A 243,793-nucleotide genomic window follows, 5' to 3' on the forward strand; every position below is an offset into this window, starting at 1 on the left:
ATTTGGTGTGAATTTTAGAAAGAGCTACTGCTTATTAAGAACTATGTCAATCTTCCCCAATAAAACACAAGATCCCCCAATTTGAGACCTGGAACTTCAGGAAAATCATGAAGATATGGACTTCCCCTAATGCTGGAGTCTGGGCTATAAAAGGAAATAAATAGCTGCGTAAGACTGTTAACACCTACCCTGGTATTATTTGCATGAACTGTCCTGAACATTGGAGAACATTCGGTACTTAACTGTCCTCTTCTGGAATGATTATCTTTGGAGCTCCCGCAGTGAGACATGGGCAGTTTCTGTTAGGATGAGCGTATATTCCCAGCATCCATATCCCTGGGAAGAGGTGGATACAGGAACACAGAATGATTTCAGAGATGACATTTAGAATGGGGTGAAGGGGAACATCTTCTCTTTGACCCTGTAGTGGATGGACTTTGAGTGTGTAGATATAATGATGGGTGTGGGGGTGTGACTCACTCTGAAAACCACATCTCATAACCATCGTAAATTATCGGTGTTGTATTTCTCTTCTCTAATTCATAGACATTCAGTAGAACTTTACCAGTGCGGCCTGATTTCAACAGCACTATGGGCTCTAAGTGGAAGGGCTTGACTTATGTTGGAGACACAGAGGCAAAGGGGGTCAGGAATGCCCCTTTTTCAGGCCAGAGTAATGGCCCTTTAGCCTTCACCAAAAGATGGGGGGCTGCATCCACCAGAAGGCTCTCTCATTGAGGGCCAGCAGCAGCAGAGATGGTGGGGTAGTCCAAGAAGATGAGACTGGAGGAATGAAGGTCACAAGAGAGAAGATCCCCAAACACCCAGGAGAGTAGGTAAGGACAGCAGGCACCTGCAGGGGACGTCTGAAGTCATGTCACTCTAAAAGAAAATGTGACTTCAATTTGAACCTGTGAGCCAATAAGGGCTAGACACCTGGTTACCATTTCAAAGTAGATCGTTTTTATGAAGATGCTTCCCTGTACTTTTCCATTCATTAAGGCAAACTCCAGCTACCAGGCTGTAGAAGAGCATAATCATCATTTCTCAGTTCTAAGTTCTCCTGGTTGTGAAAAAGATGCATTCCAATTCTCAGGACGGGAATCCAGGCAGCGTGTTGTACACTGAACAAGTGCCAGCTACAGAGACTACGACTCCTCTGCTGGCTCTCCCTCATCTTGCCCACTTATGAATTAAAAGGCAGAACTGTGTGTGTTTGTGTGCACACATGCACATGGACTGTGCATATGTGTGTGCAGATGTGTACACAGGCGTGTGAACATTAAGGTCTATACTGAGAGGTATGGGAGGAAAATATGTTAGAGAATTGTTACAATTGTTACAATGTTAGAGAATTGTAACCTTTTGGGGAAGTTTCATGTAACCAATGAATTGTTGCTTCTTTCAAATTTATAAACCCTTAAGTTTAATTGACAAAAACTAATGAACAATGGAAGAGCGGCATAAACACTAAGAATTATTACCCAGAACATCTCGTACTTATCAATTTCTGCAGATGACCGGCTCTCTTGGAACAACTCGTTAAAGTGAAGAACTGGACTTTCAGCCTGTAATTCTTTCTGGAAGAAACCGTCCTAGATGTCACTGACTAATTGGGCTAATTGGAAGAGAAAAAGTGCACAAAATGTTCCTTCAACATATACATTAATTTGCTTTTGTTTTCAGCTGAGTCCTCCGTATCTATTGTGTTGACTTGTAGTTCTGAACGAACACAAAATTCTAAGGGAAAAACATTTATAAAGAGTAATTCTAAAGGAAAATAAAGATAAAGAAGAAGTAGGTCAAAAGGGCTATAAAATCTAACATTATTCTTTTGACAACCTGTTTGAAGATACTATAATCACTTAAAACTCACTAAAAATCTTGAACTCTCTTGGGAACCGAGAACTCCATGTCCCAAATAATTGTCAACATGACATAGCGCTTTCGCTCTGCTGTAAGGCAGCTCCCAGCTGACAAATGAGTTGTGCTCAGAAAGTTCTTTTGAAGTTAATTGTTCAGAACTCAGGCCAACTCTCAGAAGAAAATTAACCCTAAATGCTTCTTGTTTTAATTCCTTGGGCTACCATACTGGGTACCGCTACACCAGGTGGGGGGGCAGGGGACTTCAATGCAGAAATGTATGGTCTCCCAGGTCTGGAGACTAGAAGTCCAAGTTCAAGGTGTTGCCAAAGGGGTTCCCACTGAGGGTGGTGAGGAAGAGTCTGCTGTGGGCCTCTCTCCCCATGTCTGGGGGTTTGCTGGCTATCTCTGCCATTATCTCTGGGCCTTCATCTTCACCTGGTGCTCTCCTTGGGTGTATATCTGTCTGATTTTTTTTTAAAGATTGTATTTATTTATTTGACAAACAGAGATCACAAGTAGGCAGAGAGCCAGGCGGCGGGGGTGGGGGGGAAAGCAGGCTTCCCGCTGAGCAGAGAGCCTGATGTGGGGCTGGATCCCAGGACCCTGGGATCATGACCTGAGCCGAAGGCAGAGGCTTTTTTTTTCTTTTTAAGATTTTATTTATTTATTTGACAGACAGAGATCACAAGTAGGCAGAGAGGCAGGCAGAGAGAAAGGAAAAAGCAGGCTTCCCGCCGAGCAGAGAGCCCGACAAGGGGCTCGATCCCAGGACATTGGGATCACGACCTGAGCCGAAGGCAGAGGCCTTAACCCACTGAGCCACCCAGGCACCCCGAAGGCAGGGGCCTTAACCCACTGAGCCACCCAGGCACCCCGAAGGCAGAGGCTTTAACCCAATGAGCCACCCAGGTGCCCCTTTCTGTCTGATCTCAAAACAAAACAAATGCATCTCCTTGGGAGAAACTATCACAGGAAGAAGGGCTACAGTGGGTGGAGTGGTGGTCTCCCCAAAGACAAGTCTGCCAGGAACCCAGGGCTGTGACTGGAGTTGGAAAGAGGGGGTTTTGCAAAGTTATTAAGGACCGGAGATCAGAGCATCCGGACATCAGATCATCCCGTTGGCTCTAAGTCAGAGTCTAACTTACAAGAGACAAAGTCTAACTCTTGTAAGTCTAACTTACAAGAGACAGAAGAAGACACAGATACAGAGGGCGTGTGAAGATAGAGGCAGGCCAAGAAATGGGAGGGGCCCCCAGAAGCTGTCGGAGGAAAGGAAGAGCCCCCCAACCCGACTTCCTTGGAGGCTTCAAAGGGGGCGTGGCCCTGCCATCAATTTGCTTTCAGCCTTCCAGCTTCTCGAACTGTAACAGGCTAGACTTCTCTCTAAGCTCCTGAGTTTGTGGTAATGTGTCACGGCAGCCCCAGGAAACTAACACAGGGAGGTTCTTTAACTAAAGATTAAATAAGCCTAAACAAATCTAAAGACAAGGCCACTCTCCTAATTTCTTTCTAGAGATGGATAAAGCACAAATTAACCTCCGCCGTCCTTCTGCAGTCTCGTACTCTAAAATTAACAGACTTCCAATGAAATAATATCACATTACGTAGAGAATTTGTGGAACATTTTTTCAAATGCTAATAAAAATGTGCTCCATAGAGGAGTGATTTTACCTATCGAATCAATTACATCCCTAACGTTTTATGTACAGGCAAAACACCATAAAACCATACAAGGACATAGACGGAGATGCTCCAGCTGGCGGACCCCCTGCCGAGGCCCCAACACTCCCAGAGCACAAGCAGCCTCTGGCAAACAGCGCACCTCTCTGAGGGTAAAACAGGGTCCAGTGGGGCTGAGAAGCCAAATACCAGCCTCGGACAGAACTGACACAGAGTGAGCGGTGTGATCGCCACAGCGAGGAGACAGCCCAGGGAGCCCTCAGAGTGCTCACAGGCGGCCCTACCCAGAGAACCAACAGGCTCCTGTTTCATGCTGACATCTCTATGGAACACCCCTTGTCCCAAACCCTGAGCCTCGCAAAGGCTTGCTGCTCTTCATGGGTTTAATTGACTCCAAACATGAGTAATGTAAGTATTGAACCTCAACTACATCAAGAAAAATGTCTCCTGAGTATAAATGTGTAAAAAAGAGTCACTTAGATGTTGATGATGGGAACCCTCTTACCACATTTTTCATCACAGAAAATACTGGAAGGCATAAAACCAGTGAGTCTAGTGTCTTGAGTAAAGAAACTCAATGATGGGGATACTTGAGGTCCCTCCTGCTTCATTCTGGAAGGTTTCTGGGATGGACTGCTGTAATTCTAGCTTTTATCTCCTCCCCCGACTTTCCCTTCCTCCCAGTTTCTTCCAGTAACAGAACCCCCTGTGGGTAACTCTTTCCAACCAATGTATTTAAGACTCGGGACTCAGGCTTGGTCCATCTAAGAAACACAAGCTCCTGACCACAGTGATTGATTACTTCGGGGACAGAAAGCCACTTAGGTCAGGGAAGGCAGTCCACCTCCCCCAACAGGGACTTTGCCAGAATCATCAGAAAGGAGACTCTCTCCATGCATTGCTAGCTTCATTACTGGGAAGATGTGAGCCCAGGAGTTCTGACAGGGACCTCTGACAACATGTGAACCTACCAGAGAAGGACAAAATTTGAGGAAGCAGATTCAAAAGCTAGAGAGATGGCATCCTGATATCACTGCGTATGCCCCTCAAACCTAGGCACCCCGAATACAGGAAACAAACGTTAAGTTAATTTGAGTTGCGTTTCTGTCACTTGTAGCACAAAGCATGCTCACAAGGACCTGAGTTAAAAATCATAACCTGTAACTAGGCTAAAACAAAACTCCTCTTTCTGCTACATGCAACTCTTGTGACTGCAATATGTAGGTTTCACATACCAAGAAAGGCTGATGCTGGCTACCTGACATTAGCACAGATCCCACAGATTAAGGGCTGAGTCCCGCAAGACCGCCCTCACTTTGGACACCAATGGAGAGTCTTGGCCTCTGGTATTTATGACCAACTGACAGACTATGAATGAAGGGTTTCCATGACCCCCTTCTCAAGTTTGATAATTTGCTTGGAGCAGCTGACAGAACTCAGAGGGTTTTACTTACTATCTGGGAGTTTATCATAAAAGATACAAATTGAAGAAGACACAAAAAGATGGAAGACCATTCCATGCTCTTGGATCGGAAGAATAAACATTGTTAAAATGTCTATACTGCCTAGAGCAATCTATACTTTTAATGCCATTCTGATCAAAATTCCACTGTTATTCTTCAAAGAGCTGGAGCAAATAATGCAAAATTTTGTATGGAATCAGAAGAGACCCCAAATCACTAAGGAAATGTTGAAAAACAAAAATAAAAATGGGGGCATCACGCTACCTGATTTCAAGCTTTACTACAAAGCTGTGATCACCAAGACAGCATGGTACTGGCATAAAAACAGACATATAGACCAGTGGAACAGAGTAGAGAGCCCAGATATGGACCCTCAACTCTATGGGCAAATAATCTTCGACAAAACAGGAAAAAATATACAGTGGAAAAAAGACAGTCTCTTCAATAAATGGTGCTGGGAAAACTGGGCAGCTATATGTAGAAGAATGAAACTTGACCATTCTCTTATACCGTACACAAAGATAAACTCAAAATGGATAAAAGACCTCAACGTGAGACAGGAATCCATCAGAATCCTAGAGGAGAACATAGGCAGTAATCTCTTCAATATCAGCCATAGCAACTTCTTTCAAGATATGTCTCCAAAGGCAAAGGAAACAAAAGCAAAAATAAACTTTTGGGACTTCATCAAAATCAAAAGCTTCTGCACAGCAAAGGAAAGAGTCAAGAAAACAAAGAGGCAACCCACGGAATGGGAGAAGATATTTGCAAATGACAGTACAGACAAAAGGTTGATATCCAGGATCTATAAAGAACTCCTCAAACTCAACACACACAAAACAGATAATCATATCAAAAAATGGGCAGAAAATATGAACAGACACTTCTCCAATGAAGACATACAAATGGCTATCAGACACATGAAAAAATGTTCATCACCACTAGCACTCAGGGAGATTCAAAAACCACATTGAGATATCACCTTACACCAGTTAGAATGGCCAAAATTAGCAAGACAGGAAACAACATGTGTTGGAGGGGATGTGGAGAAAGGGGAACCCTCTTCCACTGTTGGTGGGAATGCAAGTTGGTGCAGCCTCTTTGGAGAACAGTGTGGAGATTCCTCAAGAAATTAAAAAGAGAGCTTCCCTATGACCCTGCCATTGCACTCCTGAGTATTTACCCCAAAGATACAGAAGTCGTGAAAAGAAGGGCCATCTGTACCCCAATGTTTATAGCAGCAATGGCCATGGTCGCCAAACTGTGGAAAGAACCAAGATGCCCTTCAACGGACAAATGGATAAGGAAGATGTGGTCCATATACACTATGGAGTATGATGCCTCCATCAGAAAGGACAAATACCCAACTTTTGTAGCAACATGGATGGGACTGGAGGAGATGATGCTGAGTGAAATAAGTCAAGCAGAGAGAGTCAATTATCAGATGGTTTCACTTACTTGTGGAACATAACAAATAGCATGGAGGACATGGGGAGTTAGAGAGGAGAAGGGAGTTGGGGGAAAATGGAAGGGGAGGTGAATCATGAGAGACTATGGACTCTGAAAAACAATCTGAGGGGTTTGAAGTGGTGGGGGGGTGGGAGGTTGGGGTACCAGGTGGTGGGTATTATAGAGGGCATGGATTGCATGGAGCACTAGGTGTGGTGCAAAAACAATGAATACTGTTATGCTGAAAATAAATATAAATAAATAAATAAATAAATAAATAAATAAAAAATAAAACAGAAGAGAAGCACAGGGTGATGTATAAGGGGGGAGCTGGGAGAGAGAGTTCCATGCCCTCTCTGGGGCATGCCCTCCTCCCCGTAATTCGATGTGTTCACCAATCCAGAAGCTTTCTGAACCCTGGCAGTTAGGATTTTTATGGAGGTTCCACTATGTAGAAATGGTTGATCACATCATTAGCCATTGGTAATTAACTTAATCTCCAGACCCTCTTCCCATCCTGGGGGTCAGGGGCGGGGCTGAAAATCTGACCCTCTAATCACAGGGTTGGTTTCTCTGGCAAGCAGCCCCCTCCTTCCATAGTCACCTAATTATCATAAACTCAAATATGATTGAAAGGGCTTTATGAAGAATAACAGAAGATGTTCATCTCAGTTCTACAGGGAAGTTCCAGGGGCATTAGGAAGTCTGCGCCAAGAACTAGGAACAAGTATATATTTCTTGGTATGTCACAATATCACATAGGCAAATTTTTTGTTGTTGTTTTTAAAGATGACACCATTTAGACCTTGGGTTGTTGGCTAACCTTTCATGTGTGTAGTAAGTAAAAACAAACATCTTACTTTTCTCATTTTTTGTTTTTTATTTTCATTTTATCCTGTTTTGTTGGTGTCTAGGAATGTTACAATAGACTAGGACAAGTGCCAGTTGGGCATAAATTGTCTCAAAAGGCATTTCTTTAACCAAGTTCTAAGGAGGTGAGAGTTCCCAGTGAGGGTGTTGGTGAATAGAATATGTGCTCTGTGTTTGGACATCTGCATTCTTGGCCACACAATGGCCCTCTCTGCCACTGTTGCCCAAGGACCTGAAACCTTTGGAGAATCAAGAAGAGGTGGGCTCATCATCAGAATCTGACCCACTCAGATAAGGAAAGTTGGCCACCCGCTGTGGCAGAATTGCAGTTCCTGGCATATGAACCATGGCTCGGGGGCTATCTGGAGGCTGGTTTCTCACAACACTGCTATTAATAAGATAATTGCTACATTTCCCTCTCTGATTGAATAATTTATTTGTGGCCACTCTCCCTGAAATCTCCTAACAAGCACAACCACTCTTTCCTTTTTGTTTTAAGAAAGTTAGTTGGGGGGTGTTGGGGTGTCTTAGAGGACAGGGGTTTCAGCAAAAAATAAACTAAGAGAAATCAAGTGTAGAGGCCCATGTCCATTCAACAAATAGAGATTTGATGTCTCTTTCAAGAAAAACACTATGCAGGGGGGGAGGGTATGAGGGAGGAAGAGACACAGGAAAGTGAGCCACAACCCTGTCCCCAGCAAGGATGCAGTCCAGTGGGACATACAGGAAAGAGGGTAACACGAGAGACAAAACAAAGCCACATCTAAAATGTAACTCAGCAGAAATGTTCCAGAAGACAAACAGAAGACAGCTAAAGTACGGGTAAGGGAATATTTAAAAGGGGGAAGATGAGGATTTTTTTAGATGCATTTAGATAAGTGTTTTCCCAAAGTTTGTCCTATAATACCCTAGTCCAATGGGCTGCACCTTGAAGAAAGGGTTCCATGGTCAGATGTATTTGGGGGGAATGATCATTTCCATTCTGCCACTACTATCCCACATTAGAAATCCGGAATATACCCTAGTTCACTAAAGGCTCTGACTAGTCCCATTGCAAAGAGACCCATTTCACTTTAACACAATATGTCCCAAAGTTATCTGACTACAGAAAACTTGTGTTTCCCATGGAAAATACTCTGAAACATGCCAAGGTATACCACCTAAGGAAAGATTCATGATTACCTCTTGCAAACCCCGACATTCCAAGACTGGATTTCTTTGAAATCCTGCAGACTGTTACCTCAATTGTTGGCTTCAAATTATTTAGTGAACCTGCTTTGTTTCAGCAGAAAATAAATGAATGAAAAATATCATGAACTCTCCAGGGATGATACATACTCTTCTAAAATTTCAGACATGTTTAAAATTTGACAGGGGCCACAAATAGCAAAGAGTGGATACCTTTGAGCTTTAGTTTTAAAAAAGGATTGGGGCACCTGGGTGGCTCAGTGGGTTGAGCCTCTGCCTTCGATTCAGGTCATGATCTCGGGGCCCTGGGATCGAGCCCCACATCGGACTCTCTGCTCAGCAGGGAGCCTGCTTCCCCCCCCCCCTCTCTACCTGCCTCTCTGCCTGCTTGTGATCTCTCTCTGTCAAATAAATAAAATCTTTTAAAAAATAAAAAAATAAAAAATAAAGATTAAAAATTAAAAAGGATTAACATACATATATATGTAGGGGGTGTACATATATACGTTTCATATGCAAAATAACCATGTATATTTCCTGTCATGTGTAATAGATGTGCACACACATACATATGCGTATTTACGTATCTCTATGTGCTCACTGTGTTCAAGAAGCAGTTTCAAATTTATGTGGTTTTTAAAAAATTATCAAGATATGCCTTAGCCCACTGTTCTTAATGTGAATGACCAAGCCCTCATTTCAAAGAGGAGAAACGTAGGTGGAAAGGGAGAGAGGGAAGCATCAAATGGAAGATTGGGGGTCATCAGGATCCTGGTCTGGGTTGGCTTTCAGAACCAAAGGGAGGCCCAACAGTAACACGATCCAGAAGCATGTGAGTGTTTATCATTGGGCAATTGCTGTACATCTGTCTGGTGATGCCGTTTTCAGCTCCAAGCCAGCTCTGATTCCACGACCCTGTTGGAAACCCTCTGAGTGCTGGCAGTCATTTAGGCCCTCCCAGAAGTACTGCTTCAGTGAAGACCTCTTGCTCACCCTACCACCCGGAGGCGGGGTAACTCAGAAGAGCCAAGAACAGAGGCTGACCTTCCTGGGATCTGCAGACAATAAACTGACACTTTGGAGCCTGGGATGGGGATCCTAACGCTTGTTCCTTCTTACCGGTAGATTAAAAGCAGAGGGGAAATGCCACCATGGGGATCGAGGAATCAGGGCCTCGCCTAGAACAGGACTGGAGAACAGTTGGACCTGAGGCTCCCGCGAGGCTTCTCCCTCCCATGCTAGACCTTGACGCTTACTCGGGAGGTGCAGGACCATAGACCTACCCCAGACACTCATCACTGCATAGAGAAAGTGTGAGAATGAGAGAGAAGCCACTTTCTCCTAGGGAAACCCTGAGCAGTAGGAAACAGGAAGTAGGAGAGGTGGTAGCAGCCACGGCACCAGAGCCAGAGAACCTTCCAGATACAAGCAGAGCCCTTGAACTTTGCCCTCCCCCACTCAAATGGCACAGTCACGGACAGTGGCTATCCAGCTCCCATCCTCAGCGATGCCCCTTCCCCCAGGAGCCCATCAGCAGGAAGAGGAGCTCCAGACTACTTCCTCACACTCCCACCCTTTGTGGAAAGCTCCCTGGAAACCCAAACCGGGAGAACAGGTTCTCATCAGCGGCCTACATATTTACATGAGCAGCACATGCATTAAACCTGTACCTACAGAATTTCATATTCAAGAGGAGCTCTACCTACTTGGAAAGGAACTGATTCAATATCTTTCATGTGGAGCTGATCATCTCCAGATGGATGGATTAGGTTACTTCTTAAGAATTCTGTTTTCCTGAACCTTGCACTGAATTTCAGCTACAGTAAGTATTAGGAGATGGGTTTTTACCATAAGCACCCATAGGGTAGGGTCTCAGCTTTGTAGAACACACAACATTTGCATGCTACCTCTGGCAAAGTGCTGTTGTAAAGTCAAGACGTTTTGTGGAGTCTCTCTATGATGCAATCTAGCGTTTGACATACCTGTGAGCCCTAACATTTCATCCCTTTTCAAGTTAGCAAGTGTTCTTTGCTCTCTGGGTAGCTTCAGGTCCCATGTTTGAGATCCATTCTTCTCCCTGAAAATAATCAAGCTTCATTTCTGGGTTTCATGGGATTCAGACAGAGTATGGGAAATACAAGGCAGATAGGAGTTAACTTTCTCTGGATGATTCTAAAGGAAGACTTAATGAAAAACAATCAACTGGAACTAATACTTGATCGATCAATGGAGGTGATAAGCAGGAACAAAGCGAGGGCACAGCCCAGAAGCCCAGGCCAGGAAAAAACCTAACACTATTGATGAGATAGATAGGAAATGTAAAACACTTTCAATCGATACCAAATTTGGCAGATGAATAAACGTTTGACTGATGCATCTTATCAGTTGTAAATCGGCTTGAATTGCCATAAGATGTCATAAGACCATCTGAGAGGAGATTGGTGGGGGGAGGAGCCTAACTCCCCCCCAAAAAATCATCCTATTTTATGGCATTTGTACTGGAATTATTTCTAGAATAATGCAATTTCACGGCTATAATTCAAACTTGGTTTTAGTCTATTGGTTTAACTGCAGCACAGCTAAAATTTAGAAGTTTTTATAGTGCTCCATCCCACATAATGGTGGTTAGAAAACTTAGAGAAACTTCAATTATAGTTCAGGAGACTTTTGTTCCATTTTTTTTTTTTTCCCTTCACAATGGACTTCATTTGGAGACCAACTGAGTAAATGACAGTTTCCAAATTTCAAACTCAATGTATATAAAAGTGGAGTGGTTTACTAATCCAAGAAACACTGTTGAGGGAGGTAGAGATGATCCAAGGCAGCAGAAGAACTTCACAAAAGAATTTAATTCTCTAAGAGAGGAACTCTGGCTCAGGTTCAAATATATCTTGATCCTGGCATAGTTTTAAGGACATCACATGATGAAACAATTATACACATCCCTAAAAATACATGGAGCATCACAAAGAATCCGGGAAAAGCCCAGTCATGTCGAGGGCTACAGGTCTCACATTTTCTCTTGAAGAAACTACTTGAGAGACAGAGCACTGGGCCCCCAGAATGCTGGCCCACCTGGGCCCCAGGGACAGCCTATGTTAAAGGACACCTGTCACCCTATAGATAGGTAGCCGGCTGCTTGCTGTTTTGCTTTCTCAGAATGAGAGAAAGGGATTACAGGATTATTGAAAGTTCAGTTTTGGAGATCTAATCCAAATGTCTCAGTCTGGTCCGAGAAAATGAGATCCAAGGAAGTTAAATGGCTTGCGCAAGATCAGAGAGCTAATTCTTGGTGACCTACCTAGAGCCCAGTCTGCGGATTCCTGGGCTCCCATGGCTCACCCTACACCGGGGCCAAGCATGGCCTTCTCTCCCGGGATGGGCATCCCCTTACCACAGCCTTCTCTCCTGCAGGCTCTCTGAATTAGCTCCCGGCCACCATATCTGGAACGGAACGATGGGCTCTCAGGGCGGATCTGCAGGCGGTTGTGGAACAGCTCTGTATCTGTAGGATTCCACTGAGAAGTCGGTTCCAGGGGGTCACGCTTATTCATGTCGGTCTCAGGGCTTCTGCGTACAGTGCTTTACCAATATCCAAGCATCACGCATCACCCCTGGTGTGTGAGCTGCTGCGCAAAGATGGGTTACAGCCGCACCAGGGATGGCTTTAGTCACTGCGAGGCCCCCAGGCAATGACCTAGGACCAAGACCTTCAACGACGGTCTTGTCGTGCCTACCGTGAGGCCATATAAAATGGATTATTTAGAAATCAAATAATGAAGAAGGGACATATCCGGCAAATATGAAATATGCAACAGATTTGTTTAGCCCATTCAGAAAGCCAGACGTCCTTCTCAGAGTTAGCCTTGCAAGGGGAGGGGGGTGATGCGTGTTCATGCAAATTAGCATTGTACCAAAAGCCTTGATTTATTTCAAAACCAAGAAGATTCCATTGCTCTTGGTGAACTTTAGTCATTTTCTTCAAGCGAATCATTTGTTCACTACCATATCGAATGACGCTTTGTCTTCTGTGCGTGCACGCGCGCACACACACGCACACACTTGAACTTAGTCTGACAACATCTCATCCTCGCCAGTGATTTTTATTAGTTTAGTTTCATACATATTCAAGGAGATTTGTAAGTCAGATCCATTTTTTGTTCTTAAGGATGCTTTATGTTTTAGAAATTAAATAATTTATTTTTCTTTTTAAAAATTTTTTTTTGGTTATGCTCTGCTCCCCACAAGTGTGGCGGCCACCCGTCACCACACAACACTATTACAATACGGCTGACTACACTCTCCGTCGTGCTTCCATCCCGTGACTCATTCATCCCATGACTGGAGCCTAGATCTCCCACTGCCCTTCACTCATTTTGCCCATTCCCCCATTATTAAAATACTGTACTGTTAAATGAATTTTTAAAACAGACACTAGATACTGTATTAATCATCTACAGAGGACGAGAAGGGGCGCCTGGGTGGCTCCGGCATTAAGCATCAGCCTTCAGCTCGGGTCATGATCCCACAGTCCTGGGACTGAGCCCCACATCTGGCTCCTTGCACAGCGGGAAGTCTGCTTCTCCCTCACCCTGCCTCTGCTTGTGTTCCCTCTCTCGCTGTGTCTCTCTCGGTCAAATAAATAAATAAAATCTTTTTTTAAAAAAAATAATAAAAATTTTAAATTTTTTAAAATAAAAATAAAGGGGATGAGTAATTATAACAATTTTTTTTGCATTCTGTTAAAATCAAGATATATGAAGTCAACTATATCCCAGCAACTGTCCCTAGCAGAGTGCTCTGTGATGGATCGGTAGAGAGATGCTCCCTGGGGGCGCCTGGGTGGCTCAGCTGGTTAAGCCACTGCCTTTGGCTCAGGTCATGATCCCGGAGTCCCGGGATTGAGTCCCGCTGGGAGTCTGCTTCTCCCTCTGACCTTCTCCCCTCTCATGTTCTCTCTCTCCCTAATAAATAAATAAAATCTTAAAAAAATTTAAAAAAAGAAGAAAAAAAAAAAGAAAGAAAGAAGTGCTCCCTGAGGTAAAGTGAGATGTCTGTCCACGGTCTTTCTCAGAACCCCCAAACAGTGTCATTTTCCTTTCAGATTCCTGGGAACTGACTGGTGGACCAGGCATGACGCCGGCCGTCACGGGAGGCAGATCCGGCTGACGCTCCGGCTGCGCTCACTTGCGGCTGAGCCTGGGCCGCGCTTCCTTCAATTCCAGCTGGCTCTCCTTCTCCTTGGTCAGGAAATTTTGTCCACGATGGGTCCGTTTCTCAGATACAAGGATCTGACATGGATAAACAAGCTTTTCATTTCTTTCATTCTGCATATCAAACCCTCCTTTCTTTTTCTATACCCTTGGTTAGCCCTGATTCCTAGATACTGTGGCCAGAGAACAGAGTGATGAACTTGACTCAATTGCTGATGACGTGGAAATCCGGAAATGGTGGGAACCTGACGACCAGCCCATCAGGCAAGTCATCTAGAAGAACATAACCTCATCAAGACGAGATTAGGCATCAGACTTTGTTTCCTGTTTTTTATACTTTGAATCAAATGAAAGAGTGGTCCAGTGCTCTTTGTTGAAGTCAACCAGCAGACCAACATGAAAGAAATGAAAACACCAAAGGTGCTTCGTGGTGAAGGCCCTGGTGCATTCTCATAAGCTGCCGTCTGCCCCGATCACGACTTAGGATCCCGCGGCTGCTGGCGGGGTTGATGTTGGCCGGAGGCCCCATGAAGTCCTGCCTCTGCACTTGTCCTAGAGCCGCCGGGGAGCACACCTGTGCAACAGCCCGTGGCGGTCCTGCTGCAGGCAGGACTCTGCCCCACAGGCCGTCACTCGAATGCACTCCTCCCATCTCCTTCAGGGGGCTTCCGCCGGATCCCGAAGAGCTCACCGCAGACTGGAGAGGGAAGGAAAACGTCCTCTAGAAGCCTCCACGTGAGCTGGGCCTCGAAATGTGGCGACTAGAATGACCTCCGGTAACATCGACCCGTGTTCCTGTTTTCCATCATCATCCCTCCCCCAAAGGAGCCTTTTTAGGCTTCTCCTAAATGTCCCTCCGTAAGACATTTTAGTATATAGATGTCCATTTATGCACTATGACCCTTTAAAGGTCCACAAACCATCGCAATAGCTAAGATTTTTTTCACTCCCCACCCTGAGAATCAATTTTTGCCTCCTTGGGGGAAAAATTACCGCTGGGAACGCATGTCACATGCATTTCTCTCGTAGAAATGATGTACTTCCAACAGCTTATCCTGCCGTGGGTAGACAAACTCCCCTTTCAGAAAGATCGTTTTCCGTGTGCGTTACTGAAGAGAACGTTTGACTTCTCTCAGGGGGAGAGATGGGAGCCCCGCCCCCGAATAAACGAGCCTTGAGTTGGCCAAGGAGACGCTTCGTCTCTGCTGTGCTTTGGTTTTTTAGATCCAGATGTCAAGGAGTCCAGATGTCTTAGCAGGTTGGGAGGCCGCCCCTGAATCACGGGCTGAGGCTGGGCGGTGGGAAGAATGAGATTCTCTGGCAGACATTCCCTAGAGCCTGGGAGCACTGTGTGGTGAGCTAGATGATTACTTCCTGTCACCTCTGCTTACCCACATTCGCCAGCCCTGAACTCGTGAGTCAGCAAGGGTAGGAAAGGCAGCTGCGGAAGAAAGACGGGAGAGCGGGCCTGGGCTGACACGTTCAGTGGGACAGTGAGGACCACCACTCCTTTCCCACAGTAGTGCAGACAGCTTCAGGAAGGATGCTGCCTGTGTCTCACTTCCGCATGGAACCAGCAAGGGCTTCAATCCCTGACCTTAACTGACCCCAAACTAGCCTGTCTCCTTCCTTCTTTTACTTATTCCCTCAACAAAGATTTGTGTGTCAAGGATCTGTGAATACTATAAAAATGCAAAGGTCAAGATTGACCCACTTTCCCCGCCAGAGAGCCCACAGCCCCCTGGGAAGATTCAGATGATTTGGTTAGTAGAACTGGTGAGTAGAATAAACATAAGGGTGCCCAGAGGACTTGCCCCAGCGCCCCACTCTGTGACTCACTGAGAGACGTTCACGGTATGTTGTTCTTCAAGGAGGAACCCCCGCTTTGGGGAATTCAATCTCGCTTGTACTTCCAAATTCATTGCTTTTAAGGAGCCTAATCAGGTGGCTTAAAGTCGAGCTCCCACCTAAATTAAGGCCTCTCCCCTCATTCTGCTCTCCGCACCAGATCAGTGATTACAATCAAAGAAACAATTACCTTTTACAAGATCTGCTTTTAATTAACCTGTTTGTTCCTCCTCGGCAATGCCACTCCCAGGAGGGCATCTGAGAAGTCCGATGGCTCTGTTACCTGTGAGAACAGAGGCACTAAGCAGATGGCCTGATGGTTCCTTCCTTCCGGACCCCTTAAAGCTCACGAAAGTCAAGTCTGCCCACAGGATCCTGGGAAGGGGGACCTGCTCACCGCGGCTTTTGAGGACACCGGGTTGTCCAGAGAACAGGAGGGTGGAGATTAGTCCTGAAAGATGGGAAAAGCTGAAACTTTTCTTTCTGGCTAATTCTTAAAGGTATAACGTCATCTTCCGAAGACATTCTCCCAATCTGCTGACCTTTTCACATCATTAGAACAAACCTGAGTCCCCCTTGAAATAACACAGAGGACACTAGGAGATGGAGAGGAGAAGGAAGTTGGGGGAAATCGGAGGGGGAGACAAACCATGAGAGACTGTGGACTCTGAGAAACAAAATGAGGGTTTTGGAGGGGGGTGGGGGTTGGGTGAGCCCAGTGGTAGGTCTTATGGAGGATTGTACAGATTGCATGGAAGCACTGGGTGTGGTCCATAAACAATTTTGGATCACTAAAAAAAATAAATTAAATTTAAAAAAAAATAGATCCCTTGAGCCAGCCTCGAGAGCCAACCTCAGCCACACCACCACTGGGCAGGAGCCTGCTACGTCTGCTTGCTGTGTTCCAAAGTGACAGAGGCGGACACGTAGCTAGCCCACAGAACAGCTTCCCCTAGAGCTCGCGCAACATATCCTCCTCCCAGTGGCCATCGCCAAGTCACAATCCTCCCCTGCAGGATCTCGAACATCCTGACCTTCTCAGCAGAAGAGCAGAAGTGCGTAGAGCCGGAAGACTCTGGGCGACGAGCACATTTCAACGGTCCGGCCCTCAGATCTGACATTTCTCGACTCCCATAGTCTAGGCAACTCAGTTAGGAAAACTACCTGGAAGATTAAATCATTAATTTTATCCTTTATCCTTAACTGAGCTCACACCGTGGATCAAGCTGGCCTCCAATGCTGGAGATCAAATTGGTCTCTGGCCTGGACGAGAAAATTCCTTTTGGATATGGTGAATTCTTGAGTCCTCCCAGAGCAGCTGCCGTGTTGCAGAAGAACTTGACTTGGAGACTGCTCCATGTTTCAAAGCCCTTCTGGCATCTGGCCACGTCATGCTTTTCTCCATTACTTAGTTACAAGGAAGTCACTCCCATGGTAGGAAAAAATATCAACTAATTACAAGTATATCTCTTATTTGTCCTTTAGGAAAGTTCCAGAATTTCATCAGACCCCCAAATTCCATCAGTTCAAATAAGGAAAAAAAAAAATGGATTATCACTCAAATGAATCACCTCACAAAAACTGATTACAGACTACAGTTCTTTGATCAATTTCTCCCACCATCTTACATTTCCCAACGATGAGCAAAGAGCCTCCACTCAATCCCGTTTTATTTAATTTCAGCTCAAATTTAAATGCAGTGGTTTCCCTTAGAAACTACTGCAACCTGAAACTTTCATGGCCAGTTTCTACCTACAAACTCAAGGCTTATAAAGTTCTCTGTGAACATCAGCTTTAAAATAATATTGAAATAGAACTTAAAAACCGAGCTCCTAGTGTTTTTATAAAAAGGACTTACTAGTAACAAAATGAAAAGGATAAGGAAATAAAGTTTTGTATATGAAACAGCATGCTGCTTCATAAAAGCCATCCCTCTGAAATGTGGTATCTATGTAACTGAGCACACTGATGTCTCTTGAAATTTGCTGAGAATAAATTTGAAATTGCATTTCCGTGGAAGTAATTGCCTATCCTCTAGAGCACTGGTTCCTAACTTTTTCGAAGATCCCTTTTGAATACCAAGAACTCCCACAGGATCAGGAAAAAAAAAAAAAAATGTAGCGCATGTGGGGACTCACAGGTCTTTGTCTGAATTCCACAGTCTCCGGGTCTGGGTCCCACTGTCTGGCTTCCACGACCCTGTGCAGTGACGGCCATAAAATTACCCAGAAAGGACTACCCCAGCACAGACATTCTAGAACAAGCTCATGGCTTGCATTAGAACTTCAGAGATCACTCTGTCTACGCCAGGCTTGCCTACACCACAAAACAAATGTCCTCCATTTTTCTTTTAGTTTCAATACGTAGTCTACTCTTGACATGTTACACCCCGTAAATTTACCTTTCTAGTACTCTCTAATTAAATCTCAAAACCGTTTACCTTCTTCTCAAGCATAGGCTTGAACTGTGAGAACGCAGAGGATTCGAGAAGGACCTTTCTATATGCAAATAATAAATGTGATAACTTATCATCGCCTCCATTGAGATGATTATCCACATAAATCTTAACGGTGCCATTGAGAGCTGCATTAAATCATCCCACGGGTCCACTGCCCTGTGGGGGATAAGCTGGCATTTTTATCTATTTAACCCTCCTGCTCTCTGACAGGAAATCACATCCCCGTTTGCACCCAGGAATCTCTGCAAGAAACCAGGGCCCAGACTGAACTCAGCCTCACCTAGCTCGTGGGCACCCGGACACAAAGTCATGCTGCTTCTCAAACGCTTGGGCCCCAAAGTTGCTTCTACAATGAACGTGTTGCCCTTTTGAGAGGGACTTGCTAATTTCCCTGCTCTCTGGGAGATCTTCCTACTGACAAATGGGAATATTGTGGGCTCTTTAGGAACTGGTTTTCCCCCAGCCTCTCGCATGCCTCCCAACCTGTGTATCGTTCTGCCTTTGGGTCACAGAATCACAGACATCATCTGGGTGGGATGACTTCAGAGGATCCCCACACTAGGATGGGAGGGGCGAGGGGGAGGGAAGGTACATCTTTACTGTCCCTAAGTTCTAACTGGAGTTTAGCATTTCCTTCAAATGGCACCGCAGGCAACAACCACAGTCATTCATCCCAGAGACTTTATCACCAAGAGAAATCACAGATATCTTCATTCACGTTAAGGTTGCACAGATATCTCAAACTATTTACTGACTTCACTATTTCAAAATTCAGGCAGCTGTGAGACCTGCGGTGGGAGCCTGTGCTTGCTTTTACTATGGTAACAGGGAAGCTGGTGGATCACTAAATCACCAGTGGGATCCATATATTTGCTAATTATATTTTAACAAAATCGGTTGTCTTTGTAATCCTGTGTATTATATTTTATGCATTTAAAAAACATTTTTCTGGAGAAAGGGTCCCTGGGCCTCATTAGATGGTCCAGGGCATAAAAAAGGGTGAGAATCCTTGCCTTGAAGTAAGAGTCTTTGAATGGTCGCTGCTTCTGCCACATCCTTGAAGACCCTGTGTTTGGCTCCACTCGGAACCCCACTGCAGGAGACTGCCCTACAGCCTGGGAGCCCCTTGCTGGTGTATATGGTGCCAGTCCTGTTTGACCTCCACAAGCAAGAGCCATTCTGGGCAGAAAGCTCTGCCCAGCAGGGCCCATCCCGAGAGTCAACCTTTATGGATCCTTCCCCAGCATCTCACTTTTAGGGGACATGGCATGAAGGTCAGACAGCACCCAGAAACATGCTTTTGCCCCTTCATTCATTGTGGCCCATGGAAAGGGGCCCTTGGAGAACATTTCCTCTGTCTCCTAATGCCACGGTCAAGACAATGGAATCCCAGTTGGCAAAATGACCTGCCTCAAAACCCATTGCAAGCAAATTGCCCTGATGCCCAGGAAAGGTCTCTTCTATACAACTACACACAGACAGATAACAAACACCACTGGCACCTATGTCATGTTTATCCCATACCAGGCAGTGTTTTAAGTGCTTGTACATATATCAATTCCTTTAATCATCATAATGAATCAATTGCGCAAATTCTGGGATTATCCTCACTTTATGGATGGGGAAACTGAGGCCCAGAGTGGTGAAGGGACTAACTAGGTGCCACGAGCAGTTAGTGATGGGGCCAAGATGCAGATCAGGCAGCAAGGCTGCTCTCGGCCCAGAACATCTGCCTCTCCAGCCGGTCTCCATCAGGCAGTCTGAAATTGAAAGGAAACTTATAAACAATGCTCAGTGTATTCAATGCGTAAGTTCCTACAATGGCTGCCATAATCCTTTGCAGCAAGGTAGACACAAATACTGTGGACAAATATGAAGTAGATGGTAAAGACCAGAACTTCAGGAGGGAGGGAATGAGCAAAAAACTGTAGCTTAAGGGGAAGAGAAGCTGAGCAACCCAACCCACATTTGCAACGACCTACTGGCCATCCCCAAACCCATAAGGTTGAAAACTCTACTTATTGTCTCTTCCCTGCCACCCCCCCCCAGCAAATTCACCCCTGCTCCTTTAGTCCTTTATTCCATGAAAGTTGCGACCTTCAACTTCTCTCACCTTCTTTGTCGTTCCACTCATCCCCTCTCCCCCACAAACCCTGCCAACCCACCCAGAATATCCCCTACAACTCAAAATATGCCTCAAACACAGAATTTAATTCCTTTTCAAAAGGAGCACCAGCTGAACAAAGAAAATCTGTATCAAGGCTGGAAAATTGGAAAGGTTGAAAATGACATTCAAATGAGATTCGAGGATTTTCCAAGCAATAGAGGGAAGTGAGACCAGCCACAGAATAGGATACTCCGGACCCACTAGCGTCCAATGCAGGGAAACCTATTTGGGAACAAAGGGGAACAAATGTAGGAAGCTACTGGCAAGTTCTAGCTTGGAGAGCATGAGGGATGAGTTTTTGTTTTGTCTACCTCCCTTCCTTCTTTGGGGAAAGTGTACCTCTCCCTTTGCCCCCCAAAATAGGCCATGCCACACCCTGCCCACGGAGTTGAGTGTGTGACCAGTCACACAGACTCCCTCCAGGGAATTAAACCTTGAAGGATACGCCCAGGAGAGAAGGGAGCTGGTGTTGAATCCACAAATTGGCAGCCACACCCTGGAGGGGTGGTTCAGAAGCTCTTGTTTCCAAGAGCCCTAGAACTGCACCATGCCCTGTCTTCCTGAGGGCCGGTGGATCCATCTTTCCTTGACTACATGAGACACTCCACTGAGACACTCCACTCCACAGCTGGATTCCCATGCTTCCTAATAGACACGTACACTATTTACGTCCCTCTACATGCATCAATATTTCCTAACCACTGTTAAAGAAGAAAACAGCAAAAATAAAAGAGAATTCCTAAAAGAAATTTGCTTTCCAGGCAGTGGGTGAGACTCACCCCAGACTCACATGAGAGGAAAAACTCATGTGTTTGTCCTGCTAAAGACAACAGAAACCCCGGAAATGGCTTAGAGCTAATGAAACAAAGTCTAGTCAAGTAGGGAGGGAAGCTAGTACAGCTCAGGGAGGTTGTGGGCTTTTCTCAACTCACAGTTAACCCAGTAATTGGTGAGAATTCATTTGAACCCTTAGGACATGGGCTTCAAGACCATCCCAGTTGAAGGGAATGGCCTAGGAGTTCCTATAGCCCACCTACAGATGACTACAAAAGGCTCCACATGTCCATCTGAGGCACAGAAAGGTCTGGCCACCCAAGGCATGGGTCCCAGACAAAATCCTCTTAAAGAGAAGCAACGTCCTTCTGTTAGGATGAGAACCCAATACACCCAGAACAGTGTATTACTCGGCTCAGGCTGCCATAATAAAATCCCATAGACTGGGGGCTTGCTCACAGTTCTGGAGGCTCAAAGTCCAAGATCAAGGTGCCAACATGGTTGGATTCCGGTAGAAGCCCTTCTTCTGGCTTGCAGAGAACCCTGCCTTCTCACGGTGTCCACACACGTTGGGAAGGAAGAGAGGAAGGGGGCGGGAGGCAGAGAAAGGAAAGGAAGCTCGAATCCCATCAGGAGGAATCTCCCTTCAGGACCTCACCTAAACCTAATAATCTCCCCAAGGCCCCACCTCCTCATATACTTCCTTGGTGGTAGGGCTTCAACACGTGGATTTGGGGGTGGAGGGGACATAGTTCAGCCCACAGAAAATAGTAAAATGACTTTTTCACTGAGTATCATTTAACTCTTGGAAGATGTTAAGATGTGTATCATCCATCTTAAAATACTCTCACATACACAATGCAATGCTGTGATGTATTGGTTTAAGTTACACCCTGGGCATGTTTAAGGGGTGTTCAAGCTATATAAATGAGTAAAATATGTCAGTAACCACCCCCACGCTCCATGAACTGGACAGACGTTGAACCCCGTAAATGACACCATTGACATTTGATGCCGTAAGGCTATCCAGCCCCTGCGCTGGGAGGAGACTGGCCTGCGGGTAATGTCGGATCTTCCACAGCGACCTTCGGTACAGTGTGATCAGACCACCCACGAGATGACAAATGGGAATTCACAGAACTCACAGACTTGATAATAAGAGTCCGTTCTGATAAACACCCATAAGGAGGTTTTGGCTTCAGACCTTCTTCCCTGTAACCTGGTTGAGTCGCAATCACCTGCCTACCAGCACCAGTTCTCAGCAGGTTAGAACATCAATGCCCGTGTGGTACGCTGGGGAACCTGCGTACGTCTCGGATATAAAATGTTTGGGGATAATTTGGTCTATAAGGACCAGTGAATGGGCTGTGTGATTCTATGAAAATAAGCAATTTATTTTAGACCTGAGATTTTAAGCTAAGAGAAGTTGACTAGGTTTGTAAATAGCATCCCAGGATGCTTAGGCGAACTTGAGATTTACTATATCCATAAGTTTGATTGATCACATCAACTACGGAGGAGAAATCAAATATATTTATAAATGCAGTAAAAATGTTTAAAGGAATTTAATTAACCAAGTTGTAAAGGGAGCTGATTATTTAAGGTAGTTTTGTCTGTTCAGCTGAACACTAATAAAAGCACCCTTGAAGAGGGCTGTTAACATTCAATGGATTTATAAAAAGAGCAATCAGATTTATATGCAGGACTTAGGAGTTTAAGGAATACAAGACTTCTGCATTTTTTTATTTGAATAAATTGAAAATTAACCTAAAAAATCCAAATAGATGTAAGCCATCCCTTTTAGGGAGATAAAAAAGCCATTTTAAAGACCCCGACAGTCATATCAAGAAATCAGAACTTACGAATCACTGCTAACTTGGGCATTATTTTCCCACAGAAGGAATTAGTCCTGGGATAGTTTTGACTATGCACCCGAAACAGTAAAACAATCTTGAGAATGTATCCTTAATATCCATCTCGCTAGTGACAGGCCACGGTGCATGCCACGAGGCACCGCCCAGAGTCCCCTCTGACAAAGGACGAGGTGCCCGGCTGCTCCAGGTGCTGTGGGTGGACAGCCTCAGCGGTCAGACCTTCGGGGACACCACAGCTACACGGAGCTGGCGGAGGGCACGTCCTCCCGCACCGGCCTTCCCCAGAGACTGTTCCAGAAAGGCCTCGCTGGCTGGGGCCAGCTCCGGACGACTCTGAAGGTCATGTCCAGGGTTGACCTAAGCTGTCATGGGGGACAAGGGGGAGTTCCTCAGAGCTGACCTCCCCCACTTTCTCCGGTTCCCCCCCGCAGACGTGAGTGCTCAGGATGGTCCCCCAAAAAACACCACGCGGGACCAAGTACTTCCAAGAGGCTGCTGTGAGGAAAGCCAACCTACAGCCCAAACTGGGCGCTCCAGCCTCTCAGCCACTCGGTGAAACATCAGCCACGTTCAAAGTCCTTACGGTTTTAGTATCTGCAGAGTAAGAAACAGAGGAGTGAGGAGACCAGGACTCGGTGAACCCTCAAGGACGGCCAGTCCGGGAGGTGACCTGCTCCGTGGTCTATACTCCCAGGGCAAGACGCCGCCCCAGGCCACACAACACGCTCTCTTTCCTTCTGAGACACATCTTTGCACATGGGACTGCCTCCGACTTGGCTCCTGGCGAGGCAACTGTCCTATGTCATTGCTGTCACTTGCACGGCAGCAAACATCAAAACCACCAGCATCAACCCCTTCAGGGTGAATGTCTGCTTCCAAGAAGGAAGTAGATACACGTTTCCTGACTCCTTCCCCTAAGTACGACGACGACGACGAGGACAAACCCAGACATGACATACAAAACAAACCAAAGACGGCTCTGAACAATGGAGAGGAGTCTGACAAGTTGAATGAAACTCTAGAATTATGCTGAGTGGGGGGGAAAGGAACCCACCTTAAAATGTAACATACTGTAGGACCCATTTATACAATATTCTCAAAATGACAACATTTCAGAAATGGAGAACAGACGAGGGCTTGTCGGGGACTAAGGTACGGCAGCATGAGAGGGAAGCGTGTGCGTGTGTTAGAAGCAACGTGAGACGTCCCGATGGGGACGGAAATTGCCCACGTCTTGCCTGTGTCCGTGTCCACACCCTGGTTGTGACACCCCTACTGTAGTTTTACAAGATGACACCACTGGGAAAAACTGAGTAAAGGCGGCACGGGGACATTCAATATTATTCCCCATAATGGCATGTGAATCCACAGTTATCTCAAAGTACAAAGTTTAATTTGGAGGAAAAAAAAAAAAAAGCATTCAGGTTGGACGTTAGCAATCGGGAAGAAATGCCTGCAGACGAAGCAGATTATGCTTTAACCCGTAGGAGCCAAATGGTTGTAGGGGAGTGTGGGGTATGGCGAATCAGAGGCACGCCGCCACTTTCCGTCGTTGACATCAATGTACACGAGTGCTCAGAGAGGGACTTAGCAGGACACAAATGAAACGGAAGCTGCGGGACCCTCCCTTGAGCAGACCCTACTGAGAACGGGCACGGCCACAGCAAACACCTGCCTGAGTTTGCAGAGGTAAGATCTGGACCAGTGGGGGTGGGGACTGCGATCTCCCCGACTCTGCTTTGTCTCCACTTCGCTTTTCCTCCTTTGGGTGGGGGTGGACTGGCCACTGTGTCTTGAGGACCTTGTTAAGGGGAAACTGAACAGAAACAGGTTGTTTGGTCTCACAGTCATGTCCAAGTCTAACCACATCATCATGGTAGAGAAATGTAGCAGGATTTCCCTGCCATCTCTGTGTCATCTCACCCAGCACTGAAGTATAGGTCCAGAGGTCGCCCTCCAGCCCTAACATTATCTACGGTCCCTGTTACGGACTGAATTATTTATCAGCCTTCCCAAATTCATAGGTTGAAACCCCAAATCCCAACGTGACTATATAAAGAAAGGGCCTTTAAGGAGGTAATTAAGGCTAAATGAGGTCATGGGGTGGGCCCCTAATCCATTAAGACCTGTGTCTTTGTAAGAAGAGAAACAGAAAGCAGGGATGCTTGTACACAGGAGCCCACGAGAGATCACCGCGAGAAGGCAGCGGTCTGCACACCAAGGAGAGAAGCCACAGGGAAAAGCCCAAACCTGTTGACCCCTTGAGCTCAGACTCCAGGACTATGGAAACACAAGTTCCTGCTTCAGCTGTCCTGCCTGCAGTATTTCATGATGTCCCCCAGAACAGACAACTGCAGCTCCAATAACTCAGACATGAGCGTGGCGGCAAAGAACAAGATTGGAAAGGTACAGAGTCTGAAGCTGGTCTGAGCAAATTTCTCCCGGTCCAACTGTAAGCAGGGATGGGGCACCTCGGTGGCACAGTCGGTTAGGTGTTTGACTCTTGTTTTGGCTCAGGTCGTGATATCAAGGTCATGAGATCAAGCCCTGCATCGGGCTCCGAGCTCAGCATGGGGTCTGCTTCCGACTCTCTCTCCCTCTCCCTCTGCCCCTCCTGCTTGTGTGCTCTCTCTCGCTCGCTCGCTCTCTCTAATGAATAAATAAATAAATCTTAAAAAAAAAAAAAAAAGCAAACCCGTGAGCAGAAGCTCAGTTACCATCAGTCCAGATCCAAATGGAGGTGTTCTTCTACAGAGAAACTCAAGAATGAAATGTGGGGCACCTAGCTGGCTAGGTCAGTACAGTGTGTGGCTCCTGATCTCAGGGATATAAGTTCGAGCTCCACATGGGGCACAGAGCTCACTTTAAAAAAAAAAATCATTGAAAAAATGAAATGTCTGCCACTAGAAACACACCAGACCCTTTTATGAAAATCCCCCAATGAGAATCTGTCTGTCTTAAGAGGACAAACCTATAACAGAACCTCAGACTGCAGGTGGTACAAAGCTCTGGGTGGGGGTGGGGGGGTCTCGCACATTCCCACACACGTGATGGCTTTCTCGCGGCCCCACGGCACCTGGTCCTGGCAGCCACACGGTGGCCAGGTAAGAACCAGCCCACGTCTTTTTGTTATTTTAAATAAAAGGCACACCATCAAGTAAAGGCATACCATCAAGTAAAGGCACACCGTCAGTGTCGTTTGGGACACAAAGAACAGCACTGGGTTAAAAAAAAAAAAATGAAAAAACACCAGTTTGGTCAAAAACAGTGATTGAGAAAAGTCAAATTTGGGATCAAAGTTTTTTTAGAAAACTTGGAAGCTATCTTCACCTATGTTTTCCCTTCTTAATGGTCAAACCTGCTCAAGGTTTGGTAAAAACTCAACTCTAACCTCAAAGTCCCTTTCAGTGAGTATAAAATAACATTTCTAAGAGATAAGAAGCATGGTATCGTTTTATGGGCAGGACTTTTTTTTTCCTTTCTTAGTAAGACATAAAATCCCAGTGTGTCTAACATACGATGGCAGTTTAGGTTTGGTAAAATACACAAACTGCCACCAGTTTTCATCTGCAGCCTGGGAGTAGTTCACTGGCCCTCTAAAGACCCCAAACAGAAATTGACCCTCCGGGGCCCTAGGTGGCTCAGTGAGTTAAAGCCTCTGCCTTCAGCTCGGGTCATGATCCCAGGGTCCTGGGATCGAGCCCCACATCGGGCTCTCTGCTCTGCGAGGAGACTGCTTCCTCCTCTCTCTCTGCCTACTTGGGGTCTCTGTCTGTCAAATAAATAAATAAAATATTAAAAAAAATAATAATTTTTTAAAAAAGAAATCAACCCTCCAGCATGATGTGCTGAGCACTGGGTGTCATACACAACTAAGGCATCACTGAACTCTACATCCGAAAGTGATGATGCACTTCATGTTGGCTAACTGAATTTAAATAAACAAACAAAGAAATCTACACCCCAGGGGCAGTCCCTTACTATCTGAAAGACCATGTTCAGAAGCCCACATTGCAAAGCTTTCAACTCCCACGCTCAGACTCTATCCGAGGGTTTGCTAGAAATAATTTTTTGTTGGTGAAATGAGCATTGTTGTTCAGATCTGTGAATTGGCTGGAATATTTCCGAGCACCACTGCTGAGGCCTGAGCAGGGCACGAGGGTCTGGTCAGCTACCCAAGAGCATGCCTGCATTCCGATTAAGTCTTGAATGACACAAAATTGCTAAGGAATCTGGTGGGAGGTCTGACCCTCAGAGAGCCTAAGGACAGACGGCGGAGCCTTCTCTGAGCTTCCAAGGACAGGCTTCGTGCTCCTTGCTAAGCAAAGCTTGTTTGGTGGCTGAATTCGTTATGAGACTTGCTTTCACTGTGGACACTGGGCAATGAGGTTGCAGAGGGCAGGAACTAGAGCCTTCGTGCACCTCTGCTCTTGGGAGGCAACCAATATCCACAAAAACACCAGACGACTGTGAAGACGCAACCCACCCCCTGCATCCGGGACCCCACCCAGGGCCTGAGCTGGGTCACCATCGCCCCCCTCCCAAACCAAAGCCACTTCTCCTGGACACCCAGGATGTAACTGATTCAAGAGCCATTAACCAAGGCATGAACCTCCGTAACCATGAGACTCTCTCCTTGGTACAAATATATGAATGAAATGATACTGGAATAAGGTTTAGCTTTGGGAAACTCTTTTAGTTTTGCCCCAGGTAATTAGTTTATTTGTTTCTGAAAGTGCCCCCAAACTTCCCCATCCGGATTCTGTTACTAACAGGCAAATAGCGGTTGCTAGGCAACATCACGCATTGTTATTTCTTCATCTAATTTAAAATTCTCAGTTCGCAGTAAAGGTCTTCAGAGGGATGTCATTGTTCAGGGTGGGCCAGATACTATTTTTCACTGTAGCCCATTCAATTTTGAAAAGAAATTACAGTGTACTGTTTAATCAACATAAAATGATTTGTACAGAACATTTAACATCTCCTTGAAATGCAGCTGTCTTCTTTTACTGATCAGATCTACTTAATGTATTTTAAACTTTTCCAAGGAGATTTCCTTTCTCTTTCTACCCCTGCTCCTTCTTCCATTCCCTCAACTCTCGAGCCAATTCGCAGACACCCTTTAGCATGGGAACTGGGAGATCTGGGGGGAGGATCTGGAAACTTACGAGACACTCAGTTTACCCTGTAATTTGTCATGGGAAAGAAACCTCAAGCAATCCGGTCATCATTCCAATGAGTCACTTGCGCAGCCCTCCAACTTCATTAGAAAGAAGACGCATTTAACATATAAGCTTTCTGTTACAAATGCTGCAAAATTAATCAGTTGTTTGTTCTAGTAACAGTCTGGCTCGGCGTCAAGTATTTGGGAAGAGTGTTGCTGAAGGTGCCCTCCCAGAGGACAGGACGTCACATCTTTTCATTCACCCAACAGTATGTCTTGACATGAAGATTAACTTCTTGGCAAAACTTGTTGGAAAGGAAGAACATTTTCACAAAACAAGGGAAGGCATTCCTGGAGAGTGACCCTCTCGTGTGTGTTCAGTGTTTTGAAACGTCAGCTAAATCAAAGTCGATTAAAATAGACTTTTCCTTATCTCTTGATTACTTGGAATCTGGGAAAATCCAGAAAAAAAAAAAACTCACAGATTTAGGCTAATGGATGAAAAGGACTATAAAAGAGAATAAGTGCGCAAAAATAAGTGGAATGTTTTAAGGGGAATGTAATTTTGTTACTATAACAATATGGAGAAAATCTGATTTTCATGGCACTCAGATCTCTCCCAGGACAGACAAGATTGATTTTTGTTGGCTTAAAACTTTATTAAGCTTCTTGGTTTGTGTGTGTGTATGGGGTAGGAGGAGACTCTCCCGAGACCGTGTTTAAGTTACGACAGAATAAATGGTCAGTAAGTGATCAGGGTGGGGGAGTCGGTTTAGTCATGGCTTTCGGGATTTATTTTCCTAACGGAGGTGTAAATTTTTTTTTTTTAGGGGCAGTTGGCAACACCAAATGAGAAAGCTTGGAGGAAGGGCCCTGCCATCTCACAGAGAGGTTGTAGGAAGGTCTGCTGTAGGTGTGGGGCCCCTGTCTTCCCCAGGGAGGCAGTGAGATCCATACACAACCAAGTACACCTGCGTTGCAATCTCAGCAGTGCTGTTTTAACCTTGAGAACTTACACTGATCACACTTATCCCCATCTATAAAATGGGAACGGACGTGGTAACGAGTTAACATGCAGCCTAAGTGACCACACAGGACCCCCACCCTCTCCCCGCTTAAAAGCTCCCCCCCCACCATTTTGGTTTAATGCTCGTTGTCATTGTCTTGAAATTCCTAATCATTTTTGAACCCAGAGCCCAGTACTTTCACTTGATCTGCAACTCACAAAATCTGTAGCAGGTCCCCAAATAGATGAAGTATCTAGAACAAGTCCTGGCTCGTTGTCAACGTCAGATGTTACCTTTATCTCCCTTTGCCTCTCACAGAATTTTAGGAAAATTCCCAGGAAGCAGACGTGGTGGTGAAGAACGGGGGAGCGGGAGCTGGTGCAACCGAGGCTCATTCCCACCACACCCTGCCCGGGAAGCAGGGGACAGAGCCTGCGCGGGGGAAGCTGCATCTGGGCTGTGCCGCTTCGAAGGCTGGGTAGAAACCCTACAGGCTGCCGGGCAGGTCTTCAAGAATCCGGTGACTGGCTAACAGCACGTGTGATGAACACATCAATTATTCACACACAAACAGGTGTTTAAAATGTGAAAGAGACCAAGGTCCTTTATCCTTTTAAAGATTTGGAGAATCAGCCCTCCCCACCCCTCCAGCCCTGCAGCACTCACAGGGCCCGAGACAAGTGCGCAGTGGAGGCCCGGGAGCTCTGCGTCTCAACGTGGGCACGTCATTCATCGAGCCAACAAACTTGCACGCTATTGACTCTTGTCAAACACACCTTCAAATGACCTAGAAGGCCAAGTTCAAGTCTAAAATTTCTTCAGTTTCTCAAGTTGCTTATGTGTCCGAGTGTGCACATTCCTCTCCTCACACGCAAGCTCTAGTGACCGTTTATTCCAGTCACCAGTCAAAGCCCGGCCACCTTTGGGGCCTGTGGCCCTACATACGGTGGGATGAGCCGTTCGTTCTCTGTAGGACAAACCCAAGGAAGGGCTTCAGACGGGGAAGTCCAGGACCTCAGATATCCAGGATGAAGTCAGAGAGGAGGGTTGGGGCTAATGAGGGCCACCGCCGTTTTGTCCCGACTCTCCACCTGGTGAGAGGGACATGGCCGGAAGGGAGTCTGGACAGGTTGAACATTGACTCTGGAATCTTGGTTACACTTTGAGTCTATGTTCTGACGTCTACCTAAAATAAAATTGAACTCATGCTCCTCCATCACATAGTCCCACATCCCAAATTATCAGTAGCCTTCTGGGTAGAGAAATCTGACTTTTCTGGACTCAAGTTCATATCTCCAGTTGTGTCCCCAGTTACCACCCTACAAACATACACACACACACACACATACACACACAGCTCCTGCCTGGCCGGCAACCCCAATCTCCCCCCAGCCCCACCTGCCGGCTGTGTTTCCCTCAGGTGCCCCCAAACATTTCGGGTGAGCTGTACGCTGACTTAATCTCCAGTGATGAAATCTTGGCACCTCATTCAGGAACAAATGGGTTAATTTAGATTGTTCTGCTACTAAAATTAAAATATTGAAAACATATCTATTATAAACATGAAGGTCACTATGAAAGAGAGAGAGAGAGATGTCATCACGGCAAATGGAGCCCATGAGTATTCTAAATATAGCCTTCGTCCAGGGACCTTTTAGAAAATCATTTTTCTCGTGTTGCCCTTTGTATCTGACAAATATCGATTTGAGCTGTGTTTTGAATAACAATGAAAATAATGCCTTAGATAGGAGTTTACTCTCCCACTTAGACTATTTAACACTCTAGAATGTTGAAAGAACATTGCACTTAGAACTCTGAGCTTGGGGTCCTGCCTGTTAGTAGCCGTACAAGTCAAGGGCAAGTTCCTCAATGCCTCTCCCACTCTGTAAAAATTCGTAAAAACTTGCTACCCAAAGACAACAAAAACACTAATTCAAAAAGATAAGTTCACCCCTGGAAGCAAACCCAAGTGTCTATCAATAGATGATTGGTAAAGAAGATGCAGTTTACACACACACACACACACACACTGGAATATTACCCAGCCATAAAAAAGGATGCAACCTTGCCATTTGCAACACCATGGATGGCCCTAGAGGGTATTACACTAAGTGAAATAAGTCAGTCAGAGAAAGACAAATACCATAGGATTTCATTCATATGTGGAATCTAAGAAACAAAACAAATGAAAAACAAACAAACAAACAAACAAAAAGCACAATCAGACCTATAAATACGGAGAGTAAACCGATAGATGCCAAAGGGGAGGGAGATTAGGGGAGTGGGAGATACAGGGTGCCAGTGATGGAATGAATGAGTCATGGGAGAAAGGGTACCACGCAGGGACTATTGTGAACGCTACTGTGTAGTGTGGCGTGGCGACGGATGGCAGCTCCACCTCCAATGAGCACAGGAGAACGCCGAGAGATGCTGAATCGCTATGATATATCCCTGAAGCCAATGCAACACAGTACCTCAACTGTACTCAAGTTTTTAAAAAAGAAGAAGTTTGGAAATGAGAGGTTTTGAAATCTCTTAGGTAATCAAATCCAAGCCCTAAATTTCACACTTAAGAAAACTGAAAACTTGGGTGTGTTACCCACGGGCCAGCACCACCCAGCTCCCCGATGAAAGGTTCCCTGTGAGCCACTGTCCATGGGTGGGTGTGGTCACCTTGAGGTGCCCTTCGAGTTCCGAAAGTCAATGCTTTTTAAGAAGAGCAAAACATTTCAGTAAGCCATCTTCTCAATTAGCATGTTTGACTTCTCATAACAGATTCTTCCTGTTTTAAAATAAAACGGTTTGTAAAAAAAAAAAAAAAAAAAAAATCAGGTCTTTTCCATTAATCAGGAAATCAGAATAATATGAAAAAGCTTAGAGATGACCAAAGATAGAGTATGGAGAATTGGATTCTGGGCCCTACTCCAGAACGTTCCATGGTGGGCCTTGGCCAGGTACTAACCTCAGCAATTCTGTGGTCCATAATTGCCACTGCATCTGAATGGGACCAGCAGCGACAAAAGTCCTTGACTGGCTGGGATGAACACGAGGAAAACCTTCCCTCAGAAGGATCCTGGCTTTTTTTTTCAGGAGCAGCAGAACAGTATTTGGGGGGAAATATATATATATTTTAATGAAGAAAAGCTGGTCATTCGTACACTAGTGGACCATAAGCATGTGACTATATTTAGCACACATTTCCAACAGACACGGGCCAAAGAAACAAGCCCGTAGTCGGCGGACCGACCTTGTAACATGGGAAAACAGCTTTAGTTCGTGTTCTTTACTGTGTCCTTCCAAAACCCAGCCTTTCAGAAAGAAATCTCTAGTGATTCACTGCGAATGTTTTTCTTAAGTTCCTAATTAGTATGGCCATCAGGTATCATCTGAAGAACCTATTTAATTAAGAGTGTTCATAATATTAAGGACACTGGAGCTGTCCACAGTGCCAGGCATCGGGGTAAACACTGACCCTTGTTATTATATTAGCATGAGTTGTAGGTAATTGAGCCGGACATTTCTGTAACAGGGACTGTTAAGCAGAGCCGCCGTGGGACTTGGGTCCTTCGCCTGCTGCCCGCAGCGCTCACCCTCCTGTCCTTTACTGCCTCCTGCTCAGCACACCCCTACCCATCCGCAGCACCCTAACCTTCTCTGACGAGCCTGTGGAGATGGCACCCCTCCTATGTACCCCATCTCCCTGTCCTGTTGGCTTATGTGCTTTCCCACTGGACCAGAGTAGGTCCCCCTACTTTATTCCCATTCTATCCGCAGGGCGCAGCAGAAGACCCCACGTGGTGAGAGGTCTGGTTTGCCGGATGAGTGAATGGTATAGCAACGACTCTGGTTGCAAGAATGGAGATACTCACCACGCCGCTCTCTTTCTGTTAAGGAAGAGACATTCACCTAAACAATCTCATTCGAGCATGTTTACAGGTAGAAGGTTCAGTAAGGTTTCTCAGGGACCACAGCCTGGAACCGGAAATGACCTACAGGCGCGGCCTTGTCCTTCCTCTCTTCCTTCTCCTCGCCATGCCCGTTCCTCCTGCTCCTGGGCACACGAGCGTTCCGCCCTTCTTCAAGACCGTGCCCCCGGCTGCCTCAAGCCGAGCCCCACGTGTCCTTCAGTTCTGGTACTTGAAAGCTCTCCTGTACAGCAGGAAGATGCCCCAAGGCCACCAACTTTAAAAGCCAGCCTGCTCCCCCTTCAGATTTCCCTCTCCTGCCCTGTGGTCCTCTGCACTATTCCTTATGTTCCACATAGGAGTGAAACCAAATGATCATGGTCTTTCTCTGCTGGACTTCACTTAGCATCATTCCTTCTAGTTACATCTACATTGATGCAAATGGTGGGTGTTCATCCTTTCTGATGGCTGAGTAATGTTCCATTGTACATATGGACCACATCTTCTTTATTCAGGGCACGTGCTACAATGAGCACTGGGTGTTATACGCAACTACTGAATCACTGAACACTATATCCAAAGCTAATGATGAACCTACAGTTGCTAACAGAACATCAAAAAAAAAAAAAGAAAGAAAGAAAGAAAAGAAAAGAATATCCATCCTGCTCAGCTGCAGAAACTAGGTACGACCCCAGGCAAAACATTCCTCTGAGTCACCCAGCAATGCAGAAATCAATTAAAAGGCTTTGCACGGTGTATGCACTGAAGTTTTGTGTCCCCTCCCCTCCCCCAAATTTATGTTGAAGCTCTAGCCCCCCAGTGGGTGGTTTTTGAGAGTGGGACGTTGGGAGGGCCACCCTTCCCAGGCTGATCAGGTTTAGATGAGATTAGGAAAATAGAACCCCAGACAGGATTAGTGCCCTTTTATGTGGAGAAGAAGGGACTTGACTCCTTATCTTTCTAGGTGAAAACACAGTCAGAGAGCCGCCATCTGTGAGCCAGGCCAAGGGTTCTCAGCAAAACCCCACGATGCTGGCACCCTGACCTCAAACCTTCCAGGCTCCCAGAACTGCCAGAAATAAATGTCGTTGTTTGAGCCGCCCAGGCTGCAGGATTTTGTTACAGCTGCGTGAGCAGACTAAGACACAGAGCAGCTGCCTCCAGTTGGCTTCCAGATGACAGATGGCAGAACCCAGTACCTGGCTCCCTCCCTCCTCCCCCTGCACCCCCCTAGCCCTGACCCAACCTGCAAAAAGCCCCCTCTGGCTCCATGCCTCTGCTCCATGCCCCTCCCCACCCCAACTCGCATCATTTGGGTGTTGCTTCATATAGCAAGAGTAAGCCATCAAAGACCAACATTTTGGAGGTCAGACCCCCAGGCTTTCCTGCCAGGACATGTGTCCCAGGACGGGGACTGACAGGGAACTCGAACTTGCAGAAGCCCTGTGACTTTCTGGCATGTGGCATAGAGAATCAACGGCTTGGATCCACCCAGCAGGCTCCCTAGACTCACAGCCCAATCACATCCTCTGTGTCGTCTTGTTACAATTAGGAGAAACAGAATCTGATTGGTCACACATCAACCAATGAGGTCATCTCTCCTAGGCCAAATCAGAGATATCCAGTGGTAAAGGGTCGCTAGATGGCGGGGGGGGGGGGGCTACCTAAGCACGTTTTCTGCATCTTCTGGGGCAGGAAGTTTCCCCAGAAGGTAGCATGGGCTCCTTGGTACCCCAGACATATCTGGCAAACATATACTCACATATTCACAGCTAGGTAGTTCTCCAGGAAGGATTTCAGGAAGTGACATTGTAGAAGGCCAGTTGGTATTCCAGTCATGAGGGTGTTTGGTCCTGAGACCAAACACTAGTGCCGAAAGGTGCATGTCACTGATGCTTTCTACATCCGTTCCTGGTGGACATCAGCAGCAACCACCAGTATCCCACTCTCCTCCCACTCTGGCCAATGGAAGATCACACATCTCGGGCCCTTGCATCTGGAAGCTGAGAGACCATGAGACAAGCTTCTGGCGGATGCATGGATCTGAGGTAGCAAAGAGCCACAGTCTCTTCCCTTGCTGTAGCCATGTGTTCTAGATGACAGAGCCAAAAAATGGTAGAGCTCCAACATCCTGGACCGCCGAGAACTGCAAGGGCACAGCTATCCACCCGCCATGTTGGATATGAAGTGTGAGTAAGAACACACTCTTGGGTTAAGCCGTTGAGATGTTAGGGTTGTTTCCTACTGCAGCAAAACACAGCCTGCCCCAACTAATACACTCAGTCGGCTCAGTTAAGTTCCAGGTGAGTCAAACCCAGACCTAAAGCCAACAAAAAAGGCTTACAGAAAGCCTTTGATACGTAGAGCCGCCTTTCAAAATTAATAGGGATTTCTGGTTCTTTAGAAGTGGAAAAGAGAAAGTACCATGAACTTACTTAATTCAGAGAGTTGGATGTACGAAAGCACTGGAAACTCTAGCAATTATTTTGGGGGCTGCATGAACAAACTGGCACTAATCAACCCAGAGCCCAGCAGCCCACTGCCTTCATGAGAACCATCATCACAGTCAGATCAGCAGCCCGTGCAGCCCAATCCTGACTCTGACAGTAACACAAAATTGTGCCCCACTGTTCTGCCTTCATCTGCACATCGTTTTAACCTAATTTCCTACAAGTTTGTTTCCCATCCCTTTTTACCCTCAAACAACCTTATAATTGTGATCATTAGGAGCATGAAAGCAGACGGAAGTTTAAGGGAAATGAGATGCATTCAACATATTGCCCTACCCAGGGAAGGTAATTATCCGCAAATTCAAATGCTACATCCAGAATTCAGAGCACCCTACTCACAGCCAAGTCATGCCTAGTCACGGCTGTTGTGTTGTCCATTGTATATTATTACAACTGTCATTACAGAAACAAACATGCTGGCTCATCAGGCAAGGCAGGAGCAATGGCAGGCGTCTCCCTAATTCAAGTCCATGTAAACACAACGACCCAGGTACCTTAGAACACAGCCATTGCCTTGATATCACTGCTACACTTGTCCTTGGGAAGTGTCCTTGAGACTCTCAATTTCTCTTTGCCAGTAACAGGACTGCTCATGGTTCTTCTCGTCTTGGTCTCCTTGGTGACCTTGACTCTTCCACCTCCCCTTAATTGTTGGCATTCCTGAATAATGCAGTCTCGTCCCACTGCTTTTTCTGGTACACATTCTCCTTGAATAATCTTACCTCCTCTCACCTACCAAACATAGACGATCATACCCAAATCACTCTCCTGAGTTCCCAACTCACACCTCCCACACATCTCCACCAAGGGATTCTGTAGACACCTCAGACTTTTCAAGCTCCAGACCCAACTCACTGCTCTATCCCAAACTCCTTCTTCATTGGCATTCTCTCTTTTGTTCAGATGACGTAGTAGGGTAAATGGTGTTCCTGCCAACAGATATATCCTCCTGCAACCTCCGAATGCAGACTTATTTGGAGAAACGTCTGGAAGACTTTAAAAAGTGGGGAAAGGCACTGCATCTGAAATGGGCCCACTGAAACAGACTAGGTGATCCCCTGATCCTCCCCAACTCCTATGTTGTCCATGCACAGGGAACGACATTTAGCCACAATTACAGGACTTAGAAAACTTCATTTTCATGTGGTTGGGTAATATTTACAACCACCTCCCCAATGAGATGTACTGGGTGCCTGAGAATGGAAGCCTGGAGCTCAGGAACCAACAGAAAGAACAGGGCACACCTTGAACGGGTGTTGGCCTAGAGATTGGGCTATCAGTGAAAGGGAAGAGAGGGGCCCCAGGCACAGGTTAGCTGGCCGCGCAGGACGTCAGGAGGGACATGGTCCCGTGAAGTCTCCAGAACACTTTAGCTGTGCATGTGATCATGTCCACACATTTATAGTCTTGGTGCTTAATTAAATGCATACACCAGTGTCCTTATCAAAAACCAAAGAGTTCGATAATTAGAATAAGAAGCTGTTAAGAAATGTTTTAGGGATGTCTGCATGGCTCAATGGGTTAAGCATCTGCCTTCCGCTCAGGTCATGGTCCCAGGGTCCTGGGATCGGGCCCCGCATCCGGCTCCCTGCTCACCCGGGAGGCTGCTTCTCCCTCTGCCCCTTCCTCTCCCCCAGCCCATTCTCTCTCTCTCTCTCCTTCTCTCTCTGTCAAATAAATAAATGAAATCTTTTAAAAAAAAATCTTTCTTTAAAAAAAGAAATGTTTTAGTGTGGTAGAATATATGCAACATAAAATTTACCATTTCTACCATTTTCTGGTGTATAGTTCACTAGCTACATTCAGACCCTGGTCCAGCCGTCGCCTCCATCCAGAATCTTCATCTTGTAAAACTGAAACTCTGTACCCAGCAGCCACTAGCTCCTGCTCCTCCTGCCCGCCCCCAGGCCCTGGCAACCACCATTCTACTTTCTGCTCCTACGGATTTGACTACTCTGCGAATCTCATCTAAATGGAGTCCGACAGCATTTGTCTTTGTGACGGGCTGATTGCACTCAGCACACCGTCTGCACCGTCAGCCGTGGGGCGCCACATGACAGGAGTGTCCTCCTTCACAGGGCCGAACGGTATTTCCCCGTAAGCAGAGACCACATTTTGCTTATCCTTTCATCCTTTAAGAACAAGTGGGTTGTTTCTACCTTTCGGCAGTTGTGAATAACGCCGCTGTGAACATGGGTGTACAAATACATGTGCAAACCCCTGCTTTAAGTTATTTTCAGGTGCGTGTGTATGTGTGCGTGGGGGTGGGGGGGTGAGAAATCAACGGCATTGAAGACTGGCAGCTGCTAGGCACACACAGCAAAGAGGCAAAGGAACCGGGCATGCCAGCCGTGTTGCCCAAGAGCAGGTGGCTGGTCCAGAGTCCCGGGCCCTGAGCCGCCACAGAGAGCAGGTCAGGCCACTCGTGGCCCCGCTGAGAGCTTTACCGGCAAGGCAAGGCCTGCCGTCTGCAGAAAAGGGGGCAACCCCTGTCTGCCTCGCTGGTTACCTACCAAAAACCACCTGCACTTAGCCATGTTTCGGCAGCTCGGCTCAGGCCTGCTCACAGCCCACAGGGCTCTGGTCTCGGCACCAGAAGGGTTACACACAGCGTAAAGCGAATCCATACGCAGCACCCAGAATGTTCGGGACCCTGAGCTGAGTGCTCACCAAAGGCGGGCTAGGGGGAAGGGGCAGGTGAGGTTCGGGCAGATGGGCAGACTGGGGAGGGGTCGGAGATGCTGGGCGCTGGAACTGGTGGGCCGTGAGAACTTGTAATGGGTTTTCTGAGGTTGCGGTAACGAGTTACCACACACTCCGTGGCTTAGGACAACACAAGGGTACCATCAGACGCTTCTGAAGGTCATAAGTCTGGAATGGTTTCCCTGAGCTAAAATCAGAGAGCGGGGCTGTGTTCCTTTCTGGAGACTCTAAGGGGACAGCCCATTCCTCATCTTTTCCAGCTTCGCTGGGCCGCCTGAGTTCCTCGGCTCATGTTCCATTCCCGTATCTTCTAAGCCAGTAACCAGCGGCGAGGCCAGCCCTTTTCACACCACATCTGACCTCCTTTTCTGTCCCCCTCTGCCACTTCTAGGGACCCTTGTGATGACACTGGGCCCACGTGCCCCTGAGCATCTCCCTGTCTGCTTACGGGCAACCATAACTCCGTCGGCCACCACCATTCCCCTTTTCCATGCAATCTGACATCCTTACAGGTTCCGGGGATCAGGACAAGGGCCTCTCGTGCAGTGAGAGGGGGATCCTCCCCACCACATGTAATCTAGAGAAGGTGATACTGGCTGGTTCCCCAGGGGAATCAGCATCAGAGGGGCAGGGGCCAGACTCGCAGTGCCAGAGAGAAGTTTAAGCATCTAGACGAGCCTTCCAAGAGGAAAGCAGGATGCCAGGTTTAGGAAACCCGGGTTAAAGGGTGCATTGTTATAGCAGAAATGGAAGCTGAGGAACAAAACAGGGGTCTGGCTGATGAGAGCGGGGGACAAGTGCAAAGTTAGCCTCCAGGACAAGGTAAAAGGACACACAGGCTCACTGGGGCAGGATCAGAGCAGCACTGCCAGCAAGGCTGATGTGCCCCTGAGAACCGGTTCCCAGGAGGTCCTCGAACCCCCTTGACTTGGTACAAAGTAGATCACAGCCTCCAGTTAGGAGGCAAGCGTTTGCAGCAAACAGCCCAGACGGCCAGTGATAAGCTCCGAGATCTAGAAGCCTGAAGGCTGTTGGAGTGTGAAACCCAACCAACAGGACGGTGGGAGAAGGAGTGCGCTGGGGACGCAAACTCAGCCAAATGAGGACACAGAGCAGCACACCAGGGGCGTGCTGAGGAGCACTGGAGAGAGAGCAGCCCCTCGTCCCCTCATTTCCTAGCTCCTGCTCTGCTGAGGGAGCCTGCGGGCCACCAGCCAAAGCCAAAGTCAATCCAGAAACTGGAGGGGGAACTTCAGACGGGGTGTTGGGGGTTGAAGGCAGAGAAGAATGTCGGCGGAGGCCGTAGCGGGGCCGTAGCTGTCCAGCCGAAACCTGACTCCATTGTTGCTGTGCAGACAGTGATGCAGAGCTTCTCCAGACAGACAGAGAGCTTCTCCAACTCCCCCGGACACCCAGAGCCAACCATCCCTTTCTCATGAACACGTGGTCAAATCAGATCTGTTCGAGGGATGCTCGGAGATGCCACGTCCTGCTTCGAGTGGGTTCGGGCATGAGCACCGTGACCCCCACTCCCCAGTCCTATATCACTCAAGGAAGACAATGAGAAGGACCACATCTGTTCTCGGAACAGAACTCCCACTTCTTCCAGAAGTCCAATGAGCAGAGGGCGTGAATGGAGCTGCCCCACGCTGTTTCCCCCTTTGCTCTTAGCTTCTATTTGATTTCCTAGGAGACTGCAGGACACTGCTTTGTTTAAGATGCTGAAAGCCCAGCAGTCCTGGGTTGTAATTAGTTTTAGCCATCAGCAGAAAGCACCTTTGTCTTACTTCTCAAAAGTCAAAGACAATCGATACCCCCTCACTTTATATGTCCCTGGCTGATCAGAAGGTCAGCTGGCAAGAAACTCCCCCCCCCACCCCGGGGCTGGTGGAGATCCTTAGGACCATAGAAAGAGCAAAACCTATGCTGTCTTCCCCTTCCTTTCTCTGCAAAGCTCTCAAAGGTGAGCCCAAGGGCACTGGCCAAGTGTGGCAATGATGTTCCAGTTCAACTTCAAGACACAGGAGTTAGGACCCAGATGGGACTCACACACACATTTCTAAGGGAGTGCCTTTTCCTAGCCTGGGGCCCCACTGTTAACAATGAATATATTAATTGGATCACAGCCAGCTCTTTTAACTAAGAGTTTCCGGTTTGCGATTTAATAAACTCTTGCTACAGTGACTAGTTAATGAAAACTAGGGCATTAAGACCCCTCTCAAACACCCCCTTGCCAGGCTTATGGGGCTGGTTATCGATAGCATCCAAATTTAAACGTCAAGCTTTTCATTTCAGAAAGCCTCGAGATCACACACAGTTTGCCATGCAAGAATTATTACTACAAGATGATTTTGAGTCTGCTGAGAAGGTAGAGCCCTGGTTAAGCCCAAAATGGAATACTATTTTCTTAGAACAGCTTCCAAAGGCAAGTTTACAGCATCCAGGCATCTCCCGTCAAGTAAGAGAGCAGACAAGCACAGAGAGGTCGGAAGGAAGGGCGGGCCATCAAGTGGCTGTTGGAAGCTTGGAAAGAAACCCCCGCTTTCTGCCCTCTCCGGGCAATCACGAGGAATGGAAAAGAAGTATAGATACGGAAGGCAGAAGTAGGTCACACCTCAGCACTGATTTCAGGAAATCGCACACAGACATCGGTCTGAAATCAGTCGGCCCCTGTTCCTAGGTGGAGGAGAAAACATGGAGGCCCGGAGTAAAGAGAAGCTATCCCAGGAATGCCCCAAAGGCTCGGAGCTCTTGGGTGGAAAACCCATCCCCCATGACGACACTCTCCTTTTCACCTACGACTGTCCCCAAATCGGGGACACGCCAAGTCGGAGATACTCTTCCTGAAGTGTGTGCTCGGAACTCAAGTTAATCCAGGCCCACAGACTGGGCCACAGGAAGTCCTGTTGATGCTTTCCAAGGGACAGACTCCGGTAAGGCTGCGAGCGCTTCAGAGTGCTGATGACGGGCCGCCTTCCACCTTTCCAAGTCCCCCACCGGACTCCCGAGGCCCAGGCCTCCCTCGCCGGCCTCGTATCTAATAAGCACCGGTCTTCCAGCTGCCCTCCTCCGCCGTTCCTCCCTCCGTCTCTCCGCCCTCCCCAGGGGCGCGATCCTCACCATCCACACAATCGACATCACACATGCTCTGAACCCACGCTTCCTGGGACGACCACGACTCCGAATCCAGAACCCTCCTCGTCCAAGCAGCGCCTGCATTGTCTGCACCCACGCACACCCAAGCTGTTGGGTGTGACCCTAGCACAGAGGTGGTTGAAATCAGTTCTGGGAGCTAAAGTGAGCTGAGCATTTTTAATGAATTAGCACAGCACTGGAATTGTCAGAAACCATCGCAGCATCCTTAGTAAACTATTAATGATTTATTATTAATAATTTAATATAATAATATTGTGATATAATAATAAATTATCATTATTACTAATAAGAGTAGTAATAAAAATAAAAATAATAAATAAAATAAATAATAAAAACTAATAATAAATTATAATATAATATAATAATAAATTATTATTATTACTACTAATAAACTAGTAAACACCACTTCCTCCAACTTTTCTTCCAGTTGACACACACACCCACCCACACACTTGCAGAATCACATGTGAAACGGAGTCCTTGTGGTGGGCTGTTGTTCCCAAGTAATGGGAAAACAATGATCTCAACCACTAGTCTCCAACTGTTCTTGATCTCATACTCCACCTTTTAAAGTTTCCTGAAAACTGCACTTACAATACATGTACATTTATAAACATATCAGTTATATTCACGTATTTATTACTACCTATGACATGCTTCATAAACATACCCAGAAATAGTAATAAAAGATTCTATGGAAAAATAAATAGAAACGTTACTTCTAATACCTTCTGCCTGTGTCCACTGTGGTCCCTGGGCATGCAGGACCTGCCCGTTGGACGGTAGATGACACATCCCTCCACTCCGTCAGCTCTCAGAATCCCTTCTGTTCTCCACTATCCCAAAACCCAGTGCTTAGAAGACAGGATTCCTGCCACAAGTCCCCCAAAATCTGCTGAGGCAACTGATGCCCAAAATGTAAATATGGGCTCCCACATGGCTTGGCCAGTTAGGCCTCCGACTCTTGATTTCAGCTCAGGTCACGACCTCAGGGTCGGGAGAGGGAGCCTGCTTAAGGCTGTCTCTCTCCCTCTGCCCTGCCCCCACTTATGCAAGCATGTGCGTATTCCCTCTCTCTAAAACAAAACAAACAAACAAAAAAAAATGTAAACCTAACAAGCTGAAGGTGCTGGAACACAAGGTGAGCAAACTGTGGTGGCATTATAGAGACGAGCACCCAGTCTCCCTGGGAGAGGCAAGATGGTGCTGTGTGAGCTGGTGGGTGAGGCCCGGCTCAGAGGAGGGACACCCCTCTAGACAAAAGGAGCCAACATACACGGCTCTACCTGCCCTTCACAATCACCTGGGAACTGGTTTGCAATTCCCTGAACTCCTCTTCCCAGAGACCAGGTTGGTAGACCTGGGGCAGGGAGGGCCCAGCTTGGGTAATGAGAGGGAGCAAGGCAGGGAAGGGCTTTCTGTGGGGTCACAGCCTCAGGTTAAAGGGGATTTTAAAAACCCAAGATTCTCAGGGCATGGAAATAGTGTGAGTATAAGAAGCAGCAAATCACTCTTGCAGAGCTTTTTTTTTTTTTTTAAACATTCATAAATTCAGCACCACTGATACTCAAGTGTAAAAAGGCTTCCCAGCCTAAAATGCTGTTCAGCTAGATACCATTCATGGAAAATGCTTGTTGTTTTTCCCTCTACCAACCATGCCTCCTCCTTCATCCTTTTGGGAACCCTCTTCACATCTTCTGAGGATCTCACCCTGGTTCCAGGAGGGTGGCTATAGCCCAAGCCTAAGTTAATCCTCTGACATTGCAATCTTCAAGCTACAGTGATTGATTTTTGGAGGTAAAAATCCACAGAAAATCAAAACTAAGAGGAACAAGGAGACTTTGCTGCAACTGCTGATGGAAAGACACATGCTCCTTTCCTCCCCGTTTCCACCCAGAACAAAGGGCGACTCAGGCTGCAGCAGCTGTCTTAGCACTGTGGGATGGAGGAGAGTCCTTTCTGAGAAAGAACTCACACAGAAGAAGTAAAGCTAATAACTGGAAAGACAAGCTCGGATGTAGTAACAATGAGAGCCTTGGAACCCAGTCCACGTTTTCCATTATATAAGCAAAGACCTTCTCACTTTTGTTTAGGACAGTTAGAATAGTACTTTTTATTATTAGAAGCTGCAAGGATCCAGATGATACATCTCCCATTTCCTAGACACGCGGTAAGATGATTGAAGGCTCTTAACTCCTCAAACTTCTATTCACAGGAGAGCCACTCGGTCAATTTGTATTGACTAAGTGAACAGAAAGCTCTTTTCCAAACCATAAAAACACAAGTTATGACAGAACATTTTATTTTTCCAAAGAGAAATTTTGGACACCACTGCTAGACATTCTACATGATCATGTGTCAAAATAAAGCCACATTCTCAAACATCTAAGAGAGGAATTATAAAACATAAATGGGCAAAATTTATTTGATCTGTATAACATTATATGCATGATAAACTATAGTTATAAGATTTTCCCCTTATCCTTAAGAATCTGACTCTATAATTCTCTAAGAAGATTCTCTGCCAAACTCCAAATATAAAACTAAAATGAAGGGATCACTATAATTGAGTTAAGCTCAATTAAACATGCTTCCACTCAACAGAAAGTCAGTTAACAGGAGCAGCATACCACTGTGTACCAAGCCCTAGATTCATGGATCAGATGTGAAATGCCTTATATGCTATGATAAAACCGGGCTTGATAACAAGAGAAGAAAGTGATTTATACCAAATTATTCCAAGCATTATGTAGAAAGGAATTCTGCCTATCTGCAGGATCAGCCTTCAAAGCCTCCAAGATCCTTTCCAACCTCAATTCTAATTACTATTTAAAATGTTTCTACCTTTTTTTGTTAAGTTTTACAAAACTGGGAAAAATTATAAAAAGATTAAAAGTCAGAAACTCCTGAGCTTGTCTGGGGCGAACATACTGCATTTGGATTCTTTGGTTGCAATTGACAGAGCCCAATTTAGAAAAGTTTGGGCAAAGGGTGCGGTCCATCAGCTCATAGTAGGCACATTTTCCTTGCAAAGGTGAATGGGTGGAACCAGGGACTCAAATGGCTTGGGGACTCTGTATCCATCTCATTCTCTGAAAGTGGACTTTACTGTCACAGATGAGCTTAGTCCCAAGGTTGGAAACACAGCTACCAGATACTCTGGACTTAAATCCTCATAGTTTTGTGGCCAGAAAGAGAAAGACTCCATTTCCAAAAAAACTCTTAGTTAAACTATTCCAGTTTAGTTAAGTGTTGGATGATCAACTGGCCAGTATTCCTGAGACTGAGGAGGTTTCCAGGATATTTGGGACTTCAAATTTTGAAATGGGAGAAATCCAAGTAAACCAAAACTGCCTGTAACCCTAGTTAAATGCTACCCCCAGACCAATTATTATAGCTAGAAGGTAAGTTACAAAAACTTCGATTCAAATCAAGCGCTTACCCTTTAATCAATCACTATTGGAGTTGACATCCATATGGACCTCATGGTGGGATGAGGGGAACACAAGGGTTCCATCAGTCAGGGGTGACTTGAGGCTCCTGGGTGGCTCAGTGAGTTAAGTGTCTGCCTGTGGCTCAGGTCATGATCTGAGGGTTCTGGGATCAAGCCTCACATCAGACTCCCTGCTCAGCAAGGAGTCTGCTACTCTCTTTCCTTCTGCACCCCATCTCCCCCCGACTCATTCTTGCTCACATGCACACTCTCTCTCTCAAATAAATAAATAAAATCTTAAAGAGAGAGAGAGAGAGAGAAAGGGGTGGGTTGTTTTCTGACCACAATGCTATGAAACCAGAAGTCAACCACTAGAAAGAATCTGCAAAGACCACAAACACATGTTGGTTAAATAACATTATGCTAAACAATTAATGGGTCAACCAGGAAATAAAAGAAGAAATTTGAAAAATACATGGAAACAAATTAAATGAAAATACAACAGTCCAAGACCTTTGGGATGTGTCATAAGTGGCCCTAAGATGGAAGTATACAACGAAACAGACCTACCTCAAGAAGAAAGAAAAATCTCCTGTTTTGTTAATATGGCCAAAATTAACAAAACAGGAAACAACGTATGTTGGAGAGGATGTGGAGAAAGGGGAACCCTCTTACACTGTTGGTGGGAATGCAAGTTGGTGCAGCCACTTTGGAGAACAGTGTGGAGATTCCTCAAGAAATTAAAGATAGAGCTTCCCTATGACCCTGCAATTGCACTACCGGGTATTTACCCCAAAGATACAGATGTCATGAAAAGAAGGGCCATATGTATCCCAATGTTTATAGCAGCAATGGCCACGGTTGCCAAACTGTGGAAAGAACCAAGATGCCCTTCAACGGACAAATGGATAAGGAAGATGTGGTCCATATACACTATGGAGTATGATGCCTCCATCAGAAAGGATGAATACCCAAGTTTTTTAGCAACATGGACAGGACTGGAAGAGATTATGCTGAGTGAAATAAGTCAAGCAGAGAGAGTCAATTATCATATGGTTTCACTTATTTGTGGAGCATAACAAATAGCATGGAGGACATGGGGAGTTAGAGAGGAGAAGGGAGTTGGGGAAAATTGGAAGGGGAGGTGAATCATGAGAGACTATGGACTCTGAAAAACAATCTGAGGGGTTTGAAGTGGCAGGGGGTGGGAGGTTGGGGTACCAGGTGGTGGATATTATAGAGGGCACGGATTGCATGGAGCACTGGGTGTGGTGAAAAAATAATGAATACTGTTTTTCTGAAAATAAATTAATTAATTTAATTTTTAAAAAAAGAAGAAGAAAAATCTCAAGTAAACAACCTAACCTTACACCTAAAAGAACTAGAAAAAGAGCAACCAATGAATCCAAAGGCCAGCAGAAGGAAGGCAATAAAAATATTAGCGCATAAATAAGTAATACAAAAACTAAACAAACAAACAAACAAAAACAATAGACTGGATCAGTGAAACCAGGAGCTGGTTCGCTAAAAAAAAAAAAAAATTAATAAAATAGGTAAGTATCTAGCCAGACCTTTCAAAAAGAGAAGAGAAAGGACCCAAATAAATAAAATCACAAATGAGAAGAGAAATAGCAACTGAAACCACAGAAATACAAACAATTACAAGAGAATACTGTGGAAAATTACATGGCAACTAACTGGACAACCTAGAAAAAATGGGTAAATTCCTAGAAACATATAAATTACCAAAAGTGAAAAAGGAAGAAATAGAAAATTCGAACAGACCAATAACTGGCAAAGAAATTGAATTAGTCATCAAAAAGCTCCCAACAAACAAAAGTCCAGGACCTAATGGCTTCACAGGCAATTCTACCAAACATTTAAAGAAGAACTAATACCTATTCTTCTCAAACTGTTCTAAAAAGATTGAAAAGGAAGGAAACTTCTAAATTTATTCTATAAGGCGAGCATTACCCTGATTCTCCAAACAGAGAAAGACACCACCAAAAAAGAGAGAGAGAGAACTACAGGCCAGTAACCCTAATGAACAGAGATGCAAAAATACTCAACTAAACATTAGCAAACTGAATCTAACAATACATAAAATCACTCACCCACCCCAATCAAGTGGGATTTACTCCTGCATTGCAAAAGTGGTTCAATATTCACAAGTCAATCAGCATGATATGTCACATTAATAAAAGTTTAAGAAACATATGATCATTTCAGTAGATGCAGAAAAAGCATTTGACAAAGTACAACATCCATTCATTAAAAAAAAAAAAAAAACCCTCAAAGGAGTAGGTAGGTCTAGAGGGAACATACCTCAACATAATTAATGCCATATATGAAAAAAAAACCAGCTAATATCATCCTAAACAAGGAGAATCTGAGAGCTTTTCCTCCATGGTCAAGAACAAGGCAGGGATATCCACTCTCGCCACTTTCATTCTACATAGTACTGGAAGTCCTAGCCTCAGCAATCAGACAACAAAAAGAAAACAAATGGCATCCGAATCATCAGGGAAGAAGTAAAACATTTACTACTTGCAGACAACATGATGCTCTATATAGAAAACCCAAAGAATCCACCAAAAAACTCCTAGAACTGATACACAAATTCAGTAAAGTCATAGGATATAAAATCAAGGTACAGAAATCTGTTGCATTTTTACACACCAATAATGAAGCAGCAGAAAAAGAAATTAAGGAATCAATCCCACTTACAATTGCACCAAAAGTAATAAGATACCCAGGAATCAACCTAACCAAAGAGGTGAAAGACCTGCACTCTGAAAACTGGAAAACGCTGCTGAAAGAAATTGAAAATGACACAAAGAAATAGAAAGACATTCCATGCCAATGGATTGCAAGGACAAATATTGTTAAAATGTCTATGCTACCCAATCTACACATTTACTGCAATTCCTATGAAAACACTGACAGCATTTTTCACAGAGCTGGAACAAACAATCCTAAAATCTGTATGGAACCACAAAAGACCCCAAATAGCCAAAGAAAACTTGAAAAAGCAAAGCAAAGCTGGAGGCATCAAAATTCCAGACTTCAAGTTATATCCCAAAGCAGTAGTCATCCAAACAGTAAGTGCTGGCACAAAACAAATACATAGATCCACAGAACATAACACAACATCCAGAAATGAACCAGAACTCTATAGCCAATGAATGTTTGACAACGGAGGAGAGAATACACAACAGGAAAAAGACGGTCTCTTCAACAAATGGTGCTGGGAAAACTGGACACAACATGCAGGAGAATGAAAGTGGACCATTTCCTTACACCACACACAAAAATACACTTGAAATGGATTAAAGACCTAAATGTGAGACCTAAAAGTCCTTGAAGAAAGCACAGGAAGTAATTTCTCTGACATCAGCCATAGCAACTTCTTTCTAGATAGGTCTCCTGAGGCAAAGGAAACAAAAGCAAAAATAAAACTAATGGCATTATGACAAAATGAAAAGCTTCTGCACAGGAAAGGAAACAATCAACAAAACTAAAAGGCAGCCTACAGAATAAGAGAATATATTTGCAAATGACATATCTGATAAAGGGTTAGTATCCGAAATCTATAAAGAGCTTATCAAGGGCACCTGGGTGGCTCAGTCATTAAGCTCTGCCTTCAGCTCAGGTCATGATCCTGGAGTCCTCGGATGGAGCCCACATCAGGCTCTCTGCTCTGAGGGAAACCTGCTTCTCCCTCTCCCACTCTCTGAGCTTATGTTCCCTCTCTCACAGTCTCTCTCTCTGTCTCTGTCAAATAAATAAAATTCTTTAAAAAAAAAAAAAAGAACTTATCAAACACAACACCTAAAAAATGAATAAGCAAATTTAAAAATGGGCAAAAGACATGAATAGACATTTTTCCAAAGAAGACATCCAGCTAGGCAACAGACACATGAAAAGATGCTCATTGTCAGGGATCATCACGGAAATGCAAATCAAAACCAGAATGAGCTATCACCTCATGCCTGTAAAAATGGCTAAAATCGACAACACAAGAAACGACAGGTGCTGGCGAGGATGCAGAGAAAGGGGAACCCTCTCACATCGTTGATGGAAATGCAAACTGGTTCAGCCACTGTGGAAAACAGTATGGAGCTTCCTCCAAAAGTCAAAAAGACATCTGCCTTATGATCCAGCAACTGCCCTATTTACCCAAAGACTATGAGAACACTAATTCAAAGAGATAGATGCACGCCGGCATTTATAGCAGCATTACCTACAATAGCCAAATTACAGAAAGAGCCCAAACATCCATCAACTGATTAATGGATAAAGAATACCATTCCAGTGTGTGTGTGTGTGTGTATACATTCTACTGTATGCATGTGTCACACACACACACACACACACACACACACACACACAAAATGGGATATTACTCAGCCATAAAAACAGAATGAAATCTTGCCAGTTGCAACAACATGGAGGGAGCTGGAGTGTATTATGCTGAGCAAAATAAGTCAGAGAAAAACAAACACCACATGATTTCACTCATATGCAGAAGTCAACAAACAAAACAAACTAGCAAAGGGGGAAAAGGAGAGAGAGACAGACCAAGAAACAGACTCTTAACTCTAGAGAACACACTGATGGGTACCGGGGGGCGGGGTGGGGAGGGTGAGACAGGTGACGGGGTGCACTTGTCCTGACGAGCACCGGGTGTTGTACGGAAGTGCTGAATCACGATATTGTACACCTGAAACTAACATGACACTGTACGTTAACTAGGTGAAGTTTAAATAAAAACGTAAAAAAAGGAGTGGCTTAGAAATGACTCTAAAAGATTACTGTCACCCAGGCAGCTGCCCCGGTCTGTTTAGATCACGCATTCCCAGTAATTTGGTGATCCCTGAAACCATTCCAATCAAACTTATCTTGGAATTTTAATTCTGTAAACTCATTAAAATGAATCTTACCCCATCATTGCTCCCAAGTGATAAATTCCACCTTGGGGAACAGAAATAGTTAATATACACCTTCAACCACCTCCCCATCCAAGAAATCTAATTCATTTCTTATAAACTATCACACTAAGTACTACATTAATCACTTGTCACATCTTCAAAACTACCACGCTCTGTCAAAACACATCCTAGGGTTTGATGCAAAACAGTGTGAAGCATTTATAACAATGTAATGTATGCATGCTGTCAAATTGCGTATTTCACCTTGTAGCAATTTCTTTTCTTGGGAACTTAGTTTCTCCTCCATGTGCTTTAGAATTGCTTGAATTCTTTTGCTCATTCTTTCAGGAAACGGAATTAATATTTAAAAGCAGCAACAGTGTAATTTCAAGAATGTCTCTGTAATAACCAGAGTTCCCATAACATAAATTATCCTATCCTTTTAGTAGTCTTATTTCCTTTACCAAGTCATACAATCAAGACAAGCTGGAGGAAAAGGGTTTGAATTATATTCCATCTCCCAGGAAGACTTAGGTTTGTTGAACCAAGATGCAAAGTCAACAAATTCAGATGCACAGACGTTTCTAGGTTGCCTTGAGTAGCCTGAGCTTTTAGGAAAAGATTCAGTTACCATGTGTACAAAATAGCAGTGTAAAGAAACACTCTGGGTTATGAAGACCGAAATTAAAGATTCTCACTCCTGTCCAAACGGTCTCACTCTCAAAATTTCTGCTCGCTTCCAGCTAGACAGACTACCTGAGATTTGCAGCTAGAAGATTGTCATTCAAGGACCATGCATGGACTCCAGGGACATCCTGACCTCTCTAGAACAAAGGATCTCTCTTTTCCTTTTTTTTTTTTTTTAATTAGTTTCAGAGATGGAGTTTAGTGATTTCTTAGTTGTATAGAACCCCCAGTGCTCCTCACATCAGGTGCCCTCCTTAATGCCCGTCACCGTGTTTTCCCATCCCCTACCCCCTTCCCCTCCAGCAACCCTCAGGTTGTTTCCTATAGACACGGTCTGTCTCCCTCTCTGATTCTATCTTACTTTATTTTTCTCTCCCTTCCCCCACGATCCTCCATTTTATTTCTTAAATTCCATATACAAGTATTACTCAGCCATCAAAAAAATTTAAATCTTACCATTTGCAACAACATGGACAGAACTAGAGGGTATTATGCTAAGTGAAATAAGTCGATCGAAGACAAACTATCGTATGGGTTTCACACTTTTCTCCTTCATTCAGCTGATTCAAGTTTGATATTTCTCCAACGGATATTTCACGGAAACATAAGGACAAATAGAGCAGTAGAAAACACAAAAGCACAGACCCACATACATTTACAGAGCAAAGGTGCTTTCTTCTGAGGTTACTGATACAATACAGGTCTCACTCCTTCAGGTCCTGAGCACTAGATGACTTGGAGGGTGAACAAAGCATGGGCACCCTAGTAGAAGACCCCAGGTCCACGGGGTCTCTCGCCCCCTCTCACCTCACTCCCGGCACCTTGGCAGAGTCCTACAAATTAGGTAGAGAGATTAGAAAATTATTAGATTAGAAGAGAGATTGGGGGGAAGTACATGCTGGGGAACAGACAGAAAGGCTTGGAAGGAAGTAGGAAGTAGTCCTGGAAAGAAAAGAAAGGGGAGAAAACAGGTGACACTTGGCATAAAGGAGGGTGAGCACCCTGCAGGGGACAAGGAAGGAGCCCCCATGGCTGTGCAGACCCATCGCGTCCAAAGAGGGAAGATCCTGTCTCCTCTAGCAGGCTCAGCTGCCTTACACATGACCTTGGCCCCCAGTTCACAACCTGCTGAAGGACACCCAGAGACATGAAATACAGTATCTAATTTTTTTTCCTTTTTTTGTTGGGTTTTTTTCATTATTTTTATTTAAATTCAGTTAGCCAACATATAATACATCATTAGTTTTTCATGTAACGTTCAATGATTCATTAGTTGCATAGAACCACCAGTGCTCATCACATCACATGCCTTTTTTTTTAATTTTTTATTTTTTATAAACATATATTTTTATCCCCAGGGGTACAGGTCTGTGAATCGCCCGGTTTACACACTTCACAGCACTCACCACGACAACATGGATGGAACTAGAGCGTATCATGCTTAGTGAAATAAGTCAAGCGGAGAAAGACAACTATCATATGATCTCCCTGATATGAGGAAGTGGTCACATGCCCTTTTTTAAAGATTTTATTTGTTTATTTGACAGAGAGAGAGACAGTGAGAGAGGGAACACATGCAGGGGGAGTGGGAGAGGGAGAAGCAGGCTTCCTGCCAAGCAGGGAGTCCTATGCGGGGCTCGATCCCAGGACCCTGGGATCATGACCTGAGCTGAAGGCAGACGCTTAATAACTGAGCCACCCAGGTGCCCCTCACGTGCCCTTCTTAATGGCCATCCCCCCAGCTACGCCACCCCCCCACCTCCCTTTCCACAACCCTCGGTTTCTTTTTTTTTTTTTTTTTTCTTGAGGGGACTAATTTTTTTGGACCCTTGCAACTGAAAGCAACCTGAGACAAACAAACCTAAACACAGAGAAAGGATTGATCTCCAGTGAGTCTTCGACATAGCCCTTTGAAGCCCCTTCCTTAATGGTTTAATTTTAAGGGCAAAAAAGTGACATATTCAAGGTAAGCTTCACTTAGTATCTTTGTACTGTGTGAACACAGATTTTCCGTTATCTGAAAGCTGCTCACTTTGTACCCGACGAGCAAGTAACAAGAAGCTGGACGGCTGCAGGCTGACGAACCGCCATCCAAAAGCCAACCACAGCTCACCCCCCTGATACCTGTATGTGTTAGCTTAAATGGGAAAAAAACAATTCCTTTGCAGGGGTGATCGAGTTAAGGACGTTGAGATGGGGAAATGGGCCTGGTTGGTCCAGGCGGGCCCTCCATGCAATCACCGTGTCCTTACAAAGGTAGCAGAATGGTGCTTTTGTTTCAACGAAATGTAAAATATACTTTCCGGTTTCGAGGCTTGACATGGCCTCGAAGCCCCCACTGTGCAAAGCGATGACAGCTGCAGCAACAGCAACAAAAAACGCGAGAGCCCACGGAAACACAGAGCGGCAGTGAAAATAGGTAAGTCCGCAGTAATAAAAAAGAGAGAGCTCAAGCAAAATTTCTTTGTCATGATCTGCTGTGACTTACTTTGAAAACCGGCAATTAAAATGGAAGAATTAAGTCTTTATCCAGCCTTTCCAGGAAAAAATGGGTTTTTTCAAGAAATCAATGATCTGGTTGATGGAGGAAAGTTCTGCTTTACAGAAGAATGCCGGAGAACACTGAGAGGGAATTGGGAAACCAGCGTTCTGCAAAAATTGAGGAAGCCATTGGCCCAGGCGAGGAAGTTCAGATGATGTTAAAATTGGTGTAAACCGGATATTTCTAGCACACCAAGATAGCACCACACCGATCATTTGTGAACATCAAGGAGAAAAGTCAATGATTTGACTGGGCAAATCAAGCTGTGACCATTGGTGGCCAAGCTCACTAATGGTGTCGTCAGACAGACACCGGTCACTGCGAAGTGCATGATGTCACCTACGATGGTTTCTAGTAACGAGTGAGGACTCCTAGACACCTAGTTCTGGTTCATAAACAAGAGTGGGAGAGAGGATCGGCTTCCATGACACCATGAGAGACACATGCAACAAACCCAGAAGGTGGGCATCTTGCAGGAAAGCCGGCCAGATCCGCGCCACGGTCACGGGCATGAGAACAAAGAGGAAGCTGTCCCTGAGAGAAGGAGCTGCAGGGATCTCGGAGCACAGTCCTGGGCTGGGACACACCAGCCGAAATGGACATTTAAGGGCGCTCAGAGGAACCCCGAGAGGAGGCGGAGGAGAGAGTCAATGGAGGGACATGAGAAGGCGGCAGCTCCCAACCGCACACAACCAGCTTCCTTCTCAGCACGGCGGGGCGGCCCGTGACTTGGCTTCAGGATTCAAGAGCACGCACAGATGTCCACGGTCTACGCACGGAACGAGATACCCCAAGGTACTGACAGTGTTCATCTCTGAATGATAGGAGTGACGTGTTTTTACCTTCATATTTATCTGTATTGTCTAACTTCCTAGCATGTTCGTTTACTGTATTTGCAATAATAAAAACTGTATTTTAAAGAACAAGTAGAATCCATTTAGGACTTACTTCAGCCGGTATAAGAAACCCTGGGTGGGGTGTCTGGGTGGCTCAGTGGGTTGAGCCTCTGCTTTCGGCTCAGGTCATGATCCCAGGGTCCTGGGATCGAGCCCCACATCAGGCTCTCTGCTCTGTGGGAAGCCTGCTTCCTCTTCTCTCTCCCTGCCTGACTCTCTTGCCTACTTGTGATCTGTCAAATAAATAAATAAAATCGTTTAAAAAAAAAAAAAAAGAGAGAGAGAGAGACCCTGGCTGACTCCCACCAACACAATTAAAACTGCTGAATAAGCACAAACACATCTCCCCCCCCCCCGATTTTATTTATTTATTTATTTATTTGACAGACAGAGCTCACAAGTAGACAGAGAGGCAGGCAAAGAGAGAGGGGGAAGCAGGCTCCCTGCGGAGCAGACAGCCCAATGCTGGACTCAATTCCAGAACCCTGAAATCATGACCTGAGCCAAAGGCAGAGGCTTTAACCCACTGAGCCACCCAGGCACCCCACAAACACATCTTTTAAGTGTACTCAGAAATAGCATAAAAGTTAAACTTTCCTGGGGATGGGGGGGGGGGGGGCGCGTGGAGGAAAAGAGGGAGCCAGAGAAGCCAGAGAATTAATCTCAACGTGCATGTTAAAATGTCAAAGGTCAATGCTAAAAGAACTGGAAGAGTATGGAACTTGCAAACTAGTGGCAAGGAATGGGATGAAGGGGAGAGACTGAAACAAGTTAGAAACAAATAATAAGAACCAAAGCATATGGTAGATATGAGCCCAGATACATAGTACGACAATAATGTCAATGGATGAAGTGCTTCAGTTTAAAGGCAAAGATGGTCAAATATTTATTTTTTTAATTTTTTACTTTTTATTTTTATATAAAATAGCCTAATCAAGTCTGTAATATAATTAAGCTATAACAGACTTGAAAACTGTATTCAATAAGATTAAACTACCTATAAAGAATATTGCACCCAGAAAATAGGAGACACAAATTCTTCTCAAGCATACATGAAAAGATTTACAAAAATCAACAATATATTGGGTTGTAAACTTGTGAAAGCTTGAGGACACCTTAAAGGAGTTGGAATATGCAGACCTCTATGCCATCATTAGAATCAAAAGCAGAGATCAGAAAAAGTATATTTTGCATAACTATCAAGATCAGACTACCGTGGATTTGGTTACAGCAAAAAACGTGGGGCTGGCAGGAAGAGACCTGTTCTCTTTCGCGTTCTCACAGAGGACCGGGAGGGAACGACCACCACTTGTCCAAGGACAAAATTAGCGTTTGAATCTGTACATAAGGGGTTCACTTGGACCTCATGTGATCTTTTCTTCTTTGGAATGTGGGAAATCATTTGTTCCTAAGCAATTCACAGTGTTTTCTGATTCAGCCCTTGTGCTTTTCCAAGCCAAAACGTTCCTTCCCACGGTCCGGCACGATAAAGTACTCAGGACAGCTGGATTTTAAAAACACCCTTGTGAGTTGGGTCTTTGTTAGAAGCAGCAGATAAAGTCACTAAATTTAGGTCTTCTTTCATATTTTACATACTCAGAATTGAGCTCCAAGTACTAGCAGCAGAAAATGCGCATTAAGGACATGGACATATCAGGTCAGGTAGCCTGTAACCCACTCTCAAAAGAGCTAAACCACAGTCGTTACTTACTGACAAAGGCTACAGAGCTGCTGTGAGGTAACATTGTGTTTGGTGTGATCTGTAGTTCCCTCTGCGTTTATTTGGAAGATATGCCAAAGTTTAGAGAACACGGATGTGAATTTCATGAACACCAGGGGGAAAGTTCCAAAATGTGTCTTTGAATGCAAAAGCGCTCTTGGGAGCCCTTGACCAACCCAGTGGTCAGCACTGCTCTCGGGCTGTAACTTGAACCCGGAGTCATCACCCTAGACACAGTCAGGGTTTTAGGTCTGTTTTTATTGATTTGTACCAACACAACAGCTCTCGCGAACTGGGAGAGCTCATCCACCTTGTTCTGTCTGCCAGTGAAAACAGATCCAAATTCCGAGCAACTGCTCAGTGACCTATGGTAGAATATTGCAGAAAAGGAAGATTCGCACCAAAGAAGTGGCAACAGGATTATAGTGAAGGAATGGAAGGAGACGGCGGGTTCTAAAGCGATTTCGGGAGTATCTGTGTACACGCGGCCCACCACGGGATAATGAAGACTCTGAAAGACCTTCCGTTTCTGGTCTTCTCTGAGCTGCTTAGCTCACACGTGAGAGCAGCTACGGCATGGGCTCAGGGAACTCCCTTCCAGGCTGTTCCACACCGTGGTACACGGACAATGGCTGTGCTTTTTTGGCACAGCTGCCCACCTAGACCCGCCTGCACGTGCCTCCAGCCCCAGCCCTGCCCTGCATGTGCCCCAGGCCACAGGAGAGCCATATGGAAGCCAGGCACTGAAGAGCTTGACCCGAGGGCCCCAAATGAGCACCGGTTCGTGGGCTCCTCAAACTCAATGTCCAAGGCCCAGTTCCTCATCCTCCTTCCCAAGATCTGCTGCTCCCACAGATTTTCCACCGCAAAGTGCAACTGCATTCTTCCCATTGATCAAACCGGAAGCCTTGGACTGAAACGTGACTCATCTCACTTGCTCCCATCCTGCTATAGACTGAATTGTCCCCACCCAAAAGAAAGATATGTTCAAGTCCCAACCCCCAGCCCCTCAGAGTGCGATCTCATTTACAAAATGGATTGTCGCAGATGAGATTAGTGAAGTTTGATGCTGTAGGACTGGAGGAAGGTAGGTAGGCTCCTAATCCCACACGGCTGGTGTCCTCATTAAAGGGGGAATTTGGACACAGAGAGAGACGGGTGAAGACGAAGTCAGAGTTCGGGATGATGCCTGGCCAAGGATCACCGAACAGTGACAACAAAACCCATGAAGCTAGGAATGAGGCAGGGAACACATTCTTCTTCACAGCCCTCATTAGGAACCAACCCTGCTGACACTTTGATCTTGGACTTCTAGACTCCAGAATGGTGAGAAGATACATTTATGTTGTTTAAGCAATTCTGTTTGAGGTCCTTTGTTACGTCCGTCCTAGCAAGCTAATCCACACACCTCATTCCACCCAGCAGCAAATCCTCTGAGCCCTACCAGGCCATCTGACCGTGCCCCCCCCCCCACACACACACTGTCCCATCCTGCTCCCAGTCTCCACCATCCTTTGCTTGGATCAGTGCAGTAGCCTCCTACCCGGTCTTCCTGTTTCCACCCTAAACCCTTGCCTCCCAACAAGCTATTCCCAGCACAGGAATCCAAGGCTTCTCTTTAAAAATCAAGTGAAGTCACATCACTCTTTTGCTCACCCTCCACTGATGTCCCATCTCACACAGAGCAAAGGCCAGAGGCCATCCAATGGCCAAAAAGGCCTCGCGTGGTCTGGTTCCCTGGTAGCACTCTGACCTCACAGCCTTCTACTCTCGCTGCTCACTCGCTATTCTTCTTTGGCTGTCTCTTGCATGTGCCGCACTCAGAGGCTGGACAACTGTCCGTCCATCTACCTGGAACATTCTTCCCCCAGTATCCACCCGGCCACTCCCTCGTCTCCCTCAGGTCCCGTCTGCTCATGGAGGCCTTCCCTGACCACCTCACACAGAGCCGGGACTCTGTCCTCCTCACTCCGGCACCCAGCCCCAGCCTTCTCCATAGCACGCACCCCTCTCCCCCACGTCTACACATTCCGGGGGGGGGGTGATGGAAACGGAGGGGGTTATCCCCTCCATTCGCTGCTGCACCCACGGCACTTAGAACAGGGCTTGGAACCCGGCAATCCCTCACCTGCATTTACTGGATGGTTAAAGGAGTAAATGCTTCTCCACCATGACCTCCGGTCAGACCCAAGGAAACCACTCTCCATCCGCGCCGTGACACCAGCACTGAGTCTGACCCTAGTGCGCGGGGGCCGCCTGGGAAACGGAGCGCCCAGGTCTGGCCGGGGAAGAGAACGATCCGGACCACCCTAGTCTGCGAAAGGCCAGGGAAGGGCGGTTCAACAGGAAGCAGTGAAGAGCTGCGTGAGATGACGGATAAGACCATAAGGGGAAAGGGATCATCTGTGAAACTCTGCGGCACGGGAAGAGAGCACTCGAATCCGAGAACGGCTGCTCGCACACAAGGGTGGGTCTGCACAGTGTGGGGTTCAGAGACGCCAGGTCCATACCACGTATTTGAAACCAGCATATTAAAAAAAAAGAAAAAAAAAAAAAGATCTACGGTTGTGACGCCTGGGTGGCTCAGTCAGTTAAGCATCTGCCTTCAGCTCAGGTCATGATCCCCGGGTCCTGGGATCAAGTCCCACAGTGGGCTCCGTGTTCCACAGGGAGCCTCCTTCTCAATCTGCCTGCTGCTCCCCCTGCTCTCGCTCTCACTCTCTCTCTCTCTGACAAATAAATAAATAAAATCCTTAAAAGTTTTTTTAAAAAGAGCTACGGCAATATTGGTATAACTTCCGAAAGAAGTACAGTGTCTTTATCAACCGTATTATCGTTTCATTGTATTAAGGGGAGAGCTCGAACAAAAGCAACACATTCATGGGCAATTCAAAAAAGAAACCGCAAAAAGCAATAAACATGAAAAAAAAATGTGTCTCACCTCACAAGTCATCAAAGAAACACACATTAGAACAATAACAAAACAATTTTCCTATACACTGGGTAGGATTACTTAAATGATAATATCCAATGAATTTCAGAACAAGCATGGTGGGAGTATAAAATTCGCATAAGCTTTCAAAGGAAAATTTGGCACTATGTATCCAAAGGTTTTTAAAATTCATATTCTATTATTCAATGACAATGTTTATACTTTACTCCAGCTCACCCCGGAAGGCTTTTTGTACATAAAAGATCGTTGCTCCCGGTGGGTGCCGGAGCTGGGCTGGGAACTCAGGCCTGTCTGCTCCAGAGCTCAGGGACCTACCCGGGTCTCCACCGGCCACACACGCAGGGAAGTGGACGTGCAGGACTAGAAACAGACTTGCCGTGCAGAACTCTCCGTCTAGCAGCAGATGGGGGTGCAAAAACGCTTTCCCTGTAAGTGGTGAAATCTGTGCCTTGACCCACAGAACACCTGACCCCAGATAATTCCCAGCCACGTGAGTTCGCTGAGCATTTAAAACCCAACCCCAGAAGGACTTCCAACTGCAGGAGCACATTACCAATTCACATCACAATGATGTACTTAGGAAGGTTATCTTAACAAGAAATTTCCTGACACTCACATGAATAAATGCATGTACACATCTGAATAGATTTCAGGATGCCTGCACTAGAACTCTTTGCTAAAAAGGGCTTGCATGGGAGATACAAAACCCCAATTACTTTGCAGTCTCAAGCTTAAGCAATTTAGCATTATTTTGAAAGCCCTTGTCATCAAAGCAAACAAAAAACAAGCCAGGCTTTGCGAGGCTCAGCTCCCCGCCCTGCCCCTCAGCCCAGTGCCATGGGATTTTACAAGGTTAGTCGCAAACGTGGACAAGACAGCTCTGATTCGAGCTGTTCTCTCGGAATTAATACGTTTCGAAGTCGAGAGCCCGGCAAGTGGCGGTGCTAATCAAGCAAGTGACAGTATTAATCTCCTTTGGCTTGGCTCAAAATAGGATATGCCACAGGTGACCCCGAGTCCTTCCCTCCCCTTCTCAAGCCATTAGCTGAACATCATATTTCTTTCTGCCGCCAACGCCGGCGCCACCAGCAGCATAATTCCAACAGGGGGAGGGAGCACATGTGACGAACACAGCTTATTAACACCATCTGGGAATTTCCATGCTCACCTGTGGCTGGTTTCAAGGGATTCTCCCAATTTCCCAAAAGTCACGAGAAGACAGCCCACAGCCAATTAGCCTGCACGCGTTTGAGGAGGATGACTGGCTAAGAACATTAGGATTTAAATTTAAATCGTGTGTTACAGTGATGGAGAGAGGCTTATGCCCAGGTAAGTTTCAGGAAGTGATTTAAATATGATCAAGCCGTCGGGAAAACACAGGTGTCGTTTTCTGTTGCATAGTTCAGCTACGACAAAGAGCTAGGAATGAACGGGAACCGACGTATCTGATCTCTTGAGACCTGGCCAAGCTCTGCCAGGAAGGAAGGGTTGAAAGAAAAAAACCGCTATGATCATGGGAGTCGTTCTCCATAAACAAGGGTGCCCTAGGGATTACCTAGCCATCACAGACCTAAGGTCTATCTACAATCACTTATCAAAATGGAGAGATGTCTCTCAACTCTAATGTCCACCCCTAAAAGCTCTAAGCACCCCTAGATTTAAAGGCCAACAGCCTGGCAATTTCCCTTTTAAAGGCCCTCCGTTATTCTATCCACAGGCCCCTGTGCCCTCCCATCCAGGTTTTAAGAATCTTTAGGATTCTTCTCTGCACGTTTGCAGGAATCCAGAGTCATCTCTGAGTAGCTTACAGGAACAGGAACGGAGGTGCAGGATTCCAGCTCTTGTCAAGCACAGAGCCGGAATCTTCTCTGCTTAGTTTCCAGACCCGAAATGCATCCTGGTTTCTCTTCTTTCTGGATCAGCCCACGTGCTTCGGGAGGACGCCGAGGCCTCTCGTTCTGAGCTGCAGATTCTGGCGCAAATCTCGGGATCTCTATTCCTTTTGGACAAGGAAGTTAGGGAAGAAATTACCTTGGAAGCCCTTTCCCACACTGCTCCACTGGGCATAACTCCATCAAGCCAGTGACCACCTGGCCCAGGGACAGCCGACCAGCAGGCTGACCGGCGACCTAAGACAGCCTCGGAAGCGGGGGCCTTGGGAGGATGGTGAGTTCCAAGGACAGTTAAGACGCAACCTGGAGACGGAACGCAACCTGGAGAGGGAACGCAACCTGGAGACGGAACTTGATGGCTGGGAGAAGTGACACCTGCTGTTTTCATGACACACACAGGACAGCGTAATGTCTGCCAGGACTTCTGGGCCTGGGGGAGGCACGGGAGCTAGTGACATGAAATCACAGGGGTTGAATATCGAATAGCCCCCCAAAGAGAGTGAGAAGGTCCCATTGAGTAGAAGAAAGAGGGTAGGACTGCCTCCTGTCAGGGTGGAGGCGGCCTTTCTCAGACTCCCGTGTACATGTATCCGACAAGAAAACCCTAAATACCTAAAGAAACATGAGTGAGTCACTCCTCTTCAAGCCAAAGTGCCTGAGGAGGACATTAATTAAATGATATTTAAATTAACAGTGAAGAGTAAAAAGGGTGTCAAAATTAATTTACAACTGAATTATCATTATACAATTATTTGTGTATTAGTAACTTAAATACTTTCCCTTTAAAAATTCCATTTCAGGAGCGCCTGCGTAGCTCAGTGGGTTAAAGTCTCTGCCTTCAGCTCAGGTCATGATCCCAGGGTCCAGGGATCAAGTCCCGAATCAGACTCTCTGCTCAGCAGGGAGCCTGCTTCCCCCTCTCTCTCTGCCTGCCTCTCTGCCTACTTGTGATCTGTCTCTCTGCCAAATAAATAAATAAAATCTTTTAAAAAACTATTTAAAAAATAAAAATAAAAATTCCATTTTTTTAAGTTAAATCCAATTAATTAACATATAGTGAATTATTTCAGAGGGAACGTTGAGTGATCCATCAGCTGCGCGTCACACGCAGTGCTCGTCCCATCACGTGCCTCCTTCATGCCCATCCCCAGGGACCCCCTCCCCCCACTTCCCTCCAGAAACCCTCAGCTGGTTTCTTATGATTGAGGGTCTCTAGGTTCTGCTCCCTCTCTAATTTTGTCTTATTTTATTTTTCCCTCCCTTCCCCTGTGATTCTCTGTCTTCTTTCTTAAATTTCACATATGAGTGAAATCGTACAATTATCTCTCTCTGATTGACTTATTTCACTTTCTATGAATGATAATTATACTTTATATATATTGAGATATATTCCTTTAACATAATGCAATCTAGACACAGAACTAATCTCACTGTTGAGGAGTAACCTTATGTAACGTATATGAATTTCTATGGATTGTCTTTCACTGCAGATATATCTAAAATGGTCTGGTGGAAAAATGGGAGATTATTATCTCCAGATGTGTTTTAATAAAGGTAACTGACGTGCAACGAGTGTTGACTGCTTGTGACAACTGCTTTTGAGAGACTGAGTATATAAACAGACCATGGCCTGAGCCTATGTATAAAAATAGGACTCTGACCCCTAACTCAGTAACCAGCCCAAGAAAGGAGCCCATTCCCTGCGTAACCAGCCCAGGAAGCTAGCCTGCTCTTTGTAAGTCAGACTTGTAGGGAGTCAACCACTATCTCTAATAACCAGCAGGAAGCCAAACCATGACTTCGGTAACAACCGGTCCAAAATGGCCAGGACTTGATTAATAACTGGCAGCTTCCTGTATTTTTTTCCCACTTTCAACTTAGGACCAACCAGAACAGCTAAATGCTCACCCCTACCCAACAACACAGAATGCCTTGCTTCCAGCTAGCTCACCTCCTGCTTCCCCGGGCCAAGGACCCAGGGTGCCCCGAGCCATCCCTGTTCTCCTGGTAAACCTTTCCCACTCCTCAGTGGGTTGCCTTGAAGTCTCTGCCAGACAAAAGTAGTGGCGGCTGACTACAGCAAATCAGAGGTCAAGAGCCGGGTTTTATCCTCATTGAGTTGATCTTGTCTACCTCCATGCTTTTATGGACACCTCCAAAAAGAATTCTTATAAAAACAAGCAAAACAGGGGCGCCTGGGTGGCCCAGTGGGTTAAGCCTCTGCCTTCCGCTCAGATCATGATCTCAGTGTCCTGAGTTTGAGCCCCGCATCGGGTCCTCTGCTCGGTGAGGAGCCGGCTTCCCCCTCTCTCTCTGCCTGCCTCTCCGTCTACTTGTGATCTCTGTCTGTCAAATAAATGAATAAAATCTTTAAAAAAAAAAAAAAAAGCAAAACAGTAAAGCAAAGAAGGTAAAGGTGTGGTGACCATCATTAGCACACGTGGACATCAGAGCCTCCAGCACTGACCTCTGTGCCATCTTGTCTGAAAGGATGACTCGTGTCCAAGTCTGTCCTCCGTGTGCATACGTTTAAGAGTCATTTCTGAAAAGTGGTGTTTCCACAGTGTACCCTCTCCTCATCAAAATTTCCAACATGCTTCCAAACAATACGATGAAAAGATTATTTAAAAAAAAAGTTGAGCCAACCTAGAATCCCCCCCCACAAGTCATCACAAAACTTAGAAATAGAAAAATGCAGAAGACATCCTTACTCTATCTTCCGAATTTCTTTTTTTTTTTTAAGATTTTATTTATTTACTTGACAGAGAGAGAGATCACAAGTAGGCAGAGAGGCAGGCAGAGAGAGAGAGAGAGAAAGGAGGAAGCAGGCTCCCTGCCAAGCAGAGAGCCCGATGCGGGACTCGATCCCAAGATCCTGAGATCAGGACCTGAGCCGAAGGCAGAGGCTTAACCCACTGAGCCACCCAGGAACCCCCAAATTTCTTTTAAAGAGTCTATTAAGAAACATGAAACTAATATTCCAATGAAAGAGGGAAAAGACCAGAGCCAGATGTCAACAACTCCCCATTTCTCACCGAACCGCAAGCATGTCCCTTACGGCCCCGGCTGTGGGGCTTCTTCACGCACTGGCGGCCCCGGGGTGACGACACCCCAGGAAGGGGGAGAAGGACCATGGCAACAGAGAAAAAGCACTAAAATAATGAAAGCAACACAATTTTCCTTTTCCTCCCCAGAATCATCACTCACGGAAGGAATGAGTACATAGAAATCCAGATGCGGAAATTAAGCGAAAAGCCTCGCAAACAGGAAACTGCGAAGGAGGAAGCCCTGCACGAAAATTAGTTACCCAAGGATCGCGGGTCATTAAAACCCAAGCACACACCCCGCCAACGGTCTGTGGGTCTGGTCCGAGAAACATGCTTTTCACCACATGCCTCGAACCTGTCTGCAGGAATTAGCTGAGAAGCAGAAAGGGGGCATTTTAGATTTTCATGACACATTAACGAACAAGGTAATGCTCTTGACAGAGAAAGAAACATTCCTCGGATCAAAATACAAGCCACGTAACCGGCCTCGGCATGCCCACCGCGCAGCACGGTGGCTCATCGGAGGCCACGCCGACACGGACATGGTTACTGCTTGCGCTGTCCTTGGCGGATGCCTGGTAGACCTCCCGTCTCAGAAGAGTCAAGCCTTTGTCTGGGAGTCGAGAGTTACTAGGATCTCATAATTGCGGGACCAGCTACAATAAGATCCTGCCTTTTGAAAAGCTTAGTAACTCATTGTCCAGTTCGCAACGATTCCATGTACAAAGCAAGAACACGAGGGGGTGTAGGTTTCCCATGCAGTAGGATATGTAATGGTCAGGAACGTGTTCCCAGACCTGTTCTGTGGCATCTTTTGGCCAATCACCAGGGCCAGTGCGGGGGGTGGTGGGTGCAGCACAGACACCCCGCCCCGCCCCCACCCCGCCACTTGCAAGCGTCTTCTCAATGTGGCCAGGCCTCCTGAAGACAGCTTGAGCAGTAACTAGCTCGGGGTCACCGTTAGGGGTTGAACAGTGACCCCCAAAAATTCCTATGTTGAGGTCCTAGCCCCCAGCACCTCTGAAATGCAGACCTTATTTGGAAATAGAGTCATTACAGATGTCAACAGTTAAAACGAAGCCATTACGGTGGGCCCTAATCCAATCTGACGTGTGTCCTTATGAAAGCGGGAAACGTGGACACGCAGAAGACAAAGGGACAGAGACAGGCAGCTACTGCACGCAATCGCTTATATGTGGAACCTAAATATAGATATGTCTGTAGTCAACCTCACAGAAAAGGAGCACAGACACGATCACTGGGGGTAGGAGGCTGGGGAAACGGGGAGAGGTTGGTCAAAGGTACACACTCGCAGCTGGAAGAAGCAGGTCTGAGGATGTGTGAGGATGTGACAGCTCATGTGGCACAGGGTGATGACAACTGACAACAGTGCGGACTAGCGGTCCTGAAAGTGTGCTCCCCACCCAGCGACATTAGCAGCAGATTCTCTGGCCCCACCTCAGACTTAATAAATCAGAGGGGGTGGGGTCCAGTTCCTGTGATGGAACAAGTCTTCCCTGTGCTTCTGATGCCTGCTAAGGCATGAGAACCTCTCCTACACTCGAAGCCAGGAGGCAACTTGGTTCCACCTGACTGCAAGTTCAATTGAGACTGCCCCAAAATGTGGTGGTAAGAAGGATTCTGAAGCAGACTCTGAGCTCTAACTTTAAAAGGAGGAATCTTGGGGCACTTGGGTGGCTCAGTGGGTTAAGCCTCTGCCTTCGGCTCAGGTCATGATCTCAGGGTCCTGGGATCAAGCCCCGCATCAGGCTCTCCGCTCAGCAGGGAGCCTGCTCCTTCCCCTCTCTCTGTCTTTCTGCCTAATTGTGATCTCTGGCTATCAAATAAATAAATAAATAAAATTTTAAAAAAATAAAAAATAAAAGGAGGAATCTCATGGGCAAGAGAGAGATGGGGACTGAAGCCGGCAAGCCACCCGTCAGCCATCCCACAAGTCTCACCATGAGTCCCAAGCAATCACCACTGCATCTGCCGTCACATCAATGATTCCAAATAAAACAAGTCCCAAATTTCTGAAATGACTTGGTCCCTCTATATACTGACATAAAAATTAAAAGAAATAAATTAAGAGCTTGCTTTCAGTTCTGAGACAAAATTCAAAATGAAATGAGTACAAGACAGCAGTGCTCTTTCTTCTACTGAATATTTATTTCCCCCTTTTCTCTCCATACTTTGCTTCTCTCTCCGGATGGCATCATTTTGGTGATGGGATAAGAGAAATGGAGTTGTACTTCACCTAATTCAGGAAAACAATGTACAAAATGTGAACTCACAGGATCACTGCGGTCAAAAGTTACTATTTTCATTGCATTTATATGATAAAGGAGAGTCTTTGGTTTTTAAAAGGATTTACAAAAGGGTCCTTTAGAAGATTGTATTCCTCTGAGGTAGTTCGTATCTGATTAAATTTTTTTAACTTTTTAAAATTTATTTATTCTTTTTAAGTAGGCTCCAGGTCCCACGTGGGGCTCAAACTCACAACCTTGAGATCAAGAGTCACATGCTCTACCAATGGAGCCAGCCAGGCGCCCCTGATTTGGTTTATTTTAAAAATCACCTACTGCTTCCTGTTACTTTCAAACCTGAATTTCTGGGATCAAGGACTACAGCCGGAGGGGAGCCCACCAGCGAAGCTTCTCTCCACCCCCCCCCCGCCCCGCCTACAACCAGCACCCCCTCCGGGTCAGGCAGAGTCGCTGTTGTCTCTCAAAGTGCTTTCCTTTACCCTACCCAATGCCCTGCCCTCTCCCACACCCAGGTAACATCTTCCCTTCCTTTGGACCCCCTGCTCTGGCCCCTTTGCCTCCTCACCTGCTTTCCTGTCCAACCCAAACTCGGGTGGGGTGCCTCGTCTCTACCTCCGTGGGTTCCAACCTCTGCCTTTACTTCCCCTAAAGTTGCATACGTGGTCCAAAGGGTCTTGCATATTTCCATCCTGCCCCACCCTCCGCCCCCAGGGAGGCGTCTTCCATCGAATCCCCCACAGCAGCAAAGCAATGAGCCAACAAATTCGGCGCGAGAACAGGTTCCTTGCTGGGAGAGCGCGTCCAGTTTGCTCCTCTTCCATTCCTTCCTGGGAGCCTTGCACGCAAAGCACAGGCTCCAACTGGAATGACTAAATTTCTTACCTGTGAAGGGTCATTCCCAGCCTCAGGGAAGCACTCAGAATGATCTGGGAACCGCAGAGAATCTGCACAATGTGCACAGAGTGAGAAAGCAGGAAATCTGGATTCTGTCACTCAGCAGCCCCTAATGAAGTATGTGGCCTAGGGCACTGTGTCTCTGGTCTGCACTTGGGCCACAGGAGCTCTCCATCACCATTCTTAGCAGTAATTCACACGAGGATCCCCTAAACCGGCTTACAGCATCAGCAAACCTCGGCACAATCTGAATGGTATTATTAATCTTTTGCCCTGTCCTCCTAAGATATTCCTCTGATCCTTACATTTTCTAGTACAAATGACAGGAGGCATCTTTATCTTATTTATAGCTCTAAATAAATTGGTATGAGCATCAACCAAACATATTTATTTTATTTCCCAAGAAATATACCCCCAGAAAATGTCAAGGAAATGATCTTTGAAAAATGCACATCCGAATGCAATATAAAATATTTAAGGGAATGACTGTGCTCTTGGTTTCCATTTTCTGTTAGATTATTCTACAGGCTCTTGTAAAAGTCAAGTCAGGGCTTTTAAAGGCGGAAAATGGCCACGAGTTAAGAAAAGGCTTCAAAGCCCCGGGGTTCTCCTTGATTTCCCTTTTACTTTCAGCATTTTGCCTTGAATGAGTAACCTCAAATAATGGAGATATTAAAAAATGGATGGGCAGTACTTAGCAAAGTAAAACTCAGACAAAGACAGTAAGAACCCAGCCAGTCACCAATGGCTTGAAAATTCATGGCTGCGCTCAGCACTCCTTGATAAGATGTCTCTCGCTGCCACTTCAGGCATGTTCTTCCCATCCATCCCCTTCCCGAAACCCTCTACAGCGAATTACGTGGTCAACAAAAGGAATTCCTGAAAAGATTACTATTGGAATCTCACCACAAATCCGTTCAACTTGGGTGGCCAGGGAGTGAACACTCATGTAGGTTAATTCATGCAACCCTCCAACATGTTACCACCAGGCTTACCACCCATCTTACCACCATCTTACCCGCCTCCTGGGGTCAAGTAATGGAAGCACAGGCAAGTCAAATATGTGGCTCAGCACAGCAGGGGAGTGGCCAAGCCAGAGTCGGACCTGCCTGGCCCCAGAGCCCGAGTGCTCGGCCACCCCGATACAACACCCCGACCAACACCGTCAACCCACAGGCGCTGATATTGGTCTCATAAATGATGCGTTAGGTGAAAATTTTCAAGGAACTGAAGTTCGTCAAACTCATCTGTAAATTGCATTGGTACAAGTGGCTATCGTGCAGAGCAGAAAGGTGGGGCTCATAAAATAATGAGGACTTCCTCCGGATCTATCTGTAAGAATGACCCAGGGAGGATGAGAGCTCCCATGGGGACACTCCAAGACCAAGTCCTGCTGCCCAGGCAGCGAAAGCAGACCCATGCAGGCAGCCCTGAAGAAGCTCCCGGGGATCAAGGTAGCACCCTGCTCGGAGCTCCTGGATGGCCAGCATGGAGTAAGGCTCATCTAGGGGCACAGCTAGAGGACAAGACCATAGTTTGGGGCAGCTGTGAGATGACCTAACTCCAACCCTCATCTACCTGGCTGGACAGACCTTCTTTAGGTACCTGGGAAACTGAGGCTCCTATGTCCAGACATTCCACACTGGCCTCTTATCACTGGGACCAGGAGTGTCTAATGAGGTCCAGCCATCACCAGTTCAACAGCAGCCCCAGGCAGCTCCATGCTGGCCTCAGTTCTTGCCAGCCGGATCATTATTTGCTGTGGGTCCAACCCAGTGGGGAGCAGAGATGTTCTGTAGCTCTGGCCCTGGGGTCAAGGGAGCAGATCTCCAGGTGGACTGCTGGTGTTCTATGGGAGAAGCCCAGACACAGGGGCGGTGACTGCAGGCATTTCTATTGTCATCAAACAAGGCTTATGGATTATCAAAAAGGGCTCCCATAAGTGCAAATAGTGACCTATTAATCATCACGATGGCTATTAGACATAAGCTCTCAATGGTGACATTAAAGGTATCCAAGCAACATGGATAGGTTGGCCAAGATATTTTTTAAAACATTCTGCGGGAAAAGGGTACAAGAATCCATTGAAGGCTGAACCCTTTCCCTGTGGGAAGATGTGTGACAACAGCCCGAATCTGTCCTCCCCTGCCATGGTAGGGCCTCGGACCGGGAGGATTTTGTTTGTTTAATGCTGGCAGGTCAGGGCGACAGCATTTGCTTCCACAGTCCTGGCATTGGCCTCAAGCTTCCTTCTGCACAGTGGGGACTCAGAATACTTAATGGGCAGGAGCTGGGACTTCATTAAGCTTCATTAAGCTCAGAGCTTAATGAACACTTTGGGACCTGGTGGCAAGTAAAGGCTTGTGTGGGGCCGAAACTGGTTTGAAAACGGCTGTCACAAAAACCAAGGAGCAAAATGTCAAGAACCTGAGCTGCCTCAAACTTCTCTTGCTACTACCCAAATCAACCAAGAAGAACCCAAGACATGCACATGACCAAAAGGGCCTACGACCATTTGGGCCATGCCTGTGCCTGTACTATTCATGCGAGAAGATCTAGGGCAAGTTTCCTCAGTTCTGGAGCCGCCACCCAGGCTAAGGACAGCTACCACTACCCCCCATGGAGTCACCAGAAGAAACCCCCCAAAGCCAGGAGGTCACATTCAAGGTTGCACCACAGGGAGAAGGCCTAGACAGAAAAACAAAAAACAATTTCGACACAGAATTGCTTCTCCCTGGCTGACCCTACATAAGGAGAAGCCAACCTGAAACAAGTGACGAGGCGTGGACAGTGGTCTCTGCTCCATGGGATGTGGTTTGTTAATGTTGTCAAGAGTAAGGCTCACTTCAAGAGATACCAGGTGAAGTCTAGAAAAGGAGAGAGTAAAACAATAACTATGTTTGGAAGCACTCGGTAATTCAGGATCGAGAGAAGCCCCGTGCACCTAAACACAGGACGACAGTTCGTGTGACCAACAGGAACATCGTCTGTCACATTGCTGATGCCCATAGAGAAGGGGACATGACGGTCTGCCGGTCACGCTCACACCCTCGCAGTCTGGGGTGAAGGCTGGCCGGCCCAGCTATGCCGCCGCCCGGTACAGCAGCCCGCGGGGGACCCGCACGCTCCCGGCAGCGACGAGATTCACGAAGGCCAAGCGGAGGCGACGGGGGAGGAACACAAGGTGGGCGGCACTGGTGGTCAGCCTGGAGCTTTGCCTGCTACTTTTTTGGGAAGCTTTTTAAATTATTTATTTGAGAGAAAGAGAAAGCATGGGTGGCGGGGAGGGAGAGAGAATCCTCAGGCGGACTCCCCGCTGCCTGCGGAGCCCAGTGCGGGGCTCGATCCCGGGGCCCTGAGACCACGAGCTGCGCGGACGTCCAACGCTGAGCCGACCGAGCCCCGCAGGCGCCCCTTCAGCGGCTCGCTGGGCGCAGAGCTTGCAGGAACAACGACCGGGAATAACGTCTCGGAGCTGCGGGCGGGGGTCGTCTACCCCTCGCGGGACCTACCGAAGGGTGCCCGGGACGGCGCGGGAGGCCGGCGCGCCAGGCGGGAGGCCGCGGGCAGCACGTCGCGGGCCGGAAGGTCGCAGACCAGGGTGGCCGTCGCGGAAGAGGACGAAGGTCGGACAGGAGCAGCTCGCTCGGTGTGCAGAGAGCCAGGGGGTCCACACCCGCGGGAGGAGACGCGGGTCGGTGGGAAGAGCCGGAGCGGAGCCGTCCCGCGTGGCCGCGACCCAGAAGCGCCATCTGGTCGCTCAGGAGAAGGCGCGCTGCCGCAGCGCTCAGGAGCCGGCTGCCGAGAGCTGCTAAACCGGACCACGACTTCCTACGGAGACTTTCCCGATAGGGACAGGAATTACTCCCCAAGCCAGACAAGGGCAGAGGAAGCGAGGAAGGAAGGAGAGAAGCTCTTTCCGTCTGCCCCGAGAGGAGTGCAGTCCTCAGTTCCCACGACAAACAAGACGACTCTCCGAATTGCAGCTCCCTAGGTGGCGAAGGAGCGTCGGTGGTCCTCAAAACCCAGCTTCAGGATTTGGGGCTCTTTGCTTAAGCCAAGCTCCCTGGGCGGCCCCTTTATACCCAAGACCCCGCCGCAGGCCCCACCCTGCCGGCTCTCATCATCCCCCGACGTCTGCAGAAAAAGCGCCGCATCTCAGGAGGAAGGCGAATGGCTCAGGCGACAAAGGAGGGTCCCAGCGACCCAGCCAGGGTGTGTCCACCGAAGGACGTTGGCCTGGAACACGGCGCGCTGTGGAACAGAACCTTCAGGTCAGGAGCTCATGGGAGACACAGACCGGTTTTCTGTCGAACTTCCACAACCTTCCAGCAGTGCCCCAGGGTCTGACCATTCAACAGGCTCCAAAGCCCAGACCACAGAGGACACAAGCCAAGGGGTCACGGTCACGCATGCAGCTTTCCAAATCCCAAATCCTGACCCAGAAGATAGAGAGGAATCTGTGTGTCGGTAAATCCCAGGGAAATGCCCTTCCCCTGTTCAGACCACTTCAGAAAAGACCCTAAAGAGAAGAGGTTGTTTGGAGCTAGGCGACACCGGACAAGAAAACCCAGACTCGGGGATGACCAAACCTCACAGAGATTTTCTTGCTGGGGTGGGTTAGAGCTGCTGCGCCATCAGATCTATATGCCATCTAGGATGTGTCCAGTAAGGTGGCCACAGCCAGGGAAGAGAGGACAAGAGGGTCACACAGGTTGGTGTAATGGCTTCTCCCCACACCACCGTCCCCAGTGCCACCGTCCAGCCTACCTGCTGGGAAGCCTGGGTAAGTGGGGAGAGTCTGCTCCAGGACGGAAGGCCTCTGCATTATGGTCTGTGTACGGGACTGATCATGAAGCCGTGCTCCCCAAGCCCTCTCTTCTGTCCCCTGAGTTTGCACGCCTGAGTTCCCCCAGAGGTTCCTTCTGTGTAGGATCACAGTCCTTCCGGATTGTACATGCCACCTGTAAGGGATGGAACGCATGGTTTTTATCAACGCCACTTTAAGGTACTGACCTATGGGAAGCAATTCTAAAAATCCAGAAACCATTCCTGACCAGTCAGGGTTCAAGTCAGGAGACAGAGAAAGGTAAGGAAATCCACGAAGAGCTAGAAAGAGAACAGAAGATGAACGGGAAAAAAGAAGAGAATAAATGTGACTAGGAGCCTAACAAGGAAATGAACTGCAAACCCGGCAGGGGGGACCAAAGCCAGAGGCTGGTGAGTGGGGGGTAAGGAGAGGGGGAGGTGGTGAAGAAGCAACCAAAGGAGCTGGAGAAACAGGGCTGACCCAGATGCCTGCTTTTCTGAGCTGAAGAGCCTCGGGCATCACTGAGAACCCAAAGCGTAGAGAAGGGGGCATCCCCACGCGTGCCTTGAACTGGAAGTCCAAAGACCTCAATTACCAGTTCAGTTCTAACTTCGACCTCCTGCACGCCAAACCCTCCACGCACTCCCGTGCCTGCCCACCCCTCCCTGCCTGAACTGGCCTCCACTGTTTACCCCAAAGGAAAGAAAGAATCTATCAGAACCCTTCCTCTGAGCTGGTTCCTGGGTTCCTATCTGGTCCCCTGTTCTGGGGTCAGCCACACCTGGCGTGAGGGCGAGGTCTGTCTTTCCCTTTCTTAATTGCCTACAGTACAGGCCTTCGACTTGACCTTTTGTTGGAGCTCTTTCTCTCTGTCTGCAATCTTGGATTTTTCTTAAACCACTTCAAGAAAGTGCTCTGCATCTTGTTCTGCCTGCCTTACTTTAGATATCGGATAAAACCTTGATTCTCAGCATGAGAACATTTATCCCAACAGGTCACTTTTTGAAAAAGGTTAAAGCAATTGAAAGAAGCCTTTTCCCTGATATCAAAGCCATAGACTTGGATGATTTTTTTAGGCCAAAAGAAACCCACTGTTTAAAAAAAAAAAAAAAAAAAGGAAAGGGGAAAAAAAGGCATTTCCTGAAAAGAAAACCGCCTGCTGCTTTTTCTTAGCCCTGAAAATTACTAGTTCACAAGGTGAATCTCCCTATAAATAAACTCAGCACGGATGGGGAAATAAATCATTTGACTGTCTACATTCTACATTTTTTTCTTTGTGACAGTCATCTTGTTGAAAAGGGCCATTATTTTTTGTGTTAATGGAAGTGATCATATGCTATCTAAAATATATGGGAAGGTTCATCTTTTCCGTGCACTTTATTCTCTTTAGCTAATAATTTTCCGCAGAAGTGCCCCAAATTAGGTTAGAGGTATAAATGTCTACATTTCAGAGGTATGAGTAATGAAAAACCTTACTGAAGTCACCTTCAAATGACCTTGACATTGTCTTGTCCTCTCACTGTTTCAGACACTCTACTACCTAAATCAACGAACCACCAGCCTTCCAGGGATGGGTCACCCCTTAGCAACCACATGTCCCAGACTGTCCTTTCTTTTCCCCCCAGACTAAATGTCCAAACAAGCTGCTCTCCACTTTATCTGGAAAATATTCCCACCAGAGCTCCAGCCAGAGCCAGATCTGATATCCATCAGAACGCTCCACCAGCTGGCGGCCCTTCCGTTGGGTCAGCCCCTGTGCCGGACCCCCAGCTATAGCCATTTCTGCCGATTGTCTCTGCTCCCTCTTCTTGATCCACTCCAGCCTGGCTTCCACCTGCCGTGCTCCGTCTGGACTGCTCTCCCACGATCGCCAGGGACCACCGTGTTCCAGAAGGCACAGTGAGTTCGAGGCTTTGTCTCAAGCAACAGTCAGCAGCCCCTTTTGATCTCCAAATTGCTCTGCTCTATTTCCACCAACACCGCACTCCTGTGGCTTTGCTCCTGCTCTTCTGATCCTCCTTCAGGGGCCTTTGCAAGCCCCTCACCTTTCCGTGTCCTTAAACGTTGTCATCTCTGAGAGCTCTCTTCCCCTGTCCTCATGCTATAGTCTCACCCACCAAACGATGCTCAGATGACCGCATCGGGCCCCAGCTCTTGGGGCTGATCGGCCCTTCTAGCACAAGACCTCTCCGGAAGCGCAAACTGTCCATATCCAGAGCTCAACCCAGCACCATTCCATGTTGTGATGCCCGTGATTCCAACGGCTCCCGGAGCAGCGTGCCCCCTTCCCGGTGTACCCTAGAGACGGCACTCCGAAACACGCACGCGTCCGATCAGAAACGGGGATGTCCCCTTCAGTCCCTTCCCTCACTTCCACCTTTCCTCCCTCCTCCGCCACATTGGCCACGTCTGCCTGCTTGGGCCAGGCCCACCCGACCAGCGACCAGCGCAGCGGCGGTCCTGCCTGGCCCCACCCAGCCCACCTGCCTTGCGGGCGCCCTCCCTCTCCTCCTTTCTCATCACCCCTGCGGCAGGAGTGAACCTGCCCCAACCTAAATCCCTTCCTGGCGCTCCATTGCTTTCAAACTTTGAAAGTCTTAAATATGTCTTATTGTCTTTAAGAGGCAACCTGAACTCTTGGCATAACTCAAGCTGCTCCCAGATGCGGGCTCTGCCTCCTCTCCAGCCTCGGCTCTCCGCCCTCCTCTTCGTACCTGCTCCCCTCTCCCTCTCCCTCTCCTCCCGGTCCTGTACAGAAGCTGCTCCGCAGGCTTCAAACAGTGCCCCCTCCCCCACGCACTCCAACTCCTACACACTCCCGCTCACAGCTCAGGCCTGTGGCCAGTTCCCACATACACTTTGAGCTGTATTTTTTTTTTAAGATTTTTTAAATTTATTTGACAGACAGATACACAGCGAGAGAGGGAACACAAGCAGGGGGAGCAGCAGAGGGAGAGGGAGAAGCAGGCTTCCTGCAGAGCAGACAGCCCGATGTGGGGCTCCATCCCAGGACCCTGGGATCATGACCTGAGCCAAAGGCAAGCGCTTAACGACTGAGCCACCCAGGTGCCCTGAGCTATAGTTTCAAGGATACTTCCCTTTGGCAGGATTTTCCTGAGCATCTAAGATGGGTCCCGTTGTGATGTGTTCCCTTGGCACCCATCCTAATAATCATTACACTTGATTTTGAGTCTTTTCCTAAATGTTCTTTTTTCCCGTGAAACACTACAACACATACCCCCAGAACTACTTTGTTCCGTACCACAGCCTCGGGACAAAACAGACCCTGGAGAATGGTAGGCACTAGACAAATATTCTACAAGTATGGGGATGAATGCATCAAAAAGTAAATTAAATCTCACCACCTCCATAAAGCCTGATCTCATTGATCCAGGAGAAATCAGGGTTTCTCCAACTTAGTGCTTTAATATTTTAAACCAGACAATTCCTTGTTATGGAGGGCTATTCTGTGCATCACAGAGTGTCTAATAGCATCCTTAAACACCAGAAACACCCCTACCCATTTATGAAGATCACAAATGTCTCGAGACATTGCAGCATGAGACTTGAGAACCACTCACCCATGCTGGCCTCTCTCCCTTCTCAAAACACCTTCACTGCCACTTGTAATCAATTCATCGTTCTTTGTCTGGTCATGTGTATAGTAGTCTGGCCACCCCAAAGGACTGAAAAGTCCTTGGAAGCGTGGCCTGTCCTCTGCCATCTCCCCCAGGACTGAATGTAACAAAAGGAATTGGCGTATGTGTCCAATAGTGGAAAGGAGTAGAAAGCCGAGATCACCATTCTTCTTGGCCGGTAGCATTCGGACACTCCGTTCTAACATTATCCTCCCTACCCAAACACGTGGACATTGGAAAATTCAGTCTCAGAAAGCCTTTCCTGAACTCCCAATTGCATATGGTGCTTACGATGGGTAATTTTATGTGTCCGCTTGAACTGGCTGTAGGTAGGGCAAGCATACCTTTGGTCAAACATGGGTCTGGATGTGAGAATGTTGCTGAATGAAATTAACATGGGAATTAGTAGACTCGCTACAGCAGAATGCCCTCCCTACTGGGAGTGGGTCTCATCCAATCAATTAAGGCCTGCATAGAGCAAAAAAGCTGACCCTCCCTCAAGTAAGGGAAACTTTTCCCATTTGACTGCCTTCAATCAAGAACATCAGTCTTTTCCTGCCATTGGACTCGAACTGAAACATACTCCCTCTTCAGGTCTCAAGTGTGCCGACCTTCAGACCAGAACTACCCCAGAGGTTCTCCTGGGTCTCCAGCTTGCTAATTACAGATTCTGGAACTGGTCTGTAATCTCTCGGGCCAATTCCTGATAACAAATCTCCTTCTATACGTACACACATCTTCTTGGTTCTGTTTCTCCGAAGAACCCTGACAGTGTGGTTCTACAGGCTTCGTAAAGAAGATTTAAAACATTGCGGAACTAATCATCTCCCCATCTGGAATTCATTAAATTCTCATTTTCTAAAAATTCAACAAAGTCAACTGAAGCATGGGCGGCTTGCTATGGGTTCAGCGGTCACTCCCTTGGAATGATACTTTCTCTGGATAACAGAGCTTCCCATACCTTCTGGAACATTCAGAATGTAATCAGAGGAAATGGAGCCAACTTGTCCTTGACCTTTTATAATGACGTCTGATTTCTCTTAAACTATCCTAGATGTCTCTAAGGCTCTTTAAATAAATAATGATGATAATTAATATCAGCCCCCAAAAAACAGATGGTTAAAAATTAACCATTTGTATTAAATATTTAGCAAATGTTTATGTACTAAATGTGTTTAGCATTGTAGTGTCCAGCATAAAAAGAACCCCAACATGCCACTTCCTATGATTACAAAAACATGATTCTATTTAGAAAATCATCTCCATGCAGCAAAAACAGATAGTTAAAAAAAAAAAAAATGCCTCTTTCCCTTATTATGTGCTCATGCTCAAAGACATAATAAACAGGTTAAACCAAAGCCTTTTTGTGAGTTCAGCCACGCGACGGGGCAGGAAGAACATTCCCCACAGCTGTAACCCATGACCTGAGCCCAGTTCTGCCACCAGTCACCCTGGTAGCTTGGGAGCATTTCTCTGACCTTCAGGTGACTCATCTAAAAGTGAGGAGAAAGATTCTACATGATGACCAAGGTCCCTTCGAGAGATAAAATTTCAGTTTTGAGTCTAACCTATGACATCATTCTTTAACCCTCAAATGATTTTTCTACTCTCCCCTCGAATGAAATGGCACAAGACGAAGACACATGATTTGGGCATTGGGATAATTTTCTGTATCCAGAAGTAAGCAATGGTGGGGGGCGGGGAGGGCTTATGTAGAAATATTCATGTAGTTAATCTGATTAACTAGCTTAAAAGAAAATAGGTTGACATTCAGAGACTAAAAGGGGCAGTAGAGGGGAAAGAAGATTTCAAGACAGAAGGACTCACCAGCAGAAAGAGAAAATGCCCCCAGAAAGCATGGCATACAGTTTCGTCTCTGATGAGGCCAGCTCTGAAGCAGGTCACTTGGGTACAAGTTCTCTTCATGGGCTCCCTTCCTTTATCCATTCTCTCCAGTGAACGTGGCCGATCGCCACAGTCAGACTCTAGCTGTACATTGAAGCTCAAAGTAGAAAACCCACTAATGAGCCAATAAATGGATCTACTAGACCCTTCCACGCTTGCCAAGTCTGCCGCATGGGGCAGCACTCCTCTAGGAGCAAGAGAAACCACTCTAGCTATTTTAAGCAGAAGGCGACTTAATACAGCGAACTCGATTTCTACAAATCATCAGCAGGGTTGGACAATGGAGCAGGGCCTCCAGCAGGAATTCCTACAATGAGATGCCAAACTGGCCCCCGCGGGAGCCACTACCTGGGCGGCAGATAGAGACGGGGCTGAAAGTCAGCCCCAGGACACCTCACCTCGCTACAGGGAGCTGTGTCTGCACCTGCTCCAAGCAAGGGGCACAGGCTACAACACTGAGATCCCCCACCTTCAAAACAAGTGAGGCCGGAAGGGTGAGCTGGCTGCCCATACTGCTGGGAGGTTCACACCACCCCACCCTAGCCCCGAGAGGCCAGTAAAGCACCTGAAACAGTCCTGCGGCCAAGCCCACCATCCCAGGACCCTCAGAATGCAGGGCTCTCTGCACTGGCGCCCTCTGAGCTGCAGCGAGCCAGCTCCAAGAGTGAGAATCCAACTCATGGTCACAGCCAGGGCTGCAAGGGAGGCTGGGAATGTGACCTAGAGCCCCCCAGCCTGCAGTTCTGGATGGTGCATTCCAGAAAGAAGCTGGAATCAACCCTGGGGGCCAGTCCACTGCAGCCACCACAGGTGGGATGGAAAGCACCAGTAAAATCCTCGCCAGGGTCCAAAAGACAGTCACAGAGCATGCTGACCAGCAAGTCACAGCTGAATTATAACACACGACTTCTCCCACCAATTTCTTATCACGTGTTTATCCAGATGAAGACACAACCATCTGGAGATCAAGATTTTATACGTTAGCATGTACTACAGTCTTAGGTATGTAATACTACCTGATTTTTTTTTTCTGTAAGAGAAAGAGGTGATAGAAATAGAGTGAAATCTGTGGCTTAAAAGACACATGAAAAAGTGCTCCACATCGCTTGGCACCAGGGAAATACAAATCAAAACCACAATGAGATACCATCTCACACAAGCCAGAATGGCTAAAATTAACTAGTCAAGAAATGAAAGATATTGGCGAGGATCTGGAGAAAGGGGAGCCCTCCTGCACTGTTAGCGGGAATGCAAGCTGGTGCAGCCACTCCAGGAAACAGTATGGAGGTTTTTCAAAAAGCTGAAAATAGAGCTACTCGACGACCCAGAAATCACACGACTGGGTATTTACCCTAAAGATACAAATGTAGTGATCCGAAGGGGCACATGCACCCAAATGTTTCTAGCAGCAATGTCCACAATAGCCGAACTATGGAGAGAACCTAGATGTCCATCAACAGATGAATGGATAAAGAAGATGTGGTGCATATATATATGATGGAATACTATGCAGCCATCAAAAGGAATGAAATCTTGCCATTTGCAACAACATGGATGGAACTAGAGGGTATTATCGAAATAAGTCAATCAGAGAAAGACAATTATCATATGATCTCCCTGATATGAGGAATTTGAGGGCATGGTGGGGGGCCGTGGGGGTAGGGAGGGAAAAATGAAACAAGATGGGACCTGGGGAGGGAGACAAATCATAAGTATCAGGAAACAAACTGAAGGTTGAAGGAGGAGGTGGGGAGGGATAAGGTGGCTGGTTTATGGACACTGGGGAGGATATGTGCTGTGGGGAGTGCTGTGAATTGTGCAAGACTGATGATTCACAGACTTCTACCTCTGAAGCAAATAATACATTATATGTTTAAAAAAAAAAGAAAGAAAAATCTGTGTCTTCCTTCCTTCACTTAAATATTTCACAGGCTCCTTTGAGAGACTCTTTACTCAAAAATAAAATGAAAGAGACTCTTGACTCTAGGAAACAAACTGAGGGCTGCTGGAGGGGAGGTGGGTGGGGGTACGGGATAGCGGGGCGATGGGCATGATGGAGGGCACGTGATGGAATGAGTAGCGGGTGTTACATGCAACTGATGAATCACTAAATTCTACCTCTGAAACGAACAAAAAAATAAATAAAAGAGTGCATATATTAAAATATGGATGAAAAGAATCTGAGAAACTCTAAAGCAAAATATTAACAATCGGGTAGCCTGGTTGAGGGCGATTTTCATTTTCTTTATGCTTCTTTATGCTAATTATTCTTCTTATGCCTATTTATTTTTTCTATAGTGTGAATATATTCATGGAATAATTTTTAAGTGTCTGAATATACAAATGGGAAATCCTAAGGAATTGGAGGAAGTTGACCACCCACATGACACAGGCAGCAGGGAGAGCCCCAGGGTGCGCCATGGCCATGGGGGGCCTCTGTTTCTGCCCACGCTGGTGCAATGTCCCAGCAAGCCCACTTAGTCTCCTGCTGCCAAGTGAAACCAGGAACTTAGAGTTCACACATGGGAAGCGGGGGGGGGGTGCGGGGAGCCAGAACTCCCCCTCACATTATTTCGGGATCATGTTTTTAACAAGTTACTAAAACAAAAAGACTGAAGGAGCATGGAAAGGCTCTTCTACTGGGAGATACTCCCGTATCTGGTTCTTGTGTCTGTCACTGTGGTTGGTGTAATTCAAAGATGGGCCCCAAGTTCCCCACCTTGGTGCACGTGGCCTGCACACTCCCCTTCCCTTGAGTGAGTATGAAGGGAGAGCATGCCCATGATCGTGATACATTTTATGGAAGAAGCAATTTTGTGGCTGTAATTAAGGTCACAGGTCAGTTGAGTTTGAAGGAACCAAAAGGCAGATCACAGTGGGTGGGCCTGACTTCATCAGGGGAACCCTTCAGATGAAGGTGAAGTACCAGAGGGAGGCTGTCCTGTCGGCCCAGGGGGAGAGTAAACTCTGCTGTGTGTGGGCGAGCGAGCCAGCGAAGGGGCTCAACCAAGAGCCCGCAATGCCATGGGGATTTCAGTCCTACAACCGCAAGGAACTGGATTCTGCCAATAGCTAGTGAGGCTGGGAGAGGAAGCAGAGCCTCAGAGAACACAGCCGCTGTGGCCCGCGCCATGACTCCAGCTGATGAAACATGACGAGAGGACCTTGCTCGCCCATCTCCAAACTCCTGACCCACAAAAACTGTACAGTAATAAAACTGTACAGTAATAAAAAACTATACAGTAATAAACTAAAAAGAAATGTTTACCAGGCTCCTACTAGGGGTCAGGCACTGGATAAACCACGATAAGACACAGGGAAGCGGTCATGGGAAGCTCATAGGTGTTAGCATGAAGGGAGTGCCAGTCTGCTTCCCCACTTTGTCACGTGCTCTGTGACCTTGGACAAGTTCCTTGCCTTTTCCATGACTCTTTATCGCCTTTGCAAAGGGGAATGGTAATACCCACCTAAAAAGGCTGTTTGTGAGAGTTAACTGAGATCATACACATTGGCCCTTAGTGTAGTGCTTGTTCCTGTATTAGTCAGCGTCCTCCAGAGAAACCTAATCAACAGGCTGTGGGCTGGGCGGGGGTGGGGGAGGAGCACCTGCTTTATTTCAAGGAGTCAGCTCATGTGACTGTGGGGATGACAAGGCCAAACTCTGCAGGGTAGGCTGACAAGCCTTCTCTGGAGACCTACAGAAGAGTTGGTGCAGCTTGAGTCCAAGGGCAACTGCTGACAGAACTCCCTCTTCCGCAGCAGGGATCAGCCTTTATCCCCTTAAGGCCTTTGCCTGACAGAACGAGGCCCACCCGCCTTACAGAAGTTATGGAACATAGTTTGCTTTACTCAAAGCCCCCTAATTTTAATGTTAATCTCCTTTAAAATATACTTTCATAACAACATCTAGACATGTTTGACCGAATACCAGGCTAACATAGCCCAGCCACGTTGACACATAAAATTAGCCATCACAGCCCATTAAGGACATTCAGTAAGTGACAGCTGTTATCATCGAGCAGCTTACACCTAGTGTTGAAGACCCATCACCACAAAGCAGTGTGGTCAAGATGTTCAGGACACCAGGCATACAGATAAGTGAGCACACATGCTGGAGTTAGAGCCTCCTGGACAAGAACATTCAGGACACAAGAAAGATCGGAGGGACCCAGTTAACCCTCAGCAGGCCTGGGCACAGGAGGGTCTCATGAGGACATCTCCCTGGAATCAGGAGAGATCCCCTGGCTGGTTGGGGAGAAGGAGTATACGCAAGGAATCTAAAGGCAGCAGAGGTAAGTATGGGTGGTCAGAGTTATTACCAAGAGGGGCAAGGTCATGGTCAGGAAAACCGGCCAAGCATTAAGCCCAAGGGAAAGTATAGAAACAAGACTGAAAGCATGCATTCGTACCCACGGTGAGTTTACTAGAGGAGCGGGAGTGATGTGACGAGCACGTACAGATGGACAAGAAGAATCACTAGAACCAAACGCCTCTAGAACCAAACGTTGGTGATTGGCCATGGTTGGTACTAAAGAACTTTGGCCAGTGACAGAACTCATTTGTCCAACACAACACAGACGCCTGCCATCCAGGAGACAACAACATTGTCACGGCTGTCCTGCATGCCTTCTATGAAAAAGCCACCTTCTCCAGGGGCCTCAACCCCACAAACACCTGAATGTCACCGATGTCCTTATCAAATGATGTTTTTCTCAGCCTGGTCCAGCCTCAAAACAGTTAAGATTCACTTTCAAGTTAAAATTTCCAAATGTTTTCTTGGCTGTAAATGGAGTGCTTACCTCAGATAAGATCCCATGTGCCCAGGATGTTTTGGTGCCAAAGATTTAGCCCAAATCCCCGAAGCCATTCCTCTATAGTAGAGATTCAAATAGGCTTTGAGTGAGTGACAAACATTCCACAACAAACTGAAACTTGACCGAATCAGTATCTCCATCACTGATGGCAAGAGACACAGAGACAGAGAGACCTCATCTTGAAGGGCACGTGAAAAAGACAGTGCATAGCCTTGGGTTTCTCCCGGAGCGATGTGTGCTAAAAACAGTAAAGGGGTGGGGAGGAGTGACAAGTGGCCAAGACCTTTGGAGCCTGTTTTCTAAAATGCACAGATAAAATTCCCAGTGAGCACTGATGTTAGCCAAGACTAAGGTTAGTTAAACCCAAAGAAAGTCTAATGCAGCCTAGTTTCCTCAAAGTCTCCTATATTTTTTACCCTTCTGCAAATTCAGGTGCATGTGAATAGTTTAAAGCTGTTTCTGTCTCTTTCTCTCTAAACTTCCAATTATACCCCCCACAGCACCAAATGGAGAGGGAATTATAATCAATTTCTTAAGTAAATTCATGTAAAATAAATTTAGACTCAAAGGATCTGAACAACAAAGCCATTTCATTCAACCAGGAAATCAGATTTTGACAGCCAAGGCTTTTTTAAAAATTGGGTCTATTTTCCAGAGATTTATTCAAGTGTTCCCTGCCACCAGGAGCTATAACAGAACTATAACCAACCCACTGCTCCCCTGTGGGCCATAGTTGTCATTTAAGAACACAGTAGGTGGGTGGGAAGATGGGGGTTTATCCTAGGTTGACCACCAAGAGCCTGCAGACCCTGAAAATGTCACTTCATCTCGAAGCCTTTGCTTCAGTACTTGTAAAGTGGGGGTAGTTGATATATTAATGGTCCAGTTCCTCATCCCTCTTGTATCCTTATCTTTTGCCAACTAACTTGGTAATCCTCTCCTACACTGACTCTAGACTCAGCCATGTGACTCCGGTCAATAGAATACAACAGAAAAAACAATTCCTCAGTGCCAGGTCGATGCCAAGAGAACTTGAACGTTTCTACTTGCTTTCTTCAGCTTTTGCCATCACCATGGGAAGGACATGCCCAGGCAATCCCCCTAAAGAAGATGAGAGGCATGTGGAGCAGAGCCAAGCGTCCCAGCCAAGTCACCTCCACCAAGTCAAACCCACTCCCACCCTACATGCGCAAACACTACTAAGACAAGCAAAGACACCCCGCTGAGCCATCTGGGAAAATAAAAGAGTCGGTTACTGGTTCCTATAAAGCAAAGGCTAAACCGTACAGGGACAATACCACCTGTCCCAGAGACCTTACTAGCATGTTGGGAAGATCAACTGAAATTGTATTTATAAAAGCACCACAAAGACTGGAAAGTTGTCTCCCAACCTGGGAAAGGCCACTATTTTCTCTTCCTGCATCTTGGTTCTATCTGTCCAAGTGGATCCTCCATTCCGAACCTGGTTTTCACACCATGACAACCCAACTCCTATACCAGGTCTCAAACCAACTAAAAAGTAAGGGATCTGAAAACTCCCTGTCAGCTCAGAAAGAATGACATGCCCTACATTTATCCAACCATTTCAAACTTTTGCCTAAGGTTCCTTGGTGAACTTTGCATTATCAGAGTTCCCAGCCACCTCAAATAGGAAGCTTCCCAAAATACATTTCTATTTTAGCAAATTATGATCAATAGGGGAGACTTGAATAGCTGGATATTTTTTCTGCCCTTGTATGAATCACTATATAGAAGTGCAAATTAAACCAAATGATTCAGGTTTATATCAAATGATAAATTAGATTCCATATTAGTCTGCCTAGGCTGCCCTGAGAGATTGCCACAGAATGGGGGCTTAAACAATAGACATTTATTTTCTCACAGTTCTAGAGGCTAGACGTCCAAGAATAAGGTGCCCTCAGGGTTGGTTTCTGGTGAGATTTTTCTTCCTGGCTTAGAGACATCACCTTCTCACCATGCCCTCCCCTGGTCTCTTCTCTGGGGGTGCATGGAGAGAGGGATCGTGTCTTTTCCTCTTTTTATAAGGACCCAGCCCTATTCGACTAAGGGCTTACCCTTACAACCTCATTTAACCTTAACTGCCTCCCCCAAAGCCCCATCTCCCAATCCTAGGCTGACCACCAAGGAGCTCTAAACCGATTAATAACAATACAGTCACATCAGGGATGAGAACTTTGACACAGGAAATGGAAGAACATGGGGGAGGGTCCCAATTCAGTCCAAAACAGATCCCAAAGGAGGACTGACTCAGGCAATACAAATATATACCAGCAAATCCGTATCTTCCTGCCTCAGGAAGGCAAGTCGCTCACTTTAATGAATTTTTTACAATATGCATTTATTTACCAAACACAGACTATGGGTCTACCTGTGCCAAGCACTGTGTAAGTTGCAGGGGATGCAACAGAGCAAACCAGACAGGGTCCCACCCTCTCAGATCTTATGGCCTGAAGGGACTCGAGTACTGAATGAGGAAGGAGGGCTGGAATTGGAAAGATGAGGGGATGATAATCTCACAAAGACAGATCTTTCCAGCCCCAAATGCATTCCTTATTTCACTTGTCCATGCCATTTCACATGTTCCTCCCAAATCACTCACCAGAACAGGCACCCCAGTCTACATGCTCGCCAGCAGGACATATTTTCCAACTTCACAGGTTCTGACAGTTGCACGGCTATCTTGGCTTCATTTGCATATCTCTGATTGCTAATGAGATTGAGCATCTCTCCATAAGCTCACAAACATTAGCTTTCCCCTCTGTAAACTCCGTGTTTATTCCCTTGGCCCATATTTCTATGCTTTCCTCCTCTTTTTTTTTGTTGATTTATTGGCACTCCTTAAATACTCTAGAAACTAACCTTTCCTTGGTTTTGTGTCTTAAAAATATCATCTCCCTGGGGTGCCTGGGTGGCTCAGTCACCCAAAAGTCTGACTCTTGATTCTGGCTCAGGTCACAGTCTCAGGGTCCTGGGATGGAGCCCCAGGTGGAGCTCCCAGTTCAGCAGGGAGTCTGCTTGTCTCCCTCTGCCCCTCCCCACACTCACATGTTTGTTCCGTTCTCTCTCTCTCTCAAATAAATGAATAAATCTTCCTTAAAAATTGTTTCCCAATCCATTAGCAGTGGTTATGGTGCTGGAGCAGATACTTGTTGCCCCTCCCCGAGGGGTGTTTACACATGCCTGACCCACTGGTAACAAGCTTGGCCACATGACTTCTTTTGGCCAATAAAATCTGAGCGGAAGTGACATGTGACCTTCCCAAGCAAAAGCCCTAAGATTCACTGCATGAAACCACCATGTACTTTACTCTCCAGAGAGGGGCTGCCTTTTGGGCCTGGATCCTAGCATGAAGAGATCCCCGTTACAGACCCACGACCAGCAGAAATAAACCTTGGTCACATGCATTTAGTTGTTTGATTTCATTGTTGGTTGTCACGGTGGAAGAGCTGAACAATTCAACAATGGACACCAGTGGCCAGGTGCTACCATAATAGTGCCCCAGATATGTCCATGGGTCTTAGGGCAGAGTGGCTAGTGGCAAGGAAACTGCCAGTAAAGACTTTTTAAGCAGTGGCGAAGCATTTGATAAAACGATCACCTGTGAGAACCTAGAAGGCTGAGAGCGTAACTAATGAATTTGTAGCTTTAGCACAGTGGGAAAGCAGAATATGGGTAACATTGGATATTTGCTAATGGCTGTTTTTGACAAGGCACCATAAGAAAGAAATAAGCTCGTAGGAGAAACGGCCATTTTACAAGCAGGATTGAAAGAGTGTTTGGAGAGGCCATAAATTCTAGGATTTGCAGGTTAGAAAATGGAACTCTTTCTCATCTCCAACTGGTAAGAGATAAAACTGAGAAGGCCTTGAGCTACAGAGCTCATCCTTGGGGCAAAGATGAAATCAAGTAGACTGGTCAGCCCACGGTTGAAACTCTAATGGGGTACAAATGGGGAGAGAAGGTCAGGTGTTGTAGGGAACAAACACTTCAACCATCAGAGAAAGAAGTCATTCATGATGCCTAAAACTAATAATTCCATGAACAGCAACATAACCATATTATTTTTAAAAGGTGTAACTGTTTCCTATTGCTGTGTAACAAATAACACAAACTTAGTTGCTTGAAACAACACACACTATGTCATAACTTCTATGGGTCAGGAGTCTTGGCATGGGTTACCTGGGTCCTCCGCTCGGAGTCACATCAGGCTAAACCAAGGTGTCAGCCAGGACTGTGATCCCATCTCAAGTTCGGATTTTCTCCCAAACTCACTGGCTGTGGTCAGAATTCAGTTTGCTCATGGTTGTAGGACAGACACCCTCAGCTCCCGGAGACTATCCCCTGTAGATTTTAGATGCACTCATCACACACACATAGATAACTATGTGAAGACATGACATGATCATGAGCTTGACTGTAGTAATCATTTCATGGGGTATATGCAGAACAAATCATCATGGTGTATACCTAAATATACAGAAAAATATAAAAATAAGAAAGAAAGCAGATCGTATGGTTCTAATACGATACATGGGAAGGTTTATCATTGGACACAGAGTGTTAGTTGATATTGACAAAAGGCAAAATTCACAATGAACGTGTCAGCCTTTGCTACATGGCCAACCACACCAGGGCTTCGGAGCCTGAAGCGACAACCATTTCTTTAGTGCACCATTCTGCAGGTTGGCAGTCCAGGTTGGGCTCAACTGAAAAGCTCTGCTGAGGGTCTCAGCTGACCTCGTTCCTGATTTGTGATTGGCTGTTGTGGTCTACAAGTTGGGGGTGGCTGACTGCAGGTAGAACTGACAGGGGCAATGGAAGAAAATGAGCCATGAGTATCTCCTCATTTGGCAGAATGGCCTGGATTTCATCTCTATGGCAGTGGTGGCACAGGTTCCCCGAGCAGCACAAGGAAAGCCCCAGTGAGCAGGTGCTTTCCAGTCTGTCCTTCTGCCATGTTTGCACCCAGATATGCTGGTTCAGATAAAGACAGAAACATCTGAAAAGGTTAAGAAGCCCCTCGTACTCTAGGGACTGCTGTAGGCACACTCCACCAGGCACAAAACAAGCCAGACCAGAGCTGTCAGAAATACAAGAAGAAACAAAGAGCTCCGCCATAGCTTTATCTGGAGCCCTCCATTTATATAGCTATGAAACAAATAAAGAATTAGGATTCAAATAATATAATGAGTAAAGTCTGTGAGTATCAAACTATTGTTTCCTATAGAAAATACACATTCTTTCTCAATGTCTTTGGAACATTTACAAAAATGGGTCATACTTTTAGGCCATAAAAGAACATCTCAGTAAATCAAAAGGAAAGTAAGAGAAAAGGAAAAAAGGGATTGTGTAAGCAATATTTTCTGGCCAAATGCAATGAAACTAAAAATTAAAGAAACTACAAACAAGAAAATTCAAACCACAAAGAAATTTAAACACTTCCCAAGATAACCTGCGGGATGTACAATTACAGACTATTTGGAAAATTTTTTAAAATGTCAAAAGTATATATCAACAACTATGGAACGTTTCCTATTAGGGATCAGCCAACGTTTCCCAGGAAGCACCTCACAGTAAATAGTGCAGGCCGTGTGGCCCATAGGTCTCTGTTGCCACTAATCTGTTCTGCCGGGGGTGTGAAAGCAGCCGTACACAACACAGAAATGCCTGTCTGGGCAGGTGTTCAATAAAACTTTATTTGTAAAAGTAGACAACGGGCTGAATTTGATCCACAGTCTTGGCTTGCAAACTCTTGCTTTATATTAATTAAACACCTAAAGAGAAATTCCTAACTTCACATTTTTTTTATTAAATAAGAAGAAATAGAAATCAATGAAATAAGTCCAACAACAGCAAAACAGAGGGAGCAGGAACAGAAATATGATGCAGCCAGAAACAGACATTAATGAAAGAGAAGGCAGGAAAATAATACCATCGATAAACAAATCCAGTATTTGGAAAGATGAACAAAATAAACCCAAAACAATGCTAATCAAAACAAAACAAAACAAAACAAAAACATGGGAGGGGGACACAGTGCTATCCATTATTGAAAAGTAGAAAGGATCAGAGCCACAGATGCAGAAAATGTTTCCTTTTTTTTTTTAATGATAAGCAAATACTAGGAACAAATGGATAGTAATGAAATTTTAACTCTTGGTGAAATGGCTAATTATAGAGACGTTTTCTATTTACTGAAATTGGCTCTTGCAAGTGGAGCACATCTGATTAGATCAAGAATAAGAAAATGGCCAATGTATATCCAGCATTTGCTAGTGTCAAGGACTCTTTGGCTAGATGCTTTCCTTGTACTGTCTCCATTCACCTGCCCAGCAACCTTGTGATGTAGGTCCTATCATTATGCATGTATGTTCAGATAAAGACAGAAACATCTGAAAAGGTTAAGAAGCCCCTCATACTCTAGGGACTGCGGTAGGCACACTCAGCCAGGCACACTCCGCTGGGCACACTCCACTGGAGCCGTCCATTACTCCACACGGCAGAGGAAAGGGACAACCCGCCAAAGAACTGCCCATCAGGCCTCCTTAGCGGGCAGCTTCCAGCCATTGAGCAACTGGTCATTTCTACAGAATTTCAGCTGCCTGGGAAGAAACAAAGAGAAAAAAAAGAATTGTTCCGTTCTATTTTAAGAAGCTTGAGCCACCTAAAATCAAAATGTGACGAAGTTAACTACTAACTAATTCTCACAGGATAGATGCAAAAATCTTATTTCATCAACTCTAGAAATACATTAGAATAATAATGTGCCCAGAACATATATGGTTTATCATAGAAAGGTAGAGATGCCTCCCAGTGAGAATTAAATTCTGGATATAACACGTTATATTAACCGGTCAAGGGAGGGAAATGATTCTTCTCAACAGATGCAAAATTTAATCTCCTTTCTGGCTGTTTAAAAATTGAGAAAAATAAGGGCGCCTGGGTGGCTCAGTCAGTTAAGCATTGGACTCTTGGTTTCAGCTCAGGTCATGATCTCTGAGTCAGGAGATCGGCCAAGCTCCATGCTGGGTCTGCTTGAGATTCTCTCTGTCTCCTTCTCCCTCTGCCTCCATTCTCTCTCTCTCTCTCAAAAAAAAAAAAAAAAATTTAGAGAGATAGGAATATACCGATATAACATGTCAGATGTCTTCTTTGTTGTTGTTTTAAGATTTTACTTATTTATTTGAGAGAGAGAGCAAGTGAGAGAGAGCAGGAGATGATGGGGAGGGGCAGAGGCAGAAGAAGGCTCCCCGCTGAGCAGGGAGCCCAACAGGGGGCTTCATCCCCTGAGATCCTGAGCTGAAGGTAGATGCTTAACCCACTAAGCCACCCAAGTGCCCATGATGTCTTCTTGATGTCAACAATAAGCATGGTGTTCACTGCCGAAATACCAGAGCAGCATTTCTCAGACTACATTACAGACCCACTTCAAAAGAGAGACAGTCTTATTCTATTATTGAAAGAATTCCATATTTCAATAAACACAGAAAATAATACATGTCATATCCCCATTCTGGAGATCCAAAATATACCTTACTGTATTAAATCTAGAAGAATAGCAAAAATAGTCAATAAATTCAGGGAAAAAAAAGATACAAAGCACCTTATAAATATTCAGTACTAAAATACTGTGGTAATCGTAACTGTAGGAACAGGCATAAAAAAAATCCCTTCCAAAAAGAATAACTACAGGATGGTAGCATATGACAAATATGCCATTTCAAAACAAGAAACAAAGATCAGATTATTCAATAAAAGATATTGGAACAACTAGAAAAAATATGTATCAGACCTGAAGCTCATATTTTTAAAAAATATAAATGCCTAAAGGCTTAGTTGTATGTCAAAAATGAAATATAAAGATTGCTTAAGGAAACAGAGATGGACTTCAAGAGTGAACATGGCTATTGACGTGTACGTGTCTCTCCTTGCCCCCCAGATGATACAAGCAACAAGAGCACTGCCAACAACACAGAAACTGCATTCTCGGTGAGACTTGGAGTAAAGCATGATCGGTGAACTTGAAGACCTACGTAAAGACTGAGGGGGCGCCTGGGTGGCTCAGTCAGTTAGGCAGCTACCTTCGGCTCAGGTCATGATCTCAAGGTCCTGGGATAGAGTCCTGCATTGGGCTCCTTGCTCAGTGGGGGGCCTGCCTCTCCCTCTGCCCCCCTCCTGATCATGCACACAAAAATAAATAAATAAAATCTTCTTTAAAAATCACATTAAAAGTCACATTTTCAAGAAGCAGTCTGTGTCTGGAAAGCTAGCTTAGTCGCAAAATACCCTGTCCCCCAACTGGAAACCACTTACCGACTAAGGAGAATATGATCACTCAGTGATCAATGATAAAAAGGGAATTAGCACAGCATTAATACCCAGATGATCTAGGAAATGCTGGTGGACAGAACAACAAATATATCAAAGACGAAGAAGACTCAGCAGAAAAATGTTGCCACAGAGCACATAAAAATTTGAACTAAGTAGTTCACCATGAATTTTGAAATATTCAGTATGGTCATTATCTCTATAAAAGACAATCAGAAACACAGGAACATAGGAAAGATACAATTATTTATCAGAAAGAAATAAAACATGAGCGGCTATATTCCAAGAAAGAATAAATGAATAAATATTTCAAGGAGCAAAAATGAGTCTAGATACTCTGGAAGTTCACCAAGGAGCAGAGAGAATAATAATGAGAAATTCAAGCATTATAAACAAAACCGAAGAAAAGATTTTTTTTCTTAGAAAATGATAGATCTGGAAGGCAGGTAAAGGAGAGTCAACTCCTGCATCACTGGAATCCCTGAAGAAACACAAAGCAAGGTAACAAAGCAAATATTTGAGGACACAATCCATGACATTTTTCAAGGAAAAAAAAAGCAGAATGCAATCTGGACAGTTAAAGATTATGCTGTGTACCAGACAACAAGTTGATCTAGAATGGTTAACGCCAAGACTTAATCACAGTAAAGTTTCTGGCTTTTAAAAAATAGAAAAAATTTTTAGACAAAGAACTCAATCTGGCCTCAGATTTCTTCACCATTAATCACCAGAAGATAATGGAGCTGCACCTAAGAGGTACAGATGGGAAAAGAAAGGCGTGTCCTTCAAGTACAAAGCGTACTTTTTCTTTAACTGCAAGAAGTCAGGGAGCATTGTTATCAGGAGTCCTACTTGAGAAAGCTGTAAGAGAACACACTTCAGCCAACCAGAAGATAACTGGGAAAACCCTAGGGAAAGAACCCAGGAGTGAGCACCGGATATGTCTGAATGAAAAGTAAGACCAAAACAAACTCGTGGACCAGAGTCACAGAGCTGGACTAAATGCCGCAGACCATGACAGTGGAGAAATGACATCATGACAAAACTGGGCAGAAGAGTGTGAAGGACAGAGTACATTTGTCGACTGCCTCATTTACAAGAACTGAAAGGCAACAAGTCATTAACCGCTAACAAATCATGGGGTAGAAGTATAAATAAGTCTACCTTACACGCATGCTTAAAAACAGATGGCTATTATTGACTAAAATTGGGTGTATGGGAGGGAAGCACACACGGCGATTTTTATCACTTCCCTGTTGGAGGGAACATACTGTGTAAAAAAATAGAGGACCCAGGGTGTTAATTTTGAACGAAATTATAGAAGCAACCATTAGAATAATAATGCAAACCTTCCTCAGTTTCAGAAAGATTTTCAAAGACAATAGGCCACCTGGTAAATGACTTTATATAAAAGCATAAAAATTAAAATCATAATGTAAAATAATACAAAAAACTAAAAATCGATTCCCTCTACCATTAATAGAGGAAAAAGAGCTCGAGTCGTCTGTGATGGAAGGAAGGGAAGAAGGAAGGGGTGGAAGAGATTGGGAGTGAAAGCAAACCCAGCCACAGGCTATACACAAGAGCCACTCCAAAACCAACATATTTCATGAAGACTTCTCAGTCTTTATGAATAAAAGTCTTTCAAAACTCAAGCACAAACAAAAAAGAGCAAAGGTTGGGATCCTAGTATCACTGAAGACAGACTACAGACCACAAAGCATTAACGACGAACACAAAATGGGCACTCTATGAAGTTAAATGATGTAATCTCATAACAAAGATAACAGCTCTGAATTTCTGTGCACTTTCCTCTGTCCCTCACACATAAAGCAGACATAAAATACACTACAGATGACCTAAGGAGCATAATTTAAAAATAGGTCTGTTTTATATGCACAGAAATAGACCCATGCTTATATTCACACACACCCCAAAAACAGAAAATATCTTCAGTTCAAGTGCCTGTGAAAGTATCACAAAAACTAGACTCAGTGAGACCCAACAAGAAAATCTCCAGAAAGTAAAGACAGGGCAGAAAACTTTCTATATCACAATGCAATAAAACTAGAAGCCAAAAATCAAATTAAAACACAAAAGACCCAGCCACCTGGGACAGAGGGAAATGCTCTTACATTTTCCCTGAGTTAAAAAAATGGATAAATAAATACATAATTTCTGGAAACTGTCATGAAATGGTCACAGTAAGAATCCACAGGAGAGAGCCAAGAAAAGCTCAGCAGAAAATACTTCAGTTCTATTGACTAAAAAGAGAAGAAAAACAAAGAATGAACAGAAAATGAAAGAACCCCACTGAAAACATTGGGAAGACACAAAGCAAAGTCAAGGACAGCCACATGAAATATTATGAAAGAAAAAGGCAGGACTTAGTAAGTTAGAAGAGAGAAAAACAGTAGAAAAAAATAAATCTGAAAGCAAGTTTTGCCCAGACAAGAGTTTCTTTGGACTGAGTGGGGGCTGGGGGTAGAATTCTGCACAGAGGGACACAACTGTTTAGTGAAGCCAAGAACCAGGGTGGGCCAGGGGCACAAAAAAATGACTGAATTGCTTTATGTAATAAAGTTGGGGGGGGGGTCCTTTGCTACTTTGCAAGGACCCCAAGAGGAGGTTGAGAATCCTGAAGAGGAGAGAAAGCAGGAATGAGAAGTGGAGGGAGACAAAGAGACAGAAAGAGAAGGAGACAGAGACAGAGAGACAGAGCAGCAGTAGCATCAACAGAGGACTGGGCAGGCCCAAGCCCCGGGTGCCTCCACCATCTGTATCTCCCAGCCATCTGGTTGACCTCTTGCTCCTTAACACTTGTAACTCCCTAACACAACGGAGTAAACGGTTCTTGCCCAGCTGAAAACATCTCGAAGTGTCCCTCCAACTTGATGGATATTTTGGGCATAGAATTCTAGTGTCGTTCTAGTACGAAGTCACATTCCCTCAGGATTTTCCAGGCACTGCTCTATTTGTCTTCATATCCTGCATTGAGCACTTAAAAAAAAAAAAGGCAGATCAATATGTACTAAAATGGATAGTTCTCCAAGGCACAATGCTGAATGAAAACGACAAGTCTCGGAGTAATTTATAAGGTGTGATACCTTTTATATCAGGAGAATCTGAAAAGGGACTTCCTGGTGGCTCCCTGGTGGGAGGCGTGGAGGCGGAGGAGGGGCACTGGAATTGCCAGGCTCTGGTCACGGTCACAGTCATGGCGGGCGTTAGTCTGTGCATTGCCTGCGTATTTTCCGGTTTATCTTACACATATAATTCCCTCACAAATCCAAAATAAGTTTAAACAAAAACAAGAAAATAATGTTCTAGAGCTCTTAAAACGCACACTAATCCAAAAAAAAGTTTGAACAAAAATGTCCTCCCATCAAGAGCTCCATAAGTACACAATTCTATGTTCTCACCTCTGACCACTTCTATCACTCTTTCCTTAACTTTTTAATACAGCCGGATTTTATTCAGTCCTACAGTATGACTTGATGCCCTACAATGATATTTTTTCTCATTTCCTTACTGGGGGTTCCCACGCTGGGCCTGAATAGTCTTTCTTTTCCCTCCTGATGGAAAGGGCTTCATAGGCATGTGTATCAAGTTGAAAAACACGTAGTATAGAAGTCAGGTTTCCTAACTCCCAACTACTACATTCTACTACATCACTGAGTAGTTTTTAGATCACTCTTGTCTTAGACATTGTCTTTTGCTCAGTTTTGTTTTTTTTTTTTTAATATGGCTGACACAAAACGTTGCATGAGCCTCAGGTGTACAACAAAGTGATTCGACAACTCTGTATTTTACACTACATCTGCAAGTGTAGCCACCACCTGTCACCGCACCGCGCTACTCTGCACTGTGGATGATATTCCCTCTGCTGGACCTTTCATCTCTGCACTCTCTTTGCAATTTTCAAAACGTTTCACATTTCTAACACCACATTTTATTCTCGTATCAAAAATCTGATTTTTGCCCTCTGTTACGGGGGATGTTTTGCCAGGATATGGACAAGGGATGCAGTGAAACGCTTGGGTTCCTTCACTCATCCATCCAGGAAACGTTTCTTGAGCCCAGACCATATTACAACCATATTCCCAATGCTGGGGATAGCAGGAGGTGAGGGCAAGGAGCCTCCACCTCATTTTTCACATAATAATAAAATATAAAATTATTTCAAGCTCTGTAGCCGTTCCTTCAGTTTTTGCCATGTAATTATCCACTCATCCACCCCACGGCCTCGAGGCCATTGACTAGCAGCTCCTTGGGATTGGGGATGATTGGTAGTTTTGACACTCAGTGACTTTCCATAGGTCCCCTCACTTCCTCAATTAGCTGCTTTCACCCGGGACTGACAAAAGACCAAAGCCTGTCCTGCCCCATGATGGGAACCTATTTCATTTTGTGCAAGTGAGGGGACAGGGCAGGGCATCTAGCCACCCACCTCTTCCTGCCTCTACCTCCACTAAAAACAGAAGGGGTTATTTTTTTTTTTTTTTAAAGATTTTATTTATTTATTTGACAGAGATCACAAGTAGATGGAGAGGCAGGCAGAGAGAGAGAGAGAGAGAGAGAGAGAGAAGCAGGCTCCCTGCTGAGCAGAGAGCCCAATGCGGGACTCGATCCCAGGACCCTGAGATCATGACCTGAGCTGAAGGCAGCGGTTTAACCCACTGAGCCACCCAGGCGCCCAACAGAAGGGGTTATTAAGACCTCCTGTGCACTTTCCAGAGAAGTAGCATCAATACAGTGAAACCTTTTCCAGTTAGTTCTGATTTATAATACAACCGCTAGGCCTCCCATGGAACTCTCTGTGGTCTTCTGAATCTATAAACCAAAGAACAGACATTACCTCCAACCACAGGCATCATCTCGTCATCTGCGGTGAGCGTACCATGGACCATGGTCTGCATTTAAGAAGCCATTTAGACACAGTAAGTAGCCAGAGTACGCAGGAGGCACGGTGGGCTAACTCATTCGGAGGAACTGAACTCAGTGGAAATTAAAGCGATAGGGTATTTTGTGTCTGGATCCCCGACAAATGTAAAAAATTAGCATGGGGGTGCCCAGCTGGCTCAGTCTATAGAGCATGCGAGTCTTGATCTCAGGACCATGAGTTCAGGCGCTGTGTTGGGCGCAGAGAATACCGTGTGTATGTGAATGAATGAATGAATGAATGATTAGCATGAAGAGTAGTATGTGGCCATTACACTTCTTTGAGCAAGCAGGCTATCATTTCCTTAGGACTCTGCACGTGTGAATTCCTACCTTACTAACAGATAATGGCTGCTAACGGAGATGCAGGTTTTCTTTTCTTTTTCTTTTTTTTTAAAGATTTTATTTATATAGGGGCACCTGGGTGGCTCAGTGGGTTAAAGCCTCTGCCTTCGGCTCAGGTCATGATCCCAGGGTCCTGGGATTGAGCCCCACATCGGGCTCTCTGCTCAGCGGGGAGCCTGCTTCCCCTCCTCTCTGCCTGCCTCTCTGCCTACTTGTGATCTCTGTCAAATAAATAAATAAAAATCTTTTGAAAAAAAGATTTTTATTTATTTATTGTAGAGAGAGAGAGAGAAAACGAGCATGAGTAGGGGGAGGGGCACAGGGAGAGGGAGAGACTCCAAACCTGACACTGTGCTGAGCACAGAGACTGACCAATGTGGGGCTCAATGTCAGGACCCTGAGATCACGACCTGAGCTGAAATCCAGAGCCCAATCCTTCAGTGACAAAGCCAACCAGGTGCCCTGGTGCAGATCTTAATAAAGATCGTGACTTTGCACTGAGACTCTCCCTTAGAAGAGAGCCTCCCAAGTGGGTTTCCACGGCTCAGTTGCATCTGGCAAATAGGTTAAGGGTGGCTGTGGGGTTGGACACCCTCAGACCAGAATATCCAGAGCCCAGACCCCCACCAGAGGCACAGGCAGCTGTCTCCACTTACCCCGTTTAGGCTGTCATTTTCTGTACATGCCACAATGTGGAAAGAGCTAATGAAGTACAGTATAACATAAGCCAAGGAAATTACTTTGTCAATTTTATAGAAAACAGAAATGCTGCTAAGCAAATTGTCCAGCCTGAGACATTCTCAATGTGCATTCAGATTTCCTATTTTCCTCCTTGCAGTGGGTATGCTAATAAAACTCTCCTGCCTCAGACTGTCCAGGGCCCGGAGCTACAGTGAGAGACCTGCCCTTCATTCGAAAGACAATCTTCCCATCAACCCTCCCTGCTTCCAGGGACGAAATTCTTCCCTCGTTCAGGAAACTGTTTCCAGCTCCCTCCAAGCCTGGGTTTCCAATGGCAGATGTCCCTTGCCTACAGACCCCACTCCCGTTCGTGTGGACTGGTCCACAGTGGGCACCTAACCCAGGAGGGGCAGATCTGAGCCCAATCTCAGAGGGACAGACACAGGACGAGGGAGGCACGAGCTGTCAGAGGGGGCTCCTTCCCCTAGGATGACAGCAGCATGACAGATGGAGTCAGGGGTTCCAAGAGAAGCAAAAAAAAAAAAAAAAAAAGGCTGCAGACAGTAGGCCCTTCAATGTAGAGAATAGCCCCCCGCCAACAGCAAGAGGCCCAGGCCCCAGGGCAGCACATTTAAGGAGGCACGCATGCCAGAGGTCTTTCCAATGCATGGTTGGCACTCCCGTGACCCTTGAGAGTTAAGTGCCTCCTTAAAGTTGTGCACTGCTGAACAGTCATCAGAAAAACACAAATCAAAACCGCAATGAGATGGGACCTCACACTGGTCAGAATGGCCAGAATCAAAAAGATAAGAAATAACAAGTGTTGATGAGGATGTGGAGAAAAGGGACCCCCTCCACGCACCGTGGGTGGAAGTGTAAACTGCGAAATCATCGTGCAAAGCAGTATGGAGTTTCCTCAAAAAATGAAACGTAGAATTCCCACATCATCCAGTAACTCCACTACAGGGTACTGACCCAAAGAAAGCAAAAGCACTCATTTGAAAAGCTATGAGCACCCCTATGTTCACTGCAGCATTAGTTCCAGTAGCCAAGATACAGAAGCAGCCCAAGTGTCCATCCACAGACAAATGAATGAAGGTGTGATATATATTTCTATATCGCCATAAAAAGAATGGAATCTGGCCATTTGCAACAGCATGGATGGATGGATATAGAGCGTATAACGCTAAGTGGCGTAAGGACAAATACCATACGATTTCGCTCACATGTAGAATTTAAGAAACAAAACAAAATGAAAAAGAGAAAGCAAAAGTCAGACTCTTAAATACAGAGAACGAACTGGTGATTGCCAGAGGGGAGGGGGGTGGGGGATGGGTGAGATGAAGGGATTGAGAGTACATTATCCTGATGAGCCCTAAGAAATCTACAGGATTTCTGGGTCACTAGACAGCACACACGAAACGAAGGTATCACTGTATGCTAAATATACTTCAATAAAAAAGTTGTTTTAATTTAAAATGTGGGTATCTATGTACATTGCTGGTGGGAAAATACAATGGGGCAGATACTATGGAAAAAGTTAAACATAAAATTATCATATGGGGAGCCTGGGTGACTCAGTGGGTCAAGACTCTGCCTTCGGCTCAGGTCATGGTCTCAGAGTCCTGGGATCGAGCCCCGCATCAGGCTCTCTGCTCAGCAGGAAGCCTGCTTCCCCCTTTCTCTCTGCCTGCCACTCTGCCTACTTGTGATCTCTGTCTGTCAAATAAATAAATAAAATCTTTTAAAAAAATTTTTTCAGAAAGGACAAATACCCAGCTTTTGTAGCAACATGGACGGGACTGGAAGAGATGATGCTGAGTGAAATAAGTCAAGCAGAGAGAGTCAATCATCAGATGGTTTCACTTATTTGTGGAGCATAACAAATAGCACGGAGGACAAGGGGAGATGGAGAGGAGAAGGGAGTTGGGGGAAATTGGAAGGGGAGGTGAACCATGAGAGACTATGGACTCTGAAAAACAATCTGAGGGGTTTGAAGAGGTGGGGGTGGGAAGTTGGGGTACCAGGTGGTGGGTATTATAGAAGGCACGGATTGCATGGAGCACTGGGTGTGGTACATAAACAATGAATTCTGTTATACTGAAAAGAAATAAAAAATAAATTTAAAAAAAATTTTTTAATTTTTTTAAAAATAAATAAAATTATCATATGACCCAGCAATTCCATTCCTAGGGATATAACCCCCAAATGGAAAACTGGTACTCAAATAAATCCATGTACATACACGCATGTTCACGGTACCACTACTCACGACAGCCAGAGGCAGACGAAGGCTCAAATGTCCAGCAGCAGATGGACAGAGACGCGAACCACGGCACAGTCATGCTGTGGAGAGTATCGGCGTCCGTGGGAATGACGTGCTGACATGTTACAACACGGATGAACGTCCAAACGTTACAGTGAATGGAAGAAGCCTAAACCAAGAGGTTGTATGATTCCCTTCATACAAAACGTCCAGAACAGGTAAATCCGCAGACAAGGAAAGCAGATCGGTGGGTGCTCGGGAGTGTGGGAGGGGTAACAGGAGCCACAGCTTCATGCAGAGGTTTCCTTTGGGGGAACTGAAAATGTTTTGGAACAAGATGGAGGAGGTTGTTGCACAACATTGTAAATATACTAAATTGTTCCTTTTAAAATGGTCGATTTCATTATGTGAACTTCGTGTCAACTTTAAAAAGAAAAAAGAAAAGAATTGCAAAAAAAAAAAAAAAAAAAAAAAAAAAAAAAAAAAAACAAGGAAATCTCATGAGGCTCCTGGCCCTGAGCATACTACCCATCAAATTGTGATTGACCCGCGAGCAGGACCCAGCCCTACGGATCTTAAGTCCCTCCTCCACACCTTGACACCTTCCTACGGAAGCTCTACAGAGCTCGATTTCTGCAGTAATCACAGCGTGCGTGCATCCTGCCGTTCCCACGCTCCTAATCACGTCCACGAGGCTACTAGATATAGGAAATCTGTCCTCAAGAGCTAGGAAGGAAATGCAAGGGAATAACAAGCCAGAACGCTTACTTCCACACAGAGAACATCATGTGTGAGTTTATAACAACATCAGCAGAAACAGCAAAACCTACTCACATCAAATACTGAGACAGAGTGGAAAGTAAAGAGTCAGAAGTTCGCAGCACAAAGCTGATGCCAGACTGGCGTGATCCTGGGAAACACCATTTGTCGTTTCTGGATCGTTCGTATTTCCAACCCACTTTACAATCATTTATGTGTCATTTGAAACTGGGCACGATCGTGGGTGATTTGGTGTTTCGGGGTGGAAGACGAAGGCACAAAATGGCCATCGGCGCTTGCTGAAGTGACGGATCAAGAATTAGGCCTCAGGGCCATGGGCTGCAAGCGCCTGGGCCCCGCTGGCCTTTCACCAGCAAGGGGTGTCTTGGTGGTGAAGCTTCCAGCAGCCGGCAGAGTCGGTCCCGGCACAGAACCCAGGAGAGGAAGCTGTCCAGATGGATTTCTCTTTTTCCCTATCTGCAGGCTCCCCCCTCATCTGCTCCATCCTGCAAACTCCTATGAAGATGACAGTTCTTAGATACCTCTCCCAGCATGTCCTACAACGGCCGCCCAGGCTCTCCACCCCCCAAACTGTCCTGGTGTGATCTCCCCTCCTCCCGACACCGAGAACACCCAGCCAGCTCACCCCGACACCCCATGCTTTACTTTGTGCACTTTGTACACCTCTAAGCATCCACACCTGCCTCATCCTCATCCTGAAAGGAGGGAGCCCCCTCAGCACCAGACACGGAGTTAAGAACATCACGAAGTACTTGAGTATGCTTTCTCTCATGGGACTCAGAGAGACCGGGAGAGACTCTGCTCCAGCGAGCCCTCAGACGACAGAAGGTCATGAAGAGCCGCCATCTCTGAAATAAGCCTGACAGCCCACAGCTTCCAACCCCAAACTAGCCTGTGTTCAGCTTCTTAACTCACTGGTGAGCACCAACTCGGCCAAGCTGAGAGACCCCGGGGCCACCGGAGAAGATAAAGAACTTTCTGGTCTTTCAAATGGCCCCAAAGAGTTACACCTCTTCTTCTCAGAGGGTGTGGTATCTTCTAGGGCTGCCAAAACAAATTGCCAAACGACATGCTCAAAGTAACAGAAACTTTTTTTTCTCAGGGTCCTGGAGGCCAGAAGTGCAAGGTTAAGGTGTCGGCAGGGTCATCAGCCCCCTAGAGGCTCTGGAAAGAAGCCCTTTTTTTGTCCCTTCCAGCATCTGTTGGGTGGCCAAGCAAGCCCTAGCGTTCCTTGGCTTACAGGTGCAACCCCTCCAACCTCTGCTTCTGTCACCACGTGGCCCTTCTGCATCTGTGTCCCTGTTCTCTCCTCTTATCAGGACTCCAGCTGTTGGGTGAGAGCCCACCCCACTCTGGTATGACCTCATTGCTAGGAAATATGTTTTTAAACACTCTTCCCAAACAAGGTCACCTTCTGAGGCTCCAGGCAGAGAGGACGTTGGGGGACACTATTTAACCCAGGACAGAGGGGACAGTGAGGGGTAGGAAAGAAAAGAGTTGGAACTGGGATTGAAGGAAGGGCTGAGCCGGGTTTCTATAACTTCATTTCCTGAGCTGGTCAGAGCCCCCGAGAAGCGCTCCCCGAAACCCCGTGTGACATCCTGGCCTTTGCCGGACTTTTCCTCCGTCCCTTGCTGTCCATGGATGAGCGGCTGCCTGAGCTCGCTGGTTCCTCCTCCATCCTGAAGGAATTCCCCAGCCTCTGCCTGCCTCACCTAAGTGTTTGGTTTGCAGAGATGGGTATTAAGTCGGATTTTCTCCCGCTTCATTGCATGATGATTTGGAGCTACTGGGATTTTCAATTTGAAAGAAAATATTTTGATACAGCAATGCCCACAGGACAGCTCTAGGAAGACGCAGTAAAGGACCCTTGAAGCGTCTGGCGAGCTGTGGAATGCGAGTCTATGTACAGACATAACACTTAAAGCCCACTTGTTGGCTTGCTAGTTGGCCCAAAGGGAGATGCAGTTACATGGGAGAGTTGGGGTCAGAATTTTTATTAAAATAAAAGGCTCCAAAAGAGAGAAGGCTTCCAATACCCGTACTGCATCCCACAGACTCAGTGTGGCTCATTTTAATGCAAAATGTACTAAACTACTCAGTTGATGATTTTTTTATAGTAGCACAGACAAAGACATAGCATTAAAAAACACAATTTATTTTTAACAGACTCTTCCTGGGGCAGCTGGGTGGCTCCGTTGCTTAAGCAGCCAACCCTTGATCTTGGCTCAGATCATGATACCAGAGTCATGAGATCAAGCCCTGAATCAGGATCCACACTCAGAGGGGCGTCTGTTTAAGAATCCTCTCTCTCTCTCTCTCTCTCTCTCTCGCCCCCTCTGCCCCTCCCCACTCATGCTCTCTGCCCCCCACCAAATAAATAATTTTTTTAAGAGAATCTTCCTCATGATGAGTTTGTCCCATGGTCCCTCATGGTTGAATTCAGGTTACTCCACTCCAGGACCCAAAAATGCTGTGAGTGATGCTCCGTCCTCCTCAGGACATGATACCCGGAAGACTGTGACATCCGATCTGCTCCTCATTGGTGATGCTGATTTTCACCGCCTGGCCAAAGCCATGTCCAATTTCTCCTTTGCACACTTGCTCTTTGCCCCCCTGTAATCTCGAGCGGTCTGTAGGGTGACACTGTGAGACCACACGGACACCTTGTTCTTCAAAGCTGCCCCCTCGGGTGATGCCTTGTACCTGCACTGATCTTTAATGGCCAGAAGAGAATTTTCCAACTCCAGCGTGCCCTCCACATGGGCAATTATCTTGTGGGCAAGTGGAAGAGGCGTTTCATTACAGCTGGACAGGGAGAGCTGGACACGGGGTCAAGACGGATACCGCGCCTCCACTCAACAGCCCAACAGCATGGCTGCCCTCACCTGGAGAAAAATGGCACCAATCACTGCTGAGTGCCCCACCTGTAACAGCGGAGGGCAGTGCTGAGCTTCCTGGACAGAACCATCCCTGGGGCGTGGTGGGGGGTGGCTCCCAGCTGGCTCCCTGCTGGCAGGCTGGGGACCTGGGACTCCTCCTTTTATGGAGGGGACAATGCCTCGTCCTCAGAGGGCACCACAGAGTCTGAGTATGAATTTCTTCCTCTGCCCTCAGCGCTTCTGTGAGCTTCACCAGTCACGGACTTACAGGGCCTTCTGCCCCAGAAGGCCCGACCCGGCACCTGGTCTCCCACAAAACATCAGCCGAGGGACATTTTCAATAAGGGAAGTGATTTGATGGTCTCGTGCCTATAGCATTCCCTGAGTCTGGCACATGCCCGCTGCCCAGAAGCAGTTGGCGTGACTCAGTGACGGAAGGGTTCCCTGAAAGCCCGATGACAGCCCCAGCCGGAAGCAAACCTCTGTAAGGCTGTCAGTCTGCCTTGGAGCTGGAGGATTCAGCCAGTGATCAACGAACTCGTGGTGTGACCTTCCCCCACAGCCAGGAGCACAGGCCCAGGGAACAGGGAGGGGAGGTAGCAGCGGCCCCTCTGACCATGCTAGCTGGTGACACACTGGACGTGGAGCTTCCCAGGCCCATGACCTCCACTTATGATCACAACCATGACCGAAGCAGGAAACAGTCATGGATCAACGGGAAGCTGAGCCCCCCCGCACCATGAGTCTTTTTTGGCCTCCTCATGAGGAGGAGGAGTGGGAAATGAGGGGTGGCTTCAAGAAGGACTTTGAAGCCTGGAAGATTTGTTGGCGTATCTCTTCTTTCTCCCTTGCCTCACATTCCTAGTCAGCATGAAACCACAGACCTTGTACTTTCAAGAGAACTGGGTGACTCCAAGATCTCACAGCCTGCACGAATGAGGGGGTGGGTCACCTCCCCAGGGAAGAACCATCCAGGGCAGGGCTGGCTCATGGCAGTGGGCATCAGAGACTGGGCGGCGGGAAAAGCAGCCTCTCCAGGCGCCCTGAGCGGCTGCTAAGTTGTGGGGTGACAGCAGCTGCGTTTACTGTCCTAGTTCTTTATGACTGGCCCCATTTCTATTTTGCTTATATGAAGCATCCAGGCCTGGCTACCAATGTAGGCTTCCCACGGAAATGCGGAGCAAATGAACATCACCTTGCATGAGAACAGCTGGTGGGACTTCGCACGTTGCCTCTGCTGGGGAGGGGAGGACAGAGTGGATGCTGGGCCCAGATCCTTCCATTTGCTCTTCTGGGTCTGTCTCCCCACGTGTGCACCTTGATCTCTGCCCCAGGACGCTGGACTGATGAAACTCTAGGACAGATCCCCAGAGAAGTCTGGCTTCCGGTTGGGTGCAGCCGGTGAGAACCTCAGCAGGAGAAGGAGGAATAGGACAGTGAATCAGGTGCTTCGTCTCTGGTTCCTCACCGGAGACACCCTGGACTGGTAAGGCGTCCATAGAACATCACAGAATGTTCCTCTCAAGGTGGCTTGCTTCAACTGTAATCCCTCCTTCTGGGTTTCAGTAACCTCTGCCTTCCTCCTCCCGGAATGGCCATTTTTCCACTGTTGCTAGCCTTGGTCCCTCTGTTATGCCATAGTTTCCCCGAAACCCGCTATGCCTTTGTAACAAGTTCCTTATAAATAAAACCTCCTTGATTTATCCTAACAGAGCATGCCATCTGTTACCCCTGGGCCTCTAACCAGTACACAGAGCTTAAATATCATCCCCAGCATCGTGGGTGCAAATAGGGACAGGCCAGGACTCGAGACCGAGCTCCTGCAGCCGAGCAAGAAACCGGATGGTTCCCGCTCCAAACCCGCCCCCTTCCAGGGGACAGTCCCCTACAGCCACCGCTGCCGCCTCTAGTGCCACGACCCCCATGACCAGGCTTCTCTCTGGCTGCTGGAGAGCTCACCCAGAGCACACGAGAAGGGAGGAGGTACCCAGGGGACCTTCCCAATATGACACCCCCATTATGGGACTGGGAACAGGAGACACATGCCCTATGTCTCTCCCTGTCCCCCACTCCCTGGCCACAAGGGGAAACAACACCTGGCCTCCCACAGAAGCCCTGTGGGACTCCCCTGCAGCGGCCTACGGGGGGTCCTGCTCACTAGCACACCCCTCACCAGCTTCCCGCTCCCCACCTCCCGTCACTATGCCACTCACAAATCACCACCCGCGGAGCCGTGGAAACAGTTTCCACTACACGACTATTGGAATGGCACAAATCAGGACCGCGGAGGATGCCAGACACTGGCGAGGACACGGAGCGACGAGGACTCTCCTTCGTCGCCGGCGGGGATGCCCAATGGGACAGCAGCTTTGAAAGACGGCTGGGCAATTTCTTATAAAATTAAACATACTCTTGCCATGAGATCCAGTCAGCATGCCCCTTGGTATTCACCCAAAGAAACTGAAAACTGACATCCAGGCAAAGACCTGCATCTGGATGTTTCTAGCAGCTCGGAGGCAATCACGGAGGTCCACCAGGGCCCTGAGGAAGGACACAGATTCACCCCTCAACGGAGGCGCAGGGGCAGCGGGAGCGGCTGCGGGGGCCTGTCGCCGGGGACCACCGTCTGCCCTGAGACGCCCTCGCACTTCCTGTCGCCTCTCGGCCGCCCTTTCAGGTCCTGGGAAACCTCAAAATCAAAGGACTTGATTCTACAACGTAACTCATCGTTCCCTTTGATCCTCCTGGCCCTGCCCGGGGAAACCTTCCCTTTCCCACCAGAATGTTTTCCACAACGGCCAGCGCTACTTTGCAGCAAGCAGGTGTGTCCCGATCGGGGTATTACCACGAACTACTCAGCCAAAAGCGTATCTTCCGTGAGATGGATAGGGACCACTTGGGCACAGAGAATCTGTTTCGTCATGACTTAGGGAAGCCACATTCACAAAGCTGTATGAATACTTTCCCTGTAATGGGGGGGGGGGGGAATATTTAGTAAGTGACCAGATAAATAAATGAATGAATCAAACATGGACTATCAGCCAAGATGTGGAAATAATCTCATTACTTGGAACTGAGTGTTTTAATGTTATTCATTAAAATAGATTCTGTCTGTATTGGTGATATATGTGTGCTTAAAATTCATGGAGAAAATGAGCATTTTAATTACAAAATGCTGAAATCATTAATAATTCAAAGATCATTATTCAGCATCCCTTTCGAAGTAACCAAGCCCTTCTAGACAAATCAAACTAGCGCAAGGGCAGGGCCAAAGGTAACTGGGGACAGAGGGAGGGAGGGGAGAGCCAGTCCCCCCACCTGTGGACACAGATGATTTCAATCCGGCCGGCAAAATGCATGAGGCCCCCGGGGATACCGCATGGGAACCATGACTCCCCTGGGATCACAGCCTCTGCTGAGAGACCACAGCCTTGCCCACCCTCTCCACCCCTGCTCCGTCAGCCCCCCCGACCTGCCCCAGGCCAGCCTGCATCCTCCACTCAGACTCCTTCGTGTCCCCTGGCCTCCACCTCCAGGAAGGCACCTGCCCTCAATTCCCACCCACTAAAGGGTCCCACCTCTAGGACCCAGTCAAACGCCAAAGGGCCCCCCTCGCCCAGCCCAGGATCGACGGCCCCTCCCCTGGGCCGCCAGCTCTCTGCACTGTCTCAGCTCCATTCTCTCGTCTCCAAAGAGGCACGAAGATCCCCCATTCAGGATGCGCTGCCGATGCGTTCTCTCCTTGCCAACTCCATGTTACCCACTCAGCAGCCCCCTGAGGCACCGCAGCAGCGACTGTCCTCATGTCACAGAACGGAGCCCCGGGAAAGAGGGACTTGCTCAAGGCCACACGGCCTGTGTTTGAAACACAGATGAACGCTAGCGGCCTGCCAGTCCGTGTGACAACCAGTCACAAAGTCACCTTGCGGGGGCGGGGTTCCCACGCCAGGGAGGAGGGTTCGCGTTCAGGCTCTGGTGGCGAGTTACGGTCGTATCTGCCCATCGCAGACAGAGGCAAATTCTACTTCCTTCGAGAGCATCCAACAATGCAATGACATGGAAGACCACGGTTCATTCTGTTGTGTCCCCAAGATTTATGAGGGAAGGCGAGGTACTTACAACAGTTGTCAAGTATGTACAAGAGGTTAGTTACACTTAACTTGTACCAAAACAATAAGGTTTCCAAACTGGCTTGACTTCTTTAAGATAACTAGTTAAGCATTCATCGATTGTACAAACACTTTGGGAAAAAAACTGACGCTCCATCTGTCCCTTCAACGTTAGAGTCACATTTCAAGTGAGAATGCCAGAAAGTGATGTTACACAGGAAGCTTCTGAGCAGGACACATGGAAATGCTTCCCGGGACCACACGACTTAGCCGCCCAGCACAAGCCATGTCCCCCGTGAAACTCTGGCAACCGCGCACTTGACACGGAATCTCCTCAGCTGTTGAAAAGAGTATTTTCAGTGGATTTTGATCCCATATGTTTTAAGTTGCGTAACTGGCGGGTGGGATTTTGAAAAAATGAGTTACATCAAAGTCATGAACCCAATTTCTGGAATTTTCTGTAAAATGGGATTTTTATGAATCTTTACCAAACTCATCCATTAACATCTTCAACATGACATTTCCTTCTTCATATGATTGAGTGATTTTTTTTAAAAGGGGGGGTTCTTTGAGTAAACATGAAATAGATTAACAAAACTGGCTGGCTTAGTCTGCAGAGCGCGCAGCTCTTAATCTCGGGGTTGTGAGTTCAAGCCCTATGCTGGGCGTGGAGATTACTTAAAAATAGATAAAAATTTAAAAAATAAAATAAAAATAAAATTTTTAAATAAACAAATAAGTAAATACAAATACATGAAGATTGAATTTGAAAAAGTTCTTGACAAATTTGCAGCAGTTAAGACTCTCAGCAACTTATTTTCTGTCAAATAAGTGAGTTTTAAGCACACAGGCTTCCACCGTGTCCAACTTCTTGTTAACAGACCCGCGAGGAGCTGCTGCCTCCTGCTTTCTCTCAGCATGAAGGGGAAGCCAAGGCCTTCCAGAATCTTCCCTCTGGCAGCTCGTTTGTTGCTTTCCACCTAACTTCCTCTCTTTCTCTTCTGTCACAGGGCTCACCTTCTCCACCACACGCACACACACACACCCCAGAGGCTACACTTGCTTGGAGTATTTTTTAATAAAACTTTCAGAGTTCCTGTAGAGTAAATTGGCAATTTCCTTTTGAACCAAAATCCATGATATATCATGAACATGCCCCCAGCGGCCAGCAATAGGAATTCTTTCCAGTATTACCCAAAAATCAATCCAACCTTCCCTGACTTATGTATTATCAGGGATAGGCACCTACAGACTCAGAGGATGTGGCCCAAAGTAGACATTCCTTTATTCCTTTGTTTCAGGCCTGACTTCGAGTTCATCCCTTAGGCAGACTCCTGGTGCCAGGATAGAGCCCAGTGCCTTAGGTTCAGTCCTCGACGGATCCGTGCACAGCGGCCCATGGCACAACCCAGTGCCAGCAGCCACCTGCAGAGAGAGTGCGACGTGGTCCCCCCCAGGCTCCTAGCCGACCCTGGGATAAGCTGCAGCTGAGACAGCAGAACATCACGAAGCTGGCTGGAAAGACCTGCCACAATTCACTCAAAATCATAGAAGTAACTTGTAATCTGAAGGGTCCATCCTGGGGTGGGGTGAATTGCATCCTTCATGTTCATTTCATGTTCAAATCCCAGACCCTGCCCCTCCCCACTCCCGCCAATGCAATCTGACTTGAAAATAAGGTCCTTATAGGTGAATAAGTGAAGATGAGGTCATTAGGGCGGGCCCTAATCCAGCAGGACTGGGTCCTTATGGAAGGGGAAATCTGGACACAGACATAGATATGCACAGAGGGAAGACGATGTGAGGAAGGCCAGTGATGACAAGGGCAGAGGTCAGCATGGTGCAGCTGCAAGCCAAGGGACACCAGGCATTGCTGGCCACCAGCAGGAGCTGGAAGAGACAAGGAGGGATGCTCCCGGAGTCTCAGCAGGTGCACGAACCTGCCAACACAGGGATCTTGGACTTCCAGGCTCTAGAACCATGAGACAGTAACCTCCTATTGCTGAAGCCACACACCCTCCCAGCCTACAGTACTTTGTTATGAAAACCCTGGGAAATTAACACACAGAAATCAAAGCAGAAAATGTAAACTCTCCATTACTCAGTTAGTCATTGCTAGGTACTTTCTTTTTTTTTTTTTTTTAAGATTTTATTTGTTTGTCTATTTATTTATTTATTTGTCGGGGCGGTGTGGGGGAGAACACAAGCAGACAGAACAGCAGGCAGAGGTAGAGAGAGAAGCAGTCTCCCCACTGAGCAAGGAGCCTGATGCGGGACTCGATTCTAGGACCCTGGGATCATGACCTGAGCCGAAGGCAGTGACTTAACCAACTGAGCCACCCAGGTGTCCCCATTGCTAGGTACTTTCTATTCATCAAGGAGACTGTCCTAAGCCACAAGATATATAATGCACAAGAAGACAAAAAACATGTTGGTGACAACTGCCATACAGAGAATGGAGAGTCGTAGAATTACTGTGGAGAGTGCCCAACAGCTAGCCTGGGCGGCCAGGGTGCCACCAACTTATTCTGTGGTTCCCAAGAGCATCACAGCGAACGAAGCAAAACGCAGCCACCTGCCTGTCACTCTGCCCTGATAAGGACAGCAACCAGGCCTGCCATTATGAACTGAATGTGTGTCCCCACCTAAGATGCATTATGTTGAAGCCCTGACCCCAGTGTGGCTGTCTTTGGAGAGGGGCCCTCTAAGGAAGTAATGAAGGTTAAACAAGGTCATCAGGGTGGGGCCTTGATCCAATGGGATTAGTGTCCATACTGGAGAAGACTGCAGAGTTTACTTGCTCTCTGTCCCCAAGCACGTTCATAGAAGAAAGTCACGTGAGGGCACAGCGAGATGGACGTCTGCAAGCCAAGAACTGAGACCTCACAAGGAACCGAATTCACCGGACTTCCAGCCTCCAGAGCTGTGAGAACATTTCTGTTGTTCAAGCCATCCACTCAGAAGTCTGTTGTCATGACCGTCCAAGGAGACCACACACGTGTCCATCTGAAACTCTTCCAGGCAGGCCCTCAGTGTGACCAGAGCAGCATCTCTATCCAGAAACTATTTCTTCAGCTAGGTGCACCCAGAATCTAAAGTAGTGTGTGGGAGAGGGGGAGTCAAAATGCAGATTCCCTGAGCCCCCACCCCCTGAAAGGCTCTGATTCCACAGGTCTGGATGGCATCTGGTCTGTTCATGGTCAACCAGTCCCCTACTCAGCTGATTCTCTAGATTTCTTTTTTTTTTATTCATGTATTTGACAGCAAGAGAGAGACAGAGACAGAGACCACAAGCAGGAGGAGCGGCAGAGGGAGAGGAAGAAACAGGTTCCCCGCTGAGCAAGGAGCCTGATGCGGGGCTCCATCCCAGGACCCCAAGATCATAACCTGAGCCAAAGGCAGACGCTTCACTGACTTAGCCACCCAGGTGCCCCCTACACAGACAATTCTGATGAAGGGATCTCTCCAGCACTCTTCAGCCAATGGCAGGAGTAAGAAAAAGGAACCCAGGAAGGAACTCCATGGAATGTGAGCTTCTCTGCCCCCAACCGGCGTGTGGTCTCCTTGCCCCTGCCCCCACTCTGCCCAAGAAGCCAAGGTAAGATGGGTCACCGCCGGTGATTTACCCCAGGAGATCGCCAAGGAAGAGAGCATCTTCTGTTTTTCCTCCCACCATCCCAAGCAGGAAGCTTGCACACTGTGATCGCAAGAAGGCTGCTGCACCTCCCGGCATCTTGTCTGTATTCCAAGCAGGAAGAAGTGGCTTTGTCTTCTTATCTGCTGAGGAATGCCCTCCCACCGGAATTCTGCCTGTTGCTTTGAGTGCGTGACCTCCATCACATGGCTGGCCTGAGTTGCAAAGGACACTGGGACATCAAGTATCTTTATGTAAGGTTAGTGCCCACCCAAATGAATTTCAGTTTTTAGAGTAAAGAAGGAACGACATTTCTTTATACCACACGCAAAAATAGACTCAAAATGGATGAACAACCTAGGCGTGAGACAGAAATCCATCAAAATCCTTTAAGAGAACACAGGCAGCAACCTCTTTGACCTCAGCCACAGAGACTTCTTCCTAGAAACATCGCCAAAGTCAAGGGAAACAAAAGCAAAAATGAACTATCAGGACTTCATCAAGATAAAAACTTGTGCACAACAAAGGAGACAGTCAAGAAAACCAAAAGACAACCTCCTGAATGGGAGAAGATATTTGCAAATGACATATCAGATAAAGGGCTAGTATCCAAAAACCTATAAAGAACTTACCAAACTGAACATCCAAAGAACAAATAACCTAATCAAGAAATGGGCAGAAGACATGAGCAGATATTTCTGCAAAGAAGACATCGAACTGATCAACAGACACATGAAAAAGTGCTCCACGTCACTCGGCATCAGGGAAATACAAATCAAAACCACAATGAGATATCACCTCACACCAGTCAGAATGGCTAAAATTACAAGTGAGGAAATGAGAGATGTTGGCGAGGCTATGGATAAAGAACCCTCCTACACTGTTGGTGGGAATGCAAGCAAGTGTGGCCACTCTGGAAAACAGCATGGAGGTTCCTTGAAGAGTTGAAAATAGAGCTACCCTACGACCCAGAAATCGCACTACTGGGTATTTACCCTAAAGATACAAATGCAGTGATCTGAAGGGGCCCGTGCACCTGAATATTTACAGCAGCAATGTCCACAATAGCCAAACTATGGAAAGAACCTAGATGTCCACCAGCAGATGAATGGATAAAGAATATGTGGTGTATATATATATATACAATACAATATTGTGCAGCCATCAAAAAAATGAAATCTTGTCATTTGCAATGACATGGATAGAACCAGAGGGTATTATGCTGAGCTAAATAAGCCAATCAAAGAAAGATGATTATCATATAATCTCACTGGTATGTGGAATTTGAGAAACAAGACAGAAGATCATGGGAGAAGAGAGGAAGAAATGAAATGGAATGAAACCAGAGACAGAGACAAACCATAAGAGACTCTTAATCTGAGGAAACAAACTGAGGGTTGTGGAGTACGGGAGGTGGGGGGAGGCATGGGGTGGCTGGGTGATGGACGTTGGGGAGGGTATGCGCTGTGGTATGGGTAAGAGCATGGTGAATTGTGTAAGACTGATGAATCACAGACCTGTATCCCTGAAGCAAATAATACATTATGTGTTAATTTAAAAAAACATAAAGTAAAAAAAAAAAAAGAAGGAAGGACAGTAGCTATAGCCCCTGGCATGGTGGCCACAGGTCCACTCCCAGGTACATAACAGATTTCATTGTTATTACAAATGGGATTATTTTTTCCTATTATAATTTCTAATAAGTTATTGTTAGCACGAGGAAAATTACTGATCTTTGTATGTTCGACTTACGTTCAGCATTCCTACTAACATATTGACTCTAATTATTTATCAGGTGATTCACCGGTATTTTGAATTTAACAATTATAACATCTGACCATTGTTGCTTCCTTTCCAATTTGTATTTCTTTTCCTGAAATTCGGCTAAGATATATAACAGAGCAGCAGTGACTTGACTTTAATCTTGTTTTCTCATTAAAAATGATGGCTCCTCCAGTTGTTGGGTGTATCTTTTTTATCAGTTCGGAGGGTTCCCTTTGATCCACTTTCTGGGTGTTTATACGCTGGGTGAGGTGGGGGCAGGTAGCATCTATCGTGAAAATCATGGATTTTTTTTTCTTCATTTAAGACAGGCACACTTGTAACTGTTCTTTTCTGAACCAACCCTACTGGCTCAAGATGTATTAGTCCATTAATAAACTGTAGGATTCAATTTGCTAATATTTTCATTATGGTTTTTGCATGGATATTCACACGTGTAATGAATCCCTGGTTTTTTCCTTCTTCTCTCCTTGCGGAGTTCCATAATAGGGTTTTTACTAACTTCATAAAGTGGTCTGGTTCATTTTTCCTATTTTTCTTCTCTCTGGAACCGTTTCACCAGATCTGGATTACTCGTTCCTTAAATTACTTTGTAGCGTTCACCTACTGAACAATATCAACTCAGCGCTTCTTGCTTATCGATCTTTGTCCATCATTTCCATTGATTTTACAATCATCTCTGTATTCAAGTTTTCTACTTGTTTTGGGGTCAAACTCGATTATTTATATTTAAGAAGTTTTCAATATCAGCTACTTCCTTAATGTACTAATATAAAAATAGTCAACTTTTTAATAGTTTTTTATAAGATTTTTATTTATTTATTTGACAGAGAGAGATCACAAGTAGGCAGAGACGCAGGCAGAGAGAGAGGAAGGGAAGCAGGCTCCCTGTCGAGCAGAGAGCCTGATGCGGGACTCGATCCCAGAACCCAGCGATCATGACCTGAGCCGAAGGCAGAGGCTTAACCCACTGAGCCACCCAGGCGCCCCTCTTTAATAGTTTTTAAGGGTCAATGTATCCATAGACTTTTTGTTTCCTTTTGATATTTATTTATGCTTAATTTCTCTTGTTGATTATAACTGCCAAAAGTTTGCCAATTTCAAAAAAAAAAAAGTTTGCCAATTTCATTAATCATTTCAAAGAACTTATTTTTGATTTTGATGAACTCTGGGGGACCTTTTAGCTTTCTGGTTCATTAATTTCTGCTCTTACCTTATTTCCTTCCTTCTACCTTTATTAGATGTATTTTGTTGTTCCTTTTTATAGTTTCTCAAGGCAAAAGCTTAACTAATTTCTTTTCAGTCTTTCTTGTTTTCTAAGAAATGTACTTCTACTTCTGGCTGTAAATTCCCATGGGAGGACCGTTTTGGCTTCATCTCACCAACTGTTTTCTTGTTAAAACATCAATTATGTAGAAGACATTTTTTAATGTCCCCATGTTTGTGGGGAATGTTCTGCCTATCCTTTTGTTGGTGGTTACCATCTTCATTGCATTGCCCTGAAAGGAGGGGACTCCATGACTCCAGTCTTGGAAAACTGTGCGTTTTTCTTTGTTGCCTCGGACACGGTTAATTTTTATACATTTTCCTATGTATTTCAAGAAGAAAGAGTATACTCGATTGGCTGTCAAGTTAAATCCTTCAAATCCCTGATATTCTTATTAGTTATTCTTTTACTTGATCCATCCTCTCTTGAGAACTATGTTTGTTTCCTGGGGCTGCTGTCACAAATCACTACAGAGGTAGGGGCTCACACCAACAGGAATTTCTTCTCTCAAGGTTCTGGAACCAGAAGCCCAAAATCAAGGTGTCGGCAGGGCCACACTCCTTCCTGAGACCCTGGGAGAGACCCACCCAGCGCCGCCTCTGGTACTGGTGGCGGCCCCATCCCGGGCTGGCGGCCACATCACTGCCACCCCTCCCTCTGGCTCCATGTCACCTTCTCCGTGCCTGTCTGGTGTCCCTCTGCTTCTCTCCTTTAAGGACACTTCTGAGGTCGGGTTCACCTGGTGGATCAGGAGGACCTCACCTCAAGACTCTGAACAAATTACCTCTGCAAAGACTTTTTCCTAACAAAGTGATACGCAGACGTTCTGGGGCCTGGGACATGAATGTGTCTACAGGGCTACCATTCTGCTCACTACCGGTGTGTGTGGCAGGGGGGTGGTTAAAATCTCTTCCACTCGGTGTTTGTCAATTTCTCCTTATAATTCAAGGAAATGTTGCTCTATAGATCACAAGGATATGACAGCAAGTGTCCACGGTGCCCCAACGATGTTCTCTCCCTGGTGCCTTTTTACTTTTATGAACACGAAATGTCTGTCTCTGCCCTTCCTAGTACCTTCCATCTTGAGTTCTAACTTATCTGTATTATACTGCCACATTATCTTTTTTAATTAATTTTCAAACTTTCAGAGTCATTTTGTCTCCACTTGATTTTATTTCATTTTTATATCATCACAACTGATAAATCTGGCCTTATCTCTGCCATTGGGATTACTTTTCCTCCTCACCCTCTTCCTGTAGGTCCCTCGTCACCCGGTCTATCTTCCCCGAACGGGGCCACTACTCACTCCTCCGCACGGCTGACACGCAGGCTCAGCTGGGTGTTTTCAAGTTCAATTACAATGTCCACGGTTGGTTTGGGTCATACGAAGGAAGCCACAGCTCTCCCCAAAGCACACCAGTCACCGCCTTCTTGCAAGTACAAGTTCCGATGCAACCAGTTACAATTTCCATTTTGCGAGAGCCCCAGCAACAAAACCTCTTGGTCTTTATGAAATTTCAAGGGAACGCGCTATTTTGAAAATGTATCCCATCACGCAGCTCTTTGGTTGAATAATAATAATAATAATAATAATAATAGTTTTGAAGTATCCTGCAGACACAGCCAAAGAACACACATTGAGGGTAAGCTGGGAAAGGTGCTCGGTTTCAAGGCAGGGAAGGAAAGCCAAGGAGCCCCGTCGTTTGACATCGTCACGCACTGCCTTTTTGTGAACCACGCTGCGGCGGAGCGGACTCTGAAAAGGAGAGAGTTACATAAGGGACCAGTGTGCTCGGAGGGAGCAGGACCACGGAGGCAGAGCGCGTTTCTGTGCCACTCAGAGCAAGTGTTCTTGGCTCAATTCACCTGCAGCTGCTGAGCTAGTAAAATCTGAGAAGAGAAGGAACACAGTGACTAAAGAAGACAGAAATGAAAGAAGAGAGTGCAGCCAAGAGAATCCCCTGATAAGACAGAGGCATTAGAGAGAAAAGGAATTTATAACCCAGAGAACACACTTAGCAGAGCCTTCTCCCTTTTCTCCTATCTGTGTTCAACTCATCCGGGTTCAAATAAAAGAATGCTCTGTCCCGGTCATTATTCATGTTTCTTTTAAAGGCAGAAATTCCAGCATAGGCAATTTCAGTGGGAACTGAACTATTCATTCACCGGAGTCTTTGCTTACGACTGTTGTAGCCAGGCGAGCACAAAAGGACCCAGCACACGCGGAAAGCGGGGCTGGTGTCCTCTCTCCTGTGAGGCCGAGAGGGCCTTGCCTGACCCAGAATGAGTGTGGGTTATAAAATCTCAGCAAGGCCAAGGGCAGAGGAAACACCCACTTGGCGAGGGAAGCCGTAAACCAGACAGAAAGACATCCTCCACCCGCTCTGCCAGGACAGTTTCAGGCCTGGGGTTTAAATCGTTCTGTGAACCGGTTTCCACATCTGTAACCCGGTGACGGAGCAGCCACAAGCTCAGAACTGCTGGGAGGAGCTGCAGGAAGCGCCGGGGAGGCACACGGTGTCCCTCACCCCGAGACGGACACCCCCAGCTCCGCCCAGCGGGAATAAGTAAGGGCCTCGGGGACCCTGGTCACCTGGTTCCCTGAATGGCCAGAGCAGGGCTTTCTCACGACGGGTATCTCCAAGCATGAAACCAGGGGTGAGCCCACCCATGCCATCTGTGCCCTGGGGAGCAGAGCAAGTGCTTCTTTGCAAGGGACTGTCCATCTGACTCCAGAAACCCTCCGTGAGGGACAGAAGAGGAGCTGGGTAAGCGCTTCCAGCTGCCTCTGTCTTCAATAGGACCAGGGAGCTAACGCTACATGACCCTGCTCTCTCCAGAGCACTCTAGGCAGGCCCTTCCAGAACATTCTCCAAACTTCCCTGGGAGACTAAGCTGTCTCCGATATATTCAGTGCCCAGCTGTGAAACCCCTGCTGCCCCAGTCTCCTCCATGGCATCCCTATGGCTCCTCCTTCCCAGGGAAGCCCTCCCCCCACCCCTGACTCCAGGACTGCACCATCCACCTCCTTCCATGGGGACTCACTGGTCTGGGCCCTTGTGACGGACACGGGTCAGGTGAACCAGCTACGCACCATCCCCCGTTTCTAGCAGATGCCGGGTCTCCTGCTGGAGAAGCGCCTCTCCCACGGGCTGCCTCCTTTGTACCGCGGCGCCGAGACAGTAAACCCAGGAGCTGGAGGGTCCCTGGTGCACCCCCACTGGAGCTCTGGGGAGGCTGACGGCAGGGGGCCTAATTTTCGGCAACCACGTGAGAAGTAAGGGACCCACCCCGACCCTTTTGCCACCCCCACCCCGTCTGCAAAGGTAGTCATTGCCCCGGACTCCCCCAGAGGAACAGCCAGGGTCCCCGAGTCACCAGGTGAGCCTTGCCCGGCCGCCAGGAATGTCTTCCCCGGACTCGCACAGAACGCAAGTACCACTAGGTCCAGCCACTGAAACGTGGCTTTTTACTTGCTGCACGAGCTAAAGCTGCCCAACAAAGGTGGGCAAAAAAGCACCAAAAAGACCGCACGCAGAAGAGTGGGTCGTTCTGAGAGAGAGAACCGGTCCGACTCTGTGCTCTGTTTTGCTCTGAACGTTCCACAGTGACCGTCTTCCAGGTGTGGTGGGATCTGCGCCTAGTCCCCCTGCCCCACTCTGAAATCTCTCGCTGGTTCAGTTTGAAGTCACAAATCCACAACCGCCCCGTAGTCCCGGCCGGCCCATGGTCTCGGGGTTCAGCCGGCCCTGGGGCTCCCGGTAGTGGGGAGGGCACCGTCCCGCCGGCCCCACCCCGACTCTCCCCTGGGCCCCAGGAACTGCCTCGACCTGCGGGGTCTGCAAGGGGCCGGGGAGGGTGAGAGACCCAGAGGAAGGGTTGGGGGGGCCTCCACCGGGAGGAGAGGGAGCAGCGAAGGCCCCTCAGACGCTGTGTGGCCTGATTTGGGGCAGGGAACGTCAGCGGTATGGGTCTTTCTTCCGCCCCGGTTTCCTCTCTCTATAAAGCACAGCCGAGCTCGGACCCCTCCGTCTCTGAACACTCGGAAGCGCCCACATCCACCAGGAACTAGGAGGCTGGAGCTGCCGTTCAGCGGAGCTAAGCTTCCAGCCCAGTTCCTGCAGGACCGCACAGCCTGGCTCCGCTCTGACCACCTGCCTGTGCGACGGCCACTCCCGTCCTCCCGCACTCTCTAGCCAGCCGGCCCTGAGTCCCCAGCCCTGCCTCCCGGTCCACAGGACCCGACGTCCTAAACACCAGCCAGAGACACAGCCCTGCAAAAGAGTTCGGTTTGTCCAATCATTCTTTTTTTTTTTTTTTTTTTTTTTTAATTCTGCGTATTGACTCTATATCCTACAACTTTAGGAAATTTGTTTATCTGTTCCAACAGTTTTTTGGTGGAATCATAGGGTTTTCTATCTCATGTCATCTGCAAATAGTGATGGTTTTATTGCTTCTTCCTTTACCATTTGGAGGTCTTTAATTTCTTTGTCTTGCCGGACTGCTCTCCAGGTCCTTCTCCTGTGAGCATTTATTGAGCACTTGCTGTGAGCCAAGGGGACTGCAGGCGCCCCAGCCCCAAGGATGGTGAGGCACCCACGTCCCTGTTCCCAAGAACCACAGTCGTGAAGGCCCCAGGGAAGTAGTTACAGCGCGAGCCCCATAGAGGCCTCACACAGGCAAGGAATGGGCTGTGACAGGGTTACTGCAGCTGCGAGGGAACCCCAAGACCTCCCCACACACAGCCAGTCCCCACATCCTGTTCAAGGTGCCCAGACTGGTCAGCCCTCTGCTGACCAGTGGATTCAGTCAAGCAATACACCTCCTCGATGTGACACGATGATGTCCTTGGCCGGGGCCTGTGGATGAGGCCTCCATGCCCCCAGGCCGGAGACACTGTGGAGAATGGTCTTTCCACTTCCTGGGCTGCCCACAGGGCTGAGTCGCCCCCAGACCTGCTCGGTTTTCCTGGCACCCTGTGGGTAAGCAATGTCTTCTTATGTAGCAGAGTGTCCTGCCCACGTCCACGCTTCTCAATCCCGGTGTTTACGTCTCACTGCCACACTAGGATACTTGCATGAAATCAACAATAATAAATTCCTAGAAAAGAGAAAGGGAAAGAAAGACATGCAAAAGACACACCTCAATTTTTTCTGATTAGCCTCAGTAGACATAACATTACTCTATTGAAGTGCCGCAGACGTTTCCAAACACTCTCGGTTCTGAGCTTATCTGTGTCACTGCAGAAAGTGTAATAGTTCTGGAGCCCTCGGGGAGGTGCTGTCCCAGACCCGGGGCAGACGGGTCTACTGTCCCCTCGCCCACGTGTCCTCTGCGGCCGCTTTCATGGACCACAGAGCTGAGTGGCTGAGACGAGCATTTCCTCTCTGGCCCTTTACAGAAGGTGTTGCCTACCCTGGCCTGGACTGCCTCAAGGACACTGTCTGCCCGTCCCAGCATGTCAGGTCTCCTCCCCTCCAGGGACAGCGAGAACGTTACAGCAGCAGCAACAACGACATCACATGCATGCGTGGACCCTCTCCTCCGGCTTCGGGAACGAATGACCATGCACGTGGTGGCTTACAGTGACAGGAATTTCTTCTCTCCTGGATCTGGAGGCCAGAAGGCTGAAATCAAAGTGTTGGCAGGGCCATGCTCCCTCCTCTAGGGGAGGATCCTTCCTGTCCCCCTAACCCCAGCTTCCTGGGGCTCCCTGCGATCCTTGGCTTCTGGCCCCATCACTCCAAACTCCGCCTCGTCTTACCTCCATCTTCTCTGTGTGTCTATTGTTTCCTCTTCTGTCTCTTATGGGGCCACTGAATTTAGGACTCATTGGTATCACCCAAGATGATCTGATCTCAGGATCTTCAACTTGATAACATCTGTGAGGACCCTCTTTCCAAATAAGGTCATATTCACACATTCCTGGGGTTACAGTATGGACCTATCTTTTGGGGGCCCCCATTCAGCCCACTACATGGTGTTTGCTCCGTGCCAGGCAGTGTTCCCATGCTAACCTTAGCCTCATAACATATTGATGAAGAAGGGACTATTGTTGTCTCCAAAGTTAAATGAGGAAAAAGGAAGGTGTTTCCAAGGGTTGGTCAGCAGAGACAGTGGGCAGTTGTAGTCCAAGGCATTGCTAGCCCACGTGGCACTTTCCTGCAAATTATTCAAAAGGACCCCTTCTTCAAGACTTTCATCCAAAAAAAAAAAAATCATAATATACCAATCTTTGTTAGAACAAGACATTTACTGCCACCTGCTGGAAAACTTTAGTAAAGTACACAAATCCACAATGTCTGTGATGTGAGTGAGTGGTGCCCCCTGCAAATGAGTACCATTGTGCAATGCGCAACCTGCACAACTGTACAGAGCAGCTCTGTGTTGATGATGAGGCCGGAGGGGCAACAGAGGCCAGGCCAATCCGAAAAGCGGGATCCAAGGGTAAGAGGGAACCTCTGGATAGACCAAATGTTGCTGGTATCAGCCTCTGGCATTTTAACTGCTGGTGGAGAAGTCTGAAGGGAAGTGAAGGCACAAGCAAATTCATCCTTTCCATAGACGCTGTGGCCTCAAAGACTGCACGCCGGGAGCATGTGAAGCAGACCTGCCCCCTGCACGCTGCTCTCTAGCTGCCCACTGGAGCAGGGCCCACCTTCAGAGTGCACACATGAACCCCAAGTCTCAGAAACAAGTACAAGAGAGTCATAAAGAAAGCAGCAACTTTAAGGTTGTCTATCTGAACTTGAACCGACTGTGCAAGTCTATGAATTGCCTCTTATCCATCGGTGTTCCCACCACAATGCAGTCTCTAGTCCACACCACCCGGGGCAGCTGGGGTGGAGGCAGGTGCCCTTTACCCTGGCACGGAGGAGGCCACACCAACTCCTCTTCAGGCTCCATGACAAGTCAGGCTGTCCTAAGGGCCGGCTACCCCCATCTCCTCCTAGGGCCCTCCAGACTGTTGCCCCATAATACCAATACAAATAATACCCCACTCCAATCATAGTGGTGACATAGTACTCTTCTGGGTTGGTTGGTCTCTTTTCTTTATGTTATTTTTTTTCCTGGTAAGTAAGTTTTGGGGGGCACTTTCGGGTTCACAGCAAAACTGAGCACCAAGTACAGAGGTTCCTATAAACACACACACACACAGCTTCCCCTGATATCAACAGCCCTTTTTAAAATGTGTAAGTCTCTTATCAGCACTTTTTCATGAAGGAGAAGTAAAATCAACTGCAAGATACACTTCACAAATGGGGGCAGAAAATCACGAGAGGAGCCGAGCACTTAAAATAATTCACATACATACACAGACACACACACACACACACACACACACACACACACACACACACACACACACACACACACACACACACACACACACACACACACACACATGCACGCACACGCAGCACAGCTAGGACACACGTGAGCCATTTTTACAACCTATTAGGTGCTTGGACAATTCCAGATTTGTCAAGGTTCTCGGTTCTCTGAGAGTACCTCCTGGGTTGTTTCTGGGGTAACTCAACGAGATCTGCAAAACTTGAGGTTGACTTTTTACAGAAGGGACAGTAAACAGAGGGAGAACCCTCGAGAGTTCTACTTTTCTGCGTCCATGTAAGCCCCACAGGATGGGGGATGGGCCCTCCGCACCAAAGGGCCGCTCTTCTCACCCCAGCCCTGGGTATAATGGACACAGGGGGACCTCGTCCTAGGAGTGTGGTGAGGAGTGTCTGAAGAGTTCAGGAGATCGTCAGAAAACATGCTACTCTAGCCACCTGCTAGAAGATCCGTATATTTAATATGACCGGAAGCGAATGCCCATTCAAATTTCACTGCATCCTCTGGGTAAGTTGCATAGCTGCGGTCATCACCGACGAAGCACAATGACCACCTTTGTGAAAGGGTCCCTGGAAGACAGGGGTCCTGGACGGCGTTACCGACGACACAGCATCACGAGGGACAGCGAACCGGCCTGCAGTCTGTGCAGCGGGCAATGGCAAAGGCAGGATGGGCTGTGCTTTTTCAACACGCATCAGTTCTGGAGAGCCATGCTGTTGGGAATAACGGGGTGGGAGACCGGGAATTTTCGGGGACCGGTGCCTTTGGCAATAAAGACAATCAGGGAGAGATGGTGCCTGGAGGGAAGAACCATTAGGTACGCTGACTAGGAAATAAATACGTGTGTGAGTATCTCTTTCCTACCCATTATTCTCAGTCTTCATTGACAAATCAGTACAGCTCAATGGGCCCATATGTTTTATAACACATTTTTCAATCACATGGGTAATATGGACAGGGGTCACAAGGGAATATTTGCCTGGGATCCCACACAACCTGGGGAAACCCTGGTAAGTACCACAGCAAATACCGTGGGGGTGCGGAAAATAAATGAATGGGCGTTCTGGTGCTCTGTTATCAGGAGTGCAAACTGGCACAGCCACTGTGGGAGTTCCTCAAGAAGGTAAAAATAGAATTACCATATGATCCCCTAATTCCACTTCTGGACGTTTACCCAAAGAATACAAAAACACTAATTCAAAAGGATTCATGTGCCCCTGTGCTTACTCCAACATTATTTACAATAACCAAACTATGGAAGTAACCCAAGTGTCCACTGACTGACAAATGGATAAAGAAGATGTGGTGTGAGGACACCTGGGTGGCTCAGTCAGTTAAGCTTCTGCCTTCTGCTCAGGTCACAATCCCAGGGTCCCGGGATCGAGCCCCATGTTGGGCTCCCTGCTCAGTGAGGAGTCTGCTTCTCCCTCTCCCTCTCCTCACTTGTGCTATCGGTCTCTTTCTCTCTCTCAAATTAAATAATCTTTAAAAAAAAAAGATGTGGAATATTACTCAGTCATAAAAAAGAATGAAATCTTGCCATTTGCAGGGACATGGATGGAGCTAGAGAGTATTATGTTAAGTGAAACGAGTCAATCACAGAAAGACAAATACCATATGATTTCACTCATGTGTGGCATTTAACAAGACAAATGAACAAAGGGGAAAAGAGAGAGAGAAACCAAGAAACAGACTCTTAACTATAGAGAACACATTCATGGCTACCAGAAACGGGGGAGGGGATGGGTGAAACAGGTGCTGGAGATTAACAGAACACACCCGGAGGAGCACTGAGGAATGTGCAGAATTACTGAATCACTGTATCATACACCTGAAACTAATGTAACACTGTGTGTTCACTACACTGGAATTAAAATCAAAAATTCACTAAAAAAATTTTTGAAAAGAAACTAATGTCCTCAAACATGAGCGCCAGGAGAAGCCAAGAATGTACATCAGAAGGAAAAGGCAGAGTGATGGAACAGGAGTGAGATTCTTTTCCAGATCAAGAAGGATTGATGGCATGGTTTGCATTTGAGAGTAGTTATGTTGTCCCCACGTCTTATATTTTGGATGGGAAAGAAGAAAATCGGCTCTGTTGGTTGTCAGAAAATAAGTACATTGAGATTTAGAAAGTATACACACGGCTGGGACATTTTTTTTTCTAATAATATACCACCAACCTAGCCAACATAACCAATAGAGACATTAATATAGGTTTAAACAAGTGTATCTCCTAGGCAGATCCTTAAATTCCTTTAATTTTCATTAGGATATAAAATCGCTCATTCTAATGGGTTAGTAAATGCATAGTCCTTCAGAAGCCCCATTGACAAAAACACAGCATAGGCAGAGGGAAATATACTGTTATTTCTGCTCTGGCTGTATTTCCATTCCCTAATAACAATAATGAACTTGAAGCATTGTATTTGCATACAGATAGGTCTGGATTCCTGTTCCGCTGCGGCTGTACAGTTAAGCATGTCACTGGTGCACACTTCCCAGCCTCAAAACACAATTTAATGACCACTTTATGGAGAGTCGAATTACAGCAATGTGTTTAAGCATTAGGGCTGTGGCTTTTCCAAAAACTGTTGGCAACAGGGCAGAGTTCTATGGCACATAAAAGCCGAACACAAAGTTCAGAGCTGTTACAGCTCATTGATTGTAGCTGTTCTTTCGATTTCTTAATGTCCCAGCCACGGTATCCTGCCACCCATTCCATTCCCAGGCTCCTTCCTTCCTTCCTACCCTCCTTCCTTCCCCACTCCTTGCTCACACACTCAAACGGCTGCAGGGGCCATGCACAACCCCACACACCAGTGCAAAGACAGAAATGCACAGGCCCTACCCCCCAGCAGTGCAGAGCCTACCTTGGGCTGATGGAAAGACAAATACACACAGTACGGGGTGAAGCCTGGTGTGTTCCCGTCACCATGAGCACACAGGGACTGCAACATGCGCCATGGCCCATGGAAACCACACCTCTGTGAACATGAGTTCAACGGACAGACACTGGGATGGGGTGCGAGAAATGCGTCTCCAACTGGTGTAAAAGTACAGAAGTGCATTTGAAAACATAACAAACACAAAGACACAACTTTCCTAGGAAACAGGTGGTTGAACTGTGAGGCAGGGCAAGGAGCCGAAAAGGAAAGGTCAGATGATGAACGTTCTTTAATGTGAAGCCAAGAGGTCGTCGTACAAGCAACTGAGGGCCACCAAAGACGTCGTATTGGTTTTGTTGACTGGTTGGTTGTTGCTCTTATTTTGTTGCAGGAACAAAGAAAAGAGGCCAAAAAAAGACAGAGTAGAGGCAAGAAAATCAGCTAAAAGTCCATCACGGGACTGAACCACACACCCCAAGTTCTGAATGAAGGCACTGACAGACCAGTGGCTGGCTTGAGTGACGTTTAACGGAGAGGACTCACCAAGGGCTTGGCATCCAAATGCGAGGAAGGTGAGAGAAACAAATGCCCACAGGTTTTGACCTTGAGCCAAGAGACAAAAAACCATGCCATTTTTTAAAATTCCAGAATGTCAAAGAAAAACATTGATGAATTCCAGAATGTCAAAGAAAAAAATGGGGGTGGAGGGAGAGGGCTCAGAGTAATTTTTACTTTAAATATGATTTTGAACATCCACTGGAGAGCTCCCAAAGTCAAATTGAGGCAGACGAGGCTGCAGGTGTGGAATCGGCATGGGTCCTAGGGAAGGGGTGAGGAGAACACAACCCTGGAGGAATGGCCTTGCCAGAGAACGCCAAAGCTGAGACCTCAAAAAGGGAGACCAGGGTAGAGATCTTAAGGAAGGCCCAGAGGTAAAGCCAACGAGAGTCACGTGTTACTGACAAAGGACTAAAGCCAGGAGAACACACCATGGCCACAGGCCTTCCCCAAAGGCCCCAAGCCAGGTCACAAGTGAGGAGAGAAGGTGCCAGGGCCTGTCGCCGGGAGAGGAAGGATCTGAGGTTCGCTTTATCAAACAGGGTGTGAGTAGAATGAGCTCAACTGAGGGCAGGGACCTAAAGGGCCAGCAGAAGCAGCAGACTGAAATCCCAGAGAAGTCTGAGGCACAAGGATGACTTCGGTAACTTGCACACTACTTGAAGAAAAGGCGTGCTGGACACAAGGGTACGGCCAATGGAAGGGCAGCGTGGCCAGCAGGAAAGCCTCCACCCACCCTGGTAAATTCCCCATGGTCTGGGCTGGCCTTGGGCCGGGCAGCCCAGAGGCTTGTCTGCGCGTAGTGTCAGAGGGGGTGGAGCTGCGAAGCTGACCCTTGCTCACAAGGCAACGATATATGCTGGCTAACTGAACATAAATAATAATAAAAATAATAACAGTAAAGGAACTCAAAAAGGGGAAGATGAGATGGGTTGATAAATGAATAAAGTCAATTTGTCACATTAAAAAAACAAACCTAGATCTAGACTTACCAATTCACAGTGAGAAATACAGATGTCATGTGGCCTGAAGCTCTTGTTTAGTGACAGCTCAGCAGGACCTTGTTGCTTGGGGACAGGGAGGCAGCCCCCATGAGCTCCATGGTCTCCTGATGCAGTGAGAACAGGCTGGGGGTCCACCAGACCCCCACCCGGCACGCTGGACGAGGCCCAGTGAGCCTTTCCTGTCTCCTCCTATCTCCTTTCTCTCTGTTCCCCTCCCGCCAAGGTCTCTCTCCACCAAATCACACTCCCTAAATCCTACCGGATCTCCCCAGCTTCGAGAATCTTCCGAGTTCCCTCGTGCCAACACAATGGAGCCCAGTGCTTTAATGAGGCTATCTGGGATTGCGACACCCCCTCCCTTCCAGACTCCCAACTTCCCACACCATCACACACATGTGATTCACTAGGGAAGGTGGTCGATGCGTCTTTGTCTCCCACCTGATCTGTAAGCCCTGGGCCCTCATTTCTGTGTGCTAGTGATGGCAGTTCACACCAGCTGAGCTCCTTCTCTGCTCCATGCACTGAGCGAAGGTCTGAGTACCTGTCTGTCCATCTAATCCACATCTGGTGTGTCTAGTCCTCGGCTCTAGAGAGTTGGTTTGACCCTCAGATTCGTTTATAGATGGGGAACAGAGACTCGAGAGATAAAGAAATATGCCCAAGGCCAAACAGCTATCAAGCAATGGAATTAGCCTGGGAACCCAGCCCTGAGCGTGGAGTCTACACTCTCAGAGTTGCCACCCACTCAAGGCACGGACATGGCCTGCACTGCAGATATTTATTTAATCAATTCGTAAATAGTTTACATTTGTAGTGTGAAAAAAATGGGGATTATAATCATGAAAGCAAAACCTTAAAATACTTTATTGCTTTTTTAAAAGATTTATTTATTTATGTGAGAAAAAGAGAGCACGAGCAGGGAGAGACATGGAGGGAGAGACTCTCAAGCAGACTCTGCATCAAATGCAGAGCCCGTCACAGGGCTCCATCTCCCCACCCTGAGATCAAGACCCGAGCCGAAATCTAGAATCAGATGCTTAACCAACTGCACCACCCAGGCACCCCATGAAATACTCTGTTATTTTAAAGACCATTTTCCTTCATTGTAAAAGGAGATCTTGAAGACCGCATCCTTAACTGTAAAACCCTCATGTAATCTCCTCCATCCACCATCTCTCTGGAGGTAAAAGATTGCATTTTTTTTTTCAAATATCCTGTCATTCAGACTGTTTCTCCCCCAAATTCCCAAATTGGTCTGAATTGATGAGGCTTTACTGTAAAAAGCAATCTTCAGCTGACATGCAGCATCGTGTAGAAGCTAAACGTCTCAACTCTCGAGTGTGCTTTCCTGAGTGCAAACGTTGGCTCCGTCACAACATTACTGGGTGGTCTTAAGCAAGTTAATTAACTCTCTGACCCACATTTCAACATCTACCAAATGGGAGTGATCGTCCTAGCGCCCATCCTCCCTCCAGGGGTGTGGTACACACATAATCCGGGTTATCAGATGGCATAGAGTGGACTCTCAAAAAACACAGCCATTACTATTCTGCACCATACCCTACGGACACTGCCAGAGTATTTCATCTGTATTTAGAAATGAGATGTACACTGTCTTTTTTTCCATTCTATTTAAAAAATTCTTGGGGAAATTGCTAAAAAGTAAAATCAATTTAAAATAAGATAAAAACGTGTGCTAGCTTGGACAAATGGCCAGTTCTTTTGTTTCCGCCATCATTGCTCTCTGGGAAGAAGGGAGCCATGGCGCGTCTGTGCCCTCAGAAGCAGCAGCATTCCCTCACCGCTAAAAGAGAGGAAAGCTCAGGACTCTAAATTCTGAATCTCTCAGACAGTCCCACCATTTTCCAAACATTGCACCAACATCACAAAACACTTCAAAATCAATAAAAATGAACGTGGCAGCAGAAGGCAATTATTCATACATTATCTGAAAACAATAAAGTAAAATATACCATCCACTCAATTTGGGGGATTATACGTACTACAGGTGAGTATTTATTTTTAGCGGCCTTTCCCCCCTCTGTTTCTTTTTTGCTCCAATTGTTAGTTTCAGAGGGTCAGAGAGAGTTCAGTTGTATAGAGAAAGTACTAACTGCTGAATGGGTCTGTCAGGCTCCTGTATTTAAGGAGACGGAATTGCATATTACAAGAAAATGATTGTTCAGCTACCTTTTCATTAACAATTTGTCTAAAAGGAGACAGACTTAACTGCTTCCATTGAAGTTGGGAAGCAACAAATTGAATGTGTTCCATAAGGATTATGTCATACTTCAAACATATGGTGAGCTACAAACACCGAGATAGTGTGCTCGGAAATGGTGGTGGGTTCACTGTTGTTTGGTGGCAGTTTAATTGAATAGCTATAAATACTACTAAAAAAAGGGGGGGGGAACTTGTCGTTATCTGCACAATCTCAAGTGAAATACTGTAATGATTTTCTTTTATATATATTTTTGGTCCCTGGCACGTTAGAGAAAAATTTCTTTTGGGGACCGATACTGAAGGTTATTAAGGAAACATCAGCTACTAAATGCATCCCAGGTCGGTTTCCCATAATGGCTTTCCATGTTTGAGCACACAGAGGAGACATCCAAGGGGAGAAGAGAAAACTTCAGAATGAGCCCACGGCCAATGCAAAAGGGATTTCCCTGGGCGCACCCCAGGACGACGGTCCTGGGACACACGGGTCAAGCAGGCTTGCTTCTATGTCTGCCCAACAACAAAAAATCCTGTCACTTCCCATCCTCACCCACAATGCCCTACCATTTTGGGTTTTTTTTTAAAGATTTTTTTTAACTAATCTGCACACTCAACGTGGGGCTCAAACCCATACCCCCAAGATCAAGAGCCACGAGCTCCAACGACAGATCAGCCAGGTGAGCCAAGAGTGCACTTTCAGCCTTCTTAACTCACCAAATGATGACATCCCTTTAGACATTTTCAGAAAGCTCCGTTGGTACTGTGTTGTCCTAACTTATACAGCCAACAAATTTAAAGCAGGGAAATCTCCACAACCCCATGCATAGTTTCAAGGGGTCCAGATTTATTCCTGTCCACCAGGAAATCCACTCTAGCTCAGTCATAGAAATATTACTCATTAACACTCACTATATATATAATGTTCATGTGGTCGATGCCAAAACAGCTATTCTGGTCCTCTGCTTACTAGAAAGAGATCACTAATCACTGCAAAGGGAAAAAATATATACTGAAAAAGGAAAAGTCCGTGCAGAACAAAGGAAAACCATGGAGGCGGGACTGGGTACATAAAGCCGGCTCCAAGGACCAGGTGTGGAAAAAGCAGAGATTGCTAGAGAGAAAGAAGGAAGAGGTTGCTTTCTAACAATTTTCTAAAAATAATATATTGATGAAAAAGACTACAGATGGCCAACAGGCACATGAAAAGACCTTCAACATGATTAATCAACAGGGAAACGCAAATCAAAACCACAATGAGAAACCACCTCACAGGAGTCAGAATGGCCAGTATCAGAAAGACAAGAAATAATAAGTGTTGGCAAGGATGTAGAGGAAAGGGAACCCTGTGCACTGTTGGTGCAAGTGTAAATTGGGTGCAGCCACTGCAGGAAACAACATGGAGGGTCCTCAACACATTTAAAAAAAAAAAAAAAACAGAAATACCATAGAACCCAGTAATTGCACTTCTGCGTATTTACCCAAAAAACCACCAAAAACACTAACTCAAAAAGATATGTATCCATACGATTACTGCATTATTTACAATAGTAAAGATATGAAAGTAACTCAAGTGTCCACTGATAGACAAATGGATAAGTGATCTAGATATACCATGGACTGTTACTCAGCCATAAAAAAGAATGAGATCTTGCCACTCGCAACAAATGGATGGACCCAGAGGGTATTACACCAAGTGAAGTAAGTAACAAAGATAAATAACATGATATCATTTGTACGTAGAATCTAAAAGACAAAACAAACAAAAAAGCATAAACAGACCCAGAAGTGCAGAGAACAAAGTGACGGTTGCTAGAGCGCAGGGGAGTAAAGAATGGGCAAAGTGGGTGAAGAAGAGTGGGAGATGCAGGTTTCCGGTTACGGGATGAGTAAGTCATGGGAATAAAAGGTCCGGCACAGGGAATATAGTCAATGCTATTTATAACTGTGTTGTACGGTGACAGAAGAGAACTACGCTACCTTTGAACACAGCAGGTCGTACAGACTCATCAAATCACTGTGTAGTACACTCAAAACTAAGGCAACATTGTATGTCAACTATATTTCAACAAAAAGATAATAAAATAAAATTTAAGAAAAAGATAGATGTTGACATGACTATTAAGACCATAAAGACACGAGAGCTGCTGTCGTCAACCCATTATGATAACAAATACTTTATGTGTATCACTTTCTATCTGGAGATTGAGTTTGTGTAAAATATAACCTAAAACAACACTTACCAGGATAACTTCTCTCAAAAAAAAAAAAAAAAAAAAGAGCAAAAGAAAATAACAAGTTTGGCAAGAATATGGAGAAACCGTAACCCTCCTGCACTGCTGGTGAAAATATACAATCACGCAGCCACTGAGGAAAACAGTACGGAAGTTCCTAAAAAATTAAATATGGAACTTCTGGCTCAGGTCATGGGATTGAGCCCCATATCGGGCTCCACACTCAGCACGGAGTCTGCTTCTCCCTCTCCTTTTGCTCCTCCCCCTACTCTCTCTCTCTAATAAATACATAAAATCTTTTTTAAAAAATAAAAACAAAATGGTTAAGATGGCTAAAATGTGTGTGTGTGTGTGTGTGCGTGCGTGTAACATAACACAAATAATTTTTAAAATACTCAACACAATGTCCTAATGGTGAAAAAAGGGGAGAAAATAAATTTGTGACAAATGTCCATACACTTTGAGACAGCTATGTTCGCAGAACACAACCCTAGAGGGTTTAATGCAGGAGTCAGTGCTTGCTGCTACCCTAGCATCTTCAAGGACACAATAGCCACAGCGGCAGGTGGACAGAGGCGGTAACTCCCAGCAAAGCTGCAAGCAAAATGATTTTACCTGGCGGCTGCCTTCCTGGAAAATTTAGGGCGCATCACACCGGGATGTATGGAAAACAGAGTATTTTCACCACGTGAAAGTCCCATGGGACATCTGAAACTGACAGGACACAGCAGTCTTCACTGGACAGTACTGCACCACACATGGCAGGATGCTAAGTACTCCTCTGTTGTTGTTGTTTTGTTTGTTTGTTTTGTTTTGTTTTATTTATTTGAGAGAGAGAGCATACCAGGCGGGGGTGGGGGGCAGAGGCAGAAGCAGATTCCCCACTGAGCAGGGAGCCCAACTCAGGGCTCTACCCCAGGACCCTGAGAGCATGACCTGACCTGAGCTAAAGGCAAACACTCAACCCACTGAGCCACCCAGGTGCCCCGGAGGCTAAGTGCTCCTACACTTCAGTCACTCAATGCTGGCAGAGCCCCCCAGTCACTCACAAACAAAAACGTGTAGTCCCCCACCCCCCTCCAGCATGTAGAACCCCCAGGGGAATACCCCCCCCCTAGAGGAGGCAGTGAGTACTGACAACTCACCCATGAGACCCAGAGAGAAAAATCAAAGGGCAGGGCCTCTTATTTGGGGTTCTGTCCTACCCCTCACCAGCCACACAGCTCAGGCCTCACCACCAGGCCTTGCCCAGGGGAGACTTTCAGGATGCAAGCAAAAGGGCCCTCTTGGCAAAGCTATCTGGGGACAAAACTTAGACTTTCTTTTTTTCTTTTTTTTTTTTTTTTAAAGATTTTCTTTGCTTATTTGACAGAGATCTCAAGTAGGCAGAGAGGCAGGCAGAGAGAGAGGAGGAAGCAGGCTCCCTGCTGAGCAGAGAGCCTGATGTGGGGCTCGATCCCAGGACTCTGGGATCATGACCAGAGCTGAAGGCAGAGGCTTTAACTCACTGAGCCACCAGGTGCCCCCAAAACTTAGATTTTCTGATTTCATTTCTTTGACACTGGGTTTAGGCCCTCTCCCACGCGGGTCCCCGTCAGGGGATTTTATTGACTTAGGCTCATAAAAATAAAAGGCTTCAGCCTCAAAGGAGCGAAGCACCAACGGTGAAAACGTACGTGCTGTCCCACCAGTGGGGAACCATCTTTGGTCTTCCTGATGCTCCCCAAACAGTCCGGAGCCTGGGACCACCCACCCAGCCAGCAACAGGGGTGCTCCTGGATGGACCGCGCGTGTCCCTGCATCTCCAAGTGGTGATGGGCCTCGCCCTTCCCGCTGGGCCGACCAGCCACAGCCCCGACGGCTCCCCTAGCCTCTCCGGGCTCCGCGGGCCACAGCCTGAACCAGGGCTTGTTGGAGACAGAGGCAAAGGGCCTAAAAAGGAGTTACTTCAAGGAGAAAATGGGGCTCAAACACCAATCCGACACTTGTTAACATCTGGACCACATGCCCTACATACAATAAGGGGGTGACAGGCTCCCTTCCAGGGTCAAGGCCATGTCAGAAGAATGTCTAGAGGCTTTCCTGCCGGCCAGATCCCCCTGCGCTCATGCACTGAACGAAGTACATGCTGGCGTCCTCGCTAGACCCCAAAGATGAGACCCCATCCCTTCGCCGAAGCAGTTCCAAGTCAGGATGCAGGACCACAGGCTACTACGGCATCTTCGAGAACCTGGGGGTCCCACAGGGACAGGATTGGCAGGAGGCAGTAAAAACTTCCTCCCAACTAAAATGCCTGAGGTCCGGAAATGACTGGGGCAAACCGGTTTCATATGCCTGAATGACCAAGAACATCAGAAACCGAAAGCAGGTTTTGTGTCTAGACAGAGCCCCGTCTAGGAACCGCATATGATATCCAATTTTCTACTTAGCAAAGCAGGTACGCAGAATTCAATTTGGGGGTGATCTGTATTCTATTCAGTTTCCACAATAGCACTCAAATGTAGGCAGGGACGGAGGAATTCATCTTCCTGTGAATTCAGTCCCTAGGGGTCTGCTGGCTCATGGTGGGTCCAGGGCTAGCTCGATGGGCGGCTGAACGGACAAAAGCAGGAAATTACAGCCACAAATTGCCCTGTGGGAGCCTGGGTGCTAGGGCCGCCGGCTTGTGCCGCCTCCTGTAATTCCAGACCCAAAACTACTGCGAGAGGAAAGGCCTCCCCAGCTCCCCACCGAGCAGGAAATCTTTTCTAACCTATTTCCTTGAGCTAAAACATTCTGCCATTCCGTCACATTTGATCATTTCTGAAATGTGGGATGTTGTGCGGTCAAATTGTCTGTTCTAACTGCTACTTCACTCTCTTCAGCGCACACGCAAGTACTATTAGTAAATCGATCATGTGTTTTGCAAATCAGTAACCTCTTAGAATTTGGAAATTCAGCTATGACCATGATCTAAAATGTATTCCATAGAACACCTAGAAACAGAAGCTAAACTGGGAAGCCAAGCGTGGCTTCCCATTTACACCCACATTATCGAATGTCTTTGGGTCACCTGGGCCATCCAGCAGTTCAACTTTTGGAATCCCCAGGGAGCTGAGCCTTCCCAGGGGACCTCGGTCACACCTAAGGCTCCACAAGGGAGAGAGCCTGGTCAAGCTCTCCCCAGGAGGGAGCGACCAGGCTCTCGGCAGGCTTGGGGTACACTCACAGAGCAAGCCAGGTCGGAAGGCTGGAGTCACACCCCCGGAGCTCAGCCCATGTTCGATCTTCCATCTTCAGAAAGATGGGGCCCTGGCTACACTGACGTCTGCCTCTGATGGGGCTGGAGGACGGGGATCCTGCACTAGATGTGCGAGGCCTAGCGTGTGTCAGTGCTGCAGGAAGCCCATGCAGCAGCCAAGCTCCGCCAGCGTCCAGGGACAATGCATCACTTGGAAGCAAGTGCTTGACCATGTCGCTCTTAGGGAGGAGGTATCAGAGATGACCTGGTCCCGAGATGGAGCCAATGGGTGGTGAGTCACTCGCCATGTGGTGCGTCTACTTCTACCTCACGCCCTCTCCGGGCTCGCCCTTCATGGCTCTTGAACTCAGGCCCCTCACCTTGGGCCCCAAAGGGGCTCACCAAGAAAGAACGGGTAACAGTAAACAGGAGACATTCCTTTCCAATGTCTTGATCCCAGAACTAGTTAGAAGTTGCTTTGTGTTGTTTTTTCCCCAACCGATCCAGGGTTTTCAGGAGAAGCCGCTAACTGTGGAACAAAGTTCTGAGAGCTTTAGGAAGTGCTAGAAGCATCACCAGCTGTGGCTGACAAACCTGGGGAGTTCAGGGCTGACTTGAGAGCTGAGGTTTGGGGCATCCGTTGAAGGAACTGTTAATAGTCTGAGCGGTAACACGGGGAGCAAGAAGTCTCCCTTCTCCACAGGAGCCGGTGCGAGCCAGGCATCGGCCCAAACACCCACAAAAGCCAGCTCTCAGCTGGGAAATAAGAAGGGGAGCAATGCAGGAAACCAGACATCGCCAGGACGTGTAGTTTTACTGCGAAGAAGCCGAAGGAAAATGCAAAGCTAACACTGGAGAGCCTGGAAAATGCACTGCTTCCTTGACACTTTTTTCTTTCTTTTTTTTTTTTTTTTTTTTTTTTTTTGGGAGTAAAAAATTAAGAGACAAAAACTTACACGAAGTTTTATAAACATTGTTTTGGAAAAGCAACTGATGGCCCCGTGTATCAAGGCATGTATTTTCTAAAGTACAAAAACCACCAGAGGCAAGCACATCTATGGCACACCATAGCCATAGGAAGAAGTGGGATTCTGGAATCATAAAAAGGCATTAGTTTGGATAGAAGCCAACTGGAGACTGAATGATCCAAGATACTAGAAATAGCAGAACCATAAGAAAGTACTTGAGGACAAAAGCCACCCACCAACTAGGAACCCCTGACTGGGTTGTCATTTGAGCAAGAAACGAAGGTCTACACGGTGAGTCCTGAAATGTAGAGGTTTACTTATTCACCAACAAGTGTGACCCTGGTGAACACCAGCTCTGTGCCTACCAGAGCGTGATCTTAACGGTGCTTCCTAAGTTCTCTGGCCTCAAAGTCTGTACCTGTAAGATGAAGCCGCACTGCTCCTTGACGGGTGTGCTGCAGTCATCAGACTGAGAAGGGAGTAGGGTATGAACCTGGAACGCTCTAAGCCCTCAATAAAGGTTTGGATTTACTTGTTTTTGTCCCAAGGAACAGAGACTGAGAATGGCCAGGAGACGCAATGAGGCAAATAAAACTTTAGAGCATCACTAGAGGGGCGCCCAGGTGGCTCAATCGGTTGAGCGTCTGCCTTTGGCTCAGGTCGTGATCCCAGGGCCTTGGAATTGAGTACCACGTCAGGCTGCTTGCTCAATGGGGAGACTGCTTCTCCCTCCACCACTCCCCTGCCCCCCCTTCCCGCTCATGTGCTCCTTCTCTCTTCCTCTAGCAAATAAATAAATAAATCTTTTTTAAAAAAAAGAGCATCGCTAGTAGCAAGAAAGAGCTTACTGGAGGAGCGCCTGAGTGGCTCAATTGGTGAAGCATCCAAATGTTGATTTCAGCTCAGGTGATGATCTCAGTGTTGTGAGATCGAGCCCCACGTCAGGCTCCACACTGGGTATGAAGCCTGCTTAAGATGCTCTCAAAAAAATATAAAATAAAATAAAATAAAGAAAAGGAAAGAGCTTACTGGAAATAGATATGAGAAAAATAAAACATTTTTTAAAGACTTTATTTATTTGACAGACAGAGATCACAGTAGGCAGAGAGGCAGGCAGAAAGAGGGGGAAGCAGGCTCCCTGCTGAGCAGAGAGCCTGATGCGGGGCTCGACCCCAGGACCCTGGGATCATGACCTGAGCCGAATGCAGAGGCTTTAACCCACTGAGCCACCCAGCTGCCCCAAGGGAAATAAAACATTTTAAATATGGTTTTCTTCTATGTAACAGGAGGCACATGCTTCCATCTAAAAGTTCTCTCCCTCTGAGCAGTTCTTAGTGTCAGTCAATTTGGAATGGTGAGGTGCAGGACGTCAGGCCGGAAACTACTGCCGAAGCCCTACTCCACCTCTGCCCTCAGTTCACACGCTGTTCTTCCTCGTCAAGCAGTGCGTCCTAAGAGGGCAGCCAAGAACTTTCTGGAAGAAAGGCCTGTGAACAGAAGTGATGCCTGTCACTTGCAGGTCTGGTTCCTGAAACCCTGCATGGGTCCCCACACTCCTTCCCCTTCCTGCTGGCGGAAGTACCAAGGATTAGGGTGACCCTGAAAGCCATGTGTTGAGAACTGCAGAGCCATGGTCCGCGGAAGTCCCCACGTGACCACAGGGAACAGAGCCACCACCAACCTGCACTGTTCCAAAGTCACTAATACATTACAATCCTGTAGTTTGCCGTCTCTGTTACAGCAGCTAGCGTCACCCGAAGCAATACAGACCTGCCCACCTCTGTATCCCTGGTTCCTACAACAAAGCGTCGCTCTGTTGCTCGTTGAATAATCAAAACGCAACGTCTCTACATAAAGCAGGGCTTCGCAGAACTTCTCCCAATGCTTGGAAAAACAAAGTGAGATTTTACTCCTCGTGATGAGGAAGAAAGGTCATAAAGCAAGGAAAACACCACAGTCGGCAAGTACCCGGCGGAGCCACGTGCAGTGCACGTGTGATCGGGAAAACCTCAACCTGTGAAATTAGTCATCTGCCATCCCCACTTCCAGCATTACCTCCCTCTCCATTCGAGGGACAAAATGCCAAAAGTCTTTACAAACCTCCCCTCCACCACTCAGCTCCGTGGTCGAGACAGACCCCTCTGCCCTCCCCGCCCCACCCCCACACTGGCGCTGGCCCAAGTCCAACAGGTGATTCCGGCCCCCAAGCCATGGAGATTAATCTGTGCCCGGTCGGGGGAGCTAGGCCAAACCACAACGTCAGGGTAGGAAGACGGACTAGAATGGAAAGCATGAGGTTAGGCCACCTCAGTATACCTGCCGAGACGGCCAGCATGCCGAAGGTACTCCGGAGCTACGGTCGCCCAGGTGCCAAAGAGACCCGCTGTGACCTTCCTGCGACCTCCAAAATTCCTTAAGTCAGTGCAGCCTTCGTGGAGTGAGCCATCCCCCAGGTCACGGGGCTTGGAGCCCGAATTCAGCATTCGCGGGCCACGTCAGCGGACAAGGCCCTAAGCACTGCGATAGAGAGGCTACTGTACAGTTAGCTGTGCGTCCCGTGTCCCATGTCCTATGAGTCACTGAGCCTACCGTAGGCCTGGCCATGGCTTACTACAACCCACCCCTTTATGAAGATGGAGACAGATGCTCTCGTATCCCGCCCTGTCCCGTTGCACCCAGAGACACAAACAAGCGTTACCAGGACACGGCAGGGCGCGGCAAAAATATACAAGAACCCAACACTAAATGAGCACGTGCTATTACAGTGTAAACCCCTGCTTCTGAGCAGGTAAATGACCTGCTGGAGGCCGCGATAAGGCTTGAGACGAGGACCAAACCAGGCCCTGACTTGTGCCTCCCTTTAAGTCCAAATACCTTAATAAAGGGTTACGGACAGAGAAGGTTGAGTAGCAGAGAAAGGGTCTGTGCTATGCGCCGTGCGCTCGCCTACGTGACTTCCCACACGTTCCCCAAACAGAAGGGAACAATGTGGTCAGGGTCACGAATTCTGAGTTGGTCCTTGTTGTTCCGGTACCTCCCACAACCCACTCCCTGGTTGATTGTAACTTCTTGTATCAATAGTAGCTAATGGCATTAGCCGTGATTACCTGGCATCACCAGATTTGTTTGTAGTTAATGTAAAACTTGTTATAGGAACTTGCGGTCATCTGACTAGGTACTGATGTATTACTCCTTCTATTGTGGTCTGCCTTATAAATGCTTGTAAGATGTGGAATAAAATCGGCAGGATTTTATTGGACATCCTCCTCAGTGTCCCTCCTGCCCCCATCTCTCTGCTTCTAGAGTTCTTTTCTTCATCCTCTTACCCTCACATTCCTGGTCGATTTGTCACGCCGGTCTCGACAATGACCCAATTCCAGCAGTGATACTTGGAGGGTGTGAGCTCGCTGGAGGGTGTGAACTTCACTGACGAAGAAGTCGCGGTTCTGTGGCCTCACCGGCAGGCAGCTCATCAGGTTTTCCCTGCCAGACTCTTCTCAGTGGAACCCATGTTCAGAAATGTGTTCTTGAGGCCACCAGCCCGGGGAACCGCAATACATCCAACCCAACATCATCCTTCCCCTGAGGAACCGGCTGGTGGGAATCACGAGCGATCCCGGGTGACAGTAAGTCTCCTCCAAGAACTCTACTACACGGCCCTTGCCCTCTCTCTGCCTCTGCCATCCAGGATGTCGTAGGTTAAATAGTGAAAAAATTCATGTGTACCCCAAAACTCAGAAGGTGACCTTATTTGGGGAAAAAGGGCTCTTTGTAGAAGTCATTAGCTAAGGATCCCAAGATGAAATCATCCCGGGTTTGGGAACCATCCCTGTCCTACATTCAATGGCTGGTGTCCTCACAGGAAGAGGAGAGAACACAGTGACACACAGGCCTCCATCCCCCTTAGCTTGCTGCCAAGAGCCCCCCAGATCTCACCTCTGGGACGTCTTCGAGATGAATCTCATAGGCTTCCAGCGAGGGCTGGAGGATGACAGGGGGGGTGTCCCAGTGCTGGCTCCCCTACTAGGCAGCCCACCCACCCCCATGTCCCCAATACCTCAACAGAGGACACTCGCAGGGCCAGACACAGCCACCAAACGCCCTGGGCTCCCGGAGGCCATCCCAGTACATGAGGCTCTTGCCTTGATGCCCCTCCTTCCTCATCTCCCAGTCAAGCTTGCAGTGATCCTTTGCCATCCTGTTAACTACACCCAAAGCTCGTCCTGACCAACACCATCCACCCTGGGTTTGCACTCTGGCAAGAGTAAGGACAGGACCTTATTTGAGACTGTCTTCATCACGGTTTATCAGGAAGCCAGCCACTGAGCAGCGCCGAGGGCATGGGTAAGAGAGGGAGTCAGGAGGCCCCCACCACGGCCTCCCAACTTCTCATGAAGGGACCTAAATGCCAACAACTCCCACACACAGTGAGCTTCTACCAGGCCCCGAGAGCTCAGAGCTCTGGGCTCACTTGCTTCACACCACAAAGATGGCAGACGGGGCACGTCGACCCTCCAGGGTTTAAGGAAGGAGTGGTTGTACCACCAACATTCGTGCTCCCACCGTAGGCACGAACCCCCATGACTTCACAGAAGAGATGGCTACCATTTAGGAGAAGCCCGCGCACACATGCGCATAGAGGTCGCCGTCACGCGATCATTATTCCCCTACTTTCCCACCAAGGCACAGGGCAGCTGAGCAACCGGCCTTTTCCAACTCTCCTTAGACATGGAAGATGGGGACACAGAGGTCCCCCAGACCTGTCCCTGTTGGTCTGGGGCATCCCTCCAGTATCCTGTCTTCAGAAATGTTCTGGTTGAAGGACAGCGTTCTATCCTCATTCTCCAGAAGTGTCCTGAAACATTAGGAAGTCACATTCAACACTCTTTCCCTCCCAGGAGTATAAGCAGGGGTGCTTAATTCCACAAACGCTCTCTCCCCTAAAGGAAGACTGGTTTTGCCTCTCCCTAGACCGCTCTGATGTCCCTTCCCAGAGGGATTCGGTGCTCTGGTCTCCTCCAGCATCGTCACGTTCCCTGACAAGACCCCTACAGATCCCCCGTAAGAGACCGGCAGAAGGTGGCTGCCAGGCCCAGCAAGGCTTCCGAACCTTCCAGGGACTACACAAGAAGCCACACAGGGCCTGTGGTGAGGGCGGAGACAGGCCTGCCCTTGCTGAAACACCCCCTGGGAGATTTGGACAGCAGCCCTCTCCCAGGCGAGCTCCAGTGGCAAAAAGTGAAATCTCACCTCCAAATCCATGCTTCGTATTTGTGGTTTTTTCTGATGACAGGAAATACCACACACTCGTTATGAATTTTTTAAAAAGTAAGGGAGGCAGAAAGTGGAAAGCATCCAAAATCTGTCCCTTCTTCACAAAAAAACTCCCTCATAAAAAAGGTAATAGGGGATGTATACCCCATAGGGATCTATACCTGTATGAGTATATTGGTATATGTATTAGATTATTCCTAGATTATTATTAGATCAGATGATTTCTAATCAACCACTTAGCCAAGCCATCATTGTGTCTTAATGTTCCAGCAGTAATTTGGGCTAATAAGATACCAAAAAGGCAAACTAATCATTTACTATATATTTAAGGGTAGGTCAGCTCTTCACAATAATGTTCTGGCTTCTGGTATTTTCCCTACAGTTGTTTCTTTCCTACTGACCTCCCCGTGGAGCAGAATTCTCCCTGTTCATCCATCTCTGTGTGTAAAGGTAATACGGTTGGATGAAGCCGTCAGATGACACGTTCAAGCTGGGCCGGTCGCTCCCTGGAGGACAGGAACGTCTTCTCAACACTGGGAAGTCACTTGCCTGGATGCTTTTCTTCACAGGAGGACAGTCACCGTGCCTTCTGGTCGAGGGTGGCTGAGGGTGCTCCCGGTTCCAGAAAACAGATCTGGCTAAGGTGGTGACCGAAAGCTGTAAAATGCCCAAGTTCAACCGGTCTCTCCTTCCCCTTTCAAAATGCTCGCAAAGCCGTAGGAGCACGTGCTGTGATGGGCCCAGCCTGGTGCTGGGAATAGAGAGCCCGCAGTGGGTACCGAGAGGCCGATCAGAACACCCCGCGCCCCATGGGCAGGCGAGATGCTCACTTGCTAAGCCTTGCACTCTCCCCTTTGCAGAAATAGCTACGATGTCCAGCCACGTGGCCAGTTCTAGCTACCATTAACTGACCGTTTAAACATACACCATCTTCGAGAAAATACACTGTACACAAGCTCATGCCGCATCTCACTGAGCCTCGAGCCCAGTCTGGGCCAGACAGGCAAGGGCACGGAGTGTCTGGATTCCAGGGCCAACTCCGTCACTTCTTAGGCCTAACTTTGGTCAAGTTGCTAACATCTGAGGCTCCCTCACCAGTAACATGGGACTAAAAGTACTTCTCTCCGAGAGTCCTTATTAGAACGAAAGCAAGCAGAATAATTTTTCTTTTAAACAGGCAGGAAAAAAATATAATAAAACTGTGTGTAGAGCAGAGGAGGCCCTCTGTAAAGGGCAGCTTCTTCCCAAATAAAAGCAAGTCCAGGGAAGGCAGGCACAGCACTCAGGAGAGGAGCGCCGAGCGGGGACCGAAGATTCTCCAGAGGAGACAGCCTAGCGCCACATGCCTGGGAGGACCAGCAGAGCTGACCAGCCTGGGGTTCAAATCCCAGCTCCCCACTCCTCCCCTCGCTAGCTGCGCACCCATCGGCAAGTGACTGAGCCCCTACAAGCCTCAGTACCCTCATCAGGAAGAGGATTATTAACAGGACCCTCCTCGCAGGGTAGTCAGGACGATGACATCAGGCCACGCATTTCAACGGCTGAAAGCATTCTGCAAAATGCTGAGGATTGCTGAAGCTGGATAAGTCCAGGGAGGGGCCTTTCACTATACTCCTCACTTTGTGTGCGTTTGAAACCATCCCTAATAATTTGCAACCAAGTTCTTAAATAGGCCTCACACATAAATGCTTACTAACTCCTTCCTAAACCCTCAGCCCTTACGTAACAAAGAGAGACGTCGCATGCTGTTCTTAGCATTTGGAAGATCATGGGCCCCTCCAAGGACGTGATGAACAATGTGGACGTTCTTCACATCATTATACCACAACCCCTGCCCCACCTTGTACACAAAGCCTGTCTGGAACCCCTGGGGGCTCCACGGATCCCAGATTAAGAAACCCTGCCCTTCCACTGTGGGGAAAAGACAGAGGTGCAGTAACTCTCTGTCATGCTACCCAGAGTTTCCCAACCTCCCTTAAATCAAAGTGTATTGTGGGAAATCACTGAAGGAAGAGGAGCTGAAATGATGGGCCAGTCCTCACTAGGAGAACCCCCAATCCGGCACCCACGTCAAGCAAGACATGTCTCATCTCTGTGGTTGGTAGTTATTTTTCTGCTTTGAGTCATTTATCCGAACATGGAGTCCTTTTCATTTCCAGCCAGAGTAGGAGAGAAGTTTTAGCTCCGTAATTGATGGGGTTTGAAATTTTGATACACCTGTATCAGCTATCATATTCTTGGGTTGAATCTTCTCCATAAAAATAAATCTCAGGAAAAAAATAAAAGCAAGATGATGAGGTGTATCATTTCTGATTCCAACAGGATTCTTGGTTTAACATAGGACTTTTTGTCTTTGTTAACATTTTTTATCTGGTTTTGTGCAAATAGATGGAAAAATATCTAACGCGGTACAAAATACAAGTGTGACATGAAAGCTCTATTAAAGCCACAAGCAAGAAAAATCAGCTACAAAGATATCTCTCAAGTTGAATAAAATAGTTTTAGTTTTGGCTGAACTATCAATTTGGAACACAATTACAGCCCAGTAGTTAGCAGATCACTCAGAAATGGACATTTTAGTGTTCTACTTTTCAAATTACAATGTGGAACTTTCAGCAATAAAGGGCAGTTTGAAGAAGAGAAAAGTCGTAAAATGGGAAATGTAGCACCTCAAGCATGAACAAGGGGGATAGGGAAATGTGTGGAGCATGAAACGGGACTGGAATCACTGCGAAATTTTAGGAATAGCAACACTCTGATCTGAAAATCCCAAGATAGTGTAAAACAAGGGAAGGCTGGATTAGTGAAGTTTAAAAAAACAAACAGAAAAACAGGATAAACAGAACAAGTACTCTGAAATAAATGTGGAGGAGACCAGTATAAACAATGTCAGCTAAAACCAGGTCAGGGTTGTCAGTGGGAATTATCAATAGCATGCTGCTGGGGGAACAAGCGTGAGCCCAGGATTGTTCACACTACCATGTAAGAGTGGTTCAGTACTCAAGAGGAGTTCATGAATGATGATTTGCTTGAATTTGCTCAGCTTCCTATCCAAATGGTACTTCCTGTGTTCCAAGCCAAAAAAAGACAAAGCTGCACTCCAAACACCTCCCATCACAAACAGGAAAAGCAGTCTCAGTGCTCTGAGGATGGTGGGCTGAAAACCCCTAGGGAGGCACATCTCTCTCTTCCATGGCGCTAAGCAAAGCTACCACTTGTTCTGGAAGAAAATATCATCTCTGTCTTGCCAGGCTGTTTGCCCTAAAAATCTCCATAGAAAGGACAATCCTAAACAAGGGCTGTCAGTGCCTCCTTTGCACAACATTCAGAAACACAAATGATATTTACAATGATGCAGACTTCTCTCCAATAACATTCCATGTAGGGAGACAATGGAATGACATCATTGAAATGATCTAAAAAACAAGTAGTCAAGAATTTTATCCCCTCAAAAGTAAAAGCAAAACACACATCTCCTCAGAGAAATGTAACCTTTAGGATGAACTACTCCAAATTCTGGGATGCACTCATAAAGCAAGGAAACTTACTAACATCCATCTTCATCTCATTTTTGCTTTGAAACTGCCAGTGGACAAGTTCCTCTTCTACTCCTGGATAAAAACTCAGCCCCATCAATGTCCTGGTCATAATCAGATTACAAAAATCTAAAAAGGGATAAATCACAAAAGATCAATTCCATATTTTAAATATCCATTTCTGGGTAAGTGTCGAAATTCATACCACTGCTCCAAGCTGCGATTTCTCTGTTTCCCCCACACACGAGGCTGTGCTCTGCAGTTAAGAAAGGGGCTGCCTCAACCTCTGCTCTCTCACTAGGCTTAGGCTTCTATCCCTGCTTCTGACCCCTGCAGCCAAGCAGGAAGGAAGAAAATGCAGAGAGCAGAGGAAAGCTCTTACTGACTCGTAGGGGAGGTGAGTAGCATAGCGCTCTTGGGGTTCAGCAAGTGTCCATGTCTGACCCTTCATCCCATGGTGTATTATGAACTGTGTCCCCCCAAGATCACAGATTGACTCCTCACTCCCAGTGTGATGGTATTAGAAGGTGGGGCCCTTGGGAGGAGATTTGGTCATGAGGGTAGAGCCCTCAGGAATGGGATTAGCACCCCTACAACCTACAAGAGGAGACACAGAGCTTCCCCTATCTCTACCCTACTCCCAACTGGTTCTCCTTCACTCTCCCATGTGAGGATATAATCAGAAGACATCCATGAAATTTTTGGAAGTAAGGTTCTTAAACCCCAGTGAAAGGATCAGTGCACCCCAGGAAAAGTGGTGGCACATGGCAGGATCTACAGACTCTCCACAAAATGGCAGTATCCCTACACCTTCACGGTCTGGTCAATGGACGCACACACGGCGCTTCAAGGCACACAGAGCCCTGATCCCCTTTTAAATGGCCCATCCTTAAAAATTAGCCACCAGCCCAGGATCTCTAAACCCATGAGAAAAGCCTCTTTATGACTCAACTACAGCTGTTTGCAGACAATATGATCTCATACACAGGGAACCCTAAAGACTCCAGCAAAAAACTGGGAGAACTAATAAATTCAGTAAAATTTCAGGATACAAAATCAACATATAGAAATCAGTTGCATTTCTACACACTAACAATAACATAGTTGAAAATGAAACAATCCCCTTTATGAGAGCATTGAAAACAATCAAGTACCTAGGAATAAACTTAGCCAAGGTGGTAGAGATCTGTACCCTGAAAACTATAAGGCTTTGATGAAAGAAACTGAAGACGACACAAATAAGAAGAAGATGCCCTGTGCTCACGGACTGGAAGAATTAATGTTGTTAAAATATCCACACTGCCCATAGGGATTCCCAGATTCAATGCAATCTCCATCAAAATTCCAATGGGATTTTTCACAGAAATAGGAAAAAACAATCCTAAAATTCATATGAAACTATAGAATATTTCCCTCCTTTGGCTAACTAAATTTAAATTAAAAAAGAAAGAAAGAAAGAAAGAAAGAAAGAAAGAAACCACAAAACACCTTGAATAGCCAAAACAATCTTGAGAAAGAACAATGCCAGAGACATCACACCTTCTGATTTCCAACTTTATTATAAGGCTACAGTAATCAAAATAATATGGCAAAAAAAAATGTGTTTCAGTACTGGCATAAAAATATACATATAGACCAATGGAATGGAATCTAGAGCCCAGAAATAAACCCGCAGGTATTTAGTCAGCTAATACTTGACTAGGGAGCCAAGAACACTCAATGGGGAAAAAATAATCTCTTCAATAAAAAGTATTGAGAAAACCAGATAATCCCTTCTTATAACACAAAAATTAACTCAATATGGGTTAAAGATTCAAACACAAGAACTAAAACTGTAAAACTTCTAGAAGAAAACAGAAGAGAAAATCCATTGACATTGGTCTCGGCAATGATTCTTTGAAAGGGCACCAAGAGCACAACCTACAAAAACAAAAATAAGTAAATAGGACAAACATATGAGAGGTCTCCCCTTGAGGAAAGTTGGAATAAAGTTTGGAGGAAATTGCTGGTTGAGTGTGTAGAAAGATAATGCCAGAGAGATGAAGGAAGAAAGGGAGAAGAAAAATTGCAGTTCCCAACTGAAGGAATTGAAAATGCACAGGAAAGGAAACAATCACTACGATATAATTTGTCTCATCTGTAAACAAGATCAACACAGCTAAAGTAATGAAAACACTATCTAACCTCTCCATCCCTAAAGGTGGGGAAAGGAAATACATACACTAGAGGATTATGTGATAGTGTAACAAATCTTAATTCTGAGTTTTCTTAATATAAATTCAACAGTAATAAAATGGTACTCAAAACTAAAAGTCAAGAAATAGGAGTATAAGCATTATCTTTAGAATTATGGTGGTAAGAAACATAAGAAAACAGCAAAAAAAGAAAAAAGTAGAAAGTATCTGCCAATGGGGTTTGGGGAAGGATAGGGAAAGAGATGCTCTTTTTCATTAGAGATTATTTTGTTTAACTGTATGTGTCAACTTGACTGGGCTAAGAACTACCCAGACAGGTAGAAAAACATTACTGCTAGTTCCTATGAGGGCATCTTCAGAAGAGATCAGCATTTGGATCAGCAGGCTAAGGAAAGATCATCCCCACCACAGCCAGTGGGCATCACCCAATCTGTTGAGAGCCTGAATGGAAACAAAAAGGCAGAGGAAGGAGGAATTCATTCTCTGTGAGATGAGACATCCATCTTCCCCCGCCCTGGGACAATGGTACTCTTGGTTCTTGGCCTTTCAGACTCAGATTGGGACTTACATCATCCCAACCCCCATCACACTCAGACCCTCTGACTTCAACAGAACGACACCATTGGCCTTCCTGGTTCTCCAGCTTGCCGATGGAAGATAGTGGGACTTCTCCATAAATGTGAGCCAATTCCTATAAGAAATTTCATCTTACAGATCTCTATATATCCTACTGATTCTATTTCTCTGGAGAACCCTGACTAAAGCCACAAGCAAAACTTTGGCAAGCTCCTGCTGACCTCCCATCTTCTCTATCCCATTGGTCAAAACAAGTCAACGACCAAGCCCAGCTTCAGAGTGGGAGGAGGGTAAAAAGTTACGGGGGGCAGGTGGGGCCATTCCGTGGGCCATTCGTGTGACCAACCCACCCACTGCCCCACTCCGTGCATTTGTTTCAAGACCAGAATGAAGCTACCATAACAGGACTGGAAAGGTAGTACTCAGGAACAGAGGACTCTGTGACGGGTATCTGAGCTCAGATACCCAAGGGACACGGCCAGCCGGCTCTGGCCTCGCTCAGTTGTCTTTGAGCTAGAATGCTTCAGATTTAAGTGACGTTATAGTTGGACAAACACCAGGAGGACCAGACGTGGACCTAAGCCAGGAGTTCTCAAGCTTTGCACCCTGGGGCCCCAGAAGTCGGAGGGAGGGGGGGCAGGAGGGAAAGGGGGTACAGCGGTTGAGACCCCTCTGTTTTGAGTACTGGTTTGTCTTACGTTTTGGCTCGCAGACTGCTGCAAATGATTTAATGTGAACCCAGTTCGAAACCCACTCCTCTAAGTACTGTCTTTAGTGTCAGGCTGTCAAGAGAAACAGGACCCCCCGTGGACCCTCCAACCGATGTCACTGAGCAGGGGCCGTGTAGGACAGGATGCTGAGAGCCCCGAGGAGACAGGCTCACAGAATCTTGGAGGATAAACAAGGCAAATCTGGAGCCAAGGCTCTCGCTGCAAGCTTAGTTTCCCCCTCGCCCTCCATAACTGTGCCACTGCTTTAATTATGGTTGTGGATGATTCTAGCAAGGAAGAGAGCGAGAGGTCAGAGAGGTGCCTATAGAAAGATGAGGGGGTGGCAACCTATATGCAACCTTATCCAAGTCTGTCCCTCACCCCTTGGCCACCAGTACTGCATCCCCGAGCCCTAAGACACAGGCATGTAACTGTAGGGCAACGAAGTGTCCTATCCCAGGTCTGCACAAGTGCCACTTGCCACGTCATCTCAGGCAGGGACAGTGATGGGATCTGTGGGACTCAGGGCAAAATGAAGAGGCAACGCTCCTTGTTCAAACACCATAAGACTCTGAGGACAGCGAGTGACAGCAGCACGTTAAAGCAAGCACAGAGCCCTCCGAAGTGTGGGACCCTGTATGACCGCCTGGGGGAGGGCGAGCTCAGATAGCCAGTCCTGACTTCCAGACCCTGGGGAAGACCACTGCTGGTGAAGGGTGAGAAAGGGCTTACAGACTGCTGGCTCCCTCCCTTTCATATAAACATGGCTGGCCACTCCTATAACCTCAGTTTTCTTATCAAATAATTGCACAAAAACAGCAAGTGAATGGGAAGGGTTAACATTTCTAAGAGAGGCCACCTTTTCTCCTGCTGTGGTCTGGGAAAAAAGTCATCACGGATCTGCTGCGAGCCTTGCAGAGGACGTGGAAGACAAAGAGGAGCAAACAGTGGCCCCGCCTTCAGTTCTAAACCTCATCTCTGAAGAAAGCCTTGGTCTCCCTTAAAGGAATCCTGAGCATCCGTGTGAATCTGGAAGAGGTATTTTGGGAGAGGAGTATTTTCCCCAAAGAAGTTCGTAGAATCTTTCTCTGTAGGCAGTGACCTGCTTAGACCAGAATGTATGTCAACAATTCAGAATCACTTATATTTTTATTAACATATAATGTATTATTAGCCCCAGAGGTTACAGGTCTGTGAATCATCAGTCTTACACACTTCACAGCACTCACCATAGCACATACCCTCCCCAGGGTCCATAACCCAACCACCCCTTCCCTAACCCCCAAACCCCAGTAACCCTGAGTTTGTTTCCTGAGATTAAGAGTCTCTTATGGTTTGTCTCCCTCCCCTCCCATCTTGTTTCGTATTTTAAAAAATATTTTCTTTATTGACTTGAGAGAGAGAAAGTGTGCACACGAGCAGAGGGAGGGGGAGAGGGAGAGGGAGAAGCAGGCTGACCACTGAGCAGGGAGCCCGATGCAGGGCTCCATCCCAGGACCCCAAGATCATGACCTGAACCGAAGGCAGATGCTTCACTGACTAAGCCTCCTGGGGTGCCCCTAAAATCAGTTGTAGATTCCCACGCCTGGGTACATTTTGAACTGTAAGTGGAAGTTTATATACACACATAAAACTTTGCCCTTGGCTCGTAAGCCCCAGCAGAGGGAAAAGTGTGCTGAGCCTGAGTCACAGAGGCACAGCTAGTGAGTGGTTATGCGCTCCGGCTCTGGGAATAGACACCTTGCCGGGCCAGCTCTACCATTCTCAATCCCTGTGACCCCAAGTAAGCTAGCTAATTTCTATCAGCCTCCATTTCCTAATCTACAAAATGGGGGTGACAGCAGGCAAGGGTTCCATGAGATCTACATGTAAAACTCCCCTGCAACAATGCACGTTGTCAACTCAACAAATGTTCAGTTTCAACACTGAGCCACGGATCCCACAAGGAAACATGGTCTGATGTGAAGTTCTCGGGGGTCAACTCAGGAGAAAGGGGGCACCTGGTCCCCAGGTCTCCTGGGGAGGTCCTGTTCTATGTCCAGGGATGCTACTGAAAGTCCTGGTCTGACACCTGTCCCTGGTCAGCAGACACCCCACCACCCACCACCCCACCAGCCTCGAGGAAGGAGCCCTGAGCTCAGCCCAGGCTACGGCTCTGACAGTGACCTCCACGCAGTCTCCCAGATTCTGTCGTCTGCCTTCCCCAACCCACTACCAGGCCAGACTTACCAAAACACAATGATTACAGTTCTCTGCTCAAACCCTTATTCCTCACCACCTTGGCCTGATATCGACAAGCTTCCATAGGACTCCCTCCTACCAGACGGATGGCATTTCTCCCTCTGCTCCACATCCTCAACCTCTCCTTGGCAGCCAGTGTTACTCCCTGCTGTGAAGGTGCCCAACTTCACAGCTGCCTCCAGAACCACCCAGCCTGGAAAGTCTTTACCAGTCCTCCACCTGACCAACCTGACCTGGGGCTGCCCGAACCTCTAGGTGGGATGTCTGGCATTGAAAGCATAGATTGCTCTGGGCAGTACAGACATTTTAACAATGTTTATTCTTCCGGTCCATGAGCATGGAATGCTCTTCCATCTTTTTGTGTCTTCTTCAATTTCTTTCGTGAGTGCTCTGTAGTTCCTCGAGTACAGATCCTTTACCTCTTTGGTTGCTTATTCCCAGGTATCTTATGGTTCTTGGTGCTATAGTAAATGGAATCAATTCTCTCATTTCCCTTTCTGTATTTTCATTGTTAGTGTAAAAGAAAGTCACTGATTTCTGTACATTGACTCTGTATCCTGCCATGCTACTGAATTGCTGAATGAGTTCTAGTAGTTTGGGGGTGAAGTCCTTTGGGTTTTCCATATAAAGTATCATGTCATCTGCGAAGAGAGTTTGACTTCTTCATTGCCAATTTGAATATCTTTTATTTCTCTTTGTTGTCTGATTGCTGTTGCTAGAACTTCTAATACTATGTTGAACAACAGTGGCGGGAGTGGACATCCTGGTCGTGTTCCTGATCTCAACGGGAAGGCTGTCAGCTTTTCCCCATTGAAGATGATATTCACTGTAAGTTTTTCATAGATAGATTTTGTGAAGTTAAGGAATGTTCCCTCTATCCCTATACTTTGAAGCATTTTAATCAGGAATGGTTGCTGTATCTTGTCAAATGCTTTTTCTGCATCAGTTGAGAAGACCATGTGGTTCTTCTCTCTTATTGATTTGTTCTATCACATTGATTGATTTGCGAATGTTGAACCACCCTTGCAACCCATGGATAAATCCCACCTGGTCATGGTGGAGAATTGTTTTAATGTGTTGTTGGATCCTGTTAGCTAGGATCTTGTTGAGAATCTCAGCAACCATATTTGTCAGGGATATTGGCCTAAAATTCTCCTTTTTAGGGGGATCTTTGCCTGGTTTGGGGATCAGGGTAATGTTGGCTTCATTAAAAGAGTTTGGAAGTTTTTCTTCTGTTTCTGTTTTTTTGAAACACCTTTAGGAGACTAGGTATTATTTCTTCTTTGAATGTTTGGTAGAATTCTCCAGGGAATCCATCAGGTCCTGGGCTCTTGTTTTTTGGGAGGTTTTTGATCACTGCTTCAGTCTCATTACTAGATATTGGTCTATTCAGGTTGTCAATTTCTTCCTAATTCAGTTTTGGAAATTTATATGTTTCCAGGAATGCATCCATTTTGTCTAGATTGCTTAACTTATTGGCAAAGACTGTCATCAGAGATAAAGAAGGACACTACATCATTCTTAAAGGGTCTATCCACCAAGAAAATCTAACACTATAAATATTTATACCCCCAATACGAGACCAGCCAACTCCATAAGACAACTGTTTTGTTTTGTTTTTTTTAAAGATTTTATTTATCGGAACGCCTGGGTGGCTCAGTGGGTTAAGCCACTGCCTTCGGCTCAGGTCATGATCTCAGGGTCCTGGGATCGAGTCTCACATCTGGCTCTCTGCTCAGCAGGGAGCCTGCTTCCTTCTCTCTCTCTCTGCCTGCCTCTCAGTGTACTTGTAATTTCTCTCTGTCAAATAAATAAATAAAATCTTTTAAAAAAATAATAAAATAAAGATTTTATTTATCTATTTGACAGAGAGAGAGAGATCACAAGTAGGCAGAGAGGCAGGCAGAGAGAGAGGAGGATGCAGGCTCCCTGCTGAGCAGAGAGCCTGATGCGGGTCTCGATCCAAGGACTCTGAGATCATGACCTGAGCCGAAGGCAGAGGCTTAACCCACTGAGCCACCCAGGCGCCACCAAGACAACTGTTAATCAAGATAAAGAGTCATATTGATATGAACACTAATAGTAGGTGATCTTAACACACCACTCTCAGTAACAGACAGATCATCCAAGCAGAAAATCAATAAAGAAACAATAACTTTGAATGACACATTGGACCACATGGACCTCATCGATATATACAGAACATTCCACCCTAAAACAACAGAATACCCATTCTTCTTGAAGGCACATGGAACTTTCTCCAGAATAGACCACATACTGGGTCACAAATCAGGGCTCAAACAATATCAAAAGATTGATGTTATTTCCTGCATATTCTTAGACCACAGTGCTTTGAAACTTGAGCTCAACCACAAGAAAAAGTTTGGAAGGAATACAAACACTTGGAAGCTAAAGACCACCCTGCTTAAGAATGTTTGGATCAACCAGGAAATCAAAGAAGAACTTAATTCATGGAAACCAATGAGAATGAAGATACTTTGGTCCAAAACCTATGGGATACAGCAAAGGCAGTCTAAGGGGGAAATACATCGCCATCCAAGCCTCCCTTAAAAAAACTGAAAAATCCAGACTACACCAGCTGTCTCTACACCTTAAAGAACTGGAGAATCAACAACAAATTAAGCCAACCCCACACACAAGAAGGGAAAGAATCAAGATTAGAGCAAAGATCAACGAGATAGAAACTAGAGATACAGTAGAACACATCAACAAAACCAGAAGCTGGTTTTTTGAAAGAATCAATAAGATCGATAAACCATTGACCAAACTAATCCAAAAGCAAAGAGAGAGGGCCCAAATTAATAAAATTATGAATGAAAAGGGAGAGAGCACGACTAACACCGAGGAAACAGAAACAATCGTGAGGTGGCACATCTGGAATGGAGAACTTCCAGAATGCATTAGAGAGACTACAGTTTAACCTAGAGCCCTCTGTTTCCCTTTAATTCATGTGGGGGAAATACTAAGTTAGACACCTATCGCACTCTTCATACCAAAATAAATTACAAATGGGTCAAAGATGTAAGTTTTTAAAAATCCATAAGTATTGTTGAAGAAAACACAGGCAAATTCCCTGATGTTCTCCAAGTAGGGAAGACCTTTTTATGCATGATACAGAATTGAAAAGCTATAAATAAAAGATGTTTTAAATTTGAGGAAACAACATTAAAATTTTCTGCATGGCAAGAGAAAACCACCAGCCCTGGTCTAAGTTCACAGCACTCTGACAAAGGGCGCCTATAGTATAAAAATGGGCAAAGGACATGAATGGACAAGTCACTGGAGGAAAAAAAAACTGTGAAAAATAAGTATGAAAAATCCTCCATTTTATTTCAAAATACAAACCAGAAACTACAAGAGGATATCCATTTCCATGATGAGTTTAGCGAAGATAAAGTTTTTGTGTCACCCCCTGTGCTATCCCAAGTGTAAGGAAGGAGGCAACCTGACCGAGGTCTCAAGGCTGAGAGGTTAGTCAGTACGAGCTGTCTGAGCAGCAGTCAGGATCTCAAGTTCACGTGCCCGTGGACCCAGCCCTCACCCGCATGTTGCTTGCTCTGGATTGTCTATTGTTAGCTCTTGGCCACCAGCACTCACTCGGGCATCATTAAAAAGAAGAGGGCTCCCTCCCCAGCACCCGCTTCCCAGGGTGGTCCTGAGTTAGTCCTCCCTTGCAGATGAAGGACACACTGGAAAGCGGGAGACTGGTGGTCCAGGCAAGCGCCTGAGGACCACCCACATGGTGCAGCACCTGGAGATCCTCGGTGAGAGTTGCAGAGATTGCTAGAAACAGCCACCATCTCGCTAAGGTCGCAAGGACCACCCACTCAGCGGCTTGCAGCTGGACTGCCGGCTGCATCCTCCCTGACCCTCACTGGCCGCGTGTGTTAAAGATGCACGTGCCCTCGCTCCTCTGAAAACCTCCAGCCAGAACTTTTACAAAGACTGGCTTCTGTTTCCTGACTGACCTCTGTCACACAGAGGTCTGGGGAGATCTTTAGGGAATTCATCCTAGAGGTAGACTCACTCAAATATGAAACCACGTCTCTATCCCCCAAATGCGTTGTTTCTAATTGTAAAAGGTCGTAAACAACTTAAACAGCCATATGACAGAGCGCCATTTCCCACCAAAAAGTACCGTGCTTCGTGTCTTCAGACAGACTGATCGCCAAGAAGAAAAACAATTCATTTATATTGTATGTTCCTGCCTGTATAATTTAAAAAAAAAATACAAAGAGTATCACCAGGAGTATATATAAGGAACCAGGGAGCTTGAGTGCCACTGGGAAGAACTTAGGCAATCAGGAGTGGGCGGTGGAGCTATGTTACTCCAGCCACCCTTTCTAGAAACTCCTAAATGTTCTAACATGTGCATATAGTTCAAAGGCGAAACTACAAATTAGTAGTTAGTAAGATTACATAATCCTTGCAAAATGGCAGGACATCAACAGAACACCGAGCTTTCTTCTCTTTCGCCCTCTTTCTGGTCTTTATTTCTTCCTGAAGTGTAAAATGAACGGGAGATAGGGAACTCTCGGAACAGTGTCCCCTTGCCTTTTTGGAGATGAGCCTTCTATGCTCATTTACGGGACTAAACACTCGTTCCTCACACCCCAAAGATGAAGCAGGAACTGAGTGGGGATTTAAGTGCCTCCTTGTCTTATTCTAACAAAGAATTACTTAAATTGCAAATCCACATACTTGATCTTACTGAGCTACAGTGCCTACTTTCCGAGAATAAATTCTAGAGATTGATTGGACTGTTGTGCATCTTCTCTCTAACTGCAAAGGAATAAATGACGAGGGGACAACCTTGTGTACAAACGGGTGTCTGCACGGACGCCCTCCACAGAATGGTGACTCTGGAATCCCAATACCACCACTGAAACTCAAGTTCAACATCATGAGCCCAAGCACTTCCAGCTTCAAGTCACCCCACCCCCTTGATAAACATCTCACCGGATTCATCAGATAAATGTAGCTGATACTTTAGCTCTTCCCTGAAACGTTTCCTATTCCAGCACAAGACCCTTCCTTGCTTCCTTCTTGAGATCCCTGTCATACTGCATGTAATGTAAGTAATTAGTGTCACCTGAGTTTAAAAACTGGCCATTCACCAATATATTTAGAAATACATTTGGGTGCCTGTTTTTTTTTTAAGTATTATTACTGCTGTTATTAATTTCTAGACAGTACTAATGAGAAATATCCTGGCTTTTTCTGGTATTTCTGCATAATGACCAATGGCTATTGCTTTATGCGCAGTCCCTCCTGTCTTCCCATCTACCTGAGTCAGTAATCCTTTTCTCACTTAGGCAGTGTTGAGCTGGGCCTCTGTCTTCCAGAGGCGAGAATCCCAAGAGCTCTCATCCCGTCTTACGGTAGGGTTGGCAGCATACACGGCTGTGCACGCTGGTCCTCTGAGCCACTCTGCTAACTCAGCTCCTAATCAAACAGTCCTCCCAGCACCGATCAAATATTGCTCCCCACAGCTCACATCGGTGCTCCTCCCCTCATACCCACTCTGTGTTAGGCCCCCAAGTTCTGCCTTGGGGGGTCTTCCCTGCTTCTCCAAGTGACATTGCAAGAGACAGAAGTCACTTCCAAGAAGCTTCGGGAAAAAGACATATCACAAGGTGCTATGGGTTGAATTTTGTCCCCTCAAAGGATACGTCCAAGTCCTAACCTCAACCCTCATAAATGAGACCTTATTTGGAAATAGGGTCTTTGCAGATATGATCAAGTTAAGATGATGTCATCAGGGTAGGCCCTGATCCAACATGGCTCCCCCCACCACACACACATCCCACACACCCTTGAGAGTCTCTGCTTTGGGAAGTATTACTGGAGAACAAACATCAACCATTGACAGACAACAGTGCATTCTATTCTACAGAATGTGTGAAGTTAGCCTCAACTCCCCATGATAACAAACCAGACTACAGACATAGAGCTTTAGTAAGGAGCCATTGGAATCATCATGGGGTTAAAGTCCTTGTAAACCTCATCATGCAAAAAGGTATACAATGGCTTTTCCTCCATCATTATACCCTGATTTTACAAATGTCAGCAATTCGTGAGTCGCCGTTCCATGCTCCTGGTTGGTGGTTCACAAGGAGGCAAACCATGTTCACTGAGGACGCTGCCTTCTTGCTGTCAACTAACAGTTCATGCCCGTGCCTTGCAATTCACAGTGAATGGGACTGACGGTGTGTGCTGGAGGCCCAGGCTTGCTCTGATCAATGGTTACACATCACCCTTGTCCTACTAGAGGCCGCTGAGTGGAGAAGACTGAATGGCTTTAAGAGAATCCATGAACCACTACTGACAAATTACCTTCAAGCATGCTCTTCCCACGCTGATTCAAGAGCATCACCTTTGACTACAAAGGACAGCTCAGTGACTGATACGCATCCTGATGTCAGCTCAACTTCGCTAGGTAACGAAGGACAAACTCCAATACACTGATCATAGTACACAAATTCTGCGAAAATTTTGGAAATTTTCCTTCACTTATTAGTGATTAAATCAGTGGAGCCAGTCTGTAGGCCATGCCACCATCCTAACAATCCCCAAATCTCACAGCTGTAAACATTAGCTCTCGCCCTGGCTCGTGAGTACTGCGGACGGGCTGGGACTCTGCTCCGTGTCATCTGCATCAGGGACACAGGCTGACAAATACTCGACCATCTGGGATGTCACAGATGCTGTGGCGGAGAGAAGTAGGGGCGGCGGGGGGGGCGGTGATGGCAAACGGTACATTAGCTCTTAAGGGAGTCTGCCTCGACGGAACACCTGTCGCTTCTGGTCTCACTTCATCGGCCAAGTGAGCCACGCAACAAAGCCTATCTTCAAGGGGTCCTAGAAACACAATCCTCGTGGTAACTGCCATGCCTCTCTCTGGTCGCGAAAGAGCTCAGTTCTCTTCCCTTAAACACAAGTCACTTACTCCCCTCCCCAGGAGAGATGACTCCGAAGTCGCTCCCGTGGACCAGTTATTTCTGGGGGCCGCAGGGCAGTCAGCTTGAGCCGTCAGAACAAAATACCACAGACCATGGCGCTGAAACAACCACAGCTTGTTCTGTGTGGTTTGGGAGGCTAGAAGGCCAAGGCCAAGGCACAGCAAGGCTGGTTCCTCCTGACGGTCTGTCCCAGCAGACTGGGGCCCAGCCTTAGGACCCAGTTATCCTTAATCAGCTCCTTAAAGGCCCTGCCCCCAAGTGTCGTCCCACGGGGGAGGGGGCGGCTGGGCTAAGGCTACAACATTTGACTGCAGGGGACACAGTTTGGTCCCTAACAGAGGATACACAGTTTAGTCACTGTGTGCCTAAACTTCTCATTCCGGAGCCTTAGGAAAGGAAAAGACAAATTATCCATCTCTCACACCTAAACTACAGAGACAAAGCAGGAAGCAGACAGCTCTGTTGTCTGTTTGGGACCCTACCCCGGGCCTGAGGATGATGAGCCCCTCAGTGTGCTCTCTGCAAGCAGCCTCACCACCAGAAACCCTCCGTGGCCCCAGGTCCCTCACACAGCATGCTGTCGTGCTCCTGCCGACCGCGGAAGCCGGCGTTAGGGGATGCGCTTGGCTCGAGAGCTGAGCTCGGTCAGCCCACTTCCTGCCCTAAATATTTGGGGCCCGAGGATCATTTTCAGTCATTGGCAGTTCCAGTCTCCTGTGGTTCAACCTGGTGATCCTTTTGGAAGCAAAGCTTCTGCAATCACATGGGCCTCTTATCTCTCAGATTCCAGAAAACTTCCATCTGCCAACAGTCATGCCCACAGTTATCTGAAAAACATATCTTATCTGGATCTTTACTCTAGTAAAGAGGTTTTAATAATGCAGAGGTTGGAATAATGTAGCGATAGCCAAGGAAATACAATCAGCTGAATGGTTTTTAACGGGAGGCAAAGAGGTCATGCACTTTGCTGCAAGACTCAGAGGTAACATTCTTCTATGAGCAAAGGCTCTCCCAATGGTATCTTCTGCTCTTCGGAGTCAGTTTTCCCAACACTGTAAAACCTCCAATCTCCTCTGAACTCCTGATGAAAATCCAGCTGATTCTCGTCTGACCTTGTGTCCTGTACTACATGGTCAAAGGGAGCCAAGAGAAAAGAACACACATCATTAACATTCTGTTTTCCTGCCTTTTCTCCAGAACTACAAATTCATTAGGCATATAATCTGCCTTCCAAGTTAGCTGGACATTAGTTTCACCAAGTTTTTTGCCACTCAGTAACATGGGCTGTCCTCTCTCTGACTTTATAACAGCTCCTTCGCTGTCTATAACTTGATGTTCAAGCCAATGACAAATTACAATTTTCTCGCTATGCCAGCGCCCCACTCCTGGTAGCAATTTCTGCATCAGTCAGACTTACTTAAATCATGCTGCAGGAAGAAACCACCTCACAGCTTCCACGGCTAGAAGAAACTATTCTTTCTCATGTTATACATCCCTTATGCCTCAGCCGGTGAGGCTCTGTCCCTTAGTGTCACCGCGAAGGGACACAGTCTGACAACAACTCCGCCACCTGGAACTACTACGGCAGGAAGAAATAAACGTAGCACCTGGCGCAGGAGCTCAACCAAGTCAAGTCACGTGGCCATGACTGAACTTAATCCAATCCTACCATGTACCAAAGCAGGGTACCAAAATAATAGTAAAATGTCCTTACGATTATCACATTCATTTTTTTTTAAGATGGAGATGTGTAAGAATAAGTTCCAAGAAACTTGACAAAATGTTACATCCAAAAAGACCTCAGGAACAGCTCATGGAACTGGTGCCCCTGGACATATACCCTGGAAAATGGCTTTTGTGTCTAAAAATAAAATTTGGTTGGTGAACTTGTCCTGTATTTTGCTAAGTTTTCATTTCTCAGGTGAATTACGTCTAGGCTTGGCTATCCTAAAGGATACGAGCTATGATTCCCAAGAATCTGCTGAGATCAACTAAAGAGGGTGTCTGTGTGTCACAGAGATACCTCTAGCATGTCACCTTCATATTCTGAGTGCCCATCACTTAGGGTGACTTCAGGTTTCGTACAGATAATTCTCCTATCACAGCTTCTTCTACTCTCTACTTCTGACCATTGGGTACCAAAGGTTTGGGGTTGGTCTTCTCTTCTCCACAACACTCGACTTGCCCTTCAGGCGTTCCTCTCCCATAAGGACCACCTTGACATTCCTATGAATACAATTCTACTCATCCAACACTAGACGAAATCCATACCTAGATTTCGTGACCTCTGTGGGTCTGGCCCAAACCCCCAGGAACCATCTCATGAATCCCACCTATTCCACATCTCTCACCCAACTATTACTCAAGACTTCTTTGCTTTCGACCAGAGTCTAACTTTCAGGTCCTCATTTTCTCTTCGGGTCTATGAGAAGGTCATAAACATATACCCGTTTATGTCTAGTTATCATTGTGTTTATGACTTTACAAACACAAGACCAATTTATCTCCTGATACTAAACTGCATTATGAACAATTTAATGTGTGATAAACTCTCAGGAATGCGTTTCCTCTCTTCCTGTTCTCTTGCCTTATTTATTCCGAGAAGAACACTGGGAGCTTACTCAAGAAGGATACTGCTCCGTTGGTTATGTCTTCTCTGGGAGTTGCAAACAAGACCCCATCAGCCTGCCAAGCATATGCACAGTTTTCCAACGTGCAACAGAAGCTTCACTGATCAGTGAACAGAACAACCCACAGCTGCTAGCTTAGTTCTGGCTCCAGTCAGAAGGTGTGACTTATGCCATCTCCAAAGGCTGGTTAAGGCTCTGATTCATGCACGAACTTCCCAGTCCATATGCGGTAGATGACTCAGCTTGCTAAAACTTTCTACTAGAATTTAACAGAGTTCAGGAAAACAGGACTCTCACACCAATCCATTGCCAGTTTTGTTGAATGATAATTAATTGAATGGCATCATTTAAGGCCACGCGTTTTTAATCTCAGAAGAAGCAATCTGACCTGCCCACAGGTAAAATCTGTGGAGAGCTGCTAACAGTTACCCTCCCAACCAAACTACCATCTCCATCTCTTTAAATGAAGACAAGAGGGGCACCTGGGTGGCTCAGTCAGTTAAGTGTCTGACTCTTGATTCCAGCTCAGGATCTCGGGGTTGTGAGATCGAGCCCCACGCTGGGCTCCAAGCTGAGCATGGAGCCTGCTTAAGATTTTCTCTCTCCCTCAGCCCCTCCCCGCTCCCTCTCTAAAAAAAATTTAAAAAGTAAATGAAGGCACGAGTCTCTGGAAGTCTCCCTCCTAGCACTGATAGGTACTTGGGAAGAACTCATTAAGCCTACGCTTCTCAAACTTCCCCCCACCAAGGTACCCCAAGGTACCCCAATAGAAGGCAATGAAGGTGTTTTGAAAGGAATGCAAGAGGCATTTCTGAAGAGGTGTGAAATTCCTTTGAGGCTGTTTCTGTTTTATCTGTTAAATGTAAATAAATTTTCTGTTCTACTCCAAAGATACGACAGTTATTTTAATATCATAGTAAATACTGATTTAAATACTTGGGTCAGTCTGGGTCTGGTCAGGACAGAAACCATGCTCTACTATTTTAACAGAAAATTTAACAGAAAAGTTGACAACCAAGCATTGGTGACCTAAAAACGCAGAGAGGGGACACAGAGGTTCCCAAAAGTCATGATGCAGAGGGCAGCTACCACACTGAGGTTGGGAAATAGAGAGAAGAGGCTGAGATTACGAAGCTCTGGAAGGGGAGAGGAGGAGCCCCAGGAGGGATCCGCGTCTCCGAGAAGGGGACACCAACAGCCAGTGCTGTGTTTCTAGGGAGACCCATGACACCGGTCCCGAGCACGTGGAAAGACTGCAAACGGCAGGCAGCCATAGCTACTAGATCCCGTGAGGCTGCGCAGTCAGGACCCGAACTGTCCCTGGGAGGTCAGGCACAGGGAACAGAAGAACTGCATCACTTCTCCTGCCTTGCAGCCTCCCTCCAGCACCCCCACCCTTGACAGCGCCTGAAAAGGAGCAGTTGACGATGCAGAAATGTGTGGTCTCGGTCCCGACACCCCACACTGAACACAGAAGGGCAGAGGGAGCTGAGAGACACGGCACTCCATTCTCTTCGAATAAAAGTCCTCCTTGCACTCATACTCCAAGGAGATGCGCCATATTGATTTGCCTGATGGCTTTCTAAGGCCCTGCAAATCCCGAGCAATGCGTGAGCACTGGTGACCACCAGCCGGTGCGCATGAACTTGGCAGGCACTCAGCCAGGTTCAAGGACACCGGCATGAGTGTTCCAGTCCAGCCACCTTTTTATGCCTTGACACATCACTTTCTCGGTGACCTCTCACTTAGGACTTGATTCATTTTCTTGAAGTCTAGTTCAGTTTTATAATCACTGGAGATTATTATGGGAAAGCCCACCTTTTATACGCCTGCTTTCTGCAGAGAGAGACGTCCAAACACGGTGAGACTGCTAAAACTCTACCGGGCCCCCAGAAGTAACTTCAGGGCACTGGGAGGAGGAGAGCCTTGAAGGAAGGGGATGAGAGAGAAAGAAACACCACAGGAATGGCAGAGCACGGAACAGAAACCCGTCAGGGGCGTTAAGGTAAGAGGAAAGAGGCAGAGCAGGGAGAGCACTGGCCCTTTCTCAGTGGCTCATCTCATGACTTCCGCTGGTTGTGAAATGCAAGTGTGTGTGATGATCTGTGTGTGGACAAGACGGAACGGGCAAGCACAAGTCCACTCAGGGGGAAGCCAGCCTTTCCTGTGAAGTGAGGAATTAGCGTCCAAGCTAATTAACCCCCTCTTCCCTCCAGGACTGGGAGAATGGGAGGTAGGGGACCTGGATGCATGGCCATCTGCCACCGAGCATTTCTTGACATCAGACACCATTTGTATAGATGAAATACTTCATGCTTCTTGGCAGAATGGTGTTATTTCAGTGCGACGTGTAACTCACTGCCATGCAGGGGGAAAGCTGCTTCTAACTGGATCACAGAAAAGACAGGTGAGCACCAAAGGGTAGACGGTGTGTGTGGCCAGATCCTGCATGCGCCGCCATCTTGAACTCAAGATACTTGCAATTCCCCCTACAACTCTCCCCTGAATGTGGTCACAAATCACTCAGTAATTAAATATCCGCTTCAAGATATCATGGCTGATTTAATGAGGGCCAAACCCATCATAACTGATTATAAATCTGAGCTGGTGGGGGTTTTTTTTCCCTTTGTTTCATTTTCAAAGATCTTTATTATGGTAAGATATTTGGTAATATTCTTTATTAGGTTGATAAGTTTTGAATTGCTTTCCATTTTATTATCACATTAGTTCCTTCTTAATGGTTTTACTAGAACTCAGAAGTCTCCCGAGTTTTAATAACCTCCCTTTTTTCAGTACTTATAGTCATGGAATTAATTGTATAAAACCACGATCCTTCACTGAATGTGTCACTGGGCCCAAAGAAGAAAACTCAGTAGGAAGAATTAGACCTTGAAGAATGAATGACCATTCATCTTGCTACAGATTTTTCACTCGGGGACTTTCATTTGCAAACAGTAACACAATTTCCTCCCTTTCCACCTCTAAGAACCCCCTTCAGACTGAGGAATGCTTTGGATTTCTCTGAACCGAGGTTTATTAAAGTAAAACTTTTTAGAGATCAGGCGGCTTTTTTTAAAGTATATGAAACGACATCTTTTCTTCACCTAAGGATACTCTTTTTATAGTTGGCTTGGTTTAAAGGAGAGATGACAATAAGGTGAACTAGAAGAAAGTATCCCATTAGCGAGTTTTCTTTAGGCCTTATTTCCATGTTCATCTTCCTTGATCCATGGTAGTAGCAACTCTTTTAAAAATAAAAAATGGCTATTAATTAAAGTCCTGAGGTCAAATCACCTTTGTTAAATTATAAATAATTAACATAATACTAAAATGACAAAATGCCAGATATAACAGGCTCAGAAAGAACAGAAATTTTAATCATCTTTTGTCTTAGATTTTAGCAAACAACGAAACACTCAAGAGGAAATCAGTGGCCAGGCTTTCAAAAAGGAATAAACAAATGCTCCAGAATAAGAGTTGGGCAAATTAAAATCAGTTTACACATTCATTATCAAAAACGAGTCACTGGCAAATGAATAAATATACTGGACGACCAGAAACTTTCACTCTCACCAATATACAACTGCCTACGTACATTCCAACGAAGCTTCTCCACAGCAGCAAGTTAGACCATCATCTTCATGTCAAAATTTCTCTTCTAAAGCTCATATATAATAGATACGCAATAAATGTCTACTGAATAAATAGGCTTGTTTAGTTGATGGTTTTAATCAGTTAAAAGATACCTGAGTTGGGATGCCTGTGGCTAGCTGGCTGTCAGCCTTCAGCTCAGGTCATGATCCCAGGGTCCTGGGATCAAGTCCCACATCAGGCTCCTTACTTGGCAGAGAGCCAGCTTCTCCCTCTGCCTCCTGCTCCCCCTGCTCATGCCGGTGTGTGTGCTCACACTCTCTCTGACAAATAAATAAGTAATTCTTAAGGGAAAAAGAATAGATACCCGAGTCCATCAAACATGATTCCTTAGTCTAACCAAGCTATAAGTCTTGAAATTAGTCAATTATTAATGGATCTGATTTTTAACAATTCAATTGGGAAGGTGAGGTACTTCTAAAGATATTTAAATAAGCAAACTATTAAGGGGATAACCCAGCTGTGATGCAAACTATTTATATATTGTTCTTTGGTGTATATAAAACTAATTATGGATTTTATTTCCTGAAAAAGCTTTAGGTAACCAGATGGCTTCACTGATGAATTCTATTGAATATTTGAAGAATATATAACATCAATCTTTCACAAACTCTACAGAAACTAGAAGAGGAAGCAACATTTTCATAACTCATTCTATGAGTTCAGTACTATCCTGATACAAAAAACAGACACAGCATCATAAGGAAAGAAAGTTACAGACCAATATCCCTTGTGACCATAGGTATAAAAGTCCTCAACAAAATGCTAGCAAACTGAATCCAGTAACATATATAAAAAAAATTACCCACCATAATGGATTTATTCCAGGGATACAAGTTTGATTCAATATATGAAAATCAATCAATGCAACACATCTTACTGATAGAATTTTTTTTTTAAGATTTTATTTATTTATTTGACAGACGGAGATCACAAGTAGGCAGAGAGGCAGGCAGAGAGAAAGAGAGGAGGAAGCAGGCTCTCCGCAGAGCAGACAGCCTGATGTGGGGCTCGATCCCACAATAGAATTTTTTTTTTTAAAGACCATTGCATCATCTCAAAAGATACAGAAACCACATCTGACAAAATCCAACACCTTTTATCACAACACTCAATAAACTAAGCATAGAAGATTTTCTCATCCTGATAAAGGGTAGTTACCAAAAAAACCCACAGATAACATTATAGCCATTGCTCAAAGACTAAAAACTTCCCCTCTAAGATCAGAAACAAGACAAGGATGTCTATTCTCACCACTTCTATTCAACATTCTACTAGAGGGTTTAGCCAGGGCAATTAGACAAGAAAAAGAAATTAAAGCATCCAGATTAGATGATATGATCTTGTGCAGAAAATTCCTAAGGGATTCACCAATGCACTATTAGAGCTAATAGACAAGCTCAGAATGGTTGCAGAGCATAAGGTCAATATACAAGAATCAAGTGCATTTCCATACACTTGGAATGAATAATCTGAAAAGGAAATTAAGGAAATTCCACTTGTAATAGCATAAAAAATAAAATGCTTAGGAATATGCTTAACAAAAGAAATGCAAGATTTGAATGCAGGAAACTACACAACATTGTTGAAAGAAATTAAAGATCTAAATAAATGGAATAACATCCCATTTTCATGAAGGAGAATGTAGTATTGCTACGCTGACAATATTCCACAAACTGGTCTTCAGATTCAATATCTATCGAATGCAAAATCTATCAAAATCCCAGCTGACTTTTTTTTCTAACAGAAACTGATGTGCTGATCCTAAAATTCACTTGGAAATTCAAGGGACCCTGATTAGCCAAAACAGTCTTGAAAAAGAAGAAAGTGGGAAGACTCACACTTCTTGATTTCAGAACTTACTAAAAAGCTACAGCAATCAAGACTGTGGTCCTGGCAGAAGAAGAGACTTATGGATCAATAATAAAATTGAGAGTCCTGAAATGAAATTGTACATTTCCAGTCAACTGAGTTTTGACAAGGGCGCCATGACCATTCAAGGGGGAAAGAGCAGTCATCAAATGGCACTGGGACAACTGGACGTCCACGTGCAAAAGAATGAAGCTGCGACTTGACGCCATACAAAGCTTAATTCCAAATGGATCAAAGACCCAATGTAAGAGCTATATCTACTACACTCTGAGAAGAAAACACAGGAGTAAGTACACACAACCATGAAGGAGGCAATAGTTCTTAGATGTGAGACCAAAAGCACAAGCAGTGAGAAGATAAATTGGATTTCATCAAAACTAAAACTCTTGTGCTTCACTTTTGTGCTTTTGACACTGTCAAGAAAGTGAAAAGACAACCTACAGAATGGGAGAAAATACTTACAAAATCATGTATCTGATAAAAGCTTATTTTCCAAATACTTAAAGAACTCTTACAATTCAACAAGAAAAGGATATATAACCCAATGTATTAAATGGGCAAAGGAGTTGAATACAGATGTCTTCAAAGAATATATGTAAGTGGCCATTAAGTACATGAAAAGATATTCAGCATCATTCATCAGCAGAGAAATGCCAATCGATGCCACAATGTGGTGCCACTTCTCTCTCTCTCTCTCTCTCTCTCTCTCTCTCTCTTTCACACACACACACACACACACACACATACACTAGGATGGCGAAAATCAAAAAGATGAACAATAACAAATATGGGTGAGGACACAGAGAAATTGGAACGCTCACACACTGGTGAGAACATAAAATGGTGCAGTCATTTTGGAATACAGTTTGGCAGTCCCTCAAAAAGTTAAACACAGCATTACTGTATAACCCAGTAAGAGAACTAAAAACACATGTTCTACAAGCACCTGTACATGAATGTCCACAGCAGCATAATTTATAATAGCCCAAAATGGAAACAACCCAAATGTCCATCAACTAATTACTGGATAACAAAACTGGGCATATCCGTACAGTGGAACACTACGCAGCCACTAAAAGTAATGGAGAGTTGTTACATCCCGCAACATGGATGAACACTGAAGACGTGATGCTCAGTGAAACAAGGTAGGCACAGAAGCCCAGATGCTATGGTTCCAGGTAGATGAAATCTTCGGAATTCACAAATCCATAGAGACAGAGAATAGATTAGTGGTTTCCAAGGGCTAAGGAAGTGGGGTATGGCGGTCATACCTAGTGGGCAATTTCTGGGTGTAGAAAATATCCTGACATTAAATAGTGGGGATAATTGTACAACTTTGTGGATATACTAAAAACCACTCAATTGTACACTTAATTTTTTAAAAAAATCAATGCTTTGGGGCTTCTGGGTGGCTCAGTTGGTTAGGCAACTGCCTTCAGCTCAGGTCATGATTCTGGAGTCCCAGGATTGAGTCCCACATCAGGCTCCCTGTTGAGCAGGGAGTCTGCTTCTCCCGCTGACCTGTCTCTTCTCATGCTCTCATTTTCTCTCTCTCTCTCTCAAATAAATAAGTAAAATCTTTTTTAAAAAAATTTTTTAAATCAATACTTTAACAATAAAATATACATTCCTTTATTTTAAAAAAGCATCCGAGGGGTGCCTGGATGGCTCAATGGAGTGTCTGCTTCTCCCTATCTCTCTGCCTCTCCCCTAGTTGTCCTCTTTCTGTCTCTGTCTCCATCTCTCTCAAATGAATAAATAAAATCTTTCTAAAAATGCTTCACATAAAATATTAAGGTTTGTGAAGGGCACCTTTGCTCTGTCGGTTAAGCGTCTGCCTTCGGCTCAGGTCATGATCTCAGGGTCCTGGGATCGAGCCCCGCATCGGGCTCTCTGCTCCGCAGGGAAGCCTGCTTCTCCCTCTCTCTGCTCCTCCTCCCTGCTCGTGACACCCCCACAAATAATCTTTTATAAAAATAAAATAAAGTGTTAAGATACATGAAAAGGTGACTATGTTCAAAAAAATTATCTAAAAAGTTATAGTTCTATACCCGAAACTAATATTGCCCTCAGGTTAACGAGGTGGAGTGAAAATAAAAACTTGGGGGGAGTAAAGGATGTAAATGTCAGTAGACATGGAAGTACGAGGATGAAACAGTCACAGCAATTAAGATGAAAATACTAAAAATCAGATTTTGCTCTGTCACATCTGTTCTCCCTAAATAGAGAAAACATTTTATCCCTAGTTTCCTGTATCATATATATTGTTGATACACATCATTCCTGTAGAGCAATGGCTAATAAAATGATCAAAAATCACTGCCTTTCTTTTCATTGGGATAATTATAATAAAATACTCAGCAATGATTTTTTTCAGAAGGAAAATCACACCCATTCATTGACTATGCTCCAGCTTCTTCCTTTCCTGAACATGTTTTGCCATTTTACAAAGTAGTTGATCAATTAAATGCAAACAAAGCACCAGCCCCAGTTAAGACTGATGTATGCCAAGTACTGAGAACTCTTCAGCTTCTGCACCTTGCATCTAGTACTTATTGATCAAAATCAAGAATCGCAAGTGGCCCCTTTCAAAAACACTGTGTATGCGTGTTTCATATTGGAAAAAGCATTGCAGTCATGGCAAGGAAATAACTATAATCTCATGTTCATTAATAGGGTCAATCTTAAAAGATAATTACAAAGATAGGACTTAATTATCTCATGACGTCCGACAGTATAAGCATTTCCAATCTTTCTTTACCTAAAGAAATCTTTATCTAAAGATCAATCTGCTTCTTTATAAGACGGCAATGGAAACCCCCAGAGAGGCTTCCGAAGGCTTAAAACACAGGAATATAAAATCCCCATTAGGTTCAACATCATTCCAGCACTGACACTGTAGATACATAATAAATTTGAGAGGGTAAGAATTACATTGGACTTAAATTATAATGATCAAATCTATGCATTGTTATTATGATAGGTTTCTTAATTAAAATGCATTACAACTATAATGTTTATGACACCTTTGGGGTTAGTTTTTTATTTTATTTAATTTATTTATTTGACAGAGAGAGAGCACAAGCAGGTAGAGTAGCAGGCAGAGGGAGAGGGAGAAGCAGGCTCCCTGCTGAGCCAGAGCCGGACATGGGGCTCGATCCTGGACCCTGAGATCATAACCTGAGCCAAAGGCAGTTGCTTAACCAACTGAGCCACCCAAGTGCCTCTAGAACACCTTTTGTGTAAGAAGCCAGATCTTCGGAGTTCTTTTTTTTTTTTTAAGATTTTATTTATTTATTTGACAGAGAGATCATAAGTAGGCAGAGAGGCAGGCAGAGAGAGAGAGGAGGAGGAAGCAGGCTCCCTGCTGAGCAGAGAGCCCAATGCGGGACTCGATCCCAGGACCCTGAGATCATGACCTGAGCCGAAGGCAGCGGCTTAACCCACTGAGCCACCCAGGCACCCTGATCTTCAGAGTTCTTTCACTAGTCATGAAAAGGGAGGAAGAAAGCGGGTACTAACATCTCCATTTCATATTTTCAGTAAGAGAAAATGAGAAACGTATTGCATGATGTCAGCATACATTACAAATACTTTTAAGAGTAGGCTAGGTGAGAGAGAAAACAAGCCAAAGGAGCAAATTAAACCATGTGGCCCCTATCATTCAGGAACTAAAACTTCCTGCTCTAAATCAAAGATTTTCTAAACACACTGGGGTGTGTATGAACACAGGAGTACTGAAACAGATGCAGTCACTGCGTATTGGAATAACCTTTCTACATGACTAATTCCAACAAGGTAAAGAAAGATTGGAAATGCTCTCTTAAAACCGTAACGAGGAGAAAGATAATAGGGGCGCCTGGGTGGCTCAGTTGGTTGAGCATCCGACTCTTGATTTTGGCTCAGGTCATGATCTCGGGGGCCTAGGATCCAGCCCTGCATCAAGCTCTATGTTCAGCAAGGAATCTGCTTGGGATTCTCTCTCCCTCTCTCACTGTCCCTCCCTTCCACATTCCCTCTCTAAAACAAATAAATAAATCTTTTTTAAAAAAAAAAGGTAATGGGGGCACCTTGGTGGCTCAGTTGGTTAAGCAACTGCCTTCTGCTCGGGTCATGATCCTGGAGTCCCAGGATCGAGTCCCGCATCGGGCTCCCAGCTCCACGCGGAGTCTGCTTCTCCCTCTGACCTTCTCCCCTCTCATGCTCGCTCTCTCTCTCTCAAATAAATAAATAAAATCTTAAAAAACAAAAGGTAAAGATTCCCACAAAGCTCTTTTTAAAAGGTATTCATAAGGATTTCAAATTGTCCAAAGGAGAGGAAGTTTTGAAGATAAAGGTAGTAGAAGAAAAAAAACCCTTAGAGCCATCTAGGATCTATCTAGTGTCCCTCCAACTAGAGAGAATTTTGCAAGAATATAGGTTTAAGCCTTAGTAATGACATCACTTTGGCATTTTTAAAATTTCTTTTGGTATTTATAAAGGATGGTATATTTGCTCTATTAGTCATTATCTTATACATATATATTTTAACATATTATTACATTTAGTGCAAACCCTTTAAAAATCCTAGTAGAGTTTTTTGTTGAAATGGACAAGCTGACTCTAAAATTTACATGGAAAGGCAAAGGAACTGAATAGCCAAAATAATTTTTAAAAGATTGAAGGTGAAGGACTCACCATCCACTTTTTAGACTTATCATAAACTAGTACATAAGACTGTATGGTACTGAAGAAAAGATAGACATATAGACCTGAGAAACAGAATATATAGTCAAGAAATAGACTCACATACATATAGATGGCCAAGGACAAATGAAAAGACGCTCAAAATCATTCAGTGCAAATCAAAACTATAATGAGTTATTAATTCTCACCTTTCAGAATGGCTAAAATCAAAAGCACAAGAAACAAGTGTTGGCAAAGTCATGGAGAAAAAGGAACCGTTCCTGTGCTGTTGGTGGGAATGCAAACTGGTTCAGCCACTGTGGAAAACAGTAGGAGGCTCATCAAAAAAATGAGAACTAGTGTTACCTAAGATCTAGTAATTCCACCACTCAGTATTTACTCAAAAAATAGGAAAACACTAATTCAAAAAATATATGCACCCATATGTTTATTGCATTATTATTTATAATAGTGAAATTATGGAAGCAGTCCAAGTGTCCACTCATCGATGAATGGGTAAGAAACATGTGGTATATATACAATGGACTTATCACTCAGCCATAAAAACAAATGAAGTCTTCGGGCACCTGGGTGGCTCAGTCGGTTAAGTGGCCTTCAGCTCAGGTCATGATCCAGGATCCTGGGATCCAGCCCTGCATCGGGCTCCCCGCTCACAGGGAGCTGCTTCTCTCTCAAAGTCTGCCCACCCACCCCCCGATCGTTTTCTCTTTTTCTCTCTCTCTCTCTCAAATAAATAAATAAAATCTAAAAAAAATTTAAAAGATTGCACTTATTTACTTGAGAGAGAGAGCAAAAACACAAGCCAGGAGGGGAGGGGTGGTGAGGGGCCAGAGGGAGAGGGGGGAAGCAGGCTCCCCTCTGAGTAGGGACCCCAATGTGGGGCTGATCCCAAGACCCTGATATCATGACCTGAGCTGAAGTCAGATGCTTAATCCAAATGAGTCACCCAAGCACCCCTAAAATCTTTTTTTAAAAATGAAATCTTGGGGGGAAAAAATGAAATCTTGGGGCACCTGGGTGGCTCAGTGGGTTAAGCCTCTGCCTTCGGCTCAGGTCATGATCTAGATCAGGTCATGGGTAGACCTAGAAAGTATAATGTAATGCTAAGGGAAATAAGCCAGTAAGAGAACACAAATACCGTATGATTTCACTCACATGTGGAATTTAAGAAACAAAATAAGTGAGCAGAGAAGAAAAAAGAAAGAAAGACAAACCAAGAAACAAGACTCTAAACTACAGAGAACACACTGATGGTTACCAGTGGGGAGGAGGGGGAATGGGGGGCACAGGTGATGGGGATTAAGGAGTGCAGCTGCCGTGACCTAGCTCTGAGCAAGGTCAGAACTGCTGAATCACTGCACTGTGCACCTGAAACTACTGGAACACTGTGTGTTAGCTGTCCTGGAATTTAAAATGTTTTAATTAAAAAAAAAAAAAAGAAAAGAAATAGAGTCACATATATTTTGTCAAATGATTTTCAACACAGATGCAATGGCAAATCCATGAAGAAAGAAGTCTTTTCAACAGAAACTGCTTGAACACAGACAGACACATGCAATTAAATAAGCCTTCACCTACACTTTACCTCATAAACAAAACTTAACCTAAAATGGATCACTGACCTAAATATAAGTCTGAAACTATAAAACTTGTCAAAGTAAACATAAGGGAAAATCTTTGTGACCTTAGCAAAGATTGCTTAGCTATGATACCAAAGCCGTCAATTCAGTAAAGATTAAACTGGACTTCGTCAAAATTAAAACCTTCTACATTGCAAAGGACGCTCTTACTTAAATGAAAAAGAAAAGCCACAAACTGAGAGAAAATACTGGCAAAAGACATGTATGATTAAGGATTCGTACCCTAAATACATAGAGAACTGTCAAAATCCAATAGTAAGTAAACAAGCAACCCAGTTCTGAAAAGAGGCAAAAGAGTTGAACAGACACTTCACCAGAGAAGATATATGGGTAGCAAATAAGATTACAAAGAGACGCTTCACAAAATGCAAACTGAGACCCTAATAAAGAAACCAGGACAAATCTATTAGGACGGAGAGAAGAAAACTGAGAAAAGCAGATGCTGAGGAAAACACATGGCAATGGGAATTCTCATAGACCACAGTGTCATACAGCTAACATTCAAGGCAGCAATCCTACTCCAAGGGACTTGGCCCACTTCAAGAAAATGTGTGTTCACAAAAGAAAGCCTGTACACAACTGTATATAGTGACTCTATTCATAATCATCAAAAACTGGGGAAAAGGGCGCCTGGGTGTCTCAGTGGGTTAAGCCGCTGCCTTCGGCTCAGGTCATGATCTCAGGGTCCTGGGATTGAGCCCCACATTGGGCTCTCTGCTCAGCCGGGGGCCTGCTTCCCTTCCTCCCTCTCTGCCTGCCTCTCTGCCTACTTGTGATCTATCTCTGTCAAATAAATAAATAAAATCTAAAAAAAAAAAAAAAAAAACAGGAAAAAACCCAAATGTTTCTCTACTGGTGTATGATGATGTCGATGTCAGGTACGTTCATCTAGCGGAGCTCTACTTAGCAAGGAAAAGTAATAAACACCCCAAAACAGGGATAAGTTTCAAGTGCATTACATGAGGTGAAGGAAGCCAGACACAGAGGTTATGTTCCATATGATTCTGTCTCCGTGACGTTCTGGAAAAGGCACACTACAAGGACAGGAAAGAGATCAGTGTTTGCCAGGTAATGGAAGTGGGACAAGGCACTGACCAGAGTGCGGCAGGTGGGAATTTTGTGGGTACTGGGATTCTATCTCTATATTCTCTAGCTTGATCGTGTCATAGTACAGGACTGTACATACATCTGACAAAATTCACGAACCAAAAAGGGTGAATTTTTCTATATGCGAATCCTACCTCAATTTTTCTTAAGTTTCTAGCTTTCCTCCTCTACCACTAACACCTTAAAGTAGGATGTTAAAACCTTCCTGTGTCATACTAACATACGTCAGCATTACAAGCCGATAGTTGGAGGAGACTTTTATTTTCTTAGGCCAGAATATTGGTTTTTCTGGACAAAGGTTTGTCTGACAAAAATAAATCCCAAACCCACTTGGAAACTTTCTCCCACTGTGGGGAAAAAAAATTGTAAATAGCAAATCACTGTCCATCCTCATTTTCCTCCACATCCAAATTGAGCAGTAAAATCCTCTTTCTCGTTTTAATTCCAGCACTAGTTCATTTGCTTCTGGGAAAGCATTCATCATCATCAGTCTGAGTTATTTTCATGTCTCCTAGCCATCTGCAGGATTTGACCAACAGTCCTATGGATAATTTGAAATATTTGTTTGTTCATATCCATCTCCACACAATTCATTGTGTTCTGTAGCAAAGTAATTCTTTATGCCTGGGGAAAAAAAAAAATCAAAACCTTCTGTTTTTACGAAAACCTTCTTTATATAGGATCAAAATTCATGCCTTAAAAGGCATCGAGTAAAAGCCTGGACAAATAATCACCAAACTATTGAAGATACAAAATGCCAACAAGTGAACCAAACCGTGAGGCAGATTAAAATGCAAATCCATCACGTACTTATCTCGTCTCAGAGAACTGCTGAACACTGGAGCTTTTTTCTCTTCCCTTTGCCTAACTACTAAGTGGGTGGAAATGTTTTCCTTTCATTTACTGGAAACAAAAGTGATGCTACATCAGCAGATAGGCAACAGAATAAAACACAAAAAAGCAAGATGATGCCTAGTTAAATGTGAACAAAACAAAATGACAAGAGGCTTCAATAGGGCATGAATTTTGCAATCAAAAATTATATTCAGGGCGCCTGCGAGACTCAGTGGGTTAAGCTTCTGCCTTTGGCTCAGGTCATGATTCCAGGGTCCTGGGATCGAGCCCCGTGTCGGGCTTTCTGCTCAGCGGGGAACCTGGTTCCCTCTCTCTCTGCCTGCCTCTCTGTCAAGTAAATAAAAGAAATCTTTTTTTAAAAATTATATTCAGAAAAATTAAAATGTAGGGACGCCAGGGTGGCTCAGTCAATTAAGCGTGTCTGCCTTCAGCTCAGGTCATGATTCCGGGGTCCTGGGATTGAGCTCCGCGATGGGCTCCTTGTTCAGCAGGGAGCCTGCTTCCTCCTCTGCCCTTCCCTGTGCTCATGCTCTCTCTCTCCCTCTCTCTCTAATATATAAAGTCTTTAAAAAAAAAGAAAAGAAAAAAAATGTGGAAGGACGTGTGTCCCTCTTCCCCGATGTCCTTCACTCGCACACTTACTCAAGGACACAAGGACCGAGGAGCACAAGGTCCGGGATGCAGCAGAGAGTGGACGGGAAAAACATGAAGCTGAAGGTCAGCGGGAGTAAGAGCGCAGCCGCTCAGCTGAGCTGATGGATGGGGGGGAAAAAAAGAATTAATTATTAAATGGAAAGTACTTTGTAAATTGTAAATAAAAGCAGAAATGTGCGGTAAATGGGAAACTCTATGCTGTTCTATTTTGGCAACCCACCACCCCTGAAATACTTGGATTTTAACTGACATATTAAAAATGAAAAACTGTGAGTAGAAAGAAATGTTCTCCCAATTAGTACTTAGGCTAAGAGGAAGCTTTTTCATTAGAAATTCCAAATTTAGACTGATTGACTCAGGAAGAGACTAGCACTGCTCGAATTCCAGTTTCAAAAGGCAAAAGGAAGTTTTTTTTTTAAAAAATAAAAACGGGGGTGGATAGCAAAACATATTCTAACTCGGGCTTTTTCAGGCTCCAGAGAAACAGCCTTGTCAGTTAACTGCTCTAAATGAATCCGAGTTAGAATGAAACAGTGTCTAGAAAACGGAGAAGCTGTGCGCATGAGACACTGAAATTACTGTCGGGGATGCTGGAGAGATGGCGTGGACCGAAAGCGCCAGAGATCCAGGCGGACACCAACATCGGTGACGTCCCGAAAGGGGAGGAAGGTCAACTGTCAGACCGACAGACACACAAGTGTGGGTGTTAGTTCAGCTTGGAAAGACCAGCCTTGAAGGTCCGTGCGTGCCCGCAGGTCAGAACGGAAGGTTCCAGCCGCATGTGACCGCACCGCTGGGCCTGGACAAAGGAGCCAGTCACACGGGCCAAATGCTGCATGACCCAACCTGCACGAGCAATCAGAAAGAGCCAGACTCCTAGAAGCAGAGAACAGAATGGGGGCCGCCAAGTGCTGGGGGAGCAGGACATGGGAGCGGCTGTTCCAGGGCCTGAAGTTTCAATTATGCAGGATGAAGTCTGAGAGCTCTGCCAACGACACGGCGTCTGTGGTTAACAATCCTGTGTTAGGGGCGCCTGGGGGCTCTGTCCGTGAAGCGGCTGCCTTTGGCTCAGGTCATGATCCCAGGGTCCTGGGATCAAGTCCCACATCGGGCTCCCAGCTCAGCGGAGAGCCTGCTTCTCCCTGTTCCTCTGCCTGCTGTTCTCGCTCTCTGACAAATAAATAAATAAAACCTTTAAAAAAAAAAAAAAAAGTTCAGTGTTGTATACTTCACAATTTTTTTTTTTTTTTTTTTTTTTAGATTTTATTTATGTATTAGACACAGAGAGAGACACAGGGCAAGAGAGAGAACACAAGCAGGGGGAGTGGGAGAGGGAGAGGGGGAAGCAGGCTTTCCAAGGAGCAGGGACCCCAACACAGGGCTCGATCCCAGGACCCTGAGATCATCACCTGAGCCAAAGGGAGATGCTTAACGACTGAGCCACCCAGGCGCCCCAACTTCTAAATTTTTAAGAGGACAGATCTCACATTGTGTTCTTATCCCCAAAACAAAACACACACACAAAAAAGAGCAGAAGGAACCTGTTGGAGGTGATGGATATGCTTATTACCATGATTGTGGTGATGGCTTCATGGGTGCGTACATACGTCCAGACTCATCAAACTGTACACATTAAACATGCTCAGGTTTGTTATGAGGTTTTGTTTGTTTTTGTTTTGTTTTTGTTTGTTTGTTCCTTTTCAGTTATACTGCAAAAAAGCTTTTTTTTTTAAGAAAGAAGAAAAAAAATGTGGGAAAGCAAATAATAAAATATGAGTCAAAAAAAAAAAAAAGAAGAAGAGGAAACTTCAGGAGACACTATGGATTGCTAGGAATGGATTCTGGAGATCTTTTCTAACCAGTGCCCCAGCATGACTAGGGACTAGGTTGGAATAAAGAGAAAACATAACGCAGCTAGACTTCCGTAAGACAGGTCTGCTCTTCCCCAATGTCCTTCACTCACACACTTATTCAACAAGTATTTGTGGCCTAAGACCCGGCCACACAGCGATGAAGCCACACGGAGAGGACATTGGGCTACGTTCTCATGGTCCACTCAAGAGCATCAGTGAGTAGAGCATTCATGAATGAAGCACCGCCTCCTGCAGTGCTGGCCCGCAGAGCAGATGATACAGTTTACAGGACAGATGGATCCCAGGGCTCTGTCTTACTCGAAATTTGTGGCTTTTCTTTCAAATAGGGTAGATAAGGACACTAATTTCCTGGTTGTTAAAGTTGTATGTGGCATTGAGTACACGGGGACAACCAAATAATTAGACGATTAAATTAAGATCCCAAATAAATCCCTTAAAATCCTGTGGCAGTGGGACAAATCTAACATGACAAAACTTAAGAAGGAAAATATTTAAACTTTTCACTTGCTTCAAAAACATAACATGCACTTGGGTCCAAAAACAAGAAAAATAACTCCAGGGACACCTGGGGGGCACAGTATGACAAGCGTCCGACTCATGGTGTCCACTCAGGGTCACGGGATCGAGCCCCACACCAGGCACCACGCTCAGCATGGAATCTGCTTGGGATCCTCTCTCTCCCTTCCCTCCTGTGCCCCTCCTGTGCGTGTGTGCACTCTCTCTCTCAAATAAATAAATCTTTTAAAAAAAGGAACTCCATGGCATGGTTTATACAACTGCATAGTACGGGACAGATGACTTGTCGGAAGCATAAGTAGAAACTCCGCATGAGTCAAGGATCAGGTGTCAGTCTGAAGACAAAGGAAGGGGACTGTCTGTTCCCCTCTGCGCTGGGGGGGCCACACCGGAGTCTCTGACTCCAGAACCCACACTCCAGAGAGAGAACCCAGCTTGTGTGAACAGGAGGGTTGGGTTGGTTTACACGAAGAAACACGCCAACAGAAGAGTCAGCGAGGACAGGACAGAGCCCTCCGAGGGTATGGATTTGGGATTTCCCACGGAGGGAGCAGCAGATTTGTTTGGGGTGGCCCTGGGTGGCCAGTGGGGGAAGTGCCAGTGAGCACTTCTAATGGGGTGCCCTAAGGTAAGACGAGCTGCCTAAGAGTTAGGGGTGCGCAGCCAGTTCCCAAGGCCTGACGCAGGGGCGACCCCAACAGAAAATGAAGTGCTTCAGTCCACAGCTGGACTGTTGTTTAGAATCAACAACAGAAACGCTCCATTCATCACTGTCTGTGTGTGTCACCTGCTAGTCTACCTGGTTTGTCCTTTTCACACGATACAAAAAGCAAAGAAGAACATGTGTTGGCTCGGAACTTGTTATCCCAATTTGGTGTTGGGCACAACCAGTTCTAAAAGTTAACGCCAAAGTCTCAGAGAAGGCGAGGAAGAGCCGTGACAAGGCCAGGGATAGGAGCTGGACGTGACCTACTGAGGCCAGGGGAGAAGGGCAGAGGGGAAGGAGTCCTGGGGAAGAGGCTCCCCCCGAGCTGCTCACGCACACCATGCACGAGAGCCCACAGCTCATCTCTATTACCCCCATCCTGCAGTCCCTTCTGACTCTGGGGTCCTGCAACCTCCTGACCCAAACCTCGCAAACCATGTGTTTCTCCGTTCAACTTTACGACAAAGTGTGTATCACGGGACAAAGGAGAAAAGAGTCGGAGGAAAACACGTGCCTGCGCACAATATTAACCATTAATATATCCCTGGAATTCAGTTCCCACCGTCACAAAATCTTAGCCCAGAACACCAATGGGTGTGCCTTGAAACACACTAGCACCCAGGTGACCCGGAGTCTGACTCCCCACGGTGTGAGGTCACACCTGCTCAGCACGGTCAGACCCGCCCATCACGGTTACACTGGGTCAGCACGACCACAGCCACTCACCACCGTCACAGCCGCTCAGCACGGTCACTCCGGCTCAGGAGGGTCACACCCACTCGGCGTGGTCAAGCAGGGTCACGCCTGCTGGGCACTGGTCAAGCAGGGTCACACCCGCTCAGCGTGGTCACACCCCCTCAGCATATGTCGGTCCCACATCATCATCCACAAGTTCTCTCCCATGTGCGCTTTCAGAAGGGGCATCTCACGTGTGAGCGGAGCCAATCTTCCACCCATGCATGTAAGCTTTAAAGAATTAACGTTTCATTGAAAAGTTATATACAGTTAAAAAAAATGCAAAAAAATATTTTAAAATCTATAATCAAAGGGGTCTTGTCCTCATCTTAGGTCCCAAACCCCAAGTCCCAGGGGCTCTGACCAGTTTTTTCTCGTACCCTCGCAGATGACTTCCAGCAGGGTATGTGTGGGAGAGCGGGGGAAGGAGAGGGCACACGTATGACAGCATGTGAAGGCCCTTACGAAAGTGGAGGCAAACGTCACCGTGTCCCACCCCTTGTCTCCGCCCCCACCACAGACAGCACTCTGCTCTGCCGCAGCACCACTGCTGCGACACCAGTGAACTCCCATGCCACAGCCGAAGTGGGGTGACGCCAGAGTCGCCTGGAAGTTTCGCTGGCCTCCGGGAGGTTCTTTCTGCAAGGGGAGCTTAGCTTTGAATCATAAGAACTGGAAACTTCAGCAGGAAGAGAAGTGACCCTCCACACAGAAAACTGTCAGTCGCATTTTTAGAAAATGTACGGGTGCCCACCCCTCCCTGGAGAGGGGCCCCCCCAGGCTTGCAGTCCTGGGCTTATGGCAGGGGACAAGGCCTCCGGGGCTCCTCTGCACGGTGTCATTTCCCCACATTTCATTTCCAGAGTTTTTTATTTTTTTCCAGGCTTTTTTTTTAAAGATTTTAAATTATTTGACACCCCTGAGAGAGAGGAGGCGGTGCTGAGCAGAGAGCCCGATGCCACTCGATCCCAGGACCCTGACCCGAGCTGGCTGCCTGCTGGAATTATCACCCCTGCAGGCGGTCTCCAGCGCACTGGGCTGCCTGCTGGACTGCCAGCTTCTCTCCGCACAGACCAACGACCGTTGCTGTTAATGCCGTGACTTCAAGGTTGCCACCATTCCAGGTGGTCGCCCATTAACCCTGCTTTTTCTGTAAGACCGGCAAGGCTCAACGTGCATTCTCGCAGAAATTCCAGCCTCTCCTGGGAATCACACGTGCATCAGTCCATGTCACTCTGCCAAGCCTTTCCCCAGCTGCTGCGCACAGACACACCGTGTACTCAACTAGTCTCAGCTCATGTACGCTTAGGCCGTGTCCAATCACTTGCTTTCCAAAACGAGGCTGTTGCTAACTTGGTAAGATGTTCTTCTGGACTGATCAGTGGCCCCCTGCCGCCACAAAATCTCATGTATTAAAGTTCTAATCCCCAGTATTCGGAATGTGACTGCATTCGGAGACGGAGCCTTTACAGATGGAATGAAGCTACAACGAGGCTGTTGGCTGGGTCCTGACCCAGCAGGACCAGCATCCTTGTAAGGGGAACAGACATCAGGGAGGCTGGTGCACAGAGGCAGGGCTGTATGAGGACACTGTGAGCGGAGACGGCGGCCACCTGCAAGCTAGGCAGAAAGCAAGGCCAACACTTTGGTCTTGAACTTCCAGTCTCCAAAACTGTACAGGAATACAGACCTGCTGGCTCCATGCCTGGCCGCGCCACTCTGAGGGCAGCCCCAGCGGGTGACAGAGACGCGTGCGTTCCACAAGCTGCTCATTGTTCGACACGGACAGGCTGCGGTCTGTCTGCACTGACCCACCTTTGGAGGTGGGCCTCCCAAGCAGGTGACAAGCCAGTTCTGCCTGGGAGGCAGTACCTCCTCTACCTACTTCTGAGTGAGCGACAGCTCTGAGAAACTGGCTGCTCTACCCTTTTCCCTGGCTTATGCTTCTAACCCAAGGACCACCCTGTCCCTCCAAAAACAAAGATTTATTTTGATTCAAAGAGAGAGGAGACCCAAGCCTCAGAGTTATTCAAATGTTGCTAATATCTGAGCTACTGGGTAGACAGGATTGAAATTGGAGCAGCAGAGCCTTCCCCACACCCTGGCCAGTGTGACAGAGGTGAGGGGGGGGGGTGGCGGCAGGGGGTAAAGTCACAGGGGGTTTGAATACCAGCTCCTCTCTTTGCTAATGAGTGCAGGGGCCTTAACAAAGCAATTACCCTCTAAATGCCTCCGTTTCCCCCACTGAGAAACGTCATACCTACACCGCAGTTAGGAGGAGAATTAAAAATAATGCATCTACAAGACCTATGACAATCAGCGCTTGGAGAGCTAGCCTTGCTATCCTAGCTTCCGGGCTATGAATTTCCATTCCTAATTAACACGTTCCGGTCAAGAGAAACTTGCGGTGACCACGGTCTGCCTTTCCGAGCTGTCTCGGATATGCCGGCTGGGTGGTTTGGGCTGGGGCCAGAGCAGGGCCCTGAGAGTAAGTGTTGGATTACAAATCCATCTTTTACTCTCACTGAAAATTCAAATTCATACCATAGCTCTCCTTAACAAAATGCAAACGCCCTTGAAAATGGGACTACGGGACGTAATTCTTAAAGAGCAGTGGACACATAGCAGAGGTGACGGGATGAAGGAGAAAGCGTGGGTGCCTGGGACGCGTAAATGGCAGGGGCAGGAAGAAGGGACCATCACTGGAAGGGCAGAACTCCCGCTGCCTCCCAAATACGCGGACTGTTCGCCACATGCACCAGCACGTCCCCAATGCTTTGTGACACGCTGCCTCTGTCGCTGTCACGTTCCCCATGAACGACACTGCCCAGCTATCTTCCCGGCAAACCCCGCAAGACCTCACCCCTCGAACGTATCCACCAAGTCTGGGACACTCGCGGGGTCTTGCGGATTTTCCTGCCGTTTGGATTCATGCTCATCAAACAGTCATTTCGTTGCCCAATTCTTCAGCCTACAATATTCCGGAGAAGAAAATGCACTTGATGCCTCTTTTCCATCCTTGAGTTAAGCCTTGTGATCAACGAGCTCTTGTTTTATCAGTCGTTCTCAGGTAATATTCTCACCATCATATTAAATTAGAAACAATAGGAAAGAATTTCCCTCACCTATGAAAGTTTTATGGTTTTTTGTTCATGTTCAATTTGCATCAGTCCATTGGGCCACCAGGGTGACAATTCCAATGTAGCCATAATGTGTCACTATTACAGGAACACTTCACTCTACCTGAGAGGATCCCAGAAGACTCCAGTTTTCTACTTGAGTGTGGAAACTTCATTGTGTTACTTAGAAGGGAGATTTCCCTACATTTATGTAAGTATCCATTTTTCTACTTAAATATATGGCCTGCCCCATCTTTGGGGATAATAAGTTCCTAGTGTCTAATATCCATCATGACAAATGGGATTTTCACTCGTCATAAAATAACCTACCTCATCAGCGGAGTTGTTCAGAGAACACGATACTCCACTGAATCCTCTGACGGGGGCTGAGATGTTCGGGACCACGAGGGCTCCGCCGGCCACAGTCTGGCTCTGCTCCTGCCCCCGTTCTTGGGCCCTCTGGGGTGGCGGAGGGCAGGCCTGCAGCAGGTCCTACTCCACAGGACTGTGGTCCGCTCGTTGGGACTGAGCCCCTCCCCCGGAGAGAAACCCGTTACTCTCATCTCTCACAGTCCTCCAAACTTCTCTGGCCTCAACTTCAAGACCTTAACTTCCACTGGGACGTCCCCAATCTTTCTGTCCCCCACTTTATGAATCCACAGGGCTCACCTCATCTCTACAGCCTCTGGCTCTGATGCCAGACTCTGCCCCAATCATCCGGAGAAGGGTCGGCAAGCCCTGGGTCCTCGTAAGACAAGACACGGTGATGGGGGGGGGGGGGGGGACAGTGTCCCTTCGAGGGGGACGAGGTACCATTCAGGACGTGTTTCTCCCAGCAGATTCAAGAACAGTCTCCTGGTTCTCATCCGAACATGGGGAGCACAACTTCAGCTAAGTCCTCTGGGGTCCAAGAGAGTCCAACCTGCTTCTCAGCATTACCACTTCTCGGCTGGAGCTCTGATAAAGCTTACTGCCATCCATCAGCTTCCCCGAGATTTCAAGATTTCAGCTGCTTTTGTCTCCTACATCAGAGTAAAAAGCAGCCCGTGGCCTCCTGCTGGGGGAGGCTAAGAGCCCCCGGAGTTGTGTGAAATGCCCTCACTGCTCACACCACGCTGATGCTTCCCTGAGCCACTGGGTTCTGCTCAAAGGGTCTGGCAGACCCACTGAGGCTGGAAAACTCGTGATCATTTCAGGTCATTTCCAGACTCCGCGCCTGCCGGCTGATGGGATCCTTGCTACAACATCTCCACCATGTGGCTGTCCGGCCCTCTGCGGCGGCAGCCCCAGTGACCACAAAGACCCTACATCCAGAGGCAACGCATTCTAACTTCCAACGACTTTATCCAAACCCCACTTCCCACCGAGCTTCAGCCCTCCCGCAGCACACAAAGAGCCAGGCCTCTCCTCAGAGCCGGTCAGAGCAGGTCTGACCTCAGGGAAGCAGCCGAGCATAGAGGGAGACTCTGGGCTCCTGTGTCTGGTCAGGACCGAGCGAGCTGCCCACAGGTCCCTGTGGTTGAGAATGAAAAAAGCCAGTAGACAGCACCTCCCCGCTAAGGACGAGCACGGGGTATCCTGCACACGAGACTTCCAGTACGTAGCCATCATGTTCATGGTCCCCTTTCCTCTCTTCTGCCTGGCAAGCCTTCACACGCTGGGAAACGTCTGTCCTGTCTCCTCCAGCCTCTCTCATCGCAGGGCAACAGTCACAACCTCCCGAGCTGTGCCTGGTAGGACAATTCTCCAGACTCATCACCACCGAGAATTCGCATCTGCTGGTCGACACAGCAGCTCCTGTTCCTCTGGCTCTAGTTTTTTCAGAGTCCACGTTGATTTAGGGACAAACTGTGCCAAAAGCGTGTCAGCGGGGAGGCACAGGAGAGACCCCTCCCGGGGAAGCCTCCCCCCGCCCCCATGACGGTGCCCAGCACGCCCCCGACGGCCATCCACATGGAGCCCACCCAGCCAACCAGCCCTGACCATTACATCCGGGGATGGATTCCCGCTCTTCCCAGATGGCACTGGGGAGAATTGCCCTGAAGCTTGGCTCCCTTCAACCTCCGTGCCTCGTGCGGGCCCAGGAAAAAATGGCTAAAGCGGGATAAGTCTGACAGTGCTGGGTGGGCTCTATCTAGATGACCAGCTCAGACGCTGTCACAGAACCCCGTGGCCTGGGGGCTTAAACAAGTAGCTCTTCCTCCCAGCTGTGGAGGCTAAGAAGTCTCAGATCACGGCTCCAGCACATGCGGTGTCTGGTGGGAAGCCCCTCCGGTTCACAGCTGCCTGCCCCCTACTCACACGGCGGGGGGGACGGAGCTCTCTGAAGTCGCCTAATAAGGGCACTGATCCCATTCGGGAGCGCTCCCCCCTCAGGAGCTAAGCCCCTCTCCAAGGCCTCCTGGTGTGATCACACAGAGGTCAGGATTCCAAGCTAAGGACACAAACACCAGCCCGCATCATGGCTCCCCGCCTCGGCTGCCCCCCCCCCACCCCCCCGGGAGCAGTCTGAGTGTTTTCCTCCCTTGCTTTTATTAATTCTAATCCTGAGGAATCATCTCCCCCACACACACACAAAACTCTATGGGAGCAGGGCTGTGGCTGGGCTCAGCTGGGACTTGTCCCTGTCCATGTCCCCAAGAACAGGAAACCCACCTACGACTTGCGCTGCTGGGGAAGGCAGGGTCCACGTTCAGAGCCCCCTTGACTTGGTCCAATGGCCCAAACACCCGTCTGGGAGTGCAGCCTCCCCCAACAGGAGCTCCCGGTCCCTCGCGAGTCATGCTTCTGACCTTGCCAGCGAGTCGTTCTCCTATAGTGCCGTCCGACGCCCGTGTTCCACATGGCCGGGCTCCCTCACCCCACCTGAGCCTCAGAGCCTCCTGTCCCAGCCAGGCCACCACAGGGCAGAAGCACCACCATACCAGTGGGACAGCAACAACATGGGTTTGTCACCTCACCTGAGATGTCCCGAAGTCAGAGGCTCCGGGTCAGGTCAGCGACTCCGGGGTCTCGTCAAGGACCTCGAGTCTGTCTGTCTTTCTGCTCCACCAGCCTCCCGGCTCCTAGCGTCCCTCTCCGCCGCGGCTGCAGAAGGGCCATGACGGCCAGTGTTCCTGCCCGAGGACAGCAGGGACACTCACTCCTCAAGCACCTCCTTCTGTGACAACGAAACCTTTCCCAAAGCTCCCAACAGACGGCCCTTCGGACCTCCCTGGCCTGACGTGGATCGATCACATGCCCACGGCCCACTGGTTGCCCTGACGCCCAGGGGATGGGGCCCGACAACTGGCCGGGCCCACAGTCCCCGAACACACCAGTGCCTGACAGCGGAAGCACCAGGTGCTGTCACCCAGGAAGAGGGGACGTGGCCACAGGATCGGAGCGAGCGGCGCCCACACACCTTCAGCCAGGACAGGGCCACGGGTGGAGACCTGCACACCTGGGAGCCCGGGGCCGGGGAGGAACCCTCAGACTGTGGGCAGCCGAGGAAACACGGCTCACGGTGCCAGCTCCGAAGACACCGGCACTGAGCCCGTCCATGCCCTCACGGGACCCCTTCACAGCACCCCTTCCCGGCCCCGGCCCATCAGGGCAGGTACGTGGGCAGAGTCATGGTATCAGCTGTGTGGCGGAAACATCAGGAATCTTGCACTTTTCCTGTCCTGCTCGGCTGTGGCTTGTCACGGCGTCCGCTGTCACTCGGCAGCAGGGAACACATGTACCTGTAGGAGTGTGGCTCTTCGGCGGTGCACACCTGGGTGCACAGCCTCTTGGCAGGGCTCAGCGCTCCCCAGGGCCCGGATGTCGGAACCGGCAGGGGGTCTGACCAAGTCCACCTTGGACACCTGGGAGGGCAGGGCCTGCAACCAAGGCCGAGCCCTTAGAGAAAGATGCAGACGGGGGTGTGCTCAGGCCACAGAGCCGAACGCCGACGGGACGTCCAGGACTGGTCACGTGGCTCCTGTCGGGCGACGGCACCACTCAGCTCACTTCTGTTCTTGTCTGGTTGTTTGTCTGAACTTCCCATTTCATCAAGGTAGCACTTCCGCCCGATTTCAGTCTGCCAGACATTCTGAGTCCAACTTTTGACATCGGAAAGAGTAGCTCCTGCTCCCCGCTTCGTGTCGTGTGCCAGCTGAACCACCGGCAACCTAGCAACCGATCGCTGAAACCAGCCAGAGAGGCCACGATGACCCCCAGGAGAACATTCTTATGGGTCACTTCGAGGCACAGCTGAAAAAAATCAGTTAAAGATCTTACAAACTCCATGAACCTCAACACTTCTGTGAAACGGTCCACTTCATTCTGAGGTTGCAGGCCCAGCCATCATCTCATTCTTGGGAACTAATGGAGAAACCAAGAAGAGCAAGTTGCATGTGCCTTTGCAGAACCGCCTGATGCCTCCAGCTAGCGGCCAGGAGCGTGTCTAGAAACTTACTGAATACACCCAGGGCTCCAGGGAACCCGGCCTCTGCGCGTTACACCTGCCGGGCAGGGAGCTCTGGTGGGTCCCTCTCCAGGTGCGCCCAGCCGGTCACAGGACTGACAGCAGTGACACACTACTGACCACACTACTCATCTCCGGGCAGAATTCCTTCCTCAGAAAGAAACCGGGGGTTGCTGGGAAAGGATGGACCACAGCAGCCGAAACCCTGACACGTGCCCAGGACAGCCACACCGCTGACTTCTTTCAGAGAACGTCACACACTCTAACATTCACTCCCGTACCTGCGGGACTCGCTCTTCTAGAACACACGGGCCGTAAGATCAGAGGCCTCGAAGGTCTACTCACCGCTGAGTTGGAAAAGCTCATTACACGGCAGACACTTGGTAAATATTTGCTGAAGGAATGAGTGAGTGGCTGGGTCGCTGCTCATCTAAATGGCGATTATTAAGCGGATCAGTTTTAGTTCAGTGAAAAACGCTCTCACTTCCTCACTTTCGCAAACCTCCGTGAAGCCGGTTTGGACCTTAGGTGGCAGGTGTGTGCGATCAGGAGCTCTGTTCTTTCCCGTGACGCACAGGGATTCTTCGAGCCACCACTTAATACGAACGTCAGATACATGAAGCTTGTCTACCCACATTCAAAGGTTTTCCTTCACTGTTTTATCTAATCAGTCAAGTCTCTTCTCATAAATGAGAAATATTACATAAATGGCGGCTTTCACAAAGTCAAGAAGTGACTAGCAGAAATAACCCCTAACTTCTGTGAATAAGCTTGTCTTTAATATCTAAAATAATGAACACCACTTATGGATCAAAAACTTTGTGTTGTAAGTTTACCCAATAAAGTCCCGTTCAGTGTATCATTATCCCAGTGGGTCCTTGGCCCCACAAGGGCAAGCCAGCGGTCCAGGGCCTCCTGCTGCTGGCCAGGCAGGGATGTGCTCCCAGGGCTGGCTGAGCCCCAAGCCTGCACCTGCTTATTTTACTATCATGTTCCTACCAATGACTCCCCTCTGCCATGAGCTTCTCTGAGCCCATCTCCTCAAACCTGAGACCCACCCATGCCGGCAGGTGTCCGACTGTATCATGACGCATGACACTGCCCATTACAGACACAGAACACCATTGACTGGAAGGTACAGCACCGTTTCAGAAACGTTCAAATGTGTGTCTCCACACACACGTGCACACACACGTACACATCTCCAACTCAATAAAATACAGTAATCCGCTAGCCTTGGAACAAACTATTCCTAGTAAATGTTATAAAATATAAGGGCCTACGTCCTCTACAAAATTAGTTTTACCACAAAGTACAGAAAAGAAAGACATAAATCCATAAATCTTAAGTATGAATCAACTTAGAGGAAACTGCAAATATTTGCTAACACACACACCCTCTTTAAAAAGTGTTTCTTTTCATCTATGGCATTAAATCATATTTTTTATAATGGGAAGGGCTGTTCACCCGTTCCTGCACGTGAATGCGATAGTCACCCATCCACGTTTTCATACGTCCGAGTGCCTGGAAGGGAAGAAGGCTACTTTTTTAAGTACAGCATGAAAATGGACTTTAAATCTACCTGCTGTTCTAACTTCTGTTTGTTTGGCAGAAGTTAAGGAAAGTAATAGTTTTTCATTCCATACTGAAGAAAAAATACACTCTTTGCTGAAGACACAGCTGGACGTCTCTGTAAAATCAAAGACCACCAACACTCGGAAAATCGCGCTCAATAACGTCTCCATCTCCAGGATCGACTGGAAACGCACGGGTCTTCAGGGCCTCTTGCCTCTCACGGTGCTCACGTCGTAGGCCCACACGGTGTCCACGCCCTCCCCGGTGACGTGGTCTGGGGTCCAGCGAGGGAAAGGGAACCGGCAGGCAATGACTCTGGCGTCATCCTTAAGCTCCAGCGCAAGTTTCTCCTCCAGCTGCGGCATCTGGGCAGAATGACAGCTGTTACTTCAGTAAGCGGAGAGGTGGAGGGAAAGATTCCTAAAGGTTCTTTTGGATCTGAGTGCCTGGAAGTAGCTGCGCAAAAATTAGGAACTGTAGGGGCGCCTGGGTGCCTCAGTTGGTGAAGCATCGACCTTCGGCTCAGGTCATGACATCAGGGTCCTGGGATCGAGCCCTGCATTGGGCTCCTTGGTCAGCAGGGAGCCTGCTTCTCCCTCACCCTCTGCCTCTGCCCCCCACTCGTGCTCTTTCAATCTCCCTCTATCTCTCAAATAAAATCTTTTAAAAACGATTATTCACTGCATATAAGATCCCTTCGGGGCATAAATACATTACCAAATGATCCATTAAAACACAGAAGTCATATTAACAACAGGGGCACATGGATGGCTCAGTCAGTGTCCAACTAGACTCCAGCTCAGGTCACAATCTCAGGGTCATGAGACTGAACCCCCCCTCAGTGGGGAGTCTGAACCCCCCCGTCAGTGGAGAGTCTGCTTGAGATTTTCTCTCTCCCTCTGCCCCATCCCCCTCAGGAGATAAAATAAAATGTGCTTATTTAAAAATAAATTAAAAAATGAAAAACAGCTTTAAATGATCGGCTCATCTAACATTTTAATCTACCCCGTCTCAACTATTTAACACATTTTCCCACATGTTTTAACATCTTGGAAATCAGGATACCTCTTACAGCTGACATCGTCTTAGAATTACAACCGGCGGTATTTTTTTTCTTTTTCAATGGCAATGGTACATCCTAAAATTAACAGCGTCTAGACTCAGTGAAATATGGTTCTGCTAAATTAGACCATGAAATAATATGCTCATTCTACTAACTTGAAATACAATGAAGTATTTCATAATTCTTCAAAATTTATCTATAACGCACAACTTCTTCATCGTCAACATGACTTATAAAAAGTAAAACCCTGTGATGTGCCACTTTTGTATCCGTTGATTACCAATCTACCTGCCCCAAGTATTGACCCTGTAATTGTATCAGCAAATTAACAACCGATTAAAAACATCCTCCAATCTTACCACCTTTACCTCCTAAGACTACTTTTTCACTTCTGTGATTGTGAAAGAATTTCAAATGTACAGCAAAGTCGCAAGCCTAGAACAAAGGATTCCTGTCTGTTTTGCCCCGGGCTGACCGGTTTTAAACAGCTCATCAGATTCGCCCCCGTCCTTTGTGGATACTTTTCCTAAACCACTTGGGAAGAGTCTGCATACAACATGCCCCTCGACTCCTCGGGACTTCCGTATTCCTAAGACACAGCCCCAGCTCAGTTACAGATTTGGAAAATGTAAGGCTGTATTCCAGTAGTCATGGCAATAGCCTTCCTACTTTGCCAAACGTCCGATAACGTCCTCTGTGACACTTTCCCCCGAGGCCACGCTGCGTTGAGCTGTCACACGTCCTTAGTCTGTTTCCCCTGGAACAATTCTCCTATCTTCCTGTCTCTGATGCCATCTTGAGGACGGCGGGCCAGTGAGTCACCCGTGGTCCTCCCCTCGGGTTCTCCTGTCGTCTCCCCGCCTCCGGCTCAGGACTCGGCACATGCATCTGGGGCAACGCCCCACAAGTGGGGCTGGGAGCTTCTCAGGGCCCCGTTGTCAGGTGCCCATGGGGACCTTCTGCTTTGAGAGTGACAGTCACCACCCAGTTACGGTGACAGGTGCTATCTCCGCAGTGGGGTTACCAATTTCCCCTTATAACGAATAATTTGTCAGAAGTAGCTCGAGATGATGTCAATATCCTGCTTCCCACTGAACTGTCCCTCACTAGACGTAGCCCTCGTCCTGGTTCTGGCCCACGTTCATTTTCACTAGTTGGTGGCAAAGTGGCAAATTTGCTGATTCCGTCATTTCTTCTAGACCGAGAGTCGGCATTCTACTACAAGGAAGAGCTCTCCCTCTTCTCCACCCGTGTGCCGACTGCCGGTACGTATGAGCGCCTCGATGCCTGCTCTGTTCAAGGGGTTCTAATCTACCATCATTCTTGTTTCTTCCGATGCTCAGCCTGTCCCAGTCTGGCCCGGGCAGCCACCTCAGGTTGGCCTCTCTCCCCCCTGGATGTGCCCCAACAAGCATTCTGAACTCTTCCTCATATCGGGGCTCCACAAAATGCCCCAGGTTTCTGTATCACTCCCCCTCCTCAGCCCTCAGACCTGCCGCCTCTCCGACATCCCGGGCTCCTCTAAATGGGAAATGGTATCTTGAAACCAAGATCTGAGCAAAAACGAATCCCTTTAAAACTAACCAAATAAATCAAGACAAACAAATCAATAGTCCTTCTACAAAGACTTTATTCCTGACCCATATCTTTAAAAAGTGGCTTCGGGAAAGTCCTCCATGTGACCTCCGGCTAGAGTGAGCCAAATCTCCTGATTCTTCATGACAATTAATACCAAGATAACCAAGAATAAATTCCATTACGGACAGGATATTTCTACTCTTTTCACAGCCAATAAAAGATTTCTTTAAAAAAAAAAAAAAAGTTTTGTTCCTCAAGGGAAAAATGAATTAAGCAAAGAATGAGACAATACGTGTTTTTCCAAAATATCAGAGGAGTTTCTTACGGTAATTTTGTTCATCAAAAGGATCATTGTAAACGTATTCATGTTATCGTTATTATTTTCTCTTTTACAGTTTCTTTTATTTCCCCGTGACTGTCATATGCTAAGTCAAGATAAACCTACAAATGAAAGGAGCTATTTCAACAGTAAGAAATTAACTGAGTCAATCACACATAAATATGCAATGAACCTGGGTTTCGATATCACACACAAAGAGAGGCAGTGATGTGTCATGTCTGTCTAATGGAATTCAAAATTATTCGTACAATTAGAGGCTTCAAAGCGACACGAACTCATCATATTCCAATTACAACTTCAAAACTTTAAACGTCAGTTGAAACCAGCTCAACGATGTAAGACCAAACAGCCATGCCCATGAGCAGCTCCCGAGCCAAGCGACAGCTCCCTCCTCCCTAGAATACTGGCTTGGCTTGGCCTCTAGGGTAACCCCCAACCCCCTGGGCCTTCCTCCTGCCCAACTCCTCCTCTCGAGGCTTTACGGGGCACCCCTCCTGTGTCAGAGGCCAGAGTTCAGGCCTTGCCCAGCTCTGCCCCCTCCCCGGGGGAACCTCGGCCACTCTGGCTTCAGCAACTGGCTGAGGCCAGTCTCCAGCCCCTCCTTCCTGAGCCCCAGGTCCCCCTCTACCCACCACTGCCAGCCTCAGAGCTCCACACACACCTCAGCCTCCCCGGTCTTCCCCCTCCGGGATCTGCCTGCACCTTCCCCCGCTCAGCGACAACTGCCAACTTGCAAATCCTGGGCGAAGGGCTCCTCCGGCTTGCCCGCCCCACACTGGCCATGCCCATGCTTCCTCTTGGTTTCATCTTCCCGACGCATACAGAACCTGCCCGCCTGTATCAGCTTCTGCACACCGGCACGAGCCGACCACACCAGCCGACCACACCAGCCGCGGGGCCACCCGCAGGAGCTCCTAACCTGTCACCCGGCTCCGACCCACATCCGTGTCCACACAGCAGCCTCGGGCCCTTTGCCCCCAGGCGGGTCCTCCGCGCGCCTCCGCTCAAAGCCACCAGGGCTCCCGCATCGCGACAGCACAGTGTCCTTACTGCCCCGCCCAGAGCTCCTCTCTGACGCCACCTCTCCCTGCTCCCGCCACACCCACCGCCCTGCTGCGGCCGGAACCCAAGGGGCACCCAGCCCTGGGCACCTCTGCGGGTGGCTCTGCCTGGCACGTTCCCCAAACCTCCATGTGGCCCCTTTCCAGGGACATGATCTCTGTCCCTCCCTCTCCTGCTTTACTCCACCCACTTAGCCCTTAGCACCCACTAAGCCCACTTAGCACTTAGCCATCTTGTCGGACACTTTTTTTTAAGTTTTTTTTTCTTTTTTTTTTTTAAATAAGCTCCATGCCCACTGCGGAGCTCGAACTTACAACCCTGAGACAAAAGTCGCATGCTCTGCTGACCAAGCCAGCCTGGCGCCCTCTACACAGGGACCTCATTTAATATCTGCTCTCCCCACAGGCATTTAGGCACCTCGGGGCAGGGATGTCCTCTTGCTCACTGACTACAGGATCCCAAGTGATCAGAGAACGGCACTTTGCAGCACCGAATAAATACTTGTCGAATGAATGAACAAAGGACACATGATCCCATCGTGAATCATTTTTTTTTTTAAGAATTTGTTTATTTATTTGACAGAGAGAGATCACAAGTAGGCAGAGAGGCAGGCAGAGAAAGAGAGGAGGAAGCAGGCTCCCCGCTGAGCAGAGAGCCCGATGTGGGATTCGATCCCAGGACCCTGGGATCATGACCTGAGCTGAAGGCAGCGGCTTAACCCACTGAGCCACCCAGGCGCCCCCCCCCCACGTCGTGAATCATTTATCTTCATCAGAACATGATGATAACATTTACGTTCATCAGTTCACATCTTGAGTCGTAATTAAAATTAGTCCTTGGGACGCCTGGGTGGCTCAGTTGGTTAAGCAGCTGCCTTCGGCTCAGGTCATGATCCCAGTGTCCTGAGATCGAGTCCCGCATCGGGCTCCTTGCTCCACGGGGAGTCTGCTTCTCCCTCTGACTCTGCCTTCCACTCTGTCTGCCTGTGCTCGCTCTCCCTCTGAAAAATAAATAAATAAAATCTTTAAAAAAAATAAAAATTAAAAAAAAATTTAAAAAAAATAAAATAAAATTAGTCCTTGAAGTTATGAAATTCAATACCCCACCACCAAGTGTCCTTACTGGGTACGATTTTCTCATGCCACAAGTACTCCCTGAGTCGCCGCTCTGTGCTGGTGCGGCCATGCTGGGGGTAAGCTCGCTCTGGGACTTCCGTCGCAGTGCCCGCGGCCAACCTGCCAAGGCTACCGTGTAAAGAGATGTGTGATAACTCACCCCGGAGAAGGGAACAGGCAGCCAGTGGATAGAAAATCAGGGCACTGGGGTTTGTCTCACGAGGCAATGAGGGATGACTTCCTGAGGAAAGGACACCTGACAGGTGAGTGGTCAGGAGGCGCTCACCAACTGGGGGTCAGGAGGCGCTCACCAACTGGGGGTCAGGAGGTGCCCACCAACTGGGGGTCAGGAGGCACTCACCAACTAGGGCCAGAGCTGGGGGGACCGAAGCTGGGGAAGAACACGACTCACACTGCAGATCCAGGAGCCAAGAGAAGGACAGAGCACTGACGTGCAGAGAGCGGAGGGAAGCAGGGGCCACACTGCACCATGCCTCGGACCTGGTAGAGCCGCCATACCTTATCCTCGCTGCTTTTTTAAGCAGTTAAGATGTCCCAGGTGGGTTTCACCCAAGGACAAGACCTGTTTCACATCTGAGTAGAGGAGCAGGGCTACAGTTAGCCGTGGTCATCTACCACGCCCGGTGCATCTGCCAGGCCCGGATCAGAGTCCTCACCTCTGTTGGGTGGGAGCCACAAAAGCACAGAGCTGGTAGGAACCACTGGTGTGCTATCAGAAGCGGGACAAGGACCGCTAACAGCAGGCTTCTACCTCTCCAGTTTCCTAAGCATCCTCCAGGCTCCCCCGTGGCCTTCATGTGGCTTGGCTGCCACAGGGAACACAGGTGTCACACAGGATCCATCGAGCCATGTCACTATGCCGACCAATGCCCAGATAAGGGAAGTGCGCTTCCTTGAAGACGGCCCCATTAGGGCTCCCCAGACTCTGGGGAGCAGAGCTGGCCCCCTGACCCACCGGCTGGCACTTTCCCTCTTCCCCTCCACAGCCTCCACGTAGGCAAGGCTCCGTGAGGGTTAAAAGCAGGGCCCTGCACCCACGAAAGAGTCCCCACGGGTCCAGTGAACACGCTCCCTGGTGGGAAACTGGCTGAGTCCCTCTCAGCCCACAGTACGTGGCTGTCCTATGTTTTCAGCTGCTCCCCCTTTTTTCTCGGGAACAGGGAGATGCCACAAGGTGTTTATTTAAAGTTTCCTCTGCGTACAGGAAAATGGACAGTAACTGCAAAAGCATTCATCAAAAACACAGGCCTCTTATTTCCTGAGTGAAGAGCTCCAAAAACTTATAACACTCAAACATGGTAGGGCGCACACGGAGCTGGAGCCTATAGGCCACGTGGCGATGACGTGCGCACACCCCCAGGCCACTGCTGCCCACCCCACCCCCCGCCACCCTGGGGCGGAGCTGCTGTGGCTGCGTAAGCCCACACCTCAGGCCACCACCGGCCGGCCTCGCAGGATGGCACAGAAGTCACGGTAAACATCACCTCTCCCTTTAAATAAAGCGTGCAACTCAAATTAAATCTGTTTTCCCCAAAATGCTGCCCAAACACCATCAGGAGGAGCAGGTAACCATCAAAGGCCAGGACAATGCTAAGATCCCAAAGAGTTCCTTTAAAATGACAACGGATCACGCCCCTTTGCGCTGCTGTAACAAGAGGGTGAACATCCACGTTTTGTCTTAATTTGAGGCTTACTGAGAATTCCAAACATATAGAATCCTGCTACTTTCAAGCACATGTAACAATAGTACTTCCAAATTGACTTTAAAAAAAAAAACACAGAAGTGGCATTGTCCTGAAGTTCCTGATCGTTAGGATAACTCTCCCAAGCACTCAGCCATCTTCTACAAAAAGCTGTAACTAAGGAAAAAAAAATAACACAAAAAAGCTAAATTCCCCTTTTTTTTAATATTACAAACTACACATACCAGTCATATTGTGGCATTTCAGCAAACACCCAATTTTGCCACGATTATTATGGCGACAATTACAGACCCTGAAAAGTCAAATGGATTTCTCTCTGCGGTCTGTGAACCAACAATTACAATAAGAGTGTCCTATCTTGGTCATCTTTCCAAAAGCTAAGTTTGGAGCCGTTACAACACGATGCCGTGGTATTTCCACTTTGTAAAGGGTATAATCTAAGTTAGCTACAAATCAGTCAGACGAGGCCAACCGAAACTAGCCGCTCACAGGCCATGGAAACTGCCTCCCTACAAGATCAGAGGGAGGATCGGCTCGAAGGAACGTGTCATTAACTCTCCCAAGTGACTTCGGCTGGCTGTTAGGTGAGCAACCACGGCAAATCGGCCGCCACATTAGACACTGGGAGCTCATAAAGCAGTTTCCAGATTGGAGTTTTTAGGGCTTAGGGAGATCATTGAGAATTTTATCTGAGGCCAAAGTTTTAACGACATGACTGACTCTTCTACGATTAAACTTTTAAGGCCCCGAGGTACTTCGTCAAGCCCGTGAAGTGAAATCCGACGTCCCCCAGACTTTCGGGGTGGGCCCCAGGTGGGCCGGCGGCCACACAGAAGTGGCCTGTCAGTGCTGGCCAGTCTGCTCAGGACCTAAAGCCAACCAACCAGGGGCAGGGCCGCACACTCACCATCTGAGGCACTCCGAAAACAATGATGTTCGAGTACTGCGAGAAAGTAACCTAGAGGAGAGGGAGATTGATGCACACGTTAGTTTTAAAAGGCCAACATCAAGCTGAACGTTTGTTTCTAAAGGACCAATTCCCCATTTCGTCCAACGGCAGGTTTCTACAGAGAGTGGCTCCTTGTGAGATCTCACGAGAAGCCACGTTCCTGCTTCTGTTAATCCGACCCACTGCCGCTGTCCAAAGACCTCCCTAAGTCACTGCTGTCACCCTCAGGGATGCTCCCGGCAGGGCCTACCAGGGGTCATCTGTCCGAAATTCCAGTGACTCGTCCAGTGACCAGTTGGTGGCTGTGCGGTTGGCCTCAGCCACCTGTGCCCTGATGCACACGTCCTCCCCTGCTCCACCATACGCCGAACGGGCTCAGCAGGAACGTGTGACGTCGGACATGCACCTGTCTGTGACACGAGCCATCTTAAGATTCTAGGCCCCCTCCTCTTCTCTAAAAGACTAAGTAAAAAATGGAATAAAATGATCTTTAGTTGAAAAACTGGGGGAAAAGTGCTTTGCCAGTCAAAATTCTTATTACCCAATAAAAGTCTTATCTACTCTATAGAGGGATCGTTTATGCATAGACAGTCTAAAAAACAATGCAAGCAAAACTCAAGTGAATTTTTATAAGCTACTGATGACAACATTACAATGGGAAATTCTTATTTAAGAAAAAGCATTTCATGGAGCAATTCTAAAGCAAAATTACAGGACTTTTTTTTTAGAGTACAAATAAACTTGAAGTAACTTATACATTATGAAGACCAGAAAGAACCATGACAATGTAATCAGGGGATTCTTTTTTTGGGGGGGGGGGGATTCTCTCTTTTGCACTCATCTCTGTCTCTCTGTAGACACACAGCCACACACAAAAACACACCTCTGTGTACGCACACACTTGCACACATGCACACAGGGTCTACCATTTACCAAGAAGGCCATTAACAAGTTAATTCCTGAATGATAATTCATAAGATTTCCAAATGAAATAAATATCTCATCATTTTGTAACGGATAGAAAGGAAAACTTTTTAATTGAGCAAATTCTTAGAATTCACATGACCTATCGGGTCTAAGACCTTAAGCTTCTACTCTGAAAGTGTTAACGTGTAAATCTATCAATTTAAAAAGTGTTCACAGGGGCGCCTGGGTGGCTCAGTGGGTTAAAGCCTCTGCCTTCGGCTCAGGTCATGATCCCAAGGTCCTAGGATCAAGCCCCACATCGGGCTCTCTGCTCAGCAGGGAGCCTGCTTCCTCCTCTCTCTCTGCCTGCTTGTGATCTCTCTCTGTCAAATAAATAAATAAATAAATAAATCTTTAAAAAAAAAAAAAACCTCATGGTTTAAAAAAATAAAATAAAATAAAAATAAAAAGTGTTCACATTTCATGATGCTGAGATATACACTTGTATCTTAACTGTTTTTCTTTTAATACATCCTCAGTTTTTAATCATACTAATTGCGAATTACAAAGTTTTGGTTGGCATTTTCTAGGCGCATTCTCTGCCTCACATACCTTCCATAAGTCTGAAATATAAAACTGGGCGGAGTCCTGCACCCCTTCTCTCCAAGCACGGTATCTGGAGTACCAAACCAGCCATGGGTTTAATTCATAACCAACGGCTCTGAATCCTGCTTTTGCAGCTGCTATCACCTGCAAAAAGAGGCCAGTGTTTATTCAAGGTAAGAAGAAAAACATCAACCTACTGAATGGAAGATCTCTGCAAATGACATCCAATAAGGGGTTAGTATCCACAATATGTAAAGAACTTAGACAATTCAACATCAAAAACAACAAATAATCCAATTAAGAATGGGCAGAAGACTTGAAGAGACATTTCTCCAAAGAAACGTGCAAAATGGCCAACAGACACATGAAGGATGTTCAACATCACTCACCATCGGGGAAATGCAAATCAGAACTACAATGAGATACCACCTCGCACTCGTGAGAATGGATCCAGTCAAATACACAAGAAACAAGTGTCGGTGACAACGTGGAGAAAAACCCTCATGTACTATGCGTGGGAATGTGAATTTGGTGCAGCCTCTGTAAAAAAGTATGGATGGCCCCCCAAAAATTAAAAACAGAAATACCATACAAGCCAGTAGTTCCACTACTGGGTATCTACCCAAAGAACATGAAAACACTAATTTGAAAAAATACATGTACCTCTATGTTTACCGCAGCATTATTTACAATTGCCGAATTATGGAAGCAGCCCCAGTGTCCAGTGATAGATGAAGGGATAAAGAAGCCGGGGTGTATATACATAGACGCAATGGAATATTACTTAAAAAAAAAAATAAAAAAAAAAAAAAAAAAAAAAAAAAAAAAAAAAAAAAAAAGAAGCCGGGGTGTATATACATATACGCAATGGAATATTACTCAGCCATAAAAAAGAATGAAATCTTGCCATTTGCAACAAATGGATGGATCTAGAATGATATGATACTAAGTGAAATAAGTCAGAGAAAGACAAATACCCTATGATTTCACTCATATGTGGAATTTAAGAAACAAAACAAATGAACAAATATAGGAACAAACAAAAAAACCAGACTCTTAAATACAGAGAATAAACTACTGGTCCCCAGAGGGGAGACAGGCAGGGGGATGGGTGAACTAGGTGACGGGGATTAATGGTGCGCTATCATGATGAGCACGGAGTCACACGAACAATTGTTGAATCACTGTATTGTACACCTAAAACTAATGTAACACTGTATGTTAACTATACTGTAATTTAAAAAATAAACTTGGAATTTTTTAATTAATTTATTTTTTAAAAAAAAGAAAAACAGCAACTTAACGTGCCCCACTGATAGGACTACTTCCTATTTTTGGTCTATAATCACAAAATGTCCAATCAAAAGGCACTTCTTTTGTTAAAGAAGCCATTTAAAGATAGATCTCTGAAACTATGTAGCTTTGCAGACAAGACAATGCTGACTTAAACTCAGTTTTCATGTTTTTGTTGAAGATTTCACCGGGAGCACCACCACCGTCAGGTTTGCTCTGGACAGAGCATTTCTGGATCGGCCAACCCCTACCTCCGCCCAACGAGCAGTTCCTGGTAGCCCAGCATCCCTCTCCATCAGTGACAGCAGAGCAGCGGGAAAAACGAATCAGCGAGGAGAATGTTTTGTGAACTAGCTCTAATCTGAGACCAAAATGAACTGTCAGGGGCACCTGGGTGGCTCAGTGGGTTAAGCTTCTGTCTTCGGCTCAGGTCATGATCTCAGGGTCTTGCGATTGAGCCCCGCATCGGGCTCTCTGCTCAGCAGGGAGCCTGCTTCCCCCCCCCCTCTGCCCGCCTCTCTGCCTACTTATGACCTGTCAGTGAGAACCTGCAACTACTTACACACTTTCTTAGTACTTAAAGACTGTTCACCCCAAGTTGAAAACAGGTAAAAGTAAAAGGGAAGGAGTCACAATACAGTCGACTGCAGAGGGCTACAGGCCTCTGTAAGCTGAGGACAGTGGGCGGGTCCTGCGGTCCCTGCTCATTCTGTCTTCCCACCACTCCTCGAGGGAGCATCCCGAAGGAGCTGTCCACCCCCAGTAATTTCCCTTGTTAACTATAGTGTTACCCCCTTAAGGAGAAAAGGAAACCACAAAGATACTGCTCAGATGGGTAAAGCATTCCTAACTGGATTGGGGTTTTTTTAAGATTTTATTCATTTATTTGACAGAGAGATCACAAGTAGGCAGAGAGGCAGGCAGAGAGGAAGGGGGAAGCAGGCTCCCCGCCGAGCACAGAGCCCGATGTGGGGCTCGATCCCGGACCATGGGATCATGACCTGAGCTGAAGACAGAGGTTTTAACCCACTAAGCCACCCAGGCGCCCCCATAACTGGGTTTTAAAACTTCCTCCTGATTCACAGATATACCTCTTGATTTCCTAAAAACAAACATTTTTATGTTCTAAATATGCTTATGTTTTAGCCTCATCCTGGCTATCTGAGTCATCAGGAAGGCATGGCAAGGTCCATGCTCCAGGGGGTGGTAAAAGGAGTCACGCCCCAGCTGGTCTCCAACCAAATGTTTCCAGAACAGGAGCTTGACTACTGCTATCCTCACTTTCCGAGTCATCCCTGGATGGGGATGGTGCCACCATGCCCATGGAGGGACATGCTGGGGACACCTGCTGGCCAGTGGCCTCGAATCTTACTTATAGGTTCTCCGCTGGAGTCAGGGAGCTGAGATCACTCAAAGTCTGATCTCTGGGTAAGTGAGGGTTAATGCACTGGCTCTTTGCCATTTTAACTCTATACATTACCCCACAGAAACCATTATAATGTATAAACAAAACTACAGGGCTCCATGTTTCCTCTAATTAACACCACTTCTCCTGGCCCGGGTTTTTTTATTGGAAAATTTCGTAATTACCCATTAATTGCTCCTTTTTACCTGGCAAATCTACAGAGCACTTCCCCCTTTCAGAAAAATTAAATCTGAGAAAAATAAATTCCAGTTCATGCTGGAGGGTTTGAGAGTTCAGCCAAACACACAAAATAAATGACAACTTTACTAAACTGTCCGATTTAGCAGGTCCTGGCATAAACCTCGTAAATGAGGTGAAGCTGGGACGGGCTGGATGGTGCTGGGGACTGTGGGGGGCACGTGTGACGAGTACTGGGTGTGAATCGCTAAATTCGACTCCCGAAACCAATACCACAATCTGTGTTAACCAACTAGAATTTAAACAAAAACTAGATACAAGAAAGAAAGAAAGAAAGAGAGAGAGAGAAAGAGAAAAAGAAACGAAGCAGGAATTTTAAAACCTCTAGTTCAAAACCTTCAAGAGTCTCAGCATAACTTACAATACGCCCGTCGCCACTGCCAATGTCGACCAGGGATCCTGTTCTGCAATGCAACATTTTCACAACATTTTCAATCTGCTTCGTAGTTGCAGGTACAAAAGGCAGACAAATTTTTCGGAGGGCTGGCGTTAGAAATGGTGTGGCCACGGCGTACACGGCCACCAGCGTCCCGCCCACAATCCCGGTAAATAAGAACCCCCAACTGCTTCTCTTTGAACCGTCGGCTCCGCGACTTGCAGCTGGGACACATCGTGACTCGTTTTCTTCAAGGACTGCTGGGGGTGCACCTAGATGGAAAGCAAGCAGGAAACAGGTACATCACCCCAATCTGAAATCCAAGGTAGTTTTTTTTTCTACAATTCTTTCTGACAAACTCATACTGTTTAAAGGATGATTTAGCTAAATACAACCTAAATTACAGAGGTAGGATTCCATGAGTTCTAAATTCCATCAACTAAACTGAAGCGTTTCTGAGAAAATGGTCCAGTTCTAATGGGAGACTAACTAAAATCTTTTCTTTCCAACTTACTTTTTTTTTTTTTTTTTTTTTTTTTTTTTTCTTTCTTTGAAAAAAATGTATTCGGGCGTCTGGATGGCTCAGTCAGTTAAGCAGCTGCCTTTGGCTCAGGTCATGATCTCAGGGTCCTGGGTTCATGTTCCGCATCAGGCTCCCTGCTCAGCCTCTCCCCCTCCTCCCGCGTGTATGCACACACGCTTTCTCTCAAATAAATAAATAAAACCAAAAAGAAAAAAGAAAACAATGTATTCATTCCTCTCTAGCATATTATGAATTTAATAAAAACACACATTAATAGAGATGTTAACCATGAACTCCGGATTTTCATAGTTTAGAACAAAACTTCACGAGTAAGTATTACAATGTCTAATTACCACCCTATTTCCAATAAGATACACAGATTCCACATCCAACTTGGTTAGGTGTCTACAGTGCAGATGCACTAATAATTACACTGTCGGTATTCCGATTATACAGCACAGTGGTTAAAAGGGTTTGAGTCATAAATTTCTGGAGTCACAGAACTTAACAAGTGTGTAATACTGGATAAGTTTTGGTCAAATAACAGGAGACCAAAATCTGGTTTCACCAAAAAAAAAAAAAAAGTATGGTAATAGAAAGATTTTGGAAGAAGATCCGAAAAGAACAAATGATAAAATCATTTCAATCCACCAGTGTGCAATAAAGCAAGCTCCATCCAGTCACTTGAACACAGAAACAAGTGAAACCTGAAATACACTCCTCCTGAGTTTACCCTTTAAAATAGTCTTAAGAGGAACTCAAGTTCCCAGGACTGAAACTGATTTGAAAGTGATTTTGAGGGGCATCTGGGTGGCTCAGTGGGTTGGGCCTCTGACTTCGGCTCAGGTCATGATCCCAGGGGCCTGGGATCAAGTCCCGCATAGGGCTCTCTGCTCAGCAGGGAGCCTGCTCCTCCTCATCTCTCTCTCTCTGTCTGTCTCTCTGCCTATTTGTGATCTCTCTCTCTGTCAAATAAATAAATAAAATCTTTAAAAAAAAAAAAAAGAAAGTGATTTTTAAATTGATTACAGAGGGCCCAGCATAGCAAGTAAGAGCATGACCCCCAGGTGAGGATCTGGGCTCTGTACCTAACTACTGGTATGACCCTTCACCTCTGGGAACTTTGCTTTTCTCATCTGTAACATGGGGATTACAGGGTCACTGCAGATTAAGCGAATGGATGCAAGCGACACACCCAGAACACAGCTTGGCACATGCTGACCGTGTCTAATGCTGGTTATGTGCTGAACCCTACAGGGAACAAAGCCACCCAGAAGCAGCTCCCAGTCTAGTAGAGAAGAGAGAGCCCAAAACACAGAAATCATAGGAAACAGAAGACAGTAAGGGGGGGAGAACAAGAGATTCTTGTCATTTGAAGACGTTAACATCCATGGTTTCAGGAATTAGTAAGCGATTCTAAAGGCCCATTGAATTCGTTTCCCAATGCTGCAGTGAGAAATCTTAGAGAGTTAAAGTAACCCGTACTTATTATCATACAGGTCAGGAGATCGGATACCTGAAATGCGTTGGCAGCACTGGGTTCCTTCTGGAGGCTCTAGGGTAGGATGGATTTGGTTGCCTTTTCCAGCATCTAGAAGCCAGCCACACTCCCTAGCCAGTGGCCCCACATCACCCCAACCTCTGCATCTATCAGGATACCTCTGACTCCCCCACCTCCCTTTTCTTTTTTTTTTTTTTTTAAAGATTTTTTTATTTATTAATTTGACAGAGAGAGAGATCACAAGTAGGCAGAGAGGCAGCCAGAGAGAGAGGAGAGGGAAGCAGGCTCTCTGCTGAGCAGAGAGCCCGATGCGGGACTCGATCCCAGGACCCTGAGATCATGACCTGAGCCGAAGGCAGCGGCTTAACCCACTGAGCCACCCAGGCGCCCCCTCCCTTTTCTTTATAGGGATCGTTGTGAGGACACTGGGTCCACCCAGACAAACCAGAATAATCTCCCCATCTGAAGCCCTAACAACATCCCATTTATAAATTCTCTTGTGTACTATATTCACAGGTTCCAGAGAGTAGGACATGGATCTGGGCGGGGGGAGCCTCTGCCTACCACACCCGTGAAATATGGTGATCTGTTACAACTTGTGAGGTACGGAGGTGAACACATGACACATGAAAAGCTGGCCTGCTGCAGTGAGTCACTGCTCAAGGCCACTGACCAAGCACCAGCCTCTCACCAACAGAGAGGAGCTTTGCTCTTGACACCTGAGGTCCTCTAAAGTGAGTTTTAAAACTGGTTTCACAATGGAAAGCCAACTCAGAAACAAGAACAAGAGTCTCCTGCTGGTGCTAGAGATAAGATAAAATTAAGATAATGAAGGTGATGGCATTTACCAGAAAGCAGGAGTTTGAAGTACATTTGCAGTTAGACTTTTCAGCATCATATGGAGGACTTTACATGCTATAGTAAATAGTCATGCATTTGACTGTTTCTTAAAAAGTCAAAGTACCATCTGCCAGACCTCTGCAAAATTACACTGTCGGTATTCCGATTATACAGCACAGTGGTTAAAAGGGTTTGAGTCATAAATTTCTGGAGTCCCAGAACTTAACGAGTGTGTAATATTGGATAAGTTTTGGCCAAGGCTCAGGCTTTCGCCTATAAAATTCAGAAATAAGAGTGTCCTCATGGGATTATTGGAATAGATAAATAATAATGCATATAAGACACTTAATGCTCTAAGTAAGAGAGTTATAAGCGATGACTGTTAGCTGCTGTTACTGTTAGTGTCAGTACTATGGGTGCGGGGGGAGCTCCGTAATTTTTAACAGCTTCATATACTATACAATGTGCCCATTTAACACACATACTTCAAAGGTTTTCAGTATATTCATAGATATGTGTAACGATCACCAAAGTCAATTCTAGAACATTCTCATCCCCTCAAGAAGAAACCCCTTAACCTTTAGCTATCACCACCCCCGCCCCCTTCACAGCTTAGCCCTAAGCACCACTCATCTACTTTCTGACTCTACAGAGTTTCTGGAATTTCACGGGAGTGGAATCATACAGCATGTGCTCTTTTGTCACTGGCTACTTTCACTTAGCGTGTTTTCAGGATCCATGGATTAGGACAGCAGACCCTTGAAACAACACGGGTTTAAGCTGCACAGATCCTCATAAGCATGTATTTTTTTGGATACACTATTGTAAACATTTTCTCTTGTGACTTTAATAACATCTTTTCTCTAGGTTACTTTATTGTAAGCATACAGTATGCGATACGTATAACAAAACACGGAAACTGGCTTCATATCAACGTATCAGCAAAGTTTTGGGGGAATCAAAAGTCGCACATGCATTTTCTGCACATGGGGTCTGACTCTACAGGTTTAGACCGCACGGATGCCCCTAACCAGCGCGACTGTTCAAGGGTCACTGTACTTTATCACTTCCTATGCCCGAACCTAACCGAGGTCATGACCAGTACCCTGAAGAGGCAGAAGGGATTTCGAGGACAGAGTACTAGCAAGACAGAGTCAAGAGCGGGACCTTAGCGCGGGGCTGTGCAAACTTGCTTCCTACCGAATGTCTCACGTTGCCCGAGTTACTCTTTGTGCAAAATGGGAATTTCTTCAGCAAACACTTAGACAGAACGTGCGAAGGGCCAGGCACTGTTCTCCCTGAACCCTTCCCGGAGCTGTGCCGGGTACAGTCACTACTGCCTTTTTTGCAGGCAAGGGAACGGAGACACAAAGCGGTTGTCACCCCGAAGCCCCAGCTCGCCGTCAGCGGCCGCGCGGCAGGCTTCGCACCCAGCGTGACTCGCGGGCACAACTCAGAACACCGTGGGGCACAGCCGGCGGAGCGGCTCGCCCCGAAGCGCCCCGGACAGCGCCCGGCAGCGGCAGGCGGGTACCAGCGAGCGCCCCGCGCCCCCCCGGCTCCCACTCCCGCCCGGCCCGGCCCGCCCCGGCCCGCGGGGTGCTCTGCAGCCCGCCAGCCCCACGCGGGGCCCGCAGCCGCCACCCCTGCCGCCCGCCGCCCCAGCCGGCTCACCGCCTCCTCCCTCCATCGCGAGACTTCCTGCGTGTCCGGGAGGGGGGCGGAGACGGAGGCGGGGTCGGGGAGGGGGGAAAGAGAGAGGGATTCCGGGCGGGCTCTACCATCGTCCCGGAGCCGGGGTGGGACGGAGGGACAAAGTAACGCTAGAAAGAAACGAGTCCTCGTTGGGGACCCACTACCCAGAAACGCTCCATTGTACAGCTCTGCCAAATGAGTTCCATCTCCTCTCGGCTTGTGGGTTTTAACTTCCCGCCCGTGTCTTCGACCCCCCCCCCCACGCTTCCTGGGTGATTGAAGTTTCCTAAGGCCTCTGATTCCAGAAGGTACTGTCTGGCGTCAAAGTGGTCTCGGCTGAAAAATAAGTCTCAGGCGGCCGGGTCTGCGCCTGCGCGCATCGTTAGCGCCCTCCCGCGAGCGGAAGGCGTGTGCTCAGTTCCGGAGCGGTCGCCACCGGTTGGGGGAAACTACCCACGGCTGCTGCACCATGGCGTCGGTCGGGACCCTCGCCTTCGATGAATATGGGCGCCCTTTCCTCATCATCAAGGATCAGGATCGCAAGTCTCGTCTTATGGGACTTGAGGCTCTCAAGGTAGCGGGACGGACGCGGCCGGTGTCTTAAGGGGAGGCGGCCTGAGCCCGTGGCTCTGCGCCTGCGCCAGCCCAGGAGCGGCTCCGCCATGTGCTCCCGGGGAGGGTCGGGGAACCCGGGCCCGTCCCCGGCCCTGCACCCCGCTCCTTGAGCTGGGGCGAGGCCGGCGTAGAAGCCTTTAATCCCGGTTTGGGGGTTGGGGCGGAGCCGCTGGCGCCCCTCGGCGTTGGGTGGGGCGGCTCGGTGCTAGACCGCGCGCGCCTCGGTCGGCGGTCCGGTCCGGACCCCCGCATCGCGTTTCCTTCGGGAAGGCGCAGGGAGGGTGTTCTCTGCCCGCCGGGCCGGGGGAGAAGCAACGGCCCCCAAAGGATGGGGCTCCCTTTTTTGGTCACTTCTTGGAGGCGTCGTCGTTCACAACGTATTTCATTTCTCAGCGCCTTCCTACAAGGCGGGATGCGGGATGTGCGTCGCAAAGACGGATCGCGTGTTTTCTTTCTTAAGTAAGGAAATACCAGCGCCGGGGCAAGATGCAGGGAACACGAGGCAGCGTGTGACTAGCCTCTCCCTTGTGGATGTGGATGACAGGCGGAGGGTGGGTGGGCCGCTGTGCTGAATGGGACAGAGTAGCCTTTGGGGGAGAGGGGACAGCAAAGGGCAAAAGGCTGGGCAGGAAAACGCGACGCATTGTAGGGGGACAGAGCAGCGTGGGTTTGATGGAGCCGCGTCTCGTGCAGGTTCACAGCATTTCCCCCAACGTGGAAGCCTGAGTGCCTCATAGTCAAGATGTTAATCCTCCTCCAAGGGAGGGGAGCCAGGAAGGGGGTCTCAGCAGAACCGCAGTTCAGGTAGAACTGTACTTTAGGAAGTGGGGTCTGGTGGAGGAAAGGGAACAGGAAGGACCAGAGGAATTAAACCAAAGGCAGGAGTGCAGGTGAGAAAGTCGTCGGACATTGAGAGAAAATGCAGGGGAAGCTTTGAGAGGACCCAGACTTCTTTCGGGTTTATTAAAGTGAGATCGCATCACCAGGTCTGAGGTGTCTCTGGTCACCTGGTGTCTTTGTGTCTTAAACAAGCGAAGAAACCGTGCAGTTCTCTCACTGACTGTTGCACAATGTCTCCGAACCTCGTTTCTCAGTGGGGGTAGTACACCTCCCTCAGGTTGAGGATGAGGGTTACATGGGGTCACTTCAGAAGGGGCCAGGGCTCAGGGAGGTGTGGTGCAGCTTAGCATTGAGGAATGGGGCTGTGATTCAAGCTCACCTCTGGCAGACGCCAAAGCCAGTGGTCTAAAGCCAGAGTTCTCAGCATTGGCATTGTTAATATTTGAGGGGCCAGGTCATTCTTCTTGAGCAGCACTCAGTCCATGCCAGTAGCAGCTCCCACCCCATTTGTTACGACTCAAGATGTCTGCAGGCACTGCCGGATGTCTGCCGAGGGACAAAACCATCCCCGCTCAAGAACTGCTTACCTAGGGTGCCTGGGTGGCTCAGTGGGTTAAGCCTCCACCTTTGGCTCAGATCATGATCCCAAGGTACTGGGATTGAGTCCCACATTGCTCTGCTCAGCAGGGAGCCCGCTTCCCCCTCTGTCTGCCTACTTGTGATCTTTCTCTCTGTCAAATGAATAAATAAAATCTTTAAAAAAAAAAAAAAAAGCTTACCTGTGGTGATTATCCTTTTAAAATTCCATTACACAGACAAATCTGTCATTGTGTATTTTTTTTAGGATTTTATTTATTTGTTATTGCTTCTCGGCTTTTTGGCTAAGATCAGGTGAAGATTTTATTTATTTATTTGACAGAAATCACAAGTAGTGAGAGAGGCAGGCGGAGAGAGAGAGGAGAAAGCAGACTCCCTGCTGAGCAGGGAGCCCAATGCGGGGCTCCATCCCAGGACTCTGAGACCATGACCTGAGCCAAAGGCAGAGGCCTAACCCTCTGAGCCACGAAAGTGCCCCTGTCAATGTGTATTTTAATGATGACCTGGATTTTCACAGATCTGTGAAGTTTGACTTTTCTTTTTTTTCTTTAAGATTTTATTTATCTATTTGACAGAGAGATTACAAGTAGGCAGAGAGAGAAGGGGAAGCAGGCTCTCCACTGAGCAAAAAGCTGGATGCGGGGCTCCATCCCAGGACCCTGGGATCATGACCTGAGCTGAAAGCAGTGGCTTAATCCACTGAGCCACCCAGGCGCCCCAAGTTTGACTTTTCTTACCTGTCTGGTGGATGAGCCAGGAGGGCTTCACAGAGCGTGTGTGTTTGAACTTCTTTGAAAGTTGGTCAGGGTTTTGATGAGCCCAGTACCTTCTATGCACTGTACTCTTTCAAGGGTCAGAGGGCGTATGTAGAAAATAAGAGTGGACCATCGTCACCGGAAGGGGAACTAGCTCTCGGGTTGTGAAGGGCATTGGAGGAAATGCTGAAGCTTTCAGACTTCAGTGTTGAAGCACTAGGACGTCATTTAAGGTTTGCAGACCAGCAGACAACATGTTTGAGAAAGATGGATGGATTAGCTGGATGTTGGATGACTAAAGGATCGGAAGTAAGATGAGAGACCCTGGATTTCTGTAGGGTCCTCTGGATCCAGAGGCGACAGCAAGACTGGGAGCAAAGGAAACAACATTATGTGTGCAAACAGGAAAGGGATAATCTTGGCACATGCCAAGGGTGGCTTTTCTCACGGGCCATGTACTGGCTCAGCCGCGGAAGAGAATGGTACAGCTCCGCAGTACTCTGTGATGTGGAAGTTCAAGGTGCTGCACAGGGACATCTGGACTCTCTGCATGAGGTTAGCGTGGCAGAATGGTCTCACAAGGCCTGTCCGGTCGGACGCCTGTGCTCTCGGCTGTGAAATGGGGCAGGTAGGAGAACCTGCCTCCTAGACGTGCTGAGTTAAAGCACTAGCTTCCAGTTCTTCTACGTAAGAATGGTCTACTCAAGCTGGTGTTGGTGAAGGTTACCACACTACACCTGTGTGTTGACTTATAAATGCAGAAGCTTCTAGAGAGTAGAAACTGTGTATAATTAGATGTTATAATCATTAGTTGTATGGTTTTAACTTAAAATTGTAGGTAACTTGAACATTTGTTTTTTCTGTTTATTTCATTTTTTAGTCTCATATCATGGCGGCAAAGGCTGTAGCAAATACCATGAGAACATCACTTGGACCAAATGGTAAGAGACTATCATTCCGTGTTTTTTGACAAATACTATCAATTACAGACCGTTGCTGGAATCCTTTTAGAAAGTTGGGACATGGAGCAGGGGACATCCTGGGACCCGACGCTAACACACTTGTTCTGTGTGCTCTGGGCTTTCAACATAATTATAATCGTAGGTGCATATGGTTTCACGTCAGGGGTTTTTTCTCCCTTTTCACATCATTTCGTTAGCATTTTCCCAATTGTAGTCGTCCCTTTTGATGATTAATGTTACATTTAATGACGCTTCCTTTTTTCTCCCATTTCTCTGGTTTTAGCCCTTTGGATTGCTTCCCATGTCCTGCTTTGTGTTTGCCAACCTAAGACTGTCTGCATGTAGATACTCTTTCATGTAGTTAAATTGTTAAAATAAGTTCTAGAAATAGGGAATGAGTCAAGAAGCCTAACTTTATAATTTTTGTACAGATTTTGTTTTTGTTCTTTTCCCTAATGCCGTCTTAAACATTGCCACCTAATGCCTTCTTAAACATTGCCGTCTTTCTAGGACTTGATAAAATGATGGTGGACAAGGATGGCGACGTGACGGTCACAAACGACGGCGCCACCATTCTGAGCATGATGGATGTCGATCACCAGATTGCCAAGCTGATGGTGGAGCTGTCCAAATCCCAGGATGATGAAATCGGAGATGGCACCACGGGGGTGGTTGGTAAGAAAGCACAATAGCCTTTCTAACACACCATTTCAGACATAGTAGTTAAAATCGCATATACCTGCCAAAAATACTTAACTGTGCATCAGATGTGAGGAGACTGTTGTGCAAGTCCAAGTTGAAGGACATGGTCAATCCAAAGCCCAAAAGTCCTTTTCCTGGAAGAACAAGAAGGGGTTGGGGCAGCATTAAACAGCTGTTCTAAATCAAGGGAGCCAAAGAGAAATGGCACCCAGATGAGTGCGTAACATGTGATTGGCTGTGGGTGCTTTGTTGTTCTCTTTGTTTTTGTTTTGTTTAACTGTGAGGGATGTTTGGGGTATATGGGGGGCCTGTGGAATGCACATTGTAGAATAGTACCCCATTAACTTTCCTGAGCGTGGCAGTTACGTTATAGTGCTGTGGGAGAATGCCTTTATACCCGGAGCCGACGCTCAGGTACGTAGGGGTGACACATTGTGATGTTCGCCACTAACGGTCACAGAGTTGAACAGAATTACTTGTGTGTATTCGTAGAGAAATGTGGCAGAATGGTGTTAGTGAGTAAACTATTCATTTTTCTATTCTCACATTTTCTCCTGATGGTCTGAAATACTTAAAAGTTGAGGAAGCCGAAGAGGGAAATAGCTGTAATGTTACCTTTTCTGCAGATGAGATTTGAATTCATTTATTCAACAAATATTTTGGATGTACTTGGAGCGTTAATTTTTAGATCATCTTATCACGAACAAATTCTACAGATTAGAAATCCCTGGCCTGGGAGGGGCACTTGGCTGGCTCACTTGGTAGATGGTGCAGTTCCTGATCTCAGGGTTGTAAGTTAGCAGCCCATGTTGGGTGCGGGGATTACTTTAAAAAATCTGGGGGCACCTGGATGGCTCAGTTAGGTGTCTGCCTTCGGCTCAGGTCGTGATCCCAGGGTCCTGAGACTGAGCCCCGCATCAGGCTCCCTGCTCGGTGGGGAGTTCGCTTCTCCTTCTGCTTCTCCCCCTTATTCATGATCTTTTTCTCTCTCTGAAGAAAAATCTTTAAATAAATAAAATAAATCCTAAAAAAAGAAATTCTTGACCCAGGAAATACAGGAGATTTTTGTCCTTACAAAAACGTTTTTAGGTTGTGTTTCTCCGTTACATTCTGTCCATCACCCGAGAGTTCAGCGCCCATTTATAAGGGGAGAGCCATAGATCTTTCCTAAAATCAAAACCAGAATCTCTCTTAAAATACCTCTGTCCCCGAGGTACTTTTATTTTAATTCCAGAGCTTTCCTGCTTGTAGGGTTAGCAGCTAACCAGTATCAATCCTAGAAGCTTTGGCGTTTTCCTGACTGGTCGTGCACTGTCCTGTCCACAGTCCTGGCCGGTGCCCTGCTGGAGGAGGCCGAGCAGCTGCTGGACCGCGGCATTCACCCGATCAGGATCGCCGACGGCTACGAGCAGGCCGCCCGCATTGCTATCGAGCACCTGGACAAGATCAGCGATAGTGTCCTCGTGGACATGAAGGACACTGAGCCCCTGATCCAGACCGCCAAGACCACGCTGGGCTCCAAAGTGTACGTTCACGGTAGAGCGCCACCGTTGGCACTTGTGGCAGAAGCCAAACGTGTGGGTTTGTTGCTAAAGACGTCCTTCTGAGGCCGCTGGTAGCCTCGTACTCGTTCCGTGTCCTGCGTTCAGTTTCTGTTACTTTGGTCTGCTTCGTTTGTAATACAGATACAGTCACATGTGTCTTGGAAAGTGGAGTTCCAGGCTTGGGTGGTAAATCCTGTCCAGTATTTGTGAGCGAGGCTCTTTAATTCAGCAGGATAGGTCCTCCTTGGGCAGTGTCAGTTTTCAAAACACTCACCATTTCTTTGCTTTTAAAATGACTTTTAAAAAGCCATTTAAGGGGAGGGGCTCCTCTTCTCATATATTCAACAAGCAAGTTACTGGTTCAGAGTTTTAATTTAGTAAGAAGGGACAGTCTTGAAATTGACTTATTTGGGGTGTTCTCCGCCTTTGCCGAATGCTTGCTGTTTGCCAGGCCTGCTGCCGTGTCTTGGGGGCTCAGAGACACAGTTCCTGCCCCTGGAGACTCAGCAGCCTCAGCCAAAGAACACACTCATTTACACAGTAATAGAGATTTACTGGCTCTTGCCGTGATGTAGGTTAAAAGTCTGGCCTGAGGTACTTTATTATACTGGTTATTTTGAATCGAGATCAGTGTGAGAAATGATTTAATTACTAATTTGTGTACGTGGTAGTTTCAGCGAAAAGGAAGTTAGAGTCGACTTGGGTGTCAGGGCGAGTGCAACAGAAAGTGTTGTTGCTCCTTCTATCCCCCAGGGAAAGGCCTCTACCACAGTGCTGTGCTAGGTGCCTCTGTCGTGCCAGTGCTGGGTGCGGAGACTGGCTGTCCGGAGGAATGGCCTCGGCCCCAAGCCCCGCACTGTCTTCCTCCCGGAAGGCAGGTGTTACCCTTACCCAGAATGCACGGATCTCGTGTTACGGCTTTATAAGCTGGCCTGGCTCCATCTGCAGGGCTTCACAAAGTCGAGCACACATCGGTCTTAAGTACCAAGGTGTTCAAAACAACCAATAATGGCCAAATATATGTTGTATAATGCAAAATACTGTAGATCCCCCTAGTTAGTATACTAAAAACTCTCAAATGACTTCATGGTTCTGCTTCTCTCAAAAATGACTCAAGATTTCTGGCTCTGTGTTCAAGTACTAAATTTCCATGCAGTTTTTCCAGAACCAGAAGTAAATTTATTGAGCAGTCTGTTCCGATATTTTAAAGGTTTCAAAAAAGATAACCACTACTGCCACCCCCCCCAAGTCCGTAACTGATGTTGGCGGAAGTTCCCACAAGAGTAGCAGTCAGCGGGTCAGGCTCTCGCTTCTTACCAAGCGCATCACCTCACTCAGACAGGATGTCGTGGCTTTCCCTGTCCCTGTTACAGGTTTCTCTGGGGTCTGTGGGGCCTAGAGTAGGAAGCCCTGCCCCAGGCTTGGAAAGCACAGGTTCTGGTGGCACTGCTGGCTACAGCCTCTGAAACATCACTAGTTTAATGAGATGTACCTGAGGGACCACGTTGTGTCACGTGTCCAGCGTCGGTTACAGTCGTTGCCGGCGAATGTGGACGGTTTCTTGGGCTTCCCCCCCCCCCCGCCCAGGGTGAACAGCTGTCACCGGCAGATGGCCGAGATCGCCGTAAACGCCGTCCTCACCGTGGCCGACATGCAGCGCCGGGACGTGGACTTCGAGCTCATCAAAGTGGAAGGCAAAGTGGGCGGCAGGCTGGAAGACACCAAACTCCTCAAGGGCGTGATCGTGGACAAAGATTTCAGTCACCCGCAGATGCCCAAAGTAAGTCCGCGCCCCTCGGCCCCCTGCGGCTTTGTCACACACGCGCACCCACGCCCTCAGGGCTTCTCTGTCCCCGCAGCAAGTGGAGAACGCCAAGATCGCCATCCTCACGTGTCCATTCGAGCCGCCGAAGCCAAAGACCAAGCACAAGCTGGACGTGACGTCTGTGGAGGACTACAAGGCCCTCCAGAAGTACGAGAAGGAGAAGTTCGAGGAGATGATCCAGCAGGTGGGTCTGGCGTGGCCGTCAGTAGCATTCAGGCCCCCTCGGGCCGTGCTGGGTGAGCTGCGGGTGGTCCGCGGTGGAGGCCGCAGGGCGCCCGCCTGCACGGCCTGGGTCCCTTGCCGTGCAGCCACAGCTGGCGTGTTGGCAGCAGGCACCCCCCTTCCTTCGGTTCTGAGTCAGGAAAGTAACAAACGTCCACCCTGAGAGGAATCCGGGGGCACCAGGCACGGAAAGGCTCTCACGGAGGCAAGTGAGCCGATCCTGGCTTAGCACCGTAGCGCAGGCAGTGCCTGGAAGAGCAGCCGGCCGGCTCGGGGCCACGCTCTTCATGTCCCCTGCCGGCCTTCCCAGACACCTTTGCTGGTCCAAGCACGGTCCAGATGACTTCAGTACAGCTTCGCGTGCCCACGGCCCCTGCCCCTGACTGGGAGGGAGGAGTGACTGAGGAGCAGGAGTCGCCCTGGAGCACAGTGAATAACGACTCCTGCTCTTGGCTCGCCTCCTGCTCCTGGCTCGCGTGAGTCCGAGAACTGTAGACGCCTTAACCAGCTCTTCTGTGGCTGTTAGCGTCTTACGTGTGCGTGACCCTGACAGTGGCTCCTCTTCGGAATCCTGTCCTTGGGTGTGTACAGCGTCCGCACCCTGAACGTGAACATTACTAGGGTGTGACAGACACCCTAGAAGCTATCATGACCTCTTTGTTCGTGGAAGTATTTGGATTCACCTGCTCTTACGTGATCTGTGTCTACCATATGCCAGGCGCTGTTGTATGTGCCTGAGATATATCAGGGAATAAAGCAGAGTTCTGGCTCTTGAGGCAGAAGGGGAAGGTGAGTAGGAGCTCTGTGAAGGACACTGGTCAGAGAAAACCTCTCGGGAGGTGACTCGTGGCCAGAGACGTAAGCAAAGTAAGAGCGCTATGTATCTGGGTGGAGAGCATTCCAGGCGGAGGTAAAAGTGGGCGTGGGCAGCATGTGCAGAGGTCTTGAGGCAGGAACATGGTTGGCTTGTGCAGGGAACAGCAAGGCTGAGAGGTGGGAGAATGCTGGCAGGAGTTTGTAAATTAAGACCCTTATCTGGGCTACAGGACTGCCGTGGAAAGGCCAGCCAAGGTGCACTGGGCACAAAAGTGGCAGAAATTAGGACCAGGGGAGTTGGATGGAGCATGTTGGTACATGTGTGGGTTGCCAGGAATGTGATAGGACTAGAGGCTAACGTTCTAAAGAGAGTTGGCCACAGAGGAATGTTGTCGTTAGTTGTGGGGACCAAGAACGACCCCCTTCTATTTTGAGCACATGGGAGGGAAAACCAGCCGTTTGAGGAGCAATACTGAGGCCGATGGATCTCAGGGCACAGTCAGGGTTTGTTCACAGCAGGAATGTGCCAGAAGCAGTACAAGAACAAGGGGGCTGTTATCAGACTGAGTTCCCGAGGGTCAGGGACTAGAAGCAGAGAGCTGGTGATGGAAGATTCAGGAGGCTTGGGTGCTGTGAGGCATGGCCTAGCCACCACAGGTGACCGCCAAGGGCAGGATGCACAGACGGTTCTGGTCACTGCTGCCTTCCCGGGACAAATGGCTTAGCCATCTGCAGGGATGGGAGGCAGGATCACCTCTGTGCGCCCCTGAGGTAGTGTGTTAATCCACAGAGGGTGGTGCACTTGAGTGAGGAAAGCACGGGGGGAGAACGTGTCTCGAAGATGCTGTTTCTCTTATATACACACACGAGTGAACTTGCCTTACTGGTATCTGTGGCGAAAGACAGCTGTCCCCCCGGGTCGGGGGCCGTGCTCACAAACCTTGTTGACGCGTCTTTGTTTTATTTCCCTGTAGCCACGGGGTTCAGCATGAATTCCTGACTCTTAAAGCATCGTTTACAAACTGAAGTGATTCCAGGGGTGCCTGGAGGGCTCAGTCAGTTGAGCACCCCACTCTTGATTTTGGCCCAGGTCGTGATCTCAGGGTGGTGAGATCGAGCCCCGTGTCGGGCTCTGCACTCAGCTCAGAGTCCACTTGGGATCCTCCCCCTCCCCCACGCGTGCATTGTACGCGCTCCATCTCTTGAATAAATCTTTAAAAAAAAAAAAAAAACTGCAGTGATTCCCGTTGATAACCTGTTCATCGTTTGGAATTTGGGCCTGACAGAAGGTAGACGCTTGGGTGTTTCTCCTCTTTTCTGTGCTTTGTTTCAGTGCACACCCCGCTGTGTATCCCAGCTTTCTTCAAGCACAGGGAACACCTCTACTGACATGACTGTGGCATTTTTTCCCTCAGATTAAAGAAACAGGGGCTAAGCTAGCTATTTGCCAGTGGGGCTTCGACGACGAAGCGAATCATCTGCTGCTTCAGAATAACCTGCCTGCGGTTCGCTGGGTGGGAGGACCCGAAATAGAGGTAGGACGCGCGTGCGCAGACTCCTACGGACGCAGGGGCTGAGCTCACGGTCCCCGGTGTCTTGGGGCTGCTTTTTTTTTTCCCCCCTTAATAAACATATATTTTTATCCTCAGGGGTACAGGTCTGTGAATCACCAGATTTACACACTTAACAGCACTCACCATAGCACATACCCTCCCCAATGTCCATAACCCATCCACCCTCCCCCTCCCCCAGCAACCCTCAGTTTGCTTTGTGAGATTAAGAGTGTCTTACGGCTTGTCTCCCTCCTTTCCTACCTCCAGAAACCCCCATGTTGCATCTCCACTTCCTCATATCCGGGAGATCATATGATAGTTGTCTTATTCTGACTGACTTATTTCGTTAAGCATAATATCTTTAGTTCCATCCACATCATCACAAATACAAGATTTCACTTCTTTTGATGGCTGCATAGTATTCCATTGTGTATCTATACCCCATCTTTATCCATTCATCTGTAGATGGACATCTAGGTTCTTTCCATAGTTTGGCTATTGTGGACATTGCTGCTATAAACATTCGGGTGCACGTGCCCCTTTGGATCACTACGTTTGCATCTTTAGGGTAAATACCCAGTAGTGCAGTTGCTGGGTCATAGGGTAGCTCTATTTTCAACTTTTTGAGGAACCTCCATGCTGTTTTCCAGAGTGGCTGCACCGGCTTGCATTCCCACCAACAGTGTAGGGGAGGGTTCTTGGGGCTGCTTTGATAGCACTTGTGCCAAGGCTCCATAGGTTAGGGGAGGGGGGCTTGGAGCGGGGGGTAGGAAAGTGCCAGAATCTTTTTTTATTTATAAAAACATAAACTGTTACAAGAATAGCACACCTGGGTAGTTCTGGTGTCCTTGGTTTTCAGAAATACTCTCCATCTGTCATCCCACTTGGCGCTCTGAGGCAGGAAGCCCTGTCTTAGCCACTTCCATGTCAGCTGCGTGCTGACGGCCACCCCACATGTGGTCTGTGCCCAGACACACACGGCCTCTGGCCTTCACCGTGGCCAGGAGTTCTGGGGAGGATGTGCCAGGGTGATGGGGCCCGACCAAGACATCAGCCCTTCAAACCACACTGAATGACACGGTTTTTTGGGTTGACCTTGACTTTCTGGGCAAGTGTGGGTTAGAACTTGGATGCATGATGTAGCCTAGGCTAGATAGAGCTTGGCTCATGTGTGGTCTGATTGGAGAAGTTCAGTGCTCACCAGCTCTTCTTTCCTCCTGGCGCGCCCCGCCTAGCTGATCGCCATCGCGACGGGAGGCCGCATCGTGCCGCGGTTCTCGGAGCTCACCTCGGAGAAGCTGGGCTTTGCCGGGCTTGTGAAAGAGATCTCCTTCGGGACCACTAAGGACAAAATGCTGGTCATCGAGCAGTGTAAGAACTCCAGGGCAGTGACCATTTTCATCAGAGGAGGAAATAAGATGGTGAGGCTCCAGTTCCTTGTCTTGTGTTTCATCCGCTTCTGGTATACAGTTTGGCTTTGCCTGTCAGGTGTTTAACTGAGACACGATTGCTTACCGGGATATGAAATGACCAGGACTTACCAGGGAATGAAATTATCAAAGACCTTGTTCCATTGCTAATCTACAAGGTACACTGGTTTTTGAGTCACTTAAGTGAAAGTAGGGAACCCACCTAAATAACCACGGTAATCTCTCCCTTCTCCGAGAAGGGGTATTTGTTGCATCGTGATTATTTAAACGGTGAAGCTTTTCTTGGTCAGTTTTGGATTTCCTGACCCCTTCCCTCGGTCGTGGGTCTCAGAATGAGTCTGTGGCTGCCTCTGTGTGGTTCTAACTACATTATGGAGAGGAGAGGGAGGGTAGAGGTAGAAACCATCTGGTAACGAACATTCTAGTGTGTTCTCTCCATTTGTTCTTAACCTGGACCGTTTTAATGGGGTGGTAGTAGTACTTCCAGTGCCCAGCAAACACGGCCAGACGGCTGGCTCTAGACACATGTGGTAGCGGTAACTGAGGCAAAACTTCTTCCCTAGATCATCGAGGAGGCCAAGCGATCCCTTCACGACGCTCTGTGTGTCATCCGGAATCTCATCCGCGACAACCGTGTGGTGTATGGCGGGGGTGCCGCCGAGATCGCGTGTGCACTGGCAGTGAGCCAGGAGGCCGACAAGGTAGAGCCCGAGCGGGGCTTCTGGGCTCGGGCAGGGGTGGTCGCGGCGCCGCCAACAGAGCGTCGTAGCCGTGGGTGCCCAGCGTCTGGTCTGTGATGCTCACCATGTTCGTGTCCAAAACTCAGTATTCTCCGCCCCCTGCGGCCATTCCGGCCTTTACAGTTCCTCTCCAGTCACGGAATGGTATTCGAAGCTCCGGGTTAATTGGCCATCGTAACTAAAACTGAAGTAGGGAGAGCTGATGCGAGACTTCTCTCGTGGGTGTCCCTTTTCTCCCTCCATAGTGACAGCTACGTACTCTGCTAGATTAAAAATAGGACTGCCTGTTGGGAGAGCTCTGCGTGAGTTGGGTTTTCAAAGTGTGCTGTTAAATTACGTTTCCAAAGTGCTGGCCTCTTGGTCCTTGCTGCCAAGCTTGCGAACTGCATCCCCGTCCCTTCCAGTGCCCGACGCTGGAGCAGTACGCCATGCGGGCGTTCGCCGACGCGCTGGAGGTCATCCCCATGGCCCTTTCTGAAAACAGCGGCATGAATCCCATCCAGACGATGACCGAAGTCCGGGCCAGACAAGTGAAGGAAATGAACCCCGCTCTGGGGATCGACTGTTTGCACAAGGGCACAAACGGTGAGGAGCCCGCCCGACCCGGAGGGGCTGCGTTGGGTGGAAATCGAGCGATTCCTGCTGACTGCGGGGCAGCTGGTGCACAGCGTGAGCTTATCCTGTCTTCTCAAGTACTTAGAGGCTCAGTAGGTCCCGAGTTTCAGGAAGTTTTATTCGATTACTTAGGAGTTGGTTAGACTGCTGGTCCTGGCAACAGAGGACTAATTTTAATAACCGAAGTATAAGGTGCTGTTTTTATATCAAAGGTGATTCCCATTTCAGTCCTTGGTTTCACAAAAACAGTTCCCAGCTTTCTCTTTTACACAGGTGTGTGTCAGGTAGGTTCTGGGTGTCCTGGGAAGCAGCTCTGAAGCGGACTTGGTGTTCTCCGAGGATCCTGGGGTCTGCGTCCACACATTGCAGGGTGTTTTCCTGTCATGTGCGGTCGCTGCTGGGGCTTCAAGCATGAGCTTGCGGAAGCTAATTGGAATGGTGGTGCTCATGGTTCTGGGACTAGCAAGGCTGTGTCCAGAGATCCACATTCTCCCAAGCCTGGAATCTGAGGATTTGTGCTTTTACTTGGAACGACAGCTGTGCTGTGGTTTTCATGTTCACAGCCAGCAGGTTTTAATAACCGTAGCGACTCTTTGTCAGATAATTAAATTTGTTTTTAATTTGCATGCCTCGTTCTGTTGATGTTTTTAATTTTTAGGCCTTTTTTGTAATTATTTATGTGAGTAGCGAATACTTTATGGGGCGAGACGTGTCTTCAAGGTTTTATGTGGGTGCCCAGCACTTGGGCTTGTCAATGGAGAGAGGTTCCCCCCCCACCCCCACCCGCAGCTTTCTGGCACCCAGGGTCAAGTTCCAGTGTCCTTGGAGATCTTCTTCCTCTGAAAGTGTAACTAGGACTGGGGGCTTCTTCCAGATTTGTACTTTTTTTTTTAAGTTTTATTGTGAGTCTGTGAATGAGAACAAGTTATTAATACAAAATATATTTAGGATAATGTGTTTGTATTTTGCAGATATGAAGCAGCAGCATGTCATAGAAACTTTGATTGGCAAAAAGCAGCAGATCTCTCTTGCAACGCAAATGGTGAGAATGATCTTGAAGATCGATGACATCCGGAAGCCTGGAGAGTCTGAAGAATAAGGGGAAAATGGAGACTAAATGCAGTGAGGCCCCCCGCCGTGGCGGAATAAAGGGGTGTCTGGTGGCGCATCTGCAGTTGTTACGGTCTCCTTCCCAGACCCTGCGGGTGCTGCTGTAATAAATAGAAAACTCTTTGGTACCTGCGGTTTTCCGTGCTCAGAGACTCATGCCAGCGGATGTGCTGTTGCGCGGGCTTCTGTGTGTGTCCTATTAAAGCGGGCTCTCCGGCCCACCACTGTCTCCTTCCTCTGCAGGAAACTCCCGACTGTCATTCAAACGCTGCCTGGATGAGGGGGTTCAAGTGGGTCTTTTTTTCAATCTGTAGGTACATTTAACAGCTTAAAACATTGAGCCTGTGCTACAGATGCCGTGGACTGTGGGCTCAATCCTGTGAAGTGTGTTTTAGGGCCTCAGCAGATGTAGAGACCCGTGGGAGGGGAGAGTGGGAAACCACGAGATGGCAGGGTGGCCTGAGTGCTCCTAGCCCAGAGCCACACAGCGAGCGTAGGATGAAATTCCCGTGGTCCCCAGGGAATCACGTGACCCAGGTCCCACGCCGCCTGCAGGAACTCAGAAGAGCCTCAGAGCCCCACCAGGGTCTCCATTGGGACAGAACTCGGGGTGGTTAGAGTGGGTTGAATGGAAGGAAGGGCACCATGGCTCCCATTCCCAGGTGGACCAGTGTCTCTTACCTAAAGTGACAGTGGCTAATGTGACCTAGCCCATAGCAGAGGCCAGTCCTTTTTCTGAGAGTCGGGGCTAGCCTCGCACTGCTCTCATCTGGCTGGGGAGCAGTAGAGCTGGGTCGAACCCGGGTGGCCTGACCCCAGGGGCCCCTCCTCCCCATGCCATTTTGCCCCATGTATGGTTCTCTAGATTCCGTTTTTTCTGGAGGAGAATTTACTTAGAAGCCACCAGGGGGAGAGGAATCCTTGTGGGACCAGTCAGATAACCAGAATCAAAAGGTCACTTGTCTACACTGACTTCAGTGAAGGTTCAGAATTGCCTCTCTCAGCCTGGAAGCTGTTGGGTTAGTTCTTCTCTGTGACTGCGCTGGTGGTTTGGCAAAGCAAGTGGCCTACAGGCTTGGGAGTGAGTGCTGGTTGTGGGGGACAGTCTGGTTCTGAAAGCTGACACGGGTGCCTGCAGGGCTCAGTCGGGTAAGCATCTGCCTTCCGCTCAGGTCTGGTTCCCAGGGTCCTGGGATCGATCGACCCTAAGCCGGGCTCCACACTCAGCTTGGAGTCTGCTTCTCCCTCTGTCCCTCACCCCTACTTGTGCTCACTCGCACACACATGCAATCAGATGAAGAGAAGAAATTTTAAAAAAACCTACTGCACGTAGAACCTGGTTATGCGTTTCATTTTCAAGCAGTGCAGTAGCACTATTACAATCTGTACTACTAGACTCTGGGTGTGGAGTCCAGTCAGACCCACCTCACAGGGACTGATTCCTGCCTGCAGACATCACAGCACCTCGCTCTGGACTGGTCTCCCCTGAAGGGGTCCGTGGTTGTCTGAGAGGAGCCACTGAATGAACCCCTCCCTAGCAGCGTGGGTCTCACACGCATCCCTGGTGGGTTTGGGGGCCGAGAAACGACTCGGCCTCTGAACAGAAGAATCCACAGAGGCAGCTCGCCAGCCTGACGGCGCTCCGTCTGAGGACCTCAAGATAACACGCCACCTTTCTTACTTGCCAGTTACAGTCCTTGTCAAGTTAGGGTCTTTTTTTTTTTTTTTAATGTATAACACAGGACATTTATCTCTGTGCTCGAATGAGGATACCGGGCCAGGGAAACCAGTTTCTGTGAGATGGAGAGGACCCGGAGTCTGGAATAGCCGACATTGGGACCCAGGCTCCGGGGGTGCGGGGGCCCTGGCCGGGGCTGCCTTCAGCTGTGAAGTCACCTGCTGCTCAGCAGACTTTGCGAACGTGGGGCCTTCCTGCCGGGCCGGCTTGCCTAATCCTGACCACCGGACAGGTCCCGGAGAGCTGGCCCCGCTGTTCAGGGTCCCCCCCGGTGCTCCAGCGCCCACTGTCTACGCACGGCAAGAGTGACCCGAGGCAGAGGACCCCTGGGCCAGACGCCCGCACCAGACCGCGACCGGCACGCTGGCCACCTCATACGCTAGCGGGTTTATTCGGTGTTCGTGAGGTGGCCTGGTCTCCTGACAAGCAACCCCTCAAAGTACCGCTGCTTCCGGGAGGCCCGAGGCCAGCGTGTCTGTGGACGGGCCCGCCCAGGAAGGCCGCTCTCCGACGGGGGGAACTTGCCCAAGCTACGCGGACGCGGGGCCCTCAGCTCCCAGCCTGGAGTGCAGCCGCCTGACGTCCCCTGCCACAGCAGGTGGCACACCTGCTCGCAGCTCACGTGACGTCCCCGTACTTGAAAGGCCGCCGACCTGCTTCCACTTCCCCAGAGGGATGCAGAGAGTCTGGACCTGTGGCAGATCATCATCGTTCAGGCTTCTAGAAAGAAGTGCTACAGGTGGTGGCTTGAACGTTGCTCTCACACCTCTGGAGGCTGGGAGTCCCAGACAGAAGGATGGGGTCTTGGGAAAGAGTAACCCCCCCCACACCAAAACCAGAGCCCCTGGCCCCCCTCCCCGCCCTCGCCGGTGTTCTGTGAGGGCGAGGCCTGCCGCCGGGCCTGTAAGGAGAGTGCCCAGAATGGCGGGCACCCACCTATGTCCGGACTTCCCCAGGGCCCGAAACCGCTCCAGGACCCAATTAGGAGTGTCGTGAGAGAGACTTCAGTGTTACTTTCTCAGCCACTGTTAGTCGAGCCACTGTGAGTCAAGGTATTTGCTGCCCAGGAAAACCGTATCTTCCAGCCTGGACCCAAACCAAACTTTCCCCACATCCCTGCTTCTCTCCCTAACGTGCAGGCCTCAGTCGGTTCACGAGGACTCTTCCAGATGCTCTGGAATCCCTCCTCCATTTCCCTGCCTGGGGGAGGCCCACGTCACTGCTTCCTTCTCTCCCTCTCCGGAGGGACCCATCTTGTCACTAACCCATCGGTCACGTGGGACTCTGCGAGCCGAGCCGTGGAAGAAACGAAGGGTGTGTATGGATCCTTGACACCGCGCGACCCTTCTCGCTCCTGTCTTCCAGAAAGGAAGTGCGTGGGCTTCCCTCCCGGAGGCCCAGGATCAACGGGAAATGGCTCCAGGTTGGCCACGGTGCACGGGGGTGAACAAGGTCCCACCCTGAGCCCAGGAGCCAAGTGGAAAGGCCCTCCCCAGGGTCCCACCAGATGGAGGGCAGATCCTGGAGGGCCCAAGCCTGGGTGGGAGTGGAACAAGGTGGCCTTTCTGGATCTGCAGACTCAGAGGGGCCAGTGGGGTGACCGCCGTCCAGCCTAGGGTTCGTGGAAAGTCAGCAGGCCGCGGCAAGAGGGAAGAGCCTTTCCTTGTGCAGACTGGCTCTGTCCACAAACGGCTCTTCCCGGCCACGTGTGGCCGCTGAGCGCCTGGCACGGGGGCCGGGGCTCCCAAGGAGCTAAGCTGGTTCGTGGGATTTAATCTAAAGTAATTCAAATCTAAACACTGGAACTTGACCCTGCACCCCTTCCAAGTGATGCAGCTCCACGCCCTTGGCCTGGAAAATGCCGTTTTAGAAAAACACTTCCTAGGAGACCGTCACTGTAATCCATCAGTCTTTATTAGCTTTTAGAAAAAGCCACACATTCAAAAAGTAAGTTTATTGGCTTGATGTAATTAGGTCAATGAAACCCTGTTTCAACTTCAGGATTTCTCACAGTGCAACGTATGAACGTGATAGACCGATCCGTATTAGGACAGATAAATGCCCCATGAAGCTGGGCTTTGAATTTGAGTTTATAGCTCACGTTCTTCACGGCTATACTGTGCCCATTATCTTAAAGGATGTACTTAATTAAAACACAAGAAGTCCACATCTGAGCTGTCAGCAGGTCCATAAACAGCCCTAAAGATTTTATTTATTTGACAGAGACAGACACGACGAAAGGGAACACGAGCAAGGGGGAGTGGGAGAGGGAGAAGCAGGCTTCCCGCTGAGGAGGGAGCCCATGCCGGGCTCGATCCCAGGGATCATGACCCGAGCTGAAGACTGAGCCCCCTCAGGCACCCCAGCACCCTAGGTTCTTACAGTTAGGATATTACCCGATCAGTCAAATCCATTGTTTAGGGGCTTTTTTAACATGTTAAAAGCTAAATTATATCATGCATTAACAGAGGAAATAATGAGTTTCAGGATTCCCTGGTTCATATAAAGTGAAAATTAAATCAAATGATCCAAATATCCCAAAGCACGTTTCTGGGTGCAAGGAAGCTGTTTTGAGTAAGTTACGCTTGGCCACAGCTAAACATACTTGTGCAGCCACTCAAGTAAATTTCTTCTTGCCTCGTCAATATAGGGCTTGTCTTCCGCTGAACAATCTTCTCTCTTTCGATGCACAAAGCCATGGGTTTGCCCAGAAAATGTTTTAATTTGATATTCCACTTTGCAGTGTTTTTTCAACTTCTGGGTCAGCAAAGAGACCTGATAGACACAGGATTTCATGATAGTATGATTTTAAGTCTAGTCATCACTTCCATTCCCCAAATCCTCCCTGACTGCTCAGAAAAGAAACTTAACATCAGTGCCTTCAGTTCTGTAGCTATTATGAATTTTTTACTTTTATACCTAACACGGTCCTTATAACCTCTGGCAAAGGAGAGGATTCCAAGCAATATAAAAATGATACAGTATCAGTTCTTTGAAACTATATTAATATCTTTGGTATACCATTCAATATATAACAAAATATTCAATATATTTAAGTAGAAATTATTTTAAATTTGTATTAATATAATGTATTAGTTATGAATAACGATTTCTAAATGACTGCTTTTGAACCAGTTTTCTTCTGCTTTTTTCTTATCAACAAACTGGGTTGAATATACCCACCTTTTTTTTTTAAAGTAAACCCCCCACGATGTGAGGCTCATACTTATGACCCAAGGTCAAGAGTTGCAAGAGGAAAGATGCCAACTTACTTGCTCAAGGGGAATCACAGCATCATTTTCAGCGAAAATGAACAACGTGGGGTTCTTTAAACTGTGCACGTCTTCAGAGTCCTTGACGATGCCTGGAAGATGGGGACAGACACGTGGGGTAGGATTTCCGAACATGGGCCTCAGAAACCTCTGTGGGTCTGGTTTGATTTTTCAAAGTAAAATATGTGCTTTGAGGGTTCAGTTTACTTTCTTTTTAGTAATTCCACAGAAGTGGCCTGGCCTATGAAATCAGTCTCAAAGAGAAACTTACCTAGCTAGACCTTCCTGCTCTCTGGTTCATGAGAAGTCAGGCCAGAAATAGTGGAATTAGACCTTGCTGTCTGCTTGGCCTGCCCAGAGGCAGGAGCAGCCTGAAAAACGCCCCCTTGTGCGACGATGCCTTCCTTTACAAACAGGGGACAGACTTTCAAATCTGGACCATCTGGCCCCTCCTGTTCTAGAAGTCTCTCACAATCCACAGAAGCCCCACAGCGTCCGACCTCAGTTTGCCAAGTGGCTTCATACATAAGGTGGCGCGGCTGTTCCCCAGGCTATTGGTGCTCCGACCAGACCACGGTTGTGACGTCACGGGTATGACATCACAGGTGTGGAACCCGGTCCTTTCATCCTTTGTTTCAGAATTTTAGCGCACATTTGGTCCAAAGCCTGTTCTGCCCCGGGCATTCAGACCACAGCCGGCGCTCTGCCCACGATCTGTCTGTGATCCGAAGCCATTTTAAGGCAACTAGTGTTAAAGGAAATTATTCTGACATTGTGAAAGGAAGTTTTATTCAAGAAGGACCACCAGAATGAGGTCTGGCTATAGGAGAGAGAGATCGCTCAACCCGAAAACCAGGACAACTGGGGATTTAGCGCCAAGGAGCAGGGCGCGGGGGCAGCGGGTGGGAAAGGACTAAGAGCAAGCATCAGAGTGAGACGGGTTCTGGCCGTTGGACGTGACAGAATTCCGGCTCCCGCGATCCCGGGGGTGGGGGGTGAGGAATGTGGTCGGACATCCAAAGTTGGGGGGTTCTCACTAGGCTGCCCCAATGGGCCAAGGACAGAGCCCAGTCGGGGCCCCCCCAAAAAGAGGACTCACAGAGGAGCCTGGCTCAGGTGTGGGCGGGACAGGGTCCCAGGCAGTAGGAAGAAGAAACAAGGGGCATCTCCTGCTTCCATGTCTGGTCGGCAGCACTGCCAAGCCAAGCAGCGCAGAGGGCTTCCCCTCCCCTGTAGCCCCTCTCGAGGAGGCAGGGAGCCACAGGAGGGCTGGCCACGCTCCACAGAGGTGCTGACCCCTCTGTTAAGGCCACCAGGCATCGCGGGACCGCCAAGGTTCGACGCTCCCAGGCGTCTCCGGAGTCCTGCCGAGGCCCTCAACTCGCGCAGCGCGCACCAGCGGCCACAAGGGGGAGCCGGCGAGGCGTCCACGCGGGAGAGCCTTCGTTTCGCACAAGGGGACGGTCATCCCCGCTGTGCCCACAGCCAAGTGACAACGTACTCTCTTCGGTGTAAGTCAGTATATTTAAAGGATTTTTTTTTTAATGCTAAAAGTAAGCAAAATCACCACAGCGAACAGCCACTGAAAGAAAACCAGATTCCCTTCTGTCTTTTTTCTTTTCTTTCTTCTTTTCTTTCTTTTCACGTGTCTAAGGGCCGCTCCTCCCGCGGGGACCCAGTACGCCACGCCCCCGCGCACGCGCGCTCCCGCTTCGTTGCCATGGCAGCGGCGGTCCGTCCCGCCGCACGGCTTCGGCGCCGCCGCACGGCCCTCCCCTCCCCTCCCCCCCCCGCCTCAGCCCGCGCCGCGCCCCCGGACCCTCCCGCTCGGGACGGCGGCTCACGGGGTCCCTCAGAAGGAACGCGGCCGGAGAGCCACCACGATCCCGGAGACATACGTTACCCCCGTCGCCCTCGGGCTCGGGGACGGTCCCGACCGCACAGCGCGGGGACCGGGGCTCCGGGTCCCGGGGACAACTCGGCCTCCGGCACCCCCCAGCCGGCCCTCCCCTCTCAGGGCTGCAGAGCCGAGCCCCTGCGGACGCGCCGCCCCTCCCCCAGGCCTCCCGCTTCCACCGCGTCGGCGCGCCAGGCGGATTTACCGTAGACGGACACGCCCGCCCGGAGCCCGGGGTACGTCATCATCACGTGGTGCGCGGCCACGCCCCCCCAGCAGAATCCCACGACGCCGACGCGCCGCGCGCCGCACTGGCGCTGCAGGTAGGTCAGCACGGCGTCCAGCTCCCTGGAACGGAAAGTTCGGGCGTCAGGGGCGCCGGGGCCGCTCGGTCGGCGGAGCGTCCGCCTCCGGCTCGGGTCGCGACCCTGGAGGCCGGGATCGAGCCCCGCACCGGCTGCCCCTCGGCGGGGAGCCCGCTCCTCCCTCTGCCCCTCCACGCCCCCCCGCTCGCCCTCCCGAAGAAAATCCTACAAAAAGCGAAGAAAGGCGGCTAGCGGCCCCTTGTAGGTGGGCTCTGGGGAGCCAGCCTCGGAGCCGCGGTCGCCGGGGCGGGGAACCACCGCACGAGGGGCGCGGACTCCGGCCCGGAGACGGGCGAGCCCCGGGCTGCGGCGGGAGCAGAGCTGCTGACGCGGTCGATGCCGCTGCTCTGCGGGCGCGCGGGCCGCCGAAAAGAAGGTAACCCTGGGACAGGACGGCGGCGCTGCCAGAGGCTAGGGTGGCAGTCATTTTGCAACATATAAACGTGTCGAATCAACACTGCACGCCTTACACTTACACAGCATTATGGGTCAATTATATCTCAGTAAGGCGAGGGCAGGGGGCGGGCAAAAAGACAACCGAGAGGCATTTTGTGAGCACCCCGTCTCTCGCCCCCTCCGTCCCCCCGCGCAGGGGGCGAGCGCGGGACAGCAGGTGCTCGGCCCCTGGGCAGTCACGGGGCTTCCGCAGCAGCTCTGCCTCCGCGGTCTGCGATTCTTGCATTTGGAGCTCTGTCCTCCCCCGCGGCTGCCGCAGTGATGCACATCGCCCCACGGGTCTCCCCAGGTCTCTCCACCAAGCACAAGCCTCCTCCAACCACCGGACAGAGCGGCGGGCGGGCTCTGTGCAAACCACAAATCACACCAGCCCACAGCCCAGGTGAAAGCTGAGCCCTGACAGTAAAGGCCAGAGGCCAAAGCACAGCGTCCTAAGACCTGATCCCAAGATCCACGCACGGAGCAGCCCAGCCTGCTCGCCTCTGGCAGACACAAGCCCCCCAGCCGGGCAGCTCCCCAAACTTCACTCCCGCAGCTAACACCCCGACTCAGGACCACCGGTCTCCTCCTGTGCCCAAAGAGTAGAGCAGGACTTGGAAAGTTGCCAGCACGATGTAAGCCAGAAGAACACCAGGAGTGGCCCTGTCTTTGCAAATGGTTTATTTGCAAATTGCTTGTTGAGAACTCAGTGTATTTTCAGCTAGAAGCAAACTGAACGGAGGTTGAGGAACCTCCCAAACGGAGGTTTAGTGCCAACCAGAAAGTTCTGGTTTGATCGGATAAGGAAGAAATGCTACAGCTTTAAAAAGAGAGAGCAAGCCATTCTCTTGCACTTCCTCTCCCTTTTGATCATAGCATATCCTGGAGCACCTTTAAATAAATGGATTCTAGTGCTAAGTACAGGGCACTTACAGTCCTCATGTGAACGGTAATTAAGTAATTCCGCAAAATAACATGGAAAGAGCAATAGTTCTTGACATTTGGGGTTATAATTTTTCCTCGGATGCTTTGATCTCAAGAGTAACTGCCTTAATTGGAGACGAGGAGGAAGAGGTCACTTCTATAAAAACACTTGAGCTCATGTGAATATGTCTTGGCTGGTGCTGCTCTGCACGTGTTCCCTACTTTTCTGGAAGCACCAGGGTTCAGCTTTGGATGAAGCTCTCCTCCCACCCACCAGTGCTTGGTTCATACACCTTGGGGGATTCTGCACTAGGTTCCAGTTGTGAAGTGTGTGGTGCAGGCTGACCAGCAGAAAGCATAGCCATTTCCTGGCCACAATAACTCATTCCAGGACAGACCTATGACTGAGTGATAGCCATTAGGGCAAAATGTGAATTTTGCTGGGTTGCTGGAAAAGGGACCGATGGAAGGCTGGAGCTGCTGCAGCCATCTTGTCACCCAGCGGCAAGAGCTGCCTGAGAATGGAGCCAGTAATACAATCAACCTAGTAGAGAAATTTTGGAAGGCAAGCCCCAGAGATAGTTTCTGTACTAGGAACCAACCCCTGCTTCAAGCCAGAAACTACCTCTTTTCAGCTCTATAAACCAATAAACCCCATGACTGCTTAAGCAGTAAGCATTCAAGATGGGTTTTATGTTACTTAAGAACACACTTGACCATCGCTTCTCGGCCTTTTGGCTAAGATCAAGTGTAGAACACACTTGACCAGATACAAGGACTTCAGTCTCCTTTCAAAGTGAGTGTTTCTCTTTCTCTCTCTCTCCCCGCCCCACCTTTTGTTTTGTTTTGCTTTGCTTTGCTTTGTTTTTTGAGAGAGAGAGCACACAAGGGCAGGGAGAGGGGTAGGGCAGAGGAAGAGGGGGAGAGAGAGAATCTCAAGCAAGCACGGAGCCCAACATGGGGCTTGATCTCACAATCCTGAGATCATGACCTGAGCTGAAATCAAGAGTCACACGTTTAACCGACTGAGCCTCCCAGATGCCCCAGTGTTTCTCTGCCTCATTTTTAAATGCATTAAACATTTTAAATGTTTAAAATGCATGGCTCTCCTTTTCCCCAGTGGAACAGTGCCGCTGGGCTGCTCCAACATCTGCCAGAAACTATCACTCTGCTTTGTGCTCACAATTGGCAGGCAGACCCCTGCCCCAGTTTTTCCTCAGAAAGTCACAAAAGGTCCTAACTATTCTCCCCGACCCCGGCCCCCCATGGAAAGATGAATTCCACAGTCGCATCCCGGTCTCTGTGGTTCTCTTGTGTTTCTACTTCTAATTTTTCTCTCTACATCTGGCTTCATTTTGGTTTTCTTGGCGTTGCAGGTTAGGGGTGCAGGTCTCCTGGGAGGGACTAGGAAGAGGTTAAGTGTGCGGGAGGCTTCTCCCCAGGAATCTCGGGGCCAACGCTGAGGAAGAAGAGGGAAGGAGGACACAGAGCCAGGCAGGGGGAGCAGCCGGCTGTGACAGTCTCCACCAGCTCCTCAGGGAGGCTTGGAGCCGAGGTGGCCGCTGAGGGTCCCCCTGACTTGAGGCGAAGGAGCCAGGCTACACAGCCCTGCAGGAAGACTCCTCAGGATGGGACAGAGGAAGACAAGGCAGCTGATGTCCCAGAGACAGTCCCCCGGACCACTGCTGCGCTGGTCTCCCGCCCGTAAGCTTGGCCATGCCGGGAGCTCCCAGTGCAGCCCGCAGCACAGGCCCTGCGAGAAGGGGTTCCCAGTGAGTGTGGTGCATGAAAATGGGGCTGAGAAGCCAGGTAGGGGCACTCAGCAGGGCCCCAGGCCCTTCTGGGCTAGGGGCAGAAGTCTGCCTGGGGTCCACCAGCCCTGAGTGCAGTTCTTGAAGGGCATTCTGGTGGGGGAAGGAACAGAAAGTTCCAGGGACCGCATGCCCATGGGCAGGGCCCCACATTCTTAGCAGTTTCCCCAACCTCAGCTGGGGGAGCAGCTTATCAAACCCAAGGCTCATGTCCGGTGACAGGGAAGGAGGGTTCAGATGGCCAAGGTGATTTGGGCTGGTGTTGGGGGAACCTCCTTTGCCCTGGGCTCACACTGACTTGTTCAGGAGAAGCCTGGCATCAGAGAACCTTCCTGGCCCTTTCCCCCTGCACACTTAGCCCAGACAGAAAGAGCTGTCTGGACGGCAGCTAAGCACACTGTTCCTGGCTTCTGGGCCACAGGAGCTAATTCAATAAAAAGCTGAAATCCTGGGGGGATCCCCTTCTTTTACTTCTCACTGCTCCCTGGACCCTGACAAGATGGCAGTCCTGGTCTAATGGGCCTGGTGTCAAGACCTGAAGTCTCTCAGAGGGGGACGTGGGGGGTCAGGTCTAGGCTGGGGGAGGGGCAGCCCTTTGGGTTTCCTGTCAGCTGAGCCCTAGTGGGCAAGCCCCTGACCCACTGCCTCGACTGGTTCTGCAGCCTGGACAGGAAGGAAGGAGTGTTGACCCTATGCACCTCAAAAGCACCCTTGTCAAGGGAAATCGGGCCACCACAAAGTGGTCCTTCCCCAACGTTCCCTTGGCATGAGCGCCACAAAGTCGCTCAGAGAGGGAAGCAGAGAGCCTGCTGGTGTCCCGCCTTCCAGGCCACACACAGGCTCCATGAAAGCCGGTTTCCTTAGGCATTAGCAGTGGCCCTGGAAGCCCCACAGGAGGGAGGGTGGGGGTGTCTGAATAGTGAAGCCGAACCCGCTTCTCCCTGCGACCTCCGCTCTCCCGGGGGTCCTGGGACGAGAGCAGGGGTGGGGGGTGGAGGGGGCACAGACATGGACGATAACTTACTTATCGATCTTCCTGGCGTCTCTTGTCTTCAACCACTCCGGGAAGGTGGACCAGTCCCCAGACGGGTGCCATGGCTCCTGACCTACGAAGAAGTCCGGGACGATGGTCCTGTCAAACAGGGACATTCATTGCTCTTCATTTCGGAGCGGCTGGGCTTTGCGGACATTTATGAAGAAGCCTGTTACATTGGTGATTCTGATTCACAGTGGGCACCACGAAGGCCAAGTGTGATTGCATCAGAGAGGCCAGCGGGCACCAGGCCAGACCACCGGGGATTTCACAACCGTAGGTGCACAGCCCCTGCCAGCCTCCTCGGAGCCCAGCCCATCTGAAATGACAAGGCGATCCCGCAGGTACAGTCCCCATGGGATGGACGACCCAGGAAGGAGCCCGAGAGCCCCCTCCCCCCACCCCAGGAGGAGCCACCTGGCTCAGCTGGCCTCCTGCGTTAGTCCCAGGTCAGAGGGTACACCCGGGTCGCGCGTCCAGTCACGGTGACCAAGCAACTTTCCGCCCAGCCTCCGCCCAGGATGCCGACAGGGCACAACCTCCTGCTTAGAGGGAAAGGTCTCCTGCAGGTTCTAAAACAGGCGGCAGAGAGAAAACAAGCCAGTTCCCCTGAGTCCCTGGCCCTCCTCCATGCAGGTCAACCACCCCCCCACCGCCCCAAGGCTGGGTCCACACCGCACCGGCCCGAGACTCGCTTCCCAGAATAAAGGCCGTGGCCACAGATGGAGGAACCCGGCTCTTCCTGCCAGGGTGGAAGGAATCCTGGAATCTGGGTCAGAAGAACCCAACCAAGTTCAAGCCCCAGTACCGCGCCCGCCCACGCCGTGACCTTAATAAGTCACTTTTAGCCTCATTTTCTCGATCTGATGAACAGACAGCCCTGGCCAACCTCGGCGGGTTATTCTGATGGCAAAGGGAGTTGGATAAATGGGAGAGCTCTGTAAGTCACGGGAGCCTTTGCTCATCATGTGTGTTCCGTCTCCAGCTAAGAACCCACCGTAGGACAATGGAAGCCACCACGCGGGGGCCCAGCCTGCAGGTCACTGGGAGGATAAAAGACCTATCCCTGCAACGCCCAGCCCAGCCTCGGGACAACCAGGGTTGGCTACGGTGCTTCTCACTGGGTTTGCCCCTAGTAAGTCACGTGGCCGCCTGTTCCAGACATCTGGGGAAATGAAAAAGTGAAAACTCAAGCACAGACCCTCTTTGCCATCCGCAGTAACGCTGAGTCACACCACCGTGGGCGTGTGACCTTCAAATCGATTTCTCTGGTAGGAAAACAAGGTCGGTACACACTGGATTTGCAGCTTTCTGAGAAAGGAAATCGCGGTGCGCCCCCTCGGGGCTGGTGGGCGGTGGGCTGGCTGAGGCTGGAGGGAAGGACCGGCCCCTCTCCTCCGTGTTTACGGACACTGTGCCAGGACCCGGCGTGATGGGAAGCATACAGGTGTGTTCTCAATACTCAATCCGGCAAAGGCCTAACCTTCAGGAGAGGAGTGAGGTCTCACAGCACCTTCTGGAACCCCTAGGAACTCAGACAGGACCCTGATCGCTTGTGTTTAGCATGTGTTTAGGCTAACCGTGGGTGCCCTGCTTGTAAAATCTGACCCGACTGAGACGTGTCCAAGGCCAAGGAGCAGATCCATTACAGAGCCAGCAAGGGAGGCCGGCCCCAGGTGCCCTGCACCTGCCCAGGCAGGCCCCGAAACCAGCAGTAACTCCCTCGGAGTCCAAGGGGTCTACAGGCCCAGGCAGGGCCAGGAGGAGCCAAAGCCCCATGGGGGTGGGGGTGGGGGGGCCACCAGGGGTCTGGGTGCAATGGCAGCCTCTGGACGCCAGGTGGTGGTCAGCTCACGTGACATTCCCCATTTTGGGGGGTGGGGGGAGCACCATGAGATGAGGAAGTAGTAACCTAACTTAGAATGCAGGTGGGGCTCTTTGGCTTTCGTTTTGTTTTCCCTGAAGGGACCATAACAGAGCACAGAAATCTCCAGGAATTTAAGGAAAAGAACAGAACTTCCTACGTACGTGTATCCATTTCCTGCGATCAGGTCAGCCATGTATCTGGTGTTGGGCAACTGCCAGCCAAATATATCTTGAATGACGATCACGGCCTTGTCCGTGTGGAAGGGGGGCTTGGTCACGTAAGCCTTGATGTGCTCGACTTGAACTTCCTGTCCCATCCCTCCATACTCTAGCCTGTGCCCAATGTCACACGGGCAAGGGTGAGCCTCATTAGCCATTGCGGAGATTGAAGGTGGGCTACAGAGAGAGAAACATGCATCATGTTCTGAATGGTGCAAATCCAAAGATGATAAACAGTAAGTTAATTTAAAATCAAGAGTTTTAGAAAAGAATTCATTTTAACTATTTGCATCGTGTATTTAATGGAGGAAATCGCTGGTAACTTGTGATTCTGAGAGGGGCTAACAGAAATCCATTCCTATTACAAACACTAGAAATACCAAAAGGAATGTAACCAACAGATAAAAATTTAAATGGTGGAGCCCAAAAAGGGAACAATCCCCAGCCAGATTGGACAGGAGACTTGAAGCCAGGGTCATGGTGGCAATGAGCAGATACTGAGTGAGCCCGGGCAATCCTGGGGAGAAGGCTAGACCCAGGAACAAGCACTAATACCCCCTGAGATTGGGGATTTGTGACTGAGACCCTACGCAGTGTCAGAGCCCCCAAGGTTTATATTTATTGAGGAAAATAAAAACAAACCAAATAAATAAACAAATAAAACTCCACCAACAAGGACTAGGATGAAGGTTAGAAAGCCCAAGGAGGGAAAAAAGAAACCAATCTCCCGAAATTTCCCCTCTCCCTTCAAAGTAGGAATCCGTAGGTGGTGAAATGAACTAAACAAGTGACCCGGGACAGCGAGATCCCTGGGCACCCGGCAGAAGCAAATGCAAACCTCCTTAGCGCCAGACTTCCATAGTCCAAGACAAAAGGCGCTACCCTGAAGACGGTCAGCAAAGGGGACAGCCTCAGGGTGGCTGGGCTCTGGACACCATGTGCCGGGAGAGCCGACTGGTTTTGTCGGTAGATGGCATGGCGGAGGAGGAGGATCACGCCAAGAGGAGTCGGGGACGATGAGAGTTTTTTGCCGGAGCAACTGGAAAAAGGTAGCGTGTCTTTCAACAAGAAGGGGGAGAGCAGGTTTGAGGAGATCGGGTCTTAAAAGTGGGGTGGTAAGTCGGAACCCTCTGTTGGACAAGCTGAGTGGCAGCTCCTAACAAGAAGATCAGGGCAGGGGCCCAAGCAGAAACGACAAGCTTGAAAGAGTCAGCAGTCCCCAGCCCAGCCTCTTTTTTTTTTTTTTTCCAGATTCCATACACATGAATTTGCCTCGTTGCAAAATTTACTGCAACTCCAAAATCAGTATTTGTCATGCTTTCGCCATCATCCACAGACTTCCGTAGAGCAGTGGCAGATCTGAGTCACTGACACGCACGGTCCCTGCCAAGGTCGAACGAGACAACGCTCTCCCTCCTCACTCAGCCCCCACCGCACACAAGGATCCACTCGCTTTCTGCTGGGTCCCACCGCTCCCGCATTTTGCACTTTCAATGGCGCCTTCATTGTTTCTGAACAGACTCCAGGCGTAGTGCTGAAGAGCCCTCTCGTGATCCTAAGGGCTCCATGTGCCCCCGAAGATAATACGGACGGTAGACAAACCTAGCTCAAACAGCCACTGATGGCAGGTTCAATGTCAATGAATCAACTCTATTATTAAGTAAGGCGTCTCTCCTCAGAAACACACATAAAATGGGGTGACCCATTGACCAATGCACAGAAATGGGACCCGAGGCTCAGAGCGGTGGTTCAGGATTTGCTAGTCTGCTATCCACCTGACTTGATCGACTCTGACTACGTTTGGCCCTCAACGCGGGTTTTAACTTCACGGGTCCACATACATGTGGCTTTTTTTTCCATAAATACACTCTAAGACCATAAATGTATGTTCTCTTTTTTATAACTTTCTCAACATTTTCTTTTCTCTAGCTTACTTCATGGCAGGAATACAGTATTTAACATATATTAACATGCAAACTATGTGTCAGTCATCTGTCTATGGTACCGGCAAGGCTTCCGGTCAACAGTAGGCTATTAGGATTACGTTTTGAGGAGTCAAAAGTTCTAGGCAGATCCCTGACTGCCCAGCGATCAGCACTCCCAGCCCTGGTGTTGTCCAACTGGAGTGTAAACCATGAGGATCAGCTGCACATTATGTTTCAAACCTTGAGAATGAATGACATCGGGAAGGGAACCTGTTAGAGAACACCGTTTTCTTGACCCTTGGCATAAAGCAGCATTCCTTACACTAGACCCAAAAAACACAAACCAGAAAGAAAAGGGTTAATAAAGTTCACGAAGTGTGTATTGGGCTGCTCGAGCTTCTATAACAAAATAGCACAGGCAGGGCAGTTGACATGACAGAAAGGTATTTCTCCCCACTCCAGAGGCTGGACGTCCCAGATCGGGATGCCCGCAAGCTCGATGCTGAGAAGGACTCTCCTCTCCACTCGTGACAGCCACCTTCTTGCTGTGTCCTCACAGGCACCCACAGAGAGAACACACTTTCTGGCCTCTTCTTACAAGAGCACTAATCCCATCCTGGGGCCCCATGCTCACGACCTCCTCTAAACAGAATCACCAAAGGCCCCACCTCCAAATACCAACAGGTTGGGGGTTACAGCTCCCACCTATGAACTTAGCGGGGGACACAAGTTCGTGCACAGCAGTGGCCAACTGTAGAATCCACTCGTAAGACAACTGGGGGAACCGAATTGACTGAATATTTGATGGCACTGAGCATTACTGTTATTGTGGGGGGGACAATACTATCACAGAGATGCTTTGTGTGTGTGTGCGCGTGTGTGTATACAATCCTTAACCTTTTACAGCTACATGCTAATGTATATACAGACAAAAAAACTACATGTCTGGAATATGCTTCAAAATAGTCCAGGGGTGGTAAAGGTGGGGAAGAGTTGTTATTATTTGAGATATCATTCTCAAAGCAGAAGATTTAATATCTAGGTAAGATATAGGAAGAATTCTTGGGGCACCTGGGTGGCTCAGTTGGTTAAGCATCTGCCTTCAGCTCAGGTCATGATCCCAGGATCCTAGGATCGAGCCCCATGTCAGGCTCCCTGCTCAGCAGGGAGTCGGCTTCTTCCTCTCTCTCTGCCTCCCAATCCCCTTGCCTGTGTGTGTGTGCTCTCTCTCTCGCTCGCTCGCTCTCAAATAAATAAAATCTTTATAAAATTTTTTTTAAAAGGGGGCGCCTGGGTGGCTCAGTGGGTTAAGCCGCTGCCTTCAGCTCAGGTCATGATCTCAGGGTCCTGGGATCGAGTCCCGCATCAGGCTCTCTGCTTGGCAGGGAGCCTGCTTCCCTCTCTCTCTCTGCCTGCCTGTCTCCATCTACTTGTGATCTCTCCGTCAAATAAATAAAATCTTTAAAAATAAATAAAATTAAATTAAAAAAAAATTTTTTTTTAAAGGAAGAATTCTTTGGGCACCTCGGTGGCTTAGTTGTTAAGCATCTGCCTTCAGCTCAGGTCATGATCCCAGGGTCCTGGGATAGAGCCCTACATCGGGCTCCCTGTTTGGCAGGAAGCCTGCTTCTCCCTCTCCCACTCCCTCTGCTTCTGTTCCCTCTCATGGTCTCTCTCTGTGTCAAAGAAATATACAAAATCTTTTAAAAAATAAGAGTAGGGGCGCCTGGGTGGCTCAGTGGGTTAAAGCCTCTGGCTTCGGCTCAGGTCATGATCTCAGGTCCTGGGATCGAGCCCCGCATCAGGCTCTCTGCTCAGCAGGGAGCCTGCTTCCTCCTCTCTCTCTGCCTGCCTCTCTGCCCGCTTATGATCTCTCTCTCTGTGTCAAATAAATAAAATCTTTTAAAAAAATAAATAAAAAATAAGAGTAAATAAAAAGGAAGAATTCTTACAAATCAACAAGAAAAAGACAACCCAAGAGAAAAATGCTCCAAAGATAGGAACAGGCAACACACAAACGGGTACACGTGAATGGCACATAGACATATGAAAAGATATCCAACCTCACTGGTATCTAAGAAATCGTACTATTTTGTACATGACACAGATACTATTTTGCACCTTGCAGATTGGGAAATGTCTGTTAGCACCAAGAGCCGTTACGCACGCGGGGAAAAGGGAGGGAACACGAACAGATACAGAATCTGGAAAGTACTCTGACAAGGTCTAGCAAAGTCAAAGATGCAGACACCCTGCAACCCAGAAATCCCACAACTGTGTGTGGGATTTCTATTCCCTAGAAAAATTTAAACCTCTGTGTGCATGCAAGCACACACACACACACACACACACACACACACACACTCATGCCCATATGTGGTGACTATGGAAAAAGATGCTTTTGGTGGCACAGATGTGATGACGGTAACAGGAAGCAGTCTGACTTTCAGGAGAACAGGATAAACTGATGTATCCGTTGTTGTGGGTTGACTTATGTCCCCAGAAAGACATGTTCAAGTCCTAACTCCCAGAATCTATAAATGTGCCCTTACTTGGAAACAGGGTCTTTGCAGAAGTAATCAAGTCAAGGTGCGGTATCTGGGTGGCTCAATCAGCTAAGGGTCTGACTCTCTTGATTTCGGCTCAGGTCCTGGGATCAAGCCCATCAGGTTCCACGCTCAGCAGGGAGTCTGCTTGAAACTCCCTCTCTCTCCCTCTGCCCTCCCCCCCTCAAATAAATAAATCTTAAATTTAAAAAAAAAAGTTAACATGAGGTCACCCTGGATGAGAGTGGCCACTACCTCAGCAGCTAGTATGCTTGTATGAAGAGGGAAATTCAGATACAGAGACACAGGGGAGGAAGGCCCCATGAAGACACAGGCAGAGACTAGAGGGAGGCTCCTACCAGCCAAGGAACACGGGGCAGTGCTAGCAACCATCAGAAACGAGAGGAGAAGCAAGGAAGGATTCCCCTCTGCAGGTTTCAGAGAAAGCAGGGCCCTGCTGACACCCTTGTTTCAGACTTCTGGCCCCCAGAACTGTAAGAATACACTTCTGTTGTCTTACGACCCCCGGCTGTTTCCTATTTGTTACGGCAGCCACAGGAAACAAATACACTCAGAAACAAAGTATACGTATACTTCCAATATGATACATCTTAGCAACATAATGCTAGATAAGACAATGGCCCTTTTGATGCTAAATAAATACTAAAAAGAAAAATATTTCTTTTACTAATAAATATACTGTCATAAAAGTATAACGCATGGGAATAAACACACCACCATTAGACAGTGGTTTCTGGTGAGGGAGAGAGGGTGGAGACCACTGGCTTTAGCTGCATTTGTTACATTTTATTGCCTCAAAGTTCCAATTAAAGACAAAATGTTCACATTTTTTAAGCTTGGGTCATGTGACTATGGGTGCCTGTTAGACTCTTTCCTGCACCTCCCAGGATACTTTAGAAAGGAAATAACTAAATTTTAAAAGAAACACAAATTCAGAGCTAATAGTTTAGGCAAAGAAAATCTGAAACTATTCCTCATGGTTTTGTTTTCACAAGCTCAGTCATAAAACTATTATTAGTAAGAGAGGTCACAACAATCCAGGACCAACAGACGCAAATCTTATGTCTAATGCACTCTTTGTGGACAGCTGGTTCCTTTGGCTGATTTCTTTCTTTCTTTTTTTTTTTTAACTTAAATTCTGTTTAGTTGACATACGGTTTAGCATCAGTTCCAGGAGTGGAGATGAGTGGTTCATCATTTATACACAACACCCAGGGCTCATCACAACAAGCCCTCCATAACGCCCATCCCCCGCCCAGCCCGTCCCTCCCATCTTCCTCTAGCAACCCTCAGTTTGTTCTCCACAGTTAAGACACTCTCGTGATTTGACTCCCTCTCTCTCTCAGCCCCCTCCCAAATAGTCATGTTTTGTTTCTTAAACTCCACATGAGTGAAATCATACAGTATTTGTCTTTCTCTGATTGACATATTTCACTTAGCATAATACACTCTAGCTCCTTCCACATCATTGCAAATGGCAAGATTTCATTCTTTTTGATGGCTGAGTAGTAGTCCATTGTGTGTGTGTGTGTGTGTGTGTGCGCGCGCGCACGCGCGCGTACGTGCATGAGTGTATGTGTGTGTGCACATACATATATACCACTTCTTTATCCATTCATCGGTCGATGGACACTTGGAACTATTTCCATAGCTTGGCAACTGTTAATAATGCTTCCATAAACAGCAGGGGGTACGTACTCCTTTGAATGTGTATTTTAGAATACTTTGGCTAAATCCCTAGTAGTGCAATTGCTGGGTCGTAAGGTAGCTCTATTTTTAACTTTTTGAGAAACTGCCATACTGTTTTCCAGAGTGGCTGCCCCAGTTTGCACTCCCACCAACAGTGTGGGAGGGTTTCCCTTTCTCTGCATCCTCGCCAACACCTGTTGTCCCATGTTGTTAATTTTAGCCCTTCTGACAGGTGTGAGGTGGTATCTCATGGTGGTTTTGATTTGTATTTCCCTGATGATGAGAGACGTTGAGCATCTTTTCATGTGTCTGTTAGCCATCTGGATGTCCTCTTTGGGAAAATGTCTATTTATGTCTTCTGCCCATTTCTTAAGTGGATTATTTGTTTTACGTGTGTTGAGTTTAATAAGTTCTTTATAGATTTTGGATACTAACCATTTATCGGATATGTCATTTGCAAATATCTTCTCCCATTCTATAGGCTGCCTTTTAGTTTTGTTGAGTTTCCTTTGCTGTGCAGAAGCTTTTTATCTTGATGAAGTCCCCATAGTTCATTTTTGCTTTTGTGTCCCTTGCCCCTGTTGACATGTCTAGGAGGAAACTGCTACAGCCAAGGTCAAAGAGGTTGCTGCCTCTGTTCTCCTCTAGGATTTTGATAGTTTCCTGTCTCACATTTAGGTCTTTCACCCATTTTGAATTTATTTTGTGTGTGGTGTAAGAAAATGGTCCAGTTTCATTCTTCTGCATGTGACTGTCCAATTTTCCCAACACCATTTGTTGAAGAGACTGTCTTTTTTCCATTGGACATTCTTTGTCCTGCTTTGTTGAAGATTAGTTGACCATAGAGTTGAGGCTCCATTGCTGGGCTCTCTATTCTGTTCCACTAATCTATGTGTCTGTTTTTGTGCCAGTACCATACTGTCTTGATGATTACATATTTGTAATGGAGCTTGAAGCCCAGAATCATGATGCACCAGTTCTGCTTTTCTTTCTCAGGATTGCTTTGGCTCTCTGGGGTCTTTTTTGGTTCCATACAAATTTTGGGATTGCTTATCCTAGCTCTATAAAAAATGCTGGTGGTATTTTGTTAAGGATTGTATTAAAAGTGTAAATTGCTTTGGGTAATATAGACATTTTAAGAACATCTGCTCTTCTAATCAAAGAGCATGGAGTGTTTTTCCATTTCTTTAAGTCATCTTCCATTTGTTTTCTAAGTTTTGTTTTTTTTTTAAGATCTGATTTATTTGACAGAGATCACAAGTAGGCAGAGAGAGTGGGGAAACAGGCTCCCTGCCGAGCAGAGAGCCCCGCCCAATGCGGGGCTCCATCCCAGAACCCTGAGATCATGACCTGAGCCAAAGGCAGAGGCTTAACCCACTGAGCCACCCAGGTGCCCCAACTTCCTAAGTATTTTATGATTTTTAGAGTATAGATCTTTCACCTCTTTGGTTAAGTTTATTCCTAAGTATCTTATGGGTTTGGTGCAGTTGTGAATGTGATCGATTCCTTGATTTCAGTTTCTGTGGCTTCATTATTGGTGTCCAGGAATGCAACAGATTTCTGTTTATTGATTTTATATCCTGCAATTTGCTGAATTCATGTATCAGTTCTAGCAATGTTTTGGTGGAGTCTTTGGGTTTTCTACAGAGTATTATGTCATCTACAAATCCTGAAAGTTTGACTTCTTCCTTGACAATTTGCATGTCCTTAGGCTGATTTCTTACCTGACTTGTCCTATGGGGCTGCAGAGACCCAAAAAAATCGTGGCCATTTCAAAGTGCCCTTGAGCCTAAATCTTTTTTCTTTATCTCTAACTGATACCCACTTTCTAGAACGGAAGTTTATGGCCAGGAGAGCCACCATCTGGACTGATCTGCACAAAGGGGCAGTACCCAGGACAGGCTGGGTATGGAAAGCTTAACTCCAGCCAGACCCATCAATGGCACAACACGGGTCTGTGTTCTAGGTCAAGCAGATTTTCCAAGGACCTCTCTCCACTGTGGCTCCCAGGGAAAGAGCCTCAGGGCAGTTCTACTGACTGGAGGACACAATGTCTGGACATCCCTTTCAGGATTTTGGCTTTGCCCCGCCCCTCCCCAAATGACACATTTTTTTTTTTTTTTTTTGTTTTTTTTTTTTTTTTTTTTTAAGATTTTATTTATTTACTTGACAGAGAGAAATCACAAGTAGATAGAGAGGCAGGCAGAGAGAGAGAGAGAGGGAAGCAGGCTCCCCGCTGAGAGCCCGATGCGGGACTCGATCCCAGGACTCCGAGATCATGACCCGAGCCGAAAGCAGCGGCCCAACCCACTGAGCCACCCAGGCGCCCGACATTTGTTAAAGGAGACTTTTCAGAAAAAAATAAAAAGATGACTCTCATAAGTTTTTTTTTTTTTTTTAATGAACACATTAAGGATTTTATTGTACTCATATAATAGGAGGGAATGAGGCAGCTATGACAGCTCGTTGGAAGGGAGAAGGAAGAGCACAAGAGCACAGAATAAAGGCATCACAAAAGGAGAGAAGTCTGAGATCTCGAAAGGAGAGAAAACAGGTTTTACCACAGGTGGGAGGAAGCCAACTGATCCTCCACCAGAGGTGACAGAAGTTACTAACTCACTGGTTACCAGCGACTTACAAAGAATCATGGTGGCACCAAGGGGCTAGAATCAGACAACCCAGAAGGGTGTGCCACCGGTGACAGAGGCTGTCCCCAAAAAACACAAAGTTTTTTCTGTGTGACATTCATCATGAGGTCGCTCACGGTGAGCAAAAGTTTTCCTCCTATTGGGGAAAATCCACAGGGATGGGACAGTGGGTCTGACACAGACGGTGGGAGCCTCATAAAATGTATCAAGGAGGGCTTTTCTGGAGAACCTGGCTGGCTTGGTCCGTAGAGCATGCAAGTCTTGATCTCGGGGCTATGAGTTTGAGCCCCATGTCAGGTGCAGAAATTACTTTAAATCTTAAAAAATAATAATAATAATTAAACAGAAGAAGAAGGGCTCTTCTGTTTCATAGAAGGTGGGCTTGGCAGCACTCACTGGCCACCTCGAGATCGGATCTGTGGTCTCCAATAGTGAAGCCTCTGGAAGTCAGAACGCTCCTCCTGGCACCAAGGATAACCAAGACGCGCCCCTGCAGAAGAGACCCTGACTGGCACCTTCTTTACGAGGCCACACTGGCTAGCAGCGCTAACATCTCACCATCCGCCCGTGACCTTCATGCAAGATGCAGCAAGACTGTGAATGACCTCAAGGCCCCCTCTCCCAAAGTGACTTACGGTCCCTTCACCAAGCTCCTCTGAACTCTCCTCTCAAATAGACCCTGATTTGGGGGTTCCATTCCAGTAAGAATCTAAGTCAGCTTCACAGAATTCCTGACTCTTCAAATCTAATCTGATTCCTCATCCTCCACAGCCCACACCCACACCCCACCCCTAGGGTGAGGTCTGATCCCGCTGGCTTGTCTTTTGCAAGAACCCATTCAATCGGTTTTCCAGAACTCCCATCCCCTAGGATGCTTCCTTCCTCTTAGCGATTTTCCATCCACTGACCCCCGCTCCACTCTTTGGCTCTAAATTCCCACTTTTCTTTGTTATTTCCGGAGTTGAGCCCCATCTCTCTCCCCCACTGTAAAACCCCACTTTACTGGTCCCTAGCTCTATCCCAATGGTCCTGAGTAAGGTCTGCTTTCCATTCTTTACCAAATGCCATGAATGAATAATTTGTCCTCCCACACCCTACAGCCCTACTTCACATACCAAGGGTTTCTACGATATCACAAGTCAAGACCCACGGGGATCACTGGTGCCTGTTTGATCTGCCAATTCCCAGGGGCTGACATGTCCTGTCCTCTCTCCTAACTGGAACCTTTCTGAGGCATTCCTTTGCCCCCATATATCTCCATGCTTCCTGACTCCTCTCTTGAACCAGTTATAACATCTGCCTGGTTCCCTTTTTCATGAATGAAATAGAATCTTTTAAAATGTGCTCATTAAAAATTTTTTTTTTTTTAAGTAATCTCTACACCCAACATGGAGCTCGAACACACAACCCCGAGATCAAGAGTCTGACGCTCTACCAAGGGAGGCAGCCGGGTGTCCCAACACGGGCTCATTTTTATATCTGTATGAGAGTCACGATTTTACCTCTCGCTGAAAATTATCTTTTAACCGCGATGGAACAACATTCCCTTTTTCTCACTGGAAGTCAAAAAGCAAGAAACGGGTGGTAAAGCATGGTCCAGCAAGTCTGGCTTTCCTGCTCTCATACCCTCAAGGATTTCAATAATTCGTAAGTCAGACTTCTCTATGCAATGACGTTCTCCAGCAGAAACAGAGAAAACAGATTTCCAAGAGCAAAGGGAACAGGCGCCAATGGGACTCTAACCAGCAACGGTATCAAGGAATAAATCGCTAGAAGCTTCAGAGATTTGGAAACCATCAGCAAGCCAAACACAGGCTAAAAGGTACCAGGAAGGCAGTGGCGGAGGGAAGGCTCGGGGTTTTCCCGTACTGGGTAAACAAAGCAGAAACTTGCCTGGCCACTGATTCCCGATCTTGAAGCTGGGAAGGCTCAGCCGCCGCCCTACTTATGCGTCTACCCCCACGATGATCCTACAACTCCAGATATTTATTTGTCAGCAATCCTGCCTGTATTTTCCAGAGGGTCCAGGTCTAGGCAGCAAGCATTAGAAAGGCAGACGGATCAGCCCGCTGGCCTGCAAGCATGCCAGTCACGTGGCCGCCTCTGGCCTTCTCTCAAGTTCTCCTGAGGCCTGGAGAGCCCTGCCCCCAGACACCTGCGGGGCTCACTTCTGACCACCTTCTTTTCCGTGGGCTTTGGAAACAACAGGTTGTGTTTGCTCCAGGCACAGCCAGCCCAGTCAAGGGACAGGCAGCCCTAGGGTCAGCCCTAGGGTCAGAATGCTTGCTTAAATGACTATCCTAAGGAATGTAAATATTTTGCAGATTCCAAACTCCTGAGACGGAAAAGACCTCCAGGGCACAGACAAAGTGGTCACCTGCTAGTGTGACCTCACGGGCCTCCAGTCAGCAGTGTCCACCTTCTCAGGAGATCCCTCCCCGAATTCTGCCCCTAAAAGCCCTCATTTGCAAGCCATCCAGGATTCTGGACTTCCGGGCATTGGCTGCCTGCTCTCCCGGGTAGCGCCACTCCAATAAACCCGCTGGCTCTCTCCTCGGCAAAAGCTCGGTGTCCATTTTCACCGGCTTGCTGCCTATCTGGGGGGCAAACTCTCCCTTGGTTCGGCTACATTTTGATGCACATGTGCTCATTCTCCCCGCAGGCTTATGCTGGGAAGAACCAGACAACCCAAGGTCCAACTGTAGGTCAGTAATTCCAGAGCATTCCGTGGCATGAAAGAAAGGCACCAGATAAATGGGAAAACTTAACACGAGTTTCCGTACTACAGTATGACTTCAACTACGCTTTTCAACCTTGTGGCTAAACCACGCGGGACAACACACCAAGGCGGGCTGGCCAGGGCTGCTTTTCCGCGGTGACAAGGTACTATGCCGCTTTGGTACAAAGTCAGGTTTTGAACAAGGGCTTCGATCGGCTCGTGACCTGCGCGCACGGCGGACTCGCTCTACCTCCGGCAAACGCGCGCGCGAGAGAGCAGAGCGGGCTGCGCGCGTTCCTGGGCCCGCGCAGTGCACGTACCTGTCCGCCGCCCGGAGCCTGCGTTCTCCCCGCGCCGAGACGGCCCGCCGAGCCCGGGGACTGGCGGGGCGGGCGGGGCGGAGGCGCCTCCCGCCGGGACGGAAGTGGACGCGCTGACGGAGGGCGGCGGATCCCTGCGGGCCAGTGGCTGCCCCGGATTCCCAGCCTCCCGCCAAGGCCCGGCGGGAGGGAGGGAGGGGGAGGGGCGGGGGGAGGCCTGGAGGGCACGGGGCGGGTGGGGGAGGGGAGAAGGGCGGGGCGGGGAGGGGAGAAGGCGGGGAGCGGCGAAGGCAGGGAGGCGGGAGGCGGGAGGGGGCCCCGAAGCAGGAAGACGCCCCGCCCGTGAAATTTGCATGAGCGCCGGCCTCGTAGGACCTGTTGTGAGTCTGGATTAGGCCATTTTTTAAAAAATAAATTGTTACATAGTTCCATATTCATCGTTGTCCTCCACTTCATGCTTTGGTCCCCGAAAATCGTCATAACCAATTGCTTTGGATGCAAATGTTAAGAAAAGAGGAAGAAACGCGCATTAGGAAAATCAGTGACAGTGGCGAAAGGAGCAGCTTTCTGAAGCCACAAGAAGTTAATCCCAGGTCTTGGAACCCCAAAGGGAACCTCATTAATTTAGTTGCTTCTAATCGGAAAATGCATGAGTCCAGACTGAGGGTGACTTTTTCCTTCAGGGATCTTTCGTGCAGAGAGAAGGCAAATCAGTAAGATAGAAAGACCGCGGCCGGAAGGTTTGTGAGGGAGACAGCTTGTTGTTCAAGGGTAACCGTCCGGCAAAGATAGAATCACGATGCTCGCACACGTGTGAAAATGACCCGTGTTAAAGATTTTACGCTCCTCATTCATTAATGAGGGATCCAGGCAGATGTTAGAACGAGTTCAGAGGCGCAGGGGTGGCTCAGTCCTTTAAACATGCGGCTCTTGATTTCAGCTCAGGTCGTGATCTTAAGGTTGTAAGATTAAGCTCCCACCAGTTCCGCAAGCCTGGAGCCTGCTTGAGATTCTCTCTCCCTCTGCCCCTCCCCGGACTCACATGCACTCTCTCTTTGTCTCTCAGATAAATAAATAAATAAAATCTTAAAAAAAAAAAAATGTTTTAAAAGAACAGCTCAAAAGAAAAACCCCAAGGGCGCCTGGGTGGCTCAGTGGGTTAAGCCTCTGCCTTCGGCTCAGGTCATGATCTCAGGGTCCTAGGATCGAGTCCCGCATCGGGCTCTCTGCTCAGCAGGGAGCCTGCTTCCTCCTCTCTCTCTGCCTGCCTCTCTGCCTACTTGTGATCTCTGTCTGTCAAATAAATAAATAAAAATCTATAAAAAAAAAAAGAAAAGAAAAGAAAAACCCCAAAAAATCATACATTTGCGTTTATAAAGAGTAAAAAATTGTTGAAAGTGTAGAAGGAGGCAAACTGGCTTTCTTCCAGGGGATAGGAAAGGAGAGCGGGTGATACAGGACGGTCTCGGTGTCTGCCATTTACGTGCAACTTACACAATTGTCAGGCGTCTCCAAGACATTGAAAGATGAGAATCAGCCTGGAAAACATCTTCTAGACAAGCCTAGTTTTCCATCAATGCACAAAATTGTTCCTATAAGACTGTTTTGAAGCACTTTCCAGCATCTTGGAAGTACCATTGACATAGAAAGACCAGATATGACTAATGACACGTCATTTTTCTTTATTTGCTAATAATTTGGCTCCCTAAGCATCATTACTAACTTCTGATTTAATAACACAGTGGTTAACACGCGATAGTTCATAATCTCGAGACTCTTTGCCTTGCTGCAGTTTGCTGGCTCAGTGTTAAAGTTACTTAAAAAAAAAAAAAAAAAAAGTTGTCTCCCCATCAGTCTCAATTAACAAAATGTGCTGTAGATTCAAATGTTATGAGGCAGCCCTTTATTACAAAATACGCCTCTGCCACAGTATTCAAAAGCAGTTAATTCCTACCATTTTCCCACCTTGTTTCCCAAAAGGATCTAGCAGATCCTTCGTCCGGTTTAACCCATCATTT

The 243,793-nt window shown here is 47.4% G+C and overlaps 3 protein-coding genes and 1 long non-coding RNA gene across 9 annotated transcripts; 2 read left to right on the forward strand and 2 right to left on the reverse strand.

Annotated features, from left to right (window-relative positions):
* Nucleotides 1-117,071: 117,071 nt before the first annotated feature.
* ATPSCKMT (ATP synthase c subunit lysine N-methyltransferase) lies at nucleotides 117,072-202,043 on the reverse strand. 4 transcript variants are annotated; one of them, XM_045082012.1, is made up of 6 exons: nucleotides 202,001-202,043; nucleotides 197,448-197,734; nucleotides 194,137-194,274; nucleotides 192,869-193,028; nucleotides 192,577-192,627; nucleotides 117,072-117,860 (listed from the first exon to the last, which is right to left on the reverse strand). In XM_045082012.1, the coding sequence occupies exons 1-6, from the start codon at nucleotides 202,014-202,016 to the stop codon at nucleotides 117,844-117,846; spliced, it is 669 nt and encodes a 222-aa protein (XP_044937947.1). In that variant the 5' UTR covers nucleotides 202,017-202,043; the 3' UTR covers nucleotides 117,072-117,843. The 4 variants fall into 4 exon arrangements, with proteins under 4 accessions (XP_044937947.1, XP_044937949.1, XP_044937948.1 ...); XM_045082011.1 differs by lacking the exon at nucleotides 117,072-117,860 and adding an exon at nucleotides 184,981-185,152; XM_045082014.1 differs by lacking the exon at nucleotides 192,869-193,028 and having other exon boundaries at nucleotides 117,075-117,860.
* A 370-nt stretch (nucleotides 202,044-202,413) lies between these two features.
* Nucleotides 202,414-216,475, forward strand: CCT5 (chaperonin containing TCP1 subunit 5). Its single transcript, XM_004761222.3, has 11 exons — nucleotides 202,414-202,595; nucleotides 205,709-205,769; nucleotides 206,301-206,465; nucleotides 207,819-208,017; nucleotides 209,624-209,816; nucleotides 209,896-210,045; nucleotides 212,315-212,434; nucleotides 213,688-213,873; nucleotides 214,446-214,583; nucleotides 215,027-215,207; nucleotides 216,209-216,475. The coding sequence occupies exons 1-11, from the start codon at nucleotides 202,491-202,493 to the stop codon at nucleotides 216,334-216,336; spliced, it is 1,626 nt and encodes a 541-aa protein (XP_004761279.2). The 5' UTR covers nucleotides 202,414-202,490; the 3' UTR covers nucleotides 216,337-216,475.
* A 3,506-nt stretch (nucleotides 216,476-219,981) lies between these two features.
* CMBL (carboxymethylenebutenolidase homolog) lies at nucleotides 219,982-230,065 on the reverse strand. 2 transcript variants are annotated; one of them, XM_004761219.3, is made up of 5 exons: nucleotides 229,851-230,065; nucleotides 227,814-227,921; nucleotides 223,460-223,602; nucleotides 221,358-221,449; nucleotides 219,982-220,860 (listed from the first exon to the last, which is right to left on the reverse strand). In XM_004761219.3, the coding sequence occupies exons 1-5, from the start codon at nucleotides 230,063-230,065 to the stop codon at nucleotides 220,681-220,683; spliced, it is 738 nt and encodes a 245-aa protein (XP_004761276.1). In that variant the 3' UTR covers nucleotides 219,982-220,680. The 2 variants fall into 2 exon arrangements, with proteins under 2 accessions (XP_004761276.1, XP_004761277.1); XM_004761220.3 differs by lacking the exon at nucleotides 229,851-230,065 and adding an exon at nucleotides 227,999-228,821 and having other exon boundaries at nucleotides 227,814-227,895.
* Nucleotides 221,963-232,912, forward strand: LOC106006648. 2 transcript variants are annotated; one of them, XR_006607316.1, is made up of 4 exons: nucleotides 221,963-222,868; nucleotides 228,020-228,166; nucleotides 228,808-230,956; nucleotides 231,159-232,911. It is a non-coding gene; the product is annotated as an uncharacterized LOC106006648 (long non-coding RNA). The 2 variants fall into 2 exon arrangements; XR_006607315.1 differs by lacking the exon at nucleotides 221,963-222,868 and having other exon boundaries at nucleotides 228,028-228,166; nucleotides 231,159-232,912.
* The last annotated feature ends 10,881 nt before the right edge of the window (nucleotides 232,913-243,793 follow it).

Source organism: Mustela putorius, unplaced genomic scaffold (assembly GCF_011764305.1).
Source record: "Mustela putorius furo isolate JIRA1106 unplaced genomic scaffold, ASM1176430v1.1 tig00000589_pilon_pilon_pilon, whole genome shotgun sequence".
NCBI lineage: Eukaryota > Metazoa > Chordata > Mammalia > Carnivora > Mustelidae > Mustela > Mustela putorius.

Excerpts from the sequence above, each read along its gene's own strand:
- CCT5 (XM_004761222.3), top strand. The coding sequence starts at position 202,491 with ATGGCGTCGGTCGGGACCCTCGCCTTCGATGAATATGGGCGCCCTTTC. Across the intron at positions 212,435-213,687 it reads TGGGAGGACCCGAAATAGAG|CTGATCGCCATCGCGACGGG; the intron begins GTAGGACGCGCG and ends CGCCCCGCCTAG. Across the intron at positions 215,208-216,208 it reads TTTGCACAAGGGCACAAACG|ATATGAAGCAGCAGCATGTC; the intron begins GTGAGGAGCCCG and ends TGTATTTTGCAG.
- CMBL (XM_004761219.3), bottom strand. The coding sequence starts at position 230,065 with ATGGCTAATGAGGCTCACCCTTGCCCGTGTGACATTGGGCACAGGCTA. Across the intron at positions 223,603-227,813 it reads GACGCCAGGAAGATCGATAA|GGAGCTGGACGCCGTGCTGA; the intron begins GTAAGTTATCGT and ends TTTCCGTTCCAG. Across the intron at positions 221,450-223,459 it reads GGCGGGCGTGTCCGTCTACG|GCATCGTCAAGGACTCTGAA; the intron begins GTAAATCCGCCT and ends CCCATCTTCCAG.
- ATPSCKMT (XM_045082011.1), bottom strand. Across the intron at positions 192,628-192,868 it reads TTTCGGACAGATGACCCCTG|GTTACTTTCTCGCAGTACTC; the intron begins GTAGGCCCTGCC and ends CCTCTCCTCTAG. Across the intron at positions 185,153-192,576 it reads TTTTCGGAGTGCCTCAGATG|ATGCCGCAGCTGGAGGAGAA; the intron begins GTGAGTGTGCGG and ends CATTCTGCCCAG.